General features: G+C 42.6%; 1 protein-coding gene across 3 annotated transcripts; it reads right to left on the bottom strand.

Annotated features, from left to right (window-relative positions):
* Nucleotides 1–10,159: 10,159 nt before the first annotated feature.
* LOC149308879 (E3 ubiquitin-protein ligase MID2) lies at nucleotides 10,160–213,993 on the bottom strand. 3 transcript variants are annotated; one of them, XM_089536612.1, is made up of 10 exons: nucleotides 213,927–213,993; nucleotides 174,094–174,815; nucleotides 73,666–73,761; nucleotides 55,592–55,699; nucleotides 44,776–44,924; nucleotides 40,224–40,351; nucleotides 35,256–35,399; nucleotides 26,618–26,779; nucleotides 18,356–18,563; nucleotides 10,160–15,005 (listed from the first exon to the last, which is right to left on the bottom strand). In XM_089536612.1, the coding sequence occupies exons 2-10, from the start codon at nucleotides 174,757–174,759 to the stop codon at nucleotides 14,603–14,605; spliced, it is 2,064 nt and encodes a 687-aa protein (XP_089392738.1). In that variant the 5' UTR covers nucleotides 174,760–174,815; nucleotides 213,927–213,993; the 3' UTR covers nucleotides 10,160–14,602. The 3 variants fall into 3 exon arrangements, with proteins under 3 accessions (XP_089392738.1, XP_089392739.1, XP_089392741.1); XM_089536613.1 differs by lacking the exon at nucleotides 213,927–213,993 and adding an exon at nucleotides 212,176–212,235; XM_089536615.1 differs by lacking the exon at nucleotides 213,927–213,993 and adding an exon at nucleotides 180,326–180,398.
* Nucleotides 213,994–252,237: the final 38,244 nt, after the last annotated feature.

Below are 252,237 nucleotides of genomic sequence, written 5' to 3' on the forward strand. Positions count from 1 at the left end.
AAGGGGGAAAAACCTTTTCATAATGAGGACTAGGGGTCTTTTGAAATCACTTTCCAAACCGGGGCAGGAGCGGATCACGAAGTGATTCATCCTGCCAGTGAGAATAACCTCAGAGTCTGCTTCTCAGGTCATTCAGTGGCTGAGGAGGGTGGGAGGCATGTAGGCAGCATCTGACTTCTGTAGCTGGGAGAAGAGAAGATCTTGGAGGGCATCATCAGCTTTCTTTCCCTGCTGCAGAACTGTAGCCTGATGCTGCTCAGATATTTCCCACCTTTCTCTGTCCATTGCACAGCCAGGGGATGCTCCAGCCCTTTCAAAAAGCCATCTGGCAAGGGATGGAAGGGAGGGCAACTCACTGCTATAGAAGTGTAGTGTTATATTCTGCCCATGTAGTGTAGATTGTGGGAAAACAGCTTGGGCTCAAGTAAAAATGTTTGCACAGGAAATGGCAGAATTCTAGAACCGGACTACAACTCCATAACATCTAGCCATCATGACCAATCCACTTGTAGTCCAACACACTTGGAGGGAAGCCAGTTGGGTGATCCTGAGATCTGAGTGGTGGTTCTCAATGTTCAGGCCCTCCAGATGTTTTGGACCAGCATCCCCAATCCTTACCCAATGGCCAAGTCAACCAGGGCTTCTGAATCCAAAGCATCTGGAGATGCAAAGGCTGAGCTCCATTGATTGGTCTCAAGCTTTGGAACAATTTTCTTTTTCAGTTCCCAGAATCCCTGTGCTGCCTGAAAGTTTCAGGAATTGTAAATGAAAAGGGAAAATGTTCCAGGCTCTACCCTGTTCTTACCATCAAGGAGTCTCAGAGCCCGTACAGACAGGCCAAAATAAAGCTGCTTCAGGTCTCTTTGGAAGTATGCTGTTTAAATGATGCATGCGTCCTAAGAGGCCAGAAGCTGCGCCAAAGCCACTCTCCACTCCTAAGGACTGGAGCGCAGCTTTGGCACAGCTTCTGGCCTTTTAAGATGCGTGTGTCATTTAAACTGCATACCTCCAAAGAGACCCAAAGCAGCTTTATTTTGGCCTGTCTGTACAGGCCCTCAATTCCAAATTATGCTTTTTGCTGAGCCCTTATTTCTCTCAGGCAAAAGCAGGCATTTGTGCGGCTACAAGCCACCAACCAGCCAACACTCCTGGAAAGCCTGCTAGTGAAATCCTTCTGTTCTTCCACGACTTGCTTTTTTCGGCGTGACTCCCTTGCTCTCACCTTGTACGCGATGCCATTAAGTAAATACTCCCTTCGCAGCCTGCTGGTTGAGGGTGCCGTGCATTTAATGAACAGCTGCAGGGCCCCCTAATCACACTGGCAATTAGGGCTGTAATTAGACCGACTTGCAAATGGTTTTTCATGCTGATAAAACATGACAGAACGGAACATTTTCACTCACTGTCAGCTGCCAGACAATCTGCTACCCATCTAATGGCAATTTAATTACAATTCCTTCACTACCTTTTCGGTGTCTGAAATGGCCCTGCTCCCTGGCCTGGGTGGGCCAGCATGAGTACAATGCCACCTGACAGCAGGTCTAATAGCTATGGATGAGAATTGGCCGGGCTTTTTCCTGTAGAATAGCTGGGTCAGCAGCTTCGGTTGCGACTAGTGATTAGATCTACCAAGAGGTCCTCATTCAGGCAACTAAGAGCCTTGTCTAAATGCTGTTTCCAGGAGGGTGGACTAAAAATCAAAGAACATGGTGGGGGAGGAAGGCTCCCTGAAAAGTCTTTCAAAGAAGCAGTGGTGTCACTAGTGTTGGTGTCACCTGGTGTGGTCACTCATGGTGTCACCCCCAGCATTGACCTCCCCCTCCCATTTCATTTCATATAGATTCCTTAGTAGTTGGTTTTTGGTTGTTGTTGTTGTTGTTTTTTGCACTAATGTCACTCGTAAATCATAATTCCCATATACCACTGAATGTCATACTAATATAGTGGGCCCTTCCCTTACGTGGGATATCTGTTCTGTAACCCCCCACGTAAGGGGGATTCCGCATATGCTCGAGCCCCATTAAAGATAATGGGCCTCATGCCCGCAGTGCGGCACGCATGCCACAGGCATGTGCACCATTACCCCTTCAGGGGCATGCTGGGAATTCTTCCAGTGTGGCTTTCAGCGTATGCTAAAAGCCGCGTATGATGTGGGTGCACTGTAGTTGTGACATAAAACAATTAGCAAAATTAAAATTATACTTTCAAATTACAGTATTATATGCATAACCTAAATGTATTTACACATATATAGTGAAGATTTGATTAAAATGTAATGTTTTTAAAGAAAAATTTTAAATAATGTTTAAAAATTTAAAAAAATTTAAAAAAAATTGAAATTTGAAATGTTAATTTTAAAAAATTCTGGGGGCTCTCCTCTCTTCTCCCAATGAGGTTTGCCTCACTGCCACCATCTCTTAATGGATTTTAAAGAGATACAGGTGAATGCCACAATGTTTCTGCCAAAATACAAGTATTTGAGCAGAAGTGGTGTCACATGCCTTTGGGTGTCACCTGGTGTGGCCCACACACCCCACTAATGACTCCACTGATAGAAGCCCTGAGAGATTGTAATGTAAAGACTGTAGCTGCTTTAAGTCAGGGTTAGGTGGCAAAGGGATGCTTCTTAGCATAGCATTAAAGAACTGTAGAATTGGCATTCACTCCAGAGTCCATCCGTTCCAGCCTCTGCCAATGCGGAAATCCATAGCTAACGTATCTCCAAGAGGATGGCATCCACCCGGTTAGAAATCTCCAATGAAAGTATTCTGTGGTAACCCATTCAAGTGTTGGAACAGATCTTGCTCTCAGGAGATTTCTCCTGACATAATCTCTTTTCTTGTAATTTGTCTCCAATGCTTCAGATCCTGCTCTTTGGAGCAGTGAAAAATAAGCCTGCTCCATCTTCCATGTGTCCTTTTATTTTCTATCGTTCGTCATCAAACTTGATTTCCAGACCCATTATCTACTTTCCTCTGGACATGTTGCTGCTTGTTGCTATCATTCTTAAAACGTGGCTCCCAGAACTGGACACCATACAAAAAAAAATTCACGCAAAGTAAAATTATAGTTTGGAATCAACTCTTACCAATACATCAATGCTGCAACATGTGCAGAAGAGGCCTGCCAGCATATGGTCAAATTAGTCATCAAGTTGAGTGCATTTTTGCATTTAATCTGCATGATTTTGTTTAATAAAATGTAAATGTCAGTTGCCAGGAAGTTAGATTTAATTTTTGGGAGTACTACAGATGTGAAGAGGGAAAGTGCCATGCTTTCCTCTCTGGTGGTGGTCCTAACAAAAATTGTTATTTGCGCTGGAAGGAAATTTTCCTCTAATGCAAACAGATTTCTTCCCAATGCAAATAGCAACTAGAAAGAGAAATGTTAATTGTGGGCACAGAAAGGGAGGAAAAGCTTAAACCTACCTTGGTTTTGAGGTCCCAATAATGATTAGCTACCCTGGAAATGATTGCTATTTGTGTGATATCAAGACACATTTAATGTCATGTATCTTGTGTAATAATAAATAGTTCCCTTCCCTTGGATCAAACATTGATCAGAATGGAGATTGCAGTCAAGAAACAAGAAGAGTAGGAATGGGAAGGGCAGCTATGAAAGAACTTGGTGATGCTAAAGTGTAAAGCTATACAACTGAGCACTAACGTCAGAATTGTCCAAGCCATTGTATTCCCCATTTCCATGTATGGATGTGAGAACTGGATGGTGAAGAACCTGATAGAAAGAAAATGAACTCATTTTGTTACTGAGGATACCATGGACAGTCAAAATGACAAACAATTGGGTTTGGACAGATTAAGCCTGAACTCCCCTTGGATGCCAGGATGATGAAACTGGGGCTGTCATACTTTGGCCACATCACTAGAAAAGACAATAGAATTCAAAGATATAGCCGTATTAGTCTGTCAAATCAATGTGTAGAAAGATCCTGTAGCACCTTTGAGACTAACTGAAAGAAAGAAGTTGGCTACAAAGCTCATGCTGCCAACTTCTTTCAGTTAGTCTCAAAGGCGCTATAAGATCTTTCGAGAAAAGACAATAATGCTAGGATAAGTAGAGGGAAGCAGAAAGAGAGGATGATCACATGCCAAATGAATGGTCTCAATCAGGGAGATCATGGGCCTGAATTTGCAGGACCAGAGGGAAGAGAATAGAGGATCTTGGAAATGTCTCATCCGCAGGGTTGCCAAGAGCCTGGGTCAACTCAAGGGCAGTTAACACACAAATACATCTGGCATAAGATGGCCTTCAAATGAAATTGTCTAAATTATTTTATATGAGGCCTTGATAGCTAAATAGATTCTCAGTGTTTGGAGGCAATGTACCGTTGGCTGTTAAAGGATGTTGGATGCTAGGGAAGGGGATACACAAAGGGAATGAGCTGCTGTCTTCTTGCCTTGCTTGTAAGCATCCAGCTGCTTGCAGGAGTCTCAGCTCATTCCCAACCTACTGTAAAGAAGCTCTTGCCTGAGGAATGAATAAGGTCTGTGAATTTATAAGTAGCTGAGAACTTCACTCCTACATGTTTTTCTCTTCTGTCTTGTTCTGGGGAAATGGTTACCTGTGCTTTCCCTCTTCCTTAGCAAGCATGTCTAGCTTGTCTTGCCTCTAGCATCTGCAAAGCTCCTGGATATCTGTGTCTCATCTCTTTCTGAATAGCAGCTGATGTCTTCCATGCTAAGTCCTGATAACTCAGTTCTTCCCTTCCATATGTTTTGGATTACAACTTCCACTGTCCCCAGGCAGCATGCTCAGAGTATATCTAGGATGCCGCAGTATTTGTTGTGCACAGGACTGAGAGTGGAAAGCAGAGATGCAGGGCTTGAGGCAACAGTAACAGAGAAGCAGAGCATCTGGATCAGGAGGGATAATAGTTCTACCATATTCTTCTAAGGTTAGCAATGCATCTGGAATGCTGCATCCAGTGCAGAGCTCCATACTTTCAGGGAGCCATTGAGAAGATGATGACCAAGGATGTGAAGAGGCAGGGCCCAAACAATATTTGGGGGACCTAGTACATCATAGGCCTGTTTCCAACACTGATACATAATACCTCATCTTATATGTACAATATCAGCTGTGGATAAAAATGGACTAATTCTAAAAATACTGCTATGTATTACATTTACTGAAAGATACTCACCATAACAATATAATAACAACACCCAGTCTGAAAACCTATAAGTCTAAATAGAGCTTAAATAGCCACATGGTTGTAAGCCCTGTTTCTTTATTAGCCATACAGATTTGCCAACAATTTTGTAAGTTTTTGCCATTAATAACAAGATTCCCATGTCAATGTTTTCAATTTTTTTTTAATTCTAATGGACCAAAATGGACACAAACATTTGACCAATTCACTTGGGGACTGAAATCTTGTACAAAACTGGCAGAGGCCAAAGTTTTGCCCATGTACATACCTGGTATCTTGGCTGCTGGGCAAGAGGGAGGTAGCCTGGCAGTGGCATGAAGGATTATGGCCAACCAGTGGCTGTTGGGGTCAGGCTGTTCTGGGCATCGGCTGTTGTGCTGCCAGAAAACCTATGAATGCCAAGAGTGATACCACAATCTCTGCTTTAGTGTAAAGCCCCAACAGGATTTGGCCTGAATGCTTTATTATTATTTTTCCCCTGCCCCTTTTCACTGCAAAATCATGAATTAATGTTACACCAATTTCTCTTGTAAGTTGACGCTCAGCAGACAAGATGGTTGGGTGGCTTAATAATTCTTGCTCTGTTGCGGAATGCCTGCAGTTTCTGTTGAGTGCTTGCTTGCTGAAACCTTTCTCAGCTTCAATCGCAATCACAGGCAGTGTACTAAAACATCTGTATGTCTTTGCCACTTCACTGAAAATGGGTTGCTCTTGCTTCTTATAAATCTCATATAGGAATGTACATGGAAATAGCTTATAATTTTTTACTGAAGTAGGACATTTCACAGGTTTGGATTCTTTGGGGGGGAGGCATCATTACCACTGAAGTAAGCAGTCTGCCTGATAGGCCTGTGGTTCAGATTTTAACCCATCATTACTGTTAAACACCTTGTATAGAACCAAGCTGAGCAGGAAAAGTGTCACACTAAGGCTTGCATTGCTAGATTTGCATAAAACTAAGCTGTGCTTAGAATGCTTAGTGAAAAAATGCTCCATTTGTTAAGAATTACATCTTGCCCTGCCTATTTTGCATTGCCCAACCTGCTCTTAGCTCCATCCACTGCTTAAATGTGGCCTCAGAAACTCTTCCCAAATAGGAATTCAGCCCTTGGGCCAAAATGTCCATCACCCCTGCTTTTAAAAAAAAGTGAACCTGAGACCTTTCACAAACCAAGCCTGCTCTTTATAACTTAAGCAAGCAGCTTGCCAATTGCTCACAAATCATTCAGCATTTGGCCTGAATTCAAAACACACCAGGTGCCTCTCATACGCAGGGGAGGCTGTTGTTGAATGTACCTCCATTGGTTCACTGGAGGATCGTGACCTACTAGGCCTTTAGCATACCACAACAGCTGTTAATTGCTAAAACATGATCTCTCATGAGCTCAAAGTCACGATAAGAACAAGTACTCTGTTCCCAGAGCAGAATCTGGACAGGCTGCATGAGCTGAATCATTCATGTCAAATGACTGGACTGCCTGGATTATAGACCTTGCCAGGAAGGACTGCTAAAGAATACAGTCAAGGCACACTGTACCTGGGAAGCTGGATCTAAAGACCTGAGCTGAACCAGAGAGCATCTAATATATCTTCCAGCTGTCTCAATTTGGCAGGGAAAATCCAAATTAATCCTTTACCATTTCACTTTTCAACTGCTTTTAAAATGTCTCAGTTTTTCACTCCTCCCACTTCATCTCTTTGTTTTCAGATCACTTCAGTTGCTACAAACTGAGTTTAAAATGCAAAATTCGTATGCACTCAATTAACTCAGCAAAGGTGAATGGAAAGAGGGAATCTTGCCCTTCCTAGTAGACTCAGGCAAAAGCAAACAGCTTCTGCAGCCTTTCCTAACTTGTCTGTTCTTCCTCATTAATAACTGTTGCCATCATAACCACACACTGTTTTTTGGCCACACTATCCTCTGACCGCATGTCCTAACTGGCACAGGGATAGTTGGAGGGACACATCCGAGTCTGGCTGTAACTGCTTATTTCAACATGCCCTATTCTGCATTGCCCAGGGAACTCCTTGAATGGGGTGATGCTCAGCTTAATAGGTAGCATTTGGGGGTCACATTTGGTTGATAAAGACCATAAATGTGAATTACAAAAGTTATGAGATTGTAAATCCTGTTTACGATGTCATAAATACTAAACAGGGTGCCAGTTGTTGTTATTGTTGTTGAATTCTTTGGGGTCTTCAGTCAATGAACTGGAGTCTAACTCCAAGGGTGATAACAGGCAGGTCATACAATTTCTCCAGTCCATTGCTAAGGCCATACAGGTTGTTCCCAAATTGTCACCAGGTTTTAATCCAATTTTTTAAATGTATCTCTATAGTTTGGGTCCACTTCCTGCAACACTCCCTTTTAAAAGCCTGCCAAATGGAAAGGAAAAAGAAATAAACCAAAATCTGACCCATCTCTAGCAATGCATACAATCATAGGTAGAAGGCTTATACAGTATTGATTCGGAACATTGGTTATCCAGCACAGAACTGTTTTATGCTGACTGGCTGAGTTTCAGATTAAGGGTCTTTCTCTAGCCCTGTTTTGAAATATTGCGGAGTGAACCAGGGACCTTTTGCAGTCAGAGCAGGTGCTCTATAGCTGAGCTCTGATCCTGATCCTTAATCCTATTGCTATAAAAGACACTGTTCACAGTGCTAGGCATGAGGCTAGGAACTTGCGAAAGTAATGGATAACCTCTGAGCATGTGCAGAATGTATTTAGCTCTCTATTGAATAGCCTCTAACCCCCAAACGGAGGTAAGGGGGGCAGTTTCAGCATGGGAAAAATCCTGATGCTGTATCTTAATTTTTTGGAAGAAAGTTTAGCTTAATGTATAAGCTTTGGTGGAGGGGGGGGGGGAGCTTAAGAAAAAAAGCAACTAAGAGCCATGGTAAAAGTATATGAAATTATGCATGGCGTCAATAAAAGTGCCATTGGTAAATGCCATTGGTAGCTCCAAGCAGAGTAGATCCACTGAAGAAATGCAAATTCCATTGAAGCAATGGGGCTACTCTAGTTGGAATGAAAAGGAGGATTTAGATTAAAGGGAGAGGGAGACGTTTTCTTCAGTTGCTCATAATCCTAGAACTGGGGTCACCCATTAAAGATGAAAGGCAGGAGATTCAGGACGGATAGAAGGAAATATTTCTTCACACAGCACAGAGTTTCACTCAAGTTGGCAGGCATTGCTATATATCAAGTTGTGATGTCTGCCAACTTGGAAAGCTTTAAAGTTTTTGGGGGGAGAGGCGGTGGTGGATTAAACAACATGAGGAGGATGGGACTACAAATGGCTACTTGTCAGAATGGGGATTTATAACCCTATACAGTTCAGAAGCTGTATGTCTGGTGGGATATCATTTATGAGGAAATAAGCCAGAAGATACCATTTTGCTCATGATCCAGCATACATCTTATTTCCTTCTGAAATATCTCAAAATAGTTCTCTATCGTTCTTTCCCTCTACCTGCTCTTCCAGCCACACAGGAAAGGCTGAACTCTCTCCTTCTTTCTTCCAACGTTCCATTCCAAATGACTGGATCAGGTCCATCTTTGCTCTTGTTCTGAGCTCATTGCCTACAAGCTGCTTTTAAAAGGCTGTGGATTCATTCCAATAAGAGCAGCTGCTATGCAATCCTTAACCCCAGCTCTTAGATGAATGTTTCATGGGAGAAAGCCCTGAGTGAAGGCATAGAGAAAGAAATGTTTAATTTTACAGTGTTGGTTTGCACCATATGTTTTCTGCCTTATAAATATTTTACAAACTTATGTTCAGGCAGGCTCAAGCTGCATCAGAGCAACTCATTTTCCCACGATGGCACGGGCACCATACCTCCTTCTCTGCCAGTCAAAGTTGCATTACAGATGAAAAGGGGAGGAAAGGGCTATGGCTTCTTCACCTGGCCATGGTCCAAGGGATGACTGCATGATTTGGGAATGCCATCCTAGAATACTGAGTTGGCTGAGCTGGGCTAGCTCAGAGGACCACCTGCTTTCCCTAATTCCAGCATAGCTGGATCCTGTAAGCAAGGCAAACAAAATTTCCAGAATTCCCAAGCCAGCTGTAGTCATCTCCCCCAAAAGAGTAACATTTTTAGGTTATGTACCCCCTCCCCCCCAAAAAAACCCCAACTGTCTGAGCAGCTACTTTTGCCCAGAAGATGGAGGTGCTGCCAGGCCTTACTTTGGTCCTTTTTGATGGCATCTTCTCCGTTAGCTAGACTTGGTGGGCCTTTTGTCTGATCCAAAAGAGCTCTTTTTTTAAAGGGGGCAGACAGAGACCACCTGCACCTGTAACAAGAATGGTGTTCAGAAATCCCCTTTACAGCCCCCCGAGACCAAGGCTTCCAGTGATGGCAGAATTGAGCAAGCACCAACACTAGTCCCTATTCCTTTTGAACAAAAGCCCAAAAGATGGAATTTCCACAACTCTTTTACCACTGGGGCTTCTGGAAGTCGATGTCCAAAACCTCTGGACAGCCAAAGGTTCCCTACTCCTGGCCCAGCCCATGTGTCTCCCATCACATTTTTCAATGTAAGTGGGTGGACATTGGGACCCTCAGATAGGGATGCTCTCCACCTGGTCAGGCAGGTTGTTTGTCTAGCTAGCACCTATTATTGTCCACTCTGGCAGGAGAAATGCAGGATCTCAAACAAGGAAGAGTAGTCACCATCCCCTCCACATTTAAAGCTGGTGGTCAACCATCCCAAAGCTGCTTTGCCACCAAAATGGGGGTGGGAGGAGAAAAATGCTGGATGTACAACTATGTTTTGCCTTTAGAAAATGCCGAGAGCCTACTGGCAAAGGCAAAAGAAATGGCAATTTCACACTTAACAGTGTCTAGTCTCAGGTCTGACCTTTATCATTTCATGATGTGGGGGATGTTTGTGTCAGAAATTCAACTAGGCAGGTTAACCAGATACTTGATTCCACACAGACACATCTGGAATGTATACATATATATTATATTTTTATGTATATATATTTATATATTTATATATACACATTAACAAAGAAGTTGCAAAACCGATTATGATACACAGGAAAAAAAAGTTTGACAGGTTTCACGGTAACTAAAAGCTCACCACATCCCCAAAATTGGATATAATGTAGTTAGTATGATACAAACAACCTGACATGGCTTTGGGGGGGGGGGGGGTCATGAGGAACCAATGCATGTTTTCAGATGGAAGAATAACTCCACAAGAGTTTCCACTGAGGCTCTTTTCCCTCGTCGATCTCTTCAAAATAAGACGGGGAGAAGAATCTTATAACTGCAGGCAACTTGGGAGAACTCCTCATTTAACACCAGTCTCTTTCTGCTGACTAGATGACTTACTAAGGGCTGCGCTACAAATTGCTTGATCCCCTGGGGGTGAGTCATTTCCCTGAAGTGGCATCCCATAGTTCTGTTTGGCACATGGAAGCTCAACATAAGATGGGGACATAACACCATACGGTTGAGACATGGGAGTTTGTCTCAAATGAAAAATCCCTTCACACCAGGAGGTGTTTCTCCACTGGGGCTTTCCCTGTTGAGAGGTTGGTACATATTGCTAGGGGGGAAGCGTTTACCAGGGACAAATCGACCTCCTATATGGACCAACTTGGTGCCCTCTAAACAGACTGGGATTATTATTATTATTATTATTATTATTATTATTATTATTATTTTAGAAAATCACTCAGCAGCATGAGCTACACTGTCTGCGGAAGATGGTTGTTGTCGTCTAACACACAAGGTCTGGGAAAGCTAACAGGCTGGGACAGTGGGGTAAAAGGCCACAGAGGGGACGTTTGGCAAACTAAATACAGTTACAATGGACAGAGCTTTAATAACAAGTACCTAGGTGGCAATGGTCGTTTCCTCCATCAAATTACTAGTTGAGAACATGAGAGTGGCTTGTATGCTAGCAACCAAAGACAAGAAAATAAACATTTTGTGCTAACTGGACCACAGCTGTAAGCATCACCATCCAGCCATAACCAGATGTTGCCTCTTCCCTTCCACTGCTGTAGGAATGACTTTAATCAGTGCCACTTTATCTTGCATAAAGGCATTAAGCATCACATTGAAATGGCCCTTGTGCTCAAAGAGCTCTTGAAATCTCTTTCATTCTTGTGCCACCAGATGTGATGGACTATGACTCCTCAAATTCTCCCAGTCAGTATAGCCTGCTAGGAGATTCCGATAGCTGGAATCCATCTCATCTGGCACCCGGCTAGAGCCAAGTCTGAGATAAGAAATGTTACATAGCCTTCCAACCCACAATAATGCTACCAAGGGTACAGGGAACAAGTCCATTTTTTCCGTGCAACCCTAGCCAGCAACAGCCTAAATCCTATTCTTAGTCCCACTAAAGAAAATCCAATGAATCAACTGGATTTACCTATGTGCTAATTCATTCTTGAAGAACTGATTCAATAGGTCTACTCTAGTTGGGACTAACCAACAGGATTTCAGCTCAAAGAGCGTAAACATCCTAGTTAGGATGTTGCAATTGGGCCCTCTGAGAAAGAGGGGGGGCAGGCAGTGAAAAAATCCCCAACAAGTACCAGGGGACAACTTACTGGTTTGGGCTGGCTTGGACTCTGTGGCCAATTTCTTGTGTGGCTGGCCCATGATGTCTCCAAGTGCTGAGTCTCTTTCTTTTCCAAATACACACAATACTTTCCCAGCCTGTAACAAAGAAGCTAGCCTCTGCTTGCAGCTGCAGCCTTTTGTTCTTAATAAAACAGCAAGCCCCTGAAAGCTTCTGAATTACACAAAAGGGGGGAGTACATTGTGCTGGGGAAAGTCTTTGGCTTTTTCTGATCTGCTGTCCCTGCAAGGAGCTATCATCACCCTGATGCTATGAGGTAATTCCAAGTAGATGAAAAAACACTACTCATTGCAACAATGGCAGCAGCCACCTCTCTGCATGACTGCTCTACTACCCCATTTGCTTTCCATGTGAACTGAAACTGGCAGAGATCTGCAACTGGATGCTCCACACACACACACACACACACACACACACACAATTTCCTTGGGGTGGATCAACTCCTTCACAACTGAGAGCCCCAAAGGAAGACCAAGTGCTGCCCAAGAGCAGCAGCGTGGGCTGCATGATGTGACAGATGAAGGCAGTGGGAGGACAGCCTGTTAACAACAGGAACTCAGCATGAACGACTGACAGCTGGAACTGGAGCTCCTTGAACAGCAGAGGGACAACAGGGCTGTGCAAAATAGCTCAGACAGGTCATAAAGGGTGATGCCAGGACACCATCTCTGGACTGGCTCTAGCCTTTAGAACAGCACGAGCTTCCGATGCAGCAGCCCTGCCTATTGGAAGACTGTGTTGTGTGCATGGGGATTTTTGGCCCAATATGTTTAGAACTACAACACTCTCCCCACTACACTCCCCTGGCCTCTTTTTCTTCTGGACCCTGCATTGCCTGGGACTCCTTTTCTGATAAATCAGCAACTATTGCTGATATTCCACAACAGCCTCCCCAAACCAGTGTCTTCCGTATGTTTTGCAGATCCTATTGGCTGGCCCTGATATCAACACAACAAGGCAACTAGCTTTGGGCTGTTCTAAAGGTTTCTTGGCTCTTCCATCCATTTGTCTTTGGAATCCAAAAGCCATACGATGACACCTGCTGTCATCAACATTAGGGATCACCAGCAAGCCTGCTTCATCCTAGTGTGAGTTTTCTGTGGGGAGTTACTGCACAGAAAATGGCCGGCACCAAGATACTGGTTATATTCAAACACAAAGAATGGAAGTTGACATTTCAGCCTCTCCCATTAGGTAACAAGTTGACAAGCAACTCACTGGTCTCCAGTGTGCAATAAATGTTTCCTCTCCTCACACTTCATGCTTAGGAGCTGTTTGGAGATTCCATTTCCCTTTCTGGAAAACCTCCCTGAGAAAGTAAATTGAACTCAAATAGGAAAACTCCTTTGTAATTGCATTTGTGCACCAGACAGAAAAGGGCCAATCCTTTCCATTACAAAAACCAGATATGTTACAGTAGTCATAACCCTCCAGACAGCCACTGCTTCACTCATTTTTGGACCAGATGCATTTCTTGTGGTGCCCCCTAAGCAATAGAGTTTTCTTTTTTTTAATGCCATGTAAACATGCATGTGAAGTCTGACAGGCCAAGGCTTTCAAGCATATGCACTTCATTTCACAAGAGTGCTCTGCAGATGTTGTCTCTGCACATTTAAACTATGTGTGGAGGAAAAAACAAGACTGAACCAAACGATCCCACTCCAAACATTGTATGCCCCATCAGTTCTGCTCCTTCCAGTATTTGCAGAATATCTGCAATTTGCATCTGCTGCTGATTATGTGTGAGCTCCTGCTGGCAGACATTGCATTGCACGTGAAGAAGCTGGTGCGGGCAGAGCTGGTAGGGGCATGCATGCTGGTGGACATGCAGTGGCATCTTGCTCCTCTTCCCTGCCAGTGGTGTGGTGAAGCCAGGGCCTGCATGGCAGGGGGTTGGACTGGATGGCCCTTGTGGTCTCTTCCAACTCTACAATTCTATGATTCTATAAAGGAACATTTTGAGCAGTGGAAATGGCAATGTCATGTGCCACCCTGCTCAGGTTTCCCTGTCCCCTCTGAGCTTCCCTGCAATCCTAAGAGAAGCGCGGGGGGGGGGGGGGTGCATAGGGAAATGGATTTCCCCCAGTAACAATGTATTCTTATGAACTATCACTGTCGTATTTTCAGATGGCTTAGTCTTGATTGGGCAGCTAAGGGCCTTCATAAAAGGTCTGTTTGTGTTGGAGATAAAAATGGCTAGTTCAACAGGGCTGTCTGCATGGAGGTGTTGGGTCGGGGGGGATGAGGGTTGGCTATTGGGACCGTTGTAATGAGTGCCTGAACTTCAAAATGTACCACTACACCACTTCTCCACACACAGTGAAAATGTGTAGAGGACTAAAAAAAGACCCATGCATATGACTGTTTGCTATGATGTGAGACAGTCCTGTATTTTCTAGGCAGTTCTGTCTCAAAATGGCAGGTTGGACCATTACAAGGTCCACTGAGAACTTATACATATGGTTTATCTCCCTCCCACATAGTAGAAAACTCTCCACGTTAATAACTCCCTGGCAGCTCCGAGGGACTGACCTCCCCCACTCCCTGCCATGACACCCCTTTTCCCACCAGGAAATGGACAAGACATGCCAATTCCTTCTGAGAAAATTCAGTAGTGCTAACAGAATAAAAATAAAAATAAAAATCTTAGTCCATGATAACAACCCTTATCCACACACACTCACTCACACTCACACTCTCCTCTGACGGCTGTGCCACAGAAGGTTGAGTTTTCCTTGGGACATGAAGCCAGCCAGATGTGGCAAGTCACTGTCGAGCATCACCAGATTGGAAGAGAAAGGGGATTCCCTTACCCCTCAATGACAAGTTTTCATTCCTGATACATAAGGGGACTCTTGTGGTCTGCAGTTGCATTCTTGCTGCTCAGGGTAGTCTATAAAGTCTGGAGCAGGCAAACCCGAGACAATCATTAAAGATTTGTTCCAAATGGTGAAGGTGGGGCAGACAGGCAGGATGAAAGAAATCTCAAATGTATGGAGGTGGAGGGAGTTGGCTGGATCATAGAAGGAGAGGATGTTGTTGTCATAGTCCAGGAGAATGCCCAGGCGCTTCATCTGGGGGTGAACGTCCACTAGCATCTCCTTGTTGTTATGCCGCACTACAAAGTTGTTGTTGCAACGAGAGAAGACCCAGGAGGAGGAGTTCTTGCCAATCCACTCATTCTTGGGGGCTGATTTGTAGGCAATGCCAATAGCATACCTAGAGAAACAGGGGGGAAAAAGAGTTATCTTCAGGAGAATGGACTGAACAAAATGAACTAATCTGAAGCAATTGGAGTTATGAGGCTAAGAGCTGGACTTCCTCCAGGAAGCTCAGAGTTCATATATCCATTCAGCCACAACACCCACTAAGTGAGTTTAGGTTAGTCATTATCACTTTACCCTTAACCTACCTCACTGGGTTGCTGTGTGGAAGATAAGGGAGAAGGGGAAATATGTGTGCCACCTTAGGTTTCTCAAAGGAAGGAACACAAATGTAGATGATAATGAAGTGCTTCTTTTACTGTCCCTGCCTTTGCAAGTGTTACATGTGGTTACAGGTGTCAGAGCCTACTTGGTGATGGCATTTCACTGGATTGTGGGATGCTCTTCCCAAAGAGGTTGTCCTGGTGGTCACCTTAATATCATTTTGGCGACAGGCAAAGGCCTTTCTATTTTCTCAAGCCCTATAAATCCCCTGCGCATTGTTTTTTAATCCTGCTTAAATGCTTCTTTTTAATTCCTTTGACTGTTTTTCTATTGCTTACAGTGTATGGTGGCATTTTGAAGTTCTTGTGCTAGTGTTTTACTACAACGTTTGGTATGCTGCTCTGAGAACTCAATGAACAAGTCACATAATCAAAAGACTAAATCGTAAGTAGTTCTCTTGCAGCAAAAAGTAATGGTCCCCCACCCTAGGGTTCTGTTGATAATCTAAGTGTGAAGCTATGTGAGACCTTTTGTTAAACAGGTTAGCACACGAGTCAGATTTTAACACTGGGAGGGATTGAAATATATTATGACTCACTTTGAGCCTTTAGGGCCAGCTCTAAACCAAAATTAACATTCAACCACCACACCAAGATTGAGTGACAGCGACATTGCAATGCCCCTAATAGTTGGAAAAAAATGTAACTAAGGGCTGGCATTGAGTTTGAAGTGGCTTGCTGGCTATGAAGCTATCAGGCAAGCTTCCCCCACAAAACTGAGCAGTGAGCTTTGTGAAGAGGGAGACAAAGGAAGGCTGGATGCTGGCTCAGAGAAAGGCAATTCGACTGGGAGACTGTGCAGGGGCTGAGGACGTTCAGTAGCAATAGCTGGAAGCTGCAGGTCCCTGCTGTGCTTTGATCAATGCATTTCAGTGTGACACATGCCCGAGGCTTGCTTTGAATCACAGTCATACCCCAGCTCAATTATATGTGCCTGTCCTCCCTGTAGCGCCAACTGAATGGTTGGCTGTTTGTGTACCTGGAAGAGTACATACGAGTGTGTGCCATTCCTGCTGCCACCATGGGTTTTGAAATGAGGCCCATCAGCAAAAATGGCTTGCAGAGAGAGACACACGTACACATATTTCCAAAGCAAAAATAGCACCCTGAAAAATGGCTTACTATTGCAATCTGTAAAGTTTCTGCATTGGCTGTATGATATGCTGCCCAATGGCACTTGAAAGCCTTTTCTGCCTAGGGATCTAGTTGCTCATTTCACTCTTGAAGGAAGCAACAGGTACTTTTAGCAATTTCTTCCCACTACATGAAAGTTTTGAAAACTGTACCGTCAGTACATATGCAGACCTTATGCAGTTCAGGACTTACTCCGCATAAATTTCATAAGTGGCATTTCTGCACAGAAAACATTTTTCTGCATAGAAAACGATAGCTCAGGATTTATTCTGTGTAAAATTTGCATGTGTTTTTTTTAATGCAGAAAACAGGGGAAGCAGAGTTTGGAAAAAATTCTCTTTTTAGACCAGAAGCCCCAAGCCATGGTCATACTGGCCAGGGGATTCTGGGAATTGTTGTTCAAAAAAGGGACTTTCCCCCATCTATGCTAAGGACTATAGCCTGAAAAATTATTCTTTAGTTGTTCCCTGCAGGAACTCAGGAGAAGGTGGGAATAGGAGGCTCCTTGCAGGTCAGCTGAATAAGTCAATCTGCTATTGGCTACTGACTCATGTTTAAGTGCAATTCTTGGTTCATAAGGCCCTAAACTGTTTAGGGCCTGTTATTTGAGAAACTGCCTTCTTCCATATAGACAATCTAGCCTTTGTGCATTGAGGCAGAGGCCATGCAGTGGCCTACTCAGTGCAGAAAAGAAGTATTGAAATAGAACAGAAAGGGGTCCTATTCACACTACACAACCATAGTGGTATTACTCCACTTTAACTGCAGTGGTTCTATCTGGTGGAATCCTGGAATTGGCATTTTAGGGAGGAAAATTTAAAATACTCAGCCAAATCACTTCAGTGCCTCACCAAACTACAAACCCCAGGATTCCACAAGATGTAACAATGGCAATTAAAATGGAATGATACCACTATAATTGTGTAGCGTGAATGGGTCCAGAGTCCTAGGCTAGGATGTTTTTGCTACCAACTGAATACATATTTTTGACCAGGGTTTTCCTCTAATTTTAACCCCCCCCCCTGTTGATTTTAAGGCAACATTTTATTATATCATTGGTTTATTATTTTATTAGCTTAATAATGCTTACTAGTATAAACTAGTTACTTTTTTGAGGTACTGCACCTGGAATCTGCCAGCCAGCATGATAAATTCTTCAAAAAAGCTGCTGAAACAAACTTCTATCTCATCTTATACCTTATATCTACCAAATTCAATAGGTACAGCTATTCCCAGCAGAGAGGATCAGGTTATACATACCTGCCACATATACAGGAGTGTTAAAGAAGAACCTCTTGGAGGAAAAAGATGACAATCCTAATTCAGCGCTGTTGTCGTTGTGTGCCTTCAAGTCATTACTGATTTATGGTGACCATAAGATGACCCTACCATTGGGTTTTCTTGGCAAGATTTGTTCAGAGGAGGTTTGCCATTGCCTTCCCCTGAGGCTGAGAGAGTGTGACTTGCCCAAGGTCACCAGGTGGGTTTCCTGGCTGAACTAGGAATCAAACTCTAGTCTCCAGAGTCATAATCCAACCCTCAAACCACTATGCCATGCTGGCTCTTTAATTCACCGCTATCTTGGTTGAACATGACAATACAAAGAGAGAAATCTAGAGTCTGTCTAGATCTAGATTCAGTTAAGCAAAAACCTGGCCTGAATGGCCAGTCTGTTAGCTTCCGTTCTCTCACAATTTTTTGAATCTCAAAATGTTTCCTCCCTGAATATGAAGAAATCTGTGAAAGCTGCCAAATTCTTACCAAAAAAATAATAAAAATGGTCCTGCTTTAGGTTAGCACCAGAGCTTGGGAAAACATTACTTTTTGCGCTACAGCTCTCAGAATTTCCTAGCCAATGTGTCCACACTGGCTGTGGATTCTGGGTTTTGTTATCCAAAACATCTAAGGCTTCCAAGCTCTGCTTAGCTCTAGGAATGAACCTACTTACCAGGTGGAGGAGCCCACCGTCACCTCCCAGTAATGGCAGCCACTGTCGATGAAAATGTTGCCCGCAGCACCATAGCACCCCGTCCCACTGAACCTCTCTGGTGTGTGGCTCTTTTTCAGGGAGCTCTCATCTTTCTCCATTTGGAGCCCATCATTGGAGATTTTGAGTTTCTTGTGAGCCATTTTGGGGTCCAGTTTGAAGGGCTGGCCTGGAAAGACAATGCAGTTCAGAGGTAAAATGCAATGTTAATAAACCAGAGGGTTCCATCCTTTTGAGAGGCTTCCTTGCTTATTTGTGTATGTGCCATTTTAGGACAAACCCCCCCTTCCATCAGCCACATAATTGTAACAATAAAATCAATCTAAAATTAACCAAAGTAAAAACAGGATATTATAAGCAAACTCTGGGGATTGGGCAACAGCAAAAGCACATCTGAACTAAATGAATTTCAGCAAGCATCTGGAAGACTGGAGGGGATTAAATGAAGTTCCTGATGCAGAGAGTTCCAAAGCTTCCGTTTTATAAGAAATTTACTTGAAAAACTGGTCATGCTTGGTTTTGTGAAAAGAAATGCAGTGCTTTGGCTAGGAATCCATGAAGGCTGCCTTGCACCAGGTCACAATATTTATCCATCTTGGTCAGAGGATAACAACAGGGGCTCTCCAGATGTTTCTGGACTGCAACTCCCACAATTCCTCAACTATCCATTAGGCTGGCTAGTGCAGTTGTAAACTGTAGTCCAGGAACAGCCAGATGGCTACCATTGTCCACTTCAGTCCAGTCCACTGTTGTCTGATCTGACTGACAGGTGTCTCCTGCAGACACCTTTCCCTTTCCCGTCTGCTTCCATTTTAACTAGAAACACCCGAAACTGGATGTATGACCTTCAGCCTGCAAAGCATGGGCACTGTTACAGCAGTATGCCCCCCCTTCAACTTGTTTCCACAAGTTATTACTCATCGCTGGTCTGCCCACTGAAGTCTTCAGCTGCTTTATGAAATGCACGATCTTGTCAAAATCCTCACGTTCCCAGAAATGGAAGAACATCAACTAGCTGTCTGGGAAAAACAGTAAAATAAAGGAGATGCTTCCCATAAAAACAAGGAAATGGCTTCTATAACCTATTAATTTCATAATAAAGGATAGAGCAATACATTATGCCTTTTTAATGCATTTTTCTCCTGTGCATTTCTCTCAGTCTCGGTGCAACAGCTTCCCGGGTTGCAAACAAAGAGCTCAGTTCCATCCTGCATCTTTACTGGCTTAAAATAGATACTTATCTAGTAGCAGAAATAACAGGAGGAGGAAGGTGGGATGCATGTGGTTCTTCCCTACACTCTTTCATCTTCACAAAAACTTTGCAAGGTAGGCTAGTGTGAGCATGAAGGGGAAAAAATGTTGTCTGTGACCTGCCTGTCTTGTCTCCACTTATGACTCCCCTGCCCTCTACTAGCCTACCAGCCCTCTATCTACAACCTGTGCAGCCCCAAAGGATTCCCCAGTCACCAATGCACATGAAAATGCAAACTGCCCATCCCTGTCATAGTGCACTAGGCTGAATAGCTATGGTTTCCCCAAAACTAGCAGGTTGCCTGTTGTTTCTAGAGCCCATTTAAAGAACCGTTTTTGGCTACTGAAGGTTTGGTCCAGGCCTTCAGACTGGCCTTAGTAGACCTCTCTGGTATACCATGAAGAACTATCAGACTGTCAGGCACCAAGGACTGGACTATTTTATTGGAACAAAGGGACACATTCTCCTTTTGTCATGGCTTTTAATTAGATTTTTTTAAAAATGTCTTTGTTCTGTCTGGCATTTGAATGTTGGCTATGTATGCATATATGTGCATAAAACAGTGCGGTGCCCTAAACTGAGTGATGGACTAGGACTCTGGGAGACCAGGATTCAAATCCCCACTTGGCAATGGAGGAGAGGGAGGGAGGGAGAGAGGGAACCCAGTGAGGTTCACAATTGGATTAGGACTTTAATCTGGATTTCCCAAATCCTACTCCATCATTCTAGCCACTATACTCTAGATCATAGATCACAGATCATACACTGGCTTATGCAGCTGTTTACAATTATAAGTTTTGTTTTGATGCTTGGGAAATATATCATATTGATCTTTAGGTGGCCTATAAATACATTAAATAAATAAATAAAAATAGTGAGGCAGACTATGAAAAGCAGCCCCACCAATGTGATTCTGCTAGAGACGGAGAATGGTGCTTCCCAGGATTCTGTTACACGGTTAGAGTGGAACTGATGCTGATCATGTGAGAGGTTTGAAGCTGTTTCTGCATCACATGAAAACAACTAAGGTTCCTTTTTGGATGTTTTCTGGATGCATGTGCATTTTTAAAATACAGAGAAATAAATTTTTATTTCAGGAGTAGCCTCTGGGAGGTTTTTACTGGGATGCCCCAACTGGACAGTTTTCACATTTAAAGAACAGCTCCATCTGCGCCAGGACTGCTAACAGCCAGCCAGGGAGATGTTTCCAGAAGGGGCAGAAATGGAGCTAAAGACCCAGCAAAGCGGGAGAAATCAAGTGTAAGTAGTTTGAATTCCTTTAAGGCTTTCCTCTCTATTAGCATTAATGGGAGTTATCCAGGCACATTGCAAGGGAAAGAACAGCCCCCTTAAGTGCTGGCATAATAGTCTCATGGAGCCATTGAGTCCAGCAGTGCATCATTTACTTTTTCTCCCTCCCCTCCCATCCAGAGCCAGTGCCAGTCACTCCTTGCATCAGATGCTCTGTTATTACACTGTACAGGAAAACATGCCCTTGTGGCTTCACAGTAATTTTTCTGGCACCAATAGAAAAGCCCCAGTTTCAAGGGTCTTTTCCTCACACCCCACTCAGGCTGCAAAAACCAATCAAAAGCAGAAAATGAATTTTTGGAGATCCTGCTGGGTGAGAGTGGCAAAACTCAGCCCTCGAAGTACATACTTCTCAAGACTGAAAGGGGGCAAAGAAGGCAAATATTCCTCCACTGTGAGTGTCTCAATCAACATGCATGTCCCCTTGGACTGTCACTAGTCCTGGAACCAAACCCCAGCGGATACCAAGGGCCCACTGTACATCTAATCTCTGTTTTGTGTGTTTGTGTACAGTCGGCCCTTCTTATACATGGATTTTTTATACACGGATTCAAGCATCCACGGTTTAAAAATGTTCAGAAAAAGTATAAATTTCAAATATCAAACCTTGATGTTCCATTTTTTATAAGGGACACCATTTTGCTATGTCATTATATATAATGAGACTTGAGCATACACGGATTTTGTTATACACAGGGGATCTTAGAATCAAACCCCAGTGGATAACAAGGGTCCACTGTATATGCATGTGTGTGGATGGAGATGTTGGAAAAAGCATAAACAACTTATGGCTCTCCAGACAATGTTGAACTGAAACTCCCATCAGACTCTGTCAACCCAATGAGGGAGGAACAATGGTAGTTGCAATCTAATGTTTGGAAGAGCACCAAATTGGTCACCCCTGTTCTAAAAGGTAAAATGATACCCAGCTGAAAGTTCTTGGGTTTATTAGATTAGTAGACTGTAAGCACAAAGTTGACATTTTTAAAATTAATGATGCTTTATTCAGGAGAACCTTTATGTTTAGTTTCAGTCTGCATATAGTGGTATGGTTTTAAAGGATAATTTTTGGCTTTTGCTGTTTTACATTGTTTTGTTATGTTCTAATGACCCTGCTTTCTAGGTGCTATGGTCCTCCAGATGATGTTGGTCTGCAGCTCCCATGAGGCAAACCCAGCAGATCTAGTAGTGATGGATGATGGGAGCTATAGCCCAATAACATCTGCCGGGCCACATATTCGTCATCTAAAGAAGTAATCAGGTGATCCTGTTAAACAATCTCGCATTTTGCCTGCTGATATAACCCAAGGTGTCTAATCTGGGTATCATGTTAGTGACAGAAGTAATATGCCCACTTCCTTCCATGCTGGGCTGCGGAACATTTGCCCCTCCAGATGTTCTGAACTCTCACAAGTCTTAACAGCATGCAAGGGATTCTGGGAACTGAAGTCCAAAATATCTGAAGGGCAAAGGTTCCTCACTTCCACATATATGTGCTGCTTCTCCAACCACAGGGAATGGGATCCTCTCAGCATTTTTGCCAGTGGTTTTCAGCTTTTCGTCTACCAATTATGTAGTCCATCAACTCTCAGAATCCCTGATTATTGGCTATGTGGGGTGGAATTATAGGGACCTGAAGTCTAAAACACGTGGAGGGCCAAAGCTATTTGAGTTACAAGCATGACCCAGAATGCATGTTTATGCCTACTCATCATGATAATCTTAAGTGCCATACACTAGTTGACAATGAATAGTGTCACCATCTATTTATGAGACAACTGAATAAGCCAGTGTTGAACACACACTCCTGAAGGAAAAATAAACAGGGCCTGACATGACCTTTCATAGAATCACCAGATTGGAAGAGGTCTTGGAGGTTATGTACCCTAGTAGACCTCAACAAATGAGGAATTCAGGGAGATGAAGTCCAAAACATCTGGAGAGCCAAAGGTTAGTGTGAGCTAACCACTGATCTATTCTAATCCACTGCTTGATGCAAGCTCTGGTCTCAACCTTTTGTTTTGACTCTGCAAGGCCATTTCTACTTTTGTTCCTTACATCCAGCATCCCCGTGAAATCATATTTTGGAAAAGCAGTGCCATCTGATGAGAGAAAGCAACAAAGCTGTCTCAAGAGAGAAGGGGGGGGGGGGGGGTCCCAACAGGCCTGTCTCTGGATACTTGCAGCCACACAGGCTGAAGTTTCTCAGAACCTATTCTTCTCAATACACAACTGATGATACTGGGCAGGTTTCTGAGCTTAGGTGCTGCAGCAGCCAGCCAAATCCCCCCTGAGGGTGTTCTCAAACTCAGTGGAGTTACCAATTTCAATCTCAGGCAGTTTCTGGAAATCCAATATATGGAAGGACAGTAAACATGTGTGCTTGGGAAGAAAGGGGGTAACAGTTCTACTTTGATCTCTCAAGACAAGCAGAATTGCTGATGATCCCTTAAAGCATGTCTCTGCTAGCATTCAGGAGGGCTGTCAGATCAGTCTACCTGTTACGTCCCTCCTAGATGAATATTCAGCCGAGTGTGGCCTAAAGTTCCCTTTCCCATCATGGAGAAAGAACTTTTGTAGGAATAACCTCACAGGACCTTAAGGCAAATCAGAGGTATTTAGGGTTCACGGGATAGATGGCAGTCAAACTTTATTCCCTCCACCACTCCCTTCTCCTTCTGTGTCATGTCTTTTTAGATTGTAAGCCCGAGGGCAGGGAACCGTCTAACTAAAAAGATTGTGTGTACAGCGCTGTGTAAATTTACAGAGCTTCATAAATAAAGGTTAATAATAATAATAATAACAATTCAGAGAGTTCCCTCTCTAAACTGGAGGGATATGTGCTATGGCCATGCAGGCCCCAAAGAATGCAGATGCCTAAAGTTGCAGGCTTGATCATCTACCAGATGCAGCAATATGTGCTTGAGAAAACAAGTCTCCTCGTGAGTAAAGGTTTATTGAGACAAATCAGTCAATTCCGCAAGTGATATGACAGCCTGCAGCTGTGCGCTCAGTGAGGTTCCAAAGACTCAGGTTTAAAAAGCCTTCTGTTACAAACAAAGACTACTGAAGGATATCTTTGAAATCCTCTCTTTTTGATTTTGGAAAAAGAGGATGCCACAGATATGGTGGGATTGCTTAGGTATGACCTATCCTGGGGAAGGGACAAGCACATCTTCAGAGGGTGGAGATGAATGGCCAGGCCAAGCAAATATAGCTCCTTAAAGTCAAAGTGGCTGCACTCTTCAATTTTGTTGCCTCATTAAAATAACAACAAAACAATGTGAACATTTGCCCCCTGAAACTAGGAAGCACAACAGAAAGGGAGGCAGGCAAGGAATGCTCCCAAAAGGCCAGCAACTGGGAAAGGACCCTTATGGGTTTTGGAGCTCCTTCGTCATTTGGTTTCCTGCGGAAGAGTCAGAGCCACTTTAGTTAGTAGGTTGGCCTATATCCCAGCACAGCAAAAGCAACTGTGGCACTCTGTTTCTGAACATCCTTTTATTTGCTCTCTCGGAGCTAGATACCGTGTGCTTCAATAGTCAGGCAATCTTCCTGGTACAAAAAGTGAGGGGAACGGGAGGCAGGCACTGTTTCTGTTAACAGCCTCTATTATGAGCTGGCAATATAATCAGTAGAGTCGGGACTTCTGTGGCACTTCCCCGCAATCCCTGCTCCTTATTTGACAAGTGTAGGGAGCTAAAAGCTGACAAATCCACAGCAAAGAATCCCAGTGAAGACTTTGATTGGGTGCTGGGTTAATCTAGCAAATGGAGCTTCTCTGTGATACGGAGCACTTAGCATGACTGACTGACAGAGTAGGCAGCCGGCCTCACCCCACTTTCCCCCACCCCTCTTGTTCCCACCAATTTATTGACATGAATCAACACCCCTCGAAGGGTGTGTGTGTGTTAGCACTCAGCTTATCCATCAAGCTAACAATTCACCCCTTTGGAAGCCTACACAAATACTTAAGCAGTACTTTCTGAACAATATTAATGGTTTTTAAAAAACAGGATGGATCTGAGGCTTGCTTTTCATCAAAGTTCAAGTAGTTCTCCTTAAACCATAGGTGGGATCTGACTTAGTTTTTATCTTAAATGTACCCTATGCTTCCTAAGGAGTGATGAGAGGTAATACATCATTTTAAACATCCAGTCAAGTGTGCAGAAAGAGATGGGATTGAAACATCAAGGCTAAGAGAGAAGCGGGGAGGGATTCCTAAACACACCAAAGTCCAGCTTCTGTGGGTCAAGCAAAGCTGGGGACCTGTTATTCCTAGCAGTAGGTCTGAGGCTTGCCTTTGTAGATCTGCACAACCTGCCCCCCTCTTTCCTCTGTTTCTTTTCCTCATGCATAATGAATTCTATTGATCCAGAGGTAAGAAATCAGTTTCTGTTGGATGGTCCTACTGCCCCCTTGAAGCCTTACGTTTGCAGTTTGAAAGTATTACTGGATTCAGTCCTGAGCCAGGATGCTCAAATTTCAGCTGGTGACCAGAAAGATGTTTGCACAATTAAAGTTAGTACTCTACCTGCTCCTATATCTGGAGATGTCTGATCTGACCATGGGAAATCCTGGTTCTGATCCAAAAATTTTAAACAACTTGGGTTGAAGCTATTTCAAAGACAGTTCCTTAGGTCTGAAGATCTTCAGAGGACTGCCTTCTCTCTGTTCCACTGCCCTAAGAGGCATATTTGGTGTGGTGCAAGAGAAGACTTTCTTGAAGATGTTTCTAGGCTCTGGGATCCCTTCCTAAGGGAGTCTAGACTATCTTTTTCCTGTTGTCCTTGTGCCTCCACAAAAAATCATTCTTATTCAGACAGACTTTTGGTATTTAAACTGGGCTTCATTTGAAGAAGGCTATTTCTTTTTACTAACATGTTTTTAATCTGCTATTCTGTTTAAATTGTATTTTTATATGAATTTTGTTAGTCCCTCTAATTGCTTTCAGGGGAGGCAGAAAGGTAATGTATAAATAAAATCAGTTAATCAATGGAGCTTCTATAAAAATGGCACTGCTTTAATCATATTTCCACTGGCTTGGGTGTCACAGTGGGTCTTCACAGGGTTTGAAAAGTTATTTAAAAATAATTTATTCTTTGAGTAATTGCCAAGAAATCTCCAAATGCTAAATCATTACCATTGACATTAAGATCTTTTTTTTCCTTGAATAAGCGGTTAAGACCCATTCGACTTTTTAAAAAACCAGTTCCTGATAGAGGTGGTACCTGTTAATATGGAACAGAAGAGATGTCTACTTTTTCTTTTTCACTCTGTGTGGGAGAATTCAAATATACTATATAGCTGTGTTGGTCTGTAGGATCAGTATGTAGAGAGAACTTGTAGCACCTTTGAGACTAACTAAAGAAGGAAGTTGGCAGCATGAGCTTTCGCAGACTTAAGTCTACAAAAGCTCATGCTGCCAACTTCTTTCTTTAGTTAGTCTCAAAGGTGCTACAAGATCTTTCTACATCTCTGTGTGAGAGATAATCACAGAAACTCTCAAGATGAATACCTGCACTCCAAAATATACCATGACACCACTGGGGTCATATAGCTATAAAGAGGCTTTGATAACTCAACCATTCACACTGGCTTTCCCTTCCTGTTGACAGCTTAGGGAAAAGAAACAACAACCCAGGTCTGGAGTCACATACTGTTTGTCTTGAGCCGAGCGGGTTCACTGTTCCGACTGCCAGCCTGGTTTATTGCCTTGACAAGGAAGATGTATCGTGTGCCACTTTGCAGCCCATGCACTGTGTAGTGATTCTGCTTGATGTTGGGGACAATCATCCAGCTGTCCATAGAGTTGTACAAGCCTGGAGAAGGAAGGAGAAGAGCACAGAGGACATATGGAGAGCGTGGCTACGCATCAGAGCAAAAAGGCCATTTAGCTTAAAGCATGGAAATAACACATTACAAATGATTAGCTGCCTTCAATTAATTTCCCCCAATAATGAAGACATAATTGGGTACATTAAACTTGTAACTTAAACAAAGAATGACTTCACTCTTTGCACATTGTAACTGTAACTTACCTGTAACTTAACTACTTTTATAATTAAAAGGGCATGGGCTTATTAAATTGATGGTGAAGAAGTGCTATCCCATGGCTGAAGTGCTGTTGCCTCATGTTTTGCTGTGGAGACCATTATGAGCTAGACATGAGAAGTGAATGTTTAGTACCACAGGCGGTGGCTTTATAGCATTCAGATACATGTGTAGTTTTTTCTTAAAATAGTTACTGAAAGTGACTATATTAGTTTCTTTTGAGAAACCAGAAATAAAATAATTATTTTTAATATTTGCAATTATAAATACAGTAATTATATATATATATATATATATATACACACACACACACACACACACACACACACACACACACACACATATACACACACACACATCCCGCCTCTTCCGTTTTGGGGATCGAGGCGGGTAACAACAAAGTTTGTACAATACACAACAATAAAAACAACAAACCTAACAAGACCCTGGCCCAACCTTCCCTCCCAGGTATAAAATTAAACAATAAAACATGGTTAAAATATATATCACAATACATTGAAATTAATAAACAATCCACGAATGAGAAAAATAGTAAGAGGAGGGGGATTCAATTGGTTCTGGACATTATCAATTGGGGAAGGCCTGCCGGAAGAGGGGGAGGCTAATGGGCTGGAGGTCACATTATTGTATGCTATCACTTTTCCACAGGGAGAGGAGGAGATGTAAGACCAGTGCTTTGGAGAGCAACCGAAAATACACCAGAGATGGGCTGATGCTTGTCTGGCTAGCTGGCTGCTTCTGGGATGAGGTTGCTGGTGGACCTTGGGGACTTTTTTGCTTGGTTTAAAAGGGAGTTCTTTATAAATGATAAACCTACTGCAGCAAATCGGCAGGAAGATAATAAAGTGTAGAACGAGATAAGATGTGTAAACAGTACTAATCACGGGAAGTGGATTATCTGGGCTCTAGTTGCAGGAATTATTCATCAAAGAGCTTTGGTAGCTGTAGCAACAGGAGATAACAGCTGTTGGTAACCACCTGGGTCAGCAGAGCCACGATTACATGTATCTCCTTTTCCCCGTAGCCCCTTCAAAGACCAAGATAGTGACCAGAAGCAGAAGAAAACATTTTAAGCAACCTGTTAATAACTGAATGCTGCCGCCACCACCACAGTCAATGTATGTGCATACAGAAAATCTGGCAAGATCTTAAATTACTCCTACAGTTTTCTTCCTCCTGCCACAGTCCTATCTCTGCCTACAGTTACATCAGTTCAATGCACCAGCAGCAACCACTCTCAACTATGATGGCTGGGGACAATGGGAATTGGAGTCCAACACACCAATGCTTGGGAAATGCTGATGTCATATATGAAAAATACCCCCTTTAAAGTAGCAGTGCTTTCTCCTGCCAGTATAACAGTGGTCTGAAACACAATGCAGATATAATCCAGTTTGAGACCACTTTAACTGCCCTGGCTCAACGCTAGGGAATCCTGGGAGCTGTAGTTTTGTGAGACAAGTCAGAGAGCTCTGTCGCACAATACATTACAATTTCCAGGATTCCCTAGCACTGAACCAAGGCAGTTAAAGCAGTATCAAACTGGATTATTTCTGCAGTGTGTTTTGGACCTAAGTCTATTAAGAACATTTCTTTTCATTAAAAAAAGCTGTTTGATTAAGGGGGGGGGTGTCTGTAGATTGAACATCTTTTCAGAACAATAGCCCTGAATTAGCTGGCTTGCTTACACTCTTGCGAAGATCAGCTAGGAAAATGGAACATAAAGGACAGAAGTCTACTTTTGTTAAGGGATCTGCTTTCTCATCAATTAATCAGGCTAATTAATAATCTGATACACGGTTGCAACCTCAGGATATCTACTTAATGCATGGAATAAGTCTGGGTTGAGGCGGGGGTGGATGAGATAAGGCCTTTTTTCCACAGACCAGCAGGTGAAAGAAAAACAGTAAGTGGAAAAAATATGGTTAATAGGACCGAAACCTGCAGAGTTCATACAATTTAAACTGATCTAAATCTCTAATCTCTATCAATTTCTCAACAACAATTCCGCATATGCTCCAAGGAAAATTTGCACTCTGATGCAGCACTGGCACCAAGGGCCGCTTGAAGAGGCAGCTGTATTTTCACCCATCATTATGCATCATCTATCCAGTGGCTCCACGCATAAAGCAGGTAGCAGCTGTGGCACCGGAGGGTCCTGCCCAAGTAGCACAGATTTCACTTTTAAATTTTTTAAAAATTGAATCATTGTCTGCTATAGCATGGAAGCACACTTCTCCTTAACCATAAATATCCTAGAAAAGTCCCCCTATGTTGACAGCCATAGAAATGATTGAGAACCACCTCTGCCACTACACATATTTCTTTGTGTAGATGTGAGATTTGAACAGGAGTTGGACAACGACTCTGGAGATGAGGGTTCAATTACTCAGCAAGGAACACTCATCTCCTCTGCATTTTTATCCTTATACCAACCCTAAGAGCACAGCTTGGGTCTGGTTTTCATCTGCTTTGGAGGTGTGCATCTCACCTTCAAAGTGGTTGGAAAACACCAGCTTTATTTTGCCCATCTGTTCCACCCCCAAAATTTGCATTTCCAAGCTCTGATTCCTGATAGGCTTACTTGAGAATCACTGAACATAGAGAGGGTTACTTCAAAGAAACCATGTGGAGGATTGGAACCCCCTTGTCCATGTGTTACAGATTGAAGGACTAAAAATGTTGAAGAGAAATGTGACAAGCTTGGCCCTAGAAGGAAGACAGCTGCATCTAGACTGCTGAAGCAGTCTTCATTTGCATAGAAATGCAACCAGTGGCCATCTACACTGGGACTGTCCCCCTCCACATCCACTATTAGTTTCCTGGACAATGCAAATTTCTCTCCTAATTGTGTGCATACATGCAAGAAGAGAGATAAATGGGATGTGATACAGGTCCCTGAACAGCTGTGAACGCAAGCACTAGATTTTATTTCAGAATGATTCACTGATTCTCCCACCGCTCTGTATAACAATTCAGTTTGGCCTTCTACCCCTCAAGAAGCAAAGAATGACTAGCACAGAACTTCTCTCCCTATTTCAATACCCTTTCTTCCCCTCAATCCTTTTGCTGGCTGCCTGGAGACTTCCCTTTACATAACCCTTCTTGAACTTCTTTCCAAGATTACACTTCTCTCAACTAACACAGTCTGATCTTCAGAGCTTGGAACAATGACATTTTAGACTACAACTCCCCAGATTCCCTGGCCAGCATGGCCGAGATGAGTCTGGAAAATGTAGTCCATAGCAGATACATTCCCAAGCACTGCTGATCCCTACCAAAGTCGGCGTGGGGAGGAATAAGCAAAGAAGGGAAGGATTTCTCCATTTCCCACAAATTCCCCCACACAAGCAGTATCTATTGCTAGGGGTTGCAAGGTTATGGCTTGTATTCCCTTGCTCTGAATATCTGTACTTCCACCACACCACCATATCTCTGCTTGGTTTTGGATGCATCCTAACATTAGTCTTAGCCAATGACAGATTAAGCGAGGCAACATTCAGGAAAAGTCATACCTGTATTTCAAGAATATGCTATCTCAGCATGCAGGTAGAAATTACAGGTGCAAATTCTCCTCCATGTTAAACAGTTTCCTGCCCATGGAAAGTTAGCATGTCAGGGTGAGGCTACAGCCATTTCTTCTGAGTCTTCCTTCCTCAACCATGCAACATCCTTACTTGCTACCTGATATGATGTAGGGGGATTATGCCATGGGTTCTTAAACTATATAAGAGGTCTGCACCATGTGTAGTCGTTTTTCTAAACAGATGAGTGAATGAAACAGCAAAAGTTCACTGTTTTTAGAAAAGCGATTTGGGGCTGGCAAGAGTCGTGAAGGGGAGGGAGGAATAAAAAGAAATTGTGACGATCAAGTTGGAAGCTGGTGTTCTGCAGATGTGCTTTATTACTAATAAACAACTACTGCCTTGGGAAGTCAGTTTTTCTGCCCTCTCTATCACAGCAAGTTAGCATTTGGCCACCACTCTCTTCTGCCCTGCAGCTTAACTCTATTATCTTTTTGACAGGTTGTCTTGCAGACCAGCGATTACAGAAATAAGCAAGCCACTCAAGAGATTTTGCTTTACAATATTGAGTTAAAATGCTTATAAACAACTCCCTCTTCTTCCCACTCGACAATTGCATAATTTTATTTAGCGGTGTTGCTAAGGGCCAGTTCAATACCAAATTGCCATGCTGAGAGCCAGGGTCGAGGGCAGAAGGTAGTGCTGTCTTCCAGGCACAAATTAATCCATGTTTACTGCAGCAAAACTGAATGTTTAACCGCTCAGTAAACATTTACTTCCATGCTTCTATGGCCCACGACTGCTTTGCATGTATTGAACTCTATTAGTTCACTTTCACCCTGCCAGTACTGCTTGTGAATATGTGCTGATTTACATAATATTCAACAAGTAGGCTCCTACCTACTTACAAGTCTATCAATGGTCCTTTCAACTGTTTTGTATTACCTTCAGTATGGGAGACAGCATGCCTCTTAATCCAAGTTTCTGGGAAGTGTGAGTTAGGGTGCCATTATGCTCACACCCTTCTTTTGGCTCCCCCTGGGCATTTGGCTGGCCACTTTGGAAACAGAAGGCTGCATAAGACAGGCCTCTGGTCTTGTCCAGCATGGTTCCTATATTCTGTTGTTACACTGTATATTGTGCTACACATTCCATGTTGTACTTTCTGTTTTTAACATAGCCCCTCTTCCTTTAATGTCTTCCTATGGGAAGCAGAAATTCAACAGATGTGTTTCTTGACCTAGAAACAAAGTCCCATGACACAGAATTCTTTGCTACCTGTGGTGCATCCAGTGCTTCATTTTTCAATGAAGAGATGCCAGATATCAAATCTGGCAATTTCATTCCTCTCATCTTACAGATTATCTCCTTAATCACCTCTGTGTGTGGACACCAATGTCAAGTGCTATGTAGTGCAAAAGGCACTGTGCAACTGCTCACAAGCTCCATCATCTTATCGCAAAGAAGTCTATATATGTTACCTCCAGTAATGGAGGTAATACAACATTCAATATAGGCTGCTGCAGAACAGGAGTGAGAGTGGGTGCTATTGTGTTCATATTCTGCTTGTGGACTTTCAATTGGGGCATCTAGTTGGTCACTGGTAAGGCCTAAATACCCTAAAGGCACCAGAACCCATCTGATCTTGGAAGTTAAGCAGGGTCAGCCCTGGTTAGTACTTCAATGAGCAACCGTCTTCCAGGTGCTGTAGGCTACATTTTCAGAGGAAGGAAATGGCAAAACCACCTCTGAGTACTCTTTGCTTAAGAAAACTCTATGAAATTCATTGGGTCGCTAAAAGTCAACAGGCAACTTGAAGGCACATACATACACACAAAGTTGGCCGCTGTAGAGACAGGATGATAAAATAGACTGGCCTTTGGTCTGATCCAGCAAGGCTCTTATTTTGTTCATATATTTGTTTAAAGAATATTATCTTTTATTGAAGTCATTAAAATTGTTACTTATACTAAGACACCTCTGAGGCAACATATCCCAAATATCTTTCTAACAGCTCTAGGTAAGCTCTGATAACTTATCAGGGAAAGCTTATTAAGAGATTAGTGATGGTAACAACCTGCCTGGAAGCCGGCCCAAATGACCACTCTTTCTTCTCTAATGCAACTCTCATACAGGGAGATGGAAGGATATTCAGTTCTTGCAGGGCAACAGAAAAGTACCAGCAGCCATGTCTGGGCCTTATGAATAGTGTACTCAATCCTATTCACCATTCTTGCTGTAGCAAGCTTTAACTGGTTTCTGGAGAGAGTGATAATGGGAATCTCACCTTAGTTTCCATCTTTAAGCTATAAAGAAGAGGATTCTGAGGATTCTGAAGCCTGGCACAGTTACAGGGAAAATTACCACCCATCTTTTCACTTCCAAGTGGGAGAGGAAACTGGTAGTTTTTGATAAGCAGACACAACGTTGTCACCACCCAAATTCCCTTTCAGACTTCTCTGCTCCCTCTGAGCTTTACCTCACAGTAGCTGGGTGGTAGATGTGGATTTTCTCATCAACAAGATAATGTTGTGTGTTGTTCCTGTTGTAATGCACAGAACTTGGGAATGGCTTGTTAATGGATGAGCAATTAAGATCTGCTCCTCAAAATGAAATCAGACAGAACTGATCTGTTCCTATGGATCAATGTAGCTGCTTATATTTTTGGACTCAGTCTAAGACTGCATGACTCTTGAGACTACAGTATGTTGCACCTTATAATCAATGGCTACACCACTGCCTTTAGGAATCTAGCTGGTAGCAGAGGCACTAACCAAATCTGAAACTGGAAAGGGCCCCAACTACTGTATGTGCTGAGCTTGCAAAGCACTGTTATGCCCAGTATCAACTTTGGGGACACTGTCTGACCCCCATCCCATATCCCCATCCTCACCCCTAAATTTCAGTTCCGCTTCTGGAGATGAGGGTGGAGAGCAAGATATATTGTCCGTACACAAAAAATCCAGCACAAAATCAATGAAAAGAGCCCGGTTCTTGGAATATTTATTCAGAAAATCCCAATGCGTTAAATGGGACTGATCTCAGGTCAAGTTTTAAAAGGGTAAGACCCACCAGTCAGAGCATGTGCTACTTATACAGAAGGTTCCAGGTCCAATTTCCACTATCTATGATGCTTGAAACCCCAGGGCACCTCTGCCAGTCAGGGTTAGATAGAAGGATCAAAGGTTTGGTTCAGCAATAATGTAGGTTTCTATGTGTCTCTTTTATCCTGTGACAAGCCTGACTGAACATAGTGAGGCATGCATTTGAGCAATGTTACAGATGGAATGACTTAGTAATGGACGTTGCAGCCCTGTCTTGATGACCAGGGGTCTTAGATCAGTTGATGCAAGAACCATGAGCATGAATAAGGAGGGTTTTATGACAAATGTCAGGATGCCTAAGATTTTTGACATATGATATGCTAAAGATTTTTTCCAGCACTCTGTGCCTTTTACTTCACACTGGCATCCTATTTTTCCACTGCTTGTACAGTTGCTGTGTAGGCAACTTCCCTGTCTTGTCCAGCATTAGCATTAAGCTGTAGATATGTTATTCTTCAAGTCAGTTTGAACCACTGTGAAAATTCTCACAGGAAACCATGTTGCCCATATATCCTTGATAGAGATTGGCTACTGAGACTTTAAAGTTAAGAGGTTACTTGGTAGTTTTGTCCATTCTTTTCCTTTATAGAGCTTGGAAAATGTAATTATTTGGACTACAGCTTCCAGAATCCCCCAACGCCATGGCCTAAGACATATCCACATTTATGCAGACTCCAAAGCTTTCAAAGTGTCCCCTGCCTACAAGTGTTGTTTGCACATTTCCATAGCTCAGTGAGAGACCGTTTTGCTTTCTCTCCAGGAATCCTCAATCACATGTGAGTCTCTTAGTGTACATCTGTCACTTCCATAGTGGTAGTACTTTAGCATATGTAAGTATTCTGTACCTCAGTTATCTAAACTACAATTTCTTATATAATCCAAGTACTGTTTCAAAACTAAAACCATGTGTCTACATCTGGGAGGGAGGGATGAGGAGAAAGAAAGAAAGAAAGAAAGAAAGAAAGAAAGAGACATACAGATAAAGAGTAGGTGCCAGACAGCAAGTACCAAAGTATTCACTGATGGTATTTCTGCTGAAGGGCTCTGCCATTCTAAAATGTACCCCTATATCAGAATTTGTGGGAGAAGGGAGGATGCAAAAAAGAAGAGGCTTTTTGCTCAGTCTGAGTGAAGGCATGAAGCACTGCTCTCATTCTGATCTGGCTTTGTGACACTGTCTCATATCTGGTTGGCAATGTGATGACATGACATCACTAGACTGCCTGACTATTCACTGGCAAAGAAAGAACTCATGCATTTAGTAAAGTAGTAGCTGTGCTGGACACAGAGGAAACAAACACAAACAGACAATGAATAATGCTTGCAAAAAGGTAAATGGTATGGTACATATGTGTGAGTGAGGGGAAGGATGGGGGAGAAACATTCCCATCCCCAAATGTCTCTTTTACCCTAAAAAAACTTTAGAGGCAAGCATTTAGAGCCCACCCACTCTTCCAGACTGTTTAGTCAGGGGAGGGACAGATTTATGTTGAGGCTGAACACGGTTTTGAGGCAGTATTTCACTAAAGTAGAGTGTACACAATTTAAAGGTTGTCTGTAGAAGTTGCAAAACAGGCTAATCTATAGTTACTTACTAATGAAGTTGGCCTGGCCAGTGAAGATGGTATACTGGAGCTCATATGAGCTGACACAGAACTCATCATCTGAGATCCAGTGGACAGTGATGGTGTCATGGGAGGCAGTACAAAGTTCTTCACGGACTGATGGCGGGTTGGGTGCTGCAAGGAAAACAGGACACAACAGACACAGACATTAATATTTTTATGGGTGTGGCGTTCATGTGCTTTGAAATATCTTTTTAAAAGAATGAGGATTTTGTAACTGCACAGTTCAGAAACAAGTTAAAAGTGGTAACTTTGGTCCAGGGCACAATTTGTACAGTCTGGCCACTAAAGAAGTGTGTCCACAGGATCATAAACGGATAGACAATGTTCTTGTCAGGACTGAATTTAGAGCAGATTTTTTTTTTGCCTAACTGCAGAAAAAGTATATTATGCACATGTTTGACTGGCTGGCACCTGTGTTGTAGCCCTCACTGACTAGCACCTGTACCATAGAAACCTCATTTGCCCCCAGTTCTGCAACTCTTGTTATAATATAATGTTTGCTTAGAATTACCTAAATCCAAATACTAGTCCCAGTCAGAGGAGAGAAACTGAACCAATTGCTGAATGGTAAATCAACACTTAATGTAAATCCAACAGATTCAAAGGCCCTACTCTACTTGGAATCAGCAACTGAATTTCAGCCAATATATTTTTCTTCAAGAAAAATACATAAATGAATGAATAAATTTAACTAAACACTCATTTGGGTGGAACATAGGAAAAATAATTATAGGGCAGACAGTCCACAGGATGCATGTGGATGAAGAAAGAGGCAGAGGAGCAATTCAGCCTGTGACTGCTGATACATGCATCTGCCCAATGCATAATGGAGCTGAGGGGGAACAGGACTTCATCTATGGCAAGAAAAAAAGGGAATCCTATTTTAAAGGTAGATCTTTAAAGGTAGTACATATGGGTTTATGGGCCTAGCTAGCTAGTTTTATATTTTCAGGCTTCCAAATCATTTGAGGTTCTTTCCTTAGGCAATACCGCTCTGTGTAAAAGATGAAATAAAATGGGTTAACAATATGCTGTACCCACATATTTTTCTTAGCCGCCAGGAGATAACAAAAGTATTTTCAAAAGCAGACTGCAGTATCCAGGTAACTCAATTGAGGACAACAGTTCTGTATGCCTCTCAAGACAAGGCCAATGGCTAAAAGAACACCAAATCTCCTTTCATTTCAGCAACGGCTTGTCCTCAATTTCTAGATCAGGATCAGATCAGCCTACCTTGCACCTTCTAGTTATTTTAAAATACCATAACTCCTACTCAGGCTTCCTGAGTACACTGGTCATCTTGGCTGAGGCACCTGGAAGACGCAAGGTTACATACCCTCTGTTCTAGATAATTAAAATTAGATCAGCACATCCACAGCTGGGGCTTGGGCTGGACACTGCAAGGCTGAGATGGAGGACAGAGCCTATCTAGTTTCCCTCTTTCTGCCTCAGGGCTGGGAGCAAGGAAGGTAGAGCAGCATCTGGGAAAGGGATTCCAGTAGCACAGGGAAGCAGAGTGGCAAGAGAAGGAGAAAGGAGTCTGCCCTCTCCATAATTCTTGGAAAGGCTGCTGTGAGAGGAAGCATTAAATTCTTTAAATTTCCTCTTCATTCAGAATTGTCAAAAAAGCACCTTTAAGCCTTGCTGCTGCAGTATATAATTACATGTTACTTTAATCAGTTAATTGATAGACTCATCCATATGAAAATGAGGCATCCAATTTGCTTAAAGATCCGTAACTCGATGATGAACAAATTGATAGGTTTTTCACGAAACATGTATTGCGCCCTTGTTAACGTACTCAATACTGAACGATTTGGGGACAAGAAGGGAAAAACATAATCCCATCACATATCTTCTGCTGATTAAACATAAGACACAGTCTATTGGGCAAGCCATGCTGAAATGAATAGAGGCTGTGCAAGAGCATGACTGGATGGAGGACCACTAAATTTAGCCTACCTGCATTTTCCAACTATCTATGGTAGGGGTGGTTGACTGGTAGCCATCCAGATGTTGTTGGATTGCAAATCCCATCAGACCTAGCTAGCCTAGGCAATAATGGGGGATGAAGGCAGTTATGATCCACAAGGTTTCTACCCATGATGTACACCTTTAACATTACAGTGAGCTGTATGTCTTTGAGTATGTAGCTCAGTGGTAAGACCATTTGTTTTGCATGTGGAGGGTCTGCTGTTAAATTATTAGCAATTCCAGTTTTTTAAACACAGATCAGGTAGCAGGTGATGTTCATTTTCTCAGATAAGGAAAAAGCTTTACACGGAGCTCTTTCAGTGAGGGGAAAATAATGGTCAAGTGAGGGATAAGGAGACTGACTTTGTACAAAGCAATTCTATGATTTCTCATTTTCCACTGGACTGTTTCCTGGTCTTACAATTGTTTGCAGAACCTGAAGATGTTCTTTTGGGGGACAGCTATCCCTTGACTGCCCAAGTAGCATAGTCAGTGGCCATGCTGTTAGGGAGATTCTGGAAACTGTAGTCTCAAAGAGGATCTTTTTTTCAAATTCTGAATGCTCTTGGTAGCACCCAAACTTCATTCTTCCACCTTAATAAGTCTATTGATGAGTTCTGCCCCCTGACTGTTGAAGGACACATAGGCTAGAAGCAGAAAGAAATATTAAAGCAGAATTTAAAGTGGTTTGAGAAAAGCCTAGCCTGGGCAGGCTCTACCATAAGCATGGGGATGCCAAGGACAGAAGTCAGACCTTGGTACACAAGGTCCTTTTAATTTTTGACAGCAAGAACTAAACCCAGGACCCTGTGCCAGGCCTGTAGGGGATGGTGGGATGTGTGGCACAACTATCAGCAGGACAACCATGGGGAAGGCAGATGTACAGTACTGAAGAAAAATGAGAACGGTAAGAAATATCCACATAACGGATGGCCAACAAAGCTCTCATCTGTCCAACTGCCATATGGCAAATGACCAATAACTTTTGTGTGTTTTCCACGACAATGCAATATATTTTAGCTCAGGCATTATCAATCTGGCACTTTCCAGATGGACTACAACCTTCATGGATTAATAAGAATATTAATCCAAAACATCCAGGGTGGCGTATCAGGTTGGAGAAGGCTGTGTTTGCCTGTTATTTCATTTCCTAGCCCTGCTTTTAAAGACTTAATCTTTTGCATTGCTCCAGATATTAACAAGGTGCTAATTCTCATTCTTTCTGCAGCTTATGCCCAGCAAAAGACTTTATCAGAGTGATTGGTGGCCACTTCTGTAAAGTGACAGATGGCTGGGAGGAACACCCATCCACAGAAGACAGTGAGATTCAACATTAATGATGTAATATTGCAATCTGAAGCAAGTATTTCAACATAATTAGGTTAACAACTAATTAAAACCAAGCTGGCCCATCACAACTTGTGTGGTGCAGAAGGTAGGGTAGCCTAAAATGGCTTTTTAAATTGAAATCTTTCAAACAAGTCACATTCTGCTGCTCACAGTCAATTTTCAATTACTCTTCTATGGAAAAAATGATTTGCTTTTTTATATGTTTCTTAGGGCAGGGGTTTCACCATTTGATCCTCCAGATGCTTTGGACTCCATCTCTCAAGGTCCCTGACCATTGGCCATGCTGTCTGGGATTATGGAACCAAGTCCAACAACATACAGAGGGGGCCAAAGGGTGAGAATCATTGTTTTAGGGAACTATGGAAAAATTTCTCCAAACTACATTTTGAGTTTTAAAAAAGAATATCTCTACCTTCTTAACTGGCTTGCTTAAGCTGCAATTTATTGATGATGGTACAGTCAGGAAATGCAGTCAACTGGAAGCTGCCTTCTGTCTTATAGGAGAAGCATCACTGGAAAACCAGTCCTTTGTGGAATGCTTTTAATTATGACATATATCAGAAATACTCGGAAATGTCAGCCTGGGCAAACAAAGACCCCAGGTCCCTTGAGGATCAGGAGAGCAGCTGGAATTTTCTGTTGCTCCAAGAAGTAGGATTAGAACCAGTGAAAGGCAACTTCAGAGATGTAGATTTGGCTGAACCCAAGGAGGAATGTCCTAGCAAAAGAGTTGTGTTTAACAGTGGAAGAAACTATTACGAGGTTGGTGGCTCTCCTTCACTGGTGGTATTTAAGCAAATCTGTCACTGAAACTAGTTTCACCTACACTGTAGGCCTGAGGACGGGAAGTCCTTCAGATGCTGTTGGACTGCAGTGTCCATTGGCTCTAGCTAGTGCAGTTAATGGTAAGGAATCACAAGGATTACAGTTCAAAAGGATATGGAGTACTGCATGTTCCCATGAGAGCCAACATGGTGTAATGATTTAAGTACTGGGACTACAACTCTGGAGACCAAGGTTCAAATCCCTGCTCAGTCATTGGAAATCCATTTGGTGATCCTGGGCAAGTTGCACTCTCTCTGCCTCAGAGAAAAGTAAAAGCAAACTACCCTCTGAACAAATCTTTCCAAGAACACCCTGTGATAGGTTCACCTTAGGGTTGCCGTAAGTCGGAAACAAATCAAAGGCACACAACAACAACATTCCCAGTCCACTAAGCCAAGTGACACACAACTCCCAGGGCTGACTTCAGCATATGGTAACAAGTGAGAGTTCACATCTGGTAACTTCCAAGATGAAACAACTGGCACAAAACTGTGAATCCACAGTGATATGATCTGCAGTGACATGCCAAATAGCCATATCTTACATTTAGTGGCCTTCTTTGCTCTTGGTTGATGGAAACAGAGCCCCAAAATATCTAATAAGCTGTACTATTGATTTTAAAGAACCTCCGATGTCATTTAGAGATTAATTTCTTCTCCTCATCCCCATTCACAGGGGTTTGTAGCAATGACGGAATGGTAAAGCAGAACAAGGCAGAAGAAATAATAGGGCTTGGGGCTGGAGGAGTGAGTGGGGAGCGGCTGGGACTGCAAAACTGGCACAAACCTGTGAGATAATCCAGCCCCTCCAGCAGTTTCTTCTCTCTGGAAAAATCTAAAGCAAAGTTTTCAAAGGCATCGTTAAAATTGATATCGGGTATCAAAACTTGAGAGGATGCGGTTGCCATGGCGACCCTGAAAGACAGAAGAGAGCATCAATATACATTAGGCAGTATTTGCAACTCCCAGTCGGCGCTTTGATTTTTAATTAAAGAGCTGCAAACAGCCTTGCAGTGATGTAACCTCCAGCAGGAAGTGGTTTGGAAGGAGGAGAGACTCACAAATTTAATATTCAGGACCTTAATCGCTTATGCGAGAGACTGGTGGTTGGGTGATGGTGAACTGATCCATACAGTCACCCCAATTCAGATATTTTTTGTTGATGTCCACAACAACTATCAACATCCCCTTCACCTCCAGGATGTGCCAAAATCAGAAGCCCTTGAAGTGTGCTTCCATGGTTCCTAAAGCTACCAAGGTTTTTTTGTGGGGGAATAAGGAAGAAGATGGAAGAACTCACAGAGAAGGGTTGGAGATGCTGTTGCCTAGATTCAGTGAACAAGGTGAGGCAACTGGAAGACAAAAGACTTGCCTAGAAGCACCCAGAGTCTCACACTCTGCCAAAGGAGTAGCCTTTAACTTTACATATATTACAGCAATGGTTGGGGAAGTTACCTTTTTGGACCACACTTTACAGAATTCCCCATCCCACATGTGCCATGGCCCTCATGGCTGAGAGTATTGTGAGACCTATAGTCCTGAGGGATTCTGAGACTTGTAGTATAAAAGTGACAAATAAGTAAACATAACAGTGATAAATAAGTAATTTTGGTTTTTTTTTGTCACTGTTATGTTTTAAATATTGTTAACTTGTTTTAAATTACTGCTTTTTTTAAATTAAGCAGTTTATTTAATTATCTTTTTTTTTATTATGACAATGATATTTTTAGCCAAATTTTGTTTTAAACCACATTGGATTCCATATTTGGGAGAAAAGTAGATTATTAAATAAATAAATATTTAACTTCAGTCTATACCATGGGATCCACCTTTCATTTCCTTCCTCTATACACCAGGCTTTCCTCTGAACAATTCCAATTTCTGCCACTTTCCTTCCACATGCTCCTTCACTGCCATCTTTACTCCTTCTTCTGTTTCAATGGGCCTGAACAGACAGGCCAAAATAAAGGTGCTTTGGGTCACTTTGCAGGCATGCTGTTTAAATGCTGCATGCATCCTAAGAGGCCAGAAGCTGCACCAAAACCACACTCCAGTCCTAAGTACTAGAGCGCAGCTTTGGTGCAGCTTCTAGACTCTTAAAATTAATGTGTCATTTAAACAGTATAGCTTCAAAGTGAACCGAAGCAGCTTTATTTTGGCCTGTCTGTTTGGGCCCAAAGTCACTTTAAAAGAAGATAACCCTCGCTGCATCTTCCAATATGTGAACAGCTCTCTTGTGCAACATGGAGTGAGTTGATTCTTTACTACTCCAGATGACAGAACCCCAACCAAGAGATTCCAATTACAAGAAAGGAGAGTCCAGCAAAGCATTAGGAAGAACTTTCTCACAGTAAGAACTCCTTGACAGTAAAACTGACTTATTCAGAGGGTGGTAAGTTCTTCTTCACTGAGTTTTTAAACCAGAGATTAGATAGCCTCCTTTCAGAGATGCTTTAGCTTGTAGATTCCTGTGCTGAGAGTGAAATGGGCTAGTTGTGAATCCCTTCCAGTTCTATAATTTTACTAGAGAAAATGTCTTAGAATTAATGAGTGGCAATTGACCATGATGTGATGCTTATGGGATAAGCATTGGTTCACAAATAATTTACAACCATTTCAAAACACAGCTCTGAACTATTTCTTACACTCTCAGTTCACAGTACCTTAAACCTTATGGATTGTAGTTCCACTGCAGCAACACTTCCCTCCCCAATCTTATAACAGTGTTCCAAACCTGGTGCCCTCCAAAGTGTTTGGACTATAACTTGCCACCCATAGCATAGCACAGCATGTTTGACTTGTAGTCCAGAATATTTAGAGGACACCAGATTGGGGCAATGCTTCTTTCTCCCCTTCTGCTTAATGACTGAGTAAATAAAGATGATCAAATAATAACATAATGGCATTATGCATATCTGCTTAGAAATGAGACCATCTAGAGCCAGCAAGAACATAACACAGCATGTCATTGATAGGATGAAAGCCCTAGTTGTTTGTTTCCCAAAGGTTAGCACCGTCAGGTGTCATCACCAGGAGCCCTGGTGGCGCAGTGGTTAAATGCCTGTACTGCAGCCATTCACTCAAAACCACAAGGTTGCGAGTTCAAGACCAGCAAAGGGCCCAAGCTCGACTCAGGCTTGCATCCTTCCGAGGTCGCTAAAATGAGTACCCAGACTGTTGGGGCAAATTAGCTTACTTGCTAATTAGCTTACTTGCTGTTCACCCCTATGATCTTTGGAATAGCGGTATATAAATAAAACATATTATTATTATTATTATCACTCTTCTACAACTAACTGAGACTTCTGTCCCTCCTTCCTTCCCCACATACAGATCTCTTTTAATTAACTAAATTAGGCAACAGGCCAGAATTCAGAAATGGTATTTTTGGACTACAATTTTGTATGGTTCTAACCTTAGTATAAGTACTTCTAAAGTGAAAAATATAGAATATTTCACAAATTTGTGTCTCATCTTTGCATGACACAACTCTCAGAATCCCTCAGTCAGCATGTCCAACAGTAACAGCGATGTATATAAATCAGATGTTTTAGACTCATCAATATGTCAAATTCTTGCTGTCTACTGGACTGCAGGTCTTACTTCATTCAAGACTTAGGTTGCATCAATACTGCAGAAATAATGGAGTTTGACACCACTTTAACTGCCATGGTTCAATGCTATGGAATACAGTGGACCCTTGTTATACGCTGGGGTTTGGTTCCAAGATCCCCCACGTATAACAAAATCCATGGATGCTCAAGTCTCATTAAATATAATGACATAGCAAAATGGTGTCCCTTATAAAAAATGGAAAATCAAGGTTTGATATTTGAAATTTATACTTTTTTGAACATTTTCAAACCGTAGATGCTTGAATCCATGTATAAAAAAATCTGTGTATAAGAACGGCCAACTGTACCCTTATAAGCCCTTAAATGGGCTACATTAAGGTCTTCATAAAACTTCACCAAGGTCTGCTTTCCAGAGTAGAAAAACAGCAAGAGCACATTCTCTACGACTGGACCATGCCCCTGCCATATATTCTATGCTAGGACTTAATAATGGCCGCCACATCAAGTAATAAGGAAAATGGAACCTCAAAGCATATTCCCTTGCCAAATTACAGAATAACTACAAGCCACTCACACACCCATAGGGTTGGAAGGTACAGATTCTACACAAGACAGTAAAGCTCCCAGGGGACCTACTTTCTAGTTTTTGGAAACTAGCCCCTAGCAACTGTGGTTTACACTCACGAGAACAAAAAAGAAGAAGGGAAGAAAGAGAGTCTGACCCGGTTTGGCAACAGCAATCCAACCACATACATCTTTACTTCTGCTCTCTTCCCCAGCCTGATGGCCCACTTCTGTATTCTCTCTGATCTCTTTGGGGTTTATTTGACAGTTGCAACAGCAGCTCCAACTCCCAGCTGTTAATTTGGCTGAGCTGGAGGCGCTCTCATGTACTTAAGGAAAGCTCTCATTAAATCGGTAAATAATTGAAAGCAACAAAACCAAAGACTCCTCCTTCCCCTTTGTGGGGGTGTTGGGTGATCTATGTTGGAAAACAGAGCAGAAAGAAAGAAAGGAACAAGCTGCAAAGATCCAAATTTGCTCAGAATTGCTAGTGAGAAAGTGGATTACTGCTCAGAGATGCCAATTGTTGCCACTGGAGGGGATGGGCAGGCAGGAGAGACAATAATGACCAAGATAGATCCATGGTCCAAATTTGTATAAGGCACATAGTGCAGTGGTTTGAAGGTTGGACTATGGTTCTGGACAACACCGTTCAAATCACTGTTCGGCCATGAAACCCACTGGGTGACCCTACATTCTCTTAGCCTCACAGGATGACAATGGCAACTCCCCTCTGAAGAAACTTGCCAAGAAAACCCCATGATAAGTTCAGCTTAGGGTTGCGATAAATCAAAAATGACTTGAAAGCAACAGCATCTATTCTTATAAGAACGCTTAAAAGAACTCATGATTCTCCCTTGTGGGGTAAGAAAAGGAGGAAGAAGAGAAATAGCAGCTATGGTGCTGAAGCCATGGCAGTAAAAAGGAAGTACAGTATTAGGAAAATGGCCCAGTGATGGTGTATTGAACAAAGGTCTGGGAAAAAAACAGGAGCTGGCACTCTGAGAATGGGTACCCCCCCCCCCCCCATTATTCTCTATAACATCCATGAACTTCACAATATCTCTAATGATGCTCCAACACAATGTCATGGAGGGAACAGGAGCTTAGGCTGATAGCCATATGGACCCTCCCTCAAGTCAAGAGCTCTAGCTGCTCTCCCAATCCCTTTGAAGAGGGAAAGGGGGCTTGCAGCAATACCTCTCTGCCACATTTTTTGCCGTCTGCAGGAACCGTGCATGGTCATTCTCCTTCAGGATGTGCTCGGCTTGGTTGATGAGGACGGTTGACCGTTCCAGGCACTGTCGGCAGTTGGCTACCTGCTGGGCCAGCTTCCTCAGCTTCATCACCTTGGAGAGGAAGGGGAAAAAACAAATAAGAGGATGCTTAACTGGAAAACTCATTAGTTGTGCAGGCACGCACTATTTGAAGGGAACAGCTGGTGCCACCAAGGAATTGCAAGCACATCTGAGGTACCTCTGTAAAAACCAAGGGGAAAAATGAAGCCTTCCTCGTGGAGGGGGAGGCTGCAGAATAAACAAATGAATGAAAGAACAATGCTGGGGAGCTAATCTGCCCCAGGGAACTCTCCTTGCCAGACAGATGCTAGGAAGGGAAGTGTTGTGGTCATCACAGGCAGGGTCTTTCTCCATGGGGAATTTAGGCTTTGGGGGCCCTGGAGGAAAGAACAGCTTTGAGAGGCTCAAAGGATCACTGGTGGGTACGTGCTTGGAATCTATCATTATATTTAACAGTGACTGTTGTCCTGTGGAGTGGGGAGGAAAGGGGCTGTTCTCAGGGAATACAGTGTCAGGATACCCTAGTCCTCCCTCTCTTCTTCTCCCATTTCACTCACTCATTCTATTAGAATGCACTTTTTGCATTAAAATCTAAATTTAGACTGGATGCCCATTGGGGCATTGGACCTATCACTTCTTGTTTGCTGTCCTGCTTTCTGTTCCTCTGCAAATTGTCACCTATGTTAATGGTGCTGTGTACATAATGTACAGCAGCACTCCTTGTGGACCCGAAGGGGCAGGATGAGGTTCATCTATCTTGCTGCCAGCCACAAAACAAAGCAAGCACATGAATGGCTAATTAGGACTCTCTTAGACAAATGGGAGAAGAAGGAGCTATGTGAAAAAGAGATGTTATTGGAATGGACAGACTTGTTATTGTAGACTCTGATATATGGAGGTATCACTCTCTAGTCCAACAAACCCAGTGCTTGAGGAGGGAAATCCAGAATGAGAGGACCACCAACTTCTCCTTGAAGGTTTTCAGCAAAGGAAAACCTACCACACCTCTAAATAAGGGGCACAACTTAAGAAAATTATTTTGGAGTTCAACTTCCACAGTCCCCGAGGCAGTGCAGTCACGGGTGATTCTGGGAGTTATAATTTTTCCAAGCTCTATAACTGGTTCTTTTGTCGTGTACACACTTATTTTACATTGGCTGAAATCCTGTATGCCACAACACAGTATAGTAATTGTACATGCAGGCTACACTGGACTGACGTATCTACTCTCTCCAACACTTACCATACAGTCTCTGAAGCTCTCCTGCATGACCAATTCCATACTTTGCAGGAAGATCAGAGAAACAATGGCTATAGACATGAAATGACATCAGTGCTGAGATCCACACTTAACAATGTTGCCATGCTTATTGATGTGTTTGAATATATCTGTGTAAATGTGGGATGATGTCCTATTGGTGAAGCTGGGAGAAGTAAAGATGGTGTACCACAGCAGAGTATGGGATAATGATCAGATGTGTGGGGAGGAAGTGTGAGTTGCCAATTACCAAGGTCATTCTTGTGAGAATCTGTAGCTTGTTACACAGAGAAAATAAGGAGCAGCCAGACTTGGAAAAAGAATATGTTTTGAATTACTGACAACTGGGGTGATGGCTTTTGTAATGGGTGAACTGTTTTATCTTGTGTAACTGGGGGGAAATTCCCCAGTCCTAACAACAACGATGTAGGCAGATGTTTGGGGAACAGTGGCGTCACCTTAGGTTGTCATCTGATGCAGTCCGTACCACCTGCACCTCCGTAGTGATGCCCTGGCCATCCCTTTAGTAATGATGCAAAAACACAACCTTTCATATGTTTTTGGACTACAACATCCATTAGTTGTTCGACAGTGGAACACACTCCCTCAGAGAGTGGTGGAGTCTCCCTCCTCGAGGTCTGTAAGCAGAGGCTGGATGGCCATCTGTCAGGGGATGCTTTGATAGAGAGTTCCTGCATGGCAGGGGTTTGGACTGGATGGCCCTTGCGGTCTCTTCCAACTCTACGATTCTATGATTCTAGTTCTAGCCAGCTATAGCCAGTTGTAAGAGATATTGGGAGTTGTAGTCCAACAGCATCTGGAAGGCCACACATTTCCCATGCAGTGGGAAATCACTGTAGAAATTCCCCATAGAAATCAACACATATCATTGTCGCCAAATAAAATTTGCTTCTGTTGCCAGTGCCTTGCTCATCCTAGAGTCAAAGCAAATGTGATGCCATTCAGGCAATTAGCAATTTCGCAAATGTTTTGCTTTTTCTACTCCTTTAAAGTAAATGGCTGTTGGGGGGGGATGATCTGATTCAGGACTTGATTCAGCTAGGGACAGCTAGGGACAGGGAAAGCTTTAACAGTTTGCCTGCTGCAAGAATCCTAATCTGTTAACAGCCTTCCATGTGCATTTATTTGGTTCCCCCTCCCCATCAAACTTATCACCCAAACTGTAGCACAAGCACTAAATGTATGAATGATGGCATGTTTAGACAGGCCCTTTAATCTGCCTTTTCTGACTGAACAATCTCCATCTACGCCTCATCATTCTTTGGCTATCCTAAGCTGGAGAAGGCATAAGAGCTCTGTAGTTTTATCTCCCTCTTTTATCTGGATTCTTCCATGTTAATTATTTATTATGCTCAATTAATTATGTGCATAAGCCCAGAGGCATTTGGGCATGGGGTCTATTTCAAGGGGAGAAAGTAAAAGGATTTTGGACACACACATACCTCTCTCCTTCCCAACCCAGCTGGAAATATAGCGAGGGAGTTACATGGATGCACACACACACCACTGTACACAGAAGCATACATATATATTCAAAATTTTCGGGCACACAAATTCCCTCTTCACTGCTTTTTGGGGTACTCCTGTGCTCTGTTCAGAGCCCCACTGAGCTTGCATGGCAGCACTTTCCTTGTGAGCTTCTAAATCAGAGCTGGAGCTGCTGCCTTGGGGCAACCTGTCAGTTTGAAGTCCGTTTTTGACAAGCGATGGAAAGATGGCAGAGCACTGCATTAGTGACGAGCAGAGATGCTGCAGCATTTCTCTTTCTTTCTCAGGGTACCTGTCACTTCTATCAAAGAGGGCATAGTTAACCCTCGCCTTGTTGCAGAGCTTGCAGAAGTTACTTTTTTTAAAAAATTAAAACTGCCAGAAATCATCTAACAGCTGTAGTCCAAAAAACTCTAACATGGTGCCAACCATAGCATCATTCCCACCCTTCCTAGGATGTGCTCAAACTTGTTTTCTCTCCAGGGTTTCTGAGGGGAGGGGTGTCAGATTTGACAAAAAGCACTGACAATAAACAGGAACTAATCACGAACACTTCCAGTTCCAAAAGAGCAAACTACAACGGAGTCTCCTTCTTTGGAGGTTTTTAAACAGAGGCTGGATGGCCATCTGTCGGGGATGTTTTGATTCTGTGTTCTTGCATGGCAGAATGGGGTTGGACTGGATGGCCCTTGGGGTCTCTTCCAAGTCTATGACTGTATGAATGGAGTCCTGAAATAAACAACACACAACTCTATCCCTCAGCTCTAACCTAGTGCCCTTGAGATGTTTTGGATTACAACTCCTTTTTCATGGGATTTGGGGAAGATGGGAGTTATAGTCTAAGAGATAGTGTAGTCTAATATATTGATTATGTATTCCTGCGTAGCAGGGGGATGGACTGGATGGCCCTTGTAGCCTCTTCCAACTCTATGATTCTATGATTATCCAGCCCAATCTCCATGTAAGAATGGGTAAGAATCTCAATTCAGTTCAAAATGCTAGAATCATACAGTTGGAAGAGTCAACAAGGGCCATCCAGTCCAACCCTGTGCTGTGCAGAAAGGCACAGTCAAAGCACTCCTGGTGGTGGGTGGGACCTGTCATGTATTCTTAAAATGTCCCTCATAAAAGGCAATTATAACTACTTAACACTGTTAGAAAAGATTAAATTAAATTAAAAATATCCAAAGAACACATGCAGTATAAAAATAGAAACTTTGAAGATCTACAATTTGATATGGATGTACAGTGGTCCTGCCACATTCGCTGGGGTTAGGGGTGAAGGACCCCCATGAATGTGGGAAAAACACAAATAAAAAACCACTATTCTTTTTACCTGAAAGAACACCTTTCTAGGAATCTCGAGGTCCTCCAGTGCAACTCCATGGTCGACATCTGCCAAAAGTTGATCATAAATTCATGGTGGAGGACCTACAGATGCCTAGAAAAGTATTTTCTCCAGGAACTTCTGGAGTCAACCTCTGGCAGAGTTGCACTGGAGGACCTAGAGATTCTTAGACAGAACATAATCATTAAAACTACAAATAATCAAAGCTGCAAATATGGAGGTCCAATTGTAGACTTGCCTGAAAAGGTTTGTATACAGGGAAATCTTCTGAAGCAAAATAACTCAGCAGCCAACAGGATCTGGTTCCAATATGAGAGAACTCCAAAGAAACAACATCCAAGATTCTTATGGTACCTGGAAAGCTAGTATACCCTATTATGGCCTGAACCTTTATGGAGTATACTGCACTTGATCAGATCCAAATAGCAGTTCAGGTTCTAGGAAAGGCTGGTTTGCAGGGCCAGATGAAGACATTTGTTGCATCAGACAAAGCATAAGGTCTCTGTCCCACCCCAACCTGATGTACAACTAGATTAATATTTGAAATTTCCTCAGACAATACCAATGAAAAAGGCAACAGGAAAGGATCCAGAAATCCCTACTGTAAGGGGTACAAGACAAGCTTTGTGGCCAGGAGTTGATAAGGAACAGTGTGAGCTCCGCTGGTGCTCCCAGCATGTGTCTGAAGAGGTGGCTGTCTCATTCTGCTCAATGGTTGGTCTGATCTAGTTTGATTCTCTGACATCCACATGCCGATAGCAAAGAAGGTAACCCAAACTCAAATGAAAACAGGCTCCACATGAGCCCGTCTCAAGCTAACATGGGCCTGGGATTGCAAGGCATCCCTTATTATGTAGAATGTCTTTTGAGGGCCAGAAAAATTGTCCCTCATAGGACTGGCAAGTGTCCCTTATTATAAGGGTTGGAAAGCCTTTCCTTTTATATAGACTGAACAAGTTGCCAAAAAAATCCTATATTTTGGGTTGTGGGCCTTTCATAAAGACACAAATATGTGTTGTCATGAAATTTATTAATTTGGACAATATGTTAATTTTGAATGTGGATAATATGTTAGAGAAATACATGACTAGGTTTACTAAAATCAATACAGTACTTTCATTTGATACTGAAGTAAAACACATATTTGCTGGTACAGCTGGCCCTCCACATTTGTGGCTTTGACATTTGTAGATTTGATTATTTGCATTTTTTTTATTAATATGTTGTCTCTAGGAATCTCTAAATCTTCCAGTGCAAGTATGCTGGAAGTGGACCATAAAGTTGTGCTGGAGAACCTAGTCATTCCTATAGAAAACACTTCTCTAGGTACCTGTAGGCCCTCCAGCATGATTCTATGATCAACCTCTGCCAGAGGTTGATCATAGGGTTGCACTGAAGGATCTGGAGATTCCCAGAAAGATATTATCTTGGGTAAAAGAAGAGAGGTTTTTTTATTTGCAATTTTTCCACATTCACAGGGATCCTTCACCCCTAACCCCAGCAAATGTGAAGGGACCACTGTAGCTACTTCATGGTTGTCAGCTGTGCATGTCATGAATTTTAACTGCCCCTTATTGCTGTTTTGACAACCTGGAAACTCTACTTGTCTCCCTGTGCAAAACGAATGCACTGAAGAATTCCAAGCTCTGGCTATCAAACAGAATCTCATATTCTGGCTCCTGGAATCCTTCTCTTTCAGGGGAAGCAGAATGAAGCTCCACTGATGGCTCTGGGATGAAGTTGTACTCCTTTCCAATCAATAACAGCTTGATTTATGACTGATATTTCTGCTACTGCTCTGGCCTGGGGGTAATTGTGCTACCTAGTAATGGTCCTGCTGCCAAACACAACTAGCAAGAAATTTACACAGTCACTGGCCATAAATCTGTGCTGTCTTATTCAGTTATCTGAGATGGAGCAAATACTGGTGTCAAATGCACCAAACTTCACAATGCAACATCCCTGAGGCAGCTAAGAAGCAGCATGATGACAGACTCTCAAAAGGACATTTGCAAGCTGTAGGAGCACCCACCACCTTCACTAATGTGGAGATTCTAGCTCAGAAATGAAATACTGGAATGGATTTCTCAGTGCCACAAGCTCAGATCACCTTCTTTACATGCAGACAGACTGCACTTTAATCCATGGCATCGCCAATTGAAAAACAATCTGATGACAGGTGATGGGAAAGACCCAGGCCCAGCAAGGGAACAGCATATACTTCCCTTATATTTAACAAAAATGACTACACTTGAACGGTTACTACATTTTAAGGTTGTTGCTGTGCTATTGGTGCCTTATGTTTCTGTGCCTTATGTTTCCAACTTATGGCAACCCTAAGGCGAACCCCAGTTTCTTGGCAAGATTTGTTCACGGGGCATTTGCCATTGCCTTCCTCTGAGCCTGAGAGAGTGTGACTTGCTCCCAGTGGGGGTTTCCGTGGCCAAGCAGAGAGTCAAACCTTGGTCTCCAGAGTCTTCATTAACACTCAAACCTCTGTGCCATGCTGGCTCTCACTTTTCTTAGGATATGTACTGAAAGACAGCTATACTTGTTATATACTGACAGTTTAATTTTCTTTTGCAGAGGCATAACTATAACATCTCCAGCTTCACTTACTCACTCTCTGCATTACTTATCAGCTCCATGTCAAGTTGAGAAAAATCTGATTCATAACAATTTTTTGAATATTTCATTTCACTAAATGATGTGCAAGTTCGTGGGCAACTCATGACATTTGTCTGAACTACATGTACTTGTGACTGATTGAGAAGTAAGAGATTTCGCAAAATAGAAACAAGCTTAGCTGAGTTCACTCTTTGCCTTTATCCCTCTGAGCAACAGAGTTTGTTGGTGCCTTTCTCTCATACTAGAACTTTATATCCCATATTTAGCCCACTTTACACAAGTGAGTGCAAAACAACAGTCCAGACAACTATGACTCTCAGTGTGTGTGTGTGTATAAAATTTTCTATCATGCATCTCTGATGTATGCAACGCACATCTCTGATGCATGCAATCTGCATGTACAATCCTGGTGTCCACAGCTCTCTGGGATTTCAGACAGAAATTTTTCCTAGCACTATCTGGAAATGAAATGATGGAATGTGAAGTTGGGACTTTTTTAATATACAAAACATGCCCTCATCACCAAACTATGGCAATTGCTCTTACATCTAAGCAAGACATTTTGGTGAAAACCCCAGGAGAGAAAGAGGACATCTTTCTGCTCCAAAATCCGATGACTATGATCTGGGAGGAGAGCTGCAGGTGGCAAGGAGAGGGTAGGGAAGAAAGTGAGTAAAATGCAGCTGTGCGGAGCAATTAAAACACTTTTCTCCTTGTTGCCAAACTCAGCTCGCTGGTGCTGCTCCTGCCAATCTTCTGCAGCTCACCTTCATTCATCATTACTATGAAATGTCAAAGCCAATGCCAAGTAAGAGAGAGAGAGGCTCATTCCAGCTAGCAGCAGGCAAACCAAACTTCAAATGGCTGTTTGCACAAGGAAATGACTCTCCTGCTGGGACTTAATGGGCTGATAGATGGTTCGTTTATGCCCAGACTCATCAAGAAAATGATTGGAAGAAAGGCAAGGGGGGAGCAGCAAACACCTGGCATGGCAAGGAGGTGAATGGCATGATGCCCAGCAGTCCCTGCACACCAAAGAAGTCCTGGAAGGACAGCAGTGCAGGTAAGGGTGAATACAGATGAGGAGTCCGGTGTTGTGTTTTCTGGAGCAACGTGGGATTTTAGTAATTAAAGCACCCGATATCGGAACTAAGTTCAACCAACCAAGATAAAAGCCAACTAAGTTATTCAAATCTAAAAGACAAGGTACTATTAGTTCTTCAACCTCAGAGTCTAAAATTCTCCCTTTGCTTGAAGCATCTTGCCATAGTGGTTGTGTAATGGTTGCTTTGTTTTATCAAGCATGCATCAATTCTGCCTGCATTTCCTTGGCAATGCCCACATAAAACCAATTTAATTGTGTTTCCAGTTTTGAAAAAAAAATCTATACCAAGCTAGGAAAACCAGGGGAGAGGACAGAATTCTGAATTCTGCAACCTAGATATATTATTACACATACTTCTCTAATCTGGGTGGGTTTCTATTCCTATCATTGCTTATTCTGGTTCCACTAGTCATGGCAGGAGAGTAGAATAACACTGCTGGACACTGATGTCCAGCCCACAACTATAGGAAATCTTACTCAGCCAGCCTTGTGGCTTCAGATATTTCAGCAGATACTCCCCATCTAATATCAAGCACACTTTCAAACTCACTAGTGTGAAAAAAAATTCCGACTGTTAGTAATGATAAACTCTGTGTTAGAAACTCTGGGAAGTTGTCACAATTCCTTGAGAGAGGAGGCCTCACATTGACCTTGTTTTCCACTTTGCGTTATCTCTCTAAATTATCTCTCTTGTGTTATTCATTTCTAAAGGCCAGTAATAAGAGCTTCCACTAATTAATGAACTGTATTCAGCTCCATTCATCAGGGACCAAACATGGTTTCTCATACAGCTGCAAAGCTAGGCTGGAACAGTTGAGCTATGATTGACGAATTAAAATTGCCTTGGATACTGCAGATTTTAGGGGGTTTAAAAAAAGATCTGGCAGTGGAACATGCTTTTTCTCATTCCTGACTTGTTGGATACTTTGTGCTTCTGTGTTACTTTAATTTTGGTCTATTTGAGATACATATCTCGCATGTGTAAAATACAGACTCAATTATTCTTTCCTTGTTTTTCTCTGCTACACCATTTCCAAGTTGCTCTCCCCTACCACTTCAATGCAAATAAATGTACCCATTTAGAAATATGGTACAATATTGGTTATTTCTTGCAACCTTTACATTTGCTTAGACATTGCTACTGAGATTGGATTCTGAGACTTAAAGAAAAGCGGATATACAGTGGGCCCTTGGTATCTGCTGGGAGTTTGGTTCCAGGACCCCGCTGTGGATACCAAAATCTGTGGATGCTCAAGTTCCACTGGATACAATCAAATAGTAAAATGGTGTCCCTTACATAAAATGGCAAAATCTAGGCTTGCCTTTTGGAATTTATATATTTTAAAGCTATTTTCAATCCATGGTTGATTGAATCTGTGGATTAAAAAAATCTGTGGATAAGGAGGGGTGATATACTTGCTCCTTGTCTCCTTCTCCTTTCAGGAACTCCCTGTAAGGTCTAGAGCTCCCCAGACTTGGACTGAGCTGGACAGAGAGGGAATGGAGTGCCATGTAGGGTTGGAATTAGCTGTGGAAACCTCTGGGATAAGGGAGTGGGGAGCAGTTGAGATTGGTGCAGCCAATTTCTCTAAATTTCCACCTTCCAACTCAAGAAGCATTTGACAAGGACTACAAGCTTGGTTTATTTTTTGATCCAAAATGAAAGCTGAATTGATTAGAAAGGTGAATTCTTCACCAAATACATGATCTGACTGTTTCTGTTTCCCATGGAATATGGGCATACAGTATATAGGATTCTAACCAAAGACCTACAAACTGATTTCTTTGTACAAAACTGTTCACTGAAGGAAAGAGAATCTCTGGAAGTTGAACAACTGCACTATTGCTCTCTCCATCCCTTCACTCTCATTCAATGACCAAAAAGATTTGCACTTGCAATATATGTCTCTTTCACTGTCAGTATATGCATTTTGAACTTACCTAGGGGTCACCATGTTCAGTAAGATTTTCTCAAAAGGAAACAAGTCGCATAACAATGCAATCATATACTGTGTATCTTTATTTAACAGTAAGTATCATAGCATTCAATGGGCCTTCATCCCCTAGGATTGTAGACTATTCCTGACCTCTACCCTTTATTCCTATATTATATTAACATTCTTTATTTAGATGAATTGTGTGGCCTTCCAAATGTTGTTGATCTGAAGCTTACAGCATTCATACCTGGGAGTGCTGGGAACTGCAATTCAGCAAAAACAGGGAGGGGCACAAATCCCTTCTCTGATGTAGACATTGCTTCTTGAAATGTGCAGATCTGTGCTTTGTCATCTTTATTTGATTTAGCCTCATATTAACTCTGTAAGAGACGCTACTGGCTTTCTTACATCATGGAAAGGGAAACCAAGATTGTCTAAGACAATTAGGTGCATATAGTCCAGATATAGACACACAGCAGTCCTTGGTGAGACATTGTGCTATAACAATATCATATTATGTTCTTTCTTTCTTTGACCAAAATTCCACCACAAAATTCTGACATGGATATAAACAGAGCTTGAAAAAGAAACCTATTGCACTACAGTTCACCAGATCCCTCAGCCAGCATAGTCAGTGGCTACACTAGGTAGGGGATTCTGTGAGTTGTAGTTCAAAAGGTAAGTTGTCTAAACTCTGGATATAAGAGAGCCAATTATCCTGGCCACTTTGGCTGGCCAGCCCATCTGAATGAAAGGGCTTTACACATGGGCTTTGGCATGATTTCTAAGGGACCGATGAGCACACTGAAATCTTCACATGCCAAAAAGGAAAATGGTATACCAAAGTGGGAAAGGTTTTACCACAATGATGGAGAGGATGAAAAGGAGGTGCAAACTGGGGGAAGGCCAATAAGCAGAGTCTTGTGGTCCTACCTTTGTTTCTTTTATCTTTACAGCAATCACTTGCTTACGCTGACGGATGATTTCCATCAGCTCATCGCACTCCTCCATCAGCTTTGCTTCATGCATGGCTGTGTTCACCTAGTCAGAAAAAACAAAGGAAGCTGTAAGAAGGAACAAGATGGCAGGGCTGACCTGGCCCTGCTATTAGGCAAAACAGTGTTACCTACCAGTCCTTCTTGAAGATTAATCTGGATTTTTCTGGTACACATGGCAAGAATGGGTGGAGACTTTCTAATTGTTTTGACATTAACCTGATTTTACACTCAAAACTATGCTACTAGCTGGTTTCATGGATGTAATTTGGAGCATGAAAACAACTGATCAGAATAGAAGTAAGCATCTCCTCTTTGCAGCTACTGACAACTGCTGCCTCCCACTTCCTTTCTGTAATGTTTGGGTTGTCGCTTAACAAGAGCTGTGTGGGTCTGCCAGAAACAAATCCAACACTCCATCCATCACACCACAATGGTTCTAGTAGCTTCTTATGCAGAGTTTGTTTCTAGTTAACCTCAATGCAATTGAAGTCCTGCTATCTGAAGGACTGCATTTTTTTCATATGAGCATGTTTGGTCATGCCTACATCTGAGGGATATTTGGTGTGGAAAAATGTTCTCAATAACCACTTCAGATCACCCAGGATAGGGCAGCCCACCCAATCCCTATCGTTCTTTCAATGGTAGATAAAGACTTTTTATTCATCAGGTTTTTTGGCAACTGGCTGCATGCTGAGGAAGAGGCTTTTAACAGATGGGGATGTTACAATTTTAAAAGCTGATGTGATTTTGAATTGCTCTTTCTTCAGGTGTAATTTCAATATGATCTGTTTAATTTTTATCTGTTTTAATATGATTACTACACTTGATCTTAGTTAAAAAGCCAAGATATAACTTACTGTGTTTTGTTTCTATCTTTTTCTTCAACGCTGTTTGGAGGCACCCTGAGTACCAGTATATGGAGAAAGGGAGAAATATATAACAAACTGTGCTATCACCCCACTCCATCCTGACATTTCAAGGATGATTCACTTGTGAGCGGGGAGCTCCATGTCCCAAACAAAGTGTTTCTCAGTCTGTGCTGTGCTGGAGTGCTAGGAAGCCTGCATCACAATTGAGAAGCCATTTTTAAAAGCTACACGAAAGACCATTTATCAGAGAAGCTCAGGGGACATTTTTCTAGGTGACTATCTTGATGTTACATTCAGGGCAAAGATAGTGTTAAAAACAGGAGTGGAAAAATTCATTCAATTTGCATTTTACTGCAGAACTATATTTACTAAACTGTAATTGTCCTTAGATTGTTGCACTTTTCAGAAACTGGTGATGCTGTTGTCATTTTTTTAAAAAAGAAATATAAACAGATGTATAATAAAGAGCCATGTGCACAGAAATGCATATATTAGTGGAAACATCAAACAAAAATGCATTATAATTTTTACACATGTTCATGTTTATCTGTGAGCTACTTTGGTCTATCTGTGAATTGCCTTGGATCTCTTCTGGGAGAAAGGCAGTATACAAATTAAATAAGTAAAATAATAGCAATAGCAAGTGCATTTCTATACACCTTACTGGTGCACCTGAATACTCCCTAAGCGGTTTACAATGTGTAAGCCAATTGCCCCCAACAAGTTGGGTACTCGTTTTAGCGACCAACAGAAGGATGCAAGGCTGAGTCGACCCTGAGCCCCTGGCTAGAAGTGAACTCACAACCTTGTGGTTTGTGAGTGAATGGCTGCAGTACAGACATTTAACCACTGCGTGTGTACACACAAACAGTGATGCAGAAATAAGATGCAATCCCCTTAGGGCCAAAGAGATGAGAAAGAGAGCAAAACTGAATTAGATTCACCCATCTGTACATAAATGGGATTTTGCACTCCTGGTGCATTTTTAAAAAGCAAAATGTAAATAGAAGCCACTAGGAGAAGGGGGCTAAGTATCAGGATTGTAACAGGCAATGAGGCTTTTTTAAAAAAAAAAGCCCTTCCTCCAATACTACCATCTTGATAAAAATAGATTCTTTGAATCTGCTGTCTGCATTCAGAGGAATTCCTCCATTGACCCACACCTAGTATGTTTGATTAGGTTTTCAGGACAGAAAAACATACTTGCAACAAGGACAGTTTGAAACCGGAAAGGAATACATTGGGCATTAGCCTCCTTAACTCTGCCACTGCAGAAAGGGTCATCTTCTCTGAAATTAGGTCCCCATTCAAAGCGTTATGGAATATGCTTGAGCAGTGCCAGGATTGAGCTGTCTCTCCGGATGGACAGGGAATCACAGGAACAGGTATGGTGGTTATGTCTTTAGCTTCAAAGGCCTGCTACTGCTTAATTTCATGCCTATTCTCAGGCCTTTTCCTCTGAAGACTGGGAAGATGCAAGCTCACCAAAACGGAAAAAGTGCATTTCCTCAGCTGCGCTGGAAGGAGCAATTGACAGAGCTTAAAACTTTTAAATGAAGTGGAAAACTGCAGCCCTTAAGGGGGGATTCTGAGACTTCGCAACTGAAAGAAAAGAGCAAATCCCATTTGGTGTGTCCCCTTATAGGTCTTGAGGCAACATACAGCATCTGGTGCAGGGAGGGGGAATGGGAAGAAACAGAGACAAGAGAAGGGGGGAGGAGTGAAAGAGAGAGAGAGAAAGAGAGAGAGAATATGCATGCATTTGCTACAATGGTAAGGCTAAAGTCCATAAACTGCAAAGGACATAAGAGCTATGTGTGGTCAGACAAAGGACCATCTAATGAAACATTCTGCTCCTATAGTTACCTCCAGGAAACCCACAAGTAAGACTTGAGGGGAACAACATCTGGAAGGCCTTATGGTTCCCCACTGCTGGCCTGGAGAGAGAGAGAGAGAGAGAGAGAGAGAGCACTTGGATTGTCCAGTCCCTACTGAGGAAGCGCCAGACATTCAAGTGAAGCTCCTGAAAAGGTCTGACCTACTCAAGTCTACATTGAATCATAGAGTTGAAAGAAACACAAGGGCCATCCAGTCCATGTGTGTGCACTCTGTGTGTGCACTGTGCCCAGAATCCAAGGAGATGCCAGGGAATATTGTTACGCCCCTTGCCCTGTGGCTCCAAAAGTGAGGAAAACCCAGCTCCCTAACCTGAAATGGTTCCTCGACCCCTGGTCTATCTGAACAGGTAGAGAAAAGCCCTGTAATGCCCTCTCTCTACCTAACTCCATGAACAGATTTGATGGATGAACCCAGGAAACGTTTATCAAAAACCAGTAGCAGCCCACTGCCAGAATTAAGCTACAAGATACATTTTGCTTCTATAAACCCCCTCCGAGAGCTTCTTCTCCCAACAGCCAATGTTCTTTCCCACTCAGTACCAGGTGGTTATATGACCTTGCTTCCCACGTAACAATCCCTTGCAGTTTCTCACTCCTCCACACACACTCTTACTTCTAACATGGTTAAAACACAGCTAAACAGGCTTCACTTAACTTCAGGGGCAACTCTGACAACCCCTGGCTTTAGTTCATACCACATTTCAAATGGAGAAAATACATGCTGCAGCTATTTCTTGTTGCTGCTGTCTGAAATGGTTGTTTTAACTGTTGCATTGTTTTGCCTTTTAAAGTGATTCTATGTTAAGAATTACACTGTTACATCAGGTCCTAGAAAAATTTTACTGAATAGGAAACTTTTACTAAAACTTCTCAGTAAAGTTTGTTTCTTTAGTAAGTCTGTTTATTTTAACTGAATAGAAATAAAACTATTTGGATAAGTTGTTGTTGTTGTTGTTGTTGTTGTTGTTGTTGTTGTGTGCCTTCAAGTCATTTCTGATTTATGGTAATTCTAGGATGAACCTATCGTGGGGTTTTCTGGGGCCGAGAGTATGTGACTTCCCCAAGGCCACACGGCAGGCTTCCAAGGTGGTGCAAGGAATCGAACCTCAATCTCCAGAGTCCAAGTCCTACACTCGAACCACTAGACTGCACTGGGTAAATATTATCTTTTAAAAATCCATTCTTGCCATGTTCCCTAAGCCACTGTGTCCATTATTTAAGTCAGGCTGGGGAACCTATTGACCATGCCAGCTGAAACCTCTAGGAGTTGGGAGTCAAAAGCAACTGGAGAGTTGAACGTTCCTCAACCTCTCACTTTAGTAAGCTAAAGAATGGCTTGTAATACCAGAAGTATCACATTCTAGTTTCTTCATCTGGAGAGATTCTATTCCTAAATGCTTTCTAAAATTTAAAAAATACAAAGACACTGGATTTCAATGGATTTAGGCCATTCGATACATAAATATGCTTGTAAAGCCTTCACTCTGAACTACCTAACAGCTCATATTAAGTAGTTCATCTTTAAAAACTTGTCAAGTAGCCAATGTCCAGTGAAATAGACATCTTGTAAAGGGATCAGCTTTGATCTGACCACATCAGGTTCTACAAAGCCTATTAAGCCCAGAGAACTGATTCTACTGGATCAAAGCAAGGCTGACTCCAAAAAAGTCAAGGGATTTTTTGGAGAGCTAATGAGCTTATAAAGAGCTGAGCTACCCAAAAATAAAGTTGCAAGGGGCCTGAGAGTTGATGAAAGAATGTCTGACTTTGATCCGAAAGGTGCAGCTCAAAGATGAGCCTTAATTGCCAGTAGCTCAGGATGGAGAAGGTAACACCGGCTGCAATTAAAGCAAAGTTAAAAGATCACATTTCAAAAGTAAGGGATGAGGGGAGACGAAGGGGGTTCCAGAAATCAAAGCTACCTGAAAACATTACAACTGGGAAACCTGGGATTTGTAGGCCCCAGCTGCTGCTACTAATGGGAGGAAGCGATTCAAGTTGAACCTCTGCACTTGTAAGGGAAGATAACAAATGGAAAAGATAGTCCTATTATCAATGTTAATATGAATTTAATGTTAAAAATTAATTTATCCTATTTATGATCTATCAAGAAAGTACATGCATATCTTCTGTTTTCCCATTTTGGGGAAGAATCCACAGTGGCAGGTTCTCCCACGCTTTCTTTTTTGAATTATATGTAAATAAATGTACTGTCAGCCCTCCATTTTTGTGGGGGATCATATTCAAGTCTGCAAGAAAGGAGGGGTAACTGTATAGGAAAATGTGTATGTTAGGGGGAAATGTATACCAAAAATAGGATTGATTTCCCTCTCTTTCCCCATCCCCTGAATAAAAACAGCAAAACCCAATATGAAAGAAGAACCAGAAAAAACGGAGAAGGATACAGAGGAATGCATGAAACTGAAAGATTTTTAATACCTCTCGAAGAAACATGAGAAAGGCTCCATTACAAATCAACAAGGCATGACCAAACTACAGAGCCATTTGTGCTTTCCCTGCAGATCTGCTGTTCAGATGTAATTGCCAACATCTGGGCTTGCCCTCTATGCCCACTCCAGACAGAGAACTCTAGCAGTGGCAGAGCTGTTTGGAAAATGGGACCACAATGCAACTAGGTATTATTTCTTTATGGTCTCTCTGTGTTGGCAACCAAATGAAGAGATAGACAAGGGGGGAACCTCCACACTGATTGCTTGTAATAGTGCAGGTGGGTAATTTTAGATTCTTGATTTATACTGCTTAGATGTCAATGTGGATTACTTCACTCACTTCAAAATAATGAAAACCAGCCTTGTCACATTTGGGAGTCTTCCTGCTCACACTACTAAACGGGGTCCCTTGGTGGCACCACTGAAACCTGCTTCAAATCCTATTCAATATTTCCATTGAAATGCTTTATTTCTCAAATTAGAGATGTTGTGTTCAAGGCCCTTCACAATAAACCTTTAATCCAAGATGCATAAAAAAATGGTTGCAGCAGTTATCAGTAACAGAACTCCCTTAAAAGTGATTCATTTTTAAGTATTTCCTGGACAGCCCAGAATTTATAATTGAAACAATAATAGAACAGCTATCACATAATGGACCAAAAAAAAAAAAAAAGCAGAATTCTTGTACAGCCTGAAGATTTTGTATACTGCTTTCATAAAAATTTATTTAAAAACTCTCTTAAGGGAGTGAGTTCAAAAGATCAGACAGCAATAGGTAAGGTTCATTTTTCTGGTTACCATCCAGGCCAGCTCTGATGCTGGAAAGCATTGCTGTACAAGAAATCATGCTTCTGTAGAGATTCTCGCCATTCAGGCAGGTTTGTGTTAGGCAAGGTGATCCTTTTGATCAGGGTAGGAACCCAACATTGGATAAGTGGGCATCAGTTTCCTTCGCTTACATATCTTGGTAGGTTGGATGACTTTAGGGGTGTAGCTACACTTCATGACATAATAGGTTCCCTGGTTGAAGCCCAGGGAGGAGCTTTTCTACACGGCACTTCTATGTGGTATCTTTGCTTCTCTTCCACATGCAAGGAAAGGGGTGGAAGAGCAAAGGTCTGACATGCAGTGCCCGGGCCAAAAGCTTGACTCTGTCTTCCTTCCCATACTGTCACCAGTCACCCTGGTTGTTGTTGCATCCCTTCAAGTTGTTTCCAACCTTGTCCAACCTATCATAATGTTTTCATTGCAAGGAGGTTTGCAATTGCCTTCCTCTGAGGCTGAGACTGTATGACTTGCTCAAGATCACCCAGTGGGTTTCCATGGCCAAGCAGGGATTCAAACCCAGAGTCATAGTTCAACACTGAAACCACTACATAAACTGCCTCCTCTAATCAATGACTGGAGAGAAACTGGGGATTTCCTTTAGGGTAGCCTAAAAGGTGTGGGTTTCAGGATGGGGAGGGGATCCTTGGGTTGGAGCTCCCCCTCCCCTGCTTTAGATTCTAGGTGGGAAATGTTTTTCCTTTTTAAAGGTTGCATTCCCTTGTGTGAAAATTCTGGGGGCTGAATGCCACTGGTAGGAGGAGTGAAGATGGAGCCTTCTCATAGACATAGACACAGACAGACACAGGCACACTCTTTGTTTTCTCTCTGTTGTTGTTGTGCGTCTTCAAGTCATTTTAATCTATCAAAAGGTTTTTGTGGCAACATTTGTTCAGAGAAGATTTGCCTTAGCCTCCCTCTGACACAGAGAGTGAGACTTGTCCAAGGCCACTGAGTGGGTTTCCATGGCTGAGCCACGAATTCAACCTTGGTTTCCAGAGTCAAAGTCCAACATTCAAACCACTCCACCACACTGGCTGTTCTTGTCTACCTGCCCCTTAACATATCCTCTCAATCCCTCCCACACATCCATTCTCTCTCCCCTTCTCCTCCTCTCTCTGCCTCGCCATGCAACAATACTCCTCCCACCCAGGGACATCACTAGGGAGGTGCGGACCACACCAGGTGACATTCTAAGGGGGGGTGACACCATTGCTCCCCAAACATGTATCCCATGATACATGGGAATTACGATTTATGAGTTAAATTAGTACAAAAAACATCACTAAGGATTATGTACAGTGTGGTATGAGAAGAGGTCAATAGGGGAGCGTGGTGACCAGAAATAGGGGAGCATGGGGGCAAAAGCTTCTACTAGCCACATGGGTAACTGTAGCGCATGTGGAGGATTAATATTTCCCCTTTCAGTTTCAGCCTGGAAGCCATCATGGTTTTTAAAAAGATCTTCAACTCTTGATGAATTAAGCTCAAACGAAGCCTAGCTTCCAGCTTTTCCTTTTGTCCGTCTGCCACCAGTGACACAGAAAAACCAAGGTTAGCATCAGCTCCTGAGGATAACTGACTTCAGAAGCTTAGAAGCCGAGGCAAAAGCTGCACGTGGTGAGAGAGGGAAACCGTTCTTCTTTCGGCTGGCTGCCCTCTCTCTCAGCAAGGCTAAGGAGGGAAAAGGCTTTGCGGCTCCTTTTCATCTGCTTTGCTTTTGATCATGTTGCCAGCTAAATAGAAACACAATGCGGCTTCCAATGGCCTTTCGTGGTCCAGGACTCTTGAACGGCAGGAAGATGATGCCGCAGCAGGAGGAAGATTAACCTTGCAGGCATTTCTGAAAGCAGCCAAGTATGAGGTGACATGGCATGAGATGGCAACAACTGAGACTGGAGGAAGCAGGCAGTTTCAGGGACAAGAGCACTAACACTTGGACAAGCCTTTGGCAAACTGCAGTTCTTTTGCCCGAGGCCACCTAGCATGTGTCTGAACAGCAAGAACCCCACAACTCTATGTGGGGTCATCTGTTGGTGAGGAGTTGCAAACTAGTGCACATGAGCCGGGAGCATTTGGCTCTCCAGATGGTTCATATTTCAATCCCAGAAACCTCAGATAGCATAGTACATAGGGAGATGTAGTTCAAAAATATCTGGATGGTAAAGCATTCCGCACCCCTGTTCATGAGGAATGAAATATTCTTGAACTCTAGATTATTCCTGCCCATTCAGGATAGCTACTGGGCCCACTCAGACATTTAGACCTATAAGGATTTTACTTTGCGGTTTGGACTGAGCAACAAAAGCTTCCTCAGCTCTGTTACTTGTTTTGGAGAGTTCCTTAGCTCTGGCTAAAGTACGACAGCTTTAATTTGGTCATCTTGGCTTCCAGGGAGAGTTCAGGCATGATTTGTTCAAGGACCCATTTGTATGTCTTTTTGGCTTTCCATGGTATCCTCACCACTCTTCTCCAGCACCGTATCTCAAATGCATTGATTTTCTTGCCATCAGCTTTCTTAGTTGTCCAGGCTTCACATCCATACATGGTGATGGGGAATACAATGGCTTGTATGGTTCTAATTTTTGTGCTTAGTTGTATATCTTTACTCCTTAGGATCTGCTCTAGTGCTTTCATAGCTGCCCTCCCTCTTCCTAGTCTTCTGATTTCTTGGCTGCAGGCTCTGTTCTGATCAATGTTTGACCTAAGGCATGGGAACTCTTTAACTTTTCAATTTCCTCATTATCTAAGTTGAACTTGTGTAGATCCTCCGTGCTCATTATTTTTGTTTTCTTTCTGTTCAGCAGTAAGCCTGCCTTTGCACTTTCTTCCTTGACTTTCCTTAATTGTTGTTTCAAGTCTATGATGTTTTCTGCTAGTAGCATGGTGTCATCCACATATGTTAAGACTATTGCTATTCCTTCCTCCTATCTTCACTCCTCCATTTCCTGTGTCCAGGTTCAACAAATAGTGTGATAGCATACGTTTTCTGCATACAAGTTGAACAAGTAGGATGATCTCATATAGGGCCTTTAATGGGGATTCCTCGGCCCTTCTTCACAGCAGGTGCCTGGTGAGCATCACAAGAGAAAAAGAGAGAGAGAGAGAGAGAGAGAGAGAGAGAGAGAGAGAGCGCTCCGTTGGTCAAACATGGCTTTCTGCTACACTGGGACTTAGAGAAAAAAGCTACTGGATATTTTGGCTAGGAATTTTGACATCACCAGTCATGAGTCAACAGTGTGATGTGGCAGCTAAAAAGGTCAATGCAATTCTAGGCTGCATCAATAGAAGTACAGTGTCTAGATCAAGGAAAGTAATAGTGGTTTTAACCATCTGTCTCCAAGCTACTGTTGTCTAACGCTGAGATAGTTGGAAGGTAGCTCAGGAGCTACCAGAAGACAGCTGGACAAGTTACTATAGATGTGAAAATATTCCACAATAGCAAGGGCAACAAGACTTCCCCCATCACATTGTCCTTAAATTACTCTGTTAGAACCCTGAACCAAGGGTACAATTCCTATAATCCTTGATCATAGGCCACAATGGCTGGGACTTATAGGAGTTCTGAAATGTCTGAAAGGGATCACTCTGTTGTAGCTCAAAAGATAGATTTGTACATGGAGTTCAGGCCATGTGATAGTGTTTTGGCCCCACCATTTTGTTGCTGGCTATGCGTCATATACCCCTATGAAATACATACACTTCACAGTTGGCTCTAGTTTGGGTTCCAATAAAAAGGCAGAGGAAAACCTGTAAGCCTGAGGGCTGCCCTCAGGGTAGTTTCTCCCATTAGATAGGATAAGGTACTCAACCTAGGTGGTATAACACAAGAGGTGGCAAACTCTGCCTCCTTCCTCCAGGAGACTCACCATCAGTCAGACTCTCATTGCTGATCTGCCAAAGCACTCCTATGCTTCTTTGAAGGTCTTTAAAGAGAGGTTAGGCTGCCATGTCTCAGGAGGACTTTAGTGGTATCTTGCTGTATGCCAGGGGTTGTACCTTCAAATCTATGTGAAGTCGAAGGCTTTCATAGCCGGCATCCATGTTTTTTTGTGGGTTTTTTGGGCTATGTGGCCATGTTCTAGGGAAAAATTTTTTTCTTCCTGACGTTTCACCAGCATCTGTGGCTGGCATCTTCAGAGAATGCTTTGCCTGGAAAAAGTTGGGTGTATATATACTGTGTGAGCCTGGGAATGCAGGAGTGATTTGCATGTGTCTTGTTCTGTGCTGATGGCAGGCCTCGGGCTGGGAGGCTAATGCAAAAGAGGATTAATGTCTGCTAATTGGTGATCATTATCTGCTGGGAAAGCCCCTGACTCTGAATTGTTTCCCATTTGCATTTGCTGAGTCCTTATTTTGCTATTCCTCAGGACTGGTAGCCAAATTTTGTTCATTTTAAGGGTTTCCTCTTTTTGGTTGAAATTATGAAGATGTTTGTGGATTTCAATGGCTTCCCTGTGCATCCTGACATGGTAGTGGTTGGCATGGTCAAATCTATGACTATATATTTACAGGGGGTGGGGCGGTTCAATGTGGTGTTGTTTGAGCTTTAAACTATGACTCTGGAGACCAGGGTTGGAATCCTGGCTTGGCCATGTAAACCCATAGGGTGACCTTGGGCAAGTTGCACCCTTTCAGCCTCAGGAAAAGACAATGGCAAGCCTCTGAACCAATATTCCCCCGTCTCCAAAAAAAAAAAAAAAAAACATTGTGTCCAAGGCCCTTCACAATAAACTGCACCTTTAATTCAAGATGAAACCCCTATTTATGGGGTCGCCATAAATCAGAAACAACAAAAATATTTCCAAGGAAGGCCTTGTGGTCACCATAAATTGGAAACGACTTGAAGGCATACAACAACAAATGGCAAAAAATATGTCCAAGGAAGGCCTGCATAGAGATAATGGGACAACAACTCCGTACTTGCTGCTTTGAACTCCTGGGTAAGAGGGAACATATGCAACCCCAAGCATGGAATACAAATGTCCACTGACAGGTATTAGGGAGTGGTACCTGACTGGCTGCTGTGACCAGAGCTGCTGAATGAAGCAATGAAACAACCCTCCATGAACACAGAAAGAGTTAAAAGAAATATATGGTTTGTTAAACTGGAATAACTGGCTGAACATTTTCAAGGACCACTGGACTCACTCCATATATTTTATAAATCAATGATATATACGCATCCACCAAGTCTGTAGCCTCTCATGACCAATAAATTCCTTTGTGAGATTTAAACCAAGTGTTTCTTCCTCTTGCTCCAGCCTGCTGCTTACAATGATACCATTTATTTAGCTTTACAGCCCGCCCAAGGGGCTCAGGATGAGAGTTTTGACCATTACATGTCTGAAAAGCAGGCGGAGTGGGTGGCCAAAAGGGAGGAAGGAAATTGATCTTCTACAATGAGCAAAGTTTGAAAATGAAATTGCTGCAAAGATCAGATCCATTCCCAAAGGACAGGTTGGCACAGACTTGGAGACTTTGGGAGGAAAAGGAAAAGGCATAATAAGAGAGGCAGCGGAAAAGGTTTGGTGGGCTGGTGAGACATTATTGGGCTGGAATATTAGGTGTTTGCTGTTTTCCAATAGTCCCAGCTGTAACCTGAAACCAGCATAATACCTAGTAAAACCTAATCCAAGTTTCTCCAACCCGGTATACTTAAAAAAAAAAAAAAAAAGCCAGTGGGGTAAAGTGGTTTGAGTGTAGGGACTAGGATTACAGAAGATGAGGGTTCAAATCCCTGCTCAGCCATGGAAACCCCCAGTGACCTTGGGCAATTCAGGCACATTGAATTAATCTTGCCAAGAAAACCCCATGAAAGGGTCACCTTAGGTTCATGCTAAGTCAGAAAAGACTTAAGAGGTACACAAAATCAACTACAATACCCAGCACCCTCAACAGCTGAAGATGATAGGAACTGTAATCTAACACAATTGGATTGTGCCATGTTGGAGATAGCTGGCCTAACTATGACTTGGAAGCAGCACATTAAAATAATGTTATTGCTTGCTATTCATTGCCCAAAAACTTGTTGCATTATTTCTGGTAACTGTTTCTGGATTATTTTCATCCCCTCCCAGAACTGGCATGAAAAAAAAATTAAAAACTGAGATATTCAGGGGGGCTTTGGAGACCACATTTAGCCCACATACCACAATTTCTCTGTGTCTTGTTTTAGAGGAACTTGGGGGTGACTTGGCCATTTTTGGCCGTTTTAATGATATTTTTGTAACTTTTAAAAATGCTCTCCACTGCCAACAAGTAAAGACTTTTTTTATTTGAATCAGCATTTGGTGACCAAGGGCCTATGTGGAAAGGTCTTTATAATGGGTATGTGTGTGCACTATTTGTTTTTAGTTGTCATGGTTTTAAATTATTTGGTATTGTTTCAAATTATTGATATGTGATATGGTTACCTTGTTGTGCTCTATATTCTCCACCCACCATGGCTTTTTTTGTATTAGTTTGCCTGATGAAAAGAGGTGGGTCATTTGAAAGCATGCCCATCGTTTTATGTGATTTTGGTTGGCCCCAACAAAAGTATGGATGCTGGAATTTTTATTATAGACCAGCAGAGCTTGCTGAATTTTATCTGTAATGCCTACATTGCTAATCTTTGTGTGTTTACAGATATGAATCAGAGGTAGGTACTGCGAGGGAAACACAGGATTTGAAGAAGACCAATTGGAAAGAATGGGGAGGGAAATATTTGAACTTTCCCTTGCCCACTGATTTTCCTTTCTCAAAGCTGGTATATTTGAATCCAGCACTCCAATGTCAGTTCACCATACAGGCTCTTAGCGAAAAGCCATCCAGTGGGACCCCTCCTGTTACACTGGCTTCTGGGCTTTGAATGTCTGATACCTGCACTGTGAATAGTTTAAATTAGTTTAGCTAAAATAAAAGGAGTAAATCTTCCTGAGGAAAGGATGGTGGTGATGAGGGCAGAGTTACTTGTGCGGGACAGTCAGCTGTGGCAACTGGAAACTCTGAACCTTTTACATTAAATAACCAGTCATTAACTTGGATGTCACTCCTATAGATCTGTGTACTACTTTTCATGATTAAAAAAAGAAGAAGACGCGATAGTTTGTTCGAGGAACTGCTTCTTAATTTAGTAACTGAAAATCAATAGCCAATTAAGAAGAAACTAATTGCAATGGCTTCTCCCCTTGCTTTGTCTCGATAAACAAAGCAGCAAGCTAATGCACAATTAATTGTTTTGCCTCTGGAAGAAGAAAGCCGCAAAGTGCTTTCTTGCCTTCAGAAGCGGATGGAGTCACAGATCATACCACTAATAGGCACGTAGAAATATTAATCCATTGGCCACTGGGTATAATAAGAGGGCAGTGGGTAGGCAAAAAGAAGATGGGAGAGGAAAGAGAAGGCACACATGGGAAACCAAAGGAAAAGTGAGTGGCTTCCAAGGCAAAAATGACTTTCAGTAGCTGCTTGGACAGAAAAGGGTACTTTTTCTTCAGTGGGAGGGCAAATGAATTGTATTTTACACTGCTGTCCTTTCTTTCACCCCCCACCCCCCAAAGACAGGTTTGTGGGGAAGATTACAAATAATACAAAAACTCATTAACACCATAAAGAATACCAAAAGTAGATGGAAGAAAAGGGGAAATAAAACAAGCTCCCACTGCACATCTGTCTACCGAGTACTGAACTTAACACTTTTGCAGTACCTGGTCAAAACGTTTCCTATTTCATTATGTTGTTGTTTTGTGCCTTCAAGTAGATTCCAAGTAGTGCAACCCTAAGGTGACCCTATGTGTGACTCACCGAAGGTCACTCAGTGGGTGTCATGGCCCTGGGGGGGGATTAAACACACAACAGCAACAACAACAAAATCCATGCTAAACAGAGGGACTTATTTCTTTGTAAAAATACATGTTTACAAGTTAAAGAATACATTTAATAAACACAATAAAATTAAACAGTAAAGGGTTTTAAAAAATAATAATTAGCAAGCCAATCTGCATGACCTTCTGTTAAAACAAAGCGTTCAATCAGGTTTTGAAATGTCACGTTTAAGAGTCTACTAGGCTTCCTGAGGGAGAAAGCTCAATAATGAGGGTCCTGTTTAGTGGCACATCTGAGAAACCCCTGTTCCTCAAAGTCATCAACTTCACTTCAGAATGCACAAGAACCTCATACCATTAAATAACCTTTCAGCAAGTGGGAGCTGTAGCCCTGGGGATGACCGGAATATCTGTAGCATTTGACTCACCAAGGTTTGCTCAAATGCACAAGCCAAGTGAGCAAAGAATGTACTGTAATAACAGGATCCAACTACTGACTGAAAAAGAACAAAACAGAAGACAGAATGCATGCCTTCTAGGTGTTTTGGATGTCAACTCCCATATAAGAATAGCCATGTGTATGAAACTATGAGATGTAAAGTCCAAAACATTTGGCAGGTCAAGGATAATCCATTGGCAAGAGAGAAGCATGTGTCAAGGAAAAGCAAGGCTGGTATGAATATAAAGTCCTGAGAAGAGCCCTGATGGATCAGATCAGACCAAACACTTCTGTAGTCCACCATTCCTGTTCAGTTCAACCAGATGCTTCCAGAAAACCCACGGACAGGAAAGATGCACAAAAACATTCTCCAGCTTTAGAATTTAGTAGCATATTGTCTTTGATAGTGGAGATGATATATAGCTCTCTTATCAGATAATCCCTGATAGTCCCAACCTCTATGAATCTATCCAATTGTTTTAAAGCTCTCCAGGCTGATGGTCATCATTATATCTTCTGACAGCCAACGCCATACAGTACTTAACTGTGCTGTGTAAACTACTTTTTCCTCTAACTGGAATCTCCCACCCTTCAACTTTACTGAATGATCCTGAATTCTGTTATGATAAATGGAGAAAAATGTTTCTCAATCTATTTTCTCCACATCACATATAACATTGGATTATTCTATCATATGGCCGCTCTATCCTACTCAGCCTCCTTTTGTTTTTTAAGCTAACAAACTCCAGATGTTGCAAGTTACCTCTCTTCGGAAGAAAGCTGCTCCAGCCTCTTGGTAATTTTGGTTGCCCTTTTCAACACCTTTTCTGGCTATACAGTATCCCCTTTGAGGTGCGATGACCAAACCTGCACACAGTATTTCTAGTATGGTATGGCAGTACAACTGTACCTCATTTAATGAAATACATGTGTTCCTGAGCGTTACTTGTTTAAGAAAAACTTCAGTACCAGAGGAAGGAAACATAGAAAGAATAGGGATAAGTTCATACACTGCAAAACAGAAGAGCAGCTCAACATGTTTCATCAAACTTTTTAATTCAGAAATTATATGCATGTGAAATGAAACCACCAAGTTAGCAAGGTTGGGAGGGGGGGCAGTTTTTAAAAAACACCACTACCACCCCTTTTTGGTTTAAACCAGGTTTTTTGGGGGGGCTGGTGGTGGTTTAAACATTGTTGTTGGGGTGGTTTTTTTTTTTTTTTTTTTTTTGCATTAATGTGTAGGACTACACCAATATAGCACTAAATCAGAAAATTAAAAAGCAAAATTCAGATGTTATGACCATTAGCTTATATAAATGTGAGCTTATGCTAATTGAAGGATTTATTTCTGAATGGCATTTCTTGCACTATAAAATAAAGCGATTAAAAAGAAGCAACTGACACTGGATACTTGTCTAACAATGAGCAAATTAAAATGTTTAAATTCAAAAAGACATCGTTGTGCTAGGAAGTGGGTTGGAAAATAGTAATAATAGCCAGTCCTTTTTAAAAAGAATAATTGATTTAAAAAAGGAGTGGGTTATTCATTCACATTTTAAAAAATCATTTGATTTAAACCAACCAAAAAACCTGTTGTTTTTTGCCCACACAGCTACAGTAGGAGCACCTACAGCAGAATCCCATTCTTCCCAAGCTTAAGCTTCATTGCATTGTTTACTGCAGCACACTCCTGCAACCCCACACTGAAAGTCCTTCTTTCTCCAGCCCTCCTTTACCATCTTTCCAGTGCCAATACTATACAAAACTTCCAGCTAGACAGAAGAGAAGAAAAAGGGAGATTAGACTGGGCTCTCATAAAAAGACTTGTAAAAAGGAGCTTCTCTGTCTCAGGATTTGTTAATTGAGGCACGTCCGTATTACAGAACTGTATAAAGTCAATATGAAACTAGAAGAAGTATGAGAAATATTTGGAAAGGGTGAAGACTGCAAACTTTTTCCAGACAACTGTAGGCCAAGATTCATTCTGTGTTTAACAGGAGTAGGCAACTGTGGTCTTCCAGATATTTTTAACCTGCACCTTCCTTCGACCGAAGCTCATACAGTGAACAGTGAAGGATTGTGAGACGCATAGTCCAAACCATTTGGAAGTCACATTTCTCCTCTCCTAGCTTGAGAACAAGGCATCTGGGCAATTGGTGGCATGAGAAGGAAGGAGAAAGACTAAAAAAGAGACACTGGGGAGCTGTTCCCAGAAACAGCAGAGCAGGGATTGCAAAAGGGGATTGCTGGTGGAGAAAAAGGGAGCCTGGTCACAGATATAAGAGATAAGGGGCAAGGGAAAAGAATATGGCTGGAAAGAGGAGGAACTATAATTCTACTGAAGAGCTGAAAACTTAGGCAAGTTGCTATATTTTGCCTTAAGCCACCCAACCGTGTTGTTGTGAGGATATAGGTTGTAATGTATGAGATGGAGGGGGGAAACCATGTATGTTGCCTTAAGGAAACATAGAATATAAATATAATACATTTACAGTGTGCCCGCGCCATACGCGGCCTTGAGCATACGTGCTCAAGCCGCGGGGCGGAAGGGGCGGCGCATCCCATTCAATTGAATGGGCGCGCGCGCCCGTTGCACCCTGCGCCGCCGCGCCCGAGCCCCATTGTTTCCAATGGGGCTCAAGCATAGGCGGAATTCGCCTTACACGGAGGGATCCGGAACGGATGGACTGTAATATATTACCCATTTGTAAATAATGAATCTGAGACACTATTCAGAATGCAAACACAGGAGTCACATATTAGTGGTGAGGACCATCTAGCCCTCTTAGAAGCTTTGACTTCAATTCCCAGAAGGCCCAGCCAGCACAGCCAAGAGTAAAGAATGGTGGCAGTTTCAGTCCAAAAGATTTGGAAGGGTGAAGGTTTCCCAATTCTGAAATATTTCATTGCTCCTCTACATCTGCCTACCTCTGCTTGAATAAAAGCTCAAACATTATAGAGAGGATGTCAGCATGGAAGGACATCTCTCCCTGACATGGTGGCTTTCTATATTCTGGGACTTTCTTCTCTTAAAACTATTCAAACATGTGATCCTCCTGTCCCTTGTGTCCAAGTCCAGTTTGGAACGATACAACTGAGAATGTTGAAGCAAGTGATTCAGAACATGATGAACATGAAGGAACAGTCTAGGACAGGGGTAGGCAACCATTTTGAGCCGGGGGCCGGGTTGCTGTCCCTCAGACAACTGGGGGGCCGAAGCCAAAAAATAAATAATTAAATAATTTTTAAAAATTTAAATAAATAAATAAACCGGGACAAATGTAGGACAACATTTTCAAATGGTGGACACTTTTTTTAAAAAAAAAGTGGAGGACACGCAAAAAAAATTGCTGATTTTTAAAAAAATGTTAATATAAATGCATGTTTCTGAGGCGTCTATAGACAATTGCCCCCCTTGCCCCTGCACGCGAGAGGCCAAAGGCCCCGGCGGCAATCGGCGGCAGGACTGGGCTGGGGCCGGTCCCAAGGCCTCGCCGGGCTGCATCCGGCCCGCGGGCCGCAGGTTGCCTACCCCTGGTCTAGGAGGCCTATCTTGAAAGGACGTTGCTTCAGATTCTTGCATTGCACAGCAGGGTGTTTGGCAACGGGACTACTATGCTGTTCTGCTCTGCTTCCATCTCACCCCATACCTGACACCAAACATCAACATGCCCTCACCGCCACCACCAACACCATGGATAAGTAGCCAACACATACCTCCACCTGCTGGCAGATCTGTATCAGTTTGGCCATCTGGTTTTCTAGCTCACTATTGCGCTTAACCAGGTTCGTGAGGTTCATCTCCAGAGTTTGCTGCCAGCACAGGAAGGAGAGGGGAGACAAAGGAAAACAAAAACAAAGAATAAACATCAATAAGCCACGAGATGGGAAAAACCAACCACAGAGTCCCAGCCAATCCAAAGCTGGGTAAGAAAACTCCAGCAGGTCAAAGCAACAACCTGGGAAGTGCACTGCTAGACTCGGCAGAATGAATGGGTTGGTTTGCATCCTAAAGAACCAAAGAACAGAAGCCATACATTGCACAATAATCCCCCCCCCCCCATACACAAACAATTAAAAGCACATCTCCCGCAAGCTCCATCCTCTGATCTTCTTTGACATAATGGAAAATTTAACAATGTGTTAACCTGTGAGGAGAATGGCACTGAGAAAATGAATTTTAAATTTCCTCACTTCTATGATGTGAGTGAAGGGTCACATTCCCTACTAGAAAACCAAAATTCACACAGTTGAGTACTAAAAAAACAAAAACAAAACTACTGAGGAGTCTAGGAAAGGGAAAACCAAGCAATACAGAGGTCAGAGATTAAGAAAGGAACATTAGGTATGGGATGGCAAATGCTCTACACGACAGCATGATGCTATTACAGAGTCAAGCCATTGATCCATCTAATTCAGCCTTTGTTCTGGTTGCCAGTGAGTCTTCAAGATCTCACACAGAAGCTTGCCCAGCTCCGGTATCATCCTTTAACCAGAGATGTTGGGAAGCAGGCTTCACACCTTGTGGAGATAAAATATGTGTTTGACCAAGAAGCTAGAGACCACTTGGCCTACTGCCTGTAGTAGGTCCTGGATTGAAAGGTGGTGTAAACATGCTTTTAAATATACAGAACAATAAATGCATCTAAGGGGAGGATAAAGGAAAGAGGCAGACACCTGAGAAAAAAAGAAAAGAATGAAAGGAGGAAGCTTAGAGCCAGAGGAAAAACAGAACAAAAGAAATGGAGTTGAGAAACATGAAGGAGGAGAAAGATGGGTTGGCCCTTGGGACTCCAAGACTTGAAGACAGGAAGAGCTATGTGTTGTTGTTACTGTTTTCAAATAGGGTGGGTAAGAAAGACTATGTGTGGCATTCACAAGCAGTTAGGATTCCAGTGCCCCCCAACAGAGCTCACCAGTGATGCCCAGTCCTATGTTCCCCTGCAAATGACTTTTTCACTAAGCAGTTCAGGCTGAGAGCTGCCGTTCCAGCATCTTACAGTGCCCCTGATACAATGCCACTCTGGGACATGGTGGGACATTTCAGTTGCAACACTCAGTGAGGATCTGAAAACAGACATTTTAATTTCTCCACAATGCTCCATTTGAGTATGGCTGCTATTTCTTTGTTGTGTCTTACAATAGGTAGGTCCACTGAGGTAGCAGAGCCCTTTATACTAACAACTTCTTAAATTTCATAACATAAGAAGAACCACGCTGAATTAGACCAAATTCTATCTAGACCAGTATAGTTGGCCCTCTGTATCCACAGATTCTGCATCAACAGATTCAATGATCCACAGCTTGAAAATATTCCAATCCCCCCCCCCCCCCCAAAAGCAAACCTTGATTTTGCCATTTTATATAAGGGACACCATTTCACTACCACATTGTACAGTTGGCCTTCCTTATCCATGGATTTTTTTAATCCACGGATTCAAGCATCTATAGCTTGAAAATTTTCAAAAAAAGTATAAATTCCAAATAACAAACCTTGATTTTTGCCATTTTATAGCAGGGACACCATTTTGCTATGCCATTATATGTAATGGGACTTGAGCATCCACAGATTTTGTTATCCACAGGGGATCCTGAAACCAAACCCCAAAGGATAACAAGGACCCACTGTATACTTGAGCATCCATGGATTTGGGTATCCACAGGGGGTCCTGGAACCAACCCACAGTGGATACCAATGTTCCCACTGTATTCTCTTTCCAGTGGCCCATCAGAAGCCCATAGGGAGGCTATAACTGCAACACCATCCTCCTGCTTCTGCTTTTCAGCAGCTGTTATTTGGAGGCATACTCTCCCTGGGACTGAAGGGAAAGAATATACAGCCACTCTGAGTGATAACCGTGAATTTGCCCAATCCCGTTTTAAAGCTGCCCAGTTTGGCAGATATTCTCTACATCTTGCTGGAACAAAAAATTCCTCAGTATAACTCTGCAGTGTGTGGAGAGGTACATCCTTTTCTATGTTTGTAATCTGCCTTCACTGGGTGATAACCGTCTCGTTCTAATATCCTGAAAGCGAGAGAAAAGCTTCTCTCTCCGTACTTTTTCCACAACATATAAATCCATACATTGCTATCATCTGTCCCTTCTTACCTTTTTGTTAGAGCTAAGCAGCCCTAAACATTATATTTTTTTCCTCTTGGGGGATGTATCCAACTCCATGATCATGTCAATTGCCCTTTCCTACACTTTTTATATCTTTAACTTTCTTGGGTGCCAGGAGCATGTGGACCAGAAAACCAAAAGAACAGAAGAGGCCAGAGCTGTGACAAACCTATGTATGTGTGCACACCTATCTGCCTTCAGGCTTGTTGACTTATTGCGACCCCTTGAGTTTCATAGGGTTTTCTTAGGCAAGGAATACTCGGGGGTGGTTTTTCCAGTTCCTTCCTCTGAAATATAGCCTACAGTCTTTCATGCACTGGGCAGGCCACAACAGTATCTATTTAAGTGAACAAAAAAAACATAAATTAAAAAGGAATCGTATAAAACTGAGGAAGGGAGAGACCAATTTCAGAGGTCTTAAACATCCTCTATCACATATTAAGATCAGAAAGACTGAAAGCCGACACAGGAACTTGGAAGTTCATTAGTAAATCTGACTGTTCTTCCCATGTTTAAATAAGGGATTATGTGCAATTCTATTGCTACTAAAAATAATAGTCTCCCATTTGTTGCTGCAGAAATTGCTTAGTATTCATGCTTTGTTGCACGGCTAAATATTCAGATGATGAGTTTTATTCCTGTTTTGCCCCACAGCTACAGAAATGCATTCCTAGTATATCTATTCAGGGATATATACACAGTGCGCTTAGAAAGAAAATGAGTAAATTCTATGCCAAGGCAATCCAGCCTTTAGCTTTCATCTTGTTAACCTAGTTTGTCCTCCACTAATACAGAGCTCTTTGATACCACAACTTGACAATGGCTCCATAGCATGAAATCCTGTGATTTGTAGTCTGGCAAGGTTCTTAGAATTCGCTGCTAGCGAGCTCTATTCTACTCTACTGAACTTCAGCACTAGAGCTCTATAGCAGAAAATCGTAAGTACCTCAACAAATTCCAAATCACAGGATTCTGCAGAACTGAACCATGATTATTAAAAGTGTTATCAGTCTGTTGTAACTGTGATACAGATACACTTTAAGCCAAGTCTGGGAAACCATTAGTGCTCTGGATGTTTTGGACTTCAGCACTCAGAAAACCCAGCCAACATAGCTAATGGTAGGGGATTGTAGGAGCTGTAGTCCAAACTTCTGAGAGCCACAGCAAAGCTGAGAAATGTACATTTCCCCCACCGGGTTTTCAAAGGTTAAAAGATACTAACTGCCCCCCCCCCCAAAAAAAAACCCCTCATCTAACTGTGGAGGAGGAAGTTACCCAGACAGATCTAAGACAACACACCACCTTCACAAGTAGTCATCACACAATATAGCAAAAGATGGATTGGGATCTAGCTACAGATCTCAAGGTGATTTGCAGTAGCTCTATAAAGGTTTCTATTTCCCAACTGTTTAATGTAACCAGCAAGACGCAACCTCAACCTGGAGAAATTAGGAAAAATGCAGGGCTGGATTTTTGAATGAAATGACTCTACATTCACTTGAGATATTAAAAACAATTGTTGGTCTGAGTTGTATGCTCAGAGGCAGAGGTATGACCTGAGGTTCTACCAAAATAAGCAAACAACTAAATAAGATCCCAGAAGTCTGAAGTTAGTCCAGTCCAGAAGTATCTGATAAAGCAGAATACAACTGAGGAAATGCCAAGCTACAATGAATCAATTGGCGTCCTTGTTTTAATTTACATTATGTTAATTACAAAGACATCGATAGAAAGTTGTTTTAAACAGTTTTAATCATGAGCCCAAACATTTCATATACAAAAGCATATTGGATATGGAGTTCAATTTTATTTCAATAAAACACTCAACCTGATATCCAAGTAGCAACTGGTTGTATACCCATGTGCTGCCGCAACTCAGGAAGATGACGCAGCACATCTGGCCTTCTTCCCTCGGCCCTGAAGCTCCTTATTTTTTCCCTATGTTCTAACCTGGGAGAAGGTTGCTTTCTGAATTTCCAAATATATCCTCTCTACACATGCAAAGGCATGCCAGCTTTGTGGTATCCAGTTATGAAAGGACCACCCCAGAGAAGCTTGTCTGGCATCTTTGCTTTTGCCCTTTGGAAGCCCTTTTTATTTTTATTGGCCTTCCCAAATGTATCTTGGGAAAATTACAAGGTTATATTAATTTCATGCTACTTAATTGTCTGCCATGGCATCATCCTAACAAATCCTGAGCTGTGTAGTTTGCTGAAGGTAGAATTCTCTGATACACAATGCTAGTCCATTCCTTTCGGCAGCAGGTCTGAGACTCCAAGTGTCTGTCTGTACTAAAGAATTAAACTGACTTCATTCAGTACCTGGGGAATTGTAATTCTCTTGCAGAGAATTTTAACTACCTCATTCTCTACAAATCTAGGGATTCCTTACAATGGCCATGGCAGTCAACATGGTAAGAAACAAACATAACTCTTTGGCATAGAAACACCCACAAGTTCAATATATTTCAATGCCCTGCAAATCATTTAGGTATGAGTTTTAGGAGCTGCAGGCATTTGTGCTGTGGCTATTGTCATAATCCACTGTGGCTGTTTTAGACTGTATTTAGATTGTATGATTGTATGGTTTTGTGGTTTGTATGTAACAGTTGTACTTTTGTTGTCAGCCACCCACAAACTGATGTAGTCAATGAAAATACACATAAATAAAAAGTTGAAAAATGCAAATGAGAGTACAAATGCAATCTGTGCTTCAAAGCAAATTTTGGGCACAGAATCATAGACTCTTAAGTTGGAAGGGGCCACAAAGGCCATCTAGTCCAACCTTCTGCCATACAGGAATATACAACTAAAACATCTGACCGTGTTTTTGAACCACCTGAAAAACATCCGCCCAAACATCGAATACACGATGGAAAAAGAAAAGGAAGGAACACTGTCATTCTTGGATGTCCTAGTCAACTGCAAACCAAAGCATTGGTTTCTGGAATATTTTGGATACATTGGAGCCAATGTGCATGGATGTTTTGCTTAATAAAGATGGCAACAACATATGAGTCTTCTACTGAAGTAGGTGTTCACCATTATTTGTCCTCTCTGAGTTTAGCTGCAAGGCTTGAGGATGGAGGAAATGGATTTCCTGCAAGAATAAATTATTCATGTTTTTCCAGCTGTAATACCAAGCATTTGGGGAGGCTTGATTTTGAAAGAGCAGCTAAAATCTATGAGCTTCATATATTAGCTGCTCCTGGTAAAACTGCTTGAACTGGTATGCTGCTGTGGATCAAGACAGCTGCCTGCATTTTCAGACTTTCTCCTTCTGTAGAATGTCATAAGTAGTCTCTGTACTTCAAAGCTGCACTTCTGGAAGACAGTTGTAGTTTTTCTAACTAGCATGCCTCTCTCTGTTCTTTGTTTCTGTTTTAATACAAGTACTATAAAGAGTTCATCATTATTTGACAATGTTTAACAATGATGAGAGTCCTAGTTCAGCATACCTAGAAAACGTCAGGTTGGGGGGAATGGTTTAAAGCGCGTGGTGTGTGCACAGGAACGTGGAATGTTTGCTGTTTTTACCAAACAGAATATTTAATTATAAACAAACCAATATTGATCTTTTTCTTTTTTTTAAGCCAGCTGGTTACAATCCTTTGCTATCATGTTTTCTTACAGCTCAATGCTATTAAGAGCATAATTTGACTAAAAACACTGAACATTTCACTTGCTAATTATCTCTCTCATCGCCAGCTTGGCAGCTCAAAAGTTTCAGCTTTGAGATGGAAGCAGATCCTCTTTAATGTTCTAATGCAGCTAATGAAGCAAAATTAGCAGGGAGTGTTCTCCAAGAGGCAAGACACACCACACACACACACTTTTTTTTTGCAAGATGAGTCTGCAAGGAACCTGCTTTTCTTCTTGAATGATTTAATGCATGTTTCTGTTTTTAAAGCAGCCTGTTTCATGCTGAACATCAATTCTCAGGGAACCAACAGCAATTTAAATGAAACCCAGAGTTTGTTGTTTTGGGGGGCAAGCAAGGGGGATGAAACGAAAAACAAATTTCCCTTTAACATTCATGGTGATGCTCTGAAAGGAATAGGTTTCCTTGCCCTCGGACCAAGCAATGATGTTCCAGCCTTTATTGAATCACATCGCCACCAATCACAACTCTGGGCAAAGGAGAACAGGGCTATTCTGCATTTGCTATTCGAAAAAGCGAATTTCCACAAGTGCTGCAGAAGTAAGAAAACCACTGATTTTCTCTCACATGTACAGTGAGTGTCTGGAACTCAGTGGTACAGCAAATGCTTTAAAAACATAGGAATATCCCTGCAGAATCAGTCCAAAGGGTTACCTAGTCCAGCATCTTGTTTCCCATGGTGGCTAACCAGATGCCTCTGGGATGCCTGCAAGAAAGAGCAATCCTTTCCTGCTTAGGCCTCCCACAAATGGTATTCAGAAGTATATAGTCTCCAGTCTGGGAGCTGCCATACAGGCACAAGAGTCAGCAGCCGTGGCGGCTTCTTCTAAAGTCACCTACTTTAGTAGTCATTAGGGAAAGAATATTTGGAAATATTTGGAAAATGGTTTTAAAAAAGAGCCTTCTTCAGGATCAGAACATTCTGATAAAGTGATCTGTGAATGGGAAATAATATGGAATTTAATTGGTGCAAAAATAAATAAAACAATAATCATGTTTTTCCCCCATAGAAAATGTCATTTTCTGCAGAGAGAGCAGCATTTTCTGTACAGAAAAGAAGTTTCTTATGCAGAAAACATTATCTGCTGCACAGAAAACATTTTCTGCAGAAAACATGTTTTCCCTTTAGAAAAGTGCAAATAGTCTTCTGTGAAAGAAACATAATATTGTGTTCTTATGCATGAAAATTGTTGTAAGCTATTTACTGCAGGAAAAGATGCCCTTTTTTTGCACAGGATAATTCCTGAACTGCAGTCTTTGAAAACTGTGCAGTTTTCAACAACTTTCTCACAGTGAGGGGGGAAATGGTAAAATGATTTGTTCTTGCCCATAAGAATGATGTTCTGAAGATTTATATCCCCAGAAGTGGGCTATCAAAATTAAGTACATGCTTCATTTCCTTCTGTCCTGAATGAAATTTAACTGGTTGGCTTGTGTTGAAATATTGTTAAAGACAGTAGCGCCACAGCTTCCCCACTATCTAATGTGGGAGAAATGTTGGTGCTCACCCTATTCACATCACTATTGCCCTGCTGCCACCTACCTTGCTGCCATACCCTCTACACCACTCTGAGAGTGATATATAGGCCTGTTACAGACTGCCAAAATAAAGCTGCTTCGGGTCTCTTTGGAGGTATGCTGTTTAAATGATGCATGGGTCCTAAGAGTCCGGAGGTTGCTCCAAAGCCACACTCCATTCCTAAGCACTGGAGTGCAGCTTTGGTGCAGCTTTCGGATTCTTAGGATGCATGCAGCATTTAAACAGCGTACCTCCAAAGAGACCCAAAGCAGCTTTATTTTGGCAGTCTGTAACAGGCCATAGTGATTCAGCAGCTTAATCCCATGAATCAAAGAAGAAGGTCTTCAACCCTTTACAAAACAGGAAAGACCCTCCACCAGCCAGACATGCAAAGAAAGACTGTTCCACAAATGTGAAGCCAGATCCTGAAAGGCTCACAGCCTTCATAGTCATACGCATTGGTTGAACTAACCATAATCCTTTGCCTGTAGATCTTAAATTCCTAGGTGGTATATATCGTGCTTTCTGAGCTGCCAGATACTGGGGACGGTTAAATCATAGAGCCTTAAATACAGACAATATAGACATGTCTATATTATTTTGAAATCCGTTACGGTACAATTTTTGAGCCAATGTACACACTGAGGAAAGATGCAAAATCCAAAAGATAATTATATTCTAATCCACCCAGTTACCGGGGAGACAGATATCTGGTCAGTTTGCATCGTAATTAAAAAAAACCTTCCCTAATCTTATTCTTTTAATGCTTCCTGCATTCTTTCCAGGTGCTCCTTTAAGAAGAAAGGAAGTTAGTTCTAGGTTCCGTAATGGTGGAAATCAACCTTTAGTTCTTAAAAAGGATCCCAGTTCTCTTGATTGCAGATAAAAGCTCAAACACACAGTTTCAGGATGCCTGAAGGCAAATAAAAAAAACACCACCCTGTTTCTGAAATCTCATTATTTTGGGCAGGGCGTGGGAGTCTGCCGGAGGGTTTTTGAGCATTCAGGAATGAAAGCAGTGAAAGACTTCTTTGCATGCTCAGGGGAGACAAAGAGATGAGAAAAATACATTGAAATCCTTGAAACTACACTCAAGGTTTTAAAAAGAAAAGAGTTACAGCATATGTACAGAGAGGCAATATTATTATAAGGAAATTCAGCAGAATGGACAGCAACCAGTTTACAGGCTAAATCCAACCTGTTGGATATTACCTTCATACTCCTAAAGCAGTAGTAAGGAACCTGTGGCTTCCACGTTTTGTTGGACTCCAAAGACCATAGGCCCAAGCAACATGACCAATGATCAGAGATGATGGGAGCTATAGTCTAATAAGATCTGCCACAGGTTTTCCACCACTGTTCTAACAACTTGGGTGCAACATATTAACAGCAGGGGTTGGCAAGAAGCATCCTATGTTCCATCACCCACAGTAGTAAAACTGCTTGCAAAAATATGTAGGTTAGGAGAAATGTACCAAAAAATGTATACATACATGATTATGTAAACTTAGTATTAGGGCTGAAGGGTGGGGTATAAATACCATAAATAAATAAATAAATAAATAAATAAATAAATAAATAAATAAATAAATAAATAAATAGTATTGCTGACTTGTCTTAAGCAAGGATGTATAGTTTGCAAACCAGTATCAATCTACATTTCCTAATTCTGGCCTGACAGGAAAAGGACAAGCCAGGGAACATAAGAATGCAAAAAAAGCCATACTGGATCAGGCCCAAGATCAGGTCCATGTAATCCAACATCTACACATGGGACAAACAGAAAGGGGGCTTGTGGCTTGTGAAGTCAGCAAGTGAGCACAAAAGCTTTTTCATGTGCTATGGTGGCATTATGTCCAAATTAGTTCTGTAGGTATGTTTTCTCCTGGAGTGGAGCTCTAAACTATGTGACATAATATCTATAATTCCCTCAAAGAGTGACTTCTAACAACCTGCTCACCTAGAAGCTACCTGGAGAATGCATCCCAAGATCTGCCACTTATAAAAGAGCACAGAGCTTGCTGGGTGCTAATCACACATTTACCACATCACAGCAACCTAGAATAGGAGATTGGAGCCGATGTGAGTCACATCACGGTTTTAAAGTAAGGGACCAACAGAAAGGACCAACATTATCAACCTGCCAGTAACTAAACTGATGGAGGTTAAAGAGGAGTGCCGGACTAATGCGGAAAAGGGCTCTGAGAGGGTTGTCAGCCAAGCCATTCTGGCAGAATTTCTGGCTTTAATAAATGCAGTGGCACGGCCAAAGGATGCTACAGAAAGCAAGACCAATTGTTTTGCAGAAGGAACACCAAATAAATCTTTGGCTCATAATATAGAGATGGGAAACCTTTGTGTGTCATTGTGTGCCCATTTGGGACTGTCTATACACAAAATGAAAAAGGAGTGTAAGGGAGAAAACAAATGCTTTGTGTGCTGTAGAAAAGCAGAACACTCCCCTCACACTCTCTCTCTCTCACACACACACACACACACGAGAAAAAAGGTTGCAATAAAGAAAGCCAAGTTGTGTGCCAATTAAATTCTATGAGAGGTAGACAAATTAATGCCAAGATAGATTGTTTTCTCATGCTGTATCATTTATTCTCCTTCTTGATAGTTACAGGGAAAGAAAGAGCTATATAGTTTATTAAATATCCTGCTGCCTCCTCACTACTGAAAGTTCAGTATTAGGCACTCTTTTTCTTAATTCTAACTTTTCACGTATTGATTGTGCATATATTCTCACTTTACTCTCATAACTGAAGTCCAGGCATTGAACATGGAATTTCCCAGTGGTCTCCCATTCACATATTGAACAGACCTACCTTTTCTTGTGTACCTTGTCATGTCAATAAAATGTCACTAGACTGAAATTGATTTTAAAGGCAGTGCTGACAAGCCAGAGGCCAAAGCACTCAGCAGATCTGCAATGTCATACAAAGACTCATTGGGTATTGGCTAATTAGCTCATACTGGCTCTTTCGTCTTATTCATTTGTTCTAGATAGTTCTGCCTGATGGTTATCCAATCATAGAATATAGAGTTAGAAGAGACCACAAGGGCCATCCAGTCCAACTCCCCTTGTACCACTGGAATGTAGCCAGACCATTGATAACATTAAATTTGGTTCTTAACTGAAAAACATTCCCCAAGAGGCTTGCTTGCTTGTCTGACCATCCTCTCTGGGAATCCCAGACACAGAACACATTAGATGATGGTTCTTCCCTCTATTTGATCACTGACTCATCTAATCCACCAAAGCTGGACCAAGCCATTTTCTTGGTTAGGCAAAGAACAAGATGGCACCGCATCCCATTCCACAGACAAAAGCCACCAGATTTTCAGTGGGATTTTTCTGGTGATGTGAAAGCACCCACTAGCACACCTGGCGGCAGACTAGCTTAGGGAATGAAAAGCATGTCACACAACACACAGACCTTTATTTCAATACCTTCCTACCACCTGCATTCTGAAGGTGACTGCTTCAATTTCCCTAATGGCAGAACTGGCCCTGAAATCCATCGCCATCTAGCAGGAAAAAGCAGCAGTGGACTCTTTGTTCTGCCATCACCACTTGCCCCTGTCTTGATAAATGTGAAATAACAAGCATCTGGGGCAGAAATAGGAAACCTCCAAGTCTCCAGATGTTTTGGACTACAACTCCCACAAACCTTTCCTGCTGGGCATGCTGGACAGCACTGAAGGGAGTTATAGGCCAAACCATCTGAATTGTGCCCCTTGATCTAGAGATTCTTGAGATTCTCCTTCTCCCTCTAGGCTGTACTTTAGAGAAGTGAGCCTCTAAAGAGGGTCACAGAGGGCACAAAGCTAGAAGTGGCACTAATGGCTTAGAAGACAATGACCATGATGGTAGACTAGACTCTGGGACTTATGGTTAATGGAGAAAATGGCAGATAATAACAACAGAGCGAGAGGCTTACATTCTGGATTGACCTTTCATAAGATTTGGCACCCATTTATTGAATACATCCAGCAATATTTAGTCTCTAGACATCCCCCAATTTTAGCTACATTTTTATGGAAAGATGACTTTCAGGACCCCTGAATACACCTTTTATCTATAATTTTCAGGGCCTTATCTGGGTTATTGCCTGTATTTATTGTTGTTTTGGTGTACTGTTTGTTGTCATGTTTTGTTTTAGAATGTATTAATAAAATTTTAATTAGAAGAAGAAGAAGACCATGATCAGGAGCAAGAAAAGTTTCAAGATGCAATCCCAACGTTGTTAAATTCAACAAATAGCCATTGGTTTCTTATTTCAGCCCCCAGCCTCCACACCACCAGCCTGTGTTACAAGCTTATTGTATGAAGTGGTTACTGGGCTATTATAAGAAGTCTTGTATTAAGGTGTCTTTTAACAAAAAGTTCTTCAACCTGGTACCCTTCAGATATGTTGTGTCCACAACTCACATCATCCTCAGCCAGCACGGATGTTGTTCATACTAGGTGACAATGTTGGGAGCGTCAATGCAACAAGTCTGGAGGTTACAAGGCATTTTATTTATTAGTTACATTTATACAAGTCAGCATATGTGGCTTGGCTCCTTGCTATTTTATTTTCACAGCAACACTGTCAGGTACACTGGGTTGAGAAAGAGTGGTCTTTCAGTGACTTTCTTGGCTGGGGTGTGTGTGTGTGAAGAATCTGGATTTTGCAAATCCCTGTCCAATTCTCTAACCACTACATGACACTGGCTGGTTTGGAAAGGTGCTACATAAATACTGAATATGAAATCAGCAACCTGCCCTAAACACTACACCTTCTTTGCAAAGAGCAAAGTCTCTTTGCTGTCCAAGTTGCAGCATCATAATACAGTCCCCCACTGGGGCATTTGGCTAATTAAACACACAGCACCAAATGATGCCAACAAAAGCAGATGGGCTGGGGAAAACAGATGGAGAAACTCCCAAAGTGCAAAGCACAATTTATCTCCTCCCTGCATCACAACACCATCCTCCTTCCACCTTCTTTCCCCAACCTAGCCCGCTTTTCATTGTAATACTGCACTTGGGCTATTTCTTCCCACACTCTCCGTCCGCCCATCCAAATTAGCAGTGGAGAAAATGACATATTGATCCTGACTCCATCTGAGCTTCACAAAAGGAGGGGCCAACTTTATATGGGCTTATGTTTTTCCCCCCTAGTCAAGATTCCTAAGCTACTTGGAAGAAAGCCAAATGCTGATAAACTGTGGCATCAATAATCTCACTTCTTTTCTAGTGAAGGCCCAATACTGAGCAACAGTTTGCTCCCCTACTGTGTGACACGTTGCCACAGGGTACAGAAAAGACAACACATATACAGGCACTCACAAAACACAGAATTTGGAAATGAGCCCAAAAAGAAGGATCACCACCCACATTGATAAAGAGTGACATTATGAGGATCACTCCTGAGGGCTACCAAGAACATGCAAAGAAAGCAACACCAAGCTGGGGTACAAGCACAAAGCCAAAAGGAGAAGGGCGGTTTTCCTTCTTATGCAGCAAGGAAAATGAGGATTGTTCAAACTACAGTGGACCCTTGTTATACGCTGGGGTTTGGTTCCAAGATCCCCCGTGTATAACAAAATCCGTGTATGCTCAAGTCCCATTAAATTTAATGACAAAGCAAAATGGTGTCCCTTATAAAAAATGGAAAATCAAGGTAAATTTATACTTTTTTGGAACATTTTCAAACCGTGTATGCTTGAATCCGTGTATAAAAAATCCGTGTATAAGAAGGGCCGACTGTATTCTTCTCCCCACCCTCTCCATGGATGTAACTACATAGTACAGTATGTGAAATCTTTAAAGCACTCCTAAGAACCCATAAGAACTGAAGGTCTATCTTGTCCAGCACTGTGCTCCCAAAGGGCAACCATGTGCCCCACTGAGCAGTCAAGAAGCAAAACATGAAGACAACAAATTCCTGCTCATGTCTGTTCCCCATTAAAGATGTCCAGGTTGGTGGTCATCACCTCATCTCATGGTCATGAATGCCATAGTTCCCTATGTACCCCTTTGAAAACATACTTTTTTTTTTGTTTCTTCACTGGATGACCCCCAGTTGTAGGGCAATTCCATGCTTTTATACCCATCTATCATGGCCATCCCAACTTAATTTGTCTTTTTTTCCAAGCTAAAAAAATCCCCTGACATTGTGAAATTCCTTATATGGGTTTCTCCAGCTGGATTGTTCATGTCCCATAAAAGCTTCTTCTTCAATGGCTTTTGTCCCTGTTGAATGGCATTCAATTCTCCAAAACTGGTTCAGTGGTTCTCCAGGAGATCTGGTTTTTCCAGCCCTCTTTTCCATATGCAGTGGCAATGAGTCACACAGCAAGAGAGTAAACTGTTGCTTGACATTTAGATGGAAAAGGAGGGAGATTATCAATACTGTAGCACCAAATCATGTTTTTTTTAGGAGAAACTTCTTTGTATAATGCTGAGTTATACTGAGGCAGAAAGCACACTACTGGGCCATGAATCCTAGTCATGTTAACTGGCAAGAGGGAAGTATAGTACAGTATTTGAGTGGGACTTTTTAAGATGACACATTACCAGTTGGACTACAGCTCCCAGAATCTCCCAGTCACTATGCTCAATGGGGTTTGAGCAATCTAATCAAAAGAAGTTCCTGGAGATTACCAGCCCCCACTCCAACCCTCTGGGAATTTAAAACCACATCTCCATTCTCTTTAAAGTTACATTTCTAAATTTAAATTTCTTTTTCTTTTCATTGCATCTGGGAAGAAGGGAATCTGGTAGGGTCTTTAATGCTGCAGGTTTCATTCATTCCATCCATAATGTTTCCCCGATATAAATCCTCTCCCTCCAAAGCTGTTATTTGTTCCACTGGCAGAAAAAAAAAAAGGTGACCCAAATTTTTCTCTAGCAAGTCAAATAGCTGCTGGCTGGCTGGGTAGAATTTATATGGGGAAATCAGACATGGATTAGTTTTTAAAAAGCAGGACCACAGCCCCAATTTAATTTTGCCCCCACACAACCCCCCCCCTTGCAAAAGGACAGTGGAATAAAATTGCTTACAATTTACTTGTCTGTGAAAAAAGCATATAAAACATGATGGAGATAATTAACATCAAGATAAAACCCACACAGTGCTTTTAAAGGACAAGAGATGTGATCTCAGGTCACATCTTGTTAGCCCCTGAATGTTAAATGTTCAAAGCATACCACATCCCTGCACCAACAGAGGTTCAACATATCTCCATTTCTTCTTTCCAAAATTCTTAGGTACAGCTGTGGACTAAGGAAGGCTCCCCATGTAGTATATGTTAGGAAAGAGCCAATTTAAAACATGGTTGGGAAACATACAGCCTGCAAGCTATATACTGCCCTCCATCCGATGTTTTTGTCCACCCCATGATCCTTGCTGCTACCACTGCTGAAGTTACTATTGTAGTAGCAGTAGGTACTCACAATTTTTCCTTTAAACTGTCCACAGCAATGCTGATTTTCAGTAAGGTAGAAACAGCAAAAAGTTAATGAAATTCCCAGAAGCTCAATTCAAGTTCAAAATAAGTTGACTATTCTCCATGTGTTTTCTTTTAGAATAAAACTGCTTGTTTGAGGCAGTTCTGCCTTACCTTCCTTTGCTACCATACCATTGAATTTTGGGGACATAAGTGAACAACCTCAGCCTCGACCCATGGAAGCTGCCCATTCCCACGTGAAACACTGAATGAAATCGCATGAGGTTCAAAATGTTGCTCTAGTTGTTGTCATTCTGGAGCTGGGATTCTGAAGCTGAAGATGATGAATAGATGTTTTCATCAATGAACAATCTCATCAATGGGCAGCTGAGATGGCACATCTACTATTAAATAAATTAGACAATCTTTGCACGCTTGTAATATGGTCAATTGATTGCCTCTCTTCAATCTGGCAACTCTCCTGGGCTTCACCATTTGATACACTGAGACTTCTATTTGACTCAATCGTTTTGTGCAGAAATATACTGTCTGGAAGAGGGGCAAGGGAGGGTATATCTCAATAGCTGAGTGGCAGATTGCATGCTCTGCATGCAAAAGGTGCTCAGTTTCTGGTTCAGTCCATTTCATATCCAGTTCAAAGGATCAACTGGAGGTGACAAAATATTTGTATATTTTATATCCTGCCTTTCACTTGGTCCAGGACCCAAAGTGACACACATCTTTAAAACACCTTTTTAAAACTTTTCATATGAAAGTTAAACTACCATTAAGGTTATTCTCCCTAAATTAATGTTCCTATTTTTGAATCTACCAATAGTAATAAAAAAGAATCAATTTAAGGATTGGGAAAAAGAACTGAGCAAATTTTTATGGAAAGGTGCAAAACCGAGGATTAAGATGGCTATTTTGAAAGACTCCAAGGAACGAGGGGGTTATGCTCTTCCTGACTTACAAGCATATTACTGGGCCTGCAGTTTGATGTGGATACAAAATTGGGTGAAACTAGATGATAAAGATGATAGAGGGAGCCATCAGGCAGACCAGCATCATCTTGGACTGCCTGAAGGAAGAGGCCCCTCCCTCCTCAACTGTCATCTCGGCCTCAGAGGGAGCCATCAGGCAGACCCAGCAACATCAGGGACTGCCTGAAGGAAGAGGCCCCTCCCTCCTCAACTGTCATCTTGGCCTCAGAGGGAGCCATCAGGCAGACCCAGCAACATCAGGGACTGCCTGAAGGAAGAGGCCCCTCCCTCCTCAACTGTCATCTCGGCCTCAGAGGGAGCCATCAGGCAGACCAGCATCATCTTGGACTGCCTGAAGGAAGAGGCCCCTCCCTCCTCAACTGTCATCTCGGCCTCAGAGGGAGCCATCAGGCAGACCCAGCAACATCAGGGACTGCCTGAAGGAAGAGGCCCCTCCCTCCTCAACTGTCATCTTGGCCTCAGAGGGAGCCATCAGGCAGACCCAGCAACATCAGGGACTGCCTGAAGGAAGAGGCCCCTCCCTCCTCAACTGTCATCTCGGCCTCAGAGGGAGCCATCAGGCAGACCAGCATCATCTTGGACTGCCTGAAGGAAGAGGCCCCTCCCTCCTCAACTGTCATCTCGGCCTCAGAGGGAGCCATCAGGCAGACCCAGCAACATCAGGGACTGCCTGAAGGAAGAGGCCCCTCCCTCCTCAACTGTCATCTCGGCCTCAGAGGGAGCCATCAGGCAGACCCAGCAACATCAGGGACTGCCTGAAGGAAGAGGCCCCTCCCTCCTCAACTGTCATCTTGGCCTCAGAGGGAGCCATCAGGCAGACCCAGCAACATCAGGGACTGCCTGAAGGAAGAGGCCCCTCCCTCCTCAACTGTCATCTCGGCCTCAGAGGGAGCCATCAGGCAGACCAGCATCATCTTGGACTGCCTGAAGGAAGAGGCCCCTCCCTCCTCAACTGTCATCTCGGCCTCAGAGGGAGCCATCAGGCAGACCCAGCAACATCAGGGACTGCCTGAAGGAAGAGGCCCCTCCCTCCTCAACTGTCATCTCGGCCTCAGAGGGAGCCATCAGGCAGACCCAGCAACATCAGGGACTGCCTGAAGGAAGAGGCCCCTCCCTCCTCAACTGTCATCTTGGCCTCAGAGGGAGCCATCAGGCAGACCCAGCAACATCGGGGACTGCCTGAAGGAAGAGGCCCCTCCCTCTTCAACTGTCATCTCGGCCTCAGAGGGAGCCATCAGGCAGACCCAGCAACATCAGGGACTGCCTGAAGGAAGAGGCCCCTCCCTCCTCAACTGTCATCTCGGCCTCAGAGGGAGCCATCAGGCAGACCCAGCAACATCAGGGACTGTCTGAAGGAAGAGGCCCCTCCCTCCTCAACTGTCATCTTGGCCTCAGAGGGAGCCATCAGGCAGACCCAGCAACATCAGGGACTGCCTGAAGGAAGAGGCCCCTCCCTCCTCAACTGTCATCTCGGCCTCAGAGGGAGCCATCAGGCAGACCCAGCAACATCAGGGACTGCCTGAAGGAAGAGGCCCCTCCCTCCTCAACTGTCATCTTGGCCTCAGAGGGAGCCATCAGGCAGACCCAGCAACATCGGGGACTGCCTGAAGGAAGAGGCCCCTCCCTCTTCAACTGTCATTTCGGCCTCAGAGGGAGCCATCAGGCAGACCCAGCAACATCAGGGACTGCCTGAAGGAAGAGGCCCCTCCCTCCTCAACTGTCATCTCGGCCTCAGAGGGAGCCATCAGGCAGACCCAGCAACATCAGGGACTGTCTGAAGGAAGAGGCCCCTCCCTCCTCAACTGTCATCTCGGCCTCAGAGGGAGCCATCAGGCAGACCCAGCAACATCAGGGACTGCCTGAAGGAAGAGGCCCCTCCCTCCTCAACTGTCATCTCGGCCTCAGAGGGAGCCATCAGGCAGACCCAGCAACATCAGGGACTGTCTGAAGGACGAGACTTCTCCCTGCTTTAATTGTCACATTGTATTTGTATTGTATTCAATTTTCACTGTACACCGCTATGATCATTGCGGAATAGCGGTCTATAAATAAAACGTATTATTATTATTATAAAGAAGTGTTAAACTTGGAAAACACACAACTAAGATTTGGCTGGCACGCATATTTATGCTATGACCAAGTGGAAAAGAACAGAGACTTTAATAATCACCCAATTAGAAAATCTTTATTATTGTCTTGGGGAAAATTAAAAAATATGTTTTATTTTAAAATTCCAAGGTGGACCTCGGCCCAGGAGGCCTTTTTTGGAAGGTGGCTATTAAATGAAAATAATATCTGGTTATCATATAAGGATTGTTTAAGGAAAGATCAACAAGGAAATTTAGCATTTAAGTCACAGGAGGAGTTAAAGAAAGAAGGGTTTGACCTAAATTGGTTTAATTACTTCCAAATCAAGAATAAATTTGTAGAGGACTCTAAAAAGGGAGGAGTAGAAGAGAAAATGAATGAGTTGGATGAGTTACTTTGGCAACCAGACAAAAAGAAAATATCGAAGATATACAAACTATTTTGTAGTCGCTTACTAGAGCAGGATACGATTAAGGAATATATGCCGAAATGGGCTCAAGATTTGGGTAAAACAATTGATTTGACGGAATGGCAAAACACCTGGAAAAAGACTCAGGAATTTACTATTGCACAAGAACCTAAAGAGAATTCGTTTAAAATCATGAATAGATGGTACTATACCCCTTGGAAGATTAAAAGAATGTTTAATTTAGACCACGGAAAATGTTGGAGGTGCAATTGTGATAAAGGCAATTTAATACATATTTGGTGGAAATGCAGGGTGATTCAAGATTTTTGGAAAGCAATACATAAATCGATACAAAATATATTAGAAATAAACTTTCCATTAGACCCCAAACTTTACCTCCTAAATATGACAACTGTATTAAAAACTGAGGATGAGAAGACATATTGGAGGATAGTGCTCTATATGGTAACGGCAGCAAGAGTAGAGATAGCTAAGTTGTGGAAATCTAATAAAGCCCCCAGTTGGGATAATTGGATGATGAAAGTTAATGAGTATAGAGTGCTTGATGTAATCTCTTGTAATGTAAAGAACTTTAGTAAAAAAAAGGGTGAAGGAAGATTGGAAGAAAGTGATAAGCTTTTGGGAAAAGGAATGGAACATAAAGGGGGGACTTATTGAAATGTAGATGAGTGTACTAATTGGTAATTTAAGGTTTTCCCTCATAGTAAATGATTTTGAGATGCCTTCGAGAGGGAAATAAGACTTTAACTGCCCCTTTCTTTTTACATTCCCTCGGTTTTGTTAGTCATATTTCTACGCCAAGAGCAGGCTCCGAGACTACCTGGAATAGAGGAACATGTAAAAGGGTTTATGAGAAGACTAAAAGACACAACCAAGGAAAATACCACAAAAATTTAAAGAGTGATATATAATTTGGGGCTCGTATGTGACAGAAACTAGGTATTGTATTATATAAATGGTGTGAAAGATTTGTAACTATCTGCTTAAGTTGTTATAATAACTAAAGGGACTGGATACACATACGAAAGTTAGATGAAATTAGAATTTAATTTATCTATCGAATGTGAGAACAACGTAGACCTAGATTATGTTTAAGCAGTATTCCTCTCCAATCCGGGAAGGAAGGAAGGGATCCAGAAGAAGGATTTTGAAGATAAGAAGACTTGGATGCAATGGCAAATTTAGTTATGGAATGTTTTAATTTTACCTGTAGATGACATACAGTTGTAACTGTCTTACAATTTGATTGTGTTTGTTTTTATATGGAAAATTGAATAAAGATTATTAAAAAAAACAAAAACCTACCATTAAACTGTCTTAAAAACACAAATTATTACAAAGATATGGCCATGTTAGTCTGTAGAATCAGTATGTAGAACGATCTTGTAGCACCTTTTAGACTAACAGTTAGTCTTTGAGACAACAGTCTCAAAGGTGCTACAAGATCTCTCCATGTACAAATTATTACAGTACTGAAAGGCATTTAAAACACAGTGAAATAAAAACACTACACCTCTCCCCATTATAAGCTATGTCTGTTGTCAGCATGTCTTTTTTAATCATTTTCTATTTTTAAACAAATGATCTGTTTTAATATTGTAACAGTTTAATTCCATTTTAATCGTCATTTTTGTAGGTTTTTAATTATACTATGTTTTTGGACAGTAAGCTGCTTTGAGTCCCAATTTTGGGGGGAAAGCAGGGCACAAATAAATACAACAACAACAACAAAATGCCACCTTAAAAAAAATCTTCACCTGCCAATGGAAAGAGAGATGGGAGAGGGCCAACCGGATCTCCCATGGAGCAGTCTGGGAGCAGCCACAGAGAAGGCTTTCTCTTGGGTCCTCAAGTAGTGGAACTCACTTGCAGATCTTAAGGCATGTGCAGAATCCCTATTCTATCTCGGTCACCCATCTTCAAAAACACACACTCCATCCCAGTAGACTCTGGGAGAGGGCACCTGATGAGGGAGATGGCATCCCAACAGACCACTGCCAGTCTGCCTCCCTGCACCCCAGGCCTTGCCTACTGCTATACAGAGAACTTAGGTGATCAAAACTGGGAGAGATTAAGCCACCCAGTAGCATTTTTAGCCCAGGCGATCTGTGGTCAAGGCTATCCAGACTATTTGAAATAAGGTACAGTTTAGGAGTAATCTGTGGCTCCCCCTTCCCATTAAAGAACCTGTGGCTTTTCCTTCTGCCATGATAATAGAACTGTCTCCCAAAGCCACATCTCCCTCTACCCACCATTAAAATGGCTGCTCCCTGGGCTGTTCCTCTAGCTGTGCTCTTTGTATAACACATCTTGTTTTGCCAGCAAGCAGGTTATTTAAGTTACAAAAGACCAAAAGGGACTGGCATTGGCCTTCACCCATGCTCCACACCCCCAAGTGGCTCCCCCAAAGAGGTAAGCCCTGGCACAGCTGGCACCCAGCTTTTATCTCCTTGCAAAGGAGACAGGTTGTTCTCTGGCTTATTAGCCAGTAGCTGTCTGAGTATCTGGGGCCTGTTTCTACAGTGAGTGCAAATGTCTGGGGCAGGCAGGCAAGCAGGCAGCAGACCACAAGGAGAGCTGAAGATAACCAAGTGAGCAGGCAGACACCAGACATCCTTCCTGGAGAAAAGGAGCTCTGCCTGACACCTTGGAAACCCACTGCTGATCCCAGTTTATAATACTGTTGTAAATGGACAAGTGATCATACCTGGTATATGGCAGTTGCCAATATGCCTATGAGAAGAGAGCCTCCCAGAGTTGTAGTAGTGAACTCAGTTGCAGATTAATTTGAGTCTCCACCTAACTTGATGTGATATACTTACAGCCCATCAAAAAGCTGTTTCTTCCATCCATTTATTAATCTGTAAAGTAGGACTGGAGAATCTGTGGTCCTCTAAATCATAGTAAATTGCAACTCCCAATGCCCATAAGGGGAAACCAGAGATGTCGGGTGGACAATTTTCGGTTCTATATTTTTCTGTGTAAAATTTTTCGCACCATACATACATTATATGTTGATCCATAGTTGTTCTGGTTACCGTACTGCCATCAATCCTGCTAGATGGGCTAAATATAGCATATGAAGTTGTAGTTATTCTTCTAAGCAGACAAGCACTGACAAACCCTAGTGCATACATGAACAAACTTACACACAGACACACTTCTAGGCTTGTTTCTGTTTCATAAAACCTCTTGCTTCTCACTCAGCCACAAGGACTAGAGTCAAGACAAATGTGGTAAGTTGCCCTTGCCCACAGACTAACACACATATTTTAACTAAATAAATGTTCAGCTAGATGTACTTAATCGGTTTTTCTCTCAAGTTGAAATGGAATTGTTAAGTAGTGCAGAGAGTGAGTGAGTGCCTCAGCAAAACAAAGGTACATTGTTCATATAGATATATCAACTACAGTTTGTTGACCCTATAAATACCCTTCCCATCTGCAGGGTTTGCTTCTGCCTCCCCCATGGATGGCAAAAAACATGGCTGGTCACACCTCATATTAATCAATGGTGGTAACATGAGTGCACCACCACTGAATAATATGGGACATGGTGATCCATGGGTGCTCAAATTTGTGGAAGACTAGCCCACTGATACAGAAAAAGTCCCACTGTATGATCTTCGAAAAGTAGTGTTGAAGTGAATTCATTTTTATTTTATTTATTTTTTTTGGTCTTAGGGAAGTATATATTATTCTTATAAATATTCCAATAAAAAATTCCACATAAAGGTTTGAATGTGTTTGAATATACTGTAGTGTTTAAACTAAATACTGTATGCTAACTCAACATTAGTTAAGAGCATTGGAATTTTTCCCTAAAAGTTCACATTACTGTGAGCAAATCCCATCATCTGTGCTCACTGGCCATCTTGGGTGAAGCTGACTGGAACATGGGAGCTGGAGTCCAACCAGAGCTGGCTGAAAGTTTTTTACTGTCTGAGCACCTTCTACCAACTGAAGCTAACTGGATGGGCACTAGCAATTTGGCAGTGTTCCCCATCACACCCAAGAGCAGCAGGCTAGTTCAGAGGATGCAAGGCAGGTTGTGTAAGGAAATGGGAAGGGACGATAGGAGGAAGAGGTAGGGCACCCACCTCTTATTGTTGTTGTGTACCTTCAAATTGTTTCCAACTTATGGTAACCCTAAGGTGAATCTATCATGGGATTTTCATGGAAAGATATGTTCAGAGAAGGACATGCCAAAGGTCACCTAGTGGGTTTCATGGCTGGAAGTCAAACCCTGGTCACCACAGTCATAGTCAAACACTCAAATTGCTATGCCACGCTGGCTGTCTTCCATCTGCCATTGCTAATCACATGCTGCCTGAAAGTGGACTAACTTAGAGTCCAACAATATTTGGAGGGCTACATCCAGTTCGTTTTCATGAGTTAGTTCTGGGAGCCTTTGGGGAAAAAACATCAAGGAGTGCAAGTCCACACTGAACAACAGCAAACACAATCGTCCTTTCTGATGTTGTACGGCCTGCCAAAATGGATTTGTCCAAATGAAAACTGTGGCAGTTTTCCAGGCAGCTGCAGTGCCCCCTCAGCTCCAAAAGTTATAGGTAATCAAACAAAATGCATGCTAAAACTCATCAAGGGCAATGTTTCTGTTGTAAATATACCTTAGATCTCAACTCAAGGAACTGGGCTGGAAGCTGGAAAGAAGAGCACAGCTTTCTCCCTAGCTGTACATGTCTGGCAGTTAACTGAGTGTCCCAGGCAAGAAATACTTCATCAATCAGCTTGAGAGAGAGCTGGCTGGCTGGCTGCAGCACAAGGGGACCAATTATGTACCTCTTAAAGTCTGTTCATACTTGGGTTTATTGGGCGACACTCCAAGACTAGGAAAGCTCCTGGGAAGTTCAGCAGAATCTCATTAGCCAAAGTGTGGTGCTTCAGATAGCAAGGACCTCTGACTTCTTTCACCCCCAGACAGATGCTGTCTCCCTTATGTTTTAGAATGTCATCCTGGTAACAGTTAAATTTGGGGTTGCTTTGTTATGGTTAAAAAAAAGAAATCAATTTTTAAAAAGCAAGAACCAAATTTGCTGCAAATAAAAACAGACTGTTGACCTCCGATAAAGAGGACTCTGCAACACGAAGTCACTATCAAAAAACCTCAAGAGATTCTGGAGAACTTGACAACATGCTCAAGCTTGTCAGAAAGACCAAAGGATTGGCCTCTTTCAGGCGTGCTTTAGCTGTGTATTCTAGTACAGCAGGAGGTTGGACTAGGTGACCCTTCCAATTCCTACTCAAAATGGATTCTACCCATTCTAGGGCCATCTATCACTGACTGGCGTGGCTCCCGTACCTTCAATGATTGTGGTGGAAGAAAGAATTTTAACAGATGTTGCTCATCATACAACCAGGTAACAAACAACACCTGCTGAAATTCTCTCTTCTACACAACCATTACTGGTGCTATCTCCAGTTTTCAACTTGGCAAGTCTGCCACTGACAGCTCAGTGGGGAGGATCCTGATGAATAATATTTTAGCTAGTATGGTGTCTGTGTGGGGCAAAGGACTACAAATTGATGGTGGTGGGAGGCTGTCTTCATTTAACAGGCCACATGATTCCTTTGTAAGCTGCCAAGGAGCAATAACTGGCCACATAATCCACTCAAGATCTGGAGAGTTGATGTCTCACTCAGTGGAACCAAAACCATCTGAGTAATATGGTATCATCTCAGACTATTAGCATCCAAAGTGATTGGGAGCCACAATTCAGCCAGGTGACCAAGAGTGATTCTGGCTTTGAAGCTAGGTGGTTCTACCAATGACTTCAAGGCTTATGAAGCCATGGATCAACAATGTCAGTAAGTCATAAAATGACACCCAAAGGAAACAGATATACTTTCAGGAATATGTGTCTGTTCTGTTGGGACTAGAGAGAAATACAGTGGTCCCTGCACATTTGCTGGGGTTAGGGTTGAAGGCTCCCTATGAATGAGGAAAAACCGCTAATAAAAAAACTCTACTCTTTTTATCTAAGGGAACACCTCTCTAAGAATCTCCAGGTCCTCCAGTGCAACACCATGGTCAACATCTGCCAGAGGTTGGCCATAAAATCATGTTGGAGGATCTACAAATGCCTAGAGAAGTGTTTTCTCTAGGAACTCCTAGGTTCTCCAGCATAACTCTATGGTCAACTTCCAGCAGAGTTGCACTAGAGGACCGAGAGATTCCTAGAGAGGACATATTAATCAAAACTGCAGATAATCAAATCTGCAAAACTCAAATCTCCAAATGTGAAGGGCCAACTGTAATTCCTTATGGAAGTACAGTAGTTGTTTTAAAATTGAAGCAAACTGCAAAGTAGGTGAATTAAAGGTCATTGCAATGGTTGTCCCATTCTTCCTCGCTCCCCCCCCCCCCAACTCCATCTTTAATTTAAAAAGGCCTTGAAAATGTTCAGAGGCTCCAAAGTCACAGGATTTTTCAAAAAAATAACCATGGAAACTTAGTAAAAGAGATCAAACCTGCATTCATGTCATTTAAAATGCACAGAATGAATGGTGAAGTATGGAATCAAAGGTAGGAATAAGACAGCTGGAAGGAGCCAGGCAATGATGAAATGGTTTTGGTAATGAAAGTGAAAATCATCTCGGTGGGTAAAGTCAATGAAATATTTAAAGGTTTCCAACAAACTCTGTGTATCTGTATGAGTATGTGCTTACATAAAGTGTGTGTACATGCATCATGTGTTATGCTATTCCGAAAAGAAGAGCTGAAGATCCTATCGCTGCTCACCATTAACAAATTATAAGATATTTGCTCCTTCCCGGAAATTTTGGTTGCTCACTATGTGTAAAACTTACGGTGCTATATAAATAAATTTAATAATAATAATAATAATAATAAAGCTTGGAGACTTGCTAAGGAAAATAGGAGATGGGTTCTGTGACTCTTCCAAGCACAAACAAAAACACACATACACACAGTACACAAAGAGAAACTGTATCATGCATAAATCTATTTCCCGTTTAGATTAGTTTGCAGCAGACTCTAGACGGCATGAATGAGGAAAACCAGTTTGGGTACACGTGAAAAAAACATTTAAGTGTCCCAGCAGCAAAATAAATGAGAAGAAAAGCATAAAACAAACAACAAACCCAACCAGACACACACACACACACACAATGTCCAAAGGTGAAAAACATTCCAACCAAACACATTAACAGAGAGATACTGGAGCATGATGATTCATAAAATAACACAAACATTACCACCAAAGAAAGCGACCACAATACTCTTGAAAGTATGCTGTGCTACAGATCATTCTCTTGTATTATCTACTCAGGAACAGATCAATTAATTTAAAACCCTTCTGTGACCAAGGCATTTGCATGTACAAGGGAACACTCAAGCATAAAGGTTTTCCCTGCTACTGCACAACAGGGCTACAGAAGTGGTTATGGACCTACAAACTGCCATCTTGCAGACAAAAAAGGGGGATCCATGCTGGCTGGCCAGTGGGGAGCTGGATTCCAATAAGCTCTGAAAGGCAAGATATTCCCCAGCCCTAAGCTAAAACGTTGCAAGAATTTTGCTGCCAGATAGAGAGCATTTTGCTGCCAGCTACAGTTTGCTGCAGTATCCCAGTCAAATTATTTTGGCCTATGGAGAAGGAAATTAAAATTCTAATGTCTTCTCTCCCTTTTCCTGGCAATAAAAACAAGAAATACTAACCTAAATGCTAACCATTTCATGGCAACCACAATCAGATGGCTTGCTTCTCCTAACTGTAGGACCAGCCCTATAACTATGGCTGCATCCACACTGCAGAAATAATCTGACATGACCCCACTATAACTACCATGGCTCAATGCTATGGGATTCTAGGAATGGCAGACTGTTGTGGCACCAAAGTGGGGTCATACCAGATTATTTCTGCAGTGTGGATGGAGCAATAGCTGTAGTGCTGGTCCTACAGTTAAGAAAAGTGAGGCATCTGATTGTGGCCGTCACGACACTCTTAGTGTTAGGTTGGTATTTCTTGTTTTTACTGCCAGGAAAAGGAAGAGAAGACAATAGAAGTTTCATTTTCTTTGCTCTGCTCTTTGCATTGGTGCCGCAGCAAAGTACCATTCCAAGAATTACTCAGCACTGAGCCATGGCAATTAAAGTGGAGTCAAACTGGATTATTTCTGCAGTGTGGATACAGCCTAGGTTTCCTTGGCAAACGTTGGCTGCTACACTTTCTGTTGACAAAATAAAACAAAAGCAACAGGGCAGTGTGAAATACTGTACTCATCCTATGCTTCATCCCCTCCTTTCCTCCTAGCAGCTGTCCTACACTCAAAGTTAACCAGATGGAGAAGAAAAACCATATTCTGCTAGGGGAGAAGCAGCAGAGGACTCCCCATACACCCACGGATTCTGCCATGCAAATCAGCAAAACTTGCATTCAGATATTTAGCACTGTAATAGATATTCCCAGCTTGACGGGGTGCACATTTTTAGTAGTCAAAGATTAAATGACAACTGCAATTTACATTGGGGGGAGGCGAGGGATTTTAATAAAACAAATAAAATACAATACTGCTTCCAAAGTTGTTAGCATTGCCAGAAATTCACGCTCAAAGAAGGTGGAACATTCCACAGATCAATCATCCTTGAACTATTTAGAGCCAAGAGTGACATTTTTAGAGTTACAATTTAGCTTTAAAATATGGTGTTATAGTTCACACTGTCACTAGATTTTTAAATTTATTCTTGGCATCGTTCCTGCCTTTTTCTGGTTTCGCTGGATTTGAATCATACGTTATTTCTTGTAAATTGGCATCTCTTTCTTTTTATGGTATTTTAATGTGACAGCTTCATGGCTTAATCCATTAATAAACAGAACTGAATGGTCTCTTCTGCTTCCATCTTTCTGGAATAATACAATGTCCCTCTAGAAGAGCAAAGTACTCAAAGCTAGCCTGAAAGCTGGGCAGGATGAGATGGCTGCTTCAGGGGGCAGATTGCAGAAGGCAATGGTGATGGCACCTACCTACCTTTTTCTCCTATACTCCCTGGTTGTTCTCCTCCAATGGTAGGCAACAAACTGGGACCACAAACTAACCTGCTGCCTTTGCTGTGATGGGTGATAATGTCACATTGCAAAAGCTGATGTAAGTCTTAAGTACCAAATTAGGCATCTAATGTGTATTGGATGTCATCCTATCCATCAGGAAGGAAGAGAACACAACAATATAAATGTTTTCCATGAGCAACTAGCTGGCTTTAGTGAACAGATTGTTGGAATACACAGACCGTGGGTCTGGCCCAGCAGAATTTATGTTAACGCTACAGATGTCATTGGCCATCATAACACTGTACAGCATGAATTCCATCACTAAGTTTATGTGATGGCTGAAGATTTCTTAATCATTCTCAACTTTTGAGCCTCCAGATGTTTTGGACATGAACTTCTATCATTCCTGACTACTGCCACACTGACTGGGGCTTCAGAGAGAAGAAGGCCAATGTATCAGGAGGACCAAAGGTTTGAGAACAAAAGAAATAAAATATAGTTTAGTACAAATCTTCTTCCCCAAGGCCATCATTTTTGCTCAAAAAAAGATACCCCAGGATATATATCCTTAATGGAGCTGAACTCAAACATTTGTCTACATTTGCCAGCAACATTTTTTTTTAAAAAAAATAAAGAGTGAAACAAACAAACAAAAAACCATGAAGATGGTTTAGAAAATATGTTCCCATAGCCAAAAGGAAATGATTCTGAAGTTAAGTACACAAATTTAGCCTGCGACAAATGTATAATTCATGCATTTAAAGTATGTGGGGATAGGAGGCAAGGAACAAAAAAGTTGCCCATTTTGAGCATCAGTCACAGTTGCTTTCAAAGGAAGCCTTCACTCCAGGGGAACTTGGATCCTTGCTATCATTCTGTTCCAAAGTGCACCTTTCTTGGACTCCAATTGCATACCATGCATTAGGGCCTTTTGTAGATTAATTACCATTCAATTAATGGTACCATGATAGCTCCTGCCTGCCTTTTTGTTAACATTGTTCATTAACTCCAGATTGGGAAGGGAAAAACAAATACAAACCAGCCACGTATTTACCTCTGTTAATAAAAAATACTGCTTCATAAGTGGAAACAACCAGTGCCTACGTATACAATTGAACTGGATTTCATTGGAGGAGTGAATTAGCATAAGACAGAAATGATCAAACTACAGAATCTTTTAATGTCTTTCAGAATGGGTGTTGAAGTACAAACCACAAGGAGGACACAAGATTGGGCATGTTTTAAACTTTGTATCTACATTTTAATGCTTTTGTATTGTGAGGAGATGGGAGGTGAAGACCAAAACACATGGAGGACACAAGATTGGCCATGTTTTAAACTTGTGCAGTATGGTGATGGTGATGGTGGTGGTGATGATGATGATGATGATGAAACCAACTGTGGGATGTGGGCTAGGAATAGGATTTGAGATCAGAACATGACATTCGTCCCTTTCCAGTGAGGGACAAATGAGAATTTTGTTTCAGCTCTTTTTCTGTAAGAATTTACAAATATCCAAAAATAGTTGTAGCTACTAAATTGGACTGATTCAAATGAGAAAATTCTAAGTTGGGGGGGGGGGGGTTGGGGGGGGAGAAAACCCACCAAATATTGCATCTTTTTTTAAAACTAAAGACAGAAAGAACCTGAGGAGTAAGAAATGTGAATGAAGGAGAAAGAAGAACAGACAGATTTTTCTATCCTTGGTGCCCTTCCAGAATATAAACTGTTCTTCCCCCAAATAAACCATTAGGAATGGAGGGGAAAACATCCACTGTCAACACTGTGCACCCACCCTGCAGGAAGCCCCATCCCCTTCAATTGTTCTCCTTTGCAAGTAAATCTGTTCGTAATGTTAGAAGCCAATGGAAGGATGCCTGGAATTTCATCTGGGCATGAGCCAAATGAGGCTGACAATCCCCATTCTTTCATGGTTGCGTTAAAACAAATCCAGTGAAAATTGTACAATTGCTCATTAAGGAATGCATCTGTGCCTCTTCTTTTCTTTCTGTAAATAAACATCCTTTGAACTCTCAACTAGCAGCACTCACGAAATAAGAAAGCAAGAGGAAGAAATAGCAGTGGGTCAATACAACTCTACAACCTTGCCTATCTCCATCTAGAAATACAAGTGCTAACCTTGATTTGTATACTCCGACTCACACTGTGACACATATTCCTTCATATCTTTTCACTCTGAAGGACTAATGTAAGCAAAGAAATTTGTTCTTCACTTGGGTACATTTTTGGTGGAGTAATACCAGGCTCCACTGGTTCCAATCCTTTTTCAAGATTGATGTTTTTCTTGTGCCTCATTGACTGGAGCATATTATCTCTCAACCCCATAAACACTCCTCAGAGAACTAACCTCTCCCTCCCTTCTCTGCTCTCTGACAATACTAGACCTCTCAGCCATCCCATGGATCTGACTGGGAAGAGATTCCCAAAACACAGAAGAAACCTATGGCATTCCATGGCAGCAGTGGGTTCTCAATGCAGTCCCCTGGGCTTCCCCATGAAAATCAAGTGGTTTGTCAGGGTCCCCCCCCCCTTGCATATATTTATTCTTATTCAAAAAGGTTGAAATGCCTCTCCTAATAAAAGAAGGGTAAGAGGTGACATGATACTCATGTTTAAATATTTGAAGGGATGTTGTACTGAGGATGAAGAAAGCTTGTTTTCTGCTGCTCCAGGGATTAGGACACAGAGCAATGGATTCAAACTACAGGAAAAAGAGATTCCACTTAAAATTAGGAAGAACTTTCTGATGGTAAGAGCTGGAATATGCTGCCTTGGAGTGTGGTGGTGTCTCCTCCTTTAGAGGTTTTTAAACACACTAAATAGCCATCTACTGGGAGTGCTTGCATTGCGTATTCCTGCATGGCAGAATGGGATTGTACTTGATGGCCCTTGTGGTCTCTTCCAATTCTATTATTCTGTTTTATGATTCTAAAAGAATGAAACACTCAGTAAGCATTTTGAGCTAAAATGTGCTGGAGTTTTTGGTCCCGTACAGGGTCCCTGTTTTAGCTCCGAACATCATTCAAAACCTCCAAGAACTTCATTTGAAACCTCCAAGAACTTCTCTGAAATTGAATCCAGCTCTGAAACTGAGTCCAATCCTTTGCTCTCATTTAGCCAAGCCCTTCTTACATTCCAAAATTTTAAAAATAAGATTGATGTTGGGGGTCTGCAGGCTTTGCATTACTTTAAAAAACAGTGGAATAAAAAAAGAGTAGGTATATGCTGCTAAAATAAAGCATCTCTCAAACCATCTTCAACTCTCTAAAACTGTGTTTTCTCCAATCTTATTAATCCCAACTGGGGGCAGAGGGGAGAAATTGAAAGACAACTCAGAGGATCCAGCCAGAAGTTTTCATGAAGCATCCAGCATCCCTACAGAACCTTTCTAATGTCCCTTCAAGGTTTGAAAATATTGGAATTTGTGACATCCAGGTTCATATCTGTACTGATCCACAACAATCACTGCATGAATTTGACCCAGTCACATCTCAGCCTGACCCACCTCCGTGTTGTTGTGAAGGTAAAGTAGGAGGGAAGCGAACCATGCACACCACCTTGAGCTCAATGGAAGAAAGAATTGGAGGATATTATTAGTTAAATGATAAGCAACCCCCCACTCCTTCCTATCACATTAGTTTCTCTGCCGCATACTGCTACTTATATGTGACTTGTAGCCCCAGAGGCATATATGCAGCACAGTAGCTATGGCTGGCTGGTGCGTTGACCATTATCACCTATGACGGTTGCATCCTGCAAGAGATGGTCCCCAGGCTACAAGCAAAACAGAGGTGCCAACTTGCCTGACAAGTGAAACTGAGTAAAGCTCAGTAAAGCCTCAGGGCTTTCAAGAACAGATATCAGTGATCAGACAAATCTCTGAGTAGCCACCGGGAAGATCTGGCCACCAGGTGGCATCCTACAACAAACCTTCTGGGAAAAGGTTTTGCTCAAATGGCGGGGGGGGGGGGCGGGGAGAGAACCACAGCTCAATGGTAGGGCTGGGCACCGCAGAAGGTCCTCATGTTCCATCCCTGATCTCTCCAGGTATGGCTGAGAAAGACCCCAGATAATCTGGAGAGGACTAATGGTCTAATTCTTATAAGGATATTCCCTGTGTCTCTATTTCAGTGGTTCCCAACCTTCCTAATGCCGTGACCCTTTAATACAATTCCTCATGTTGTGGCGACCCAAACCCATGAAATTATTTTCATTGCTACTTCACAACTGTAATTAAATAGGTGTTTTCCAATGGTCTTAGGCAACCCCCATGAAATGGTCATTCGACCCCCAAAGGGGTCCCGACCCACAGGTTGGGAACCACTGCTCTATTTAAACTATTCATTTATTTATCATATAGACCAGAGGTGAGAGCCTCTGTATCAATGGTTGAAGGACTGGACTAGGATTCTGGGAAACAATGGTTCACATCCCCTCTCAGCTAGGGAAACTAATTGGGTTAGAAGAAAGCAATGGCAATCCTCTGAATAAATCATGTCACGAAACCTTTATGACAGGGTCACCACAAGTCAGCGAATCATAGAGTTGGAAGAGACCACAAAGGCCATCCAGTCCAACCTGAGTCTGCCACGCAGGAACTCGCAATCAAAGCATCCCTGACAGATGGCCATCCAGCCCCTGTTTAAAAACCTCCAAAGAAGGAGACTCTATCACCCTCCGAGGGAGTGTGTTCACTGCCCTTATTGTCAGGGAGTTCCTCCTAATATTTAGGTGGAATCTCTTTTCCTGAAGCTTGCATCCATTGTTCCTGTCTTATTCTCTGGAGCAGCAGAAAACAAGCTTGCTCCATCCCCAATATGACACCCCTTCAAATATTTAAACAGGGCTATTCAATCACCTCTTAACCATCTCTTCTCCAGGCTAAACATACCCAGCTCCCTGAGTTTCGCCTCATAGAGCATGGTTTCTAGACCCTTCACCATTTTGGTCATCCAAAATCAGTAAATGCTGAAAGTTGGCAAAGAGGGGAAGAGCCATAGCACATTTACAGAGCAAATGTTTTGCATGTAGGAGATCCCAGGTTTAATCCAAAGTGCTGCCAGTTGTTGTTACTGTTGCTGCTGTTTTTCTCTGTAAAAATATCAGAATGGTTTCAGATTAGATTTGTAGCTTGCCCTGGCCCTGGCTCATGCACTAAATTTTTATGGCAGTTTATATGACATCATTCTCGGCTTGTTATCCTACCATTTCCCACTGTATCTTCCATCTTTGTTACATTAAGGAGAAAAAAGACAAAACAGATTGCAATGCCTTGCAATCGAGCTTGGAAAAATTAATCTTGTGGGACTACAACTCTCAGCATTCTCAAACCAGTCTGCTTGGTTCCAACTGTTAGTGAGAAGCCTTCCTTGTGCAAACTCCCTCAGATAATGGGAAAGACTCGGCTCCCTTCCCAGACCCTGCCAGTCAAAGCAGACAAGGCTGGACTCCCTTGACAAAGAGCTTGATATGCTCCAAGTTTACTTATGATTCCTCAGAGCAAGGCTAGTGGGACATGTAGCCCTCCAGATATCATTGAACTTGTTGTTTTTGTGAGCTGCCCTCGAGTTGACTCTGATTCATGGTGACCCTGAGGATGACACATTTCCAAGTATCCCTATCCTCCACTGCTTTGCCCAGATCCTGCAAGCCCTTGCCCATACACCCCCCCCCCAAATCAAATCTGTCCATCTGGTCTGTGGTCTTACTCTCTTTCTTCTATCCTTTACCTTTCCTAGAATTATTATTTTTTGTAGTGATTTGTGTCTTCTCATTATGTGGCCAAAGTACATTAGTCTCATCTTGATCATCTTAGCTTCTAAGGGGCGCTCTGGTCTCATCTGTTCAAGCACCCGTTTGTTTCTCTTCTTGGCTGTCCATGGTATCCTAAGTACTCTTCTCCAGCACCACATCTCAAATGAGTTGAGTTTCTTTCTGTCTGCTTCTTTCACTGTCCAGGTCTCACATCCATATGTGGTAATTGGGAATACAATGGCCTGGACTATTCTGACTCAAGGCGACCATGTGGATCTACTGATTCATTGGACTACAGCTCCCATTAACCCTCACAACTCTGGCCCTGCTGCCAGCTCTTACCATCAGGAAGTTCTTCTGAGGGCTGATGGGAGTTGTAACCCTACATCTGATGGGCCACTCAGTTCCCACTGTTGTCTAATGCTGAGATACCTAGCAGGCCAAGTATTCCCTTCCATAGCATTCAACCAATAAAGCGAATGGGAGGGATAATGGCAGGCAAAATTATGCAGGTTTTTAAACAGCGCTGAGAGCACATGCTAAGTAGACGTATAATTACAACGGTAGTGCCTTGATCAGATTATTAGTGGTGCTAATTAAATGGATATAAATAGCCACATCGGGCCCAGCTTTCCAGGAGTGGTAGAGAGGGGAAACTTCCAACCTATACTCTCTCCAACCCCCCAAGCATGGAGCTATTCTATATTCTCTATAAGAAGCAGAGTCTGTTCTTCTGGTGAACACCAGAAAAGAAAGGTGATCACCAGAGGGGCACTGGGCCAAGTTTCATTCTATCAGTGATGATGTCCTCCAGGCAATACAGGCTCATACACGCTGTTCCACTTCAACATCATCACTTATTCTAGCAGCAAAAACCTGCCGCTTGGGTGTATCTGGCATTTCCTCCTCCAAGACTTGGCTAATCTCAGAAGCTGTAATGAGATATATAATGACCTGATGTGATCAGCAGCTAATATACAATAGGAATTCTGTGTGATGATGCAGTGAAGCAGAGCAGGGTATTAGTTCACTGGCACTGGTGAGTATCTGTGTCCCGCCATGCCATAGCTGTTCCAACCTGTACAGGATCAGCTGCTGTCCTTCCAGAATTTCACAGAATAGTAGTGCATTGGGCAGAGGTGGACAACTATAGGAGACTATGAGGGTACATTACCCCCGCCAGGAGAAATGCCCCCATGTCCCCAAGATAACATAGAAACATAGAACTGGGAAGAGACCATCCTCCAAGGGAGTGTGTTCCACTCTCCAACAGCTCTTACTGTCAGTAAGTTCCTCCTAATGTTTAGGTGGAATCCTGTAGTTTGTATTCATATGAAGAAAAAAAACCCTTGCTTTTAAATTCTGGGGGCCCTGGGGGCCACGTTCCTCCCAGAAGCCACACTTTGCCTAGGCAAAGCAAAGCAAAGGTTTTCCGCACCAGACTCATGATGATGTCTGCTATAATAAATGGCATCTCACAATAGTTAGACCTTATCCTTGAGGTAAAGAACTATTATTAGCAGGGACGGCCAACAACAGGGCCTTCTTATTTAGATGCAGCTATATCTTAAGCTGTTACGTGCTCTACCATTTCACAGTTGGAAGGACCAAAATTAGAACCAGGCACTGTGTGTAACATCCTGAGATTCCCATCTCACATATCTTTTCCATTTTTTCATATTCAGGAGCAGCAAACTTCTTGTTCTCATGATGGCAAAGTGAAAAGTATAGAGGATATTAAGAATGGAGGGGAAAGGCTGCTTTCTGATAATAAGGGATACGACTTCTGTGCCCTGTTTAGCTTCTAGCAGCCTTTCCACATTCTCAATAATTAGCAAAAGAAAATAAGGAGCAAAATAAGCAAATACAGACCTGTTTTCTTAATGGAGAATGTGAACTAGTCTTCACTTTCTTTTCCTTTTTTCTTTTTTATTCTGGCACAGAATACATATTTTTCCTTAACAGAAGTGAGTACAGATAACCTAGCCAAAAGTAATATGTGATGACTTTGCTGCACTTATTGACCAGGGTGCTTTACAGGGTCTTCAGTTAGTTATATATGTATTGCACTTCACCAATAGCCAGATTTTCAAACTGTGTTCCATTATATTTCTATTCCAAAAATTCTTGGCATCTCTATGTTTGACTTAAAATTTTAAAATAATGCCTACCCACGCTGAGCATCACTGACAGCTGCTGCCAGAAGGGAAAAAATGGCTCAGCCCCCTTTACTAAGAATCCATCAAATATCTGCAAGCCTATTGGATAGCGCCCCTTTCCTGAGGTGCACCAAATCTGGGAAAACTATCTGCTTCCCTTCCTTCTCCTCCCATCAGTTGAAAGACTAAGAGCCACTAAAAGGACTGCACCTACATCTTCAGAATAACTTCACAGCAAGGCAGATATTTCCTACCAAACATTTCCTGAAATATAAAGGAACACTCCTTAGAGGAGCTGATTATTAATGCAATGTAGGGCATAAGTGATCAACTGAAGACTCTATAAGGCAGCATGGCTGATCCAGAAGATCTAACTGGCATAAGCAGCACATCTCAGCTGGCTGCATATGCAGTTATGATACACAGACCAACCTGAATGGAGTTGGAATTGCAACTGAATGGAGTTGGAATTGCAAGAGTGAGCTTGCATTTCTCTATCTGCCAGAAACAACATTCAAAACTGGACAAAATTGGGACAGCTGTTGGGACAGGACAACTGGAGGGATGTACACTCCTGCCCACAGTTTTGGAGAGTTACTAGAGTTTCCAGAACCATCTAGTCAGCAGAGTTGTAGTTCAAAAAGATAAAATTCCCAAGCTCTACTATGGCCTCATTGATTAACCTGAGATTGATTGGTTGTTTCAGAGACTGATATAGAAAGAGTAGCTGTGTTTTTGGTGTCATGGTATAATTACATAAAATCACAGAGCTGGAAGGGATCCCAAGGATCATCTAATCCCACTGCAGGGATCCAAAACTGAAGCATCCCTGGAGATTATCAGATGGGGGATGTCCCGTCCTTCCTATGCAGCCGTGGGAAGGACTTTCACATGACATTGCACGTATCCGGACATCGTGCAGTCCAGAAAGTGCAAATCACTGCGATCGCATAAAAGGCTTTCAGATGACGTCTTGCTTTTCCTGTCATTTTCCTGTCACTGATGTAGAATTGTCCTGGCATTTTGCATTAATGGAAGTTTGCGTTAATACAACTCCACTTCAATGACAGGATAAGCGTAACGCCTCTGAAGCACTTTCCCATGATCAGGACATGGATGGGAGAAGGACAGGAGAGCGATCCACTTCACTCCTGTTCCCGGCCTGATAATCTCCCCTGACAGGTGACACTTCAATTTCTGTTTAAAAACCTCCAAGGAAGGACAATCCTAAACCTTCTCTAGTAGCCTATTTCCCTTCTCTTCCCTTCCTGTTTGAACTATTCCTTCCAAATAACCTGTAATCTTTAATTATTACACTTCAGCTATGATCTCATTCTACCCAGTTTCAGTGATACCTATTAACAGATATTTGCCTTCCCATGTTAAGAACTCAAGCTCATCTTGTTTATTTACCAATCTTTGTGCATCCATATCTGTAACCATGGATCATTCCATTCAGCAGCTACCTTATTTTTCTTTTCCCCGCCCTTTACTGGGCTTCAGTTACCCCTGCATCATTGATACTACTGTTCCCTAGTACATCGTATCCTCTACTCCTCTGAAGCACTGTCATCTTCCTGTGCAGATTTTAGTTTGAAGCCCTCCTGAACAGGTTTGCAAGATTCTTAGAAAACTTTCCAGGAGTCCTTCTTCATGAAGATGCAGAACTTTTTGCAAACAGCAAGTTTTTCACTTTCACTATTCTCCTCTCAACTCCAGGGCCATGCTTTTCAACAGAAAGGAGTAATGAAACAACCTGAACTTCAATGTCCTTCAGCTCTGCAGTCTAACTGCCACTTAGAAATTTTTGAAGGCTGTGTCTAGCAGAATAATTTGCTCCCACACAGATCAGAAGGAAGGGATAATGATCAGTGGCTTTGATCACTTTAGCAGCCTTTCTGTCACGTTTTGGATGGTTGCACCAGAAAGACAGCACATCTCTTGACAGATCCTATGAGGTCCATAGGTCCATGTTGCCTTTATATTCCTCAGCAAAGAATCACCCACAACACCAAACACATCTTCCTCCTCTAGGAAGTAGCAAGAGTCCTTCCATCCACGGACACCCTCTCCAAAACAATATCTGATCTCTGGAATGTCTGAAGGGGAAACTAACATGGCTTCTTGTCTTACCTTGTTATTCCTCCAGAAGAACAAGCTGACACTGCTATATGGTGCATGGTTATATGGTATATTTTGTTCCCTACAATACCAAGATACTGTGGAATGGGTTATGCAGCAAGGATTGGGGGATTATTGTTTGCCTTAAAGGAGGCAAACCTGATCAATTGATGCCTAGAATTCAAAACTTCTATCGCATTTGTTAGATTAAATGAATTTTCCCAGCACATGTGGTTTGCAATAGTGACTTGGAAAACTTGACGACTATATTAGAAAGTACAGGCTTCTGGCTCAGAGTTCCAATTCTCTTTAGATTCTAGTCTATGAAAGAGAGAAATGCATTTCTGTCCCTAAATAAAGCTGGATCCTTGATTTATGAGGTCTGGTCTTCTAATTTTTCCTAGAGTTACTGGGGAAGGAAAATTATAGAATCAGAACACACAATCCAAGCACTCCAGACAGATGGCCACAAAAAACCACCAAAGAAGGAGATTCCACCACCCTCCAAGGCAGTATGCTGAACTGTCGAATAGCTCTTACTATCAGGACATTCCTCCTAATATTTAGGTGGTAGCTCTTTTCCTATAGTTTGAATCCATTGTTCCACTTCCTATTGACTGGAGCAGAAGAAAACAAGCTTGCTCCAGAATCAATATGACATCCCTTCAAATATTCATTTTACCTCTTAACCGTCTCTTCTCTAGGCTAAACATCCCCAGCTCCCTAAGTCATTCCAGACCCTTCACCATTTTGCTCGCCCTCCTCTGGACACGTTCTAGTTTGTCAACGGTACTGGACACAGTATTCCAGGTGAGGCCTGACCAAAGCAGAATAGATTGGCACTATTAGTTCCCTTAATCATGATACTATACTTCTATTGTTGCAGCCTAGAATCATATTGCCCTTTTAATTGCAACATTACAGTGTTGCCTCATGTTCAACTTGTGGTCTACTAGGACTCCTAGGTCCCTTTCATGTCGCCATAGCCCTGATTTACAGTCCAATCAAAGGGCCTGGCATCAGTCATTTAGCTTCAAGGACCTGTTTCCAAATGGTTCTGCTTGTGTGTGTTTCACTGTTCTAACCATTTGCTTCCTCAATTTGGTTCTCTTTCTCATACCTAGATACAGTCCACTCTGTCTTTCTTCCAAGATAATCTGCTTGCCCCCCCCCCCCAAAAAAAAAAAACCCTTCATCCTTGCTGATGTGGTGAAATATAAATCTACGGATCTCACATCATTGTACCTTGGCTTCCAGCTAGACAAACCAGTTTGCAGTTGTTGCAGATATAGCCTTCTACATCCAGAGGCAGGACAACAAAAACTGCACAGATGTTGCAGTAGATCTCTCACTGCTTATGACACTGTCCACAATCAAGACAGTGGTTCACTGGCTCTGCTTGGCTGAGACCTTTCCACTAAACATGCAAAAGCAAAGTGCACACAAAAGCTCATAAGCAAGCCTCCAAACAACTCAGCCAAGCAAAGCTCATAAGTGAGTAGTTGCTGGCTGTACCCCAACAAAGTCAGTAACTCCTTCTTCTTAGCAGTCCCCTTTCCCTTTAGATCATTTGCTCTAGCTTGGTTCATCTCAAACTATCAGACTGGACCAGCACCCTACTTGTGCTCATTGGCTACAACTGTTTCTTTCTCCTTCCTTACAGACTGACAGCTAATGCACCAGCACCAGTCCATGGACTGTCACACTGTTAAAACTAATGCCTTCAAGTCATTTCTGACTTATGGTGACCCTAAGGTGAACCTATCATGTGGATTTCTTGGCAATTTTCTTCAGGGGGGTTTGCCACTGTCATCTTCTGAGTCTGAAAGAGCAAGACTTGCCCAGAGTCATCCAGCAGAATTACATGGTCGAGCTGGGATTCGAACCCTGATTGTTAAGAGTCCCAGTCCAATGCAAAAACTACTACACCACACTTATTCGCTGCCTAAGAGCTCAGCCAAGCGTAGCTGAGACTGTAATAAATAATCATCTTATAAAAGATGATAACAAACCGATTTTTACACTCTGTTATGTGTAATGTGAGAAACACATTATTAAAAGATGGTGTATAAATTGTCACAAAAATAAGCAACCCTTCCCCAATGTAACTCCAGCCCAATTTAAGAGCCTTCAGACCAACCTTCCTCACGTTGAAGCCCTCTAGATACATTTTTAATTTTTAAAAAATTGTGTTATGCAAAGTAATTGCATTATAAGGCTCTCAGCTACATATTATGATGTTCTAACATTAGGGCAATAAAGAATAAGGAGATAAAAATGAGAGCTCATTAATTTCAATAAAAACAGACCAAATATCTAAATATAAATCCATTTCTAAATTGCAGCAATATATCACTCTTTCAAATGTTGCAAGTGTTGTTAAATCTTTTAACCCTCTAGATATGTTGGACCAGAACTTGTGTCATCCTCATCCAATCGCCAGAAGCTGCAGATGATGGAAGCTGCAGCTGACACTTCTAGTGGAGGGCACCAAGCTGGAAAGGTTGCCTTGGCCCTAACTGAGAAAGACTTTTACTGTGCTAGCCTTGTACAGAAGCCAAGGCACTAAGGGAATGTTTCATCCTTGCAAGCCACATGGTTATCAGGAATGCTGCTATGGAGAAGAGTACAACAGACTCAGCTTGATCATTTTGGCATCCAGGGAGATTTCAGGCTTGATCTGTTGAAGGACCCATTTGTTTGTCTTTTTGGCCATCCACAGTATCCCCAGCACTCTTCTCCAGAACCACATCTCAAATGAATTTAGTGTCTTCATAGCTACTTTCTTCACTGTCCAGCTCTCACATCCATACATGGTAATGGGGAATACAATGACTTGTACAATTCTGACCCTAGCATTAAAGTAATGCAAAACTTATGTGGCGTATTTAGAAAAGCAGCTTAAGTATCCAAAGAAAATGGACAGGCAAAGTAACCAAGAGAATGTGAATATTAGAGGTTGAGTTGTGAATGATTTTCAGTATCTCAATCTCTGCAATGCTAAAAATGTGGGGACTGAAGGAAAACTTCATTGGGCAACAGAAGTCTTATTTGGCTGGGTAATTTCTTCATACCTACACTTCCTATGAATGGGGCTCAAGCACAGGCGGAATTCACCTTACGCAGGGGGGGGGGAGTCCAGAAAGAATCCTCCGCGTAAGGCAAGGGTCCACTGTATCTACAGCCCTGCTACACATTGAATGGAAGAATGTTAAGGAGTAGGCAGAGGATTAGTTAGGCCAGTGGTGATTCTATTCGATATTTTTATTGTTCCAGCATGCATAGTTGCCATTACAGCTTTTTTAAGAGACACTCTTTAGTCTTTCACTTCTCAAAAACTAAAATAGTTACCTTTTCAAACATCTGAATGTAACACGCCTTCAGCCTATGGTACAAAGTACATTTTCCTCCCTTATACCAAATGCATCTGAGGAAGAAGACTTAAGTCTACAAAATCTCATGCTGCCAACTTCTTTCTTTCAGGTAGTCTCAAAGGTGATACAAAATCTCTCTCCCATACATCTTGTCATTCCCCTCAACACCCATAAGAGAATGCACAAACCACCTCTGAAACCATGGAGTAATTCCTTCTTCACCTTTCAAGGAGGCTACACTCTCATACTATTATGTCATAACTGCAACTTCAGGAAGGATAACTTCACTTCTTTAGTAGTGTAAATGTAACTGTTCTAGTTTAAAAGTACCGTATATATTCATCTATAAGTCTAAAAAATTATGCCCCAAAACTGACCCCAAAATCCCAGGTTGACTTATTTATGGGTCAGTATGATAATATGATAGTAGCTCTTTCAGATTTCCCCATGCAGTGGAAAATAGTTTCTTTTTCTCTTGCACCAAGCAGAAAGAGTCGTGCCTGATTAATTGCTTTTAAATAAACAAAAAGAGACCCGCCAATGCTGGCTAGCAGCAACCAACTTTGAAACAAACAGCCTCAATTAGAGTCTCTTTTGCTGTACACACACAAACACACACTGAAGGAGCCTCCAACTTTAATCCTAGACTTATCCAAAAGTCATGGCAAAATCTGTAATTTTGGCCCCAAAACCTACCCTCGACTTATACATGAGGTCGACTTATAGTCGAGTACATATGGTAATTAGAAGAGTCACATTTATGCTACTAAAGGTTATTCCTCATCAAGTCACAAGTGGAACAAAATGTACTTATATCGTCATCATTGCAAAAGGAACGGGTTAGAAGTAATGTTTTACTTCCAAGCTCTGATTGAAAACTCTCTATTTCTCTCTATATATGTGTGCATGTTGAACACAGGGACGACTCCTTTGCTCTGCTTCGGAAGCTGGCAATCTGGGCAGTGCCACTTTTGATCTGCGTACACACGCATAGCAATTGGCACAGGTAGACAGGTTTGCCACCAACCTAAAATGAAACCAAGTATGCCTCGCTCACTCTCACACACACGTTCTGGGATTTTCTGCTACTGCAGAAGAGACTTGTCAGTACAGGACAAGCCTGCCTGTGGAGAGCAACCCTCAGGCTACAGCAGCGGATCGGCTGGGCAAAGCCTTGTCTTTTTCCAGCACCACCCTTTCGAGATGTGCTACAAGAGCAAACTCAGCAAATGTTCAGGAAAAGAAAACAAAAGCATTCTCTGGTCTAGGAAATGCAGGGGAAAGCAAAACCACTCCCAAAACAGCTGCCCAAGAGCCATCTTGGCTGTTGACTGGCATCTGGGTGGGCAAGAGGTGCAAAAGTCAAACAGTGGCTGCATCTGGTGGATTGGCTAGCACATTTATGATATATTATGCATTGCTATGATGCCTGGCAATCACAACCAAGGGGCCACTTGAGAGAGAATGAGAATTTTACATGTCCAATTGCAAATCCACAGCTGTGTGCTAATTCACAAGATAAAACCAAACAAAAACATGATGGGGCCAATCATACAGAGTACCATCGCCACATACACACACACATGCCAATTTGTTGCTGAAGCGGGTTTTTACTCTCTTAGGTGCTGCTACTCCTAGTAATAGTGTAATTAGGCAAACCTCCAACGTTAGTCCTACTTGGAGTTGATCCACTGAAATCAGTAAGACTCAAAATTAGTTAAGAATAATAGGACCCAATCAGTTCAGAGGCTCTACTGTAAGTACAACTAACGTTGCATTCAGTCCATTATCATCATCATCATCACTGATAATGTTTTTATCAACATATGTTTTTAATTGATGAGAATTAACGACATTTATATAGTTATTGTTTTATCTGCATATGCATAACTAGGTGTTCTAAGAATATTTTTTATGGAAAGTCAGGATAGATAAGATGCAGAGACAGAGATAAATAAAGGCTGAATTCTCAAAGTAAATGGCACTACATTAAGAAAATATAGCTGAAGCGATGAGACCACATCTGTAGCAGAGACAGTTGATTAGCCAACTGCTCTCTGTCCTGCAACCATTTATCTTGACTAAATTCCTCCTGAAGCAGCTGCACACTGCTGTGGTGCCCTCTACTTCATATGGTGTCGCTTTGCATTATCCAGGTGGATGTGATGAACTGCTGGTGCAAGCAGTAAGCAGAAGAGGAAAAGACCATTCATTTTGATTACAGCATCCCCATTATCCCAGTTCAAACCAGGGGCAACCCTGGCTGATGTTCAGGATGCTAAATCCCTGGACTTGATAGATTTCACTCACTGCAAGACAAAATTTGGATGGAAACTAGCTCTTGTGTCCTTATAGAAACATCACTGTGTTAACTGGAGAGATTGGGTATTGTAATCTTGCATCTTTGGAGGATGCTAGAGATAGAGACAGAGATAGGTCACCTGGTGTCTCCTTTTAGTTTTGTTAGAAACACAAGGTTCTCCCCAGCAAAAAACAAAAGCCCCCCAAAACAGCACCCCATAGACATGTATATGTTAAACTTTTACAACAGGCTAGTCTAAGATATAAATATGAAGGAACTATTGTTGCCATTGTTATGATCTATCCAGATTGCATCTCCCTAAAGTGCTTCAGCAAAAGTGACAAAAGCACAATTTTATGTCTTACAGAGGACAGCTGAAAACAGTCCTTCCAAATCTTTCTTCCATAACACACTCATCTTGTAATATATTTAAATATAAATGTAATATGCATTTGGGAATGTAAATATGATGAATGAATACAAAACATTTAATCTGAGTTCAATGTGAGTGCAGTAAAACTTTTGCAGTAGTACATAAGACTGACTAAACTACTTATATATCACAAATTAAACTTCCAAGACGTTTCTGATTGTGCTGACAAAAACAATTTTTCTCATATTTATATTTTAAACTTAGCATATCATACAGACCTAAAACTATTTAGCTATTCTTTAGCCAAGATATTGCAAACCTAATTTTGTCTTTTGAAATCAATAATATACCAGTATAGCTGGGTGGATAGATGGAGAAAATCAAGGCACTTCCCCTCCCAAACAAGAATTCTGCCTCCTTCAATGAAATTTACTTCAACTGTCAATTTCTAGCACTGCAGTAATTAAAACTTCAGTTGAGTGTTTAGAAATACACTTGAGTATCCAAAGAAAGGGAGCAGGCAAAGATACCAAAGGAACGTGAACACAACAAATAGAAGAGCTAAAGGTATGAATAATTTTCAGTGCCTCACTCTCTGCAAAGCTAGAAATTTGGGGGCAGAAGGAAAATTTCCTGGGGGTGGCAAATTCTTATTTGGGGACATCTCAAGGGCCACAGAATTTCCCACCACTGTTTTAAAGAGCAGCCAAAAACAGCTACTTTTGGACACAAAGGAGGCTACCACTTCTGTGCATTTGCTGTGTAACTATCAAGGGGTACCTGGCCAACTCCTGTGGAATAGAAATACAGAACTAGATCACAGAAGGGAAACCTAGGACTCCAGTTCTTTTGGACTATATTCCTACCATAGCCTACTCTGGCCATGCTGGGTGGTGCTGATGATAATTAGATTCCAATGTGATTTGAAAGGTCATACATTCCGCATCCCTGGAGTAGATGAACTGAGGGCCAATATGTTTCTGCCTTTACTGCCTATCATCAAGTGGCAGGTGGGCCCAAACACTGAGAGCAATCATTAAAGAAAAAAGTGGAATAATATTTGCAGCCATCAATTCTGACCTTTTCATCCTTGGAAGAACTGCAAAGCCAGCTTGCCAAAGGTCACCAGTGGAAGGTCTGCCTCTTTTGCCATCTGTTTTCTTCCATTAGGGAAACCCCAACAGCAATGGAAAGGCTTTGCTAAGAATCTTTGCTAAGAATCTTTCAGCTACTACAGTGCTTTATGGGAAAACAGGGAAGGTTGGATTCGGATAGGGATGGGATGGGAATCCTGATCGTGTTTTGCTCCTCATGATACCATCATTTTCTAGATATCCAGCTTCTGTGCCGTTCCACGGACACCCCATTCCCAAAGTTTCAAAGACATCTCTTTAGGTTAGAACTCTAATCTAAAATTGTTTTGAACCCCAGTCACCACTGGAATGAGGCTCTGGAAGACTTTCTGTGAAAATGAATTCAGGACAGGCTGAAAGAGGTTCCCTATCTTTGGATAGCTGAATAGCAAAGAACATACTTTACACACAGAAGGCTCCAGATTTACAAGTAAAACAACCAAAAGCAGTGGATCTTGTCAAAGGCACACAATCTAAAATATATGTGTACATACACATTCACACATACATAGAGAGAAAGAATAATTCAATTGTAGAATTATACAATACAATTGTAAAACAAATTATCCAGATAAAATCCCCACCCCACCCCACCCCCCAAATTAGAATAGAATATAAAGCAAACTTCTGTGCTTCCTCTCAAGGAAACCTGGTGGAGCCATCACTAGCATTATGGTCAGTTCTAAAGCGCAGGCGCTCATTGTGACTGTCCCCATTGCTACAGTGCCTTGGGGAAATATTTATTCCCTGTCTACATATTTACTGTATTACAACTTGGAATTAAAATAGATTTAATTTGCTTTGTTGCCTCTTGATACACAAAAGACACTCAACAGTATGAAGGTACAAAATATTTTGATTGTGGCACAAAAGCTAACTAAACAAACAAACAAATAGCTGGTAATAATGCTAATTAAAACTATTTGAATTCCAGGTAATAGCTCAAACATGTAAAAAATTGATGGGGCTTGACTACTATTACAAGAAAGTCTGGAACTGCTGCATAACAGCACCCCCAAATTCAATCCCAGAGAAGCGGCCCAGAAGAGCACCATGGTTGATGGTATCAAAAGCCACTGAGAGGTTCGTGAGAACCAACTGGGCCATACCCCTCCTGCCCAATACCCTGTGTAGCTCATCCACTAAAGTAGTCAAAGCTGTATCTGTCCCATACCCAGGTCTGAAGCCATCTTGAAATGGATCTAGATAATCCATTTAATCCAGAAACCTTTGAAGTGCATTGTAAAACGTGTTGTACAAGTGCGCATTGGCAGAATGTAAGACAGCCTGCCTCCTGGAATATGGAGAAGCCACAGGTTCAAAGGTGTTCTCCTCTCAAAGTGTCCAGTGTGGCTACACAATGGACATATTTGATCCTCCTGGCAGGGAACTTGGATCAAGTGAATCATTCCATCTAAAATCTTCTTTCATTGACTTCTCTCCACCTCTTCATTATTTGGAGCTAATCTTTCCCAACAGGGGCTTTTTCTGTTCTTGTGAACTACAATGCTTACATGTCATTAGCAAATAGGTCTGCAGTTCTCTCTTTTAAAATGAAATATAGAAAAAGCCCAGTGAGGCTTTACAAAAATATCAAAAATACAGAGGTTGTTTTTCATTTTTTTTATTTTAGAAATGCTTAGCGCATATATATATAATTTTAAGCACATGAAACAACACAAAATACGCCTCTTGCACTTGGGATACATGTGGCATGAATTTATATCAGTTGTGACTTCTCTTGAGAACCCTGAGAATTTTCATGACAGGTGGAATGAAGATTTTATACTCATCAAAACTGCCAGGGTTTTTTCTTCTCACTTCTCCATGAGCATGTAACCTAGAAAAAAAAAATATTTCACTCCTTCCACTGAAGTGCTAATGCTCTGGTAATGCAGACCCTCTTAGCTATGTCTATGGTGCACTCAGCTGTCCTTGGGTGCCTTTTATTGAAAGAAAACTGACTTTCCAAGCTAGAATACTCTGGAACTGCTCTTAAAGGAACAAGAACTCAAATCAGAGAGAGTGCTGTGACTCCTCTGATAGCTTCCTCCCACAAGAAACACTGCCCTCCAGATAGTCATCAGAAATTACTGTATATTGGTAATTATTGTACCGTGTATTACTGTATATTTAATTGCTTCAATATGAGAGCCAGTATGGTATAGTGGTTTGAGCTCTGGACTACAACTATATGGCCATGGAAACCCATTGGGAGACCTTGGGCAAGTCATACTCTCTCAGAGGAAGGCAAAGGCAAAATCCTCTTTGGAAAAAATCCTGTAAATCCAGCCTTAGGATTGCGGTAAGTAATAAGACTCGAAGGCACAAAACAACAACAGCCAACAAGAACAACATTATATTTAACTGTGGCAAACTTTGCTGTTTGAGAAACCCAAACCTAAAATCTATTCTTCTCTGGACAATCTGAACATCACTTTGAGTTGCCCAAAGGGGGGGGGGGGGGGGGAATGAAAATGTATTTGTCAAACCAGATTCCCAAGAGCTTAGAATCATACCACATCCTTAAAATAGCTTCTCATATGAGAAAACCAAATATGAAGACTAGAATGGAAACAGGGGAGGATGAGGAGGATCCCATTGACTGCTCAGCCAGTGGAGCTGACCTCCTTTTCTTCTCTTCCTCTGTGGAACTGCTGCTGCCATTTTGAAGGAAAGAGCGAAAGAAGTCTGATTGATGGTACTATATTTCAGCAGAACCAAAAGAGAAACCACGCTTCCTATCTCTCTCTTTTTACTTTAGCCTCCTCTTCCCATATGCTGTTCTGGAAACTTTCTACTGTGGCTTGAGCGGAGAATGGACAGATTAAAAAATGAACAGAGTGATATTATCCTTCTTTCTATTACCTCCATGAATAACTCAGCACAGGAGTAGGGATCCTGCTACCCTTGAGATGTTTTGGACTATAATTCCCATCCTCAGCCAGCAGCCAAGGATTATCAGAGTTCTGGTCGGAAACATCACAAGACTGCAAAGTAAGTAAGTCAACAAATATTACTACCTGGTTCATGTCTGCAGTGTGTGGCACCCAGATAGGCAAAGGAAACAGGAGAAAGCCACACTCTTCCAGTTCCAAAAGCATGCCATGCAAGAAAGATACCTGGAAGAGATTTCTACTCAAGCCAACAAATAACTATTTACATGACTTTCCAATGTTTTCACAGCAAGAACATGGGAAGTACATTCTCTGGGATCTGTTCTCCTCTCCGTTAGACCTTAGAAAGTTAATTTTTTTTGGATCTCAGTCCCAAAAACGCCTGCTGGTTAGGTGATTTGGGCAGCTGTAATCCAAAAAAAGTTGAATTTCTGAGCTGTGGCTTCCCCATGTGTCCCTTTCAAGCCAATTTGCTTTCTGTCGTTTTCCAATTATACAAAATGATACTAACTTTAAGCATTGCCATGTATGCTTTAGAGGGGAAATACTAAATGGGTTTCCTTGAAGGGATGCAGTTGGGCAACTCTAGATGCACTCTCTCAACATTTATTATCAGCCTTCTCACTGATGCTCCTGATCCCTTGGGAAAAGGGGAGAAGTTGAATCTGTAAATCCAGTTTCTCCTACCTTGGCTGGCAGAAAGCAAATCATCTCCTCCCACCAAGGTCCTTACATTTGGCCACAATCAGAAGGAAAAGGGCCAACCAATTAATTGTTCTACATTCAGCAGATTTCTTATAGCTCTAACAAAATGCTTAGTGCTGGAAACAGTGAAGAAGCTTGTCGTGCTCCTGCCTTGCTGCATGTGAAGGCAAAGCAGCTTTGCATTCCATGCCCAGGCACATGGCTTACAATGCTGCCTCTCATTTCATTACACCAGTGTTCACATGATTCTCACAGGACAGAAGGCCATCCTACGCCCTAACTTTAGCAGTCTGTCAATAAATGCTAACCAAAAGATCCCTGCGACATAAGAAAAATAAAAATGTGTGTGTGTGGGGGGGGGGGGGGGGGAGACAAAGACTGCCTTGTTTACTTAAGCAGCTTTTACTATGCACTTCAGTTCCAACACACTTTACACCCAGTTTCTCAGCAACCACAGCCAATTAACTTGTGTTATTTTTAAAAAAAATTCAGAACTTCGTAAGCCCATGTATTTTCCTTTGTTAGTTCTTGCTTCTAAAACAAGACAAACTTCATCTCCATACTATGTGACATGGTAAGAAACAGCAACCAGAGCTTTGCAAATTTGCAATCTTGTTCCCTAAAACCCTATCAACATTGTCATTCAATCCTTGTTCTGTAGTACATTGCAATATTATTATTTTTCTGCACATAAATTTGTGTGCACAACACTGTATGCAACCAAGGGTCACACGGTATATGTACCTCACTCACTTCCATGCCAGCATTCTCTGAAGATGCCAGCCACAGATGTTGGCGAAACATCAGGAATAAACTTTCCCAGAACACGACCACATAGCCTGAAAAAACCACAAAAAACTGTATGCATTCTTCCTAATACTAACATTTTTTATACATTTTCCAGTTGACTAGTGTGTCTTTGTTGGCATTTTTCACATATAGGGATGAAAAGGGAGATGGAGACTAAAAATATACATGGCTTTGTGCACATTTTTCTTCAGTGAGACACACTGCAGTCCCTCATGCACATATGGATTTCGAAGGCAGCATGATTTCCATCCTGTTGCCAGCCTTGGGAGTGAAACTTCCCTATTTTTATGTAGAAATGCAAATGCAACAAAATTTATTTTCCATTCCTAACAGATTATTTTCCATTCCTCCACAATCATGGCCATATGAGGTTTTGAACTGAGGTCTCTCCTGTCCCTGTCCAACACTTAACCCACTACACCATGACAGCTCTTGTTAACTGGCTGTCTCCAAATACCAGGAGAATAGTCAGGTCAGTTTACTCAATCCTTGCAGGTGTCCACTTTGCATCTTCCCCCACTTTGCTCTCCAGTCTGCAGACACTAGTAGAGCAGACACAGCAGATGGAAGAAAGGGAAGGAAGAAAAGCAGAAAGTGCCTGTTTAGTTGATAATTTATGAAGCAATTTATTCCAATGATGTGCTTGACTGCAGCACCTGACACAGGGCTCTGCTATCAGCAGGTGGAGAAGTGTCAAGCATGATGTAGGAATCCCAGCAAAGGGGTATTTGAAAAAATGTAAATATTACGGCAGAAACAGCCAAAGTGGCAAAGGCAAAGCAAGTACATAAGCTTGTTCTGAAATTCCCAGTTGCTTAAACAAAATGTCTGACTTACATCAGCTGTGAAAGAACACCAGAAGTTGCCTAAGCCAGGCCATTTTATTTTATCAGCACTGAACATCAGTGGCTCACGTGGGTCTTACAGGGTTTTTCCCCCCTGTTCCACCTGGGTCCTTCAGGTATCATACTGGAACCTCCTCTTGAAAAGCAGGTGCTCTGTAATTGAGCTAAGGCTTTTCCTCTATATAAGGGGTAGCCAAATGCATGAAACCAGCCATACGCATGAAAATGTGTGAAAACATCTCCACCTAGCCCTGAAACCCTCCAGATACCTTCATTTTCATCAGTAGCCCTCTCAACATGGGAAGAGGGGTGTCAGACAAAGGAAAATTGGGCCCCGGTTTCAGCACTCTTACCCACCCACCCCCACAATTTGTCCTTAGAAATGTATGGTGAGAAAGCAAGCAGGACCTAGAAGAGAACAGATTTTACCTTTCGCCTTTCAGTTTCACATTTCACTTTCACTTTTCAGTTTCACATTCTTCCATGCTCCTTTAAAAATATGTCAGCTTCAAGACAGGGTTGACAATATTGGTCAAGAATGCCCACATGATTCAGTGGAAAGCATCTTCCAGTGTTCCTCTGACTGCTACTTGCTATATTGTGAGCTCCAGAAGAACGCCCTCCCCTTGCATTTTGGTGGCACAGAGAAGCTGCTTCCTCCTTCTACTTTGCCTCAGAGTCTCCGCTTTGGAAAATCACCCTTTGAGGAAGATCTGAAAATAACAGTGCAAAATTTTGCCAAGAACAGAAGCAACAGAGAACAGAGAAGTGCAGGCTTCTGAATGTTGGATTAAAAGGGCCCTTTCCAGTACACCCAAGGAAAGAGACTGCATCAAAGTGCACTTTGTGGGTTCTTTGGTTGAAGAAAGTAGCAGATTTGAGTTCCTTTGACTTTTGGGGCCACTGCCATACCCAGAGAAGGAAGACACGACCACACTCTTAAGAGGGCCACCTCTAAAGCAGAACCTCCCTATACGAAACTAGAATATGCATCTCTCATGAAGCAACCAATGCTTCTGCTGGAACAATCTCAGCAGAACCATCATTCTCACAGACTCACAGAGCTGGAAAGGATCTCAGGTCATACAGTCTACCCTCCTGCCTGTACAAGAATAAACAGCTAAAATATCCCAGACAGATGGACATTTAACCTCTGCTTAAAAATCTGCAACGAGGGAGATTTTTTTTTCCAAGTTAGGCTATTCCACTGTTGAAAAGCTCTTGCGCTCAGAAAGTTTTTTCAAATGTTCATTGAGAATCTCCTTTATTTGCTCAGGTTTTGGGTCTATTCTATAGAGCTCTAGAAAACAAGTTCATTCCATCTTCTACCTAATAGCCCTTCAGATATTTAAAGCAGGCTATCACATCATCTCTCAATCTTTTTCGGCCTAAACATATCCAGAGAACCACTAGGCCATGGAAACCCACAAGATTATATTGGGTAAATCACAATCTCTCAGAGGAAAGCAATGACACACCCCCTCTGATCAGATCTTGCCAGGCAAACTCCACGACTGACACAGGTCTCCAGGTGAAGTCTGAACAAAGAAGAACCAAATGGTACTTTTATTTCACTTGATCACTATAGTTCTGCTGATGCAGCCTAGGACTGCACGGATTGTTTTGTTGCTGCATCACACTATCGACTGTTGTTTAGTGTGTGATCTAATAAGACGTTTAGATCCTTTTCACAAGTACTACTGTCAGTCGTGGGCAACCCAACTTGTCAGAGAACTCTTTGGTTATGTGAATGCTTTTAATGCAATACACTAGTCACAGGAAGCAAGTATTTTGCTGCATTTTAGTAAGAACTGAAATAAGTGATCAGCAGAAACTGCAAAGAATCCTATGGCACCTTAGTGCATTTATTACAGCATGAGCACTTAGTGACTACAAGTCACTTAATCAGATGAATTATCTGGAATTTTAGACCACACACACACACAGAGAGAGAGAGAGAGAGAGAGAGAGAGAGAGAGTTCACATGGTTGAGGTGGATGGTGCCTGGGATTGTAGACAGTGAGGGCAGAGTTAAATCAAGTGCACTAAGAACTGACAGGACTGATATTACCCACTAACATTCAGTGATGACACAAATATCCTAGCCCTATGTACACCAGTGCACTAAGAAAATGTCATTCTGATTCAAGCATCTGGAGGTAGACTTGATTCAAGGAAATCCTTGGTGTGACTACTAGGCTACCCTATTTCAGGCCATGAATGATGGACATGAGTGAATGGCATCCCATATAACAACATTTCAATCTCACTGACTTACAAAACTAGGATATTGGGAGGAAGGCTGCTAACAACATACTTTTCTTCCCAACATGCTAATTCCCCAGTTTCAAAGGATCAGATCAGGTTGACCAACTGCAGGTGAGCACCCCGCCAGGCTTTTCTGGGCACACACTCCCACATCCACACTGCCACCAGCAGAGGTTCTATTGCTACCATCAATATGGCACAAAGGAGAAGCATGTCTTACTCCCCAACAGAATCACATTACACACCAAAAATGTGCTTAAATTTTAGCAGTTGGAAAAGTATTAACAACAGCAGATGAAATCAGATGTAGCAGTTTTGAAGATGGGAATTTATAACCAGCAGTATGTTCCAGGGAGCAGAGCAACACAGTCTTCCTCACTGTGGGAAGCTGCCCATCCCATGGCTTACAGACCTTAGTGACAACCCTTGTGGACAGAGGTGGGAAAAGTATGGACAGTGGAAAACATGCAGTCCCTTTTGGGGCCCCATTCTGCAGGCCCCCAAGCCCACTTGAAACATCACAATACTCCCTGCCCCCAAATTTTTAAAAAGACAATTGTTCCATTTAAAAATGGTTTTGCTCCCATAACTCTCCCTAATTTCCCACAAAATGTAACTCCCCCACAAAAAAGATTGACTGACGGACTGACTGACTGAAAATTGAAAAGGAAGGGACTTTACATCCCTTGCAATGATGTCTGGTGCACCAGTGCAGTCTCTGGGAGAATCTAGTGACCCTGCCCTGCTCTGATTACCTACCCACGCTGGTGAATAAAAGGATTCCACAAGGCCATTCACGTATTTCCAGTATGTCTTGGACAAAGCATCGTCCTCCCTATTGTGTATATTTCAAGAGAAAGTGAAAGATGGATTCCAGCTTTGCCTTCATTTGGATCAACAACAACGTGCCCACCAAAACCTCCAGAGCAGTGGTTCCCAATCTGGGGGTCGGGACCCCTTTGGGGGTCAAACAACCCTTTTACAGGGGTCACCTAAGACCATTGGAAAACACATATTTGCATGTAGCAATGGAAATAATTTTATGGTTGGGGGTCACCACAACATGAGGAACTGTATTAAAGGGTCACAGCATTAGGAAGGTTGAGAACCACTGCTCCAGAGTAAGGCAGACCAAGAGAGCCAATGCAACTGCCAATAACCAAAAGCCACAGGTATCATCAAGTTGATATTTCAGTTCAAGAAGCAACAAGCCTCTGTGCCCCTGCAGTTCAAATAAAGAAGGGAGTCTCTTCTGCAGAGTACTTTCATTCATTTTGCCAGTTCAGCCGAATATCCTCCTGAGTGAATCCTGAAGGAGCAACACACTGCTAGGATAAGACTGTGACCCTTGACTACCTGTGCAGGGAGTTGCATGACAGCATCAGAGAGCACTGGATGCCCCCAAGCTGTCAGTTCCCATCAAAGGCAACTACATGGTCTAGGAGGTATATGGGAAATGCAACAGCAATAGATGCAAGAAACATGCTCTCTGCACCTAAGAGAGCATTCAAGTCAGGCCCAGTGTAGCAAATAACAAAGAAAACTTAAGCAGAAGTGTTCAGAAATTCTTCTGCAATGTTTTTGGGGAGGATGGGGGAAGACAAGACTTTGCTCACCCTCTTTTTCCAACACATATCACCCTGTTCAAAACCAGATAACACTCGAGGGCAGGGAGGGGATTTTAACCAAAGGATAACTTCAGAAACCACAGAAAAAGCCAGTGTGGTAAAATAATCAGAGTGATGGACTGGGACTTGGGAGTCTAGCTTTGTGTTCTCACTAAGCCTTGAAATTGACAGAATAACCTTGAATTAGTCATTCACTCTGAAGACCTACCTGACAGCATTGTTGTAAAGATAACAATAGGAAAGAAGAGAGCCATTTATATTACCTTGAGCTCCCTACAGAAAAAGGGGGCTATAAATGGAACTAATACAGGGAGTGTAGGGTGGAATAGTCTCTTGGACTATAGCCACATTCCAGATGTAGAATTGAATGTTCCCACATATAAAACCAAACAATCCCTTTCCCCCAATCTTTATTTGTAGGAGCAGGCACACTTTACAACATCCTGGCTACCACCTTAGTGGCTTTAAAGAGAACTGGCCAGCTCTCCTAGCACCATCAGTCAAAAACCACTGTGTGTCTATTCCATCTTTTCCTCCTTACTGGATTTTTAAACAAGGCAGAAAAAGTGGTAGGACAACATGGAAGGAGGCAGTTGCAGGAGAAGAACTTTGTCTAGATGCAACTTAGGAACGCCAGATATATCACTACAACCAGTATTTCAAGTCTTGAGGGTGCAATTTACAATAAACCCCAAATGCTTGCCTCAAATGCAAGAGAAGCACTACAACATCTGAGTTCAGAAGGAGCACCACCCAATGGTGTTGAGATTGTATGCTCCTGTAAGACAAGAGGCTATGTGGAACACTGTGTGGCGATACATGTTGGGAATTCTAGGAGTTTAAGTCAAAAAAAGTAACTTTCCCAAACTCTGGGTTGTAGCAGACTGATGTACTTATCAGGACTTATCCTGATTCAGACGGCTCCCAGTGGAGAAATATGACCCTCCAAATCTCAGTGCTAAAGCCTCTCTCTTTCCCCCAGCTTCAGCTCTGGAGCAGTCAGTGGAATTTTGGGCTGACTGTTCTCTTTATCAGAGGCAAAGGGGAAGGATAACAACAGAGAAGCAAAGCCAAGCATTTGAAGTTATTGATTTGCTGTCCCAATGATTCCTAGACTAAAGGCTTTAGGACTCATTTTCGGTTTTTATTGTTTGAAGTTGCCCACAAGGATATGTTTTCAACTCACAACAGCAATTTGGGTCTTCCAAACAAACTCAAGGCAGCAAAGAAGGAATCACAGGAACTGGGACACTGAAAGTCAAGTAGCATGGCAGGTTTATTTGGGAATAAGCCAAAAGGACACACAAGCAGCAATTCATTCGGTCAGACAGACAGGAGACAGAAGGGAGAACCTGAATTTCACTACCATTGTTATCAGGGTCTGAGAATAACAGTCAGGGAGAAGAACATCAGCACTTTCCTCCCCTCAATATCTATTCCCATAGAAGGCTGGAAATCTATTTTAAGATGGCTAGGCACTAGCACTTCCCGCCTCCCCTGTACTTAAGCACGGGGGGGGGGGGGGGATAAGTACGAACAATAAGTAAGACCAAGAGCTTGCCACTTGGCTCTGCTGTTCTGTGAGTAAACCATTTCTCAGCCTGTTCCTTTTACAGTAGGTGTGGGGACAAGCCCCACTTTTGTGGCCCCACTTCCCATTTTTTAAAAAAACGTCCATGCCGATTTCATCCCAAATAGTAAAAAATGCACCAAAACACCCAACAATGGTCTGTATAAAAGTCACTCCCCCCCCACACACCATTTTCGCTTACTTCATGGGAGGAGGAGACCCCCCATAAAAATAGGCAAAAAATGGTGACCAGAAGTGAGATTGTGTTGCTTTTAGTGCACCCTCCACAGGAGTCATGGGGGCATTTTCTAGTTTATAAGTTGTTGCATGGCTTTTCTTGTGCCATTCCGGAGGATGCAAGAAACCTTCCCTTAAAGAAAGAACTCCAAGACAGACCAGCAGGCCAATGGGAAGGGGTCCCTTGCTTGACCACTCTGTTTGGGAACTGATGGAGTTGCCGTGGAGGGAGAGGGCTAGAAGCATAGCATGGTCCAGTAGTTTGAGCACTGAACTAGGACTCCAGGAGACCCATGGTTCAAATCCCTACTTGGCCATAAAACCCACTTAGTGACCTTGTGCTCATTATACTCTCTCAGCCTCAGAGGAAGATAATGGCCAACCTCCACTGAACAGATCTCACTAAGAAAGCTCCATAATAGGGTCTCCTTAGTACTGCAGTAAGTCAGAAGGCACATAACAACAACAAAAATGCTTCTAATGCCTTGATGTTAGAATGGACTGTCCCAGAAAATAATGGATCTCCTTCATTTGAGACATTTAAGGAGAGTTTGGGTAGCTACATGTCAGGGACACTTAGGCTGAGGATTTCCTTCATTGATAGGGCCTGGCTTAGATCAATGTAACTCCATGGTGGTCCACGGACCAGTGCTACCTCATAAGCCATTGACTGCCAGTCTACAATAAGTTTCTGAAACAGAAAACAAAAGCAATAATAATATGACACAAATATGGTTCAGTGCGCCCGCACTAGAGGCGGGCACCCCATACGCGGCTTGTTGCTTATGCGGAAGCCACGTGGCGAGAGAATGAGTGGCTCGTGCGCTCATGGTGCACACACTCTCCCACACCATGAGCACGAGCCCCATTCAACTGAATGGGACTTGAGAGTGCACGTTTTTCAGCTTACGCGGAGTGTGTGTGAGTCCAGAATGGATCCCCCGCGTAAGCCAAGGGACCACTGTACTAACATCTGGCATACCAAGGAATACGTTGTCATGCTACATCTGATAGTCTGAGATGCCCTGGACTAGATGACCCTGGAATTTTTTTCCCATTCTACAATTATGAGAGAGCACTATAATGTAGAACCAGGAAGACCTCCTACATGTTTTGAACTATAACTCTCATGATCCTTTATCATCAACTGCAGTGGCAAGAGATTCTGGGAGCTGAAGTCCAAAACCTCCTCATGGCCTGGTGTGAGCAAAGGCTACACTGGCTGAAGTCCCATTGTTAATCCCAGCTACAGAAGACTCACTGAATCAATTAAACTTATGTAAATGCTAACTCTCAAAATTCTCACTCCAGGTAGAATTAACAACTGGAATTAGGCTAGTGTGAGGTCCCCCAACATTGCCCACGTCTTCCTAAGCCAACTGAGTGGTAGAGGGTAAAAACTACGCAATAGTAGCTTTCACACTGGCAACACAGCACCAAAAAGGACCCTGTAACTGTAATTTTCACGGGGGGGGGGGGGGCAACCTTGTGTAGTGATTTGAGCGCTGGACTATGATCCTGGAGACCAGGGTTCAAATCCCCACTTGGCCTTGGAAACCCACTGGTGATCTTAGACGTCACATTATTTCAGCAGCAGACACTGGCAAAACCCCTGCTGAACAAAGCTTGCCAATAAAACCCTGAGATCACCTTGCCTTATGGTCACCATAACTTGGAAATGACTTGAAGGCAATTAAAATACCAAGCTCTTTACCCGCTGGCAAAAGGAGAGCAGAGGCAGGGTCACCCAGCCTGCAAAGAAGGGAATTCCAGAGTCTGGGAGACACCTCCAAGAAGGACCTCTCATAGGTCTTCATTAAACCGATTTGTGACAATGTGGGACTAAAAGAAAGGCCTCCCTAAAGATGTTAAGACTTGGGCAGATTCATATAAGCAGAGCAAGTCTTTCAGCTAGTCTGGGCCTAATCAGTGTGAGACTTTATGGGTCATAACCAGCATTCTCAATGGGTTCAGAAACAAACTGCTAGCCTGTGAAACTATTTTAACAAGGGTCCCTGTAGCCTGTCCTAGTCAGCATTTTGGCCACAGAATTTTGGATCTGCTGAAGTTTTTGAACAGTTTCCAAAGGCAGGGAGTACTGCAGTGCAAATAAAGAGAAAGAACGGAGCCACGTAGAAGGAAACTGCACTGCACTTCTATTGAGTGCATTAGCAGAAGATAACAATAGCTAGTCCAAGGTGATTGCATGGTGGGGAGTTGGGAGGGGTGGGGGATTTACACAAAGATCTCCTTCAGCTGATTTCCATATCAACAGCAAGATGACATACTTGCAACTAGACCGGTTACTTAGCAGCAAAACAACCAGCCGCCACACTAAAGCCTTCGCAAAACATATGAATTCTTCTCATTTGCTTGCTTTCAGAGCAGAGATCACAGACAGAAAAGGGAAAGAAAAATATTTGATTAAACTTCACCGTGCTGCACTTTCCTTTGGCAGGTGTTCTTTGCTATAGGGAGCCAAAGCAGCACGGATTGTATGGCTCCATTGTTTCTAAACCACTCGGCACACAAATGCACAAACAGAAATCAAAGCTGTAGATGTCTTTGGGGGACTTCTTCCCTGTGTTTCCCAGCTGGCCCAGAACCAGTACAATTGATTATAAAAGAATGCAGCTGAAAGACAACCAAACTTTCAAGGGGGAACGTTGTTTTTAAAAAAGTTATACAGAAATCTTCCCCAGCCTGGTAGCCTCCAAACGTTTTAAGCTACATCTCCCATCATCCCTGGGCATATTGGCTGGGGATGTTTAGGGCTAGAATACAAGGTATATGGAGATAGTCTGGTGGAGAAGGCTAGGATAAGGAATATAAAAGACTGATACATTAAGAGGCCAATGGAAATTTCTCTGGAACATTCTGCTTAGGAACGGCTAACCGCACGGGGGCCAGGACCAGTTTTTCCCTCAGTCTTGAGGGCCACAACCTCAAAACACATAATACCCAATACACACAGAGACACATACATACACATATATACACACAGAGCAAACCCTAATACCTCTGTTTTCCTCTGTATTCCCTCTCAAAACGTATGTAGGAAAAGAAAAGGAGAGGGACTCCAGAAGAAAACAGGGGTATTTGGAGCAGCATGTAATTCTGAGATCCTTGGGGCAGTATTTTTGCATATTTTCACACATTTGGGGGGGGGGCTCCCTGCATGATTTTGAAGCTTCAAAATCACCTAAACCTTTTTTTTTAATTGTGGGTTGGGGTTTCTTGGGGGGGGGGTGGCTAATATGCTGCTTCAGAAACCACTAAAGCAGGACGCAGGGTCTGAGTATGGCCCACCTTGAGCTGAAGAGTGTGTGTGAGTCTGTGTGTGTGAAAGAGAGAGATAGTAATGAAGCAGATGGAGACAGGAAGCGACACAAAGATAGCAGCTGAGAGTCACTTTTTAATTACAGCCATTTGTCTGAGAGAATCTGATGTAGGTCCTGTTGACTGTGGAGTCTTCATTTTCCGCATCCCATTTCACTCTGATCTCATCTCCACAGTGAAGTATCTGTGCATACATACTCAAGGGCTGAATATGGTACCCAATCAATGCAGCAGAGGAAGGCGGTTGTAATTCATGAATGGCTCAAACTAAAATAAATCCATTATTTGACTTTTTTTTCCTGCCCTAAATCAATCCTAATTCTCCCTTCTTCGTCATGTTCACTGTCATCATTACTGTCTTTTCTTTATTTATTTTGAAACCGGAGCATTGCACAAATGCTTTTTCTATTAGCAAAAGTCTCTATATTTTCACTGGGTTCTTCCAGAAAGATGACGTTGTCTGCAAACGCCCACAGTTTATAGTTATCTCCTTTTATCTTAGCTCCTTGTATCAAAGGGCCATGTCTAATCTTCTGATTTAATACTTCCAATACAATTATGAATAAAAGTGGAGATAATGGGTAGCCCTGTCTAGTTCCCTTTGTAATTTCACAAGTTTCCTTTTTCTTCCCTTCCTTCCCTTCTTTTTGTACTAAAACGAATTTACATGGCATTCTCGGAATATTAGTAAGATAGACTTAAAAATCTGTTTAATAAAATAGAATTCTTTTTTTTAAAAAACCCTCATGTTTCAAAAGACCAAGAAGTAAAGTTATGCAAGCGGCACAATATACCCAGTTAACACCTTGTGTTACTCACACTACCATTGAAAAGAACTCCTGCCATCCACTCCTTTACTAAAAGGAAGGGGACAGGACCACTGGAAGAGTATATATTTCAGAATAATGCTATATACCTGTGGTGGGCAGGCCTCAGACCTGTAGGATCTATTTTGAGGTCCTTTTACTAGACCTTCAAACTCCAACAGGGCCTGATGCAAAATATGGACTTTATCACACGTGAGGAATTTCTCTTAATTTCGAAAGAAAAGGAAGTGGGGCCAGAACGCATTTACGTGAATTCGCTAGTTCAGTGAATTTACGTGAATGTGAATTGCGTTTGAACTGGCTTCCCATTGCCCGAAAATAGCTTGCCATTGCCCGAAATTGTGTGTGATCACCTCTCATGCAATAACGTGAAACCCCATGATTGCGCTTGGACTGACTTTCCATTGCCTGAAATTGCGTGTGGTAGTCTATCACACAATAAAGTTAAACCCCATGATTGCATTCGGATTGCAATTGGATTATACTTCCAATTTCCCTTGTCTGAAAACGTCCTATGTGTCCTTGTGGTTAAGGACAGCTGAGCCCCAACATCCTTCCCCAACAACTGCAAATCTTCCAGAGTCCTACCTGTGGATCCAAATCAACCTTCTGTCCAGTTCCAATGTAAAGCACCAGACAGTAGCCCTTCCTAGTAGCCTCCTTTCAACTAAAGTCAGTACAAGCAAATAAAGCAGACCCTCAATGCAGTTCATTCCAGTTCATAGCTGCCTCAAACATGAAGCTTGTAGCCTGGAGGTGATGCCATCACACAATTCCACATACTCTCTATCTCTGCTGCATGATGAAGGAAGACAGGAGTCATCAGAACAAAATGACTTCATTTGCAGTTCTGAGTTGTAAGGCAATTCACATCACATCCAGATAACTTAATGTATTTGGACAAATCGCCAGAGAGGCTACCTCACATCACATTACTCCCTCCGGAGGGATGGAAACAAATCAGGCGAACAAAGGAAGGGGAAACATAAAAGAAACTCTCAGGAGCAATTTTTGGGTTTTGTAGAGTTTTCTTAGGCAACAAATACTCAAAGGTTATTTCCTTCCTCTGAAATATAGCCTATAGTACCTGGTATTTGGTGCCAGTACCCCTCCAAGTACTAGTCAGAACTAACCCTGCTTAGCTTCCAAGATCAGATAGGATCTGGTGCCTTTACAGTATTTAGGCATGTCTTATTATTACTGCAAAATTTATGTTGTTGAGTGGTTTCTAAATATTTTAAATTCTAAATTTATTTTTTTTCTAAATATTGTGATTAAGTTTAAGTAAACATTTATGCTTACTTAATGACAATAAAGAGTTGGAAGTGGTTTGACATCTGATTCTCCAAGATATGCTTAACCTTTCCTTTTGTTGCACTCTGGTCAAACTCCCATGAGTTTCAAATGACATAAAACATATTAATTAGAGGCAAAATGTGGGCTGCTACATATATGGATCACAAGCACAGAACTTTCTTCCTAGTCACTTTTAACTCTCCTGAAGCTAAATTGCAGAATTTTGTTTGTGGACATTTCTAAGTGATGGCAACTGATTCACACTTCCAAGACTAATGTACAGATTGGGAAACGCAAGGCATTATTATCTGTATACGTCTAAATCTACAGAATGGTGAAGACATGGGATAGGGCAGATGGTCACTAAATATCTGTTAAATTAAGACTACACAACTTAGGTCCAGGTTATTTGAAAGACTGTATTCTCTTATACAAACATGCCTGTGTTTTGTGATCTGGGGAGGCCCTTCTCTCTGTCTTAAGCCTTCTCTGCGGCTGCTCCCAGACCCTGGCACTTCTTTCCTATAGAGATCAGACTGGTACCCTCCATGATGTCTGTTCACAGATGGGGGGAAACTTTTTATTCCAGCATCTTTATATTAAATTATTTTTTAGGGAAAACGGGCCTTGTATAATATGCTGGGCTTTTATTTGTTGCTATTGTTGTTCTTTAAATTGTTTATATTTTATTGATTTTAATTTTCTGAAAGTGTAATTGCTTTTTAACTTTTATATAATGTACATTTTTGACTATGTCTGCTTTAACTGTTGTAAACCATCTTGACTCTCAAATGGAGAAAAGGTGGGAAGACTGGATTATGTTGATGATGATGGACATACAATATAGATTGATTTGTCCATCCCTATGTCACATTCATGATTTAAGAGGTTCCTGGATAGCCTCAGCTATCATTTTCAGGACTGCCCTTTGCTTCCCATCTTCCTCTGGGATGAATCCACACTACCATCTAGAACCAGAGGGAAAGGCACATGTTGCCCCTTCGATGCTTAATGTGGGAAGGGAATAGACAACAAGAAGGAAGAAAAAGACTTAGAACACAAGGGCCAAGTAGTGGAGAAGCAACTCACTGGGGAAGGCATGTTGGCAGGCACCCAACAATGGCAGTTCTCTGGATTCTAGGGCTGCCTTGGCATCTCCAACTACAGTGTTTGTTAGATACAGTCAACATTCAAAACATAGATTTTCCTGTAGTACAAACCTCCAGTCCAAGGACTTGTTAAAAGCAACAAGAGCAAACTCATTAGTAAAAAAGATTGGCCTTGTAATAGAAGCTCTCAAAATCCAATCTTAGCCATTAGCCATGCTGAATTTAAAGAGCTCCCTGGACAGACTTTCATCACTCACAGTTTCCTTAAAACCCGACCACTTGATGTTCTGAGATCTCTTCAAATGTCTCCCACAGGTCCATACTTTTGCATCTCATAGATCCACTTTTTTCCTCTTCAGACGCATTTCAGCTGCAGTTCAGAAAAATGGTTGGTACTAAAGAATAAAACCAGCACTGAAAGGCATCTTTAAAGATAGAAGATAAGATCAGAATTCAAAATGACTGAAACAGATAAGAAAGCTGGGCCAAAATGAACAAAATTAGTTTCAAAGGGAGAAATATAAGGTACTACACTTAGGCAGAAAAATGAAAGGTTCAGATGGGTAACACCCAGCTTGACAACAGTACATGTGAAAAAGATCTAGGAATCCTAGTGGACCACAGATTGAACATGAGTCAACAGTGTGATGCAGAAACTAAAAAAGCCAATGCAATAATAGGCTGCATCAGTAAGTGTATAGTGTCTAGATCAAGGGAAGTAATAGTACCACTCTATTCTGCTTCGGTCAAGGCTCGCCTGGAATAACGTGTCCAGATCTGGCACCACAATTCAAATGGGATACTGACAAGCTAGAGAACATCCAGAGAAGCATGACTAAAATGACAGAAGGTCTGGAAACTATGTCCTATGAGGAGTGGCTTAGGGAGCTGGGTGTGTTTAGCCTGGAGAAGAGAAAGCTAAGGGGCAACATGATAGCAATGTTTAAATATTTGAAAGGATAGAGGATGGAGAAAGCTAGTTTTCTGCTACTCCAGAGACCAGGATGGGGAGCAACGGATTCAAACAACAGGAAAAGAGATTCCACCTCAACACTGCAAAGAACGTCATGATGGTAAGAGCTATTCAACAGAGTGGCGGAGTCTCCTTCTTTGGAGGTTTTTAAAGAGAGGCTCAATGGCCATGTGTCGAGAGTTCTTCCTGCATGGCAGGGAGTTGGGACTGGATGGCTCTTGTGGTCTCTTCCAGCTCTCTGATTCTATGATGTTTAATCTATGATTAAAAAATTACAACCTATTTTCCTCCTAATGATATTCAAAGAAGGTTTTCATAATTACTCGCAAAAGCTTCACAAGTTACTAAAGTGGGACAGGCTGGAAAAAGATTTTTCAATATGAAAATAAATGGGGAGAAGTGGCTAAATTGTGGGGCTAGTGTGAGATTGCTCATTAAAACTAAAACTCTGCTCAAAAATAAAACAAGTAAGGATCAGAGATTATGGAATGTATACAACAGACAGATAAGAAACGTTATATATAAGAAACATACAGGTATCTCCTTCATAGGTCATATTATGTTCTCATTGGATGAAGTTCACATATCCTTGGGGGTAATCTATGGGGAGGAAGCAGGGACGTAGCCGGGGGGGGGGGGTTCTTGGGGTCCGGATCCCCCCTTCCATTAGAAAAATGAATGGTGTGTGCTGCTGCGCCACCATACCCAAGCCCCATTATAATGGTGGCACTTAGTCTGGAACCACCACCCCTTCCTAAAATCCTAGCTACGTCCCTGGAAGAAGGTAACTCTAAGGGTGATGTTGGGTCTTTCTCTTCCTACTTCTTCTTCCCTGCCCAGTGGATAGTCTGGTGAAGGGCTGTGCCACCTTGCTAGCGATCACAACATTTGTAGATATCTTCTCAAATTAAGACAAAGGCCACACAAAACTAGGCTAAGCGTCATAGGTTGCCCACTCCTGCGATATGGAAACTTTCCTGGAATTTAATTATGAGTTTCCTGAGTTGGTCTTTACAGTTAAAAGGTTACAGGGTATAGAAAGAACGCATGCAGTGCATGAAGTTCATATTGAGTTCAGTTTATTTGTTCCGGCCACTGGCCATAACAAAACATTAAAAACAAGAGTAGTACAAAGAATAAAATAAACCAAAGAAACACATAGGAAGGAACCCCACAGAGCAATCATAGTCCAACAATAAGTGATGTTCAGCATCAAACATCATAACATACAATCTATAGTCTGCAAATCAAAGTATTTTTCATGTTGCTTTGCAGCTGTCAGAACAAAAATAACCCCCCCCACACACTTCTATGAAGTTCACATTTTCAAACCGGAGACAACCAACTTCTATGATTACTCACAAAAGTATTTTTGCTTTTTTAAAATACATACACATACACACAGCATATATTGGTTTTCTGAAGTATGCACTCAGGGTGCTAAGCAGATTTGTGGGATCTCACCAGAAAGGATCCATTTCCATGAATCCTACCTCTGCAATGGTGGTTCAGGAAGGAGACTTATTTAAAACCACCAATATTAAATTGCTGATATAACAGTCCAGTTAATAGAGGGGGTCATAGTGGTTGGGGATGCTGGGGATTGCAATCTAAAACCTGGGGGCACCAGGCTGTAAAGTTATTCATGCAACTATTTCCATGCAGAGTTTGAGTACATTAAGATTTTGGACTACAACTTCAAGAATCCACCATCATGGGGGAAGCTGACATCAGTGGTCCCATCAAGTAAACCTTCCAAACTCTGCCTGGAAGGACCTTTCTGAAGGTGCTCAGCTGGCAATAAAGGAGCTGATAATGGCAACCAGCAAAGGAAGCAATGAAGAGAAAAAGACAATTAAGGAAGACACATTGAAAGTCAGCAGGAGACTGTGTCAGCTTTCATTTACTGCAGAAACATTTTAATTGCATTATTTATTGTAAGCTCCAAGAAGTGAAAAGCAAACCATTCTAAATAAGGAAAAACAACACAAGTTTGCCAGGGGGATGCCAATCCCACATCGTTGCATCAATAACATACACCTCAACTTTCTTATATGTTGGAAATCTGAATGAGGAAACACCAAAAGCAGTTCCAGGATGAAATGAAAAACTTCAGTTTTCCAAAAAATTGCAGCCAGCAGCAGGATAAAGAAAATGGGAGAGAGAAGGTTCTAAAAGTGTCAAGGGCAGTTTATAAAATAAGAATTTATAAATAAGATTTATGCCATGTTTTCCAAGATTGCCAATTCATAACATCTTCAGGCATGCCACAATTATGAAGACCCAATTAAAGCCAAGGAAAAAGCACAAAGAAGCCAATAGCAAGAGCAAGAGCATTTCTATACCATTTATCAGTGAACAAGCACTCTCTAAGCAGCTTACAATGTTTACGTCAATTACCCCCAACAATCTAGGTACTCATTTTAACAACCTATGAAAGGATGGAAGACTGAGTGGACCTTGGAGCCCTGCCTGGAATCGAACTCACAACAGTGTGGCTCCTATAGTGGCATTTAACCACTGCGCACCAAGGTTCCCTAGAATTGCATGGCCAGCTGGCCGAACAGGAAAAGCATGATGTTTCATGAACCCGGAATATTTCATTGGTCTTGAGAATGGGGGGATCACTCCACCTCAACTGCATCCTGGCGAAATCCAAAAGGTCTGGCTGGGTTCACACAAAATGATCAGGGCACTCATCTGCCTTCAGCAACTCTTCTTATATAAAGAAGTCATAAAATCAGAGGCCAGAATTTGTTTTATGTAACAAAACCAATAATGCTAGGGAAAAAACAATAATGCCAGGAAAGGTGGAAGGAAGTAGAAAGAGAGGAAGGCTGCATGCTAGATGGATGGACTCTATTAGGGAGGACATGGCTGTGACTTTGCAGGAACTAAACAGAGCAGTGGAGGAAAGGCAGTCTTGGAGATGTCTCATCCACAGGGTCACCATGGGTCCAAGTCAATTCGAGGGCAGTTAACAACAAAACCATGACCTAATGGAGCTCATGGTTCTTATTTTGTTTGTTTGTTTGTTTGACTGATTTATATGCTATGGGATCCAGGCAGCCCACAGATAAAAACAGTTAAAAACTTAACAATAAAAATAAAAAACAATAAAAACCATCTCACTAAAACAATATAAAATGGCATAAAACATACTAACATTAAAAAAAAATACACAGAACACACACACACGTATAAATACCTCCCTGACAATGATTCTATATTAAAAGCCTGCTTGAACAAAAATGTTTTTGCCTGACAGCAAAAGGAAAGCAGGGAGGGAGCCACTGAGAATGTTCTCTCTCTCTCTCTCTCTCCCTCTCTCTCTCTCTCTCTCTCTCATGTCCTCATCAAGCAAGCCTGTGATGATGGCAGGATTGGAAGAATGCTTTCCTCTGAAGATCTTGCAGGTTCATATGGGGAGATACGATCTTTCAGACAGTCAGGACCAAAGCTGTCTAGGGCTTTCTAGGTCATGACCTCTGGAAACCAGAAACCAACTGCTAACCAGTGGAACTGTTTCAACAAGCGAGTTATATGCTCCCTATAACTGGCCCTGGTCACTATTCTGGCCACAGTGTTTTGAACCTGCTGAAGCTTCTGAACAGTTTCCAAAGGCAGTCCCACATAGACTGCAGGGTGAAGCAGATGGGTCAAAAGGAATGGTCAGAGGCTGCTCTAGCCCTGATCACGCCAGGACCGTGGCAACCAGATGCCACAGTCTTGAAGCTTGGCCACTGCCACTGTCCCAAACAGGCCACCGGCAAGAGCAGCTTTTTGCTGCTCCTTTTTGGGCTGGCTTCAGAACGCCTTAGGTGGCCTCAGAGTGACTTCTAGACAGTTTGGGGACATGTGTCATTTGAACATCATGTCCCCAAAGTGCCTGAAAGATGCTTTATTTGGCCTGTGTGTTTCAGACCTGCTTCACAGTAGTCACAGTGGTGGCGAACCTATGGCACGTGTGCCAGAGGTGGCACTCAGGGCCCTCTCTGTGGGCACACATGCTGTCGCCCTAGCACAGAGTTTGCCAGAGTTTCTTACTAGAAACCAAGAGGGACGTGGCACTTTGCAATGAATAAGTGGGGTCTGGGTTGCAGTTTGGGCACTTGGTCTGTAAAAGGTTCACCATCACTGAAATAGGATGTAATCAAGGCATGTGTCACCATAGCCAAATCTGACATCTCTAGGAACGGGCACAACTGGTGCACTATCTTTAGCTGTGCAAATGCACTCTTGGCCACTGCTGAAACCTGTGCATCCAGGCTCAGAGTTGAGTTCAGGAGAACACCAAAGCTGCGAGCTTGAGATTTCAGAGGGATTGTAACCCCATCCACCACAGGCAGAGCCCCGTCTTGTCTGGATTAAGTGACAATTTGTTTGCTCTCATCCAGTCCATTACTAACCTAGAAAAGTTCTGCTTCTGGTTAACCCAAGTTTTCTTCGGTTCCATTAATTTAGGCAGGACAATTAGGCAGGGATAACAATGGCGAAAGAGCCATTTTTTTGCCACAGGGATTATATAACTGGAAATCTTGAGCTCTTTGTCCATCTACTGCAAATTAGACAGAAACTATCCAGCCGATTTAGAACTACCTTCTGCCCACCCGTGATCTAAAGAACCTAGCTATACAACCAGCAAGTAGTGCTTGATGTAAGACTTCAAAATAGCAAGGAGTCATTAACTTTTTAAGGATTCCCCGACATGAAATTGATAAGCTGGAGAGAAGCTAGACCCACACTGTTTTGGGGCCATGGTTGTTTGAAGTACACATGCTTTGTTCAGAGTTGCCTTTTGACCCATTCTCTGGACACCTACACTCAAAGCCACTATATTCCATATTATTTGACTTCCCATAGGTAGGCAAAATCTGTGGCTGAATGATAGAGCTGACCAAATAACAGAATAGCAGGAACACGCATGTCCTCATGCTATTCTCCAAATGCACAGAGAACAGGTCCCAAGGGTGCCTGCTAATTGCACCTCTTGAAAGGAGATGCACAGCAGGGAGCAACCAATTATCCTGATGATTCTCTCTACAGGCAAAAGAAACCTCTGACTCTCCTGACATCATGAAAGAACATGCACACACAATGCTGGCATCCCCCACTCTCCTGACATGCTCATCTCTACATCAGTCATGTATTGGAAGAAGTGCAGCAGACTGTCAGAAAGTATATGGCTTCAGCCAAAGATTACCTGCCTCAGTTAGACTGCTGTTCTGCAAAAACACAACTTTCCAAACCTTCTTTCTCAATAGCTGCATGTAGCTGACACATTCTTAGCCCACTGCCAACAGGAGAAAACCAGAACATCTGAATCTGTCAGATAGCTTCATAAGCTAGACTTGAGCTACAATAAGCAGAAGAGTACTTACAGACCATGTCACAAGAATAAGCGAGAGAGCAATTTATGCATACAAACGCCTGCATGTGCGACAAGCACAGTGGCAGAGGTTATGGCAACAATCCTTCATATGCCAGGTGAATGCCTGAAAATACTGACATACACTAGTGAATCTAGGGTATCATGGCTGAATATAAATGAAGTCACTATGTCTCAAGTGTGATACACATTTCATGAGTGTACACAAATGTAAACATGTATAAACCAGTCAATTAGTAAAATAGGCAGTACACAGAAGCTTCTTGCTAAGATCTAAAGCTTCCTTCCTCAACTTGGCATCCTCTACATATAGAAACATAGAATCATAGTTAGAAGAGACTACAAGAGCCATCCAGTCCAAGCAGCTGCCATGCAGGAATACACAATCAGCAGATTGGTACCAAATGACAATTAAGACCCACTCACCTACCTGCTCCTGGCGAAAGACCTGCTCCTGGATATGAAATTGACTAGAACCGGTTAGATGATATGGATCAAGAAGCCATCCTTTTTTTTGGACTCTCCTTAGGGATGTGGCAATGAGGTGAGGAGTACCTGTACTTCCAGATTTGCTGCTATCCCACTGAAGTTTAAGCACTCAAGTGTCCCACAGAAGCAGACACAAATAACAACATTCTTAGCTATTACTGCAGTCTTAGTCTCTCCAATGAATCCTAAAATTCCTTTTTATATTGCTCCCCCTTACCTTGATTCAGATCTGTATTATCATATCTCACCTTCAACCAGACTGGAGCCCAGGAATACTCCAGCCACCAAGCTGCGATCTTGATTCCACCTACAGACATTCCCATACAACTGGTATGGAGAGCACGTGGCTCTCCAGATGTTGTTGAACTGCGACTCCCATAATCCTTTACCATGGACTGTGCTAGCAAGGAAGGCTAGGAGCTGTGGTCCAACAATAGCTGGAAGGTCACACATTTGACACCCCTACCATGCCAGCTTTGAGTAATAATAATAATTAATAATTTGTTTTATTTATATACCGCTATTCCAAAGATCATAGCGGTGAACAGCAAGTAAGCTAATTAGCAAGTAAGCTAATTTGCCCCCAACAGTCTGGGTACTCATTTTAGCGACCTCGGAAGGATGCAAGCCTGAGTCGAGCTTGGGCCCTTTTGCTGGTCTTGAACTCGCAACCTTGTGGTTTTGAGTGAATGGCTGCAGTACAGGCATTTACCCACTGCGCCACCAGGGCGCAGAGTACTTTTTCTTCAATAAATCATAGTGCTGGAGAGGAACAAAAAAAAACCCCACTATTTAGGCAGCATATGCACTACAGAAATAATCCAATTTGACACTACTTTAACTGCCATGGCTCAATATTTTGGAATTCTGGGAATTGTTTTGTGAGGCATTTAGCCTTCTCTGACAGGGAGCTCTGGTGCCACAACAAACTACAATTCCCAGAATTCCATAGCACTGAGCCATGACAGTTAAAGTGGTGTCGACCTGGATTATTTCTGCAATGTGGATGCAGTTTTAGTCTCACGGTATTTACAGGGAAGGAACTGTCATTTTTCGATCACTGTGCCTCATTAGCTGATTTTTGCAGAGATTCCAGCAGATGCCATCCTCCATCTGCAACCTTGTAGTGAGCTGGGCCTCTGCAATCAGGCAGATAAGTCTTGGAGTCCTTGCCGGTTTCATGAACAAATTTTATGAACGATGCAGTAGCATGAATGAATTTTCACTAGTGATTCGTTTTTATACTTTTTGCATTATCTTGGCAGTTAGCTGTGGGGCAGAGAAATGGATTATCCTTGCATTCTTTGATTTTTTTTTTATTTGCTTCTGCACTGTATAATCTTTGGGAGTCCATCCTCTATCAGTCTATCCTTGGAGAGGTGCACGCCAGTGCAAGGGTCCCATTTAGCTAGTGACAGGGAGTTTGAATTGCCAGCTCAGGGTAGTCTGAGTAACACCAGTAGTTTAGTGCCCTAATTCTTCCATTAGCTGTGAGGATGCTGGATTCCACCAGAGAAAGAACTGGAACGCTCCTCGGCAGTGTACCATCTGCTGCATCATTTACAACCAACAAAGCTTATGCTATAACATAATGTGGGTCAGTCAAAAAATATATAAATTCCAAAAAACCACAGAACATCCAGTCAGGAGGGAAAGACAGAATATCTGTTCAGTGCATCTCCAGATTCGTAGAACAAGGCGACATCTGTCTGGAAAGATCTTAAAACCTGTTCAAAGGCAGCTCAGTCCATTCCTTCTCTATGTCCCTTTCCCAATTCTCCTAGATCAGATTAAAGAAGACTAACAGGTAAAAGGTGTGGGCTGAACAAATTATTGTGTTTAAGGGTCAAACTACATCCTATGAGGGTAGTAGTGTTAGTGAAAAAAGCTAAAAATAAACCATACTAGGTGCAAATATAAATTATCCCCGTCTTAAGGGGTTAAGTCAATGTGAGATTTAAAATCCCAAGGCCCCACCTGAGAGGGGCCATGTGGGCGAGCAGGAAGCAGAGGTTTTACATCCTCACGTGCCACATGGGAAATTCTGTTAAAAGCATGTCAAATTTGCTGTCAAAATGACATTCAAATTATACTTTTTAAAGATGCATGTCACTGTCAAACAAATCCCCCAACGACACCTGCATACCTATAATGGCAGAATCAGAGCCTCTGCTAGTGTTTGAAAGCCTGAACATGAAAACCAGTCACTCCTAACAAGCAGCAGGGGAGGGCAGAGAGGGTTGCATACCAATGAGATCCTCTCCACTCCATGGGCACAACAGTCTTGGGCACTCCATGCCCTGGGAAAGGTTCTCAAGAACACAGCATGTTTGGAATACCTGTGTTCCACCCAATGCAAAATCGACTATGGTATGCTAATTCACAGTGTGCATATTCATCACGGCAGTGAAGGAGCATTTTGAATATTAAATCTACTCTATTTATGGCAGGAATCGTAAATGCTTTATCAAAAACTGATGGTGAGGAGGCAGGGCAGGACATCTGATGGCTTGTGTTCTGGCCTACAAGCCCCCTTGGCACAAAGCAAAAATGAATTTCCATCTCAGAACAATATGAAGCAGCAACATTTTCTAATCATTGCAAGCAGGGTCAACTTTATGGGTAGGAAGATGACTGCTCAACCTGGGTGCCAGGCTGAAGTTGGTGTGGTATAATAGTTAAACAGTGTTACACTAGGATGTGGGGGACCTGCGTTCAAGTCCCTATTTGCCATGAAGCCCAGTGAGTAACCCTGTTTAATTATTTGAAGGAATGTCATACTGAGGATGGAGCAAACTTGTGTTCTGCTGCCCCAGAGATTAAGACATGGAGCACTGGATGCAAACTACAGGAAAAAAGATTTCACCTAAACATTAGGAAGAACTTCCTGATGGTAAGAGCTATTCAACAGTGGAACATGCTCCCTTAAAATATAGTGGAGTCTCCTTTGGAGGTTTTTAAGCAGACCTCTGCTTTGATTCTGTGTTCCTGCATGGCACGGGGTTGGACTGGATGACACTTGAGGTCTCTTCCAGCTCTATGATTCTATAACCCTAGGCTAGTCATTTTCTCTCAGCGACGTCACAGGGATGCTATGAGGGTGAAAATGGGGAGGTGGACTGTACACATTACCCTGATCTCCTCAGAGGAAAGGTGGGGTATAAATGTAACCCACAGTAATAAATACAGGGGATGCCAAGATGAGCTTGCTGACTTGATGTTTCCTGAGTGCATACAATTTTTCAGCAGTAAAAAGTGATACTTTCTTCAGAGTAAGAACAGGTTGCTCACCTGTAACTGTGTTTCTTCGAGTGGTCATCTGCAAATTCACACAAATGGGTTTATTCTGCGCCTGCGCAGCAATCCTCGGAAACTTCTAGAATCTCCAGGCAGAAAGCAATGTATCTTTTTGCAACTTTTTGGCGGTAGCCCCGCCCACCCATATATAAGGCCCCTGGTGGCCCGCTCCTCTTCAGTTCCAAATGAGCCGCTAATCAGCGCAGCAACAAGCGTTGTCAAATGAGCAGACACTGAGGGGATGGATGGGCGGGTTTGTGTGAATTCACAGATGACCACTCGAAGAAACACAGTTACAGGTGAGCAACCTGTTCTTCTTCTTCGTGGTCTCTGCAAATCACACAAATGGGTTTAGACTAGCGAGCTGTAGTCTGTGGAGGAGGGAGTGTCAATAGTAAACAGTCAAATGACAATAAATATATAAACCAAGTACCTGAGTGATTTATTTACAGTACACAGCAGGGGTAGGCAACCTGCGGCCCGCGGGCCGGATGCGGCCCGGCGAGGCCTTGGGACTGGCCCCAGCCCAGTCCTGCCGCAGATTGCCGCCGGGGCCTTTGGCCTCTCGTGCGCAGGGGCAAGGGGGGCAATTGTCTATAGATGCCTCAGAAACATGCATTTATATTAACATTTTTTAAAAAATCAGCAATTTTTTTTGCGTGTCCTCCACTTTTTTAAAAAAATGTCCAACATTTGAAAATGTCGTCCTACATTTGTCCCAGTTTATTTATTTATTTATATTTTTTAAAAAAAATATTTAATTATTTATTTTTTGGCTTCGGCCCCCCCAGTTGTCTGAGGGACAGCAACCCGGCCCCCGACTCAAAATGGTTGCCTACCCCTGGTACACAGGTTAGTGCATGGCAGACAGTAACACTGCCCTCCCGAAGGCTGCATCATGCCTGGCCCTTGCATCCAGCCTGTAATGTCTAATAAATGTCAATGGCTGGGACCAGACAGCTGCCTTACACACATCCTCAAGGGGAATCCCCGTCAAAAAGGCTGAGGATGCGGCTACCGCCCTAGTTGCATGGGCTCTAACCCGACCTGGTAGAGGCTTCCCGGTCAGTTCATAGCAGAGGTGGATGGTGTTGGCCACCCACTTGGAGAACCTCTGCGGTGACACCGGCAGCCCCTTTTTGGCTTCGGAGTAACATACAAAAAGTCTCTCCGAACGCCTGGAAACAGCAGTCCTGTCCAAATAGAACGCCAGCGCCCTGCGGACATCCAGGGCATGGAGCTGGCGCTCAGAGTCCGTGGTCGGATTGGGAGCCAGAGTCGGCAAAACAATGTCCTGGTTGATATGAAAGGCAGACACCACCTTAGGCAAGAAAGTGATGTCTGTCCGGAGCACCACCTTGTCCTTATGGAAACGGAGGAAGGGTTGGTCCATCCTCAGGGCACACAGTTCACCAGCTCAGCGGGCTGATGTGATAGCTACCAAGAAGGCTGTCTTCCAAGTCAGGAGTCTCAGGTCCGTGGTAGCTAAGGGCTCAAAGGGCTTGGATACCAAATGTGCCAGGACGGTGTCTAGACTCCACTGCGGTGTAGGGTCTAGAATAGGTGGATGCAAATTGTTGAATCCCTTAAGGAACCTCTTTATGAGAGGATCCCCAAACAGAGAAGGTTTGTCCCGAAACAGGTAGTGAGATGAAATGGCTGACAGGTAGCACTTGATAGAACTCAAGGAGAGACCTGCGCTTGATAAAGTCATGAGGAATTCCAGGACTACAGGGATGGAGACACGGGATGGTGGAATGTCCTTTGCTTGTAGAAAGGTTAGGAACCTATCCCATTTGTAGGCATAGGACCTCTGTGTGGACGGTCTTTGTGCTGCCTTAATGATGTCCTGTACACCGGATGGAAGTGTCCTCAGGATCGAATCCTCCATGCTACCAATGGGAGAGATTGCATCTCGGGATGGTGGACTTGCCCGTCGTGGAGAGATAGCAGGTCGGGCCGGTGCTCCAAACGGAGATGGTCTTGCGCTCGTTGTAGGAGCGGAGCAAACCAAGGCTGCCTGGGCCACCACGGGGTTATCAGGATTGCGTCTGTGTGGTCTGCCAACATTTTCGAGAGGACCCGTGTGATCAGAGGAAACGGGGGGAAGGCATACAAGAGGCCCTGAGTCCAGTTGAGCTGGAAGGCGTCCCCTTCCGACCTTGGCTCTCTGTACCGTGAACAAAATCTTGCAGTGTGGGTGTTCAGCCGGGAGGCGAACAGGTCGAGGAGGGGGGTTCCCCAACGATTGAAGAGTCGGGACACCACCTCTGGATGCAGTCTCCACTCGTGGCAAGTGGAGGGTGACCTGCTGAGATGGTCTGCAAGGTCATTCTGGTTGCCGGGCAGTTGGATGCATTGCAGCAGAATCTTGTGTGCTATGCACCATTCCCAAATGCAGATGGTGACTGACAGCAGCGTCCTCGACCTTGTACCACCTTGCTTGTTGAGGTAGTACATGACGGTGGTGTTGTCGGTGAGAAGAAGTACCACCTTGCTCACGAGGACCGACTGAAAGGCTCTGAGTGCTTTCTCCACGGCAAGCATTTCCAGGACGTTGATGTGGAGAGTAGCTTCCGCCGGTGACCATTTGTCCTTTATTGTAAGGTCCAGTGTGTGGGCGCCCCATCCTTGCAGGGAGGCGTCCGTAGTCAGGGAGAGATCTGGTTGAGGGGGTAGAAATGGCATCCCCACACAGACGTTGTCCGACTGGAGCCACCATCGCAGAGACCTTTGTACAGTCCTCGGGATGGTGAGTAACTTGGTAGCCGTGTCTCGGACAGGGTCGAACACGGAAAGGAACCAAGATTGAATGGGTCTGAGGCGCAGTCTGGCCCACGGTGTGACGAAAGTGGTGGAGGCTAGGTGTCCCATGGCAACTTGTACTGCACGGGCCTGAAGCCGCCTTTGGCGGAGGCAAGGCTGCAGAGATGCACAGAGGGTTTGGAACCTTGTCTCTGGAAGGAATGCCCTCATCTGTACAGAGTCCAGTGTTGTTCCTATAAAGTCTATTCGATTGGTAGGAGTCAAGTTGGACTTGTCGAAGTTGACTTGTAGTCCCAGTGCTTGCAGCAGGGATAGGGTGAATTCAAGTTGCCCAAGCAGGGTGTCCTTGGAGGGCGCTGTGAAGAGCCAGTCGTCCAGGTATGGGAAAACTGTGATCCCTCTTTGACGCAGGTACGCCACCACAGGTGCCATGCATTTGGTGAAGACCCTGGGAGCTGTGGAAAGGCCGAAGGGAAGGACTCGGTACCGGTAGGCCCGCTGGCCGACGGCGAAGGTGAGGAACCTTCGGTGGTCCTCCAGGATAGCAATGTGAAAATAGGCGTCCCTCAAGTCCAAAGTCACGAACCAGTAGCCTTCCTGCAGGAGTGGTAAAATAGAAGCAAGGGTTACCATCCTGAACCTTTTGTAAATAATGAATTTATTAAGGGCCCGTAGATCCATTATTGGTCTGAGGCCAGAGTCTCTCTTCGGTACGGTGAAGTATCTAGAGAAAAAACAGAGCTTGAAATCAGAGGGGGAGACAGGTTCAATAGCGCCTTTGTCCAAAAGAGTGCGCACTTCGTCAAGAAGGGTGTCCGAGGGGAGGGTGGAAACAAAAGCTCCAATTGGTGGGAGCTGGGAAAACTCTAGGGCATAGCCCCTACGGACGATGTTAAGTGCCCAAGAGTCACTGGTAATGGCGGCCCAGGTGTCAAAGAAGGGGCTCAGCCTATTGGAGGTGACGAGGTGCGCCGGAACCCATCAGAATCTCTTCTTGCCCCGGCCGTCCTTCTTCCTATAGCCCTGTTGGTATCTGGGCTGGGAAGATTGACGCCTGTCTGTTGGAGGAGCAGGTGATCGGGAGGATCGGCCTTGAGGCTGGGTGTCCTGATGGTAGGGACGGTCCTGTGGTTGGAAGTGGTAGTGGCCGCCTGGATGCCAGGGGCGCTGACTAGTGTACCTCTGTCGGGGGGACTTGGATGTGGAGGATGACATACCGTGCTTTTTGGCGGCAGTCTTCATCCTATAACGGAAACTGAGTTTCTCATCCGTGTCCTGGTGAAACAAGCCCGAGTTGTCAAAGGGCATGTCTTCTATGGCTGCCTTCGCTTGTGGAGTGAGGTCTGAAGACCGGAGCCACGCGTAGCGCCGGAGGGCTATAGAGCCGGAGAGGACCTTTGACGCACAGTCCGTCGAGTGCCTCGCGGAAATGATCTGCTGTCCGCCTATCAGGTGGATCTCATTCCTCAGTGCAGACATCATCCGCCTCCTATCATCCGGCAGGTCAGCGATGGTGGGGTCCATCTTTTCTACGAGGTACTGCACGTAGGCTCCCATGCAGGCCGCGTAGTTAGCCACCTTCAAATCCAGGGCCGCTGAGGCGTAAAACTTTTTAGCTAGCCCATCCAGTTTTTTGCTGTCCTTGTCAACTGGAGAAGACGAGGACTTTGGGACGAAGACGGATTGGGCTCCTTCCACGATAGCCGAATTGAGCTTGGGGTGGTTGGAGAGCCAAGAAGGCGCCGAAGGAGTGACCCGATAGAGGTTTTCAATCCTACGGGACGTCGACAGGATGGTGGCCGGTGCGTCCCAGGAGCGCTTAGCAATTTTCTCTAGTGATGGGAGATATGCCAAGGCTGGTGGAGCTGGGGCAGAACCGTGGATCCTCCTCTCCACTGGGTCGAGGGCGTCGTCCTCTGGATGGGCGACTTCCAATTTAAGGGCATCCGCCATCCGGATAACCCTGTCAGCAAAGGACCTGATGTCGTCCGTGGGGGACGGGACCGCAGGTCCCTCCGGGACGAATGGAGCCTCATCATCGTCGGAGGGTGACGCAGAGCATGGGGATCTCGATCTGGATCTTGATGGAGATCTGCTACGCTGCCTGGGCGACAAGTCGGTAGTGGCCAAGTCATCAGTGTGGCGACGGTCCCGTGAGTAGTCCCGGATGTTGCGCCGTAGGCGGGATGGATCTACTGGGATAAGATATTGCCCGGTACGGTGGTCGAAGACGAGATCCGGGAAGGCATCAAACAGATCCTGGTCTCGTTCCATGGAGTCTGGACGGTCCGGATCCAAGGCGGCATCCGCCTCAGCCCCAAGTGCGGCCCGATCCTTCCTCGGGGGGGAGCGGGGACGCTCTCTGTCCCGTATGGCGGGACGTGGTCTTACCACAGGAGAGGGAGAACGGGGTCTGGCTCTCTGTGGGGATAGGGGAGCATCGGAGTCGTGGAGCTCCCCTTCAGACTCAGAACCCAAGTCCACGATCTGCAGGGCTTCCGCCGGTGCAGAGAGGTGGCTTGCAAGGAGGACTCTGGGCTCTAAGGGTACAATCCGGGAAGACGCCGGTACCGGAGTTGGGGTCTTCGCCAGCTCGGCTACTGGGGATGTAGATGGTGCTGGCCTCGACTCAGGTGGAGGCACTAAGACCGTACTTGGAGGGCCCTTGCGACGGCTCTTGGCTGGCGGAGATGAAGAACGGGCCCGTTTCTTCTCGTGGTCGGAGCGTTTGTCCCCTCTCCTCTTAGAGGCTCTGGGAGCGTCCGCGTCTCCAGAGGCTCCAGAACCACTGGGCTGGCTCAAAACCTTCTCGTAGAGCGCAGCCTTAAGTGTCCGGTCCCTGTTCTTCAGGGCCTGGGCCGACATAGCTTTACAGTGGGGGCAGTTGCCAGGAATGTGGGACTCCCCCAGGCAAAGGACACATTTTTCATGGCCATCGGCCTTAGGGATTTTCACCCCGCACTTAGTGCACTGCTTGAACAAGGCCATGGTAATCAAGTCCGTTACCGGTCCGAGGTCAAGCTGTAAGATCACGTAGAAGACAAGCCGATAGGGAAAGTCCGAAGAATGGTCAAGTGAAAGTCCGAAGGTCAAATGCCAGAGATTCAAATCGAAAGAACAACAAGATGCAAGCGAAGTTCCTCGAGCTGCTTAGCGCGGCGGAATGAAGGAACTGAAGAGAAGCGGGCCACCAGGGGCCTTATATATGGGTGGGCGGGGCTACCGCCAAAAAGTTGCAAAAAGATACATTGCTTTCTGCCTGGAGATTCTAGAAGTTTCCGAGGATTGCTGCGCAGGCGCAGAATAAACCCATTTGTGTGATTCGCAGAGACCACGAAGAAGAAACTATGCCTTGAGTTGCACTGGGACCCAGCTTTGGGGAAAAGGGGGATATAAATAAAGGAACCCAAATAATGCAATATTGTAAGTACCTTTCATTTACAAGTCTCTCCCCTCCTTCAAAAATGTACTACTGGTTGCCCTATAGATTGGTTAGGCAGAATTAGAAATAATAACTGGAACCTTGGTGCTTTAAAGTATGTTTTATTTCAAAAAATGTATAATGTCACTCATTCTAGCCAAAATAATTAGCAGCATATGGCTTTACTTTGAGATGTCATTACTAAGTACTATAAGAAGTACTAAATTGCCATATTGTGAACCGCTTTGATCAAGAAGGAAAAGCGGTATACAAATAAAGCTTCTATTATTATTATTATTATTATTATTATTAAGAACTACAAATAATAATTTTTAAAAGACAGTTGTAAGTAATGAGATGGGGGTGTTTGGAAAGGTACTCCTATTCCAAGGCAGTTTTGTTTAATGTAGTGTGTGGCCAATCAGGTGATGTTGAACTGCAATTCCCAGCATCCTAATCAGCATGAGCAATGGTGAGAACCTGTGGGAGTTGCAGCTAAACAACATTGGGAATGTCATAGATTTCCCCATCCCTAGCCTAGAGGCCACCCCGGATTTCAGATTCTGCACGCTAGTGTAAACTCAGCTTTCCTGTTTGCTTTAAGGCAAGACTATATGCTGTCCAAGCAAATACATTTTCTCAAATGTACAAACTCTGGGGTATTATATATAGGACCAGCCTCAAGGGTTGCCTCTCCTTCCTTTGTCTTTGGGATTTCAATATTTTGTTTTTGCTTTTTCACAACATTTTTAAAGACAAATATGTGTAGACTCCACCATACCACATTAAAATATTCAGTAATAGATGTGCACCAGATTCAGTTGAAGCCCACAGTCTAAGCAGGGGTAGGCCTGCTTCTTTCCCCTGAAGCTGAACGAGACAAACCTGAATCCAGCTGAAGTTTCCTCAGAGCGTCAGTTTTGGAAAGGCAGACAAGATAGCATCAAAACCAACAACTTTTCTGTGGAGTGGGAAAAAGTGGGTCATTGACAGCTCCACCTTGTAATCATTGAACTACGAATCATTGAATTATGAAGGATTCTCCAGTTACTCTTCTTTCAAGGAGACTATGGCTGATGGTTTGTCTCTCTCTCCCCTAATACCACATAGGCCCAAAACGGGCAAGAAAGAACAGCTTCCAGCCACTTTAGGGGCAATGGCATGCAGGTGACACATGGCCCAGCTTGGCTAGAAGTCTCACTGAGGCCGCCTAAAGTGACCCAAACCCAGCCACAAAAGGAGGAGGGGGGGGAACACTTTGTTACGCTTTCCTGTGGCTCAGAGCCCCCGACGCAACTAGGTTCTGGCTCCCTTGCACACAAAAGATCATTACTGCTGGTCTTCTGGATCCCCCCTTCCCACTCCTGCTGAGCTGAATGGGACCCCCTGAAACCATCTAACTGAGCAGCCACCATCTGATGAATTAGAATGACTCCATGAGCAACACATCAGGACTTTGCTAAGTGATTTAAAGATTTCCTTTCCCTTTGCCAACTTAAGCAAGCATCTAGCTGAACCAAAGGTGTGTGAATAAGGCGTAAGAGAGAAAGACAAGATACTGTACTTTTTAAAGAAAAGCTTTATTCTAATTAAGGAATTCTAAAGTAAAGGATATCATTACATGCATGACCTCCTTGTCTTGCGGGCACAGAGAAATGTAAATTACAAAATACAGTCATTTCAGCCAAGCCAATAAAATAGCCAAAAAGAGCTAACGCCACCAGCTAGTACATGTTACTAATCTGATTTATAAGCCCAGATGGAATTTGTAGTCCTTGATGTTTCTGGATGCTGGCAGCCTGGACTCCATTGCCCAGCTCAAACAGCATTGGGTCATCTACTTCAGGCAAACAGCCCTGAGGCAGACAAAAGAAAGACTCATGGACCTCATAGTCCAAAAAGGCTTTTTAAAACCTCTTCTCAGAACAATCTTGAAGTTCCCAGTTCTGCACAATGGATTAGCCAGTTCACATTGCATCAGCTGTGATGTCAATCCGAATACACTTCCCACCAACATTTAACCATCTGTTGTCTGGGAGAAGTCCTCAGACGAATGAAAGAACCTCATTCACAACAAGCTTGCACAGCTGACATTAACCTGCTCTCTACAGATACAGTGGAGGATACTGTCCTGTCTCCAGTGTTGATGAACAGTGTGCTGATTCAATTTCTAATACCATTCACTTCCATACATGGAAACTGGTGAGTATGGTGAATCTTCTTTTTCATCTCAGGGAGCAAAATGTTGGGGCTTTTTGGGTGACAACTCAATTCCCACTTACTTTCAAGCAGGCTTTTAATAGGTAAGCTGGGAAGGTTCCCATTGAGAGGTCTTATTTATCGACCTTTATATGGTTTTCAAATGACATTATATTGTATAATATGGAGGTTTTTCATTTTTTTTATAAACACATTTTTATACTGATCCTTTTTCGAAGCCCCCTTGGGTCACACTCTGGGGCAAAGGTGGCATATAAATGAAGTAAATGAAATAAATAATTCCTTTACCAAGACAGATGTACATACAAGGGTAGATACACAGACTGAAGGTCACAGTAGGCTAGACACAAGGCATCAGAAGAAATGACTTCTGCTTCTGCTTCTGCTTCTACAACCTCATTTTTGCCCTGCACCCAGTAGAGCAGGTAATCATTTACCTCCAGTTCTTGCACCTTCTCCAAAACTGCAAAACTTCCTACCCATTCCTAGTCTGCCAAGAGTTATAAGATGGAAAGAAGATTGAACAGAAGCAACTGGCACATCAAGTATTTCCAAAATATGTATTTTTCAAATCAGAAGGTGGAACAAATTGGCAAACATTTTGCCAAGAATCTAAGTTACTCTGGAAATGGAGGTGCTTGCATGAAAAATGCTTTTGTAATTCACTTTTATAATTTCCCAGCACAGCAAATTCTACCAAACCCTTCCTAGTTAAACCTGGCTGCTTTGACTCCTGGCCTTCACACACCCCTACATTCCTGGGGTAGGAGGGCTTCTCCCATCAAAGCATCAATTAATTTCTCTCTCACATCCCCCTTCCATGGAAAAGATCTCTCCCAACCTGACCTGGAAATCTGCTGAAATTCCACCTCTCAACAATCCCCTCCCAAGAGATGAGGGGGTGGCTTTATAGTTGCCAGGGTCAGAGAAAGTGTGGGATGGGAACAGATCCAAAATAACGTTCCTTCTGGGAGAAGCTGGCACGCTTTACTACACAAACATTGCAAGGGATTGGAAAAATATAACAGGAAATAGCATTATTGTCACAGAAAATTAGCAGCACATCACAAACCAGGTTGGCTGCATTCAAAGCCTATAGAAATGGCTTTCCAAACATTTCCCAGTGGAAGGCATTATTGGTGCCTTGCCAGAAATTAGAATTTAAAATATTCCCAAGTGCACAATTCTTCAAACTCCTAATAAACTGCTAAAAAGAATTACAAAATATAAATAATATATATTCAGCACTGTGCCGATCTAATGCCTAAATATGTGCTACTATAAAAGCTGCATCTAAGTACTGTATCCTAAAACCGCCAGATCCTGTCTAACCTTGGAAGCTAAGCAGGCTCAGCCCTGGTTACTACTCGAGTGGGAGACTGCCAATAAATACCAGGTGCCAGTGGTTCTCACACTTGTTACCCCTGTGACCCCCTCCATTTACATCTATATGTGAAGGTTGCGCAGCCCAGCTTGATGCAGTATGTGAATAAAAATATTTTGTTTAGTGTGCATATTTTCATTTGCACATTCATGTTTATTCATATGTTGACATTTTCTAAGGTAACAATATCATTCACATTAAAACAGTTTTGTTTAAATAAATTCAATACCGAACTCAACACATGTGTAAATTTTGCACAAATTGTCTCTAACACAGCCACACACACATATGCCAGTGTTCTCAGATATGTACACACTCAGGCGTGCTCTTTCAGTCCTTCTTTCACTCACACACATACTCATTTATTCTCACACACAGTTACACAGAAACATTCATTCTCTTGTGCTTATGCATGTGGGAACATGTACAAAGGGATGAAGAGTGTGACTCTGTGTGTGTGTGTGTGTGTGTGTGTGTGTGTGTGTGAGAGAGAGAGAGAGAGAGAGAGAGAGAGAGAGAGAATTTGTGTGTGAAACTGTGTATGAATTAACATATCTGAGGAAGAGAGCTAGAAAAGTGCCCTCCTCACCTTTGTCTGCCCTCCAAGATAGAAAAAGTTTGGGAAGTGGATCAGGGCCTCCAAGTCTCGCGTCCTCCTTGAGCAACTCTCACACACTTTTGGGGGTCCTGTCCCACAGTTTGATAATCACTTCTGAATATTCCTTGCTTCAGAAAAACCTATGAAATTCAAGGGGTCACCATAAATCAACAGGTAACTTGAGGGTGCATATACACACACTGTTGTGGTGTGCCTTCAAATATTTATAGCCACAGGATTTTCTTGGCAAGTTTTTCAGAGAGGGTTTGCCACTGCCATCCTCTGAGTATGAGAGAGTGTGACTTGCCCAAGGTCACCCAGTGGGTTTTTATGGTCCAGCCAGGATTCGAACTCTGAACTCCAGAGTTGTACTCAAGCTATTACACCAGATGCACATAGCAACTACAAAAACTGGTGGTGGCATGTGCTGTGTGTCCTGCCTTGTACCCAGTAAAGCTTGCTTGATGCCTCAATGTGTGCTGGAGGATATTTCTGAATTGGGGGAGGTGTTGGTGATATTAATGTCCCATCACCATTTGAGGATATGGTTTGGCTCTGTATTTGTCCATTGCCTTAGGCAGCCAACCAGTACTTATGCCACAGATACCCAGAGCTTCCTGGAGGGTTATGTGTGTGTTTCTTAACAAATAAAACTAAGATAATCTTTTCTATATCTCATCCAGTGTGTGTGAGCATATGAAAAGAGCTACTCCTGAACAGAAAACAGTAAAAACCAAATTCAAATCTCAGCTGCAGCTGGTGAGATTTTACATTAGCATTACAGACACAGAAAGGACTGAGTCCATTATAAAGGGTCATACTATAGAAATGTGTTTGAAGAACCACCAATGTTTTTGTATTACGCTTTGTGTGTGTTTTGGGGGGGGGGGTGTTAAACTGGCTTGTCCTGTGATTCCAGGTACATATAAGAGTAAATTAAACACACATCTGGAAATACAGAGAAAAATACAGACTGTGACTTGGTCCAGAAAGGCAACCAGTAGGGCAAGGATTAACTGATCCCTCCTGAAAACAAGAGCCTCAGTTTTTTTAGCAAGGTGAAATTCCATTATGTGTACAATAGCCATGGTACAGTGGACTGTTCTCTAACTATCAGCTATCAGAGGATAGTCATTTAATGGAAAGTAATCTCTGGTCAAGACATTGGAAATTATCAATAGTCATCCCAATCCAGAAAAAGGGAGACACAAAAGACTGTAATGACTATAACGTTAATCTCCCACACAAGCAAAATTATGCTCAAAATTCTGCAGTATACACTCCAATCATATATGGAGAGAGAAATTCCAGAAGTACAAGTGGGTTTCAGAAAAAGAAGAGGCTCTAGGGATCACACTGCAAACATACAATGGTTAACGGAGCACACCAAAGAATTCCAGTAGAAAATCAGCATGTCCTTTATAACTATAGCAAAGCCTTTGACTTCACAGATCATGAAAAACTATGGAACGCTCTTAAAGACATGGGAGTGCCACTACATTTGATAGTTGATGAGAAATCTGTACTTAGGGCAAGAGGCCACTGTCAGAACAGAATATGGACAAACAGAATGGTTCCCAATTGGCAAAGTGGTCAGGCAAGGATATATTCTATCTCTCTACCTGTTCCACTTGTACACAGAAAATACTGTATCATACAAAGAGCAGAGTTAGACTCATAAGAAGGAGGAGTGAAGATGGGAGGAAGGAACTTCAACAACCAAATATATGCAGATAATACCATACTACTAGCAGAAAACATCACAGACCTGGAATAATTACTAAAGAAGAAAGTGCAAAGGCAGACTTACTGCACAAAAATATTGAGCATGAAGGCTCTACATAAATTCAACCTAGATTATAAGGAAATCAGAATGGTTAAAGAGTTCTCTACCTTGGATCAAACACTGATCAGAATGCAGCTATGAAGGAACTAGAAAATATGCTAGAGTAAAAATATACAACAGAGCATCAAAGTCAAAATCATCCAAGCCGTTATATCCCTATCACCATGTATGGATGCGATAGCTGGCCGGTGAAGAAAGCCGCCAGAAAGAAAATCAAGTCATTTTAGATATGGTACTGGAGAAAAGTGCTGAGGATACCATACAGCCAAAAAGACAAACAAATGGCTTCTTGAACCGATCAGGCCTGAATTCTCCCTGGAAGCCAAGATGGCAAAAGTGAGGCTGTGGTACCTTGGCCAAACCATGAGAAGGCATGGATCACTAGAAAAGACAATAATGCTAGGACAAGTAGAAGGCACTAGAACGAGAGAAAGACCACATGCCAGATGGACAGATTCAATCACGGAGATCATGGGCCTAAATCTGCAGGACCTAAGCAAAGCAGTGGAGGATAGGAGATCCTGGAGTTGTCTCATCGGCAACAATTTCTGTCTATAAGACTGTCCAATACAACTTCTGTTTAAAGATTAGCCAAAAGCAAGGAAAGCAGGCAATGGAAAAATGAGAAGACCCCTCTTTTACCAAGCAGGTATCACAAGTCTTTAAAGAGTGTGCCCACACATCTGAGCAGAATCTGTGTTGAAGGTTGCAAAGTTTTGTATGTCAGTATGGTCCTCCAGGACATTGGGTCTGATTTAGAAGCAGGTTGCTAAAAAGCCACTTATGCATATATATAAGAAGCCTTGTGCCTTGATTCTTCTGCTGTTTTGCTTTTGTCCCTTTTATGACTTTGCGAATGTTGATCAACTGATTGTTATTTGAGCAGGGAGCCCAACAGGGAAGCTGCCTTGCCCGGTTTGTGCATATGAACAACTTTCCTCTTAAAGACTGAGTTCAAGGGAAATCCATTTTTCTTCTTGGCTGTAGCACAGATCAACTGGCTGCTTGCCTGTGGCACCATAAAGCTCTTCTGAGGAGCAGTTTTTCAACTCTTAAAAAGAGATTGTGAGTGTGAGTGGAATCATGCATGTGGGTTTTAAATAAGACACGTAAGATTTAATGAACATTCATACTTCACTTTAAAATTAAGAATGAAAGATGAACAGCCTTTTAAATTGCCAAATTAGCATGGCTGTCAATGGAAAACAGAAAGAAAACAGGGCTACCCTCTCCTCCATCTATCCAGAAAATTATGCACCATGCTTCCTTTGAGTATGCCTATATGCACCAATAAAAGAGCGAGCATGACATAGTGGTTTGTGTATTTGGAGGCCAGGGTTCAATTCCCTGCTTGGCCATAAAACCCACTGGGTAACCTTGGGCGAGTCACAACCTCAGAGAAAGGCAATGGCAAACCTGCTCTAAACAAATCTTGCTAAGAAAACCAAATTACAGGGTCACAGTAAGTCGGCACACAACATTGACAACAATGGTCTACTCTCTCTTTGGCTGGAAGAAGTTACCATCCAAGGCTTCCAAGGAGTGACAAAGGGCTTGGAGACTAAAGGTAGCTACCATTCATCTTTTGAAGGTAACACATTGTCCCGACATCTCTGAGGGTTGTGCCCTGCAACAGGACAACTGGTTGTTATCCCTTGAAGCACCCGGCCTCACTATTCAGCTTGGCACAGCTCTTTTCTACTGTTATTGGTTGTGTTTGACTTTGGGGAAAAAATGTGTACAGGCAAGCAAAAAAGGAACAACCACAGCAGCACTTCCAGTACCAACTTCTCTCAATCTGGTGCCTTCCAGATGTTTTGGACTAAACCTCCAGTGATCCCTGACCAATGGTCATGCTGGTTAGGGTTAATGGGAATTAAGTTAATAATATCTGGAGAGCAACGAGGTGGAGGATGGCTACTCTAGCCACACTCCACAGATCACCAGACCAAGTTGAAGAGTCAACAGCCTAAACTGCTTCTGCAAATAGAAGAACACACATTCCACACTCCTCAGTAATAATAATAATAATAATAAATTTATTTCTACCCCGCCCTTCCATAGATATGATCAGGGCGGCTTACAAAATTTAAAAACAGTACAATAGAAGAGAAAAATTCAATATAAAAGTTAAAAACATTACTACAAAAACAGGAACAGGAGATCAATAAAATACGCGTGTCAAGGGCAGAGAAAAAGAAGAGTTAATTTAAAGCAAACCGGGGTCAAAAGGGGAAAAATAAGGGGCAGGGAAAAAAAAACAATCTAACTAAGGCGGGAAGGCCAACCGAAATAAATACGTCTTCAGATTTTTCTTGAAGATAGCTAGTGAGGCGGCGGAGCGAAGCTCTGCGGGGAGCTTATTCCAAGATGAAGGGGCAGCGATGGCAAAAGCCCTCTGAGAGGTCCGTACAAGGTTAGACCTAGGGACCTCCAACAGGTTTGTCCCGGATGTTCTGAGTGTGCGGGGCGGATTATATGGGGAGAGGCGGTCCTCCAAGTACCCTGGGCCCAAGCCATTTAGGGCTTTATAGGTCAAAACCAACACCTTGTATTGAGCTCGGAAGCGAATAGGCAGCCAGTGAAGATCTTTTAGAATAGGTGTTATATGGTCTGACCTGGAACTACCAGCGACCAGTCTGGCTGCCATGTTCTGCACTAATTGCAGCTTCCGAGTTTGGTACAAGGGTTGCCCCATGTAGAGCACGTTGCAGAAATCCAATCGAGAGGTTACCAAAGCATGTACAACAGATTCAAGGTCCTTACGGTCCAGGTAGGGACGCAGCTGGCGTATCAGCCGAAGCTGATAACAAGCACTCCTGACCGTCGCATCCACCTGAGAAGACAGCTGGAGCGACGAGTCAAGGAGTACACCCAAGCTGCGCACCGAGTCCTTCAGGGGGAGCGTGACCCCGTTCAGGACCGGGTGACAGATCTCACTACCCGAAGCCGGGGAACCTATCACCAGTACTTCCGTTTTCCCTGGATTCACACTGAGTTTGTTCTCCCTCATCCAGCCCATTACCGACTCCAGGCAGGCATTCAGAGGAGAGATGCCATCCTTAGTTACTGCATCAGTCGGAGACATAGAGAAAACTATCTGGGTGTCATCAGCGTACTGATAACACCTCGCCCCATGTCTCCGGATGATCTCTCCCAGCGGCTTCATGTAAATGTTGAATAGCATAGGGGACAAAATCGCTCCCTGAGGGACACCAGATGTCAGGTCCCTCCTGTCGGAGCGACAGTCCCCGAGCTCCACCATCTGGGATCTGCCTGAGAGGTAGGAACGGAACCACCGCAAAGCAGTGCCCCCAATTCCCAACTCCCTCAGGCGTCCCAGAAGGATACCATGGTCGATGGTATCGAAGGCCGCCGAGATGTCCAAGAGCACTAACAGGGACACGCTCCCCCTGTCCATGCCCAGACGGAGGTCATCAACTAAGGCGACCATGGCAGTCTCAACTCCATAGCCCACCCGGAAGCCGGTTTGAAATGGGTCCAGAAAATCGGTGTCATCCAACATCCAAGCAGTAGCCTCACACTGCTCGACCTGCACAACCAAGGTGCTCAAAGAGCAGTACAAAAATAATCTCTCACTTTGAAAAAGCTCAGAGTGAGGGTTCCAACACAATCCACCAAGGGGAACACATGTAACTTTTGAGATGCAGCTTCGCAGGACTGTAAGGAGACATCACTGCATACACCTCTGTGTAGGTCTTATATTGCCTAGCCTGATTATATCCCCCAAGACACTGGGCTCTCTACATATGCCACTAAAGAAAACTACAGATCTTTTTAGGGATGGATAAATTTGTCAGTTTCAGTTTCTCTTCATTTTATTTTTTCCAGTTTCAATGTGCCCAACTCAGAGTTTTCCCAGTCCTCAATACATTTATCATTTATATAAACTTGAACACTTGTATGCCTTTGTGTGTGCATCTCTAAAATACATCTCTAAGCAGTGCATCTCTAAAATACATCTCTAAGCAATGCATTTTATATGTACAGTATGTATTTTGTAATTTATACATTTCCTCTGATATTCATATTTTTTCAGGCATTTTTAAATTAGAACACGTCACTGCAAGTTTAGCGGAAGTGGGAATAGAAAGATAATTAAGATAACTAAGTGTCCATCAAACAGATTTGAAAGTGCAACATTAGTCAAGGTAATGTTAAAATGTGAACCAAACAAATGCATCCCCCATACCAATCTGGCATCTTGGAAAACAGTAGGTATGTGCTTCCACGCCAAAGGCCTTGAAATCCAGGGCTGAAATGAAAGATGAAGCAGTAGCCAGTAACAACTTGATTTTTCAGTGTGAGGGTACATTAAATCATGTCCCAGATTTATTTCTCGCCCTAGCCCCTCCAAGCTATCTAGCCCAGAAAAATTCTAATTTGAATATGACTCACAATGTTAAATAAATTAAAGCCGATGGGTATCCTCACCAGCAACTTCCTCAGCTTTTGTTGCTTAATGTCAGAGCTTCAAAGGGCAGCTTTTCAACGTTCATTAGAGGTGGTGTTGCACCACATTAACCCACTGGTTACCAAATCATATAAACCACTGCTGTTTCTAGAGAGAGGATAAAGACTTGTTGAGGCCTCATGATGCAGAATTTGCAATAATTTGTATGATGGGTCTCTCTCCCACTCCAATTTTTATGGTGCATAGAATCAGTGGTTCACAGCTCTAGCATGTAGTTTTCATGGGACACATGCAGATGAAAATCTGGCTGCCTAAAAACACATCTTATAAAATCTTGCATTAGCCTTAGCAATCTGTTGTTATTGTTGTTGTGTGCACCTTCAAGTAGTTTCTGACTTACATCACAGTGTTTTCTGGGGCCAAGAGAATATGACTCGCCCAAGGTCACCCAGTGGATTTCCATGGCTAAGCGGGTAATCGAAATCTGGTCTCCAGAGTCGTAGTCCAACTCTCAAACCACTACACTATTCTATGCCACCAAGCCTGAACAACCCTGTTTCTTTCCTCTGTTGTTTATAACTGTGGTTTGCCATCTAAACCAGGATTTAAATCAGGTTGTCAAAGCCTAGTTAAGAAGAAATCTGATCAGAATTATCCACACTTAGAATCAGAGTACAGTGGACCCTCCACATTCACTGAGGTTAGGGGCATAGGACTTCCGTGAAAGTGGGAAAACCTCTAATAAAAAAACCACTATTTTTTTTAACCTAAGAGAACAACTCTCTAGGAATCTATAGGTCCTCCAGGGCATTTCTACAGGTAAGATCTGCCAAAGGTTCACCATGGAAGTGTGCTGGAAGACCTACAAATGCCTAAAGAAGTATTCTCTCTAGGAATCTCTAGGTCCTCCAGTGTTACTTTTGGCAGAGGTTGACAACAGTCATACTGGAGGATCTAGAGATTTCTAGAGAGAAAATATTAATCAAATCTATGAATAATCAAATCTGCAAAAGTCAAAGACGCAAATGTGGAGAGTGAACTGTAGATGTAAGACAGCTATGTTTAAAAACAGCAAAAGGAGCAGGAAACTGGAAGTTGGTGAGGGAGAAGAGGGAAAGGACATTTTAACTCCCAGGTTGCAAGAAGCTTGTTTTGAGCCAGACTTATACCTGTACCAGATCCCAGATGGTTCACACATCTATGCTTCAAAAGCTTTGTTCTTGTGTGCCTTTGAGTCATTTCCAACTTATGGCAACCCTATCACAGTGTTTTCTTAGCAAGGTTTGTTCAGTGAGGGTTTTGCCTTTGCCTTTCTCTGAAACTGAGAGAGTGTGACTTGCCCAAGGTCACCCAGTGGGTTTCCATGGCTGAGCTTTCAAAGCTTAAAGACTAAATCAGGCAGAAAGGGGAACAGCAGGAGGAAAGGGTTGTCAAAGGCACCAGCAGGGCTTCACCTGTTGTTTTCAGAGAGCATCATGTTCTGCAAGAGAAGGAGGCAAGGAGAGTTTCCAATTCCACAGCAGCTTCACTAGCACATTTTTCCCCTTCTTTTCCTCCTGCTGCTGTGGTTCTCCTGCAATTCTTTTATCTAGGTCAAGCTATTACTTTTACTCATAATCTGCATTAATTTTTAATTTGATCTTTAGTCCTAATTCTTAGTAACTCTTAACAGTAACCGGTTTTTCTTCCTCACCACCGTAAGAGGGATGGATTTCAACATTCAAACAATTTGCTGAGAGTGTAAAAAAGAAGAGAAAAAAAACCAACCCAAAACCAAAACCAGAGTGGGAAGGCATGGAGGGAGAAAAAAGAAACAAGGAGCAGTCACTAAGGAGAAACAGACAGTGTTAAACCTGCAATTTTCAAAGGTGTGCCTATCCCCTCTTCATACCTGCCGAAACATGGAAATCTGCAAGCTGGGGGCCATCACAAGGCCAGAGAGGACCTTCTCAGCAATGGCACCTCTTCCCTGAAGGCTTGTATGGAAGCTGCACATTAGGGATGTTAAAAATTGCTGCAATTCATTCTCACTGAGACAGTCTGCCAACAAATCACTGACCTCCTGCCAAGAGATACTGGGATGACTTTCTTACCTCCAGCACCATAATGAGACAAGGGGCACTTTTTTGCAGACTTTTTGTAATGTGTGCAAAATTTCTCTGCACAAAGTTGTGTTTTTTCCTGTTCTGAAATAAAGCACGTGCAACAAGCAAGTATGGGAGGTCTGTCTAGTTGATGAAAAAATAGCCTAACAATACATCAAACACTTCTAATTTTTATAAGTTCATGCAACAAGGCCTAGAAAAAGCCTGGAAGCAACATGAGGGTTTGGTCTATCTTTTGGGGGTCTGTCTGCCTGTTGACTGGTGGGGGCCTCTGACTTTCATGAGACAGACCATGGGGAAGCTGGCAGAGCTGGACAATGAAGTCCTGATGTATTGCTAAGGAGGGAAGAGAATAATTCATCAGGTGATGGCAGCAGTGAGGTTTATTTTAGATAAAAAGGTGGTCTCAAAGTGTCCCAGCCTGGTCATCAGGAGTGGAGCGGGAACCCAGAGAACCATAAAGTGGTGTCAAAACCATGGCAGATGCTATTATTTTAAAAGGCAGTGTAATTACTTGTAGTAGCATTGATTTGGAAGTGGACAAGTGCCTGTTAAGCATTCCACATCCTTGGAAGTACCTTCATCAGAGGTTCCCCTAAGCTGTAACCCACCACTGAAGTCCAAGTTCCACTCCACATTTTCTGACTTGGTAGACATTCATAGCTATGTGTGCAAGAATTCTGTTAGAGAGAAGGGGCTGACCATTTACACAGGACATGAAATCCTTTTTGATACTTCCAATCTTGTCCGCACAGTACCCCAATCCTGGAGAAACCACCAGGCTTTGCCCACATTCTCAAAATCATCTTTAAAACCCTGAATATGAAATTCTCAGGATAATTAACTCCTTGCTCCATACCAATCTGCACAATGGCACTGTGAAATCACAGAATACATGCAAAACAGCCAGAACCTTTCATAAGCTTTCATAAGTAATTTTAAAACTTTTATTCATGAAACTTAGAATAGCTTATTATACTCTAATTACATAGGTATATTTTAATGTTTTAAATAATTCCCTTTGATTAAATCATTGAGGTTTTTTAATGCTACCCAACCCGAGGCCTCAGAAATAGAGTGAGATATAAATATGAATTAAGATGTCACATCATGTTGTCAAACTAATCCCCTTGGGATGGCAGGTGACACACCTCTCAGAAATTGTCCTTAAGTGAAGATGTTGAAAGCAGCCAAAAGGAAAAGACCAAGTTGCATTGTTAAGCTGATGTTTACTCAGCTCTGTCTCCCATCTCAAAAGCACTGAGATGTGGGAACATAGTTAATGCAAGCTCTGCTAACCAGGTTACAAAAAGACTACTGGAAACATCCAGGTTAGGAAAACCTTCTCAATGGGACAAAGTAGTAAATGGGCAGGGAGGGGGTAGCTCCCCAAAGGGCACCTGAAGCAACTAGATATAAACCATGATTGTTTTGTCTGCATTAGCTGAGATACACAGGCCCATGGGAAGAAAGGGCACATGTGTCTGTGCATGGGCACAGAGACAGAGAGAGAGCTATTAGTCAAAAACACTATAGACAACCATCCCCTCTTTTTCTTTATAAATGATTTTAAGGTAAGAAAAAAGAGGAAAGAAGCAGTGGGAAGACGCAGTTAAGTTACAAATGGAAGATGGTGCTGACCCACACAAACGCGCACATGTAACAGTACAATTCTGTGAATGAAGCAGGATGATTTGCACAATCAATACATCTTCTGGAAGTACCACAAACAGATGAAGCAAAATATACTCATTCCTTGTAATTCAAGAAGTCAGGGGTTTATTATGAAAACGCATGAAGAGGCAGTCAGCTGCAGGTAAAGTGATGGTGTTGTCTACTGGGTTCCCAAGGCAGGTGGGCATCTGCCACTCTGACTACAGGCACAGGAGTGACAGACAGGCACCTCTTGAGAAAGGGAATACTTCTCCAAAGGCTGAAAGGCCAAGCAATCTACCTTGCAGCTCCCATAACACATGCTAATGACCATAAGAGTGTAATGTGTGTGTTGGGGTTGTTCTTGCAGATGGGCCTGATACCATTTTTTTATTTTTTAAATGGAATTAAAATGTGTGATTATGAAGGAAAGAGAGAAAAAATAAAGGGAAAGGGGAAAGTACACGTTATGAACAATCATGTTTCCAAAAATATGTTTTCTTGACATTGTGTATCTATAAAATGCACATTCATACACAGCTGAAGCAGCTAAAGACCTTCTGGCCACTGAACAATACATGGTGAATGCTTTTTATTCCTGGCCTTAAGTGTTGCATGAAGTTCCCTCCCAAGCTCCTATTCTATTAGCACAATTTAACACATAAACTAAGCAACTTTCATTTTGTCTGAAGGAGGGCAGGCAGGCATTTCTTTTTTCATTTACATCCTTGCCATTTGAGATGAAAATCCAGAACTCACAAGGTGCTTCTTTATGCTTGAAATGACATACTTGTCAACGTAAAACCCTAACATGAATATTGCAGTGCATTTCACCACTTAACGGTGTTGCTGAATAAAATTTCTTTGAATTTGTAATAATTGGAAGCTTTTGAAAAGCAAACCACAGGAGAAGGTCAGGTTGCTGGTTCATTTTCATCAGATCCTACTTCCCTTAAGAGTACTAGGAATTGGTAGCAGTCATGCATTGTAAATGTACTTCAAGCTTTCATCAAAAAAATCTGGCCCAAGAAGAGCAGCTCTCCCAAACGGTGGAAATTTACTGTCATTTAATGAAAGAACTCCTGGCTGATTAGTAGCATTTAGTCAATTAACTGATTTGCAAATTGTTAAAATGAATAACATCCAAGCAAAATTATTTCTTAATTGAGTTGTGGATTACTCGTGCCACATCTAGGGATAGATAATTCTGTCAGCTTCACATTCTTTGTCATTCAGTTGTTTTCTTTCTTAAAAAAACTCAAGCTCTTTCCATCCCAAATATAAAGGCAATTGCAGACTTTGGTAAACTTCTTGGCCAGTGCTATCCTGGTCTAACTGTTCAGAGCCCAAGTTAGTGGTTCCCAGTCCCTTTTCTCCCATCCTGTCCTCTTAGTTGCAGCAACCAAAAGCTTCAGTTCATAGCCAAACTGGCTTGGTGAGTCCAAACAATCCTGAGGAAATTCAAACAATGCTATGAGAAATTCTAGCTTCAAATTCTGGCTTCTTAAATAAACAACAAACCAAGAGTCCTGGTCATTTTTCTACTTGGCCTAGTCTCTCTTGCTAGCATTACAAAGCAAGCAGAAATGATCAGGCAGGATGCACCTGCATGTCTCAAGAATTATGAGTCAGAACTGATCACAATTCTGGATCATTTTCATATGAAATTATTTTAACTAAGAGTTGCCCTGGGGGGCATATCTGGTCTAAAACATGCATCATGACCGCCTAATTTAAAAAATAATAGTAATACACAAACATATATACTAACTACAGTCTTCTTGGCATCAAATAATTCTGTATAAAATTCAAAGGAAGGTGTTTGAGTTCTAGCATATTTCACATTGGAAATTAAGTCCTGACAGCCCTTAAACGAACAGGTGCAACCCAAGGTTAATAAACTGTGAAAGCATACAGGGATCTGGCAGAGTTTCAGATCAGGACTGTAGGAAATAAATCATGCCCTGCCCAAAAACATGAAACCAGTTTGGAAAAAGCTTTGCAATTTGAAACAGCATCAGCTGTCAACATCCCTTGAGGTGGGCAGCGCAAACACTTACTATGAGGCACAACTTAAAATCTCACTTGCAAACATTTCCAAGTAGATGAAATAAAACCAGGCAATCTGATTATGCAGTGGCATTTTAGCATGTTAATATAAAATTGTTCCATATCAAAGTCTCCCTTTCCAGGACAGTTCAGCTCCAAGGATTCCTCCACAGCAGTCTGTGCATCTCCTCCACAACGCCCACACATTCTTATTTACAAAATGCAGGGTCAAAGGATAGTGTGGGTTCCTGAGTACTGACCATCAACCGTGTGTGTGTGTGTGTGTGTGTGTGTGTGTGTGTGCAATTTTCTGGACTAGAATTATTTGCCAGATTTCCCATGCAATGAATAGGTGAGAGATGCTTCATTTTATAGTCAAGAATCAGACATCCTGATTCTTGTCAGATTCTGTAAAGCCTCAATAAATGCATAAAAGCACTTGGACCAAACAGATGTATGGTCACTCCATATTGAGAAGTACAGAACAGTGTCTCCCAAAGTTTTGGGACTACAGGCCCTATCAGCCTCACCTAGTAAGAATTGTAGACCAAAAAAGGATGTAATTCTTCACTAATCTGCTTTTCAAAGAAAGTAACAAGTAATTTTAGCCATTTCCCCGTTGTTTCAACATTGAAAACCACACAGTTTTTGAAGTCTATCCGCAATTCCATACTTATTATGTGCAAGATCTGCATATGTTTGTTTTGTACAGGGAAAAAAATTTCTAATGGAGAATACAGCATTTTCCTTGCAGAATAGGTTGTTTTGTAAGCAAATCAACCACATGAAACTTTTGTACAGAGTAAGTGCTCAATTACAGCATTGTCTACATCGGAGCTTTTTCTGTGCAAAAAACAGTATTCTGCATAAAAATGTTATTTTTTGTGTGAAATAAGCAGAAAGAGAAGAGGAGAAAAAGAGGACTGAAGAACCGAGATGCAGAAGAGAAGAGAGCCCAATGAAACAGAAAGTTGGGGGGGGGGGGGTGTAACAGTGAAGTAGGTTTTCTAGAAAAAGGAGAACTGGAAATTTTTCCAAATTATATGTGGAAATTATTTTATTGAAATATTTGTAATAATGTAAAAAGAATAGCATGTGTTTCCTTTGAATTTAACAAAAACACCTGAAAGAACACTATTTTTAAAGGTTGCAGTATCTATAAAGAGTGGTACCTGATACATCAAAAGATTTCTTTTGTTGGGGTCTAACTATAGTATCTTCAGATTAACTCACGCACAGCAGTTCTGTTTCAAGTAAGAGGGGGAAATGATTCAGTACTAGTTGAACTTTTTATTTCACCAAAGGATTATGAGAGTCTTGGAGCACAGGCAACACATCACATTTGCCTTGACTAATTGTAATAGTGACTTGACTGAAAATCAAAAGTCTAGTCCTCTGAGCACTAGGGTTTGTCAACACTTGCCTCCTTAGAAGTATAACTAAAACCCTGTATCCTAGCTGATTATCACACCATGCCGTTAACCCGCTGGCAACCCCCCAAAATGAAACTGCCACCAGCGCGACAGTCATGCATTAGATCACACTTTTCTCAGAAAACTGGGATGTATTCGCAATAAGAGCGGCAGGAAATGGCTGCATTCTTGAGACTGCGACTTTTTTTTAAAGCTGTGCATGCATAGTTGTGTGACTTCGACATTACTAAAAGGAAGGGCGCGGTGAAGTCTTGCACCAAAAAGTGTATGAGATCACACAAAGTCCAGTGATCACATTGGTTGCTGGACATGGTATTATCATGTAATTGCAGTCATTCACGAGTTCTACCCGTGCATGAAAAGTGGTGGTTTTAACACAGGATAACAGCAGTTTGTGCACTGCGTCATACAGTCAAGAGTGTTGCCAAATCAGAACTATGCCGATAGCTTTGTGCTATAACTGATAGTGTGATAATCTCCCTGTATTTAGCCCACATGACTGCAGTAAAACCCAGACAACCATGAATACACATATGCACACACATATATATATTTACATGCATATACACGCATGCACACACGGACACACACATATTTATTTATTTAGTGTATAAAAATTTCCATGAAAAAATATAGCATTTAATTCTACAAAAAAAATACAGCACCCCACATCTGGGGGGGCATTTTTGCACGTATGTCTGGCCTCCTTGCAGGGACTAAAAACAAAACGGAGATATGGGAAAGGATTTTCTCACATGGCAATATTGAGGAGGCCACACTTCAGGTCCTGTGGTGTCTTTAAAAAGCAATGAATTAACTTAATGACTAATGTAATAAGTAATTTAACAGATTTGAACGTTTCTCTAGCAATGTTAACACAGCAGAACACAATTTTCTAAATCTACTTAACAATTAATGATTTTTTAAAATAAACCTTAACTGTCCAAGTTCTAGATTTTCCTACCACACAACACAGGAAAATGCTCTGGAGAGCAGAAAGGTTAGCTAATGTGTCTCAGGTGTCACTGTACCACCTGGGCCCCTTTCACACTACACAATTACATACTGTACTTTTCAACACTTCGCAAATGAAAACTGGGACACATGTGCCCAAGCAAAATCAGAGGGTGCTCAAGATGACAGAAGTTTTTAAGATGGAAGAATATACAAGCTAAGAGAAGCTGAAGCAACAGTTTGCTTTTGCCTGAGTCTACTGGGAAGAGCAAGCAAGATTTTACGCCTTTTTCTCTTCTTGAGTGCAAACTACTTCTGCACTTTGATCTCAGCTGCAGCAAGCTCATGACAAAGGGGAAAATGGGAGGAAGAGAAAGAGACTAGGGCATTTTGCAGTTTGGTTAGGCAGTAGAGCTCTCTAGCTGAGCATCCTAAATGCCCCTCCCTGAACTGCAAATCCCATGCTTCCATGCGATGTTGCCATAGCAGTTGAAGTGGAAGATACTGATATAATTGCATAGTGTGAAGGGGCCCCAGAAGTGGGCAGACAGGTTTGCTGACATACTTGCAACCTGTCTTTCCATCCACATGGATCACCAAAACAGCCACAATAAGTCTGTCTGAATAAGAAAACAAATGAACCCTCCCTCTCATGCAAGGTGCCTCCAAACAGTCCAAAAAGCTTTTAATCAGATATTCTTGTGGCCACCAAGATAACCTGATAGTTGAGTGTAAATTAAAAGGAAAAAGAGCTTCCTCTTTGATCCAAGGGAGCCCTTCAGCCAGTCTCTTCCTAGCACCAGAACTGCAAGGTAAGTAAAGTATCCAACTGCATCGGAGGGATCCAACGGCAAGGTATAAATCTATGAAAGCTCATGCTACCAATTTTTTTTCTTTAGTTAGTTTCAAAGGTGCTACAAAATCTCTTCGCAGGCTGATACTACAGACTAACACAGCTGTATCTTGAATTCTACAAGGTATATGTTAGATTATTTATTTGTTTACTGCTTTTCCCAAGAGCTGGAACTAAAAATGGCTTCCTGAAATAAAAATAGATAGAGGCAAAATAAATAGACCTAATAACATACAAGTTATTGATAATATGTCATTAAACTCTCTATACAATTATAGACCACTTTAGGAACCTTTATTAGGTTTCTGCCTGCATGTCACCTTCTTTTTCTCCAAAGAAAGGGGACCTAATGTCTATTTAACATCCCTTTACAGCTCAAGCCTTTTCCGTTTTCCTTTGCCAATGCCCAGAAAAATGACTGTATGAGCTATAACTCCCCAAATTCCCCAGCGATCATGGCCACCGGCCATGTTGGCTGTTGGGTTTCTGGAAGCTGGAGTCTAAAACAGTAACATTTCCAAGTCCTGACCTGTGCCCCATAACCACATCCTCTACAGGGCACAGTGATCTGATCATTTCCCCCATGCAGCCCATAGGCACCCTTGACAAATACCAACACTCTTGCTGCTCCCCTCTTCCAGTGTAAATGACACATATACAAATACACAGAGAAAGAGAGATTGGCTTTAAGTGCCTGCTTGGAGGCTTTCTCTGTCCTTTGCAGTCAGGTCTCATATAAATGGCCAAGGGCTGGGCAAGCAGAAACAGGCATGACTACATTCTGAACCATTCAGCAGCTTGTCTTGTAGTTCTCTTTTAACTTCCACAGGGCATACCAATTCTTAACTTCAGGGCCTTCCACTCAGCTAATGTGTAGTGCTAAGCAAGATTTCTGCACCCAGAAAGAATACAGCTTCATCCCCAAGACATGGGTACCCATCCACTGATCCATCCATCCAGCATACTCACCTGCCTCCATCCATCTCAAGACCAGTTCGAGCAATGGGCAGAAAACAGGTTGTTGAAGGACAGCAGTGCCACACTCCTGGGTGCTCCTACTGATCTCCACAACTGTTCCCCTTGGTCTAAACTCATCAAATGTTTCAGGTACACTGGAGGACATTCTCTCGCCACCAGGAATTAAATAAATTACTGGCTTTTTATGTGGAATAAAAAGGGGCACCGTCCTGTCTGTGCCTCAGTCAGCCAAATGCCTTGGATCAGCTCTAATCCTCTTCACAGAACACTACCTGCAGCTCCTGACAATACTTCTCTGATATGATAAATTATAGAGATGATGTGCAGAAACAGGAAAACCTTGACTACAGTTCTCTGGTTCACAGAACAACCAATCCATGCAACCAAAGTAGAGCAGTGGAAAGATGGCACTGAGCTGTCCGCACTGCTTTTTCATAAAACTAATGCATAACTACCTTCACTGTTACTGTTGAAAGGGGAGCATCACTCAGTGGCAGAGCTCCTGCTTGGGATATATAGTCCCAGGCTCAACCCTCACACCTCCAATTAAATAATATCTTGTTGTCAATGATGGGAAAGACTCTGACTCTGAAGCATCACGGTCAGTCATAGCAGCCAACACCAGCCTACAAAAACAAAGGTGATTTCCACAGAGATGACTCCTAGTTCTGCCACTTAAAAGACATAATGCATCTGTTCTATCTTTTCCTCCTCAATGGATCTACTGTGGTAATAAGAAAGCCGTATGAAATTGAGGAGGGAGGAGAAGACAGTACAATTACAAACAGAAGTTGATGGCATCTGGATGCCTCATAAAATTCTGGGAATGAACTGAGATGCTTGTACAAACACCCAAACCATCCAACCCAATATATACATTCCTAATCATGGTTTTAATTTTATATAGTATTTTAACTGTTTAATAAGTTTAATCATGCCTTTACTTGTTACATTGCTTAACAGATTTTTATCCTCTTAAAATAATTTTTATTATTTATTCTGCTTTAAATTTGTCATATTACTTTATTGCACCCCACACAGAGATCTCTGGACAGAAAACTGGATATAAATATTTTAATAAATAAAATAATCTTCCCACTGCAGAGAGGCTGTTCAACCTACCATCTCTTGGAGCTTGGAACCTTGTTCGTGAACATGCAGAAACAAGCCCCCCCTCCCCAAATACTACCAACCCACAAAAAACCCACATCCGTGTTCTTCCTTCATCTCTACTTACCTTCAGTTTTTCAAACCGATCACTCAATGATGCCACCTGGTGATCCCGATGCCGCCCTACCAGTTTGCATAAGGCACAGATGAGCTGGTCATCAGCCACACAGTACATGTTCACTTTCTCATTCTCGTGCTCAAGACAAGTCAGTCCACGGAAGTGTGCATCTGGCACAGGCGCCACCAAACGATGGCTGGTGAAAGGCTTCTTGTTGGGGTGCGTGGCCCGCAGGCAGCGGTCACAGTAGGACACCTCACATGTGATGCACGTCTTGACAGCATCACGTGGAGGATCTTGTTCACAGAACTGGCAAGCTATCCTGTCGCCCGCTGTCGACATGGTCGGGCTCTGGCGGTATGGCCGCTCACGGCAGTTCTCGCCAGGGGAATTGGGGCCACTGAGGGAGGCCTTCTGGAAGCGGTCAATGATGTTCTGCAGTGTCACATTACGCTTGAGGCCCTCTAGGCCCCGATGGTTGAGGGAGATGACATAGCGGCAGGTAGGGCACTGGAAGGCAGTGATGGGCTCAAGAGATTCCCCAGAGGAGCAGCTAGAGACCAGGATGCGGTGGGCACAGCTGAAGCAGAGGCTGTGGGCACAGGGCAGGAGGAGGGGGTCTTCAAACAACTCTAGGCAAATTGGGCAAGTCAGTTCCGACTCCAGTGTTTCCATCTTTAGTTAAAACAATCTGGCTTCAGCATTAAGAATGAGGGAAGCAGGGCAGACACCTGCAAAAGTAAACAGGAGGAAAAGAAAGAATTATTTATGGTCTTTCGCTTTCCTCCTTGCCTTCAAGGCAGCCCTGAAAGGAAAATGAGAAAACGAAGGAGAGACTATAATGCTGCCCAGCAAGCCTCACAGCTCAGCAAGGTTTTAAATCTTAATTTCCCAGAAGCAGCAGCAGCAGCAGCAGCAGCAACAACAGCAGCAAAAACTGTGATTCAGGCACTGCTAGTCCACCAGCTAATCTTACCTGCACACATGCTAACACACAAACAACGTAGCTTGCAGTAACAAGGATCTCCCCTTACAATGTCTCATAGGTGCTTTCTTCCATATATCCAACCCCTCTTCCAGCAACCAACAACTAGTCAAAAGAAAGGTCCCCTAACAGCACTGACCAGAGAGGAAGGCAAGATAGGCAGTTGTACCTGACATGCCAAAATGGATGGGATGGAGAAATTTGGCAACTGGAAAACCCTGCTTTGGATGGACAAAGTTCTACATTCAATCAACATATTCTTGCAAGGCTATGAACGGTCTTTCTCTAAAACCCCACAGAACAACAGCCAGACAGTGCAGAGATGCTACATGGACTACTAATCACACTTGGCAGCTTCATATATTCACATAAAGATGGCACAAATTCTCCCATTAACCTGGTGGGGAAGTTTACTTCTGAGCAAAATCCTTTTGCAGAGCTTGAAAGGGGCATTTTTTTGAACTAAAAGCTTCAATGGGCCAACCATTGCAGCCAGCTGCTTCTCTGAGTTCTGATCACTGGGAGGTTTCCCTGAACCTTGGAAGCCCAATTCCACATCATCACTAAAAAGCAACCCCCCTCTGAACAAATCGTGCCAAGAAAATCCTTTGATAGTATGGCTTTAGTGTCACCATGTCAGAAATCATTTGAAGGCACACAACAACAAATGCAAGAGCAAACAAGGAGCCCTAGTGGTGCAGTGGTTAAATGCCAGTACTACAGTCTCATCCATCAAGAACACAACAACAAGGAATGTCTTCAAATACAACAAGGAATGTCTTCAAATCTTCCATTGCCCAAAAGAATAAAACGTCCTCCACTCTCTGTCTCAGTTGAGCCACAGAATTGTACCTCAGATGGCAACAAAGCTATTTCTTTGGGTGATGACAAAGTTATGGCAAAGCAAAGAACTAATCAAGGGAAAACAACTACATATTCTAAGTTCCTACATGTCTACAATGTGTGCCAAAACCATTTCCTATTGGGCAGGAGAGGACAAGCAAAACAGTTAGAAAAATTAAATGTCTCTATTGATATTTTAGATGGTAGACTGCCAACAAATACCAGGGGCTGTAGAATATATTTCAGAAGAAGGAACTAGCAAAACCACCTCTGAGTATTCATTACTTAAGAAAACCCTATGGAATACATGGGGTCACCATAAGTCAGCATGAAGGCACATACATTTTAGAACGATGTTTCAGAATAAGGAAGGTGGTCAATCAAGTCTTTTGGACTTAGCAGGTTGAGGCAATCCGTTTTAATACAAACTTTTAATAGAAAACTGTGACATGATAGAAAACTAATTTTTATGTATTAATTGGTTTTTGTTCTTTAACGCTTATCTTTTTAAAAAGTTATAAATTAACTTTTAAAAATCTGTTGGTCTGTTTAGTTCAGCTCTATCAGTTTTGACTAGCAGCTGCTTTGGGAGGTTTGGTGGTAGTACCTGGAAAAGTTACTTTTTGGACAATGTTTGTTGTTGTGTGCCTTCAAGTCATTTTCAATTTAAGGCGACCCAAAGGTGAAACTTTGGTTTTCTTGACAGGATTTGTTCATAAGAGGTGTGCCATTGCCTTCCCCTGAAGCTGAGAGCATGTGACTTGCCCCACATCATACAGTGAGTTTCATGTCCAAGATGGAAACTGAACCCTGGTCTCCAGAGTCATAGTCCAACACTCACACTACTATGTCACATCGTTTTTGAGAACTGTACAGGCACACTTCAGTTAATGAAACAGATGTGTTACTAGGCATTACCACTTTAACAGATAATTTGGTACCAGAGGCAGAAACAGCATGAAAAAATAGGGATAGTTTTACAAATAAGAAAAGCAGTTCAATATGTTTTTTGCGAACTGTTTATCAAGAACTTACAACGTTCCCATCTGAAAAGAAACAACCGGGTCAGGTCAATCTTGCATAAGGAAAAACATTTTCAACCTTCAGGAAACCACTTGAATTATTCTTCCAAAATGTATCTTGGGATGTTTTGTTGTTTCCCTTTCATCTGCATCTACTTTTTCTGATGATTTCCATTTTGGTGGCCAAATTAGAGATCTATGACTTTTTAGCATTGTGGAGATATCCAGTGAGATATCTGGGCATATTTGCTTCCTCCTGTTCTCTCCGGTTTGCAGTTCATATGTGCAGAGTAAGATACACTGGAGGCAGCAACTGTTTACCTTGCCTTTTGTAGGCAGGCAGAAACAGCGACAGCAGGATGGATAAGAGTAGAATCCCACTTTTTCCCAGTACACGCTTTATTATTTTTGCAGGTACATTTCTGCAATCTGGCACAAAAATCTATCTTTCTCCTGCCATTCTTCACCATCCTTCTAGTGCTGATCTGGCTTTTTCTTTAAAAATCCTCTGACAAAGGCTTTCTTCCTAGGTGGACAGAAGACAAGGAGGAAAATGTGAAGGGGCCTGGGCAGACACAAAAAGTCATTCTGAAAAGGAGCTTCTTTGTCAGAGGCTTTGTTAACTGAGGTATGCCTTTAAAAAAAAACTTTACTAAACTCTGAGCCTAACCTATCACCCACCACTTGATCTTTTAGCAGCAGATTCAGGGGTCTTCTGTAGAGGAACTACTATTTATTTGTATATATCCCACCACTTACTGTATCTGGAGGTCTCATAGTGGGGTATGGACAATAACAACACCTTGATTAGAACAAACCAACAAGATTAAATAGGATAAAGCAAAACCCACAAGCCAGCAAGCCTGAACCAAACTACAGCAACTGGATTCCAAAGGCTTATGATAAACAACCACATTCCGACTCTATCATTCTGATTTCAACTTGGCACTGAACTGAAAGCAGTGTTGCCGCCAATCAGATTTCCAAGCCCTTCCCTATAGCCTTCATCAATAATACACACACCTCCACCTATTAACTATTTTCATGAAGCTGCTCTCCAAATTAAGATAGCTGTTATAGCTGCTTCCCAACAAGGTTCTTCATGTGCAACTTCTCTGCACAGAATTTAATGAAAGATTGATATCAGTGCTTCTCAGACTGCCTGATGTGGGGCACCAGAAAAAAGAAATCTAATGTATCTGGGTTCGATACCATATGAACTCACTGGCTTCAACTGTTTTTTTCCTTCCTGGAAACTCACCACAGATAGGTAGGTGATGGTTTGTGGACCAGCAAAGAAGAGCCTGAGAAAAAGTAATATTTGATGTACTAAACCAAAGAGAAAGCTGTGTGAGGGAGTTCCCCAGCAGAGGCACACTGTGTCCATGTATTGTGCCAATTCAACATACTCAAACCTGCAACCATCTGGTTCAGCAAAAATCCCAGCTGGCCCAGCTGGTCTCGCAACCCTATAACTTTCCTCTTCTTTTCCACGAACCACTTCCCATCCAGCAGGTTTGAAGAGATACTGCACAAACAACAGCCAACAGCATGAGAAGTCACCATTCAAATACACCCTTATCCTGGCTTGAACTGGGTCCTTTAGGGTGGGGAGTGGGTAATCTGTGGCCCTCACACCATTCCCTTATCATTGGCTATAATGGTTAGAATCTGTGAGAAGTGAAGGTATATGGAGGACCTATTCCCCACCTCTGGCTTTAGGGGACAACAGCTCAGACAGTTGTCCTGGTAAGGGTCAGCATTCCTTCCTTCTGACAAAACAAGAAGCTTTGGGAGGCAGCATTCCCCATGTAAGCCAACATTCATGGATGACCAATGCACACAATATTCTTCCTCATTAATACTGATCAGATCAAATTAAAAACCTATAAATCAAAGCTTTCCTGATGTTCTTGGACTTCAACTCCTATCATCCTACTCTTAACATAGCCAATGGTCATGGATGATGGGATGCTGGGAGAGGCCATCCAGCAATGTTGGGGGGGGGGGGTCATAGGCTCAACAGCCCCATCATAACATGTAGGCTTATATGTGAGTTTCCTAGCACATACAAAGCTTTAACCAGAACATGGAGAAATATGGGTGCCATTCCCTTCACCATGGAACAATACCTTCAGTTAGATCAGTGTGTGAATAGGGCAAGTATTCATCATCAGAGGAATAAGGAGCAAAGACTGGTGCTATGGTTTCAGGCAGGATTCTTTTCCAGCCGTAGCTGGAGATGCTGGGGAAATATTTTACTTTATTTCCTACCTCTCTTCTGATACAGAACCAAACTGCCTTACAACGTAAATTAAAACCGAAGATAGCTAAAATGAATCATAATATTAAAAGCAGCTAAGCTTTCATATTTAAAACTACATGAAATTATAAAACAATTTAAAAGCATTTAAAACATAATAAATGAGGAAAAACTCCAGCATCCCTCATCAGAAAACCCTGTCACATCAACCAAGGCCAAAAACCTAAGATGGGCTTTGGCTGTTGGAGGAAGGAGAGCAGAGAGGGGGCCAACCTAACCTCCACAATCTGGAATGACAGACAGTCATCCTCACCAAACATTTCTGTGAAGGTGATAGAACTGAGACAAAGCCTCAACCTGAACCTGAATTTTCTGCATGCAATGAATATACTCTGCTACTGAGCTACTACAGCTCCCCTTTAATATCTAATATTTCCTTTCACAGAAAGTACGGGATTTCCTAAATCTTGTTGTGTGTTGGGGAAAGACATAAAATACATTTGATGAAATGCTGGACTGCAACTACCATGGTGCTTCAGAATAAACTATCCTACCTAAAACTGATGGGTGTTGCAACCAAACCAAGTTCTGGAGGACCTATTCTTACTCCTGGTATAATGGCCTATTCTTTACCAAGAGAAGATAAAGTGGTAAGCCTATACAGTATTGAGTCATACTGAAAGTGAGAATTTACATTACTGATTGTTTTGCTGTCTCAAACACACACACACAAAAGAGAGAGAGAGATTATGAGTTAGGTAATACATCCTGGCTTGACTTCCTCCTGATGCTAACTAATATGCTAACTTCTCCTACTCATGGAATTTTAATTTTAAATTCTATAAGGAGGAGGATTGCACCACATGAACACACAAGTACATACAGTCTAGAAACAGGATTCACCAGCTTTTTCTGATCATATTGGCCATGTTCAGACATCATACAAAATCTCAGTTTAGTGTGATGTGAGCATGTTGGAGCAGCAGTTAAGACTTATGCATTTCCTTTTCTCAATCCCACTCCAAGATAAGTAAGCTTAAGTAAGCTTTTACACACTGTTGTAAATTTTCATTGTGGCTTAACAACACATGGTCTCAAAGTGCTCATTTCAAACAAACTATACTTAACCATAGCCATGGTTTGACAGTTGGCAAGACAAGTTGTGTTTAAGCAAAAGCAGAAGTAAAAGCTTCCAAACTCCTCCTCACAGTTACAACAGTGGGAAGGAAGTATGTGCACTCCAAGGCTCACAGAGGCTCATTCGCATCACACTAAATTTGAACTTGGAAAGCGTACTTTTGGGGACTACAACTTCCAGAGGTTACCAGCTAATATGATCATAATGGCTAGCAGATTTTGGAAGCTGTCAATTAAAAAAAACTTTCCAAGTTCTGGATTATATTCAGCCAATGAGAAATATGCCCCAAACAAGCTTTGCTTAAACAAGTGCCCACCAAAAAATGAAAGAGGAAGAATGAGTGTCTTGCATTCCTCTCACAGCATGCTGTGCAGGTGAGATAAGGCCCAATCACAACCAGCTTTGGTCTACAGCCAAGCCTCTCCCTCTGGTGAGCAAACAAAAAGGTGGCCGGCTGCAAAGCAATCCTGCAGACACACAATGAAGTGAAGCCAATTCCAGAAACGCATCCGGCCATACATTTTTCCGGCCCATCTCTTCTCCTCTCCCAGCTAGAAATAAAGTTATTTTAAAATGTTTTTTCCCCTAAAGCAAAGATTCTCATTGAAATGAATCCTGTCGCAACCCAATACCTACTTTAAGGAATGTATCTATTAATATACTAATAAGTGCTCAACGATTATGTTTCCTCACCCAGCTACCCAAGCATGTGTATAATAACCTGCCAACTTCATGGAGACCGCAGTCTATGAATCTGCTAAATAGGATGGCAATCACCAAGAGCTCATGCCAAATAATATACTATATATACTCATGTGTAAGTCTCGAATTTTTAATCAAAAAATTGACCCCCAAAAACTGACTCAGCTTATCCACTGGTCAATGTAAGCATTGTAGTTTAACTCTTATTTTAAAAAGGAATCATCACCTGGTGAAAGGCAAGAGCATAATCTCTTTTAGAATCACTGACCCTCTATTCTCTCATCCATATGAGCACAAACATGCCTGCTGAAATTTTGTAAGTTTTTTGGCACTGCTTTCTGTTGCTTCATCCTTTAGATCCTTTGTTCATGCCTCAAAGTTTTGTCCTCGACTTGTCCATGGGTCATGTCAAAATCTGTAATTTTGGTCCCAAAACCTGCCCTTGACATATATATATGAACCCTACAGTTGAGTATATACAGTAAGTTGAATATTTAAGGTGCTACAATATTAGGTGTCCCTGTGAACTGTTTTTAGGATGGGGGTGTCAACATTGGCAGGTGTAGTTGTTATAGCTTTGCCCACTTGCAAGTATTCACACAGAAAGGGGAAATTACTCTTTCCATGCATTATCACTGAAAAATCCTGAAATATCAAGACTCTTACAAGCACAAAGTATACACAGAAGTGCCCTCTGAACACTGTGCATTCATTGGAATTTACTACCAAGCGAATGTGCATAAGACAGACTGCAGGCAGCTTCTTTCAGTCCTGGGAGGGCTCAACAATAATCACTGTCTTACTATTTCTTAATGATTGATCACTTAGTAGATTTCTGATTGATAATGCCTGAGGAGGTTCAATTATGCAGAGGTCTGGGTGATCCAACTTTGCCAGGTGATTTGGGGAAGGGTTGGGCTCAGGTTAGTCTTACAGAGGTTCAATCCTTCTCCCCCCCCCCCCCGCTACACACACACACACACACAATTCTAGGGTCCATGACAGGTCCTAAACATTTGGGATAAAAGCGGGTGCCTTATTTTAAGGGACCCAAAGACATCTTCTGTTTGAAAAACCGCTCAGTTCAAGGACAGTTTAAAAATAAGGAAAATGGTACCCTCCAAAAACAGATGATATGGTGCCCACTGATCTGGGCAGCAGGTATCAGTTCACACTTGGCTGTTGTTAATGGTTGTCAAAGTCAGCTTCAACTTATGGTGACCCTTATGAATGAGATACCTCCAAGACACCTTGTCATCAGCAGCCCTGATCAGGTCCTGCATATTCAGTGCTATGGCTTCCTTGATGACTCTATCCACCTGCTATGCAGTCTTTCTCTTTTCCTACTGCCTCCTACTTTACTCAGCATTATCATCTTTTCCAATGGGTCATGACATCTCATGATATGACTCAAGTATAACAGCTTCAGTTTGGTCAATTTAACTTCTAAGGATTGTTCAAGCTGGAAAAGTCATCTAGCACCTTGAGAAGTTACCTGTCTTTTCCACAATGGATGGGCAAATTGCATTACTACTTATACTACAATTATTTTAAGAAACATAGCCCTGTTAGTCTGGAAACTCAGTATGCAGAGTAGTACCTTTGAGACTAAAGAAAACAGAGAAATTGGCAGCATGAGCTTTCATAGATTTTGAACCTACTTCTTCAGATGCATGCATGCATCTGGAGAAGCAAGCTCAAGTCTACAAAAGCTCATGCTCCTCTTTCAGTTAGTCTCAAAGATGCTATAACAATTTTAAATAGGTATTTCCTTAGAAATTAGCACTACGTCTCTTTTTTGTGGTGCACATTTTCTTGGGGGGGGGGGGGGGAAATCATAGTAAGTCACAAATTTTCAATAATAATAACTGTTTGTATACCAATAAAACAAATCAAATTAAAAACCAAGCACTATCTCAGGCCAGTAAATCATGACTGTTCAGAGTTATCTACATGTTAACACAGTCATTCTTCTCTTCCTGCAAACAGCTTAGGATCAGGTCTTAATTTTGTATCCTAATTTGTTATGCCACTATCTACAGAGTAAGTCTCTCTCATCCGAAATGGTTGGGAAATTTTTGGATTTTGAAATACTTTTTTGCATATAAATAAATACATAATGAGATATCTCATAGATGAGACACAAGTACAAAAAATGTCATTTATGTTTTGTATACAACTTATACACAGAGCCTAAAGGTAATTTTATACAATATTTTTTAAACATGTTGTGCATGAAACCAAGTTTATGTGTACACTGAACCATCAGAAAGCAAGTGTCACTGTCTGAACGATCCATGGAAAAAGTTTGGTTTTTGGAATATTTTGGACTTCAAAATTCCAGATAAGGGAAACTTGACTTATAAAAACACAGAGGTCATGGGAAACTGTACTTTAATAAAACACAATATCTTTCTCAAAGCCATAGGCATGAGGCAGGGAGGCAGCATGTGGGTACATGATTCATTCTTGAACTGATAAAGAATATTTTATTGCAGGAGTTTTCGAGATCTGCTTTGGGTTTCTTAAAATTATTATTATTATTATTATTATTATTATTATTATTACCCTAATTTTCACCAGTTAGAGCATGATGCATAAAACATACACTTCAGGGTTCAGGAGTCCTGAGCCCAGGAATTTGTTCTGATTGCCAGAATGTAATAGACCTCTACATAAAAGTCACTCCACTCAAAACCTTCTTCATTTCAACAGTTATCATCAAGGGGGGGGGGTCCATTTGGTTGCTCCTTTTGTTAAACATCTGTGAGCAGAAGGTCCTTGAGAATCTGCTACAAATCATCCACAAGCCCCAGATTTGGATCAAATCCAAACTCTTATCTGGTATTTTGGCTTGAGATCACGATGCTCAAACTGGGCCTGAAATGTCATGCACCCTTTCAGTTTGCATACTCATTTTTGGCCAGCAGAAATTATTATCTAAGAATTATTTGGTAGCAGACCTAGCTTAGAGCCAACATAGGGCAGTGGTTTGAGTGTTGGACTAGGACTCTGGGATTCTAGTGTTCCAATCTCCATTTGGTCATGGAAGCCAAATGGACAATCCTGGGCAAGTCACTATCTCTCAATCTCAGAGGAAGGCAATGGTAAACCCCTGCTCTAAACAAATATTGCCAAGAAAACCTCATTATACTGTCATCTTAGGGTGGGCATCAGTCAGAAATGATTTGAAGGTACACAACAGCAACAGCAACAGACCTAGCTTCCTTGCAGAGTTGCATGTATGCACACACAGCTATAAAACTAGCCATAGCCATTTCCTTCAAAGGGTTGTGGCACTTGCCACAGGCACAACTGGTCCCAGGTTGTGACCACACTATTTCAGTTAACTAGGCAGGTAGTTTTTAAGAGCCCAGCACTAATGTAGTTTCTACCTTCACATCAGAACACCACAATTATATACTTGCTGCCAATGCAAGCAATGGGCCCTTTGTTCCAATCTCTGTTTCTAAGCAAGTTAAACTGCAGCCACAAGGACTGCCAGCAAAGCAAGGAAAAGATCAAAACACATACACACAAAATGGAAAGATTCTTTGGGCCTTGCTGATGGGTTTACTTTGGAAAAAAATTCACTCTGTAGCCCACAAAGGGTGTTTTAATATGTTTTGGCTCTATTTTTGCCAAAGGACACCATCAAGCATTGCAAAATAGTGGCTCAAGTGGACTGGGTCCAGGAGATTCAACTTGTAGTCCCAATTCCGTCATGAAACTCTTTGGGTGAGCATAGGCCAGACACACTCTCTCAACCTGACCTACCCATTTCATAGGGTTATTCTACACGCAAAGCAGGGAGAAGGAAAACCATGCAGCTACCATAAGCTCACTAGATGAAAGGGGGATATAAAAGTGACAAACAGGTAAATAGAAGGCAGCATACAGTGGAGAAGTTGCACAACTGTAAATGCTTGCCTTAAAAATGGTTCAGATGAGTGCGTGGGGTGGGGGTCTTTTGTAACATGCATGATCTCACTCACTCCAAAATGTGGAACATCAACCTGGCTGTGTGTAGAGGAGGAGGTCTGAACTTTGGTCCAAAACTTCTGTCCCAGTGGAACCACTCTTCCAAAGACCTGGCTGTTGTCAGATGCACGAACCTCAAACCCTGCTCTCCTAAAATGGCTTCACACGTCTGACAACTCAGCTGGTAATGAAGACCAGAGCAAACAGATGCACAATGTGGTGTTTTGTTTTCTAACAAAACCCCTGAAAGCTCACAAATAACTACAGCAGGTAAACTCTGCAGTTCATTCATGTACTTCTATGACATCTTTCAAGGAACACCTGTCCCCGATGATCTATTTGTATAAATAAAACAGACAAAGCAAAACATCTCTTTCATTTAAAACTAAAATACCAACACAGCAAAATAAAAGCATTATTGGAGTTCAGCAAAATCTCTACATAAAACCATTGTAAACAACTAAGAACAGCTCACACCCCACAGCACAATTCATATTTAAAATAATTTAAAACTCTGCTGACATCTCAGTTAAAAGTTATCTGAAATAAAATAACTGAGGCCTCCAAAAATATGGGTCAACCACCCAAAAGACCTTGTTACTCTCAAGCCATCATTCCACATCAGTGATTCCCAAATTTTGGTCCTCCAGATGTTTTAGACTTCAGCTCCCAGAATTCCTGACAGTTGGCCAACCTGGCTGGGCCTCTGGAAGTTGAAGCCCAAATGACCAAAGTTTGGGAACCACTGATCTACATGATCATGAGGTGGGCTGATGAGCATGGCCATTACAGCTGATCTTAAAGCATAGGCAAGTTCAAGAGCCAGTGCAGTGCAGTGGTTTAAGTGTTGGACTAGGACTCTGGAGACCAGGGTTTGAATCCCCGTTCAGCCATGGAAACCCACTGGATGACCTTGGGCAAGTCACTCTCTCTCAGCCTCAGAGGAAGACAAAGGCAAACTTCCTCTGAACAAATCTTGCCAGGAAAACCCCATGACAGTTCACCTTAGAGTTGTCTTAAACTGGAAACGACTTGAAGGCACACAACAACAGCCAAATCAGATTAGTGTATGGAGCTTCAGATAACTTGGTCCTAAGCAGTTCTTCTGGTTTAAGCTACTTTATACAGAAAATCAAAGTTCTAAATAATCTGAAAGTGGAGTTACTTTTATTTAAAAAAACTATTGGTAATTGGTTTTGGGGAAACTTGGAACTACAGGTGTAACTACTATATAAAAAGTAATTTTCCAAGCATGCCCAAGCCAGGGATCTATCTATGAAGAGCACTCTTGCACATCTACTGCATCTCGCTTGGAAGGCACACTGTGTACTTTCATTCCAAGGACTTTGATGCCAGCTTTGATGTCTGCAATTGATGCAGCGTACAGAATAGCTGATTAGATTAAAATCTGTTCTGTTGACAGTAATTAATTCCCCATGTAACAAAATGATAAAATATTAACAAGGCTTACAAGGAAGTGGGATACAACATGCACCAGAGATCATCCACAGCAAAAGCCCTGCACCAAGTCAACCCAAGAAAACCCCTCTTAAAGCAGCAGCCATGAAACTGTGTGGGTTATGACCTATAAAGTTATGTATGGCTTAGGTCCAGGGTTTCTGACAGATCATATCTCCCCATGTGAGCCTGCCCAGATCATGAGATCTCTCAGTCTCACTATTTTCAAAGGCGAGGATCAGAGATATGGCCTCCTTGATAACTGCCCCTAGGTTCTAGAACTCCCTTCCTAAGGAGGCCACAATGTTCTTTCATCAGTGTGCAAAGCCCTTTTTTATTCTGACATGTTTTTAGGACTTAAGCTTTAGAAAGAAAGGATTTAAAGGGTGTTGCATCTTTTATTGAACTCTTTCCACTTTTTTATTCTTTCTAGCCATAGATTTTTGATGGTTCTAACATTATCAATGGTTCGATCTTATTTTAATGTTGATTTTTGTGTGTTTTTAGCTAAACTGTACTTGTTTCAAATTATAAGCCAACTTGAGTCCCAGTTTAAAGGAAAAGGTGGTACTGTATAGAAATAAAGATGAAGACAATAATAGGGAAATGGAAGGGGTCAGGGAAAGAAGAGAGAGAAAAAACTTCAGGAACATCATCACAAAACCACCATTTCTTTTTGCTCTTGTCTTCACTGAAGCGGGATGACCCTGTGAAGGATTCTATGATGGACACAGAGATATGACGTTGGACTAAGTAAATCTTGGCCCACAGTATGACACTACCCTGCATCAAAAAAGCACATAGGTCAGACCACTGGTCTATCCAACCTAGAATTATCTATTTGAATATAGCAGCTCACTAAAGAGTCAAATGCACACCCTGCACTGTTGACTTAGATCATTTTCATCAAAATGCCAGGCCCTGAATGTGGCAGTTTTATGTATCCAATTTATATATTCTATGCTGCCTTCTTCAACTGGGCACCTTCCAAATGTACTACAACTACCATTTCCACCTTGGGTCATGCTAGAGCAATGGGAGTTTTATTCAAGAAAAGGAGGAAAATTTCAGTTTTGGTTCCTTCCATCTTCCTAATATTACTTTCATTCTAACCCATTTTTACACTAGTTTGAGACATTTTTTAAAAAAGTCATTACGCGAAATTTGCATGCAACTTTATTCACTTTTATCCTAATATACCCATTGCTGTGTTTAATTTGGTCTAATATTCTTATTTTTTGTCAATTGTTTTCCCTTAATTTTGGGGGGTATCCTCTTTGGTATATTCTTTTTGTTAACGTACACATTTTTGCGTGCAGATGTATCCTAATATACACATTTCTGTTTGTAATTTCGCCCAGTACATTGATTTTTAAGAAATAATTTCCCCTCGTGTTTTTGCTATGCTCTTTTCATTAACACACACATTTTTGTGTGTACTTTCATCATAGACAGACATGCACGCGCGCGCGCACACACACACTCCATCTCTAGTTGTAGTCTAACAGTCTAAATGGCATCATTTTAGCCTTACGTCTGACCCTTCCACACTCACCCCAGCAATCTAGGATTTCTGATTCATAGAGCTGCCAGAGTGTGTTGCCCATGCATTGGCTATTCTACTTCCAACCTTTCTTTGCCTGAGGCCCTTTCCATGACCTCACTAACCCAACCGATGCGATGGGAAAGTAGGACAGAGACTGTTCGGCGGCACACTATGAGTACCAACACTGTTTCAACCTAACAAACAATGCAGCTTTCTCCAGGAAGCTCTTGCCAAAACATAGACACACAAAATAATAAATGCTTATCAACAGAAGCAATTGCAGAACAGTCTGCATATCACTGAGCACTACAGCATCTGCTTCCAAGCCTGTGTGCTGGCTGCATATTTTCAGGTTTGAATCAGCCATCCTCAAGGGACCCATCATAAGCTTTCATATTATCTGAAACTCTACATCAGCAGCTGATGAGGGTTGTGTTTTTTTTAATGCTCCCTGTACGTCATTCTTCATTTGCATTCCTTTGCAGAATAGGTGAATACTCTTCCTGCCAAATGAATATCACCTGCCTCTGTGTACAGACTGAAAATATTTCCCACTCTGTATTTCCAGATTGTCCATAGCATAATTATTCTATGTATGGTTTAAAAGCTGGACAGTAAAGAAAAAGTGAGGGAAAATCAATTCATTTGAAATGTGGCTCTATGGATACCACAGGCTGGCAAAATGATCACTAAATAGGTCCCATAATAAATCAAGCCCAAACTTTCACTAGAAACAAAGATGAGGCTATCATACTTTGGGCATATCTTTAGACAATATGTTGTTATTAAACTTGCAAAGAACTTTCCCCCAGAGATCTTTAGCGCCCAAACAGATAGGCTGCTTCGGTTCACTTTGGAGGTATGCTGTTTAAATGACACACGCATCTTTAGGTTCGATGGCCATCTGTCAGGGGTGCTTTGATTGTGTGTTCCTGCATGTCAGGTGGGTTGAACTGGATGGCCCTTGTGGTTTCTTCCAACTCTATAATCCTATGATTCTTGACATTAGAAAAAAGAATTAGGTATTATTTCTGGATTAGGTACTGTTTCTGGAAACTGCTGCAGAGATTTAAAGATATACATTTATTGGTTCCTTTTGCATCCTAATATTCCATTTCTGCTATAATTCAGGGATAGAAATTGTATCTTGATATGCCTGTATTGGTTTGTTGTAATATGCAACTGTCCTAGCCTTTGACTGGAACAATAAAACTCCTTGATCACTCCTTCTACATATGAGCTCTCAATCTGCAACAGATGTAAAAACCCAAGAGGTGCAGCTGATTTTGTTCATTCTACATCTCTTTTATTCCAGAACAAGGAAAATCCCTGGTTGGATCACCATAAAAAATAGCCTAAATCAGAACGTGAAAGCATAAAGAACATTCATTTGGCTGCTTGCTCTCTGAGGTCATCACCCAGAAAGGAAAATGCTCCTGCTTGTTTCTTTCTTTTTCTCTCTCACACACATTTACACACATAGAGAGAGTTCTGTGGGAAGAGTGTTTTCAGTCTGTGTGAGTGAATGATGTATGTGTGAAGATGGTGTAGTAGCCCCATCCACTTGGGCCAGCAGCCATGTCCACCAATGGCATGCAGCCCCATCATTCCAACCCAGGGCCAACTTTGCCCTTGGGTTGAAAATAGTACCTCACCTGTATTCTAAAAGGATATATACCCATACACCCACAGCAAAGGCCTTTAATCTTTGGCCATGGGGCTTTTCACACTACACAGTTGCAGCACTTTGATTCCACTTTAACTGCTATGATTCCAACTGATGGGATCCTGGAATCTTCAATTTCGGAATGGGCCAAAGAGCTAAACTCACCAAACTACAAACCTCAGGAGTTCATGCAATGCAGCCATAGTAGTTAGTGGGACCGTAACACTCTAACCATGCAGTATGTGAAAGGGCCTAGAAGTTTTGGTCTTCAGCTTCCAGCAGCCCCCAGCATCATGGTCAATGGTCAGAGATTTGGACAGCTGAACTCCAAAACGTCTGAAGAACCAAAGACTGAACCAAGGTTGATCTATAGATATGTACCAAGAGAGATAAATATAGAAATCATAATTCCCAAAAGTCGACAATTAAGCTATTTTGCCCTGACAACATCTAACCTGTCCTTCAATGACCTTCTTGTCTGCTACCCATTCCAGCATGAAATGAAACATTTCTCTCATTTGGAAAAAACCCTCCTTGGGGGAGGAGTTGCTCCTGTCAGTAAAATATTTTGGCTCATGTTTAAGCACCACCAGTAATGTTCTGTTTGTGTAGTTTGATTGGATTAGCACTTTGCTGGGAAGCAAAGACTATGGCATTTATTTCTTTTTAAGTAGGTCACACCATTCAGCATACAAGACATGCCACTTAGGAAGCCTCGAGAGCATCTCCCATGTTCAGCAGGGACATGGAATAAAGAAACTCCATTTTTTTCCACAGCATCAGGTGGTAAGATTCACAGTACATCTGTTAGTATTTCAAGGAGGAGCTGTAAATGTCCAAATGGAGCAATATCCACAAGCAGTGGTTCTCAGATAGACAGAGAACACAATGGTACTTGACAGCAGTTACCTGTGCATGAATTTTTTATATGGAATGGGGAAAGGAGATCATATGCTGCCTCCCTCTTCAGATGTTCTCAGTAGCCAAAGTATGGCATAGGAAATGTGGTAAGTATAGATACAGGAGAGGGACCCATAAGAAGAATCTGGTGGGTCAGACCACAGAATTTTCCAGAGGGGTGGTAATCATGCTGTCAACCAGATGTTGTTGGGTTGCAAGTTTCAGCAGCTCTGCCCAACGCAGTCAACGATGATGAATCCTGTGAGTTACAGCTCAGCAACATCTGAAGGAGTGCAAGATTCCAACCCCTAGCAGATCTAACCCAGAATTTTGTTGAAATATGATATAGAAGTATGCCACCAGAACATGAATGAACTGCACCTTCCATCTCACACTCCCCAACAAGAGCTATACAAGATCACAAGCAGACATGCTATAGAGCCATGTTGACCACTTCCCATGGACAGTCCTATCCTCTATGGATCTATCCAATCCCACTTTAAAGCTTTTTTCAAGTTGGCAGCCATCTCCACCTTGTGTGGGGATACAAACAGGGCTGCACAACTTCACTAAGGAAATTTTAATCAAATGTACTCTGGTCAATTATTTATTGATAAAACCATTAACTGTGCATATATTTCCATATGTATAAATACAGCATTTCTGAAGCAATGCAGTTCTTCTGTTTGTTTTTAAAATCTAAAAAGCAATCAAAGAAAATGTCTCGATTCAGAAATACTGTTTTAGAATCTGAGTAGACAGAACAGGCATCACCTTAGAAGAGTCATACCTTCTTCTGTGTAAGACAGAAAAGAAGAGTGACTCTTTTTAAGACAACCTTACCACCTGCTGATTTTTGTTAGTCCTGTATTAAAAATAATAATTCCTTTATATTAAAACAACAACCCTGCTGGCCTATTCATCTTGGCAACATGTGGCTGGTTAATACCTTTTTAATCACTTGTTGCAATTTAACAGTTGTTTTACCTCTGTGGATCTTTTACTGCCAGGGAGAGGAGACACATTTGTGCAATTTCTAGCCTTACATGTTTGTGTGATTTGCAGCTGATTTTAGGTATAATGTACCTTAACTTAGCTGTGTTGGGGAAGTTGGCAGAGAAAAAAAGATAACTGAGGGAAAGTTATATTATTTTTATGTTACAATGGCACTGTAATCATTTCAGTTATGCTGTAATTATTTTAACATGTAAGCTGCCTTGAGTCCCAGTTCTAGGGGGAAAGTGGGGTATAAATTAAGTTAACAACAGTACTAATAGTAATAATAATGAAATATATGCATACTTATTTTCATATCACGCCTGAATTCATTTGCTGTTTTAGGGGCCTAAAATACTCCATTTGGTTAGCATAGAAAATTGTGCTATTTGGCATTTTTATGGCATTTAAAAATATAAAAGCCTTCATTTTGTAGAAGGAAAATTGAGGCCCATCTAGATGTAGTTTGAGAGCCACCATGGGGTAGTTGTTGGAGCACTGGACTAGGACTGTGGCAGGCAAGATGTTACACGATGCACAATGTGATCTCAGGATCCCAAAACACACAGACAGCTCAGTTTTCAGAAGTCTCAGGCTGGGAACGTTGTTTTCTATCTGGTCAGGAATGCTTGATGTTTTATTATTGTCTTCCTCATCTTTTTTACATCAGCTGTTTGTCTACCGGATGGAAAAGCGACAGAAACAAATAGCAGCTCTCAAAACTCTTTTCTGCCAAAAGGGAGAGAGGCTTATAAACAAACCTGTAAATCATCCAGCCTTGCCCCCAGATGAGTTGGAACAGATTAGAAACTGCATTGTAAAAGAAAGAAGGAAAGAACAGTAAAGAAAAAAAGGAGGAGGGAAGGAAGGAAGGAAAGGAACTTCAGATGAGAAAAGCAACCTTCACTCTGCCAAAATGGTCCAGAGGACTGAGGACAATAGACAGTGCCATTAAGACGTCCACTGCCACTTCTGCTTTGCAAATAACACAAGCAGGTGGTTTTCCAAGGTTGGGGAAAGCACTGGACCTCTCTCCCCCAGAACTGTACTGGAGAACACACTGCTGCCAAATTTCCAGTTTCACAACTGACAAAGAAATGCAGTGTTTTCTCTTTCTTAAGAATGATTCCACATATCTTGGCAAGAATGGCTGACAAGTAAGGAATATGTGGGTTCATTGATCCACAAAAAACTGATATCTATCCTCCACATTTGAATTACAACACCCACATTCAAAGACAGCATCTCTCTGAATTCCAGGGATAAGATCTGTAGGGGAAGTTTTAAATGCCTATTTGTTGCAGTTTTGTGTCTTCAAGTCATTTCTGATTTATGGAGACCCTAAAGCAAAATCATGGGATTTTCTTGGCAAGATCTGTTCAGAGGAGGTTTGTCACGGGTTGCCTTCCTCTGAGCCTGAGAAAGTGCAACTTGCCCAGTGGGTTTCCTTGGCTGAGCAGGAATTCAAACCCTGATCTCCAGAGTCATAGTCCAATGCTCAAACTACAACACCATACTAACTTTCCACTGGCTTTCTTTAAAAGCCTGTGCAGAGCACCAGATTAAGAGCATTCCTCTTGAACCAGGAAAAGCCCTCCCTCGACCCCCTGGTACATAATAATTATCGGCCTGTTTCGCTGCTACCATTTTTAGGGAAGGTGATCGAGAGGGCGGTTGCGATCCAACTTCAGGCGGTCTTGGATGAAACTGATTATCTGGATCCATTTCAAACTGGCTTCCGGGCGGGTCACGGGGTTGAGACGGCCATGGTCGCCTTGGTCGATGATCTCCGTCTGAGCATCGACGGGGGAAGCGTGTCCCTGTTGGTGCTCTTGGACATCTCAGCGGCTTTCGATACCATAGACCATGGTATCCTTCTGGGGCGCCTGGCGGAGGTTGGGATCGGGGGCACTGCGCTCCAGTGGTTCCGGTCCTACCTCTCTGGGAGGTCCCAGATGGTGCAGCTGGGAGACGTGTGCTCCAGCGAGCGGGCCCTTAAAACTGGGGTCCCTCAAGGAGCCATTCTGTCTCCCATGCTATTTAACATTTACATGAAACCGCTGGGAGAGATCATCCGGAGACATGGGGCGCGGGGTTATCAGTACGCTGATGACACCCAGATTATTTTCTCTATGTCTCCGACTGATGCAGTGACCGGGGATGGCGTCTCTCCTCTCGTGGCCTGTCTGGAGTCAGTAATGGACTGGATGGGGAAAAACCGACTCAAACTAAATCCAGAGAAAACGGAGGTACTAGTGATAGGTTCCCCCGGCCCGGGAATGGCGGTGGTTCCACCTGTCCTGAACAGGATCACGCTCCCCGTGAAGGACTCCGTGCGCAGTCTGGGAGTGCTTCTTGATTCGTCGCTTCATCTAACTGCTCAGGTGAATGCGACGGTCAAGAGCACCTGTTATCAGCTTCGGCTGATCCGCCAGCTGCGCCCATACCTGGACCGGAGGGACCTAGAAACTGTTGTACATGCTCTGGTAACTTCGAGATTGGACTTCTGCAACGTACTCTACATGGGGCAACCCTTATACCAAACTCGGAAGCTTCAATTGGTACAGAATATGGCAGCCCGGCTGGTCACTGGTGCTACCAGGACCAGCCATATAACACCTATACTTAAAGATCTCCACTGGCTGCCTATTCGCTTCCGAGCCCAATATAAGGCGTTGGTTATTACCTATAAAGCCCTAAATGGCTTGGGCCCAGGATTTCTGAAGGACCGCCTCTCCCCGTACAATCCGCCTCGCACCCTCAGAACATCTGGGCAGCAACTTCTGAAGGTGCCAGGGGCTAGGCTAGCTTCTACCTCTAGAAGAGCCTTTTCCACAGCTGCCCCTGCCCTCTGGAACACGCTGCCCATTGAGCTCCGCTCATCTACTACCCTGGCCCAATTTAGGAAGGATCTCAAGACCTTCCTATTTAAGCAGGCATTCCCCGACTAAACATCCTGTGGGCCTCCCTCCTCTTCCGTGGCCATGAGGATGGGCTAATGGGGCTTTTATTTTCATTTTTTGTATTGGTATTGATGTTTGCTGTGTTTTTAACCTGTAATTGTTGGATTGTTGCATTTGTAAGCCGCCCTGATCTTTTTGGAAGGGCGGGATATAAATAAAGATTTTATTTATTTTTTTATTTTAACATCTGAATTAAAATGTCCGCTCATCTGTTAAACCCATTCAATAAACCTACAGTAAGTCAGTCTAATTACACTGAATTTGTTGCAAAAATACTAGCTTCTGATAAGGAAAGTGAGTTTTAAATGTGATGCAAACAATAGATGGAAAATTTATTTTGTGCTGAACCTGATCAAGAAAAAACAGTAATCCACAGAAGGGCTACAAATCTAAGTCTTAGATTCATTCCCTGGACTTCTAGATGCCCCCCCCCCAAAAAAAAACCCCAAATCTGCAGAAAATACACATCTGGCACCATGGACAAGAATAACTTTATCTCCCTTTAAAATGATTTCGTATATGTTGACAAGAATGGTTATCAAGAAAGGAGTGAAGGACTTCATTGATCCACCGGGAAGTGATGTCCTTTGGCAACTAGCCCTGCAGACAAAATCATATGCTGCAAATCTGTAATCTCACTATTATTTTGCTGGAAATATAGAAGGCAGGTACAAAATGTGAACTGTGCCTTCTCCCCTCCCCTGCCCTTGATTCCTTTTATGTTCAGCTGCCTACACTGTTCAGAAAGAGAGGATATATTTTTAACAAGATAATTTATTTTGTGGGGAAATGGTTCTTGCTTTGAAAATGCATTAATACCTTTCACAGTTCATTTTGGTGGCAATATTATGAATAACAGGTATTGAAAAATAATTAAGGTAGACTTGTCAATGAACCTGTCACTTCCTCTCTACCAGTATATGCAGATCCAAGCAGGAATTTAAAAATGATGAACAGTGGTGAACAGAGTTCCACTTTAACTGTCCTGGCCCCATCCTAGGATAAACTGAGATGTGCTGTTATGAAAGGGGAATATAGTTGGCCCTCCAGATCCACGGATACTTTACCCACAGATACAACCAACTACTTGAAAATATTTAAAATTGAAAATATTTTTTAAAAATACATACATTTCAAAAAGTAAATCTTGATTTTGCCATTTTATACATGGGATATCATTTTACTATGCTACTGTATTTAATGGAACTTGAACATTCACGGATTTTGTTATCTACGGGAGGGTCCTGGAACCAAACTCTAGCGGCTATCAAGAGTCCACTGTATAGAATTTTCAGCCAGAGTGCTCCAATACCACACCAAACTACAAATCCCAGGATTTCACAGAATGGAGCCATGGCCATTAAAGTGGAATAATAGCACTGTAATTCTGTAGTGTGAATGGGCCCCAGAAGCAGGCTAAAAAGTGTAGTTCAGGAGGTGAGACGTGTAGACAACTAGAGTTCCAGTTAGGCAACAGACTTGAATCTGACGCGTTTTCTTCCAGCAAGTAGAGTGCAGCAGTATGTAAAAAGGGGATGCCACACATAACAGGTGCAGATTTGAAAACAAAAACAGGCCTTTAAACAAAAGGACTAGCAAGTCCTGGTGTTTTTTCTGTGGGAAACAGCTATCAACAGGAGCCAAGGCTGACTCTACCTTATCATTAAGGAACTAAGAATCTTGTAAGATACCGGTCGTACAAAATTAAATAGTTAAAAGCACTTCCCAGAAGAAATGTTTCCAACATACAATTGTTTAAAATACAAGAAAGGAAACATCACACAACCTTTAGGGGCTGAGGCAAATCAGAAGCCTCATCAAGCATTCCAAATGTCTTCTTATACACACATCCCACGTAAACAGAATTTCAGATTGTTTTTTCTGTCTTTAGAGGGCAGAAGTAGGGAGAGGTATTCCAAGAGAAAGCTTCTAGTTCATTGGAAAGAAGGAAAGAGGGCAAAAACAAAACAAGCCAACTTCAGCAAGGCAGAAAAGAAATGCTAGAAATGAAGTCAGAAGATGCTTTCTGGAGAAAAACAAGGAGGCAGAACAAAGGCCTTGCTAGCAGCAGAGCCAAACCTGCCTGCCAGACATTCCCTCCTTGCAATACAGGGCCAACTTGGCTCAGCAAATGGAATTCATCACAGTTTGTTCTTGTGTGCAAGGCAGGCTCCAGCATGTCAAAGGCAACAAGCAAAGGGTGCATTTTTGAGTGATGCATCAGCGTGGGGCACTAACAGGCAGGCATGGCCCCAAACACCTTCTGCCAACTGAGCTCACATTTGGCACCAGCGCCACCACTGCAGAGGAGGAAAAAGGAGGCCCAGTCTTTGGAAGTGTTAACTTCTGGATGCAAGAACATGCCAAGGTAAGGAACCCAAATCAGCCAGCCTTCAAAGAAATCAATAAAACGGAAGATCACTTCACAATGTTTCCCTAAATGAGTTTTCCATTTTTACAGATAAAGTTTGAAAGAGGGAGAGACAACGTGAGCAAGCACTAGTCCTGGGAGTGTTGTATCAGAAGCATAAGAGAGACTCTAAAGTGGAAGCTTTAAGTATGTCTCAGATGCCCAAGCATAAACAAAATGCTCTGATGCAAATGGAGACGGCAAATCTCCCTTAACAGCTCACAATCTCCCCCAGCGTCATGGGCAGCCTGCTGTCACTCCAGCTCATTTTAGGCAGCCCTACACAGACCAGGCCAACGTCCATCATCTTCTCTCCATGTCTAGCCTCAGCTTGGGAAAGTTTCTTTCTGAATGAGAGCAACCAACACAGCCAGTGCCCATGATGGGTAGATTCCAGATGCTACAATCCAAAATTTAACTTTTAGCAATGATCTAGCCGAGTGGTTCCCAAACTTTGGTCCTCCGGGTGTTTTGGATTTCAACTCCCAGAAGCCCCATCCAGCTTGGCCAACCATCAGGAATTCTGGGAGCTGAAAGCCAAAACATCTGGAGGACAAAAGTTTGGGAATCACTGATCTTGACCATCTTTTCTTTGCAAATTTACAGCGCTTTATAAATAAAATGTAATAATAATAATAAGAAGAAGAAGTTATTTCCTAACCACCAGGTCTTCCCTCCCTACTCTAGTCTCAGAACATGTTGATGGAGCCATTTCTCCAGCTGAACAAAGCCTTGATGCACTTTATTGATCGACCTGTTCGCACAGAGATTGCCTCCAGACAAGTGGACAATTTGTGGTCCTGAAGTTGTAGGACTGCAACTTCCATTAGTCCTATCTGGCATCATCAAAGGTGAGAGATGGCAGTTACAGGCAAATAATATCTGGATGGCTGTAAGTTGTACACCCCTGCTTTATATTTGGGAAGCAGGGCCTTTTCTCAGTAGTATCACACAACGCGGCTTGTGGAAGTTTGTTCTTATGGACAATGTTATACATCAGTTTCTCCTTTCCCATACAACTTTTGGCTGACTGTGGAAGACTAGGATCTTTTCGTTCCCCCAAGAACTTCACTTAGCAAGTACATTTTTGTGCAGGGTTTCCCCCCTCCATTCTTATTTTCTGACAAGGTATTCCACTTTGTTGCTGCTGTTGTCCGACCAGGTCAAATGGATTCTTTTCCATTCTGATGTACTACTCTAAAGTGCTGAATTAAAAAATGATTTTAAAATAAAAACCTAATCTTTCAAACATCCACTTTAGAGAACAGATTTTGAAGAGATAAGAATGTCATGTATCCATTAATAACTTTTATTATTCATAATGCCATAAAGAGATCTACTTTCCATCCAGCCTTGCATTAGAAGCAGTAGTCTTCATTGTCATGGGCAGGAATATAAAAGGGTGTTGTATAGACCCAGAAATTCAATTCTTATCATCTTAAACAAGAGTATCTATTCCAGGAGGCTCACATGAGACTTCAAGTCTTGTGGATCTATTTTGTTTTGTTTTTACTATAAACTCAAGTTCTCCTATGTAGCTGGGAATGGTATAAAGGACACAACTTTAAAGAATTCTGAACTGGGGTAATTTGGAAAACAAAACAAACATGGAGAATGAATGATACAATTTTGTGAAGAACTTCTAATTACTGTACCAACATCACACTTAAATTACCTCCAAGGAGACTAGGCACATAGACTCCACCACAAAACAACATTAGCAACAATCTTATAAGCAGTGAAATACAGTATATTTCCATTAATCAGATGTATTGCATCTGGGTCCTAGTCTCTGGAACAGCAGAAAACAAACTTGCTCCATTCCCAATATGACAACCTTTCAAATATTTAAACATGGCTTGGTTCTCTTATATTAAACAAGAAAACAGCTCCAATAGATATATGGCAATTGTAGACTAAAACCTAAATACTGTGATATATGGATGTTATAGAATGAATAAGGATGTATATATGATAATTTATGATACTTTATAGATATGAGGTGGGGCAGATGTTATAGAGGATAGAATTACTAAGCAGTTCATGTAAAAATTTATAAGACACTCCTTGACAGGACATTAAAGAAGTATATAGAGTTATATTTAGTAAGAATATATCGCATCACTGTAACTGGATGGGGGGTAACAGATAGGTAGAGATGTAGTTTGATTAAGTTTCCTTGATTCAATAGTTAACTGCGAACAAGAGTATGTGTAGACTAGGAAAGAGGTTTATGGTGTAATCGTTGCTCAGCAGAGGAAGTCATGTGTGTGTCAGGTGTTAAGTGTTAGTTAGATATAATTGTTTGTGGTTGGTATTGTATATTGTGTTTTAATTGTGTTTAATGTATGTTTTTTTTTTTTTTTGGTACATGTCTTTTTCTTTTTCTTTTCTTCTTGTGCTTTTTCCCTCTTGTTTTACTCAATAAAAATTAAAAAAAAAATATTTAAACATGGCTATCTTGTCATGGGAAGGGCAGCTAAGAAGAAAATAGAGAAGATCCTAAAATGCAAAGATATACAACTGAGCACAAAAATCAAAATCATACAAGCCATTGTATTCCCTATTACCGTGTAATGTGATGTGAGAGCTGGACAGTTAAGAAAGAAGATAGGAGGAAAATCAGTTCATGAAAAGTGCTAAGGATCCCATGGACAGCCAACAAGACAAACAAATGAGACCTGGTGCAGGTCGGACCAGATATCTCCCTGGAAGCCAAGATGACAAAGCTTAGGTTGTCGTACTTTGGACACATCATGAGAAGACATGAATCACTGGAAAAAACAATAATGCTAGAAAAGGTGGAGGGAAGTAGAAAGAGAAGAAGGCTGCATGTTAGATAGATGGACTCTATTAAAGAGATTGTGAGTATGAATTTGCAGGAGCTGGGCAGAGCAGTGGAGGACAGGGGGACTTGGAGATGTCTTATCAGTAGGGTCACCATAGGTTGAGATCAACCCAAGGCCGGTTAACAACAACAAACATATCATCCCTTAACCTTCTCTCCTCCAGGCTAAACATCCCCAGCTCCCTAAGGCGCTCCTCATAGGGCATGGTTACCTGACCTTTCACCATTTTGGTCGCCCTCCTCTCAACATGCTCCAGCTTGCCAAGATCCTTATTGAACTGTGTTGCCCAGAATTGGACACAGTATTCTAGGTGAGGCCTGATGGAAGCAGAATAGAGTGGCACCATTACTACCCTTGATCTAGACACTGTACTCCTATTGATGCATCCTAAAATTGCATTGGGGTTTTGCATTACACTGTTGACTCATGTTCAGCTTGTGGTCTACTAGATCCCTTTCACCTCTGCAAGCCTGATATCATCACCCATCCTAAATCATTTCATTTTTTTTCCTCCCTAAGTACATATCTTACATGTCCTCCTGCTGAAATTCATTGTGTTTATAGCCAATGGGAGAAAGACAGAAATGGAAAAATAAAGGTATCAAATATTTAAAATGGCATAAGAACATGCAACGCCAAAGCCAATCAGGAAAGCTAAAGAAAAACGGTGGGCTAAACAATGAAGAACTAAAAATCTAGAGAAGATCCACAACTTCTTCAAAAAGATCAAAGACATAACAGCCATATATATATATTTTTAAATTACAGCTCTACTACAGATGGATAGGAATAACTCTCAAATACTTGACATCAAGAATAAAATCTCAGCATGTAGTTAAAAGAGCTGTTTGGAGATAATAGTACAGAATTAATCATACTGAAAATCAATGCTGGACTGTAAATAGAGAAAACTAAAATCTGAAATACAGCAATATTAATAAAAACAGAAAAGATCCTGGATTTGATCATCCTTTTACAGAAATATTAAATAGGAAAAGATTAAAAGAAGGATGAATTAGTGAAATAACATTGTTTAGATGTTCTAATAAAGGATTTTAATCCAGTTGTCAGGGTTTGCCTTGGGATTGTTCCTGAAATATGGTTGCAGTCATTTTTACTATATTACCCAAAAAAGAAAATGTCAAAGTTTGCCATAACTAACAGAAGCAGCAGCAGCTAAGATTAATGAACTAGTTGTTTGATGTTTTCTTTAAAATAATATGTGGCAGATTTTACAAAAAGTATAAAAATGAGCCAGGAGGCATACAATTCCAATTCATGGGAACCAAGACCATAAGCAGTGAAGAAAGAGAAGAATGTATAAACACTAAGAAATCATGAAAGACATCAACTACAGATGACTTGTGTAGCCTTGGTATATGACTCTGGCGACCAGGGTCCAAATCCCCACTCAAGCATATCAGGGATGCTTAGATTTAGCTTTCATGCATGGCAGAATGGGGTTGGCCTGGATGGCCCTTGTGGTCTCTTCCAACTCTATGATTCTATGATTCTAGCCACATCCAATGACAATTTAGATGTCCAAATTTTGTATGAAAAGGAGGAAGAAACAGGTAAGTTTGAGAGGTACTCAACACAGCCATTTGCCATCATCCTCAGCTAGGGTTGCCATATGTCAGGAGCTCCAAACCGGGACAAATGTAGGACAAATGTAGGGCAACATTTTCAAATGTAGGACACATTTTATAAAAAATGGAGGACGTGCAAAAAATTGAGGATTTTAAAAAAATGTTAATATAAATGCATGTTTTTAAAGCATGATCAAAATGGAGGACATTTTGGCATTATTCCTAGACAGATGGCAGAAATGTATTTGCCCTTGGGTTCAACTTTACTTCTCAGAAGTGCGTACTTGGTCAAGGGACTGTGGTTTTTCTTCACTGTGCATGAGTTTGTAAAAATCACAGCAAGTTACATTGGCCGTGCCTCAGAGGCTTGTTGATATCAATATCACCATCATCATCATCATCATCATCACTATAATTGTCCAAGAAAGGCAGACTTGTTAGCATTCAAATCGCCATAAATACACAGAAAATGCACTTCCATATATTTAATAATAAAAAATAATGGGGAAAAAATAAAAAACAAGGCAGGGGTGTATATATTTAATAAAAAAATTAATGTAATAAAATAAAACAAGCAATAATAAAAATTAATATAATAAAATAAAACAAGCAATAATAAAAATTAATGAAATAAAATAAAACAAGCAATAATAAAAATTAATGAAATAAAAAAATAAAAAGCAATAATAAAAATTAATAAAATAAAATAAGTATTTTATATTTTTAAAAATAATTTAAAAACCCCAAAAAACCAAGGCAGACCTAATGGCCACTGACTCAGCTTTCCTCCTCCTCCTCTGCCCCAATTCTGCCCTGGCCCCTTCAAGGCACCCTTCCTCTGGCTCCTTCCTCCTCCTCCTCTCCTCCCCTCCTCCTCCATAGGATGGCTGGCGCACGCGCGCGGGGAGGGAAGCTGGGCAAGCGCGCGCGCTGCCGCTGGCCCCTGCTGAGGCCTGGGCGGCACGCGCCGAGGAGCCCGTCCTCTTTGGCCAGCTGGCCAATGGCTGGCTGGCCAAAGCAAGGGATGAGATCCTGTTTTGGAGCCCTGTGTGTGTGCGTGCGCGTGCGTGGGTGGGCAAGCCCTGACGCGGTGGCGGCGGTGCTTCTGCCGCCGAGGAGGAGGAGGAAGGCAGAGCCGGAGGAGGAGGTGGGTTGGCGCTGCCCAGCCTACCATGAAGAGGAGGAGGAGGAGGTGGGTTGGCGCAGCAGCCAGCCGTATTAGTGGCAGCGGCTATGGCCGCAGGAGGAGCGGACCCCGAACCGGGAACAAGGCGTGGGGGCCCCCAAACCGGACCGTGACCGTGAGGGGCCCCCCAAAAGCGTGATTGTCACGGGGGCCGCCGGGTTATGGCATCCCTATCCTCAGCGGAAGCACAAACAATTGATTCTAATAGGATTAGATAAAATGACAGGATTTTCCATCCACAGAGCAGGACCAGGAAGAATTTATGCAGGAAAACATTATTGTAGAAATAATGAAAAAACACACACTTCTTTTTGACTTAATCGGAAATAGCTTTTCTTGCTTTTAACACCACACTGGCTTTTATCTGCACAAGCTTCTTACTGTGAAAATACAGCTATTGTTCTGCTTTCATCAAAAAAGAAAATTATTAAGGGTAAGCAAAAAAGAAGAAGAAGAAGTAATTCTCATTGCCTAAAAATATCTGTGCAACATGGGTTGAGGGATGTGGGTTACGTTCTCCTTTAAGCACAACTATTTTGTGATTTCCTCCCATGCTTTCAGATCAGCTCCAGATCCCAACAGTACGTTCTGGAAGCATGTTAAACAGTAGCAAAAAAAACTGACTGTGAAGCAAAAAAGGGGAGAGTTACCCCACTATCGTACTATCATCTCATCAAAATGTCCAACTGACAACAAACTACATATCACCCAAGAATCAGTTCAGTTCTCTCCCATCAGTATTTTAAGGCACCACAAACACTCCATGAACAAACACTTTCTTTTCTCAGTCTGGAAATACAAAGCATGATAACACTTTCCATTCTTTGGCTTCCGTTACCAAATATCAGGGTACAAACAAATTGCTATCACTCAGCATAGGACAAATTTGCTTTTTGTGCCAATAGTGCAAACCAAAAACTAAGTACAAAGATGTCAAGGGGAGCTCTCTGTAGGTGCTCCTGTCATTAAGTAAGAAGCCTCTGTATGAAAAAACATCCTTTCAATGTTTTCCATTGACTTTGGTCCCCTATTGCCAGCTTCCATTCCTGCCACTGTTTCTAAAACATTCCCATTTTAGATACAGTGGCTTAAAATTTACAGTTAGATTTTTCTTTCCCCCCCCCAACCTTTGCCTGACTAATTCAAAAATGATTTTGCTTTATTAAAAAGAGATTTTCTAGACCATTAGCACTAGCACAGGCTAGCTAATATAGCTGTAAAGCAGAGAATCAATGAGTGGACTCTGCGATTATCTTTGCCATTAAAAATGAAATTCCATCGTTAAAATAGCTCACAAACCTATGCAAGCCAGACAGATATGTTTAATCCATCACAGAAAAGAAAGAAGACACAGAGAATCGCTAACAGAGATTCTTCTCACCAGCAAGGTTCAAAGAACCAATAGAAGAACTTCCATGGGGCAGAACAAACCTCTAATTGTATTGGTTCCCTCCCTTCATGGGCTGGATCCAGATACTCAGAGGTTGTTCCCACTATGGTTTAAACCGGATCCTGATTTGAAATGATCCGATTTCAACCACCATGGTTCCCACCTAATTCAAATTGGAGAAGTGATTCGGAAAGGGGGGCCATGGTTTTTACTAACCCGTGTCAAAAAGACGCTAGGTTAAAGGGGTGCTTTTTGGGATAAATCGATTTATGCTCAAATAAATCCATTCATCCCAGTGGGAACCACAGGCAGATTCAAATCCGCCCCGGCCCAAGTGGGAACTAGGGGGTTGGATTCAATTCCGCCTCCAGTGATGGGGGGCAGCTGCAATGGCCCCAGCCATGTCCCCGTCACCGGTCTCCCTGCCTCTCCATACCTGGACGGTACGTCACCGGCCTCCATACCTGGCCTTCCTGGGACCTCCTTCCCACCTTCCCCAGGCGCAGGAAATGGAAGAAGGTCAGGGGGAAGCTGGGAAGGAGGCGGCAGAAAAGCCGGGGAGGCTTCTCTGTAAGCTTCCCCGGCTGCGGGGAATGGAAGGAAGCCACAGGAAAACTGGGGAAGCCAGTTAGAGGTAGAAGGAGGCCAGAAGAAGCCGGTAAGGAGGCTGGGCCAGGGACAGTCAGGGCTAGGAGAGGCTGAGGTGCCTGATCCGAACTGATGGAATCGGCGCAAAACATAGTGGGAACCAGGAACTATTTTTGCCAATTCATCAATTCATGTCAGGCACCAAATTCTCCGTAAGTGGGAACAAGGCCTCAGAATGTCAGGAAACCTTTCTGAATAGGTTGAGCTACAGCACATTACAGGTGAAGGACAGTGTTAAGGACAGTGAGATGGTGTGGTGTAGTAATTTCAGCATTAGACTATGACTCTAGAGAGATTGGTTCTAATCCCCACTCTATCTTGAATACCCACCTTGGATAAGTCCCACTCTCTCAGCCTCAGAGGGTGGCAATGACATTTAGAGGATCACCATTAAGTCAAATCCAACTTGATGCAGCAGCAGAAGCACAGGGAAAAGAAGGTATCCTTGAAAAGCAGAGCCAACATGAACTGAGTCCTTCCATCTATACAAGGCAGAACCTGAAACCAATCCATTACAACCTGGAGCGAATTCATTGGCTATTAGGTCCCAAGATGTACATTGCAGACTGAATTAAGAAGCTTCAGGGATGAATCAGTTCACCTTAATGGTACTGTTCAATTCTGATCTACTTTTACGCATAGACTACACAGTTTTTATTTGCAAATACAGATTATACACATTTGCTGCATTTGCACAGGAACGTAGGAAGTTACCAGATCCTCTTACCACTGGCCATATTGGGTCCATCTAGCCCAGTAGTTCCTAAATTCTGGTTGCTCAAATGTTTAGGACTCCCAGAATTACAGACTGTTGGCCAAACAGGCCGGGGCTTCCAGGAGCTGAAGTCCAAAACATCTAAAGGGCCAAAGTTTAGGAACCACTGATCTAACTCAGTATCCTCTATACTGATTGAAGCTGCAGAGAACCACTGCCAGTCAGCCAAAGACAGGCTTTCCAGACCTAGCTGGCGATGTTGGGAACTTATCTTGGGAAATTTGCATGCAAAACATATGCCCTACCACTGCGCAATTGAACCACTCCCATTATCTATGAAGACCACAGAATTCACCTTTTTCTGAAGCAACAATTGAATTTTCTGCATGCAGAATTTTACTGTTTCTTTTCCTTTCCATTTGCAGTGATTACTGCTACAGGCACATTCAATATCTGAAGCAGCAACATATTGGGAGCTGCAGAGGAAGGAAGAGCTTTGCAATATGTCACGCTTTGCAACGCTCATATTTATCAATACTGAAGCTGACATTCCATTGTCAAGACCTAAGAGCTATATTGCACATTGGATTTTTCTGAGCTTGCAGGTCCTCAAAAAGCCTATTCTCACAGGCACCTGCAAACGTAGCAGCTGTAAGAGAAAACCAGACCATGGTGGCTCCTAGATAGCTACATGCTCACAAAATCTGAACATGAGCACAGCACACCACACTAAATAGGGATTACTTAGTGATGATTTTTTTAAAAAACCTCCAGAATATGTCCACAATGTATTCACTAGAAGTTCAAACTGCTGGAAGTTTCTGTCTTTTCCCACAGCTGTCATGTAATGAAAAGGCGAGGGCATAGATGTCTTCAGAAGAACAGAGCACCCATACCTTGTTGCTGACAGTTAAAGATGACTTATAATGCAGGACTTCTTTTCCCAACCTGATATGCAGCTATTTTCTCCAGTAGTTTTACGTCAAACCTACATTTTCATGCTGCGCATACTAGATGCAGCCACTTCGTGAACATCATATAAGAGAAAGCTCAGAGCTTTGCCTCCCCTACTGGGTTTCCTGCTCATTAATCAACACAATTTAATGGAGCTGTTCCTTCAAACAGAATAAGGCAGAACCCGCATTAAGTAAAAAGCATGTAAGTGTTTTCTAGGAAGAAAAGTAAAAAAAAAACCTCAATAACATGCTTCAGTCAGACTTGCAGCATATCAGTGAAGGAGCTGTAATCCCCAACCAAGTTTCAGGCTGGGGAACCTATGACCTTCCTGATCCCCACAGCCATAGTAAGTGGCTGCTATGGGAGCTGCAGTCAAAAACATCTGGAGAGCACAGATCCCCTGCCATAACTAAGGGAACAGCAAGCATCATCTGGCTCAACTGCCTGCTGGCTTCAAAAATAGAATAGGAGACCAACTCATCTCAGCTGGAGACTCCACCTTCTGAATTCAGCCTACATTCTTAGCCAGAAAACTTAGTAAGATACAATCCAATAAGACCTCGGAGAAGAATCACAGGTCAGTGGTACAGTCTATATTTTGCATGCAAAAAACCTAAGGTTCATTTTCAACAACAGTTCTCTCATATTTTTGACTTAGCCACGCTGATAGCCTTTCTGGCTGAAGAGCAGGATATAAATACAGTAAATAAATAAATAAATATTGTACAGGTTTAAAATATCTATAAGTCTTGAAAGCACAATTATTTGTTGCAAAGATTATTACTCTGTTTTTATCAGCAATGTTACTTACTTTACTGAAAGGTTCTATGGACCTCACCTGTCTCTCTCCTGCTTGTGGGAGAAAGCTGTATTTCAGGCCAGTATTGCAGTAGGGTCTTGTAGCACCTTTGAGATTAACTGAAAGCATGAAGCTGGTAGCATGAGTTTTTGTAGCCTTCGGCCTATTTCCTCAGATGCTTCTATCCTTCAGTAAGTCTCAAAGGTGCACAAGATCCCTTTGCACTCTGATTGTACCCAGACTAACACAACTACCATATATACTCGAATGTAAATCCACCTCAGGTAAAAGTAGAGGACAAGTTTGGGGGCCAAAATTATGGATTTTTATATGACCTGAGGATAAGTCAAGGGTAAAACTTAGAGACATGCAACAAAGAATCTAAAGGAAGAAACAAAGGAAAACAATGCCAAAGAACTTACAAAATTCCAGCAGGCATAACTGTTTGTGTTCACACTAAAGCGGGATGGATGACAGAGTAGAGGAGGATCAGTACTTCCAGTACAGATCATGTTCTTGTCTTTTACCAGAGAATGTTTCCTTTTTTAAAAAAGAGTTAAAGTACAGTACTTACATTGACCCATGGAAAAGTTGACTCAGGTTTTGGAGTCAATTTTTTGACTAGAATTTCTAGATTTATATGTAGCTACAGTATATACAACACGTCTTTGAATTCAACCAACATTGCAATAGGTTGACCTTCTAGGCTTCCTTAGATGACCACCCTCCCTTCCTCATGACACCATGATTTGGTGGCTTTCCAACTTTACTCAGGGTTTTTCCCCCTGATTCTAAGAGACTGAAATGCCTCCCAGTCTTTTTACTAGCTCAGTTACTAGTAATAAAAGCTTTAAGCTAAAATAAGCGGATAATTTTAGACTCATCTGTTTGCCTTTGGTCCCACCCACCACTGGAATGCAAGCCCTGAAATTGTCTCTGAAACTGAATTAGGCCCTCGGATTGAAAGAAACCTCCCCACCTTTGCTTTATAGAACACAAGAGAATGGGACCAATCCCAAAGTGCTCCCAATCCAATCTTTGATCAGAAGGAAAGAAGAAAGGAAGAAGAGACAGGGACAAACAGGAAAGCCATATGTAGTTGTTTCAGTTGTACATGGCTCAAGATGAATCAATTACAACTGAAGTGAGTTTTGAAAAGGAACAAGACGCTGCCTCACCCAGCTTGGAGGGAGGGGACGCTACCTTTAAAGTCAAGACCCTGCTCTTTTAAGACAAAATGTAATAATGCTAGACAAACTCTGAGCTGCCACACAGCTATCAGGAAAGAAATCCCATTCTATGTTCACATTAAACTTTGTAGTTAAACAAGCTTGCCATCCCAGGTGCATGTAGTCCAGGTTTAGCCTCTTGCCTTGACTGGCACAGTTCCACAGCTAAAGCAGTGCCTGGGGATTCTAAGCACTGCCATCCAAGCAACTTTTCCAAACTCTGGTTCTTGATACCCAACAGCCTATGCAAAATGGAATGGGGAACCTTGGAATGAAGTGGTGAAGTGACAGATAAGACCTTTTAAATATGCATCCAATCCTTCCTTGATTCCATGAACTCCTTTGCTTCTGCTTTCAACATATTACAAAAATTGTTCCAGAATTTTTAACCTATAGCAAGAGATCAGGAGAAGATCTTGGAAAAGTTAGTTTGTGGAAACTCTGAGAGGTTCCACCAGACAATAGTTGGAGGATTCTGAGGCCTGTTACAGACTGCCAAAATAAAGCTGCTTCGGGACTCTTTGGAGGTATGCTATTTAAATGATGCATGGGTCCTAAGAGTCCAGAGGTCGCGCCAAAGCCACACTCCATTCCTAAGCACTGGAGGGCAGCTTTGGTGCAGCTTCCGGATTCATTTAAACAGCACACCTCCAAAAAGACCCGAAGCAGCTTTATTTTGGCAGTCTGTAACAGGCCTGAGAGTTGTAGTCGAAAAGAATGAATTGTTCAGGCTCAGATCAGAGGAGGGGAAGCTTTGCTCCTCCAAATGATTTGGACCACAGTTTCCAAAAGCCCTAATCAACATAGCTAATGGTAAGGGATTGTGGGAACTGTACTCATTTGGAGGACTAGAAGTCCCCCATTCCAGATTTAGATCCATTTTCAGGAATGAATTCCAAATCATTAGCAGCAGAGTTTTAAGTGTGAGTTTTAAAAATCAAATGCAAAGTTTTAAAAGTCAAATGCAAAAACACTCAGACCTGCATTAAATGCTCAGCATGTGCCACCATGAAATCCTGTATACTGAGGGATTCTATTTCCAAATAAAAACTGATTTCTTCTGCAACTTAAATTGGCAGCTTCAACCTGGGGGGAAAATAAGATCTCACGTGCATCAATAGTACATAAAAATAAAACATGCACCTAAAGCAATCACAATCAAGGCTACTGTAATCTCTCCTGAAAAATTTAGGTCCTTAAAACCACAACATGGAGGAAACTGTCAGCAAATAATGCCTGAGGCCTATCAATATTAGATTCTACTCCTTTTCCTGGACTAATTGAAGTCCCTCCTCGCGTCATAAATGGTATAAAGCCCCACTAGGGACCAGAAACATTCCTTACAATCTCGCCTGATTGAGCAAATCATTTGCCCTCAAGCTGGGTGCACACAACTGCCAAGCCAAAACAGGCGAATTACACCATCTGCCATTGACGCGACAGTCCTGGGTCTTTAAATAGCCAAGGGTCAACTGCAGAAGCTCCAAACACGTGCGCATCTCTGTCCCAAGACACAAGCATGCAACGGCTATACAAAAGACTGTCACCTGGAGCGCCTGTCAGCTGGGCAGGGATGTTTCCATAAGGAATGAGCAATGTTTGTTGCAGGAGCTTGAAATGGTTATCAACCGCAACTATAAAATAAAAAGGGCTTGCAACACAGCTCCTCCTATAAATCCTGAGCAGCTCCCTATTGCCACAAGTCTGGCTCTCTTGAAAAACTGAAAGTACACGTCAGGGATGACAAAACACCCCCCATTTATCTACATGCTGCTTCCCATTTGCTCTTTGCTGCTTATAATTTCTGCACAGTGCTTTTTTCTAAAACTGCTCTCAAAGGAGTGCCTCCATCTTAAGAAATTTGTTTTATGTTGTTCCGTCTACAAAACAGATCCAGGTTAAAAAGCCAGGAGACAACTGAGTAAGTCTGAAAGACAACCCCTGCAAAGCTGCTGATGGCTTTTGTCTTTCCTGCTTATATGTTTGGAACCTTTGGAAGGCTACCTGAAAAAAATGCAGGAAGGATGGACAGATTTCAGGATTGTCAAATCTAATTTGGTTTTACTGGTTTGGTTTTTCTGTAGATCTCCCAAGATCCACCATGGAGGGTTAGGGACAGAAGATATGCAGATTTAGAATTAAAAACTGGGATATATCAAAGCACAGTCCAAGCCTAAGATTTTGTTTTCAGTAACTGAACTAGATTGCATTTGTATCACTTTAGTGCACACTCCCATTCCTGCTGATCTGAAGGCATCTTTCCCCAACCTACCATCCTCCACAGGTGTGTACTATGACTCCCACCATAGACAGTTGCAACACCTAGTCTACCTTCTGCCCACTCCCAAAGTTGAGCCTAGAAACCCAGTTACATAGCATGCATTGTAGTTCTGACAATCCAGAAGAGTTCGAAATGGCCACTAGGAAATAAGACTTCAGGTGAAATTTGCATCCTTCAAGGCTTGGAAAGATAACAGGAAGCGTGTGAGTAAGCAAGGTTGCAAGGAATTAAGTAGGAAGCAGATTCAAGTTAGGCCACTGGAGAAGCTAAAATTACAGAAGCATGCATGCACCTACCAAATGCAGACTGACAGCACACAACCCAAAGTTCACAACCAAATACCAGCTGCCAACAGCTCTGTAGACAAAGGCCAGTCAAGGAACACAATGAAATTCCAGGCCCACACAAACCAGCACCACATCCAGAGCATAGTAAATTGCAGGAAGCTATTCTGGACTGCAAGATCCTTCTTCCACAACTGTCCACCGAAGAGCAAAGCATTCAAAGCTGTTGCAAGTAAAGACATGATCAGCAAATGCAACCCCAGGTCACAGAGGAGGGACTTTTTAAACACAATGATACTCTTCCCCTCATCTGCTAAAGTCAGATGAGACAACCAAGTGGCATAATCCAAGACTCAAACGATTTAATACACTCACCCAGTCAAAATAACCCTGCAGGCTACAGTATCTGAGTTGCAAAAAGTATCACAAATGTCTGTCACTGAATAGAAAAATAAAATATAGGTTGATTGTGGAACACATGCTGTGTAACATATTGTTTCAAACCTGGTACACCTGGCAGCTTTGGGGATGTCTATAGGTTAACATTATCTATTTCTCAGCTTAGCATTATATCAACAACAACAAAAAATCCACACTTTATCAGATTTTGGGTTTACCCAGAGGAAAACATCACGGCCAAGAAAAACAGTAATGTTGTCAGAGTAAGCAAATTCCCTTGAACATCACAGCAAAATCTTCTCAATTGACTTCAGGCTGCAGTCCCAGCAACCGATTGATTAATCCAGAGCCGTCCATGGCAGCATCACACACATATCCCATTGCGAATGCTGTTGTGTTGAAAAAGAAACGTGCCCCCCCCCGAGAATTACAAAAACTTGCTCTGTACAGTTTCACCCGGCTGAAAAAGTGCACCCCAAGCGGAAAAGGTCATAACTTCACCAGCTCCAACGCCATTTCTCTACTAGATCCAGGAGGCAAGTGCTGATACCACCCAAGTGCCAGGCTGACACAAGTGGGCACTTGCAAAGGAAATGGAAGGATGTTAAGCTACGAAATCTCGGGGGGGGGCAGAAAAGAGGAGGCTGCAGCCCCACAGACTCTGCCACAGAAGAAAAGGGAGGCTAGGGGGGTCTTTTCTTTCCTCCGGCAGAGGCAGCCCACCAGGTGCCAAGGCAATGCCATGGGATTTAACAAACTACTAACAAAACAGAGGTTGGTAAAACTGCACTCTCTCCACACCTGTACACACACACAAACACACAAACACATCTGAGCATCTGAGGCTGGTGGTAAACACCTGGGAGGGGAAACTTGTTCTGACTGGCATTACCTGGTTGCACACCTGCCTCCTCTCCTCCACAGACTGGCTCCAGCTGGCAGCTCACCTAATTCACAGAAGCACAGGTCCAAAACACATGGGAGAATTTATCTATTTATTGTATGTATACCCTGCTCTTCAGATGCAAAGGCTCTCAGAGAGGCTTACTTAGTTAATTAGACAGTCCCATAATCCAGTTTGAGACCCCTTTAACTGCCCTGACTCAGTGCTAAGGAACCCTAGGCATTGGAGCTGATTGTGGAGCCAGAGCTCTCTGACAGAAAAGATGAAATGTCTCCCAAAACTACAGTTCCCAGAATTCCTTAACACTGATCCAGGGCGATTCAAGCAGTCTCAAAGTGGATTATTTCTGCAGTGTGTTTTGGACCCTAGAAGACTTGGAAGAGACCCCCAAGAGTCATCCAGTTCAACCCCCTGCCATGCAAGAAGACACAATCAATCCCATCACTCTGCATGGGCAACCTGATAGGCAAACATGGCAGGACTCACAAGGGTCAGCTTGGCAAGAACTGGGGGTTGCTGAGAAGAGGGATGCTTGTGGTCATCCCTGTGCCTTGACCAGCCCCATGCCGTCATGACCCTTTGCCATGGCCAACAACATGCCAATGTCCACCTTTGAGCCGAGTCACAGAGGTCGCCTTCCACTTGAGCCTGCTGGGCATCAAACTCAGTGGGGCAACAAGGGTAAGGAGGAGGGAGGGAGGGAGGGTCCCACTGCCAAGGCAGGGCAGGGGGCAAGGCTGATCCCATGGCATATTCATGGGCATCAGAAAGCAGTGCTGGCCCCCGCTCTTTGCACCCTTCAAAACAGAGAGACACACACTCAAGCAATCCACACTGCAGAAACAATCTGGTTTGATACCGCTTTAAGTGCCTTGGCTCCATGTTATGGAACCCTGCGGACTGTAGTTTTCTACACCACTTTAACTGCCCTGGTTCAATGCTATGGAATTCTGGGAGTTGCAGTTTTTGACCCCCTTTGACTGTCCTGGCCCTGTGCTATGGAATCCTGGGCTTTAGATCCCCCTTGAAATGCCCTGGGTCAGTGCTATGGGATCCTAACAGCAGTAGTTTCTGACACTGCTTTAACTGCCCTGAGTCAATCCTATGGAATCCTGGGAGTTGTAGCTTAGCCACCCCTTTAATTGTCCTGGTTCCCTGCTGTGGAGTCCTGAGAATTGTCGTTTTTGGCACCCCTTTAACTGCCCTGGCTCAGTCCTGTGGAATCCTGGGAGCTGTAGCTTCTGCTATCCCTCTCACTCAATCCTATGCAATCCTGGGAGTTGTAGTCTTAGATACTCCTATAACTGCCCTGGCTCAATCCTACCGAATCCCGGGAGTTGTAGTTTCTGACACCCGTTTAACTGCGCTGGCCCCCTGCTGTGGAATCCTGGGAGCTGTGGTATCCGACCCCCCCTTTGAGTGCCGTGGCTCAATCCTACGGCATCACTCCGAAGTATTTGGCTGTGGTTCCGGAGCGAGGCTAAAAGGCCCAGGATTGCTCAGAGGGAGCCGGGGCAGTTACCGCGGCGTCGAAGCGGGTGTTTCCTGCAGTGTGGATGCTGCTCGGCCGTCCCTTGGCTGACCCGCCTCTCGCCCACGAACACACTCAGCCCTCCGGCCCCTGAGAAAAACGCCACCACGACGGCGAAGGAGCCAAGGCGGCCGGGTCCCTCCTTGTTCCTCTGGAGGGAGAAGGAAGCCGGGTGCCTTGGAAGGAGAGGGGGCTCCTCCCTACCTACCATCCGGGGCCAGGGACCTCCGCGCCAACAACGCCGCCGCCGCCGCCCGGCTGTCATCTTGCTGGAGGCGCCCGAGAGGAGGAGGAGGAGGAGGAGGAAGCCAGGGACCCACTGCCGGCCGGGAAGGAGGGAAGGAGGGAGGGAGGCCGCCCTGGAGCCGCCTCCTCCTCCTCCTCCTCTTCGTTCCGACGGACAAAGCCGCCGCCTTCTCCCACGTGTTGTTTGGGGCCAAGAGGCCTCCAGGGGGAGCCAGAGAGGCGGAAGGAGGAGGAGGAGGAGACTCTGAGGGCCCCTGAGGAGAAACACAAACCCAGCCCCAAAACACACCCCACAAATAAAACACTTTGAGGCCGCTTTCACTGTGTGTCTGGCTCCAGGCTATGGAATTCTGGGAGTTGGAGTGTGTTGTGGGCCCAGAGCGGACACTCCAACTCCCAGAATTCCATAGCCTGGAGCCAGACACACAGTGAAAGCGGTGCCAAACCGGGTTATGTCTCCAGCCATCACTTTCACTCTGGGAAGTGTCCTTTTGTGATACAATTCAAACAGATAATAGTCTGGACACACATCCTTCCACTTTTGCTGGGTTTAAGGGGCACAGGACCCACCCCAGGAATGTGGGAAAGCCCCAAATAACAAACACACTGTGTTTTTATCTCTCTAGGAATCTCTAGGTCCTCCAGTGCAACTCTGTGGTCAACGTCTATGAGACACTGGCCATAGAGTTGTGCTGGAGGAGCAACAAAGGCCTAGTGGAGTGTTCTCTCTAGGAATCTATTGGTCCTCCAGTGCAACTCTGTGGGCATGGGCCAGACATTAACCATAGAGTTGTGCTTGAGGAGCAACAAAGGCCTAGTGCAATGTTCTCTAGGAATCTCTGTTTTCCAATGCAACTTGCATGTCAATATCAGCCAGACATTACCATAGAGTTGAGCTGGAGGAGCTACAAAGGCCTAGTGGAGCGTTCTCTCTAGGAATCTCTATTGGTCCTCCAGTACAACTCTGTGGTCAACATCTGCCAGATACTGACCATAGAGTTACGCCAGAGGAGTGACAGGCCTAGTGGAGTGTTCTCTCTAGCAATCTCTAGGTCCTTCAGGGCAACCTTTGGTTAAAGTTGACCATAGAGTTGCACTGGAGGACCTAGATGTTCCTAGAGAGAATGTATTAATAAAAGCCATGAATAATCAAAGCTGCAAAAGTCAAAGTCTATACCATTTATCAGTGTACTGAAGCACTCCCTAAGCACTTTACAAAGTGTAAGCCAATTGCCCCCAACAAGCTGAGTACTCATTTTAGCGACTTATGGAAGGAAACAAGGCTGAGTTGAGCCTGAGCCCCTGGCTGGGATTGAACTCACAACCTTATGGCTTGTGAGTGAGTGGCTGCAGTACAAGCATATAACCACTGCGCCACCAGGGCTCTTTTGATGTGTAGATAAATGGACTCCATTAAGGAGGCCACAGGTATGAATGAATGAATTTATTACGGCAGATGGCCAGCACCACACAGGTATGAATTTACAGAACCTAAGCAGAGAGGTAGAGGATAGGGAGGCTTGGAGACATCTCATTCACAGGGTCGCCATGAGTCAAGATCAACTCGAAAGGAGCTAACCACAAACAAAACTCCAGTGTCATAGTCCAATGCTCAAACCACCACACCACACTGGCTCAGGATTTCCAATACCTTGAGTCAAACATGGATCAGAATGGAAACTGTACTCAGAAGAAGAAGACCAGGACTGGGAAAGGCAGCCATGAAAGAACTAGCCAAAATCCTAAAGAATAAAATATATACAACTGAGCACTGAAGTCTGAAAACATATCCTGATGGCCACATAGCCAAGTACAGTCTAATCCAAAATCCACAAAACCTTGACTGGGCTGACCTCAGTTGTCCAGATGTCCAGATGTCATAAATAGCAAAGGAGGAGAAGGCACTGCAAAATGTAGGACATTAGATGTAGGACAAAATGTAGGACATTAGATAAACAGTGGACATGACCAAATAAAAGCTAAAAACACTTGTATAAATATCAATCCATGCTTCTTAGTTATATTCAGAATGGAGGATATTTTGGACTGAAGGCTGAAATGTAGGATGTGTCCTGGAAAAAGGAGGACGTCTGATCACCTCAGAGCAACCAAAATGCACAAAACACATGCTTTGCAAGCTTTCGAAGCTCCACTGGCTTCTTCATCAGGCAAAGGTGTTTAAAATCATACAGAAGAAAGAAAGGAAACAAATTTGACAATTCAAAGACATGGTCTGTAAAATCAGTGTGTAAAGAGATCTTGTGGACACCTTGGCCATGGAGGCTGGAGACCAATGGGAGATGTGGCCCAACAACATCTGGATGGTGACACCTTCCCCATCTATTTCCCCAGACTATAGAGTCTGTCCCTTGAGAAGTTTAATTTGCCAATACCTAAGAATATCCACAACTACTCCGTTTCTGCCCATCTTCCTAACCAGTGGCTCAACATCCCTTGCGCTCAGAGCCTGCATAGAAGCAATCCTCCTCTGAGCCACAAAACAGTCATATAGCAAATTTATGAGCAACTAAATACAGGTTTTTATTACATAGTAATTATTTTTAAAACTTTACACTCTTACTTCAACGGTTAACAATAAGCAGAGCCATTGGCTGCACTTTAGTAATGATTTTTAAAAACCTGGATAGCTTGAGAGATCCATAATTAATGGATTTTATTGGTGTAAGAAAAAGAATACTTTTTTCTTTATTTCCTTGCTGCTTATTTCCTTTCTTTACTTTTTTTAAACCATGTGACTAAACAGCTAAAGGGGAAATTAGAAAAAGGCCAAATATCCCTGTGTCATAGAAAATTAGGTTCCCCACGCCTGTCGGGGTTTTAATAATATGAGGAATGGGGAAGGCAGGAACCAGGGACGAAGCCAAGGGTGGGGGGGGTTCTTGGAGTCTGCCCCCCCTCCATTAGATAAAATGAATGGTGTGTGCTGCTGCGCCGCCGCACCCAAGCCCCATTATAATGGTGGCACTTAGTCTGCCCCCCCCCTTCCCAAAATCCTGGCTACGTCCATTTAGGAACTAAGCTCACATCATCACTGGGAAATGAACTAACTTTGCAAAGGGGGTGCTGATGTTGCGAATATCAATTTGAAGGTGATGGGACAAAAATATGAGCATCTGGGAACTTTTTATTTCATGGTGCACATTGCTGAGTATGGTCATTTTAAGGCAGGGGTTGGGAACATATGACCCTCCAGACAATGGAGATCATCTCCTGTCCTTATCCTGTCCTTGTCCCGATCACCCGAAAGCATTTCAGAGATGTTGCACTTATCTTGTTATTATCCTGTCATTAAAGTGGAATTGTATTAATGCAAACTCCTGTTAATACAAAGTGACAGGACAATTCCACTTCAGTGACAGGACAAATGACAGGATAAGCACAATGTCATGAGAAAGTCTTTCATGCAATCACCATCAATTGTAGTTTAATGACAGGACACTGACAGGTTAAGCGCAACGTTGTCTGAAAATCTTTTCCCGATGGCGCCATAAGGACGGGGAAAGGGCAGGACAAGGATGTCCTTTTCCCCATTTGATAATAATGTTCAAAGCACCAGGTTTTTCCCCATTAGCAGGGATGACGATCTCATCTGCATCCCCTTAAATTTCCCTCTCCCTTCTAGGCTTGTCTGCAATCCTTGCAATCTACTAGAAATAATGGGTTTTCCTAGCAAGAATGCATTGCTATGAACACTACCTGTTATAATGCAAAGTATTCTGGACCAGTTTTGCCTTGAATGGGCAGTTAAGAGTTATTCTGTAAGTGATTGTACTTCCAGAACTCCCCAAGACTTTGTTTGGTACCGCACTGACACATATTGCTGTTATAAAATGCAATAACATCCAAAATCTACAAAACAGCAATATAGTTGGCCCTCCACATTTGCTGGAGCACAGGACACCCATGAAAGCAGAAAAACTGCAAATAGAAAAACACTATGTTTTTACCTGAGAGAGCGTCTCTCTAGCAATCTCTAGATCTTCCAGTGCAATTCTATGGTCAACATCGGGCAGAAGTTGACCATAGAATCATGCTGGAGGACCTACAAATGCCTAGAGAAGTGTTTTCTTTAGTGATCTCTTAAGTCCTCCAGCGCAACTCTACGATCAGGTTCCAGAAAAGTTGCACTGGAGGACTTGGAGATTCCTTGAGAGATTGCAAATAATCAAATTGCAAATAATCAAAGACACAAATGTGAACAGCCAACTGTAACTTTATTGGCCAACTAAAATGCAGAAAATAGATGATGTGAGCTTTCAAAGCTTTACTGGCTTCTTCACTGGGCAAAGCTTTCAAAGCTCCACTGGCTTCTTCATCAGGTGAAGCTGTTAAACACCTGTATTTATTTATTTACTCAGTCTTCTTGGGGGCATGGCTACAGGAATATCATGACGAGTACCTGTATTTCCACATTTACCAGTACACTACTACCTCCGGATGTTGTTATCCTATTAGCCTCAGCCATCTCAGCCAAGAGTGGGAGGTAATGGGAGATGTAATCCAAAAATGGGTGGAAAATTATACACTTGCTGGCTCAGTTTTGGGGGAAGGAAGTCAGGTGATATCCATCAGGTTCATCCACCTTTAAATTACTGGACTTCACATTTTGTTTGCATTAAGGCTTCAGTGGGCACACAGGCTGCCTTAAATATGCTTAAGATCACAGTTGGATCCATAGCTGCAGTTCATTATAAAGCTCTGTCTTGACTTCGCTTCACTTCATATTGCCAAGTGAGGGAAGCTGAATGCTTAAATGTTCCCATAAGGAAAGTAACTCTCCCGCTTCAGAAATCAAAATGGTAGTGGCAGCACTACTTTGTCTCATCTTGGTAAAAGACATCTAGAAGTGGTCCCTTCTTCTCAACTTATTTGAGGTCTGGTGCTGAGGAGGTTTCTGTGGATGCTATGGAATGCCAAAAAGACAAATGTGTCCAAGAGCAAATCAGGCCTTTTCCTAGAAGCCAAAATTATTAAACTTAGGCTATCATATTCTGGACATATTATGGGACAGCATTAGCATTAGAAAAGATGATAGTGCTTGGCAAAGTGAAAGGCAGTAGGAAAACAGGATAGATTGAACTAAGAAAGCCACAGCTTTGAGTTTGTAAGAACTTGGCAGGGCTGTTAATAACAGCATCTTGGAGGCCTGTCATTCATAGGGTCGATAAGGCCTGCGGACATGTATCAGCTTCACTTTCTCCCTTGTGTGAATTTCGTGTACCTCGAATTATTTTCTTCCTGAATACAAAGAAATACACATGTTTGGGTAAATTTAGAATTTAACAGAAAATTCCTTCCCATTTGCACTTGCCAAAATCCCAGCATGAAGAGAAGCTTCTTGTGCCTGCCTATAGAATAGATGTTAAAGATCTGGTGTCCCTCTCTCTCAAAAAAAGATGGTAACCCTAATTTTTAGTTGCATGCATGGTTCCAAAACCAGATTATAGGAGCTAAGCACTCAAAGCTCCATTCCTAGATGGATAAATCTAGCTGTGCCAGGAATTTATGTATCCTAAATCTGAAGAAATGTGTGGCTGTTGGCAAATTTATCTCAAAAACAAAAACTGATGGAAAATTCTTTTCCATCCTTTGCCATGAACCACCAGAAACTGGGCTGTATGACCTAGTTATGGTTCCTGATCCTTCTCCAAAACTGCATCGGGGAGAAGGCTTGCATTAGGAAGAGGCTTTTTTTTCTTTTTGTGAAGTCGAAGGCTTTCATGGCCGGCATCCATACTTTTTTGTGGGTTTTGGGGGCGATGTGACCATGTTCTAGAAGAGTTTATTCCTGATGTTTTGCCAGCATCTGTGGCTGGCATCTTTTTTTCCTTTTCTTTTTGGCTATGTTATTATTATTATTTGTGAAAGGATTCTGCCACTGAACCCCATCTCACAACAAGGAAGTTTTTGGGGGTCCAATCCCCCCAAAAATGAAGCTGGGATAGTCCAGAGAAGGCTCAGCTCCTTGATTCTGCTGTATTTGTAACTTGCTTTGGTTGTTTATTTTATCTCTGTCTCTTGCAGGTGCACTTTTGAATGATTATTCTATTGGGTAACACAGGATCTGACCCAGTCAATAAATCAATATGCCTTCTCCTAACAAATTTAGGTAATGTATTGATGACAGAGGGTTTAATTATTTCTTCCTGCATGTTATAAGCAAAATGCTAAGTTCATCTGCAAGAGGAATGTGTTGGGAATCTGGGATCTTCAACAGAAGTTCTGTGTTTTGGCATCCCAAGAGGCCAGGCAAGTGAACACACAAAACAGGACTTTCTCAGTACAGTGGACCCTTGTTATCCGCTGGGGTTTGGTTCCAAGATCCCCCGTGTATAACAAAATCCGTGTATGCTCAAGTCCCATTAAATAATAATGACATAGCAAAATGGTGTCCCTTATAAAAAATGGAAAATCAAGGTAAATTTATACTTTTTTGGAACATTTTCAAACCGTGTATGCTTGAATCCGTGTATAAAAAATCCGTGTATAAGAAGGGCTGACTGTAACAGCAGCCCAGTTGAGAAACTCCATCCCAAGAGACATCAGGGTCATTCTATCCTTGCTGAGCTTTTGGGTGGCATTTAAAACTACTGTATATTATTCAGTATGGTCTTTCATTTTTAAAATTGCCATGTATGAACATGCCCTCAGTAGCTTTCTGGTGGAAAAGGAGAAAATGAGAGAAAGAAAGGGGGGTTTCGGGGGGGGGTGGAGGATAAGAAAGGGTGAAGCCTCACATCACTGGATCAGACTTTTTACCATTTGAACTTCCAATATGTTCTCATCCAAAGAAAAGCAGACTTAGATTGCACTGCCCTGGAAATAGAACTCCCCTTGTAGAAATGCAGTCTTCTGCATAAAAGGTTCCCCATCCTATGCAAAAGTCTGCATATCCCTGTTAAAACTGCTATTTTGTATTTTGTGTTTTCTTCTTGTAAGGAGACCCAATGGGCTGTTAATATAGATCTGCTTTCCTCTTATTAAAGCACTTTTTTCCTATGTTCGCCAAAGGTTCATGATGATTTCAAAAGAAGCCATCAGCACTTTGCTGTATATATCAAGCAAAGATTTTGGGAAATGAGAGCCATGAAGTTTCTTTATTATTCATCACTGCAGCCTAGGTGAGGACTTGCGAGTTGCAGTTCCATTTCTTTGCAATAAGCCTATCAGAAATAAGATGAGATTATATTTTAACTTCTAAAAAGTGAGGAAATATGGTCTCTGCGGTTTAATCCATTGCAGCAAGGCTATTGGACAAATTTAGGTCATTGCTACAATTGGTATTTGAAATATATCATTATTTAAAGGAATCAGATTCAAGACTAAGAGGGCAAAAGAATAAAAGGCCAGAATTACAGATTTCTCTTGACACCAGTCTTAACTAGAAATATAAATGTTCCTATGGGCATCCTGATGCGGAACAGATTTCCTTTGGACGAGAATCACACCAGAGACTTTCATACTATTGTTCATAACATTTCTCTTATTTGCAAATATACAAGTACAGTACTGTAGAACATAAAATCAGGGAAACAGCATAAGCATTCCTGCAAGACTGCCAGTCCTCTACCATTCTTTGTCAGGTAGATTTACCTGGTGTCCGTTACTATAGTGAACCCTTGATATCTGCTGGGGGTTTGGTTCCAGGGTCCTTTATGGATAAGAAAATCTGTGGATGCTCAAGTCCAATTAAATACAGTGGAAGAAAATGGTGTTCCTTATATAAAAAAGCAAAACTTTGCTTTTAGGAATTTATATATTTTTTAATATTTTCAAGCTGTGGATAGTTGAATGCATGGATAAAGAATCTATGGATACAGAAGGCCAGCTGTATAAGAGATGTTCCTTACTGGGGGGTACAGGGGGTTGGAAAGCTTTTTCTTTTATATAGATGGAAAAGGATGCTAAAATTTCCTGTATTTGGGGTGTGGGCCCTTCATAAACACAGAGGTGTGTGCATCGTGTAACTTATGAATGTGGAATGTTAACTTTGCCAAGAAATACATTGGTGGGTTAACTGAAATCAGTTCTGTAAAGTGGGCCCTTGTTATCCGCTGGGGTTTGGTTCCAGGACCCCCCACCATCAATAACAAAATCTGTGGATGCTTAAGTCCCATTAAATACAATAGAATAGGAAAATGGTGTCCCTTATATAAAATGGCAAAATCAAGGTTTGCTATTTGGAATTTATACCTTTTTAAAAAATATTTTCAAGCCATGGATGCTTGAATCCATGGATAAGGAGGGCCAACTGTACTTTCATTTGCTATTGAGGTAAAACACAGAATTGTTGTTGTTGTTGTTGTTACTTTTCTTATATCTCGCCTTTCTCCCTGATTAGCTACTTTCTGATTGTCATCCTTGCATGTCATGAATGTTGGCTATCCCATATTGCTGTTTTGCAAAACTGGCCACACTAGTTTTAAGATCTCATATTTTTTTAAGTTTTAAGATTAAGATCTCATATTTTTTTATCTTCACAACAATTCTATAATGTAGAAATAGTGTTAGGCCAAGGGATGGTAACTGGCCCAAGATAATCAAACCCACCTGTTTGCTGGTGGGTTCATAACCCCACTGAACTATGTAGCTCACTGTGAGCCACATAATTCAGTGAGGTTATGAACCCAGGCTTCCTGATTTCATGCTGACATTCAAACTGCTTCCCTGTGCCAGTGGTTACCACTATCTCAGCAAATAAGTGGGTTTACACATGCATACTAAACATTGAAAGAGGGCTAGTAACTTTCTCCTATCCTTAAATCTCTTCCAACACAACCCTTTCCCATGAAGTCACTTCATACATGTAGCGGCTAGTCAATACTGACCAAGCCTAGGCAATCAGATAACAAAGATTTGTTTGTGAACCCATGCTTAACTCAATGCCATTTATGAAAATTTGAATGTCTATGTTAGGTCTCCCCTCATTAATTCAAGGGTTTCTTTTTTTTTTCCTGTTGGAGGGATACGTAATCATTTGCCCGGGCTGACATAATTTTCTATGCACATTTTAATGATCTTCTAAATAATTGAACTACATTTCCTAATATATTACAATATTTTAAATGGCTTGAAATGCAAATTGTAGATGGGCTAAGGAGAAATCAATTTTTAAAGAACACTTTTAAAATGCAAAATGAATATGGAATCATTCTTCATGGAGGCTAGCATTAAACGTTTCGTAGTCCTTTCTTCTTCAAGCCCATATTAATTTAATCAATCAGAGGGATTACCTGGAAAGTCCAGTAAATGCATACTTTTGAGTTTGTACACAACTTGAATAGGTCTAACATCCTTGAACCATCCATCCATTCTGGTTAGGAATGCAATTAATTATTTGTGCATGCGTATATTTTAACTTTTTAAAATTATATTTTAGAAATGTTTACACATATCTGTAAAATATATGTAAAAAACTAATCTGAGTTTCAAGTTGATTGCTTTTTTGAATAGATGTCTCAATTTTGGAGACCTGTATTTTTATTATTTCTGGCTTGTCCCTCAGTTTCTTAAGCTCTTAGTCATGGCTGATACAAGCCATTTTGCTCCCTGAGCTAAAGATAACATGGCACCACCATCCACATTGGATTTACAGAAACCCAGGAGACCAGCATCTGAAACTCACTTCAAAACTGGCCCTGGAGCAGAGTATTTTTAAAGCATTCAAATGCACACTCCCAAACTTCAGTTCTGAAGTTAACATGGTTCTCATGAGACTGTTATTATGCATCTTAAGTTATAGGGACTCTTATGAGTCATGATACTCTTAAATGCTCCCCCCCCCCCGAACTTATTCTGACATCCATAAAGTTATATCCCAAGGCCTTCTATCCTCCCACTGGCAATTCTGTCCCAAACTCTACTTGTTTGATCAGTTTTCAGCCTTGCGTTTTGAATGACCAGAACCCAAGTAGAGTATAAACTTACTGCTTTGAGGAAGCCTTCTATCTTGGGCATTTTTTCCTGTGACTTAACAATGGCTGCCTCCGCTTTGGAGAAATAATCCGGTTTGACACGACTTTAACGGCCATAGATCAATGCTCTGGAATTTGGGGGATTGTTCTACAAGCCTAGAATTCCAGAGCATTGACCCATGGCGATTAAAGCGGTGTCAAACTGGATTATTTCTCCAACGTGGATGCAACCCATATTTGTTCCAGACCATCCTTTCTTCCCCCAACTTCCACTTGTTTTCCTTTCTTGTATGAGCTCTAAGATTTTCAAGGAAAGACTTTATGTCAGTCCCACCACCATTGCAGGCTCACCTTGTGAGGACACTAATTTTGGCATTAAAGAGAGATTAAAGCGCATTTAAAGCATCCCGAAAATAAAGCAAAAACTATTATCACACGCAATTGCGAGAGACAGCCTTTTTGGTGATTCTTTCTACCCTCCAGATTGGAATATCCTTCCATGGGAGGCTCAACTGGCCTCTTCCCTGCTTTCCTTTCATTGGCAAGCGAAAACGCTTTTATGCAGGCGGGCTTTTAATACACAATAATAAAATGGCCTTTTATGGTTGGGGGGGTGTTGCTATATGGGGTGTGTATTGTAGTTTGTAATATATGTAATTTTATATGGTTTTATTTGATGTTTTTAATTCTTTATAACACTTTTATTGTAAAGTGTTTTACAATGTTTTTATTTGTGAGCCGCCTTGGGTCCCTTCCTGGGAGAAAAGTGGCATTAAAATGACATAAATAAATATATAAATGAATGCATTCTTATCTTTTCCTCCAGCTCCTGTTGTTTCTTCTTGTTTGGAAGAGTGCTGGTCAATTTAATGCCCAGTGAGGCAAACCCAGGAGTGTGGTGGAGCCAGTGCTCAGAAGGTCAAAGGAACAGGACCTTTAGACCTTAGCAAAGACGGTGATGTTATCTGCCATCCTCATCCAGCTCCCCAGTTCTCTCTAGATTTAGCTGCAGTCTTCGCGGGCTGGAGAGAAAATTAATTTCCCCTATGCATAATACATATCTTCCTGTTGAAATGCAAACTATTCAAAGGTGGACAGTGCTTGAATAAACCACTAAGACCTCTCAGCTTTATAAAGACCTGCTCCCTGTGGTGAGATGGTCAACTGCTAAAACTGGCTTTTTCACTTTAAGATGAAGGATTTCTTCTTGACACCGTGAAAAGGAACTTCTGAAAAATATTGAACTGGTGATCTGATGATGCTTGCAAACATCTCCATCTGTCTCTCTAGGTTTCATTCTCAAGAGACTCAAAGGCCAGCATTCTATCATCTCTATACTGTCCTTTACCAAGTCACCAAGAATAGCCCTTATCAGATGAGTCTGGAACTGGGGGTCTTCAGCACTGGGCGGTTCGAATTCACGTTATTTCGCACAATACCATCATACCTGGGAGCCCCTCCGAATTGGCATGATTCAAATTGGCCAATACGCATTCGCGCGAAGTGCATTCAGTGCAGAATGTTTTGTCACACCGGTGCTCAACATGAGGATTGGCCGATTCGTATCGGCCCCCTCGCACATGCTCAGTGGTGCCCTGCATGGGTTGCGACCTTAAACGCTTCCGGGGTGAAAGGGGAGGTCACGTCATGACAGCCCGGTAAACAGCTGGAGAGCCAGCTCATGCACATTAACAATCGCGATACAACGTGCCCTCTCTACATTCCTCTCTGTTTCCTCTCTACATTCCTGCTTGGTTTTAACGTTACCATGACCTTCCCTTGCAACAAATTAGCAATGCCCGGTTGTACGTGTGTGTGTGTGAGTGTGTGAATATGTATTCTGGGGGGGGGGGGGGGAGGACCAGTTCCAGCGGCTGTCAAAGAGGCTGGATGGCCATCTAAGTAAATGGGGATGCTTTTTTCCTCCTCCTCCTCCCGGCTTGGGAGCCAGCATAAGCTGCATCCAAGAAGGGAACAGGCGCGGGGCCGCTAGAATCGCGGCGATCGCCGCCGTTCCAGCGGCCCCCGCGCCTCTTCCCTTCTTGGGATGCAGCCTATGCTGGCTCCCAAGCCGGGAGGAGGAGGAGGAGGCTGCCGGAACCACGATTCCAGCGGCCCCCCGCGCCTCTTCCCTTCTTGGGATGCAGCTTATGCTGGCTCCCAAGCCGGGAGGAGGAGGAGGAGGCTGCCGGAACCACGATTCCAGCGGCCCCCCGCGCCTCTTCCCTTCTTGGGATGCAGCTTATGCTGGCTCCCAAGCCGGGAGGAGGAGGAGGAGGCCGCTGGAACCGCCCCCCCCCCCCCCCGCTTCCCTGGAACCGGCAAGAGGAAAGACCCACCGGAAGTTAAAATTGGAATCTGGGGGTCTTGCGATGGAATTCAGGATTGGGTAGTCACACCAGAGCCATTCGCACTGAGATCGAACAGAGCCCCAATCCAGGATATTGCCAATCCCCTTATCAGCGCACTGGCCAACACGCTCCAAAAAGAGGAGCCAGTACGCATTCAGTTCGGCATCTCGCGCATTCACGTGAGTTCGGATTGGGCCATTCGAATGCTGGTATGATGGTATTGTGCGAAATAACGTGAATTCGAACCGCCCAGTGCTGAAGACCCCCAGTTCCAGACTCATCTGATAAGGGCTACTGTCAACTGAGCCTAATAAATGGGGTGTTATGCTACTGCTGCTCCTCTTCATTGTGTGTGTGTCTGTGTGTAAAAACACACACGCAAGCAGCAGTACACAGCTGACATTAACATGGTTTCCTGCATATTCATACTCTCCTTCTGAGAACAGCTTGTTCTGGAAGGTTCAGAAGTGTGTGAATTACCAACATTTGACACATTACATTTATGTAATCCTCTGTCCCTCACCAGTTCCAGTGTTTGGTGCAATTTGACTGCGACGCTGCATACCATCAGTCCTGTAGTGGCAAATTTGGAGATGCAGGTGCTTATCATGACTCTCATGCCCCCAGGCAGCTGTGTTGCACCATATCTGTAAACCAGTTCTAGCAGTTTTCATCTCCACCAGAAGGAAGTATATTGTAGAGCCAATGGATGTTCATTACCTGTTTCAAGACGAAGATACTCCAAATGTTTACAATGCTTGCAAACAGTTTGGAGTTGTAAACAGTTTGGTTTACAGCAGGGAGAGCTCATATATTTACGACCATCTACCTACTGTGAAGGCTGCAACTAAACCTGAGGGATGTGGAGGGTAATATAATTCTTCCCAGATAACCATTTGAACCCTGGCTCCACTACGCCCGTGTACACTATAACATGCTTAATATGACTAATTCCTTGCCAGGAAGGCCAGCCACCCTGATGGAGACAGTGGAGTTTATCACATCGCGTTCCGAGAACATTTTTGGAACCCGATTGGAACGGAACACTTTCAACTTTACCGCACGTTTTTGTCCCCATCGGGTTCCCATCGCGTTCTACATACCCCTCAAAGCGTTCCATATGTGTTCCTCGGAGGGAACGGATGAGAAAGTGATCCAAGCTTGTGGAAACGTTTTTAAAACGGTCCAAGAAATGTCAGAGCGGTAATGTAATCCGTTCTTACTTCCGTTCCCATGTTCTGCCTTGTTGTGATTGGCTGAAAGGACTTCCCTCCCTGCATTCTGTTTCCCAAGCTCTAGCCTGGCCCTGGATGGGGCTCCTCGACTGCAGAGTCCTCCAAAGCCTGGCTGGAGCTTGAGAGAGGCTATCTCCCAGGCCCCAGCGAGGCCTTGGACAAGGTTTAAAAATGTAGGACCTTTTTTTTTAAATTTCCTGGCCAGGAAAAAGTCCTACATTTTAAAACATTGTCCTACATTTTTCCTAGTTTGGAGGTCCCCAGGGATGGCAACCCTATGTTTATGTATATGTATAACATTTATATATATATATGTGTGTGTGTGTGTGTCTAAAAGTATACATACAATATATATACAATATACATATTTTAAATATGTAATATATACAAAATATATATTATATATAATATAAATATATTACACACAATATATACATATATATGCATATTATATATATATATATATATATATATATATATATTTGTATATATAGATTGCGGACTGTATGTGTGTATATGTGTGTGTGTGTGTGTGTCTATATGTATCTTGTATATACAAAGATTAGGTTGTGTTTGCACAAATATCTCCCTGTAAAAGCCTTTTGTTCTGTGTATGTGGTACTCATGAACAAGAATACACTGTTACAAATACGCATGTGCAAATATTGAAACGTTCTCATACTTATCACGCTTCCTATAAGGACAAATGCGGTAAATTGTGTTCCCGTTACGTTCTCGGAACGCTTTACATTTTCGAATGCGATAATATCCGTTCCCATAACGTTACATCTTGAAACGTTTTCGGAACAGAATAGAAACGTTTCAGGCACTGATGCGATAACCTTCAGTATCTGTGATAGGGACACTGGTCTGTTAAATTATGTGAAAGGAGATGTGGAGAGAAGGATCAATGCAAAAGTGACAACCAGATCACTTTCTGTTGGGAAAAAAGGACTCTCCTGGGACTCAAATGGCCCACAGAAGGTCAAAATATAGTGAAATCAGCCTCCCACATCCACAAGGGAGCAGTGGGGACAGAAAAAATAGTGTTGGGATGTGTGGTTAGGAGTACTTCAAGGTCCAGGGTCACCTGGAGCCCAGTGCAACCATCTAACATTTGCCCATCCCTGCTAGAAAGATAGAAATATGATATACTGCATTATATGGGGTGGGGTAACCAGGTGACAGGAGTCCCTGCTGCCCAGTCTGCTGATATTCAGGCACTAAGTAGTTGTGGGCAAGTTCAAGGCCCCAAATCTCACTTCTTATGGGAATTATAATCTTAAAATGTGATCTTTCAAACCAGTGGTGTGACCATCCCTGGTGTCTCCTGTTGCAAGGGGCACTGCTGGGGTGATGGTGAAGGTGGCCAAAAGGGCACACTTGGCCCACTCCTTTGCCATGGTGATAGACGTATCCTCATGAGGAGGCTTCCTCCACTACAACAAAGCTGGGAGAGCCACTCCTGGCCCTTTCCTTCGTCTCTACTGCCTCAGCAAAGCTGAGAGGGCTAGCAGGAGGGGGGCCCAACCAGGTGTCACCCCTCTTCTGGAGTGTCACCTGGTCCTGGTTGCACTCCCTGGACCCCCATAGTGATGGCACTGTTTCAGGTTCTGGAAAATGTCTCAGGCTAGCCCTGCTTTATCCCTTGAAAATGTATATATTTCTGTTGTTGTCTGCGCAGGCATGCCCTGCCCCTGTGGAAAACGTGGCCTAATTTTACCTGACCTGCATTGCAGGCAGTGGCATCGAAATGTTGCACCTGCCAAAACACAAGAGCATCTGGAAACGGGCTTCTCCTGCTGCGTGAATGTCAAAGCAGAGAACACAGGCGCAAATAAGCCGCCTCTCCTTTTTTTGCGAAGCAATTTGCATAATAGTATTAGAATAATTGTGCTCTCTCTGCTTTCTCCATCGCCTTTCCCTCTGCTGCTGCATCAGCGTAGCTCTCTGCCTCTGAAGCTGCTCTAATCTGGTGCCTGGCAAGCGCTTTGTCAACTGACTCTGATTGGCGGGTTCTGCCTCAGGCCAAGGCCGTTCCGCTACCCTATCTGCCAGGCAGTTACATTGGGGAATCAGGCCCTGTGCTCAGCATCCTGAATGGATCGCACAGCCAGGCTTGTGTTATCGTGAGACTGAAATGCATGTACCCCTACCTATATAATTATGACAAACCTTTCATTAGTCTGCATGCCTCTAGAGGGCATCCGAGTTGGAAACCTTCATGATATGCTTGGAATTGTGCATTGGCTTGCCTTGGTCAGAAGATTTATTGCCTCTGTAGGTCTATTCCAGAGTGGCTTGATTATTGTAATTTTGTTTCATGATGTACAGGAATTAGAGCTTCTTAGCAGGTAAGATTCATTGCCACAGGTTTCATCAATCCACAGGGAACAATAGAGGAGAGCAGACTGCTAAAGCCAAGCAGCCAAGTTGCTCCTTCATTCCACAGTTTCTTCAAGTGTGCAAAGATTCTCAAGAGTAGCCCTTCAAGACCAGCAGTTCTAGGATATGTGTGTGAGAACACTGGGGACAGTAGTTGTTCTTAGTATTTCTATGAGTTATTTCTAGAGGCTCTCAGCTGCAATTGAGTCTAACAACCACTTACAAACATTTCATATGCATGTTCTCTATTTTATGTTTTTAATCAGCACAGTGTTCTTCAAGTCAGCGGGATTTAGAAGTCCTAGAAAAGCAAGAAACTAAATATTGGATATTATGAAACTTAACAACTTTATCTTCTTAAAGAAACAGTACATGATATAGTATTTCTTTGTATTCGAGGTGCACCACATGCCTGTTTTTGTTGTAATTGTTACAATAGCTCTACAAGGCAAATCATATTTATTAGGAGCACAGAAACTTGATCTTATTTTGTCTCTTGGTGCAAGAGGAAAGGCATAGGATTTAGTATATCCATTCAACCTTGATTGTATTATTACCTGGATCATCCACATGCCTTTGAGTCTTCACTCCTTTTCTCCTAGGAACCTCATCTAGTGTTCCAAAAGGCCATTGGGGCCTCTTAAGAACATGCTGGCTCTAGATATGAAATATGAAAATATGGGGAACCCAAATATAGCACAGGGTACGCAGGGTGTGCTAAAATGGAACATCATCATCATCTTTATTTATGCTGCATCATTTCCCTAAAACTGGGACTCAAGACAGCTGGCTTGATTTACTAGTCAATCAAGAAAGCAATTGAGTTGTATACATTTATTAGGACCCACATCTGCCTTCTGCTGGAGCTTCCAAGGCAGCTCTCCTTGGTTCCAAACCAGGGCCTCAAGGCCTTACATAATACCTTCTGGACTCTGCATGCTAGCTTACAGGTTGTTCCTTGCTTCCCTTTCCACTTCTGTGCACTTTAGGATGACATTTGCCATTGCCACCATACATCCTTTCCAATAACACTGTTGTTCTGCAAAGAATTTCATCATGCAGAGGAAATTCAGTTGTTCACTCTCTTGAGATATTCAACAAGATTGCATGGAAGCAGGAGTAAGGCTAGGCTTACTAACCCCAACATTCCCACTGACTGCAGATTCATATTTCGGCATAAGGAAATAAAGGGTCTGAAGGGATGCATATTTGCACATTCAGCTGGACAAAATAGGATTCCTCCAGGTGAGGACACTGTGGGGAAGAACTCTTCTAATCACATTCAACCTTTGAAGTCTTTACTGTAAAGACAAGAATGTCTGGTGGTGAACCCCTCAACTCTTCTGGATTGTGCATATTGTTTACTGGTGTTCTTCATCATTCTTCTCTTCTCCTCAAGAGAGCTAAACAGCAAGCAATTGTCCCTTTATCTTAGCATTCAATGCTAGTCATTTGAAAATCGGAGATTCAGCCTAGCTTTGCATCAACATCCCACATCCCACCCAGCCTTGCATCCTTTGAGGCTTCTTTTCATTTCTAGGTCCTGCCACGCTCACCATGACCGGAGTCTCTGAGTTGTCAGTTAAATCATCTTAGACGTAACCCTCTCTCTCTCTCATGAATTTATTTTTGCTACTTATAAAGTTGACATTTGTCTCTATCTACTTTGAGGTTGTATTTATTCTCTCAAGTTCTGTTCCTTGACATGTCCAGACACTTCTCAGTGACCAGTGGTATTCCTGCCTCATAAAATTATATCATTTCTCTGAACTATTGCTAGCAGTCAGCCTTCCTGGTCTCTTTAGCACCTAATTTGTTATATATGGTGGCAAACTTTGGAAAGCATCCATTTCCAAAGCAACCTCTGGCTGTAATGGCATTCAAAAGAAAAGGATGGGAGGATGGAGAGGCAACATGCTGACTGGAAGTGTAGATTTTTTTCACTCTCTTTCTCCAGCAGACTCTGCTAAATTCTGCTGACACATTTAGTTTGTTAAAGGATTTCATTTCTGCCATCCGTGATGATAATTCTATCTATTAGAGCCAGGCAAAAACATGTCCCTTTACCTATTTCTCTTCAGATCTCTAAGCAAGACTATTTGCATTCATATCACTTAAATAGTCCCAGCATTGCCATTAGAGTGAGGCTGCCACAGGCAGCAGGTATTCCAAGAGGAGGATACCAAGGTGCTAGAGACAGAGATGAGTGTATGCTATATGGCTTGCCCAGGGACCCTTAAGTTAACCTGTTGCTCTTAGGTATGGTAAAAGGTGCTCTATCATCACTAATTAATATATGAGTCCCCAGCCAGCCAGGTTATGTATGGAGCGAAGCATTTTCCCCCCTTTACACCAGGCAGCAAAATGTCTTGAGTTATCCCTTCTCTTAAACAACCTGAGCATTATTAGATGGTCCTAAGAAAGCTAGGCACCTGGTACTGTATTTGGTGACAATTGTTCAAATAACATCTCTGGTCTAAGTTATTAGCCTGAAGGCCTCCTGATCCTTTCACAGATTCTACAGGTGTCCTAGTGGGCTAGGAGGCAGGCAGATGGGTAGAATGTTAGGCCGGACCGGAGTTGGTGACTTTATATAGATAGATAGGGCATGATTGGCTCTTAGTATCACCTCTTGCCTTCCAAGTTGGGGACAGAGATAGGCCTTATGAAAAAAGAAAGAGTAAGAAGTCCAAAACGTGATCAGAGTTGGCCTCAGAAACATCAACAGAAAGTGCCTGTAGTAAATCTATGAATGTTTTTCACTTGTAGGTGTAAGAACGCCTGGTTGATGGTCTTTGAGCACCTCCAGCACAGCATCTAGGGTACAATTCTCCAAGTCTGACAGAGGGAGAGTGTTGAGGTTGGGATGTCTGACACAGCCTTACAAGGTAAGGAGATCTGGTCAGTGTGGAAGCTGAACAAATGGAAAAGAGGAGCAAACCAGGGTTGTTGTCTGGACCACCACCGAGTGATTAGGATGTAGATTGCTTGGTTTTGGCAAAGTGTGGCAACTACTCTGGTAAGAAGAGGGAATGGGAGAAACGTGTACAGAGTGAGACCACTCCAGCTGAAGAGGAAGGCAGCTCCTTGCAGATGGCGAACTATACTCAGAGCTGTAACTGGAGGAGTCTGGGAAGTATAATCCAAAACAGTAACTTTTCCAAGCTGTGATAGACAAAACTTTAGTTTGATGTAGCACGGCTTGTCTTGGGTTCTTCTGACTTCTACTATACTATCCTTAGCGGTATGCAAAATCTGCATGCCAAGCTGGAATTTCACATTACCTCTGTGCACTGACCCAAGACACACGCTTAGGCAGAGAGTTCAGAGGTGATGGATGGCGAACGAGCAGAAACACTGTCACTATGGAGAACATGCCCCTTCTCTTGAACCCTCCTTGCTAATCAGTGACAGTCTTTCAGATTGGGGCAAGTAATGTATTTAATATTGCATGCTCATGCTCTTCCGCTCTGCACAGACCAGCACTGATGGAACACTGACCTTCTACATCTTGCAGCAAGTACTTAGAAATGTGTTCTTAATAAAGGTTCCCCAAAGGCCAAGCACAGGATGGTGTGAAAAATGAAACAGTCAAAACCAGCTTATGCCCAACACAGGGAATTCCTAACCTTTTCGCTTTGGATTAAATCTGTGACACTCTCAAAGAATGGTTATTTGAATCTGTCTGCTTCCTAAATAAGCCATTCAAGCGAGTTGCAAGGTGCTCTGCATAACACAGGAGGATGCTTGCCTGAATGAAGCAGATCTTCCCTTATTAGGAATAGAAAATGAATTTGGTTTATAAAAACCAATGAAATGAACCCAGTGAAAATATTGATTTTGTAGACTGGCAATGGGAGAAAGGTCAACTTGGTTTTGGAATCTGTATGATGAATTTTGGGAAAAGAAAAATACAAACAAAACCACTTGTAACTGTGGGAAAATAAGCACAAGAGATGAGTATAGCTGAAGAATGTGTACAAAAATATTCACTAATTTCTTTGTGGAAAGAAAGAAAGAAAAAGCTCTTCCAGACTGGGCTAAAGAAGCAACAGAAAGACACATCTCAATGTTCTGTCATGTCTGTTGAAGTCTTGGCCACTAATGCAGACCTTTGGGTTTGATTCCTACAATCAGAGAGAGATACAAACACATTTCCTGCAGGAGCACATAGGATTGTTGTTTGATACCTTTCCATCCAATAAAAGTTTAAGGATATACCCCTCAAAAGGATAATTTCTTTTGAGAAAAGTTTCCAAACTTCATGTTAGGACAATAAAAGGAGAACATCTTGTTACCCTGGCTCTAGAAGCTTCAAAATGTATTTGTTTGCTTATGCAAGGTTTACCTGACCTTGTGTTTTCCTTCCACATGTGCATATTGTTAGTTTTGAATAAAAAGTTTGCTGCTCTTCTCGCTCTCTCTTCTTGTTCTCTTTCACGTCTAGTTGAATTCTAAATGCTCTGGATTTCCAGATAAAACGATCTCTCTTTTTTTAGAGAATTTACGTTAACTAGAGTTCTCCAAATAGCTGACGTTGGCACTTGGTTCCATGATGTCCCCAACAGTCATGTGCATCAAGTTATTTTATCTTATTCACATTTGAGCATTTGAAGATACAGTTTTGCTGCAACTGTTATGCTGTTGTCTCTGACTCTCTTTCCTCACACCTTTTAGCATTTTTATTTCTTTATTATTTCATTTCATTTCATTTCATTTGTATGCCACCTTTCTCCCAGCAGGGAATAGGGATGCTCAGCCAGTCTGCCAGCTATGAAGTTTGCTATTTTCAAGTAATGCTTCCCCATTCAGAATTAACTGGGGCTCATAGCCAAAAAAGCAAACAAACAAACAACCATACAAATACATATGCTAAGGCATTTGCTAAGTGGAACATTCACAGTAGTAATTGCCCTGAAAATAATCTATTTGTAGGGCAGAACAGACAGCAATTTATGCATACATTCTGCTGAGAGAAGCAGCCTCCTGTGCCAACTGTTATCTTGTCCTTTTCTCTCAAGGAGCTGGCTCTTATTTCACTGCAAAGTGTTTGGGATGCCTTGGTCTTGGATGGGCATTTAAGACAGTTAGCTCTAGAATAGATCTGCTCCTGGTAGAGATGAAGACTACTAGACATATATCAGCACAGTTCCTGCATTTTAATCTTTCCTTCGGGGAGTGGCTGTAAGGATTTGCAAAGATGAATGCCTGTCCTTCCAAATTTATCACTATATCAGTGTTCCTGGTTGCAGTCTAAAAACATCTCAGCACCTGATGGAGCCTAATTTGAATTTCTGCAGCCATGCTCCACTATGCACTCTTTCCATGTGTGGTCTTTGTCTGAGAATCTGAAGTTTGTGGTGTGCACTGAGCATGTATGTTTCCTGATTTTACCTTTTCAGGTGCTACCTTATTAGCCACTTCCTCAAGAACTGCAGAAACGATCAGGCCATAGACAGACATGAAAGGATGCACACAGCAGCAGATGAGTCTTCTCAAGCACTGGAAAAACATGATAGAGTTGCAGAAAAGTGTTTCATCCTTCATTCATTCATTCACCAGCGAGCTTACAGTTTTGGTAAAAGATAAAATTCATTCGCAGTGCAAACCCATGAAATAAAATCAAAACACCAATGAATAAAATATCTCATCCAATTCATCTCAAGCCTGAACATTGCTGCTATGAGCTCTGCTGCAGATTTCAGGTGAGGCGCGCAAAGCTCCTGTGATGAAACATTCATGCATGGTTACTTTAGGCTCTTTTCCATTTTCTAGGGTGACAGACCAGCAGTCCAGTAAATCGGCCCTGCTGTTTTTGAGGGTACTTAGGCTGTGGATGAAACAATTGCTATTACTAACTGGATAGGCAGGCAAGGCTGTGATAAGACAATGGTATTGCTACAGGAGATCTTCAATCAGAGCATTGCACAATCATCTAACAGGTGATAAATGTGACACTTAAACCAGGGAAACGTGTTAACTGCTATCCAATGATCCAGTGTATGAATCAGTAGCATTGACCAGAGTGCAATTGCTGTGATTCTTCTTCCTTATCTGGCTGGTGCTTGCAAAATTAGAAAGGAGATGTTTTGTGATAACAGTGAAAGTTACAGAACCAAACCTTTTCAGTGACAGGACTGGTCCTACCATTAGAGCTGAATCCACAATGCAGAAATAATCTGGTTGGACACCACCTTAACTGTCATGGCTCAATGCTGTGGAACTGTGGGAATTGTAGTTTGTTGTCCGCTGCTCTGGTTCCACAACACATTATAGTTCCTAGAATTCCATAGCAATGAGCCATGACATTTAAAGTGGTGTCAAACCGGATTACTTCTGCAGTGCAGATGCAGACCAGGAAGAGTAAGAGAGTCACATCCAGTGGCAGAAGCTGGCTGGTATAGAATAGCAACAGCAGGAGTGCCCTTGTTCCGGCTGTTGGATGCCAGAATTTTAGGCTGTAATGCCCTGCAGGGCTATTTTTTAAAGCCTGCAGACAGAAAAAAAAGTGCAAATTGGAAAAAAATGTGCAGTTAGAAAAACTGCAGGAAAACTAAAACCATTAGGCTCATTCAGTGTTTATTAAGCACTTAAATGACAGTGACAAAATGGGCTCAAAACAGCACTCCATTTCAAAACAAACTGTCCAAACCATATTAAAACACTTTCCTTTTTTTTGGCCGAGACTTCCTTCTTTTCACCTTGACTATTGACTGTGGTGTAAAATGGACTAGTGTTGAGCTGTTAGATGAGAAAAGAGACTACCAGTTTTGGAAAGGTACCAAATTTTAAGTGGGAATAGGGTTGCCATCCCTGGGGACCTCCAAACCAGGAAAAATGTAGGACGAGGTTTAAAAATGTGGGACCCTTTTTTTTTTAATTTCCTGGCCAGGAAATTAAAAAAAAAAGGTCCTACATTTTTAAACCTTGTCCAAGGCCTCGCTGGGGCCTGGGTGAAAGCATCCTCCAAGCCCATGCCAGGCCTCGGAGGACTCCGCGATTGCGGAGCCCCATCCAGGGCCTGGCTAGGGCTTGGGAGGCAGCATCCCCCAAGCCCATGCCAGGCCTGGGAGGACTCCGCGATCGCAGAGCCCCATCCAGGGCCTGGCATGGGCTTGGGTGGCAGCGTCCCCCAAGCCCATGCCAGGCCTGGGAGGACTCCGCGATTGCGGAGCCCCATCCAGGGCCTGGCATGGGCTTGGGAGGCAGCATCCCCCAAGCCCATGCCAGGCCTGGGAGGACTCCGCGATCGCGGAGCCCCATCCAGGGCCTCGCTGGGGGGGGAATCCCGGGGGAATCCCCCGCCTCCCCGCACGCCTGCGCCACCTTCCCCCACCTCCTCTCCCCCTCCCCGCGCGGAGGAGGTACTGCCTCTGTCCACCTTCGCCTCCTCCGCGCAGCCTGGGGGAGAGGGGGCGGAAGAGGAGGGTGGCGCGGGCGCACGGGGAGGCACTGCCTCCAGCTTCGCCTCCTGCGCCCCAGGCAGGCCTCACTGCCCTCCTCTTCCTCCCCACCTCCCCGAGGAAGAGGAGGAGGGCAGCGAGGCCTGCCTGGGGCGCAGCAACCCAGGCTGCAACCGGGGAGCTCCCTGCACCCGTGTCGGGAGGGGCTCAGGGCCCCCAAAATTGGGAAATTCCCGGTTGCAGCCAGGTTATGGCAAGCCTAAGTGGGAATGGCCTTTGCACATAGCTTTTACTTTGGTATATGTTATGTTACTTAATTAATTCACAAATGAATCACTGCTGTAGAGTAGATAAGAACTACTGACTCTTATGGATAAGCTGTTACTGATCCAGGATGTAAGCAAAGAGCAATGCATTTGTGTTCATTTGGCTTTTTCCAGCCCCCCCCCCCCCCCCCCCCAGCTCACCCTCCATCCATTTCCATTCTGACTGGAAATGTGTGCAGTCAGAAAAGCTGCTTTGAAATAAATCCTGCTGGTCTGCACCCCTAAACTAGCTGCCCTCAGGAGAGTGGATGGTGCTATTCCTACAGATGTGAAAAGTGTTCACTCTCAATTTCAGAATATTTTTCTGAACCTCATTTATAGTCTCATCCCATCCTTTATTTATATTGGGTTACAAGACATTTTCATTCTACACAGAAATCTGCAGCCATTGTCGTATACCTTTTTCCAAATGTAAAGTGTTTATATGCATTTTCAATACTGGCAGTAGTCTTTGTTCCTATTTTTCAGTTGTGTGCACTTCAGCTGTTTGCATTTTTTAAATGTAAATGGGTTTATGTATGCTTTATATCTCTGCAATGCACTGCACACTATATATGTGTGTAAATTCTCGGGAAGTGTAAAGCAGAAGCTTTTCTCCAAAGCCTCAATTCAGACAAAATTCTTTCCCATCATTAGCTATCCTGCCACTAGTTAGAAACATAATCAACTGCCAGTTCAGATGGCTTGGAGAAATGGAATGGAAGGCACTTTTCTATTTACTGGTGACCAAGTACTCAGACCAAGGCCTTTTCTATTTACTGGTGAACTAACAATTTTTCTCATAGGAAGGAATTAAGGGGTACAACTAGTTCTTTGATAACAGAGAGATACAGTAGATCTTACCATAATGGGGTACATTGTGAGCAGATTATGTTTCCTTTTCATTCTGCTTTCCAAGTGCTTCTGTACATTAGGAGGGAATACAAACAGTAAACAAGGATAAAAACTGCACATAATAAAAACCAAAAACACAAGGGGGGGGGGACTTTATGGCCCTTGTGGTTTCTTCCAACTTTATGAATGTATGATTCTATTACAGTTTATTGGCAACTTCCTCGCTCTCCCTGCTTAAGGTTATTTTTCTTGAAACTAGGGTGCAAAACACACTGCAGAAATAATCCAGTTTGAGCAAAACTTGACAGCCCTGGCTCAGTGCTAGAGAATTCTGGGAACTGTTGTTTTGGGAGACATTTATCATTTTCTGTCAGAGAGCTCTGGTGCCACAATAAATGACAATTCCCAGGATTCCCTAGCACTGGGCCAGGCAGGGACGTAGCCAAGGGGGGGGGTTCTTGGGGTCCGGACTCCCCCTTCCATTAGAAAAATGAATGGTGTGTGCTGCTGTGCCGCCGCCGCACCCAAGCCCCATTATAATGGTGGCACTTAGTCTGGACCCCTCCCCCCTTTCCTAAAATCCTAGCTACGTCCCTGGGCCAGGGCAGTTAAAGTGGTTTCAAACTGGATTATTTCTGCAGTGTGTTTTGGACCTTGATTGAACAAGTCTTCAGACAGAGGGTGGTCCCATGTAAAACAGGAAAAATGACCGTCCCAGTTGCACAAACCAGGAAAAACTGAATTCTTAATAACCATCCACATTGGTAATACTAGTTGGGCTGAGTAAAATGTTGGGTGAAAGAATGAACAGACATACCAGCGTCAATGTTGTGAGACTAATGAGAAAGGAGACTTCACTCTAGTACAGTTGATTGTCTTAGTAGAAGCCACAAAACACCCCAACTTTCTTGATCCAATTTAAATATTTCTTGCCTTCATTGGTACCTTTGCCACTTGCTAATGGGAGCATCCTTTCCACGCAGTTCCTTTGGGTCTGTTACATGACTTGCTACCTTCCTCAGGTGGTAGGATCAGAGGTTTTACTGCCTCTCCCTGCTCCAGTGAGGGGTTTTCAAGCTGTGCCCCATTGGACCAGGGTGGCCAAAGCATTAAGAAACACAAGTTGACAGAGAAAGCTGATAGCAAAGCAAAAAAGGAAAGGCTCAGAAGCAGTCATAAAATAGAACAAGCCATCCTGTAGTGGCCTCTCTGCTCCGTGCTGAACTCATTATCATCGCCTGACACTAAGCTCTGTTCACTCTGCATTTTTAAAAACAGAAATTACTTCTCTTGACAGGCTCAGCATCCCTCAAGGTAGCTGCTTGTAGGCCCTTTAGAGAATATTTTCCCTTGCTTCCATGCTGGACAGCTTGCCTTTCACCAACCAATAGAGAAAGGGATGAATAGCCAGCAGTGTTTTCATCCGGCACTGAATCACAGAGTTGGCAGGGATCAAAAAGGGATCTAGTCCCTCTTAAAAAAAAATGAACATGAATATACCATCTCCTCTGACTCTGCCCCACAAACACCAGTCACGCTCCTCATCAAAATCCTTTCTTTCTTTCTTTCTTTCTTTCTTTCTTTCTTATAAAATAATTTTATTGTAGAAGGTCAATCAAGACAATATACATGAATTAAATGAGAACAAACTTGGCAGTTCCCCCAAAAAACTACAATACAACAAAACAAACTGCAGATGCTGTCTTCAAAGACCAAACTAAAAGTTAGAAGGAGAAATCAAAGGTCCTCTATTACTGTCTTGGAGTATGATTCCTTTATGAAACCTCTTGTATAATGTCCTTCCAAAAATCCAAGTGATGAGCTGATTGGTTTGGACATTTGGTGTTGTTGTTGTTAACATAGTCCAGGAAAGGGAACAAGGTCTCTTTGAAAGATTTACAAAATGTGTCTTTTTCAAGAGCTTTTGATCTTGCATCCACCTTTTTCATTAACTGTACATCCCATTCACAACACCTTTCTTGTGATCTGACCCCACTGAACCTAGACTCTGTGATTGGAAGGGTAGTTAAAACACAAAACACAACTCTGGATTATTTCTTCAGTGTACTTTGGACCTAGGTCTGATCCCTAGGCTGTTTCTTAGCTTGGATTCCTGGGCACATCTCTAGTCTCTTAAATCCACTCTGCCTCCAGTCTAAAACCAAGCCCTGAGACTGACAAACTAAAACATTTATTGTAACACCTCTACCTGTCTGTTGACAATTGGATCTGCATCCAAGAGACCTCTGTTTTTGAAGGAAAGAACAGAAATGTACAATGTTTCTGAGCACTTCTAACCCAAAGGACAGTGTGTTTGTGCAGCCCAAATATCCAGGCCCTTCTGCCTCCTTCACTTGCTTAGCTTCCCATCTTGGGCTGTTCTTGCTCACCTTCTGTCAGGCCCTCTTTTGTGCTCCATTTAACATTTGTTCAGGAGTCTCAAGCCATGCAAAGAGGAAAGGTCTCGACAATGCCAGTCCTGGGCCCGTGAGACATGTTGCTGTCACCTGGCCAGGAAAGACGAGCAAGCATGTCAAGTCTCTGACTACTACAAGTCTTTCATGAGTGGGATGGGAGAACAAGGAAGCAAATACCTAGTAGCAAAAAGGTGAATGGGAGAGTGTTAACAGAAGGCATCTAGACCAATTTGACCCATGAGGAAACCTAAAACTACCATTGGGCAACAGAATAGTAAAAAAGCAGCCTCTGCATCAGTGAAGACATTATTTAGCATTTTATTTCTGGTGCTTTGACAGAGCACCATGTTTTAACTGGTAGCGTAAGCAATGAGATGTAGGAGACATCTTTTTAGATGGAGAAGGAAGCCAGGTTTTACTTTAAGCTTTCTTTTCCCCCCTTTTTAATGATATAGACTCCATTTGAAAATATGCCTCTAGAGTTTATTTATGAGTGCCCAATTTGTCACAGTAAAACTGCAAGCAGGATTTGCAGTCAGGTTTCAAACAGGAGAGCTGATGTTTTGTTGCCTTTTGCTCCTCATTCTCTATGCAACCTTTATCAAGTCATCCTTCCTCTCTCCCGACACCATCCTTTTGCATTCTGCAATGGAATGGCTTGGGATGGGGTTGCTGTATTTGTGAGGATTTCACAGAAATCCTTTGAAGCAGCCTTGGCACCAATTAGGGCTTACAGTGGCTTTGGAGGCTTCTATAAATAACATTTCTGATGAGGTAGGTTTCTAATGCCTTGACACATTTTTCTTGGGTATATGTTGCTGGGAGCCTCTCATATCTGTTTCATTTTTTAAATGCCTCGTTCTTTCCATCAAATAATTCATGAAACACTTGTGGATTTGGGGAAGTTTCCCCCCTGAAAACAAAGACAAATACATTTTTAAGGTTCTTCACTGGTGAGATTCAATAGAGACAGTTATTTCCTTTATGGAGAGGATCATTGTGCACCATAGAAATGTTAAAAATGAAAATGCTGTTAAAAAAAGAGGTGGCAACTCTAACTGAACCTTGAAAATGTGGTTAAATACTCAAAAACCCAAAGGCATATTTTGAAGAGCTGGGTGTTAAAAATGCTTTGCCAGGATGGGCAAATCTGTCCATTTCCCAACATCCCACATTTGAGTTGTTTTCAGTTTCAAAATTTCCCCCCATCCGTTTACTGAAGAAATGTCCAAATTCTGGAACCATCATAATAAAAATATACTCAACAAATTCTCACCCAAACTTAACAAGAAGCAACTATGAAGATGAATAATGAGAAGATGGCACCTTCTACTGGATAAAGTTGGTCATCATAAATCTAAAACATCACCACTGTGAGGCAGAGGTAGGAATGTGTGGATGGATGGATTTCTCCTTGACTCTGTTCCTCAAGGGCAAAATGGAAGCAGCAGATAGCCTTCTGCTTTTACGCTGGGGGTGGGCAGAGTACCTCCATTTTGTCTTCCAGAACCCCCCTTTTCTCTCTCTAACACACACACACACACAAATGTACACATAGAAAAACATCCTAAAATGGCAAATTGCACCTCCGAAAGCCTCAGAGGGCTAGTTTGCCAACTGAAAGCTATTGTGTCCCACATCCCACATGTTACAGGCCTGAGAAAACAGAAGTTTTCTTTAAAAAAAAAAACATTCAGGGTGCACCCCAACAAGGTACACAAAATTGGTACCCAAACCCTGAGAAGTTGCTCACCCTTGATTGATATTGTCCCTCTGGTCCTACATGAACTGCCAACAAGCCCCGTTTCAGAAAGGCAGTAACTGAAGCATAGAAATGTTCCTTTTTGGACTGCAATTCCTGGTATCTCCTAGCTGTAGGGGATGGTTCCACTTCAGGCTGGCTAGGAGATTCTTGGCGTTGTAGCCCCCTAAAAGGGAATCTCCACACATACTATTACTTCCCTCGATCTAGACAAAATAGTTCTATTGATGCAGCCTAAAATCACATTGGCTTTTTTTAGCTGTCACATCACACTGTTGACTCATGTTCAACTTGTATTAACATAAAGATTAATTTCTTACTTGAAACAGTACAAACCAGATGTTCTAAAACAGTTTCCCCATCCTGCAGCTGCATGGTGTATGTCAGACTACACCTCCCTTCATTCAACCCCTCCACCATGGCCATTAGGATCATTGGAGTAGTAGTCTAACTCATCCTGAGCTTCAGCTTTGTGAAGGCTGCTTAACTAATTAAACTAATGTATTGATTCACCCAAAGGCACTGTTGGTGCTATCGCCAAGTAAGATACCATTACTGTACATTTTGTTGTGACAAGCCTTTACTGCACCTCAATGCAGATTACTCTCTGTGTGTCATGTACAGGAACAGTTCAGTTCAGAAATCCAAGCTTCAGTAGTGAAAAACAGAAAACCTTTATTCAGAAACTATAGATGTTCTCCAGAGACATATGTTATCAAGACTGAGAGACCAGCATTAACATAATACAATTAAAGCATACAGTAATTCAAATTTTTGAGCAGGCTGACACCCCATTCGGCCATAAAATCAAGCAAACTCATTTCTCCCTCCTTCCTATGATTGCCCCTCCTTTCACCCCATGCCATCCTTTCTCATGGGACCGTCTTGAAACTCCCAGCACAGCCTCCCTTTTCTCCATCTGCTCATTAACTAGCAAAGAGATGTGAGCAACAGCCTTAACAATTAACTTATAACAACTTGTCCCATCACCGCGTAGTGGTACCCTACAGTACATTGTAAGCAAGCAAAGCTTGCTTGGTAAGCAATTCAGACCCTATTAACCATAGAGACAGTTAACCAGGCAAGCTGAAAGACTCAGCTTCCTATTGTCATTTTTACTGTTTTTAAAAACGGAGAAGTTTTTGAATGACAAGTTTAACCTCATGGCTGGCATCCTGTTAGTGAATTACAATGACATAAATCAGATTTAACACCATCACAATTCACTTTTACGGCCATTGCTTAGGCTGGAATTTTCTTCCAACCATGCAATGATCAAAATGCCCTCCGCAAAAGAACTCACCTTGTAAGCACCACAGCCTCCTTAATGCAGCCATTTCTATGTTGTGAGAGCAGAGTGATGGGCAGGGACATAGCCAGCTATTTTCTTATAGCTGGATGGGCTGCAAGGACATCATTTTCAAGGCGCTAACAAGCAACTTGGAAGTCTCTGCATATACTTATCATAGCAATTGCAGCTACAGAAAATCTGAATGTTTCCCCACATGTCCCCCTGGCTCTGTGACAACACAAAAATGGCTATGTTTGGGGGGGGGGGGGACTGCACTGCTTGCAATATAATTGTTGAGGGGACAGTTTGAGGAGACATAGTTATGGAGATGTAGCTATACGATATACAGCATGTACATTTCCCAATGTAGGATCTGAGTCCACATTTCATTGGCAACCAGAGTCTTCATACTAGATAACAAGGTACCAGAGGATCATGTGGAGCAGTAGAGTCACTAGGGTTGGCATCACCTGGTGTGGTAACTCATGATGCCCCCCCCCCCCCCGCAGTCATTGACCTCCTCCCATCCCATACCACACCATACAAAATCCTTACTAATGCTTTTTGTACTAATGTTACTCATAAATCGTAATTCCAATATATCACTGAACTGAACACAATGGCAAGACATAAACAATTAGCAAAATTAAAATTATACTTTTAAATTACAATATCATTTGTACAGCCTAAAAAGTATTTACATGTGTCAGGGATTTGAAGGGTTAAAACACAGCACACAGGGAAATGCTTGATGTGTGTGTGTTTGGCCACGAGCATTCAGCAGAGTGGCAAGGCTGATCAAGCTCAGCTGAAGCTCATTGTCTCAAGGACACTTCAGTGCCCAAGTGCAGGTAGCCATGGATGATGAAACCATGTGTCTAGATTGCATAGGAGACACATGACATGGTTACACACCTGAACTCACTGGGTTTGGGAGACCACATGGTCTGGAGACTATATAAACCCAGGGGTTGCAAGGGATTGCTTGTGGGTTTGTAGTAGGAGTTGGATTGGTATGGTTTGGAGTTTTAGAGATCTAGTTTTGTATAATAGCACTGTGAATAAAGAGCACTTTGGGAGACTTAGTTTCTCTGGTGGTTTATCAGAAGAAGCTATAGCATCGGTTTGTTGTGTGTCCCTGAAGGTTCCTGCATTGCTGCAGTTCCTGGAAGACATCCAGTTGCTGTCATCCCAAATTGGACTTTGGAGCCACGCTTCGGCTTCTGGAAATTGCCAGCTCTGCTACAAGGGTCTGATTTAACCCCAGGACTCGTGTGAGTTGCTGACAGTGGTTGTTGGACCCCAGCAGTTGTGCTGACAACATGTACATCATTGCATGTGTTTAAATGAAACTTTAGTAAGATGTGATGTTGTTAAATAAATGTTTTAAATAATTTTAAAAATTACAATTATTATAATAATAAATAATAAATCGTTTATTTCTAGCCCGCCTTTCCATGAGATCAAGGCGGGTTACAACATTATAGAGCAACAAATGATAAATATCAACAATACAATATAAAACAAAATCAGAGATTAAAACAAGGAATTAAAAACACAGATTAAAAACCTTACAAAAACTAGCCAAAGTGCAGGTGCAAAAGGAAGGGGGGGGGGGAGAAAAACCTGGGCCCTCTCCTTCCTTTCTCCTCTCACTGAGACTTGCCCTACTCACATCATCTCTTCCATTAAGTGCCAGAGATGAATGCCACAGTCCATTTCTGCCAAAAGGCAGATATTTGGGGAATAGTGGCATCACCTCCCTCTTAGGATATCACCTGGTACGGTACGTTTCCCTCTCACTACCAAGTGATGCCCCTGGAGAGCACCCAGGACCTTCTGCTTGTTCTGTTAAAAGAACTCATAGCACTGAAACTGTTTGCTTTCCTAAGATTAGTAGGACTGAATTCTAAGAGCTGTTATGCTATAACCTTTCTCCTTGTCCTGTCAAGACCTGTTAATTTGGAATGGTTACTGTTGCAGCTATCTACGATCTGTGTTTTAGCTATTTTTCTAAGATTGTGCATGAATCATAGTTTGATTCTTATTCAAATGAAAAGTATCTTTGTGTTTATTACACAGAACTTACACAACAGATTATTCATTAACTGGTGTTAGATATGATATATGATATGCTATGATGCATATGATGTTTTTGGAGTTAGGTTGTTCCAAGGTGGATACTGAACTGCTAATATCAGTAATGCTATCATTTATCCATTATAGATGTACACCTGTTACATTTGTTTTAGGACAATAGAAGAAAATAGATCTTAATGGATCCATTGGGGACAACGCGGGAATCCAGGGGATTGGAGAGAGGCATCCAGGGTCCAAGTGCATGGGCTGCAACGTGTTCACTCTTGCTCTAGGATGTCTGGAGGACCCCTGGGAAGACCCAGAGAATGCCTCCTCAATTTCTCATGCATCCCTTGCTCTTCCCTAGCCACTATATGGATTTCTGTCCATTTATCTTTTGTTTAGTCTGTTTTAAGTAAGCAGCAGGAAAGCACTGTTGGCAAGTATATGGCTACATCAGGCAGCGTGAAAAAGGTAGATTTACAGGGAAAGGAGGCCAGAGAGATGGCCTAGTTCTGCCTGAGGAATTTTTAGTATTTGTGATGTACAGCATTGGCTCTAACATTCTGAGGGTAGCAGAAAAATTACCTTCCCACAATCCCCTAGCACTTTAGACACTGTGGCATTATGGGACTGGTAGGTTAAAAAGAGCTACTTTTTGCAGCTCTGAGATTGAGGCAGTTTTCCAGTGGGGCAGGTCCTCAGGTTCTCAAAACCACTAAAGCATGCATTCCCGGAGTGTTAGTGCTCAGCTTCATGTTTGAACATTCTTAGAAAAGATGTGTGAAAAGAACTGGAATACTAAATGAACACTGTACAGCTATTGCACACTGCTGGCACTAAGATGCAAGCGTCTGTGTCTTTTAACTTACGTATGCTGCCCTGACTTCTAGTATTCTGGTAAAAGGGAGGGGAAATAATGATAATGATAATAATAATAATAATAATAATAATAATAATAATAATAATAATAATATAAACAGCCCTCCTTTCCCATTGCTCCAAAGAAGGCTTTTTTGGGCTCTCAGGTCTCCTCCAAAACACATAAAAGGTATCATACAAGAGAAGCAACTCTGAGGCCTGTTAAACCCACAGGCCATCAAAGTCAGCTAACTTATGCCCCTGGAGGGCACCCAGGGGCGAAACTGGACAGGAGAGCTGCCAAAGGGAAAGCTGGAGGGGACTCCTATCCCTTGGGTAAAAGAGGGGAATTTCCTCAGTATGGCTTCTCAGGCAACTGACTCATGGGCTACATCTGCCCAAGAGGTTCCTTCTTCTACCCAACCCTTACCGGAAGAGGAGTCCTCTCCAGTTTCCCCTCTGAAAACCTACAGCCCCTCAAGCAACAGAGGAGCTCAGAGGAGGCACAGGGTCTCAGGCCTAACACTGCATCCCTGCATCTCATATCTCCCCTCCCAATGCCCTCCTGGGTCTCTGCCTGGTCAGGCCTGTATCTACCTCTTCTACGCACTCCTCCCTTCTTTGCTTCCTTTTGTCTCTTCTTCCTTCGTCTTGGATCTGCCCTACCTTGCTCAAATCCCTTCTTTTTAGCAGGTTAAACTTCAAAATGAAGAAGGGCTTCTCTGTTTTGGAGAGCCCCAAAGCCTTGGGAAGGACTACGTGTGTTGCTAATTTGGAGAGGCCAGGACTGCCGCTAATTTTGGGCTCAGAGAAGAAGCTGAAGGGAAAGGAACGCCTGAGGCGGTGTGTTTGGGATGTGGGTGCCTGGTAGACAGAAGAGGCCCAAAGGATGTGGGACATGATTCAGAGGTGACAGATTGAGGACATGATGAAGAACACATGAAGGAAGCAGCTGCCCAAATGTAGCAGCTGCCCAAGAGGCGTGGCATGCCTCTCTCCTCCATGATTACTGGAGGGACTGAGTTCTCAAAGAGATGCAGCAACGAAGGGAGAAGGAGGTGCGTGAGGAAGAGAAAAGCAGGAAAAGGGGGGGGGGGTAAAGGAGAAGGATTCAGAGGTATCAGCTGAGCAGACCTCCCAAGGAGAAGGAGAAAGTGGAAGACAATAGAGACTTTCGTTGTGCCCATCATTGCAATCTTCCCCATGCCAGAAACCAGCATGATCCCTGCTTCACTGCAAGGCCCTTCACACTCATTTACTACGTGGCAAGCGAAGCAGTTACTTTAATACTTAGCAACATCACCACGAATTACGGTAGAGGAGGACTGGGAAGCCTTGCTGAGTAGCCAGGCTGTTCCTCTGGAGGCAGTTCAAGTGTCAGAAAAGATCAACGACGTAAACTATATAGTGGACTTGGGGGATGATATGGAGTGTAAGTTTGTACACGTAAATATGTTGAAGCCCTATCATAGGAGAGAAAATCTAGTGTTATACTAGACGGGGAATGATGTGATTGCCATTCCCAGTTAGAGACAGGAAAATGGGGGGAAAGAAAAGATACAAGAGATTACTCTTGAACCTTCTCTCACTCCTCAGCAACGAGAGGAAGTAATGCAGGTGTTAACTGAGTTTAAGAGCATCTTCTCAGATCTACCAGGAAGAATAAATGGGATAGTTCATCATATCAATACGGGAGAAGCAACTCCTATTGCTACTTCCCCGTACCATGTTACTGCTCCATTGGCAGATAGCACAAGTGATGAAATTGATACAATGCTAATGATGGGGATTATTGTGCTATTGCAGAGTCCTTGGGCATCTCCGGTAGTTTTGGTGGAGAGACCCGACCATACTATTAGGTTTTGTGTGGATTATAGGCAGTTAAATAAAATCACCCAAACTGACGCCTATCCTATGCCCAGACCCAAGGATCTAATTGAAAAGATGGGAAGGGCTCAGTATATCAACACACTGGATTTGACTAAGGGATATTGGTAAGTGCCTAGGTGTCCTAAAGATCAGATAAAAACTGCCTTTGTTACACATAGGGGATTGTATGAATTTATACAGTGTTGCCATTTGGTTTAAAGAATGCACCCTCCACCTTTCAAAGGTTGGTGAACAACATCTTAACAGGGTTAAAGCATTGTGTGGCAGCCTACATTGATGACATTGGTATCTTCAGTAACTCCTGGGTGGAACAGGCGACCTCCCGGAGGGCTTTTTCTTCTGTCGCCCCCAGGCTCTGGAACGACCTGCCGGACGAGATCCGTCAATTAACATCTTTGGACAGCTTCAAGAAGGCTGTCAAGACGGATCTCTTCAGGCAGGCCTTTCCAGACTAAAATATCCTGGCCTCAGGACCTTAGGATCTCCCCCCCTCCTCAGTAATCTCTCCAAAGCCCCCTTTTCTTTTCTTTAGAACTGAAGTGGCAGTGGTTTATCGGTTGGTATTTGTTTAATTTATTGTTGTTTTAACTAGTTATTGTGGTTTTAATTTTAGATATCCAGTTTAATAACTTTTTAAGGGGGGGAGGGAAATATATTGTTTTTATGCTGTATGTTATTTTAATGTTGTAAACAGCCCGGATTGGTTCGCCACAGGGAGGTATATAAATAAATTTATTATTATTATTATTATTATTATTATTATTATTATTATTACATATCCGCCATCTCTCTAAAGTACTGGAGAGACTTAAAGAGAGTGGAATGCCCATCAAAAGTTCAAAGTGTCACATAGGGAAAAGAGAGAACTGATATTTAGGCTATATTGTAGGTGGTGGGACCATCAAGGCAGAAACTTCTAAAGTGGAAGCCATAGTTAATTGGCCTGTGCCTACTTAAAAAAAAGGTGTGCGGTCATTCCTGGGATTAGCAGGATACTATAGGAAGTTTATTCCTAATTTCAGCAGTATTGCCAGCCCATTATCTGATTTAACCAAAAAGGACCAACCTGCTAAAGTCCTCTGGTCAGAAAGATGTGATAGTGCATTCACAGAATTAAAGCAGCTGATGACCACGGCTCTGGTTCTGATGGCTCCACATTACACCAAGACTTTTATAGTTACTATGGATGCCTCTAATGTTGGAATGGGTGCAGTGTTAAGCCAAGAAGGGAAAGAGGGTCAGATCCATCCAATCTTATATATAAGTAAAAAACTCCTCTCCAGAGAAAGACGCTTAGCCACAATAGAAAAGGAATGCCTGGCTATACTGTGGGCTGTAAACAAGCTTAAGCCATACTTATGGGGAAGAAAGTTCGTGATTACAACGGATCACTCCCCCTTGTGTTGGTTAAATCAGACTAAGGGAAATAACAGCAAGTTACTGCGGTGGAGTCTAATTTTACAGGATTTTGATTACTCTATCCAGTATGTAAAGGGTAAGGAAAATATAGTGGCCGATAGTCTCTCTAGACAATTTGAAGAGGGATAAAAGGAAAAAAAGAGAGTGAAAAACAAGGTCTTTGAACAGGTTAATATAATCCGACCTATGGGACCGCCAGTTTACGTCGGATAATCGAGACTCTACTGTACTTAGCAACATCACCACGAATTACAATAGAGGAGGATTGGGAAGCCTTGCTGAGTAGCCAGGCTGTTCCTCTGAAGGCAGATGTGGGCAGGAATGGCAACCTGCCCTGATTCATGACTATGACGAAAGCATCTGCCATTCTTGAACCCATCTGGTGCCCTCCTGTCTTGCCATTAGTCATGCCTTCCTCTAACACTGACCCTCCCTATGAGGCCACACTCAGCCTCATCCAGCCTAGAAAATCAAGCATCGTTCAGGATCCATCTCAGAGGCCTCTGTTGGGGGCCCAAGGAGGAAATCTTCAGCAAAGGCCACCACCTCCTCCCAGGAGGCTCAGCCAGTTTAGTCTACAAACCCAGCCTCCTGGGATAATCAAGAGAAACAGGAGAGAAAAAGAGAAAAAGAGAGACCTGGCACATTTTGTTTGCAGAACTAAACTTCAGAAATTATCCTGGGAGTTCCAATGTGTACTGTAATACTCTCAGCCTCAGAGGATGGCAAAGTCAAACCTTTCTCTGCACAAACATCTCCCCCCCAAAATCCTATGGAGCCACCTCGGGGCAAAAGGGGGGGGAGAAGATCAGGGCCCCTTTAGTCCCTGGAAGTCTCCTCTTCTGATGCAGCACCTTTCCCAGGATTGATGGAGAGATTGGGGGAAACAGACAGGAGGACTCTGCAACTCCTCTAGCCAGAGCCCGATGGTGCTCGCTTTATTTCCCTGGCAGTGGAAAGCCCCTCTGAGCCAAGGCAGGCCCAGAAAGCCCTCCATGCTCCAGCAGGAAGGAGGAGGAAGACAAAAAGAGAGGAGGAGGAGAAAGAAGGAGAAGGAGAAAAGGAAGGAGAGGAGGAAGAGGAGAAGATAGACAAAGGAGAGAAGGTGGAGAAGAAAGGAGAAGGGAAGAGGAGAGCCAAGCAAGAGAGGGCAGCAGGAGGCAAGGGATGACTGCCCATGGAAAATCCACCTCTGAAACCCGCCAAGAAAACTCCAGGATAGAGTCGCCTTGAAGGCACACAACAACAACAAGAGCAGATGCCTCCAGTGCCTCAACCATCGTCCCGCTGCTGTGGAAAGACTCTTCTCTGCCATGTGGAGCATCTCCCGACAGGGGACTCCTGGTGGCTGTGATAGGAGCAGGGCCCAAGCCAAAATGAAAACCCCTGTGGCCCAGATGTCCTCCAAAATGGCGGCAAGTTTGTAAAAAAACTTTTTAAAATGTAAAATAAAAATAAAATGGTGGGGCAGGGCAGGAGAGAGCTCAGTTGGCCAGGGCCCGGGACATCTTTTCAAAACCGGGCTGGGACACTTCCAGGGCTAAAAAATGTGAATGTCCTGCCTAAAAACGGGCCATGTCAACCCTACCTAAGAGACAAAATATGGTTGCATAAAATATTGCACTTTCTCAGCAAATGTGGGTTCTCAGAGACATTATTTCACCAAAAAGATAAAGGCAAAGAAGGAATTCACATTCTGGGTGTGTGACATCTGTCTTCAAGATGATTATGCAGCACACTGGGCACTATCAAGATTGCACCATGGTATAGTTTATTTAAAGCCCTTCACGACCCAGAGGACAATTTGCTTAAAATTGACCAATATTGTTTAAGGAGGGAATTTACACTAGCCAGATAACAACTAATGCCTTCAGCATTAGTAGAGGGCAGATTTGCCAAAACAACATATCAATTGCTTCTCTGTCACTGTGGTTGAAATGAAATTGAAGGTCTTCCCCCTTACAAGTCAAAAATTTCTGGATAGCAAGTTGAAAGATTAAATTCTTACTTTCAAAAATAGATCCCATTATACTTAGAAGAGCTGTAACTTTTCTACTGGCCATAGCTAAGACATGGGCCAATCAT

Source organism: Sceloporus occidentalis, unplaced genomic scaffold, assembly GCF_023333645.1.
Source record: "Sceloporus occidentalis isolate IW3139 unplaced genomic scaffold, rSceOcc1.0.p SCAF_8, whole genome shotgun sequence".
NCBI lineage: Eukaryota > Metazoa > Chordata > Lepidosauria > Squamata > Phrynosomatidae > Sceloporus > Sceloporus occidentalis.

Coding starts and splice junctions, on each gene's coding strand:
- LOC149308879 (XM_089536612.1), bottom strand. CDS start 174,759: ATGGAAACACTGGAGTCGGAACTGACTTGCCCAATTTGCCTAGAGTTG. Junction 55,700..73,665: donor AGATCTGCCAGCAGGTGGAG/GTATGTGTTGGC, acceptor TTTTCTGACTAG/GTGAACACAGCCATGCATGA. Junction 40,352..44,775: donor GCAAAAAATGTGGCAGAGAG/GTATTGCTGCAA, acceptor TCTGTCTTTCAG/GGTCGCCATGGCAACCGCAT.